General features: G+C 39.4%; 1 protein-coding gene across 1 annotated transcript; it reads right to left on the bottom strand.

The window, feature by feature from the left end:
* Positions 1–41,243: 41,243 nt before the first annotated feature.
* On the bottom strand, positions 41,244–183,453 carry P3H2 (prolyl 3-hydroxylase 2). The gene is made up of 15 exons (XM_016200057.2): positions 182,959–183,453; positions 74,735–74,887; positions 71,436–71,625; positions 67,121–67,252; positions 65,702–65,841; positions 65,276–65,365; positions 63,854–63,894; positions 62,095–62,189; positions 55,642–55,769; positions 54,995–55,090; positions 54,343–54,493; positions 53,184–53,301; positions 52,163–52,238; positions 46,810–46,950; positions 41,244–41,543 (listed from the first exon to the last, which is right to left on the bottom strand). Exons 1-15 carry the CDS (start codon positions 183,436–183,438, stop codon positions 41,451–41,453), a joined length of 2,124 nt encoding a protein of 707 aa, XP_016055543.2. The 5' UTR covers positions 183,439–183,453; the 3' UTR covers positions 41,244–41,450.
* Positions 183,454–273,319: the final 89,866 nt, after the last annotated feature.

Below are 273,319 nucleotides of genomic sequence, written 5' to 3'. Positions count from 1 at the left end.
GTTGTGGTACCTCTAGTTGTGAGAACTAGATGAGTTAATACCTGTGAAGCATTTTTTAAAAGCCTAGAGCATACTCAATAGTCTCAAAGTGTCTATTTTATTTTAATTTAGAGAATACTTCTATGTCTCTGCCATAGGTGAATCCTGGGAATTTACCAGATTAAAGCTCCAAGTCTGAGTCTCAAAGTTTTGCAGAAGAACTTCGACTAAGAAAGACCCTTCCACACTTTGGAAGGAAGACATTAGGCTTGCTTTCTCTATCTCATGTTCAGAGGCATGTGGGAATTCAAATCCAGAATAATGAGAGAGCAGGGATAGAAAGGAGAGCAGCTAGACTATAAGGCATGGGAGCAACCCAGACTAGAAAGTCCAGAGCCTGAACCTTAATCTTCCCTCTGCTATGAATTTATATGAATCCTTGGACAAGACCCATAGGTCTCAGTCTTTCTCATCTCTGAGAGGGTAGAAGTTCTCCTCCACCATTAATATTCTGGAAACATACAGTTCTACATGAGGTGGCCCACCATTTGAAGAAGACAATAAGGACTTGACTACACACTGACATTGCACAGCTAAAGCTAAGAGGCCTTAGAATTAATACCATTTAGGGGAAAGCTGTGGGAGGTGCTAATGGAAATCCCTGGGATAAAAGCAAAGATTTGTGCAACAGCTATAGGTATTTTCCATGACATTATCCCTTCATACCACACCTTTCCCAGCTGAGGCACCCTCGTCTAATCTCTTGGTAAACAGAGGAGACAATGTCGACACAAGGGAAAAGAAGTGGCACTTTTCTGATTATTCTTAATAAATAAATAAATAACCTACCAATAAAAATAAAGCTAAAGAAAATCTGGTAAAAGGACTTATGACTTAAATTGATTGAATACATAAGTAGTAAATTTTTCTATTCTTTATATATACTGATTTGAAGTTTACTAAGAAATTTTATGCAAATTATCTTCTCTGATTTCCACAACCCTATAAGATAGGCAGAACAAATATTACCCACTATAGTTTACAGTTGAGAGAGCTGAGCCTCTGAAAGTTTCCATATATGCCCCTGTTAAAAAAGCTAGTTAGTGGTAGAATCAAGGATCACACCAAGTCTTTGCATTCTACTTTAGAGCTCTTCTTCATGGTACTACTATCTCCAAGTTAACAAGTAACTATTCAGTGGGTCACTCCCCTGGAGCTGCACAATACACTTTTAGGAAGCAGAAGCCTGTAGTCCTGTGCTGGGCAGTTCCAGAATCTGTCAGCCCCAGGTTATACCCAATGCTCTCTGCCCCTTTTTTGGAGGGATATTCTTTCAAAGGCCACTGGCAACAGGATAAATCCCATCTACAGCCTGTCATTGGTTACTCTTTAAGTCTAATGTCATCCAACCAATTTCGGTTGTACATTCTGTGCTAGAATGTAATGTTCACTAGGCAAGGTTCTTTACGTTGTTCGTTGATGAATCCCAGTGTAGTAGTCACTCAAGGACTACTTGTGGAATGAACAAACAATTCTTGAATTGTCATGCTTCTGTGCATTTGTCGTGCTGTTCTCGCCAATACAGTGCCTTCACCCAATTGTATTCCTGTTTCCATGATACAGTCAAGATGACCTATACAACTCAGTTTGATTTTTAAAAATTTTCTAAATTAACAGATTTTGTTTTTTTAAGTATTTTTTTAATTGATTTTAGAGAGAGAGGAAAGCAGAAGGATAAAGAGAGAGAAATATCAATGAGAGAGAAACATTGATCAGCTGCCTCCTGCACGCCCCCTACTGGGGATCCAGCCCCCAACCTGGGCACGTGCCCTTACTGGAATCTTGGTTCATGGGTTGACGCTCAATCACTGAACCACAGCAGCTGGGCTAAAATTTTTAATTTTAATTTTGTTTCTGACTGCAAAAAATAATTTTAATTGTTGTGATGTAGAATATAAACAACACTTTCCTTATCCTCTGGGAGTAAAAAAGAAAACTACATATGTTTTTGATTGACCATCATCTTACCAAAGACATGCTTCCTCTTGCAGAGAAAAGATTTAGTGTCAACAAAGAATACTCTAAGCTCTATGATGTGATATGAAGGTAGTAGAAGGTACAGAAGCACAGACAAATATTGAAAAGACTTTCAGAGTGAGGTTGTGATATGTGCTACTTGGGAAAGACTAGAGAAAGAAAAGGTGCTTTTGTTTGGAGAGAGCTGAGGCAATATCAGAGAAGCAGAAGCATTTGGACTGTTTGGTGTGATGAACATCACAAGAAAAGCCATAATTTGTCTGACAATGTCAAATGGAGCCAGTCAATACGTGGCTTAATTAAACTAGGGAGATGAATGGGAACCTACAGTATCATATTTGTACATGACTAAAGGCCAGGAAGGAGAGGCCAATACATCTCCTTTAGGGATTTTTGCCTTTGAAAGTAACTTGCAGTTTCTATCTATACTTTGCAAGATATGGAGGGAAGAGGAGGAAAGCTCTGATGCTTTGGGGTAAAAGCCATACAAGGAGTTATTTGGTCTTCTTTGCTGAGACTAGCTCATAGAGGAAACATCCAATGATCAGAGAAACCCTGGATACTACTGAGAGAATGACTAAATCGTAGAATGTTGGAAGTGGTAACTCCATAGGGACCACCCCATACTACAGGCAGGGACACTATTGCCCAGGTAATTGGAATCAAGTCTTCTAAAACCACACAGCTATTCAGTGATCAATCTGGCATGACTTCCAGATGTCTTCTTCAGATCCACTGCAATATTCTTTCTATCACTCCATGGTAAAAATATTCCTAAGTGCTTCTTTGATTTTCTTGTGCAAAGCATAACCCAGTTGGTCTTGAGTCAAGCAATAGTACACTAGTAAGATCTTGACAGTAAAATTACTCCCTAGAATATTAAGTGAAGCCTGCAACCTGCCTTCACTCTTGGTCATACGTGGTAAAGAGACAAGTCTGTGCTTCCCTAAACCTCCTGCATGTTTGGAACCCCATCTGGGCCTCAGGGGAGAGGACCTGATCAAGTCACCTGATGCAGTAACTTGTGCCACTGCATCCATACACTACTGTTCTTAAAATATTTACATTGCAGGGACAGAGATGACACAGGGGAAGGTGACATCTGTCGGCCTAGTTACAGAGACAGTTCCATCAAAACCAGAAGCATACCTTTATTCTTTAAAGGCCTTAAGTATTAATACTGCTCCAATACAGCCAAGAGCCTACCTTGAAAGGAGACCCAACATGCTTTTTACAGCAAAGCTAATCCCACTGAAAGCTTCTTCAATTAAAGCAAGCTCTAGGGGCCAAGAAACAGACAAGTGAATTAAGCCTTTGTGACTCAGCTTCTCCTTCCTCCCTGTCCTTGTCTACAAGCCAAGACTGTGAGGAGGAAATGAGTTAGGTTAAATCTATAGTTGAGCCCCATGAAGCAAAGAACTAGAATCTGTACACACTCGAGGTGATCTTGCTGCAAAATGCTATTCCTTTACAGTAAGTCTTCCCTGGCACTTGGCTCCAGTGAATAAGAATCACATATTTATAAGTCTAGGAAGAATGCAAGTGGAAAGAAAGGCACGGATGCCTATCAACAGGTAAGTAAAGTGTGACCAATGTATTCCCATTTGCACAAACAGAGAACTAGGCGATTCACTGTCTTAGGTTAGATTCCCCACTATCAGACCCAGAAACAAAAATTCAGAAGGCACAAGTGATTTACTGACAAAATGCTCCAAGGGAAAACAGTGAAAGAGTGGGTAAAATAGGAACAGAAAGGAGAGAATGCTGAGCAAGCAAGGGTACAGTGTCACACAAAGTCCTTGAGGAAGCAGCTTCAGCTTGAACTTGAAGGTGCACTCTGAAATATCAAGCTGCCTCATAAAGGTCTCAACCTGAGGCCAAAGGGCTTGAGTGTTCATACCCTTGTACCTATCAGTCATTGGTAAAAGGCTCTCCATGAGTAAATAACCTCCCAGGCACTTCTAAGCTATCCATGTTTTCCAATATAGGGTTCCTGCAACCCAGGAGCAGTCCTCCAAACACAGTCACAATTACAGGCTATTAGAAGTAAAATATGCTAAAGCTAGGGATACATATTTAAGAAAAAAATTATTTATTTATTTTTTTAATTTAATTTTTTTTTTAATATATCTTTATTGATTTCAGAGAGAGGAAAGGAGAGGGAGAGAGAGAGATAGAAACATCAATGGTGAGAGAGTCATTGATCGAGCCCACAACCCGGGCATGTGCCCTGACCGGGAATCGAACCCTGATCCCCTGGATCCCAGGTGGACGCTCAACTGCTGAGCCACGCCTAGCCGGGCAAGAAAAAAATTATTTAATATGCAAACAAACAATTAACTAAAATACATTGTTCTGAGAGTATCTAGATCTTAACCTAATGGCATTCTATTAGCTTCATTTCCCAAACTTTTCTTTTAACTCAAGAGATCTGTGTTCTCTGGGAAGAACAATTGAGCAGAATTTTGAATGAGGGAGAACCATGAAAAGATCTGAGTAGTGTTCTTGGAAGAGTTCATAGTAAGAGCTAAGGCCCTGGATGAGAATATACTTGACATGTTACAGAAAGAGGAAGAAACCACTGGGCTACAATGGAGTGAAGCGAGCCTTGAGTACTAGAAGATAAAGTCAGAGTGGCCAGGACCAGAACAAATCACAGAGAGCCAAGTAACCCATGGTAAGCAGTGTGACTTTTATTTAATCTGAGTGTGAAAGGAAATCAGTGGCAAGTTTTGGACAGTGACAAATCTGAATTATGTTTTGAAAAGACTACCCTTTTTCCCAGGTGCTCCAAAGGGCACAGGAACATCTATGCAAATAACTTTTGAGAAACAGCTCTGGATTTCATACAACCCCCAAGCTCAATGAGCAAACTAAGTGTTAATAGTAAACATGGTTACTCATCCATTCATGTTGTTGTTGTTCTTCAGACAGTAGCAGCAACGATCTCTAACATTTGCAAAGCAAGTCTACATAAGCAACCTCTAACTTAAAGATAAGGTTGCAGATAAACCATCAGAGTATCTTTAATCTACAGTTCCTCTACTTTGCTTGTTTTCAGTTTGTATCTTCAGTTTTTCTGACTTTTTGGAGTATAGTCTCTCTCACCAAAGTAACTGCTCTAGGATGATCTTATGTAGCAAGCCTGTCTAGTTTGCTAGGAGCAAAATTACACACTGTTGGGAAATAATTTTTTGGATGTATCCCATTTCACAAAAAGTTCCTCCATTCACACACCTCTGATGACTCCTCACTGACTACAGACTGAGGTTCAATCCTTAGCAGAGTGTTCCATAACTCCTCTTCTCTGGACCAGGCAGACCTCCTCAATGTGTCCTACCTATGTTCTATCACAATGGTATCATCTGCTATAATGCAGCTAGTCTTCACTGGCTCTCAAACACTGTGCACAATTTTACTGTCAAGTCATTATTTATTTTTTAATTTCCTAAGTGCTATATTTCCCTCAAGGTCCAGTTCCAAGTCCCACCTCTGCTGTGGGGCCTTCCCTGACAACTAAGCCTGATCATTTCTTCATCTGAACTTCTTCTGCAGTTCTTACGCTTAGCATACGATCCTGTGGATCATCACTGATCTTTTAAAGAATACATTTATCAATATAGGCATCTGTGAACCTCTTGGAGTCAGGATCACATTATACATGTCTTTGTATTCTAGGCACTATGCATATATCACTGACTTTTACATCAAAATCATCAATGTTTAATGATACTAAGTTCACACCTCTGTCCATTCCCAGCACACCTACTTCTTTTTCCTCCCTTTTGTAGCATAATATGAATCTTAGTCCACAAACTTAAAGATACAAGAAATTTATTTTGAATTTTTATTAAACCTTGACCATTTCTATTTCAAGCCCTCCTTTTTGTCAATATGGGAACTATCTCAGTCAATTCAGGATTTCTCCTTCCTTTTCCTGATGTTTATTCTAAGTTGTGTTGGAGGGTTTAGGTCTATTCTATCATCAGTCCACTTAGATATCTGCTAAGAATTCTGTGATCCAAGCTGATCCTTAATCAATAATTTGTTTTCTTAAAGGTTTCTTTCTCTCATGTGAATGCCCATCCCAGACCTGCAGCTCTCTCCATGCCAGGCTTAGAAACATGATAAATCTCTCTGACACTGTTTAGGATCTGCACAACTAGATCCACACAAAACTATGTCCATGTTGAAGCCTTACTACCTTCAGAGGATTCTGTTTTTAGAAAAGGATCTTCTCTTCAGTGTTCAATGCATATATTCTCATCACTTTCAAATCATGGCTTTCTTTCCAAGTGAAAACAAACCAAAAAAAACCTTCAAACTTCTCTGGGCTAGAGGAAGCCAACTCTCATCCTCTTTCAAATATTTTTGTCTATGTCTAAATTCTCTAATTTACCTTTAGAAATTTATAACCAAAATCCAAGAAAACACCAGCAAATCATTTTCTAATTCTATCATGAAAACTTCTCTCTCTTAAGGCAGTAAGATTAGAACAACTACTGATTTAAGTAGGCAGGTATGTGAATATATTGCTAAATTGCCAGGAAAAAATGATCATGGGCATATAATGTTATCTTATCATAATTGTTTTAGTAAGTAGCATAAACTTCTCCTCTTCTGACTAATCCATCAACTTGGGAGTCAATTTAGACTCTTCCACTTACCCACCTCCATTGGTTTGTTGTGCATGAAACCAACACCAAAAATAAACACTTGACCTAAAATTGGGCCCAATAGTAACACTGAGCCCCAGAAGATTGTGCTAAAAACACACACACAAAAAAAACAGAATAAACTAATTCAAGAATTCAAAGTAGCTGAGGATAATAAACTGTAAGAAAGAAGAGATAATATGTTCTAAACATTCAGATGCAGAAGAAATCCACTCCACCTTATAGCCTCTTGTCTTCCCCAAGGCTCACACAACTGCTTACATATTTAGTAGGAATTTGTTGTTGATGATGATAATGATCATTATATCTGTTTGAAGATCAACTTGTAATTTTTTTTTTCTTAAGGCAGGAATTTGTTGTTCTTTATAATAGAGAATATATTATTTTTCCAAAACTCACTTACGTAGTCAATGCAGGTTGATCACTGCATCCAAGCTTGTGACCTTTACTGTAGATATGATATGCTTGTATATTTGTGACAACAATTGTAGAGAACTGGGGGGGGGGGGGGGGTAGTGTTCTTTTTCTAACAAAACCAGCCTATAAATGCCAATTTTCCAAGAGATAGAGGTAAAGATCTTGAGGAAGTGACACTATTTTATAATTTATGCAGTTGCCATATGGGTTAGCAGCCATTCTTGATCTTAAGTATCAAAGAACTCCCTAATTTGGCCCTCAAAATTTTGCTTTTAATAACCATCAAGCTTTAGGAATATACAAAAGATCATCAGTTAGTTCCAAATGAAAAAGGCAGACATCAGAGGCCCCTAGGCCTCTATTTTCCTTCCACAACCATATATTAATGTGTGCAAAACATGGCACTAAGTACCCACCTGGAAAGAGCTCAAATATCATTGTAGAAGTCCATTAGTCCTAGTCCTACCCTTAAAAAGTTCATAATCTAATTTATGAAATAAAACAAAACTAAATAGTTACAGTACAATGTGATGAGAGGTGTAACTAGTACAAAGTGTTGAGGAATCACCAAGAAAAAACTAACTAACTCTGCCTTATGGGGTAAGAGAAAGCTTTGGTGAAAAAGTCACATTTGACCTTGTTATTTTAGAATGAGTGGGGAGTTTCCAGGAAAAGAAGATGGGGAATGCTTCCCAGAAAAAGGAAATAGCACATGCTTGTTTCAGGGAAGAGAGTGATTCTGCTATAAAGTATTAACTGAGCCTAGAACTTGGGCTGCATGGGTGTGGAGGAGAGTGATGCAAGGCAAATCTGGTAAGGCTGGTTGAAGCCTGGGAAGATCATGGAGGTCCCTGTCTGCCATGGAGCAAAGAAACCCAACCCAGGAAAGGAGGAACTTCCAAAGCTGTTGGGGAAGAGTGAGGCACTGTAGGAACTGAGCTTCAGAACTGTCTTTCTGGCAGCACCCTGGACATGGACTGGAGGAAAGCAAAGGACTAGTGAAGGTGCCAGTCGATGTGGACAAATACAAACCTAACTTCAGAAACCTCTTAGGAACCTTTGTCTTTGCACGACAGGATGCAACTGTCTTGGCAACAATAATCTAGCACTCTTGTTCTGTCCACGGTACCAAGCAGCTCATAGTACCAATTCTGTGTGCCAGCCACTCCTAAAGCCCTCAAAGAGTAGAGGTATTCATTTACAATGCCTTTATTATTGACTTTCATAGAATTTTACTTTTTTTCAGAATATTTGGAATGATTTTTTCTTATGTATAATTATTTAACAATTGTCTGACGATCCTCACTAAACACTAATCTCTGAAAGATCAGGAATTGTACATATAAATTTTATGCTCATTAGTATCTCTGGAAGCTAGCAGAGAACCAGGCATATAATAGATGCTCAATAGGTGTTTTTTTGTAGAATGTTGATCAGTTGAGGTGATGACATCCTGCTTAGGAAAAGGTTTGATTTTAAAAATGGTTAACAAAATATTCAATCTTTGATTTAATTACTGTTTAGTAGATATTTTTTGCAATTTATATCCGAATTCCTTCTCTAACACTGCATGTGAACACTAGCTCTATACATTAAATTCCATATCTAGAGTTCACTTAAAATGGAAAGCAAATTTGACCAAATTATTTTATATTCTGGACTTTAACTTTCCCAAATAAAATAATACCAACTGCTTTACCTGGCTTCAATTATTGCTCTTTCCTTTCCTTTCTTTTTTTTATTTTCTTCTACAACTAAATAAGGCTTTTTTAACCTAAGGCAAACAAATTTTTTAATCATGACTTTAAATTTGATGAGGTTCTATTAAGAAACTCCATGCATGTCCTACTTCTAACAGGCATACGCATAAAGAGAGTCAAAGCACTTCATTAAAGGCAGGAAGATTAAGGCAAAAGATTACACAACAAAACCACCCACATTCAGTTTTGCAAGTCTAACAGTCAGCCTGAATCATCACCCTAGAGCGGCCTACATTCCTTTCTAACTCCAGGCTTCAGCTTACTATTCAAAACTTAAGAAAGTAAAATATTAGTATTGGTGACCAAAGAGGCAGGTGTGTTTCTCTCTCCTTGGTTACTCTTAGCCCCGGAGGCATCAATTGTTTCTTGATTTTTACTTAGTAAACACATCTCTTGGGAGGTAATTACAGAACCAACACAAATCTTAAGATCACTGAAGAATAACAATTAGTCTTATTTCTAGCAACAGAATCGCTGGCTTAAGGATCTCAGAAATGAGTTTCTAAATTGGCCTTACCCATCCCCAGCTCCCTCCTCCAACAATATCCTCCACACTGTTTGTCCCTCTCTTCACCACACTCCTCTCTCAAATGCCCTGTTTTTCCCTTCTTATTCATGCTGTTACCTTAGCCTGAAATAATGGCCTCTCCTGGAAACCCTGACCATTCTTCAAGTGCCCACTCCCACGCCCCTGAGGTTCTCCATCGTTCTAGGCGGACCGCAGTATCCCTGAGTCTGCAATCCTACAGCATGTGGTTTATGCAGTTCCATAGTCTTTCTACTCTACCATTCCAGTCATTCATTTTTGCCTCTTATTTCCCTGATATTCGACTGCAAGCCCCTTTAAATCAGGGAATGTGGAATTTGTACCCATAGGCCTCCTTAGAGCCCAGTTTGTGCCCCAGAGAGTATAGGAAGGTGATCATAAATGACGAGGGAATAAATTCTAAAGAGTAGACAAGAATCTTTATGATAATAAATATAGCTACAATGAGACAAATTACAAATAAATAAATATTTGTTATGAGAACAAGAAACAAATATACAAAACAAAATCAATACTGTTGTACTTGAGCATGAAAGTTAACATTTATTCTAGGAAACCAATAAAAGAAGAGAAACAAAGGCTTACATAAGTCACATGACTTGGTTAGGAGAAAGGGGAAACTGGAAAGAGCCCAGTACTCACAAGGATTGAAACTGAGCCTCAAATTATCACAGTGTCTTCTAAAATTGAGATGATCTACCCATAATCTATCTGTGACTCCCCCAAAATAATAATAAAATATCCTCCAGAAAAAAACAATACAAAGATGTAATAGTTTTTATATATAATTCAATCTAAAATTACTAATTAGGCCAAGAATAAGATCAAATGATGAAGAAGAAAAAAAATAAATGGCCCAACAGGTGAAGCATACAGAAAAATAAATAAAAGTGTTTTCCAAAACTGACAAAATAAATTAATCCACTGATTCACAAGACTATATATCTCAGGCAGATTAAACACAAACTAAATCATCCTTGGACACATCAGTGGAAAACTACCAAAAAAAAAAAAAGGGGGCAGGAAAAAAAATTTAAAAGCACCCAGAAAGTCAGACATATTTTTTCCAAAGAAGTAACAGACTGATAAGATATCTCTTCAAAGGAAATTAGGAAAGCCAGAAGACAAGAAAATGGCATTGTAAAAATATTGAGAAGTAAAACTCACAATCTAAAATTATGTACCAAGGAAAATATCTTTCAAAAATAAACATAAAATAAAAAATATTTAAATAAATAGTGAGAAAATTTAATAGCAGCAAGCATGTTCTAAAAGATATACTAAAGGTTGTCTTTTGGGGAAGAGGAAAATGATTGTAAACAGAAATGCAAGAAAATTACTTTAGACAAATGTAAATAGGAAAAAAAATTACTGATAAGGGTAACTTTGTTGGTAAGTAGAAATACCAATTATATATAAAATACAAATACAAACAGTGATAATTTAAAAGAATAATGCTGCCCTAGCCTGTTTGGCTCAGGGGTTAGAGTTTAAGCCAGGGTCCAGTGTTCGATTCCAGCCAAGGGCACGGGGCTTGGTTGAAGGCCTAAGGCAACCAATCAATGTCTCTCTCTCTCTCTCTCTCTCTGTCTCCCTTTCACTCTCTGAAAAGCAATGGAAAAAATATCCTCAGGTGAGGAATAAAAATTTAAAAAAAGAATAATGGTAGTATAATGTGGGGTTTAACATACATATAAAGTTAAAATACCTGATAATAGCAAAAAAGGCTGAATTCAGGGGAATATGGAATTTAAGTGTCTTCAAGCACTCACATTTACTGAGAAATGGTCAAAATGCTGATTAAAAGTTGGCACTGATAATTTAAGGATTCATATTGAGGTCCCTAGGGTAAGCACTAAAAAAAAAGAAAAATAATTTATAATTAATAATCTAATAGATAAGGGGGAAAGGTCAATTAAAAAGAAGACAATAGCCCAGCTGGGCGTGGCTCAGCAGTTGAGCATCGACCTATGATCTATGAGATCAGGATTCAATTCCCTGTCAGAGCACATGCCTGGGTTGCGGGCCTCAATCCCTGGAGGCGGGCGTGCAGGAGGCAGTCGATCAATGACTCTCTCACTGTTGATGTTTCTATCTCTCTCTCCCTCTCCCTTCCTCTCTCTCTAAAATCAATAAAAATACGTTTTTTAAAGAATGAGGTTGTCATTTTAAAACAGCTCACCAAACACTTTGTGGGCACAAATGGCTTCAAAAGTAAAATTTCCCAAACACTACTAAAAGGAAGAACATCATAGAAGGAGCAAATAAAGCTAAAATAAAATCTTTTGTTTTTCTTTTTCTTAATTGATCTAAAAGATAACTGTTTTTAACATGATCACATACTGGGTAATTAGAGCACATGGCTAAGTGAAATGGACAAACAGCAGTGTCATCAGAAACAGGAGGGAGGAACTGAGAGTCCTCTGCTATGAGGCACCTGCATTGCCTGCCACGTGGTATCGTGTTATTTGGACGGTGGGCTTTGATCAACTTGCAATGAGTATTACAAATACCAGGACAACCACCATTAGATAATTTAAAATATGTAGGATGAATTTGCTAAGAGAGTAGATAAATGCAATCACATAAAATAATAAATTACCCAGAGAATCAGGGAAAAAAGAGGGCAAAAGGAAACAAAAATCAAATTGCAACCAATAGGAAAGAGTTACAAATATGTTAGATTTCAGCCCAACTATATCAATACAGTAATCACTTTAAATGGGAATGGTCTAAATACACTTAAAAAGGTAGAATATCAGAATGAGCAAAAACAAAGACCACACATGTTGTCTACTAAATAACATTTTAAATAAAAGACTCAGGTTAAAATAATGATATACTATGCTAACTCTAACAACAAAAAAGGAAGAGACATTACAAAAAACCTAAAAGACCAATATTCTTCAGGAGCACAGATGCAAAAATTCTTATCAAAGTATTAGCAACTTGAACCAAGCAATATGTAAAAATGATAGCAAATCATACAAAATGCTTTTTCCCAGAAATTCAAGATTGGTTGATAATTAGACATTTGATCAATGGTTTTTATAACATAAACAGAATAAATGAGAAAAGCTTATCCTTTAAATAGATACACAAAATTCAACACCCATTTATGATAAACATTCTTCTCAAATTAGGAATAGAAGACAATTTCTTTAACTTGATGAAGGGCAGCCAATGAAAATAGAACGTAACTTTATATTTAATGTTAAAAGAGAAGCTGACAAACTGCATTGGTAATAAAAGGTTTGAAAAAACTTTATTTTTGATTCCTGCTTATGAATTTTCAATAATTAACTTCAGGTAAGGTCAAGTGAGTCCTTTATTTACATCAATGGGAATATAAACCGGGGTAATCTTTCAGGAAATCAATGGGGCAACATGTTCAAGGAGCTTTAAAATGATCATAGCCTTTGGCCTAGAATTTTCACTTTCTAGAATCTACTAGAGAATCTTATCAAAGATATAGGTAAATATTTATGTAAAAGAAAGTTCACTGAATGATTTGTTTGTATTCATAGAACCATAGATTGAACTTGAACTTTAAAACTATGGTAATTAAGATTCCTTAACTTTCCTTTTAGACCTAGCAATTTACCTCCAAAACTATTTAGGAACTCAGTTCTTTCCTCCTCCCACAAAGAGAAAGAAAAGGCATCCATTCAACCATTCTGCTCCCAGTCTTTAAACTGACAAAGAAAGAAACTCCCATGGGTGGCAAGCCTGGTCTAGAGAGGCTCACAGCTCATAGTCAGATGAACAGAAAAGACTAAAAAAACAACAACTATTCTCCTCAAAGTGTTTCAAAGAGGACAATCTTTCATGAAACTGCCCCATCTTGGAGTAACTTGATCAAAGTTTTTAGTTCAGTTTAGTAGAGCACTGATGTGACACATGTTAACCAGAAGCTAACCAGTTGGACTTTTCTCTGTTAAGATTTGGGTCCCTTTCTCTCTCTATGCTCTTGGAATCATTCACCCTGCTCTTTAGATGCCAGGCACCATCTCAACGGAGTGACTTACATTTTTAACTAAGGCTTTTTCCCTCATCAACTTAGGTTGCTTACAGAGCTGCATTGTCTATTAAATAAAAATAACTATAATTTTATAATACCAACCAATATACATACATATATATGTATGTGTGTATATATATATATATATATATATATATATATATATATATATATATATATATAAAACACACAAACACAAAACACACACCGATTTTATAGCATTTCTTATTGCTTAATACGAGGTCTAGGCTCAAAGGGTCCTCTGATGAGTTAGGATTTTTGTTGTGATTTCATCCTACAATAACAACAACAAATACTAGCAATCAAAATTGCCATTAAGGAGAGACTGGTCAAACAAATTGTAGTTATAATTATACAATGGAATAATTTTATCCAACAGTTGTCTTTGTGACCAAAAACTCTGAGAAAATGTCTCCATTATGTATAGGAGGTGCTCAAAAATATTTGTTGAATTAATTTGTATTTTATATATGCTATAATATTGGCATAATACTATATATGCAATTTATATGCTGGTTTTCCCCACTTATCACCATGAACATGTCTATAAAAATTCTTTAAAACATGATTTTAAGTAACTACATGAACTTGTACTATGTGTCTGTAAACAAATTAGGACTAACTATAAGAAAATATATTATGCTGGTCCCAGTATAAAAATATAGATAGTATTTTCCCCAGATTTATTGTATTGTACTATAATGATAAATATTACCAAAGGACTTTTCTTTTAAGATTTACATATCTGTCTCAAAAAATAAAGCAAATAAACAAACAGACAAAACAGTATCCCACTGAAAAGCAAATCTCTAATTCTCCAAGGCTACCAAAAAAGTCCCCATTGTGTCTTCCTGAAATGATTACATTTGCGTAGAATTAATAAGTTTTAATTGGTATGTATAATTATATGTAATTGATACAATTTAATTGATTAAATTTTAATTTATTAAATTATAATTATATGGAATTAAATAGTAAACAATGTTATTTCATACTGAGCATATCATTTGAAATGTATAATAACCTTACTACATGGGTCATGGCAGGCATTAATCCATTTTTGAAAGTGAAATATGGAGATCAGAGAAGTTAAGTGACTTACCCAAAGTCACATGGATAACTAGTAATAGAACTCAATTCTTCTGACAGTACATTCAGTCAATGAATTTACTACATCTTGTGATTTCCCATGTACTGCTCTGCAGCAGAAAACATCAATAATGGTTTTATACAAGAAGCATAGGACATTTGTTGACTCTACCTAACCAGAACCTGTATATCAACATTATGGTGTTGCTATAGTTCTGTTTTGTTTTTTTAACCAGATTTGTCTGTCTGATACTCAGACACACTGAAATTCTAGGAGGAATACCTCTAATGCCTCAACTACCAGATTTTGAGGAGTGTTCTAGGTTCTTGTTTTGCAGAATTGGATAAAGAGTTTAACAGATTGCTAAATCTTATTCTAAATCCCAGAGTAAGGAATCACTAGCCTGACAGTTGGGCAACGGGCAACACTCTGAAGACACCACTGCAAAAAAACAATTCTCCAGCTTCAGGAACTTAAGAACCACCCTAGAGAGCTTTAAAACGCAGATTAGTATTTCTGATTGACCCTAACAGGCCCTCTTGAGTTTGGGTTTAGAATCTCCATTTTAACAAGATTCTTCAGGTGGATTTGATGCAAATACTCATTAGAAACAATTGTATGCAGCCTTGTAATGTTTTTTTTAATATAAGCTGTTTGACAAAACAGTTAAAAGGATTCAGAGTCCAAGTATTCCTCCACAAAGATTAACTTTTGTACAATTGTGTTCTTTTAAGCATGAATAACTCTGTCTAACAGTTGTCCATCATTCACTTTAAGGAGAACGTTAACTATTAAATAGAAAAAGTTGTGAATTAGAATTCCAACATTGGCTGCAGACTAGCTGTGTGACCCTGTTACCTTCAATTACATGAAGAGAAAAATCCACCTGGACCAGTGCACACAAAGGTTACTGCAATGAAATGGGATAATAAAAGGGAGACATCATTGAAAACCAATTCCCAAAATAAAAGGGTATTAAATTAGTTGTCAAACTCTGCTTCATATTAGAACCTGGGGAATCTTTCAAAATTTCTGTTGTCCAGGCATCAATAATTTTTTTAAAACTCTCCGGGTGATTTCATTGCCCAGCCAAGTTCAAGAACAGTGAAGCAGACCAATCCTTGCATTTTTACCATCTTGAATGGTTTAAATCTCATTAGAATTTACCTGGTTTAATCTCATTAGAATTTACCGAGCATTTCTTTTAATCACTGCTGTAAAATCAATTCATTCAATGCTCTGGGATAAACTCCACTTTCACCATAAATCAGCAATGTTTTATGATGGGCATGAGCAGAGCTGTCAAGTGGCTATTTTCTTACTGTCTTTCAACATAGCCTCCTTTAAGTACTAACTGACTCGGATCAAGGAAATTGGCAACCAAGTCCGGGGAGTCTCAGGAAAACAGCTGCCATCCTATACCTTGCCACAGGGGAAAAGATCAACCCTTCATTTCTGGGAATGCTTAGTCACCAACCACATGTCATCAGCCTCATCAACTGCTCAGTTCCATTTCCCTTCAGGTGAGACTGAGTCACATTTCTAGAACGATGACAGCAATAGAAGATGGTGGAAAGAAGCTATGTGTTACCAACACAGGGATAAGGTTGGCTTATCTTGATTAATTTATTCAACGTACGTGCCTCTGGGTACAATTAGTTCAGAAAACCATTAAATTATTCAGACTCCGGTCTAGATAAGGTCCCTTACCTCATAAAATATTTATTTAGGTTTAAAGGAGGCAATGGCTTGTTTCTGATAGAGATCAGCACCTAATCCCCAACCCTATCCTGAAATTAAGAAGAATCATAGTATGATTGAGGGGCATGTTGAACCAAAATGACCTGGCAGAGACATTATTTATCATTCTCGGCCTTTTGATAGTTTCAAACACATTTGGAGCTGCAACATTGCTCCAATCTCCTTCAAATTTACCTGCACCAGAGCATCGATCTTAGAATTCATTCCCTTCACTACCTGGCAGCTTGGATTCATCAACAACCCCAATTCACCACTACCACTGCCGTTAATTCTCATTGCAGCATCACAAAATGGCAGCTTTCTTGTTCATAATTTCTTAACATTTAATTCTATGTCAGGAATGAGAGTAGCTTTAATCTAGTTATATAACTGTTAGTGGTTTCCATATTGTTTCTGAGTCTCATTTTTCTTTTCTGTAAAATAGAGCTAGTGATTCTGATTCACTAATGTGTTGGGAGTTTCCTTTGTGTGTGTATGTGTGTGTGTGTGTGTGTGTGTGTGTGTGTGGTGTGTTGGGAGTTTTCAGAGTCATAATACAGTGAAGAAGACACTTTCTAAATTATAGAACTGTTACAAGTAAGATTATTATTATTATTACCCAGAAACCTAGAGGTCCCAGTGTGTCAGGGTCTGGAACAAAATGCCTCCTTGTATTTGGAACTCTGTAGCCCCCTTTTGAGCAAGGAGAGAGTAGTGTGATGTAATACACTACTGTGGACTAAAAAGAGGTTCTATGAAAAGTCACCTGGCAGGTGATCTGGCCATACATTCTTAACTTGGCTGGTCATGGTGGGTAGTCACACCCCAGGCATATAACTTTGTTAGTAAAAGGTTTATCTTTGCCTTAAGCAAGCCCTGTCCATTGCTCTTGTGCATCTAGGTTAACATACCTTTGAAATTAGTGTAACCACCCTCAAGAGAGCACTTGATCTTGTTGAGTATCCTATAATCCAATGTCCACCTTGCTTTCTCTCACCTCCAGGTAATCTTTCTTACATTTCTCCCTTAATTTTAAAAGCATAAAAGAAACTGCAAAGCAGCCATTCTCCAGAGCATTTGAGATCTTGCTTCCCAGCAATTGTCATCGGTTTTAGCTCAAATAAACTTATAAAACTTCTCTGCAGGTTTGGACATTTTTTACATCAGCATTTATGTGACAGAGTTGGCAGGGTTCCGAAGAAACCCACCCCAAACCACCCTGTGAACTTGAACCTGATGCCAGGTACCAGCAAGAGCCACTGCACCTCACCTTGTATTGGGTGTCCTTAGGTGTTTTTCTCTCAGAATCCCAGATTTCCTGGGTTTAAGTAGCAGATTCTGACTTAATTTGACTAGTTCTTAGAGAAATCTTTGAGGTGGATAAGGGCTGAGATAATCCAGGGAGAGGACAAGAGAAATGGATGGCTGCTCTTAATTTCAGCTTTTTAATTGGATTTCTTACTGAGAGTCAGAAAAACACACACAAATAAAACCCCAACAACTTTGCTTGTTAAATGAGGGACTGAAATCGCTTTAGCTTCAAAAGAGAGAGGACACTTGCTTCCCCAACCTGAACAGCCAACTGGCGACAATAGTTGTTGCACATCCAGAATCTGGAGGGGGTGAAGGTGGACGCAGGGAGGTGTCCAGTGAGGCAAAGCGGCCACCCCGGAGAAGCCTGCGGGAGCCCAGGGGGAGGGCAGGGGGCTCCGAAATGGGTCGACCCCGAGAGGGGCCTGCACTTGGGAAGTGCTGTGGTCCTGCGGCGCCTGGGAAGCTCCTGCGGTCCCTGGCTCAGGTTTTCTCACGTGATGAAGAATCTTTGTGAGGTTGCCTGAGGAAAGTTCTCCTGTAAGGTGTGAAGCGGTCCTACAAGTAGAAGCACAGCATTAGCATCTGGGAAAGGCTGGTTTTCCCCAGAAGTCTGCTCAGACTCTACAGATCTCAAACCAAAAAACGAAAATGAACATGGGAAATGGTGCCTCTGAGGTTGACAGGCCCCAACACAGTCTCTCGTTAATACTAAGATGGCAGATGTGAGGATCCTTTGAAACTTCTAAATGCATCTTTTGCGTGAACAATTAGAAAAGGCCAGCAATAAAATTATGCAGAATGAATGGCCTCTTGAAGCTTCAAAAAGAAGATTTAGATAAATGGACTAATCTATAACATCATTCAGGTATCAAACCAATTTTTTGAGGTATTAAAAAAGGCTGTCTTTGTTTTAAAAGGGGGGAGATCATTTGGCACTTGACTTAAAAGGTCTCTGTTTGTGTCTCTCTGTGTATTTCTATCCATATATGTTATAAATGTGAGATAATTTGCTACCTCCGGATGATATTAAAATTAATTTAAAGGCAAGCACTTGTAAAGATTGCATATTCTAAAATTCTCAAAAATATAGAAACCTATTCAAAGGCTTTTCAAGTTCATGTGACCTAAGGTTAGTCCTTAGTAAACATAGGCTAGTTTATGTTTGTTGGTTTAAGTAAAAACAAGTCCTTATTTTACCTGGGTTTACAAAAAAAAAAAATCATTAATTACTGAGCATAGATTTACTTACTTTCGAATTATGAAATGTGTTTGTCAGTAAAAGAGCCTATGTTTATAGAGGTTATAAAATGTCTTCATAAATCTTTTAAGTTAGAGAATGCTAATAGCTTGATTCTTAAGTTTCATTGACAATTGAAGTTTTAAGGGTTAATATTTCTGTATAACTAGGAATATCGTGGTGTCCCAGAAAGGCCTGTGGAACACCTCAAAAGACTGGTCTTTTATGTTGATATGTATGGGAAGCATTATGAAATAAGTAGTGAAAAGAGTCTAGCTTATATTACATGGTTAAATAATGGTGGCAAATTAAGCAAATAGCCAGGGCTATGGGAAACCCAAGACAGCCATTTGGTTCTTTCAGGCTCCCTGGCAAACTTCATTTTTTCCCATTTTTTCATTCCTTCATGTATCATAGTGCATTTAAGCTGGACTTGGGTTAGATGAAGAAATTTATGCGCTGACATTATTGTAAAAAGACATCGTGCACTATTGCCAAGGTTTGATAAAGTCACTTCAAGAAAATGCCAAATTGGTAACTGCTTTCTTTCACAGCAAGCTCCCAAGAGACAAAGACTTTAAAGATCACTGATTGCCACCTAGAGATTTTGTTTGTTGGAAAAGACATCAAATAAAAGACATTTCCCAACCCTGTTGGAAGTGACCTTATCTGGCACCTAACTATGAATGCACATCTATTTGTCTGTGACACTTACCTGCACCTAAAACAGACATCAAAGTCTTCTCAGGGATGAGAGGCCACTGACATCAGGGTAGACAGCTATCCCAAGACATCAACAAGGCCTGCATACCTATGAATTGATGTGAAACTCAGAAACCAATTGTTTGATTGCCTCTGTCTGTGTGCTAATGATATTAGTGATAATAATAGTTATACTTTGTGTGTGTGTGTGTGTGTGTGTGTGCGTGTGTGTTTGCTATACAGTCCTGTTAGCAACAGAAAATTGCACCAGGCGCTAGCAATGAGGCTAGACCTTGGGTCATCAACCTTGGTACTTAAGTTCGGCCTGAAAGAATTCAGAGCCAAAGAGCTCAAACTATAAGGAAAAGTTTACTTAGAAAGGTACAAAGGTAGTAGAAGGACCCTTGGTGCTTAGGAGAAAGGGGGAGAAAGAAAGAAAAGGGCCCTGAGGGACAAAAGAGGGAGGAGAGGCCTGGGCGTGCTCCGGAAAAGAGAGAGAAAGCAAGCACTGGGTCCGCCATCCCGAGAGCTTTTATCCAGGGTCTCAGGGGAGGATCTCAGTCAAATATTCATCAGTTTTCCAGGTGAGCACCTAGTGGTCTCCACTGATTGGTCGGCTCCTGGGGGGTCATTAGTCATCACATCTGGTCCTGCTGCATTGCTGCATCACTCAGTCTGATTTTGCTGCATCTCTGGGCCTGGGGCTGAAACACAGCTGAAGCCAAGATGTCATCTTCCAGGGATTAATGCTTAAGGGAGTGGTTGTGCAAAGGCTTATAGTTTTGCCCTTTGCCAGGCACCCAGGGCTCTCGACCCTGGTAACCTTCTGTACCTGGCTTATTCCTACTTCAATCAAACTACTTCTATTTATTGAACATGTATAAGATAACTTTTAGTACTCTTTTAATAGCTTATATAAATGTGATTGTAGATATAAAATACAGAAAAAATTATGGCAAAACTTGGATCACAGTAATTCACAGAATATAAATGATTCAGAAGAATTTTTGCAATAAAGACCAAGAGACATGAGACTTGATTGATTTCCATTTACTGACCTTCCCTATTTGGGAAAATAGGGCCTCAGTTCATATCAATGATTATGGTATAGCCCCATCCCCATTGGCTCACCATTTCAACAAGATGGAGTTGATATTGAGACTTCCAAGCACTTGAGACCACACTTTCTGACCAAAAGGTTGGTCGTCAATACATCCTTCACATTGATTTATGGCCAAATATGAAAATTGTGGATGAAAAGGGAGTTCTCCAGAAAATAACCTCATAGGATGATCTGTTCATAAATTCATGTGGGTACTCATGCCCCAAGAATATAACTTTTTTAGTAAAAGGTTTTATCTTTGCCTTAAGTAAGTTCTGTCCATTGCTTTTGTGCATCTAGGTTAACATACCTTTGAAATACGGTAAGTGTAACCACCCTCAAGAGAGCACATAATCATAATTATATCCTATAATCCAAGCCCTGCCTTGCTTTCTCCCACCTTCATGTAATTTTTTCTTATGTTTCCTCCTTCATTTCAAATGCATAAAAGGAACTGCAAAACGGTCATTCTCCAGAGGAAGTGAGATCTTGCTTCCAGGCCATTGTCATCCATTTTTGCTCATATAAACTCTAAAAATTCTCTACAGGTTTGGGCATTTCTTACATTGACACTTACAAGTGTACAAGAGCATTGATTAATGTCAGAAGATCTGTAGTTTATTCTCATCATTGTTATTGGTAATTTAAGTCCCGTCAAATCCTATTTTCTAACCTGAGAAAATGGGGGTCACAAGCTCTCTCTCAAAGGTTGAGAGGAATATGCTTCAATGTCCCCATGATCTGTTGAGTAATAAGGGGCAATGGGTCCATGCTCACTGGGTCACACTCTACCTCTCTGCTGATACCTGACAACAGGAAAAGAAAATGCATTCTGGTCTCCCAAGTACCTACCAGTTTTCATCTCAGCTGTTATTCCTACACCTTATTTCCTTATTTCTTTAACCTAAAATAGTAATAATAATAATAATGAGAGGGAAGCAAAAACAATGAGCAGAAGATGTCACAGCTCTGCTTATGATGGTTATTCTCAGAAGAGAACGAGAAATGATGGACATCGGTGGACCGAAGGTAATACAAACGAGGCACATAACTGTCTCCCAAAGACGCCAAACAGGAAAATGTACACCTCCGTACACACCCACAGCCAGGGTAAGTTGGGAAATAAGAAAAACAAAAACAAAACAAGAGATAAAACACAAGTAATAACAACATTAAAAAAATATGTATACACACAGATGGCTGTTGGGTGGTTCCCAGCCCAGCCATCCTGGTGTAAAACTAGGACCAAATAATGAGGTTGACAGATGGAGTGGAAGAATCACCCAGAGCCAGCTTAGGCTGGGCTTCTGGCTGCCTCGAAGCTAAAGAGCCCTGGAGCCTTGAGTGAAAAGACGTGGGCTTTTTATTTTTTTAGGATGCCTTAAATTGATCAACTCCTACATTATCTCCTCCCTCTTTTGATTTGCTGGACTACTGTGGGAACACCAATCTTCCTGTGGGCTTTAAGTAGATGAAACTTTTGTGATAATTTTAGAGAGTGACATGGCTAGGGAGGGCCTCGGAACGTTTAAAAAATAAAATTAACTTTCACAACAGCTGGATCATTTACTCTGCCTTAGTTGTTCTTATTTACTGATATACATTTTCCCCTCTAAATGCCATTCTTTGTACTGTGTGGCAAACTCCTACTCATTCTTCAAGACCCAACTCAGATCTAACTTCCATGAGAAGCTTTCACTTTCCCTCTCAGCCTGAAGCTACTCCTGACTTTGTAATTTCATGGCTTTCTGTATATATTTTCACTTACAGAAATTATAAGGCATTTAACATTTTATGCTTTATCTCTCCCTCTAACTAGACCTGAGGGCTAGGACTATCCGATTCATATTTGTTTTCCCCATAGCAAATAACAAAGCTCTTGACACATAGGTGTAGGCTGTATACACTAGCAAAATAAACAGACGAGTAGATGAATTAGTTGGCCTCTTCCCTTCCCTTCCCTTCCTGACACTACAGGCACAGTTAGTACTTTCTCAAGCTCTTTGAGGACCTGCCACTGCCATGTGCAATTCTTGTGGCTTTCCCCATGTGAAATTGCATGGCCCTTGTCATGTAGGTCATCCCTTTTTTTGGCTGAAGAGTGATCAGCCATGGGTGTTGGATGTCAGCTCCACCACTGAGTCACAGTGCCCCTGGGTGCTGCGGTTTCACTGCCTGTGATAGGTCCCTGCAGCATTCTTGCAAAGTGAGTTTGCTCATTACCTTTCCCTTATAAGGTGCCAGAGGGGATGATTGGTCAGCATTGGGGGCCAGGGATGGGGAAACAGTAGCTAAGAGACTTTGCCTAAGGCTATCGAGTGGTGTGAAGTCCTACAGTTAACATCTGGTGAGAATGTCATGACTCAGTGCCCTCCTCCACCCCAGGTTTCTTTACTCATCAGCTCTCTTCATTCTTCCAGGCCTGTACTTCGAGAGCATGAAATAGAGAGATGTGATTCCATGACTGAGCAACTGGCTACATTCTGCACTGGTGCAGGAACTGCACAGTCTTCAGTGACTTTGTCTTTAAATGACTAGAAGAGGTCAGGGTGCTTCATTGTGCACCCTTTGAAACTGGGGCTCTTTTTGGGAGGGAGGTGTCAGGTAAAGTGTAACACAAGGCCTAAGCATTTACAGAAGGGTGGAGAGACCGCATAATAACCGAATGGGGATAACACTCACATGTGTTATGTCTTTTTGACTACTTAAAAGACTTGTATTCCACTATATACAGCCTTATAAAATATGTAATTTAAATATCTGTTTAGGATAAAGTTAATAAATTGTTCTCTGTTAAACATTAGAAAATATGGGGGGAAAAACAAAAACATAAGTTTACTTAAAACCCCATCATTTAGAAATAACTACTGTTGGTTTTAGGTATTTCTCCTTCATATTTTTAAATATAGTTTCTCCTACCTTAAGAAAGGAATAATTATGAACTTCATTTAATGGACAATGGCTGTAAGGTGTTGAGACTGTAAGGTGCCAGGAAGAATAGTTTAGGAATGGGAAGAATCAGTCATCTGATCATTTCCTACGTGATCTTGGCTACATCTTATAATTTCTCCTGATCCATAATTCCCCTCTTCCCCCAAAACAGGTAAGGGAATTCAGAGTCAATGTCAATACTAGCTCAAAGCCCTGAGATGAAGCAGATGTTTAAATTCCAAGTATTAGTGTGATGAAAAGTTCATTCACATTTAATTGGTAAACACACCAACTAAATTAACCTTTAACTTCAGACACACTGCCAGGATTTGTATAAATTAAGGGACTGTCTTATGAGTTAATTATTTACCTGATCCAAAGCCTTTTTTATTTGGCCCAAAATTTCGAGGTTTAAGAAAGGAAGGGAATAAATTAGTTCAAAAGACAGTGAGGTGAAGGATTGGCTACCATTTTGATTTAGGAAATAACCTCAGAGTAAACCATGCCATCAACCAGCCCTACACTAGTAGTAAGTTATAGTGTGAAAGATAGTTTTCTGCATTCAAATGAGCTAACATCTTATTATTTGAACATACATATTCTGTGGGCCTCACACTCTCTCCTCTGATGCCCAGACTTCATGTCAAAGGTATTCCAAAGAAATTGGCAAGACCTGGGGGAGATGATAAAATGCCCAGTCTTGGTCAGAGGAATGGCACCCATTCAGTACCTACACCATTAGACTGTGAAAGTGATTGGGGTAAGAAAAGAAAAAAGATTCAGGGTTTTGATTTTTGCATTGCTGGTCTGTAATCTCTTGAGATTTTTTTCACCATAATTTAATTTTAGCTAGAAGTTGCTTTCTATTTAGGAAGGAACTTTGATTCTGGGACCAGAGGGACCAGTGTGGGATGTGGAAGAAAAAGGTCAGAGCTGAAGTTTTGGCTTAGTCCTGGGCTCCAGGATCTCGGTTGCATAACCAAGTTTAAGGTGAAAGACAAGGGGTTGCCAGGGCAGAGTTCCATTCAGGAATAAAGACAAGGTATTAGCGGGAGGGAGCATTCCATGTGTCATACTGTGGATTGGCAGCAAAAGGCAAAGAACTCTTTAGGCATATAATTTACAAAAATACCCAAACATAGTTTAAACTAAACTGTGTTGAGTAATGGTGATAGCGATGATGGGGAAGATCCTAATTACTACTATCGAGTGTGTTCTCTATGCCACTTGGCATGCGTTATTGTCTTGACAACCCTGTAAGATAGGTATTATTTATTTCATTGCACAGATGAGAAGATAATATTTGTGTAGACGGTAAACAACTCTTTCAAGATCACCCACCTAGTTAGTAACTGTACCAGAAAGTGGGATTTTCACAGCCTGTGAACTTCTTAGCACTACTTGCTCTCCCCAGTTTTTGGCGAGAGCCTTGGATCTCCATGATCACTGCTGCAGCCCCTGAGCAGAGAATGCAGGATGCAAAGGCTAGGTTCTGTGGAGACCTCTGCTTCTAAAATGCCAGCGCTACTGATCCCGAGAGCCCTCACGGGCAGATCCAGCTTCACTGGGTGGTAGAGCTGGATGGCATTGTGCAGAAAAGGCTGCCACCTGAAGGGAAGGATCAGCCCTCATGTATTGCAAATTATTTCCTAAGGTATCCCTCTAAGGGAAGACAGGCAGATGGGTGGGGTCTCAGGCTGATGGGAGAAGGCTGCAGTGGGGCCTGGGATAGATGCAGGACACTGATAGCTATTTCCTGTATCTGTCCAGGCAGATCACAGCTCATTTATCTCCCTTCAGCTCCAAACAAGAACTTCTTTTTTTATTTAGAAAAGAGATTATCTTTAGACAAATGTGGCACCAATATCCTGCCATGCTGATGAAAAGCAGGATGAAGATAAAACGATTTCTCTGTCCCTCCTGGCCCTGGAAGCCAGCACCTCCTAGGGAAATGGCCCTCTCCCAGAGGCAGCCCAGCTCTGCACTTTTGAAGCTGCCTCTAAACCTGTTTGCTTTCAGAGCCCCAGTAAGATCTGTGCTCGCTGCCGCAGGCTGGCCCAGCAAGGCCGCTCATGCTGAGACCATGGCTGGCTTCCCAGGCGAACAACCACGACAATCAATGACATCAACCCAATTAGCAGCGGCACCCACCTTGAGCAAGCAAGGCTCACCTGCTGTCTTACCCATGTCTGGAAAAGGGCCCCGGGGGCCTCGATGGGGAAGCTGGTACATTGCGAGTCTAAATGTTTAGCAGTGACCTCCTCTCAGAACCCTCTTGTTTGGGAGATAAGTGAAGGAACTGGAAAAAGACCAATCTCTTACACCATAGTCTGCGAAGCAGCCTGCAGATCATAATGGTTTTCAGATGATTCCACTGGGAAGGAACACAGTCTTCCCTCAGCACCTAGTGAATGATCAGAGGTGCAGCTTTATCAGATTTTGCCTCCGTAATGAGGCTGTGTTTGCCCTGCCTCTCACAGAACACTGACTGAGCCAGGGCCCTCTCTGCGGAAGGTGGGAGGTAGGTGAGGGAATGAAGCAGCTGCTTTCTTTGGCTCCACACACCTGCTTTCCAACTTTACGGAGACTCAGAAGTCTGGGTTCAAAGGCAAAATCCAATCACCCATTGGCTGCTTACCTTGAGCGAGTTGCTTAAACTTTCTGAGCTTTGGTTTTCTTTGTTGAAAATGTGATTTATATAAACTATAGGGATGGAGAACAAAACCAGTGATTGCTCAGAAAGGCAGGTTGGGAGGGAATGACTGCAGTGGTGACCAGAGGGCTCTGTGTGCATTTGTCAAAACTATTATAACTGTACACTGAAAAGGGTGTGTACATTTAAAAATTAAAATTTTTTAAAAATGGGATTAAAATAACTTCTCAAAGGTCAGTTGTAAGGCTAAAGATGATGAAAGGTTTGAAAGTACCTAGAACAGTGAATGGTCCACATATGTCTTAAGCATGTGTCAGGTTTTTTTGCTGTGTTGTTTTGGTTTTCCTTTCTTTCCAAGCTTGTGTTTCTCATCCATAGAATGGTAAATAAAATATTTCTTCTTAAGAGCATAAAATATCTTACCATCTTCATAAGCGTGGTGCAATGAGAATATGAGACTACGAATGTAAAAACTTTATTAGCAGTCAAGATGTAGTAATTCGTTCATTCATTCATTTGCATTTGTTGGGTTAGATCCTGCGGTAAGCTCTGTATTAGGCCTGCTGGGTAAGCATAGCGGAGCCAGTTTCTCCACTAACGTAGCTCGGAGCCTAGGGAGGGAAGCAGATGAAAACACGCTGCCTGTGTGCAGCTCCACTGGCTGTAGAAATGCTAATGCCGCCCTTTATCTAAATATTTTCTGAAATGAGACTTGGAAGGCAAGTAGGACATGGGCCCAGGCAGCAGCAGGGAAAGGGAAGGGTGGTGCAAGCTGAGAAAACTGCATGTGGAGGGATGTGAAAGCGAGGGAGACCAAGGCTCATCCAGGAGCAGAGCACCTTTCCTGTCCCGCTGGGGCTGGAGATGGCTCATTTTGAAGATTCTAGCCTTCCCCAGGGGTCTGGACCAAGTGACTGTTAGGAAGTCTTCTAATCTCACGGGCATATGACCCTCCGACCATTCCTGGCTCTCTCTTTGTACACACTCAAGGGCATTGGGGCCTTGGCCCTTTTCGTTTCCTTCAGGATCTGGACCAGAACCTAGAAGAAAGCCCCCACCTTAGGAGAGACTTTTCGTGTCCTTGCACTTGCTTTTGCATAATCACCCAGCTTCCAACCTCAGGTTTTCACTATCAGACAGGAGGTGACAGGAGTCGCGGAAGGGATTCAAATCCTCTGCGACTGCTGGATGATGTCAACCCAGTTACCAGAGACAGCACTATCTTCCCGGCAATGCCCCTCAGGTATCTGCGCCTGAGTGGATGTGGGTGTAATTCTTTCATGTGACATTTGGCTGGCAGGAATTTTGCTGTTTCTTGCCTCTTTTATCCCCTGATGAAAAGGAAGCAGAATTAACAGTGCGATAAAGTCCCAGCTACCTTAAAAGTGTTAGCAGTTACAAGAAAACTCTGAAACTTTGGATATTCTGCTGAATAAAACATTTAAAGGCTAAGACTGATAATCTGCGATTGTGTACCATTAAATAATCCCAAACTATTTATACATAGCCATTTCCCCCAGCTCAGTCCCTGGACCATCCCAACCCTTGCCGCTCAAGCCACATCAATCCCTCCTCTAGGACCCCTGGGACATCCTCACAGCCTGGCAACTGATTGGGTAAAGCTTGCCTGAAGGGCCTCCCCTGAACCCCACCCTAGTGCTTTATTTGTTGTGATTGGATAGAATCGACCGGTGATTATATTTGGTAAATATCACCTCTCTGGTAGAAGGAAGACAACTGATGAACTGACTTTCCTGAGCAAATCATTTTTTTTTCTGGGCTTCTTTTAGTCAATAAAAATTAAAATTATTATCATTGTGTTAAGAACATGGAGTATGGGGACTTGATTTCTCAGGTCTCTTTCACCTTTAACCTTTGACGATTCTGTAAAGTATGAAAATATTAGGATTCCTGTATCTGAGGCCAGACTAGTTCCAGTGCTCATCTAGAGGGAGGAGTTGACAGTCTGCATCTAATATGAGTAGGAACTTCTCAGAGTCATAGATCCATAGCACTTTAGAGCTGGGGGGCACTGGCTTTTCTGAATGTTCCACAGAGTTCTAGGGAGCCCACAGAGGCAGACGAAGAGGGCCAAGTGGACAGGGCTCGAAAGTCCTGCCTCCTGCTTCTTCTACCCAAGCAGCCCTGATGTTTCCTGTTTTATACAGTGGTATTCTTCCTAAGGTTTTATTCAAGAAATGTTTCTGTGATTGGGAAACAAATCTTAAAATCCTTAAATTCTGGCTTGGCAACTTGCTCTCACTAGGTCCCAGACTAGGTTACTTAAACTCTTTGAGCCTCAGTGTCTTTATCTGTGAAATGGAACCAATAGCACCAGCTCCCAAGTTGTTAGAGCACAACAAAGCATTCAATGCAATGTCTGCCATGAACTAGGGGTGTGACATCTGCTGCCTGGCTCTAAATCCAATCCATGGTTACTTCCTTGAGTTGGAACAGAAATTCCCAGAGCCTTTCTGAAAAGACTAAGGGGGATGGAACACGCACACACACCCCTGGAATTGCCAAAAGGACATTTCAACAGCAACGATTACATTTGCAACACTTGCTATTGCTGTGCTACCAAACAAGGAGACTACAGCAAATCCCATTCAACCACAACAGCAGGGGAAGATCAGCCTGATAATAACTGCAACACCAGGGATTTGGTTACTGCAAGTAACTCACTGACCTTACTGGGCTCAAGTGTGTATCTACACAGTAGCTTCACAGGAGAAGTTGAATAACCGGTCTGGTCCTGGCACTCAGGGTGTGGCAGCCATAGCGCTTGAAAAGTCTCCTTTAAATGGACTAATTCAGCCCCTTCCACCAGCTCTCAGGTGCCTCTGCACATATGTTTCTCCCACCCAAAACAACATGAAATGGACAAAAAGTGGTGTGCATCTTGAATTCCTTTCCTCTTCCGAAGGGAAGATACTTTTCCAAATGTAACAGCCTAGCACTTCCTAGAATCTCTGCTCCATGAAGCTTCTGTTCTCATATGACTAATTAGAGAATCCACCCACTCTGGGGGCCATTAGGCGGGTGCGAGGAAAGATTTCCAAGCAGTGTTCTAATCACAAATTGTATCAGTCACGGCTCTGTAATCAGATGGGGGTTACACGCCCGCCCTTGGTGTCATTTTCCAGGCTGTTGGGGCAACGGATCCTTGGGTTGAGTTCAATCTTAACTATATAATGAATTGTCGAGTCAGCTTGGCTCAGTCATCTGCCTCCTTTGCATTTCATGTTTCTTAAACATATTTTTTTTCTCAGTTGGAACTTGCGCAATGTTTCTCTTTCCCTTGTTAATGTTTTCTTGCTTCTGAGCCCTGTTTAATGACAAATTTGGAACTTAGCTCTTACCTATCATTAATTGGTGAACTTTGAAAATACCACTGCTTGTGGATCCTTAAAGGGGATTGAGCCCAATGCCTTCATTTTACAGCTGGAGAAAATAAGAATTAGAGGGAGAAAGTAGTTTTATCAAAATCATCCCAGTCCTGAGTGGTTGAGCTAAAACTTGTGACCCAGTCAAACGCCCTCTCCACTGTGTTTGTTCGCGCCCTCATTTAATCACGTAGACATGCATTCAACAAATAGTGCTGAATTTCTATTCCATGCCAAGTACTATTCTAAACTCCAGAAATAAAGCAATGAATAGAATTTCTGCCCTAGCAACTATATTCTCAGTAGAGAGGGACAGACAATAGACAAAATAAACTAGATGAAATATAAATAGGAAGGTAAATGGTGGTAAGTGCTATGAAAAAGTAAAGAGAAACGGAGAGTGAGAATGACAGGCAGAGAGAGGAGCTCAGGTATGAAGCAAGGTCATGGAAGACCTCCCTAGGAAGGTAAGCTTGGATCTTGACTTGATGGACATGATAGATGAGCCATGTGGACGCCTTAGGAAAGAATAGTTCAGGCGTAAACAACAGTAAACGGAAAGGCCCCGAGGCAGAAGCATGCCGGGTGTGCTGTAGGAGCAGCAAGGAGCCAGGGCCACTGGAGCTGAGAGGAGTCTGCACAAGGTAAGAGCAGAGGGGTAACTGGCTAGATCTTGTGGGCCTAGGTAATGCCTTAGCCAGTGAGATGGAAAACTAGGGAAGGATCCTGAGCAGAAGAGTGACATGATCTGGAGGTGGCACAAAGACAGCTACTGTGGACATAAAAACTCAGTAATTAGGAGAATGAGATGACGGGTCATGGAAGGGGAATGAAGGGTGGAGCAGGACGGCTCAGCAGGGAATCGGGACTTAGCCTGGAGCTGAATAGAGGAGGGGAAGCTCCTTAGAGGAAGACATATGCAAGAAAAAAGCAGCCACCAGACATAGGGTGACCAACTCTCCAGGTCTGCTGGAGATGATCCTGGTTTTAACACAGCCCCGGAAAACTAAGACAGTTGGCCACTAGACTGTGAGAGTTTCCTGGTAAAGCTGGAGAGGTAGTGGGAGGTATGAGGGTGTCCTGGGTGGAGAGAACAGATTGTAAACATCTGAGAGGCAGGAGAGGGTGAGGTTGGGGGTTGGGAGTACCTGGGAGGAGATGCAACATGTAGGGGAGGTAGACAGGGCCCCAGTGTGCACAGCTCTGTGGGCCGTAAGAATAAACAAGCCATGGAAAGAGTTTTAAGCAAGGAGTTGTAACACTAATAACCGGGCAGTTTTATCCCTCCCCTCAGTGCCCTTATTGCTACAGAGCTATAAACAACCCAGTCATTTATAAGTTTCAGATGAAAACTGAAAAGCAAGAAATCAATAAACAGTAGGAAGTAAATTTGCATTCCAGCTGAGGGTTCAGTTGCTACTTGGAAGTCCTCAAGTCCAATAAAGTCACATCCCTAGAAAACCAGTTTATTTTTTCATTTCCCTGTGTGTATTAATGGTGTTATTGTTTTACTAACCTCAAAATCTCAGACTCACGATTTTTATATTCTTTCCTTGGCGATTACCAGCCCCTAAGTCCTTAGTTATTCTTTCTTCAGAAGGCCTCTCCTTAGTTCTTAACTCGAACATCCCATCGCTGGGAGCCTGCTGGGGCTCCTCACTTGTGCCTGGTGGTGGTGGGCTAAGGGTCTGTGTGCAGAGGTGGGAGGATTAGACCTCCCTGGGTGGGGGCATTAAGGGTGTGTGTTGTCTGTAGGAAAGTTAAGAACAATCAACTTAAAGTCAGTTTGCTTTGTATTATTTCTATGTTCCAGACACCAATGGCAATAAAATCTCCTCCCCTCTGGAGCAGACAACCCCCCCCTTACTCCCACCTCAGCCTCTAATCCTGTTATATTTTCTTCATTGGTCTTTCTGATTTCTGGTCTTTTTTTCCAATCCCTCGAATGCCAACTTTGCTGCTCTACTGGAGTGAATAACCATCTGTCCCTAGCTTCCTCAAACCTCAGAAGCTTTTCTGAGGTCTACAAGATCAAGCCCCAATACCACAGTCTAGTCCTCAGTCAAGCCCTCAGTAACCCGAAGCCAGCCCAACAGCTGAAACTTACCCTGTTCCTCTGCATCCCAGACCCTGTTTGCTGTGAGAATCTGTGCCAAAAGAGCCGTGGTTTCCTGCTGCATTAGCTGGGAGGAAGTTAGTTTTGGATCCAGCACTACCGGAAGCTGCTTGTATGACCTTACAGAAGTCACTTTCCCTCTAAGAAACTCGATATTCTCATTAGCCAAATTAGGTTCATATACCTGTAGACTGAAGCCACAGAATTTCAGGAAGGAGCAAATGAGATGATGGTAATAAAATTGTCTGCCCACATGAGCCATGATGATGTTTATAAGTGGTGGGGATGATAATTGTCACAGTTCTAGTGCTGATGTCCATTGCAATGCAAGACTCTTTGTTTTTGCTGTCCATTTTTCCTTCACTCCTTTCACCTTTGCCGTTGCATGTCCCACTCATCATTTAGGGAACAACTTCCTCAAAAACTCTTCCTTTGCTAAGCCTTCCCTGAACTCTGCTCTCTTCAAAAATCTCCAAAACATACTTCCTTTGTGTTTACACAGGTACCATGCATGTCACGCAGTCGTCCCACCTAGACTGTAAGTGCCACCTCTTAGCTTTGTTTAGCACCCCTCTCAATGCTGAACATACGACAGAGGTTAAAGCAGGACTTGTCAAATGCATGAATGAATGCATGAATGAATGCACGAACGGAGGTGGTCGTGGAGGCGGTTAGCCAGACGTTAATAAAGGAAGGAAGCACCGGGAATGGGACGTTGTTGAGTCTAATGGGCTGGGGAGCCGAATCAGACACAGAGTCTGTTTGCTTCACCAAAAAGCTACAGCTTCACACACTCCAGGGGATCACAACATTGCCCCGCCAAGGGTCAACACCCCCCCCAAACCCTTCCACTCCCGATGGTCTGAGGAGCAGGGGGAGTAGGCACATGCTCAATAGAAGCCAGAATGGCACCGGGGGCAGTGCCTGGCCGTAGAGGCCTGCCAGTCTAACCTGGGAAAGGGTTCCTTTGGCTAGGCGGTCGACCCATCAGAAACCCCGGAGAGCTTGGGAAGTTGACTGGGTATTTTGAAAAAGCTCCTGGTCCCTCCCAAGTGCGAGATAACGTAATCCCAGGGAACAAAGCGTTTTCTCTCTCTCCCCCTCCCTCTCTCCCTCGGGAACCTGCGCTCCCCCGTGCTTGCTGGTTCCCTCTCCATAGCCTTGTGGCCCAAGCAGCCCTGTGGCCGGCAGCCGCAGGGACTCGAAACAGGCTCCAGGCGGAAACCTGGGTACCCGCAGAGCAACAGGTTGCAGCGGGACACAAGCTAAGCCAGCCGGATGGTGAGAAAGGCTGAACCGGACGAAGCTTTCATATGGTGCAGGATCTCTGGACATCGGCCCTGTTTCTGGCCCTGCTTTTCCATGGCGGGACAGGCAGAGATGGAACATTGGAAATCCACCCAGATATATCTTACCACCAGACCTCATCCTCCCTTGTTGGTCCCGGAAAATGCTTTTTCTCATGACACTGCAAGGACCCCACTTCCACCGGCCACAGAGGCACCTCTTTTTACCCCTTAAAGCAAAATATGCTGATAGTGCCCCCTGCTGCTTAGCAATGATTCTGTTTTCTGTATAGAGGAAAGCAAGTGAGAGGATGCTTAGTAAAAGAAATAGGTAAAAACTATGTTCTTTCAACATGCTGGGATAGAGAGACTGGGAAAAGCTGCTGAAGGACCCCGGTACAGGGGAGACCAAGCAGTCAGCCAGCCAAAGAAGGTGGCTCCTGGAAAGCTGGGCATCTCCTTTCTAGACTGGTGATTAACAACCAGTTTGGATTTAAAACGCCCTCTTGATTTTGTATAACAGGTTTCTCTTCTCCTGTGCCCTTATCCCAGCAAAAAGTGTGATTTATGGCCACAGGCGATTTAGAAATCTAATTGTGTGAAAGTTAACTTTGAAGATTCCAAGATGCTTCATGGGAGAACACATTTTTTAAAAATGTCCTGAGAGCTGGCAAAGGATTGCTAGAGAAATCTCAGCCCTGTTCATTTTCTTCTTGTTCGGTGTTCTGATATGTAGTAAAAATAACAATTGACTTTTAATAGTGGCCTGCTGTGTGTCTGGAACTTTTGTTCTATTGTCAGGGCTAAATCTCATGATAACTCATCAGATAGGTAGTACTAGCCCTTTACAGATGAAGATAGTGAAAATAAGAGGGTAAGAAATGAGTCCATTATTACTGAGCTAATGAGAGGCAGCAATGGGGCTTAAGTCTGGGCGGGCACAAGCCTGCCCTCTTCCCTCTATTCTACCCTGACTCCTCTCATGGTGGGGCTTTGGACTAGGAGTCAGGCTACCTGGGTTTAAGTCCAGATTCTATATGTAACTTGTACTAAAGTCCAGTAAATAAATATCCTTTCTGGGCCTCAGTTTCCCCAACTCTAAGTAATCGGTGTCTGACCAGACACTCTCTAAGGCCCCATCTACCTTGGAGTCTGTTCCTCGTAGAGGCAGTAAATTGCTGAACTCTAAATACAAGGCCTTATTGTGAAGATGATTTGTTCGGGAGGGTCCACCTCAGGCTTGATCTTCCCAGTCTAACCAGCTCTGAACAGTTCAATGTTGACTTCAGAGCCACAATACCCCAAAGCACTCTATGCTGAGCTTAGCAGGCCATTCAAATATTTTTCTCTTTAATTTTTACACCATTCTGCATGTAAATGTTGCATCCCCCCCCCCCCCCCCCCACAGAGTCCAAAGAATGATGCACAATCCATGCTGATTCTGAAAGCAGGGCAGTGTGAAATCTTCAGTATGCCACTTTGTCGCATTTGATGACATCTAGGCTTTAGTTGGTAAGTGCCTCGGTGGGCAATGTGTCCCAGGTTGATGGGCCCACCTTGATAGGGCAGAGTCCCCGGGACAAGCATCTCTGAGTGGTGCTGAGCCTTTGAAGTGGCTCACTGGTGCTTCAAAGCAAAGTTCATGGTACAAGGAGCAACATCTGATGTACTTTTATTACCCTTAGAGACAAAAAACATTACTCAGAAGCCAAACGTCTGGAAGAAATAGCTGTACGCTGTGCTCAGCCCTGCGGCCTGGAAGTTCAGAGAAGGCTCAGAGTGCTCCCCAAGAGGAGACCAGAGCGTGTTTGAACAGAGCTGCAAGAGCTGTAATCATCCCTGGCACGCTCCACGCAGCGGCCAACCCTCTTGCTGAAGACAGTTGCCTCCTTCTGAATTTCCACTGTGGTGTGGAGGAGTGTTGAGGTTTGTGGTCATATAAGTTTATAATAAATTCCTGCCTCTTAGCTCTTCGTAAAAAATGGTCAGAACAGCAAAATATCCTTAGAGAGTACAACCACTTATTTTTTTACTCAGAAAACACATCTACTATGGCTTTGACTTAAGTCAAATTGTTCATCTAGTCTGACCTTCTTTTTCCCTTTATGTGGATGATGGGCCAGTCTACTGGGGTGTTAGGAAATGCTTAGTGAGCATGATGGCGGCCCGGGAAGGAAAGTGGAACATTCTTCTAAGAATCTGGATTATCTCTAGTCAATGCCTTCATGCCCACTCTTCACTTGGGGCTAGTAGCTAAAGGTGGAATGAACTGAAAATTGACTACTCAGAATACAATTTGCTAAAACAGTGTTGTTAAACTTTTATCTTGGATACAGAGGTGAGAAAATGACTAAACAGCTTTTATTTAATTACCAAAATTAACTTCAAGGAAGTATAGTTCTAATTCATATCATCTTGTGAGAAAAGCTTGTCCTGAAACTCTGAACCTTAAGTACAGCAGAAATACAGGGGTCTGTTCAGTAAACGCTGCTACACACTAGAATATCATGAACGCCCAGAATATGACCCCAGTGACCAGAAGCCCTGAAGTTGATTTCTAAACCTCGGGAACTCTAAAATGTATTCTAAATCTAAGCAATATGGATTGCCTAAGACCTTAAAAGACATTTGCAAAATTTAACAAGCCAAAACCAGGTACAGAGAGCAAACACAGCGAGTGTGTTGGACACTTACTGCACGGTGTCCAATTCAGCTCTCTGGGTTTAAATGAGGCAAAGGGACCCCATTCACACCTATTGGAGATGATTGGCTCCTGAGCATTCCCAGAGCTTCGAATCCCTGCTCCATTTGACATTGGAAGCCATGTCCTGACTAAAGCATCACATAGCTTTCTGGTTTTACTAAAAGCTTGACTGAATTTACCAAATGCTTTAGGTTTTTTCAGACAACACACCTCAATATGTTCAGGTGTCAGGAATATCTTAATTATTTCCATTTCTGGGATGTATGTATAAGGATTTGAGTGAGCAGACTGGTTCCAGGGCAGGCAATGCTCTTTGGACTCATGGGCAGAAGAAAATGCGACTGGGAGAGCTCTGTTGACTTCAGTCTGGATGAAGGGGCTCACTTCAGCTTTCTCTGTCACCTGCTGCTCATCTGCAGGTCCTAGGTGGCTACACCCCACCCACGTAAAAACACCTCCTCACAAGGCCACAAAATAAAACTATCTTAAACTGGTATTTACTTGGGTTTTCACAGCATTCATTAAAGTGCTTGTCCCAAGGCAATCTGTAGTAAAGATCCCAGTCCACCCACCTCTGAAAAACCAATTTTAATACGAACTCTTCCAAATTTTCAGAAAACTTAATGTTTTAAAACCCAAACAAAAAATCATCCAGTTCAAATTGAACACTTTTTCAGTTGAGGACACTGTGGTGACATGAGAGGCCACATGGCTCATTTCTGCTTTATGGTGGCAGAACAGGCACTCAACACCCAGCTTAACGGTCACCTTTTCGGTAAAGCCTTCCCTGTCCCAGTCACACCCTTCTTTGAATTAACATGGCTTTTTGTGTACCTGCTTCTGTCACAAGTTTTCTATCACAGCTCTTACCTCATTTTATATTATTCACTTATTTATGTTTATTTTTTTCCATTTTACTTTCCATAAAGAAAGGGTTAAAAGTCTTACTCATTTTTGTCTACCTCCCTAAAATCACTACTGAGTGGCCACTCAGAAACTGTCTGAAGAATTAATTCATGAATGACCAGAGCTCTACTCTACCACCTTCCCGGTGACTGTCGATTTCTCTGTTTACAAAATGAAGACAACACTGAGGGGCCTCGAGATAATTGTCCAGTTACATATGATCGCCAAGCGTTTCAAGGCCCTAAAAGAGCTTTATACATGCCAACCAGGATTACAGCCCTTTGAAACAATGGGATGTATGATTTACAAGTGGAAAAAGATGAGACATAGCAGGTAATGTTTCTTTCCTGGTTCACATTTCTTTCCCCACCCACCATCAGATAGTGATTCAGAGGTAAAGACATCAGCTCGGGAAGAGCAAGGAGGGTGTAGGCAGAATTTCCAGGACCCATGCCATCACGTCTGACAAGAGGGGCGGAGGGCAAGAGTTCCCGGGTGGATCGATGACATCCAATTCACTTCCAAGTGGAGATTCAGATGAAGACAGCTGATCGGTCCTTCCAGAGCAGAAGACTCAGGGCAGGGACTGGAAAGTTGTCCCACCCTACTGTACCCTCGACCTTCTCCGAGGTGACCTACCAAGGAAAGGGGGGGCTAGGCTTGTCCTGTTCACCTTTTCTCCCTCCTCCCCCTCAGCATATCACATAAAGGAGCCAGAAAAGGTGTGCTGTATGCTGACTGAATGGGGCATTCAGATTTCCTCCTTAATAATGGGTGTTGGGAAAAGAGAGGGCAGAAACGTCTTGTTTGGTTATTTTTCATGTGGGTCCTTATAACGAGATCTCTGAAGGAAGAGGTGACTCACCGAGCCACCTTCTCACACGGCTGAGGTCACCATGCATTGCAGAGCGAGCCAGGATCGACGATCAGGTTGTTCCAGACGTGCCGTCGTCTGGCCTCAGAGGTCAGCAGCGGCCACAGAAAACACCGTGATTTACCAGGGGGAGGAGGCATGGGGGAGGCTCCGACAGCAAAGCCTGCAGCCCAGCCCAGCGGGAGGCCTCCCCGGCCGTGGTTGAGGCTACTTGTCTCAAGGGTGTCTGAAGAAATCACCCAGGTCCAAAACAGAACGAGCCCCGATGTCTCACGATGGAAACATTAAATTACCTGGGACTGGAGGATTTGTGGGTGGGCTGAGGGATTGTGTGGGGAGGTCACCTCACATCACAGGCTTCTTGGCAGAAGCTAGAGGGGGATCATAACCATGGGCCCAGTCTAAGTGACGGTTGAGGGATTTTGCCAAATGGCTCCTGTTTCCCCAGGGTTCTGGATGTGGCAAGAGTTGAATTTTCCCCCCACTTCTCAGCCATACCATTGTCATAGCATTTTAATCCTTCGGCGTAAGGAGCTGGTGAGGTGGCCCCCATTACCTCCTCTCTTGACGTCAGTGAGGGAGTTGGCTGCCGCGGCTCTTATGTGAAATATTCAGCATTTGTACTTCAATTAAAATTCATAGCCATGTATTATTAAGTGGTACTGACTCATTCCACGGCTTCCCGTCTGCTGAGCAAGTGCCAAAAAGTGCTATGTCCGCAGACGGCATTCAACTAAAATTTCCTTGTCAAACAATTTAACGTCCAGGGCTCTGAAGACAGCATGTTACACATTCAAGAATATCACTCTGTCCTGTCAGTGTTTTTTCAAGAGGAAATTTAAGTTCAAGGTTCTTTCTGCTTAGAGGGAGAGGAAAATGGCTTGACTCAAATCTTTTTCCCTTTTTTGAGTTTCATGACAGCAGTGCCTGGCTCACAGACTTTGCTAAAAAAATGGGGCTGATCTCACTGAATTAGATGCCCCATAGTCACTACATCTCAGAGGAGAAGGCACATGCGCCTTCACACATAATTCAGCAGAAAAATAAAGGAGAGAAAAAGTTTAGATTTTAAAAAATCAACCATTTGCTCTTCACATTACTGTATTATTTAATATCGGGTATGTCTGGAAACATGGCTGAGAGAGCAGACAATCCTGGTGCTTTTGCTCCTCTCCTGTTTAAAGACTGCCTTCTGCTTCAGACTAGGACACTCCGAGCTCACCTATCACAGGCTCTCACTCGACTGCTCTCCACCTCCTCATCTGCAAAATGGGCATCGCTATCCATGCCCAGAACACCTCCCGGGGTTCCCACTGGTGTGTGAACAAGCCGTGTGTCGTAAGCATTCAATGCAATCGTGCAGGTGAAAACAAAGCTTTGTAAAACTTTTTACACACATGGTGGTTTCCCAAGAGGTAAAAATGAAGAGTCCTAGACTTGAAGTCATAAAAATTGGGCAGCCTGGGCTGCCTCAGCCCGTATGGTACTGTTGAGTGAATTAGAAAAAGGTAACCCTTCTAGACAGTCAACAGCTCTGTGGTCCATAGATTGGGGAGTAACCACCATCTTTACCAAATACAGAAAGGCAGCCCTTCCTCGTGTGGACGCTGCCCTGGGCCAGGATTCCTGTGCCCACAAGCCCCCTCACATCACTCCAATTCTGTAACCCTGGAGTCATCTTTCTGATCTCCTTGAGCCTTGGTTTTCTCCCAGGGGGAAAGATAGAATTGAACTGTGACTTCTATGGCCTCCTAAAAGCTACAAAAATTCGAATGGACTCTTCTAACTTAAAAATTTTTGAGTTCAATTTTTAAGTCATCTGATGACACGCCCTAACTATTTGAATGAAATTATGTATGGTTTGATGTGGAGCAGATTAAAAATATAAGTGCTTTACTGCATACATGATGACCCAGGTGTAAAACAATACTGGTAACTTACAAAACAGGAATAATTCCTCCACTGTCAGCAAAGGGCGTGAGATATGGATCTACCACAAGGACATTTATGGAGGCCTTCACCTACTTTCTGTGGGGCTGGGTGTCAAAATCAGTGCTGAAGCCCCTGCCTCTCCCAGAACGCTCACAGCACCCAGGAAGTGGGACTGCAAAGAGCCAAAGGCTGTTTTCTTTGTTGGTGCCTTGTTGCCAGAGAACAGAAATTAGATCCTTGCCCAGATCTTCTTATCAGCAAATCTGAGTGCCAGCAAATACTTCTCAGAGACAGCAAACAAACAGCAATCTACCTTTGCAAAGCTCAGAAACTTTTATAGCCTTAAAATTGGGTTTAAAGTTTTAAAATCACATATACATACAATGAACCCATTCACAAGTCTCAAGATGTTAGTAGAAGCAAATGTGGTTGTATTTGTAAATATTTCCAAAATCTGTTTTGTTTTTTATTGTTTTGTTTTGTACTCAGAGCAAAAGGGAGGCTTTTAGGAACAAGTACAACCGATTATGTCACTTACAGAGAAGAAAACTGGAGCCCAGAAAGGAACAGAGTCGCTCCAGGTCACACAGGACACATTGGATAGCACTGGGATTATAATCGAATGCTCTTTCCTCTCCCATGATGAAAATGCAACTAGAAGGTTGGGTGGAAAACAGCACGTAAATCACAATGACTCATTTTTTCAGTCTCAAAGGATGAATATTCTTATCACTAACCAAGACCATAAATGGCAGAAAGTAAAAGGGATTTTTAGAAAATTTTGGTTTGCTGCTTTTCTGAAAGGCTATGACCTTGACCACTGCCCATCACAGAGGCAGGTGATCTCCCACTGGCTGGAGGAGCAGGTTCCCCTGGGCTAGAATCACCACAGCCCCACCCCAAACAATGTTTCAGCATTGGCACCAAGGACCAGACGCTGTCTGGATGAACACCTCTGTTTGCTAACCATCTGTTCTTCAAAAGCAGTGTTCCCACCTTCCTTGCAGCCCCAGAGCATCTGCCAGCAAAACTAGTCGTAGTCCAACGTTGTCCCTGGATTGTTCCCAAAGCTCCTGTGGGACCATAAAACCATTCCCTGATGATAAACCAAATATTTGAGAGAAGAAAAACAAATGTCAGATATTAAAATAAAGCTCCCTTTATTAAACCAACCAGACACAAGAACAAGCCTGCATGCTGCAGAGTAGCAAAGAGGAGGGGTCACCAAACTCTGCAGAGGAAGAGGGAAATCAATCAGAAATCCATTTTTCTTACGATCACAATGCCCCTTCTCACCCGTGGACTCCACTCTCTGGTGACATGCGCCGATTCAGGTGGGATTCAAGACTTTCTTCTAAAAGTCACTGGGGGGAAGAGCCGTTCCAGTTCAAACCCCCAAACAACCTTCATAAGAACACGGCCCACAGGGTGTCCTCCCTGGAGCACTGTGGAGGGTGAATCGAAGCTTCCAGTGTAAGCTCGTTCTTTGGTGAAAACACCACCAGGGCCCTGGAAAGGACGGGCCCCTCTGTCTCATGCGGTACTTCTCAGAGTGGTTCCTTCTCAGAGCCTGGGGCTCCCCGGCCAGTGATACACGAGACAGCACAGACCCCACTGCCACCAGGGCACCTCAGGCGCACGCTCACGGCCTCCAGCACCATGAGAGAAGGCGGTTGACAAGCTCAGAGCCCGAAAGGCCTTCTGAGGCCAAACTGCATGCTGGCTTTAGAAGGACACACGCATGAGAGCATGGTTTCCCCCAAAGGGACTTACTCTTTCTGCTTAAGCTTTGGTTCTGCAGCCAATGGGGGGGGAGCCTGGACTTTGAGAGATGAGCTGATGAAAAACCAAGACAGACAGACTGAGTGAAGAGGCAAAGCAAACATCCTTAGGAACAGAAGGGAGATCTGGTGACTCATATTAACCTGTTAATTTATACCACGGCTCTGTACAAAAATAAAAAGGTTCTCATAAGATTAACAATTAAATAAATATCTGATAGAACACTCTCTCTCATTTTTATAGCTCATCTTTCGGGTTGATATTCAGTCCATGCTTCCCTTGTTGTTCTTGATCCAGGATTGCGATCACTTCATCGGCTTTTATTCGCTCCTGCAAAAAAGACAATTTGCACGTTTTTGTTACAAGCATCATAATCAGTCCCGGTGGCAGGTGCTTCCCAATCACTCCCAGGCACCCATCTGCACATGGGATGGATGCTAAATCCAGTTAAGGGTCATCTCATCCCTGCACTGGTGCCTTTTCCTGACTTCCCTGTGCCCTAAGCAATTATTTTCCAAGATTTCTCTCTTGCCAAGAAGTTTTCTGTATTCAACTGCTCACCACCCTTCCTATGGACCTGTGGACATTTCCAAGTCTGTGGTCCTGTGGGCATTTCCAAGTCTGTTCTCCAATTTGGTGTTCAAGTTTAACTCAGCGTTTTCTTCTGCACAGACCGACTCCGCTCCTCTTCTCAGATCCCCTCAGTGACGACCGGCCCTGCTCACCCAAGTGGCCTCAGAGACTGACCGCGGTTTCTTGGATCTCATAAGTCACCTACTTCTCTGTGTTCTACCACGTGTGGCTGCCCCTTTCATTTCAGTGCACATTACTTAGGCCAGGGTTTCTCAGCCTCGGCACTACTGACACTTTGGGCCAGAAAATCCTTTGCTGTGAGGGCTCTCCTGTGCATTGTAGGATGTTTAGCAGCCATCCCTGGCCAGTAGCACCTCTCCCCAAGTTGTGACAGCCAAAAATGTTTCTGGACATTGTCAAATGTGCCATAGGAGGCAAAACAGCTCCCGCTTGAAAACCAAGGGTTTAGGCTCTCATCATCTCTCAGCTCAATGCTTGCTTCCAAATCGACCCATCCCGCACCCCACTCCCACATGCTTCCAACTGGCCCCTGCACTTGACTCCTGGCCACGTCATCTTCATGCTCGCTGCTCACACCCTGGCACAGGTTCCTACTGCTTGAGGTTCCAGGTCCAGTCTCCCTGCTGTGCTTAACAGGAGCTGTCTGATTCACACCAGTCTCTCTCTTTCAGCTCACCTGTCCTCTCTCACCTCACCTTACACTCCAACTTCCTAGCTCACCTCAAGGTCTCTGAATCCAGCCTCTCAGAAGAATCACCCAGTTCTAGTATTAGCTAAATGACCCTCTGGATGCTTCCATTAGACCCTGTGCTTTCTCCTACCCCATGTCAATCAATTAGCAGGCCCAGTTGGCCTCTCCCCAAAGAGCATCTCAAACCTTCCACATTTTTTCACCTCCTCTTAGTCTACAACATGTTAAGCTGGATAAGTGAAGCAGAAAATCTATATTTCTCTCCCTCTCTCTCTGTCTCTCTCGCACACATCAATAAATAAAAATAAAAATAAACAAAGCTATTCTGTAATCCTTTGGTATCCTATAACTCCCCAGGACTGGGGGAGGCAGGGTAGATAGGGCACACAGCACCCCCCCCCCTCCAGTTAGATGCAATTCATATTCCTTAACTAGTTTGTTGAATCTGACCTCTGCCTCCTCTGTGGCCCCTTTTCACACCACGCTCCACCTTGCTTAGCACATTGGAGGCACTGGTTTTCTTTGTTTCTTAGCTACTCTAAGCTCCCTCTTGTCCCTGGGCCTTTGTAACCTGTTCTCTGCCTAGAATTCTCTTCCCAAGGCCTTTATCTTAGTTGAATTCTTGTCACTAGGTGGCAATTCCCCTGTCATCAGTCTGGAGGGCCCTCAGGGTGCCAGCCCTGCCCTTTCACTCTCCAATCAGTTTCCTTGTTTTCTTTTCCACACATCATTTCTCACTACCTGAAAATCTCTCAATTATTTATTCTTTTACTTATTTGTCGTCTTTTTCCACTAGAAGGAAAGCTCCATGAAAGCAGGGAATCCTGCCGCTGTTGGTCACTGCTGTATTTCCAATGACCAGAAAAGCTACTGGCATTTAGCAAGACTTCCATTCTATCTGATAAATAAATGTGAAATGAATGAAGGGCTTTCTCTGTCCAAAATCTCTCTCCCTAAAGAAACTGTGCTAATCCTGAGACTCATGTCAAATGTCATCTTCTCAATAAAGCCTCCCTTGGTTTCCTGCTGATGTCCCCTGAGCACCATGCCTTTGCCTCTATAATTTTTCCATTGCTTTTCAGAGAGAGTGGCAGAAAGAGAGAGAGAGACATTGATGTGAGAGAGACACATCCATTGGTTGCCTCCTGCATGCACCCCGACCAGGGCCGGGGATTAAGCCTGCAATCAAGATATGTGTCCTTGGCCAGAATCGAGCCTGGGACCCTTCAGTCCATGGGCAGATGCTTTGACCACCGTGCAAAACCAGCTAGGGCCACCTCAAATTATTCTTACTGAACTGTCCTGTGTTTTAGTTACTCAGGCATCTGTATTAACTCTCCACTTTGACTTCAAGCTCCTTGAAAATAGGGGTTATGTCTTACCTAGCTTGTATCCCCTGTAGGTAGTCCCTAGCACAATGCCTTGCAGAGTATGTCATGAAAATAACTATTTTGCAACTTGAAAACAAAGCCCCTTTCATTCAAGAGCTTATAATTGAAAATGATGCTGATTTAAAGGCAATTAAAATGACCAAATATAACTGGTGCTGTGACATCTACGTAAAATTCCTGAATACCACTTTATGAATACAGGCAAAACAACCTGCTTCTCAACCAATGGATGTACACACCAAACTTTTCCCATGGGCTGCCACGGGAGACCACTGCATCCTGACTCTCCTGGAAGGAAAGACATTCCAGAGCTGGGACTCTCTACCCAAGAACTGAAGCTTCTAATATTGGCCATCTTTAAGAGTTTATGATGCAAAATACTCCGTAAGAATTAAATGCCTTTAAAATACTCTGTAGCAAGCATGGAAGTTGCTGGCTCCAATGATTTATTCATAGGCTGATTTCCTTTGCTCAGGGATTCAATCTGTGAAGAGGCACCTAATTCAGAGACCTTCAAACTTTGCTGCACATTAGAATCACCTGGGCAACTTTTAAAACTTCTGATGCCCAGGTCACATCCCATATCAACTAAACCAGAATTCCTGAGGGTGGGAGCCTGATGTCAGTAGTTTGTGAAGTTCCCCAGGTGGTTTCAAAGTGGAGCAAAGTCTGGGAATCACATCACAGGCCAAATTTTCTAGTTGCTGAAGAGGCTTTGGTCATTTTTGCCTGTGGCCACTAGATGTCACTATTGCCCAGAGAGAGGAGACACTTTCCAACACTCGCCCTTCGCCATCGATGTTTACTGGTTAGAAAGGAGTGAAGACAACTTTTTTGTGTTAGCTCATTTTGAAAGAAATTATCCTGGAAGAGAAAGTTGAGATACTGACTAATAAAACAGATGAACTGTTTGCTGAATTGAACACGAAAGAGAGAAAATAGTAAGGCAATGTTTCAACAAGCTATCTTCGCCGCCTGTCTGCTCCCTCACCTGCTCCTCAGTGCAGAGCGCTGGGGGACATGCTGGCTTCGGAGGCGGCAGGCACAGGACAGAAAGCAAGGACGGAATGCAAGGACGGAAAGCAAGGACGGGTGGAGGAGGCGGCTCAGTGCCCCCTGAAGTTCTCAGACCTCTCTGTGCCCTGGGCCCTTCGTCAGGACCTTTTTTTTCTCTTTCTGTGCCTGGCTATCATCTTCTCTTTCAGGACTGTTCTTTTATATGCCTTTCTTTCATTTTTTGGTTTTTTGTTTTGTGTTTTAAAATATTTTTATTAATTTTTAGAGAGAAGAAGGGAAAAGGAAAGAGAAACATCGCTGTGAGAGCAGAACATCGATAGGCCCCCCCAGCCCCCCACCATGGGATGGAGCCCCAAACTGGGGCATGTGCCCTGACCAGGAGTCAAATTGGCAGCCTCTCGGTGCATCGGACGACAGCCAACCAACTGAGCCACACCAGCTAGGGCTGCATATGCCTTTCTTGATTCCCCTACAACTCACAGTGCTGTCTCCGCACTCTGGATCTCCTTGTCGACCTCTCCCAGCTGGTCAGGGACTTATGTTTTGTTCCCCTTTGTACCTCCCAGGGCCTGCCTGGCAGTTTCCCAGGCACAAAAGTAGCTATTCTGTAAACATTTGTTAAATATATGAATTAATGCTTAGAATATGTGTGAGTTAGTTTGATGGTAAAACAGTATATGAGAAACTAGATTAATTTTAAATAGTTTCTGATCAAATTGAAATCAATTTAGGGCTCCAAAGAGGAAAATTGGATGGAATGTCATTTTAAAGGGTAGGATTCCATAGCTTCATCAACAGTTGGGGCTGGAGAAGATGATGTTATCCAGTTGAGCCCTTGCTATGACATTTCCATTGCAATTTCAGCATCCCATGCCAAGCAACTGCTGAGGCTCCAATTGGAGCCATCCAGTGACAAGGAACTCACTACTTCCAAAGCAGATTATTTCACCTAACAGTGATGATGATTTATAAGTTATTTCTTTCTCTTTTTTAAAAAACATATCTTTATTGATTTCAGAGAGAGGAACATCAGTGATGAGAGAGTCATTGATCTACTGCCTCCTGCATACCCCCCACCAGGGACCGAGCCCAAAACCAGGGCATGTGCCCTGACCAGGGAATCCAACCACAGTCTCCTGGATCATAGGTCAATGCTCAACTGCTGAGCCATGCTGGCTGGGCATAAGTCATTTCTTGTATGTTGAGCCCAATTTTTTCCTCTAGGGAATTCTACCCATTGGTCTTATTCATCTGCAACTTCACATATAGAGATTGTAACCGCTGCCCAAGAGCATCCAGAGGACAAGATCATGGTCTCTTATCCAGGCTAAGTATCCTCAGATACCTCCCATATAATAAGAACAATATTTTAAAATTTATGATTTAATCATAATAAATAATAATGAACTTTCAGGGTCCCCCACCCCTTCTACATGTTTCATAAATTACTCAGTGCTCCTTTTAATGATTTGTTGAGGGGATAAAAATCATTTTTCCTGTAACCAGTAGAAAGTGGTTCCTCTCTCCTGATGCTAGTTTTTTAATAAAGCTCAAGACTAATTAAGGACTGTCAAATATCACTGATGTATTGACTTCAAACATTTACTTATTAGAAGCCACATGATTAAGAATTGCCTTCACCACCCTTCTTCTTTCCCTCACACTCATGCTACAAACATTAGATGATCAGGAAAATTTGTTCTTACGTAAAAAATAGACAGTGTTAGAAACAAAGAGAAAAGATTCTGTAAAAGCTATAAAAGGTTTTTTTATGGTTTTTCCCTCCCTAGATCTCTAAGGTTCTTAAAGGGTTATGAATCAACTTAAAGGACTCTCATAAATCAGTTTATGAAGCAGGTTTATGGGGCATCTGATTGGCTTTCTGGATGGGTCAGACACTCACCAATTCTCTGTAAAGTGGGTCCAAGGTAAACCACAGCGCCACAGCACACCTCTGGCCCTTGGTGACTGCCTTCACCCCATGCGGGTTCTCGCCTCCGGATGAGAAGCTGATCATGCGTCCACACTTCGGTTTGATAGAGGCCTGAGGGGAAAAAAAGTAAAAATTAGACTCTCAATTCCTATTTCACAAACATCTCTACAATCCCCGTTCTTTATCTTTCTGTGGGATTATTTGGGTCAAGTTTTGAGTCAAAGAATAATGGAATCCCGAGGTTGAAAAAGACATAGATTATGTCTCATCTACAAAACAAAGATAAGGTCAAAATAATATCTAATTCAGAAAATAAAATTATTCAGGTAAAATGATGGGCACAGTCTGTGGCACAGCTATGTTGATAGCTGACAAACTCCAGGAAGCAAAGGCCCTCCCTTTTAATTCAGTTCTCTAAGACACTAGCACAGCATTGGACATAAGAAGATGTATATTTAATTATCTGTGTAATTACGAAAACAAATCAAGTGGACGCCTAGAGTACTGGCGTTTATTACTGATCTAGGCTGTGGTTCCATGGGTGTACCCTTTTTAATTTTTTAACTGTACATTTAGGGGTTGTGTACCTTTCATAATACAAAAATTTTAAAAAGTCAAGTCTAGCCCTGTCGGCGTGGCTCAGTGGATGAGCTCTGACCTATGATCCAAGAGATGGAGGTTTAATTCTTGGTCAGACCAGGAAACCCATATACCTGGATTTCGGGCTCTGTCCCCAGTGGGGGTGCACAAGAGGCAGCCAATTGATGCTTCTCTCTCATTGATGTTTCTATCTCTCTCTCCCTCTCCCTTCTTCTCTGAATTCAATAAAAACATATTAAAAGAAAAAAGCCAAGTAGAATCCCGAATGATCATTGAATTCCTGTTACCATCTTCCTGCCCAGCAGTTCTCACCCAATGTTTTAACACCTCCAGTCCTGGGAACACCCTACGTCTCAGAATGACACACTGCATGGCCTCCGGGGCTCTGAAATGATTGACACAGTCCCAAGCCTGTTGTGCATCACTCAGGGGGTGCTGTCCAGTAACATTTAGGTAGAGGAGGGTGGAATGGAAAAGAGACATGGCTGGGGGGCGCTGAGCCAGGGTGTTAGATCAAACAAGCAGGCCCTCCACATTGAGCGAGCTTAAGGAACAGGTTACGGGCCTTGCTTCCATGCACAAAGAAGTGTGTGACTATAAGTCAAGTTAAGTTTCCTTTCTTGAGAAGGAAACTTGACTCATTCCAGAGTAGAGCTTGGAAAAGTAAAGTGAAAGCAAAAAAGTGGTACAGGACATTCTGTTTGATAAGCATTCTAATGAGCTGTTTTCTGAATTGACTTGAGTTGACAGGCACCCTTTAGAAGAATCATTGGTTTCCTTCACCATAAACGGGAAGGCTGGGTTTTTTTCAATGACAGCTTCAGGAGAAATATTTGGAAAACTGCCCGAAGTCCTTGGTTGCTACCTAACACCGGGACTCCCAGACTGTGTCACCTACATGTGGAGGGCTGAGACTGACGGCAGATGGCGGAATCCGACCGTCCGAGAGCCTTGTGCGTATGTGCATAGCCCATGGACACAGGCAATAATGCGGTGAAGGCCGGGGTGGGGCGGGAGCTGGGTGGAGGGACACTAAGGGGGACATCTGTAACACTGTCAACAATAAAAAAAAAGTCTGAGACCCAGGGAGTGTGCATATGTGTGTGTGTGTGTGTGTGTGTGTGTGTGTGTGTGTGTGTGTGTGCTTTCAAGGGAAGAGCAGAGGAAAGCAGCCAGTGTCTGGTTACTCTACTCACAGTCACTGAGGAGGAGTGACTGGTCCTTTCGAGAGGGCTGCTTTTGTTAAGCAGCTTTTTACCAAGGGGACTTTTCTGACATAAATCCAGAGAGCTGGGTAGTTACTGGTGCCCTCAGGATGGATCTGATTTTGTCTTTCTGAAGCAGGAATTTGTTGTACATTTCCACATAAAAACAGCAAACTAAATAATACCTGACACGTCTGACATAGGATAGGAAAGCCTTCCCATACACGTGGCCTGAAGACCAGGTTTCAAGTTTTCCGGCTGCTCGTTCGCTGGTGCTGGTCAGCACTCCCTCCACCACACCGGTTGCTGTCCCTTCTGTGTGATTCCTGAACCTCGGCCACAGCTCCCTACACTAAAGGAAGGGCTTGGGGACAACGGGATGCTTTCTCTCTGATGGGACTGGGAGAATGGAAACTATTTTTACACGTGGAGAACTTTGGGAAAGTTCAGGAAAAGAAGCTACCCACTGCCTGCAGCAGGGGGAGCTGATTACGGGCCTCCGGGACTAATGCTGACACGCAGACGGCCTCCCGGTTATCCATCAGGTACAGGGAGGGACGGGAAAGCCCCACTGATGGCACTGCTCCCACAGGAAAACACGCTCTGACGTACAGATAAATGATTGTAAACATACTTATGGAACACGGCTCCGTAGTGATTTTAATTTTTCATGAAGCAAATGGAACTCATTAGATGTTATCTTTTGGAAACTCGCACAGAGAAACACAAATCCCTAACTACCCATGTTTCACAAATAGATGCTGCTGGTGAAATAATCCGCGTATCTTCCAAGTATGATAAAAGCAGTTCCTTTTGCTTTTCATCTAACGGATGATTACACGTCAGAGGAGCCTTTGTGCTCACTTGTCTTGAATAAATGTAAACCTTTGGCCACCATTCAGTTCATTATATAATTTCTAGATTTTTCAAAAATAAAGGTCTTAAAACATGTTACCTCCTTGTGTAGCCCCCAAATTGGTTATTTCCCTGCTTCTTCTGTCCCTCCAGAGTCAAAAAAAGGGAAAGCTGGTTACCTAGGAATTTTGATTGTCTATAAAATGCCCTAAGAAGTCTGCCATGTGAATTAATCTGAAGCAGAAATAATTTGGGAAAGTAAATATCCCAACTTGGAGACTTTGAATAAAAACATTATTTAAATCAGGTTTTTACTTTACTTTTTGGGGGGAAAATGGTTAGATTCATTAATTTTTAAAATAGTTACACCTTTATGGTAAAAAGAACCATTAAAGTGGAATATTATCTGCTTTCACATCATTAAAAAGCAAAATTCCAGTTAACTCACTTATATGTACAATCTAATGAACAAAATAAACTAACAAACAAAATAGAGACAGACTCATAAATACAGAGAACAGACTGACAGCTGTCAGAGGAGGCTTGTGGGGCTGGGTGAAGAGATTAAGAAAAAAAAAGGTAAAGGGATTAAGAAACACACACACACACACACACACACACACACACACACACACACACACACAACAACCAAACCAAAAAACCCTCATAGGTTGAAAAAATAGCAGTATGGTGATTGGAAGAGGGAAAGGGAGATGAAGGGAAATAGAAGAGGGTAAGGGGGGATGGATGGTGACAGGAGGAGACGACTTGGGTGGTGAGCACACAATACAATATACAGATGATGTACTGTAGAGCTGTACACCTGAAACCTGTATAATTTTATTAACCAACATCACCCCAATAAATTCAATAAAAATTTTAAAAATGTGTAAAAATACAAAATAAAATAAAAGCCCTCAATACTGGAAAAAAAAAAAAAGAATTCCAGTTAACTTGCAAGTTCATGAATTACTGATTCCCACACAGCGTTCCAGCATCAGCTGCTTTCAAACACTGCGCATTTCCAAATATGGCCACAAGATGGAGCAGCAAATAAGTCTATTCAACCAACCTTCTGATTTTCTTCCCAGCTGGGCAAGACGCAAGCTTTTTTTTTTTTTTAAATGTCCTTGTTTTTGTTGTTGTTTTTAAATATACCTTGATTGATTTCAGAGAGAGGAAGGGACAGGGAGAGAGAGAGGAACATCAATGATGAGAGGGTCATTGAGCAGCTGCCTCCTGCAGGCCCGGGCGTGTGCCCTGACTGGGAATTGAACAGAGACCTGGATCATAGGTCGATGCTCAACCGCTGAGCCACGCTGGCCGGGCAAGATGCAAGCATTTTTTAACCTCAGTTTCAGTGTTAGCAGAGCTCAAAGATCAAATCCTTTCTGCAGAGGCTCTTCAAAAAATGAGAATTCTGTACAGCGATTTTAAGCTCCAACCCAGACCATCCATCTTGATCTAATTTCCCAGATAATGAAGCATCACACTACTCACATGTTAGTATTTAGGCTTTTTACCAAAAAGTGCAGGCATCATAGCCTTTTAAATATACATTATTGTATTAAATTGCATGAAAAATTATTTCTTAATTATAACAATGTTTCTGGACAATTTTAACCAGAATCTCCAAAGGTTTCCTCTTTTCCAGTAACAAACAGTTTTTGAATATCATCTGCTTATACTCTAGAGGTATGTCAGTAATGATAAATGGCTGTTTCGCTATTAAGAAAAAGAGGCAAACATGAGGATAAAACTAAGCAAATGTTGTGGAAATAGCTTATATAATGCCAAATCCTTGAAGTTTATTACATCTCCCAACTATTTAGATTTTGTATGGAGAAAAGAGATATCTCATAATCTATTTATAAATTCAATTATCTTCTCAATCGGAATACCTGCTTTTCTACCATAAATATGCTCTTGGTTTAATGACCAGTGTATGATGCCCATATGGTCTTAAGTGTTCTGCAGGCTGGTTTTCCAAAAGCATCACTTTGCTTAGAAAGATGGGAGTTGAATTTCACTTTGGATTTTTACCTATGAAGGTTTGTTTAGAAGCTCATCCAAAACATGTCATGTGACCACACACAAACGTGTGTGTATGTGAATGTATATATCAATTTTCAGGTATGGGTTTACTTGCAATCACATTCATACACATATGCACTCACACATTCACACATATATGTACACACACACATACATGCCCACATATATAATAACTTTGATAACTAAGGTCTGGAGGCAATGATCAATCCAAGCATGTACAAAACCAGGTTACTTGAAAGCCACTCTGTAGAATCATTTGACTTGTCCTAGGCTTGGGTAACTTAGGAATTAGTGTTTTTATGTTTCTACCAGAATTTGACAAATAATTAGGAGAGGTTCTCGTCCCAAGTCTAGCTTAACTTATATAAGGATTAGAAAATCCTTAATATTTTTATTCTTTAACTTACCCATCTTTAAAGTGGATGAGAAGATTTTTATTGACGGTTCCATTTTTAACATTTTACGATGTATAAATAGACTGGGCCTCTTTGCACCTCTTGAATTCTAGAGCTCAGAAATGTTTGAAATCCAACAGTCTGAGTCCTTAGAAAATGGCAAGACTGAGATAAAAAAATACTAAATAAATTTGCAAGAATATGTTTACTTACAGTCACAGTCTTGGCATCCATTTCAGTGAATATGAATTCTCCTCCTTCAAAGTCATCATTCATGTACAGGAGAGCACTATATGAAGAAAGAGAAGTCATTTGTACTATGATATGCTTACAACACCATTACCCCAGAAATACTGAAGACTGGTGAACTGACCAGCTTGATTCGTATGTTTCCTTTGAACTAGACATTGAAATAATTGACACTCCTAACCCTCAAGAGTAAGATCAGATGTAGTTTGGATCATACCCTTGAAGTATTTATTCCACTTACTTTAAATTTTTGATTATAGTTTAAAGCTCATATCACATTTCACTTTCTTCAAAGAGAACCTAACTCGATTTAATTTAGCCCTTTGAACCTGCCCACACTACTTACAACTCTCTTCTTCCCTGTCATACGAATAACTCTACAGAATGTATTTTTTCCCCTAACCAGCTGGAGAGCTCCAAGGGATGTAGCCTCGCTTCGCAGATAGGGGGCGCTCAATAAATGTTTCTCTATAGAGCACAGAATAATAATTAACACAGTATTATCTACATGGTGACTACAACTCCTGACTCTTCTTTTTTCACACTAAAATATCTTTCAATAAGAAAGAACATTTTTTCCCTCCTGAGTTTCCAGTTTCTTGTTTATAAAATGCAGACATAGATAAGTGATGCGATAAGATCCCAATGCATAAAGGATATATTTCAGTGAATGTTAAGGGATCATAAAAATATATATAAACTTTATTTTTATATTAAAACAAAATGGACATTTTGTGGACTAGGATACAAAAAACCATGCATGGATTTTTAAGGTAAAACTATAAGATGACGACGTCCCTTTCAGTTGTGACAGTTGTTTCGAAAGATTATTTGAGATCTTTTGAGATAATCTGAGATTATTTGAGATCTCTGCTTTGCAGAGATGAATGTCATGATAAGCAAAAAAAGACCAGCTTTCTAGTTTCCATGGATTTTTGACAACCGTTGGGCAAAAGCTTGGCTTTGAAGCAGGTGCTGGCTGTACCTATAGTCCCGGAACGTGTAAGCAGGAGGCTCCTTCCAGCATTCATTGGCCTCCGGATCCAACAGGCAGTTGTCAGCGTGGATGGGATGACTGAGGTCATTTCTTCTGTCCTGCTGACCTGCCAGGAAAGGGAACAAGGACGGATGGAAGGGGGGCAGGAACCTCCGACAGCAAAGCCGACCACCAGACTGCCCGCTCCCCTGCTGGTGCCTCTGGGCATGTGAGGAGACCGAAGGCTGAGAACAGATGAGAGAACACTGGGCGAGCAGTCAGGGGGCTCTGGCCCCCTTCGAGAGGAACTTGATGTAAAGCTGCGAGCAGGTCACACCTGCCGCTTGGCTACAGGAGTTCTCTGACCTAAACAGACACGGGCAGGCCATGCATTGCATGGGTGCACTTCCTGCGGAGCGGTCACAGGAGATGAAACGCCAGTGTAAACACAGAGGCTTTGGTTCCGCTGAACCTCCCCAAGTGTAAAAGTCTCGCCCTGGGACGTTATCCGTCCCTTCCTACTCGGGAGGGTGCAGAAGAGAGGATCCAGAGAAGGAACGACGACAGCAGGGAGGGAGGGGGCTCGGGCTTTTTAAGAACATTCACTTCAACAAGCCCTTCATCTTCTACACTACACTCCATGCAACAGGAGACCGTGATTTCCAGGTTCCTAGCTGCCTGAAAAGTAAAATCTAGAGCAAAGAAGCATTTTTCTGTGCAACTTAAGAAAGGAGGAGCCCGGCCAGGCGGGGCTCAGCGGTTGAGCGTCGACCTAGGATCCAGGCGATCGGGGTTCGATTCCCGGTCAGGGCACATGCCCGGGTTGCGGGCTTGAGCAATGACTCTCATCGTTGATGTTTTCTATCTCTCTCTCTCTCCCTCTCCTTTCCTCTCTCTGAAATCAATAAAGATATATTTAAAAAAAAAAAAAGGAGGAGCAGTTGATTTGAAAGAGAAAACAGGCAGAGTGAAGGTCAGCTGATACTTTAGGGGACGAAAAAGGAGAGAAAGAGGGAAGGGAAGACGAGAGTTGGTAAGTTTCTTTTGTTTTGGAAATTTAAGACGTGTCTAAACCTTTCGTCTAACAAGTCATAGAGCTTCGTTCAGCACAGTTTTCTTCCCCATCTCCCTGTGGGGGGAGGAACAGGTTCAGGCTGTGAAATCTCACCAGACAGGGCTGTTCGGCAGACCATGTGTGTGTAGGAAAAATACAGGGTTGAGTTGAGCATGAAATAGGATTCTACAATCTTCCGGGCCTTCTCGCTGATGTCATAGAACAGACGGGCACTCTTCAGTGGGACTCGGCCTTCGTAACCGAACTGAGGAGAAAGGAGAACATCAGGTACTGGGGGTTGCCTGGAGGACTTGAGAAAAACAGACGCCAGGGTTCAGTGAGCCAGGGCACAGTGGTCACCTCTGCGCTGGCGGGTGGGGACACCACTACATGCTTGTAGATCTGGGTGGGAAAATGAGCCATTGAAACAAGGCTTCTAATCACAGAGAGAACACTAAAAGCTAGTCTCTGTCTGCTCTCACAACACTCTGCTCATTCCTCTCCAACACCGCTTCCCGCAATACAGAATAATTATTTGTTTGGGCCTGTTTTCACCATTGGACCATGAGCTCCTTGATAAATCCGTGACTGAAGGGAGAAATGAAGGAAGGGTTAAAAACAATGCAGGTGCCATTTCCCACTTGCTCCCTCCAACGAGTCCTGATAAAACTATTTTCTAAGCTCTTCTCTTTCCTGCGTCTGCCATTCACAGAAGGTCCTGGATTGACACTTAGGAACCCAAACCCAAAACAAGTTAAGACTTTACTTTGAGTGCTTTCAGGACAGTTGCGCCTTCAAACTTTTCATTGGGTGTATGGGGTGAAGTTTTTCCTCTGTATCCGTCGCCAACAATCATGATTCCCTGGAAGTACAATAAAGGTGTTTTCTTAATGATAATTACAAATTAACCAGCTCTCCTTTTCTGCCTTGACTGCCAGAAAGGTAAGAACCAAAGTCAATACTCAGAATCATTCTGTTTTGTTTCAGGATCCTGGTATCATTAATTCTTTCAATTAAAACGGATATATTTATTTAACCTTTACACTATATTTTTATTAGGAAATACCACCACTTTTTGTAGAAATAGGTAGAATATAAGTGATTAATATGTTGGTTATTATTGATTAAAATAAAGAGATTTTTCTCAGTGACTTTATATGGTAGACAGGGCACTTGCTGTCCTAGGAATTAGGTCACTAACTAATCCAGATCCACTAGCTATATCCTGATCTGGACAAAACTAAAGTCATCTCAACCCAGAGACTATGAAAGTGCCTCACAGTCAATGTCCTTCTCCTAAAGAGAGTGACATCGCAGACCTGGTTCTCTGGCTCCAAGTGAGACCAGAACCAAAGCACTTCCAGGCTCGCACCCTGGGCCAGCACAGTCAGGTCCCACCCTCTCGGGCCTCACACTGGCCACGCTGTGCAGCTCCCGGCACTGTTCCTCCGACAGGACGTTATCCAGAAGGACCCTCTGAGTCCCGTTCAGCTGCTCCGAGTTGTAGACGAACGTGACGTTCTCATAAAGCAGAGGGCCACCTGAAGGAACAGAGCATATTGTCTTCTCTGTTACCTCTGTCCCTGAGGGGGGAACCCCAGAACACCCACCAGCTTGCAGTGTACAGCTCAGGAATCAGTTTCCTCATGAATATTTAGGACTGCTAGGACAAATGACAAATCTGGAATTTGTTAAACACAACATGGATTCAGGAAAAAGGCAGCTGTCTGACTACCAGGTTTCCAATATGTCATGACAATATATTGCATTTGCATAATGTCTTGGGTTTGATAAACTAGCTTTTCATTTGGTTCCTAGTGATGATCTTGCAAAGCAGACTGGGCGTCACACAGGATTCTCCTCTGGGAAGACTTTCTAGAATTCTCTCAACAACTGGACCCACCCTGCTCCACAGCCCTTGCTTGGTTCCTATAACATCATGTGCAATGGCTCAATGACATGTCTGTGTCCCCAGGCATGACACAAACATCTCCGTTTCATGGGTATGTAAAGCAATGCCTTCACCAGGAAATGCAGGTAGTAAATGCACCATCAGGACAGTCACACCCAAGTCCCCGGACACCTTCCTAGTCTCTCTACCAGTACCTGACTCTATATGGTCTTGCTTTTGGAATATTTATTCTACCCCGTTCTCTGGGCCTATCTTTATATCATTGTCTTTGCACAAGATGGTTTCCTGCAGGCACTTGCTCTCTCCCTTGATAGAGTCCACAACCTTACGAAATTAGCCCCATACAGGCCGTTCGGAGAATGATTCATTTGGGTCACATTTTACGTGATGAAAACTACAAAATCTAGATCTGACAAGGTCTTTTCTTCAAAGAAAGTAGAACTAAAAGACAAAACCTGTGATGGTGAGGAAATCTTCAGATTTAACTGAGTATAACCATCTTGAACCAGAAAAGTGAACAGAAAACAAAAATAGTGTTTTTCTACTCTTTGCAGTACTCCTAAGGGACCAGGTATGTGCCCATCAATAACAACAGCTCACCCGGAGGGAGAGGAGAGGAGGGCACAGCTCCTCCCTTCCTCCCCACAGTCAAGGAATGGTCACGAACATGCTGATCTAAAACACGCCAGTTGAAGGAAGAGGAGACAATGAAATTGATGTCTACTCTTTGATTTAAAATAGATTAGTCATATTAGAGAGCAGCACTAAGTGCTTATTAGTCTAGTTAGGATAAAAGAATCACTATCGCCTACAATTAATAAAATATTAAAATAATGGGGCAATGTTTCTCAGTCTTGAGTAATGTATGGTTATCTGTTAAAACAAAAGTTCCCTAAGGAACTGTGGTGTTGATGAATTATTTGTACCGTAGTTTTACTTTCACATTTGCAATTACAAAATTATGAATATGGTATTTATCTTTAAGATTTCATATAACTATAATACCAAAAACCAATTTACAAGATTAAATAAAAGCAAGACCATAAACCAACTAAATTAAAATAAGTAATATTAATAAAATAGTCAATGTTATTTTGTGTAAACTAAAAAAGCTACATTCCACATGAATATTCTCCTAACTGATCTTTGAGCCAATGTTCCTCTAGTACTTTTGCTGTGTAATGACTCATTTATTCTACCACAACTTTTCTCTATTGAAACTACTACAAAATCTTAGTGTGTACCATTATGAATTTAGGCCTTTATCTGGTCCCAATACATTATTTATAAATTTGTACTACTTTATTTCTTGTTAGTATTCAACCATTGAATATTATTAACTGCTACCAATGTGATGGTAACTGCACCCATACCCACCGAGGTGTGAAATCTCATGGCAGTACTTGGCTACTAGGTGCTTATTCAGATAACCCACTACTTCTCCCTCTTAGTATTTTTAAATTGCCAACAAAATTTATAAATACAGAATTTCCTGGATTTCAGGAATATACCCACAAGCTCCCAGTCTCAGTACTAAATCTTTTGGATGAATAGGAAAAAAATATTTCTTTGGTTCAGTATTTCCTCAAACTTTTTTCTACAAGAAAATTTTTGGTGAGAAAAAAGAGATTTTTGATTAAATGTGTTTGGGAATATTGGGTTAAACCAAATTTAAGAGGATGTCTTAGAACAGGTATTATGAATATCCTAAGTATCAATACAATATGTAGTAGCTTTCACCCTTAATTGAGCACAATATCCTTTCTTCTTCCGCACCTCCTTCCTCCCATTCTTCCTTCTTTCCTACGGAAGAGAGATTCTAAGATGGACCCTAATGATCACTGCCTCCTGGTATTCATAGGTCTGTGTAATTTGCTTCCCTCAAGTGTGGCAGGGCTTGGATCTTGCTTCTAACCAATAGAATATGGAAAAGGTGACGGGATGTCTCTTCTGTGATTGCATTACATATGACTACAACTTCTATCTTGATAGTAGACTCAGTCTATTGCCTTCTCAGCTTACAATGTGATGCAGCAAGTGGCTGTATTGGACAGGCTCACATAGCAAAAAATTGAGGGCATCCTCTAGCCAACAACAAACTAGGAACTGAGGCCCACAATTGAATAAGCCTTTAAAAAACAAATTCTGTCATCTGAACTTGGAAGAAATCTGCTCATTCAAGCCTTAGAAGAGAAGCCAGCCTTGTAACAGACCTTGAGGCAATAGACTCCAGCTAAGTTATCCCCAGACTCCTGACCCAGAGGAACTGGAAAATAGTAAATGTATGTTATTGTAAACTGCTACATTTGTGCTAATACTTTTCATAGCAATAAAAAAACAACAAAAGTAGACTTTTTCCCCCATCATGGAACTTCTTAAAATAAAACAGTTGATTAAGATACATAGCCACATTGAGGCTGCTTCTCAAATATTTGGAAAGTTCAGCTGCATATTCCACTCCTATTTAGAAATATAAAATGAGATTTTCCTTCAACAAGAAAGACAAGGTACTCATAGGTTCACTGAAAAACATTTTCTAATGTAAAACTCAATTAGAAATGGAAGACAGGTCCAGAGTTTAGTGGACTAGGTTGGTTTGTACTTTGCCATGTTTTTGTTTTCTGTATTGAGAGTGTATTACTTCAAATACAATTAACTTATTTTAAAAATATAACTTTAAAAGTTACTAAAACTAAAACATTTAGAAAAATGCTTACCATTCTTAAGCTCTGTATAAGTATTTACTATTGTTATTATAATTCTTATTGAATTAGTAATACATGCCTGGTATATTGTGTTAAGTTCTGACTGAGTCATCTTAATAAGCATAGTGGAGTATATTTAAAAGAGAGATCCTGAGCTCTGGCTGGGTGGCTCAGTTGGTTGGAGCATCGTTCTGTACACCAAAAGGTTGTGGGTTCGATTCCCAGTCAGGACACATACCTAGGTTGTGGGTTCGATCTCTGGTAAAACAGGAGACAACCAATAGATGTTTCTCTCTCACACTGATGTTTCCCTCTCTCTCTCTCTTCCTCTCTCTCAACAAATCAATAAAAACATATCCTCGGGTAGGATAAATAAATAAATAAATAAATAAATAAATAAGAGCTACTGAGATGCTGACAATTCCCCCAACCATGCCATAAGTAACATACATGGGTAAAGTGAAGAAGCAGAATGCAAATGGGAGTCTGAAATACCTAAACCCTCACAGGTTCGGGCAGAATCTGTATTAGAAACCTGCCTTTCATGTAGCTGACAATGTTACCACCATGGAATTTTATACAGAGGCCCCCACACATACATTTAACCAAACAACTAACTACCCACTCACTAACCAAAAGAAGGGGAAAAAAAAAAATCCTGCCATTCAAAAATGCAAGCTGACCAGTCTACAAATGACTAGTAGCACACCAGACAGAGGAAAACATTAAAATAAAAATAAAAATGTAGCCCAGTAAGTTGTGGTTCCTGGGGCCTGATTTGATGGCTTTAGCCAACTCTTAACCACAGCCCAAGGAGATTTAAACAACTTAATTCTCTCATTCACAAAGTATGTGCCTGGCTCGGGCTCTGCAGCTGCAATCAGGAGGGATCATCTAGGAAAACACTCCTTACGCTCATTGTCTGCGCTCAGAGCAAGAAGAAACATCTTGCCGTAAATATCGCAACGTCATGAAGTCATGACAGGGGTGTGCTGACTAACAAGCCCTTATAAGAGCACAACCCTTTAAAGACTGCAAAAGACTTCACACTCATCCTCTCCAACAGTTGCTACCCCTGTTGTACAGATGAGGGGCATTGGGCCCTGGGAGGCTGAACCTCAACTTATCTATCACTTTAGAGCACATCAGACTGAGGCAGTCTAGGAAACCTGGCCTCCTGATTCCAAGTGCAGAGTTATTTTTACGATACCCCCACTGACTCTGGGGTTATTATCGAGTAGGGCCTTAGGAAACGGATGGCTGAAAGGAGAATAGATAAGTGAGAGATGTTTTTTGGAAGCTGACATGTATGTTCCATGGACTAGAGTCACCCTGGGTCACTCCCTTCTTAATACTTGGAAGCCGTCCAATATGAATATGACTAACTACTGTTAGGTAACCAGAATAGATGACAATCTCTTTATGGAAAATGAGTAAAGCTGAAATACATTCTACTCTGTGAAGCTCTCATCCTTTCTTGTCCCCCTGACACTGCTTTCAGCCAAACTAAGACAGGAAAGTGTTTTCTGGTTGGACACTTTGTCTCTGTCTACCACTGTTCTTAATTTAGACACTATTTAGGTCTCTAGTGACTGTACAGGAAGCTTTCCAGTGGATTCCCAGGGAACATCCTACGCTCCATTGGCCTAATTCGACTAAATCAATTAAGCAGAAATGACAGAATTTGGTAAACCAGCCAATAGCGATCTTTCTCTGTCCTGTGTAGTCTTCTGTTCAACCTTCTGTTCAACCTCCCATTAACCTTCCTCATCAGTTGCTGGACATCAGATTCCTTCGTAGCCTGAAAAATAATGCTTTGAAATTTGGCAACTGTCCTGGAGTTTCCCAAACCTTTACAGCAAAGTTCTGGCTTATTGTCATGTACTTCCTGGGTGATTTCTTGGCTTAAAAAGCAGCATGAACTCTGGCTGACCATGAAGCATTTGTGAAACAGCTTGGGCTTTGTGGCTACAAATTAAGGTCTAGGTCAGATTAGATGAGCATATTATCCTGTTTACTGCCGCAAACTGACTTGGAAGCTAAGAAAGGAAAGGGCTGGGAAATATGAGCTGTAGAGAGCCAGTAGTTTTCAAATCAGCGAGAATGTGCTGACAAACTTCTTGTCTGGGAAAGTACTATACTTCTTTTCAATGCAGGTTTTTGAAAATCTTATCTTGCAATTATTTAATCAATGGGATACAGTTTGACTATCCAGATACTTCTCTGTTCCACCATCAGGAGGAAGAAGAGAAAACGGGTCTGCATTCAAAAGCCTGGGTTTAAATGCCTGCTCAACCTACTATGAGCTGTGAGACTTTGGGCAAGTCACTAAATGTCTGTGAGCCTCGTTTTTCTTGTCTGTGAAGTGGGGATACTTTTCTCATGTGAGATGCTGCCAGTAATAAAAGGAATTGTGTGTATTGCACTGTGTGTGATTGTCTAACCACTATGCTGTACACCTGAAACTAATACAAAATAATAGTGAATGTAAAAAAAATTTTAAATAAAATAAACACACTGTGCATAAATTTGCTTGAAAAATTATCAAACATAGAAATGATAATTGTTAAGGATTACTTCTGCAATAATTACTACCACTGCTAATAATTTATTTTATAACAATGTTTGGATTTATTTAAAAACTTCTTTTGGCAACTCTCCACCTGTCTCCACTAATTTTACTCTTACTTAAGTAGGCATATGAAGGTCTGCTCTCTCCATCTCTGTGCCTTTGTTCCATTTGTTTTATCTACTACAATGGCTCCCTCTACATCTCTGTCAATTCAACCTAAATTCTACTTCTCTCTCATAGCCCTGATCAGATATGTGTGCCCTGAGCATCTTAGATTAACTAATCTAATATCCCATGCAATCTCCTTTAAGTTCTTTTGACACACAGTCTATCCCATACTATCTAGCAGTACTCACTCACTCTGTGACATAAGTGAGCCATGTGACCTCTCTAAGCCTGAGGTACTCAGCTGAGAATGGCAATGGTCATACAGTCCCTGCATGGCTCACAGGATTCTTGTGGGAGACAGAAGTCCTTGTGCTGAGAACCAAAGGTAAATAATATACAAATCTGGGACATTCTTGTTTTTAAGCCTTGCTTTCATAATTTCATGAATTTAGTAGCTTAGTCCTTTATTTTCCAGAGGAGGAGGGTTCTGCCTTGATCTGAATAAGAACTGGGAAAGTCCCACCTTATCGTCACCTTCCTTCTCAGAGTAAGAGTGCACAGATACTTACCCTCTCTTAGGTCTCGGTCTATCTTGGGTGATGATTTTTTCCCTGCTGACAATCCATGAACTTCTGCCTCCTCCACATTCACTCCTGAAGGGACCCTATTCATTCAAAAAAGTTGAAATAGCAATTTCCTACTGAATAAAGATGTTCAAAGGCAAAGGATACCTTAGCCAGGTAGTCTATGACTGCACATTTTATATTCTCATTGTACAGAAGTCTACCTATCTTTCAAGGTCAAATTAAACGTCATTGCTTCTATGAAGTTCTTTTTTTTTAAATATATTGATTTTAGGGAGAGAGAAGAAGAAGGAGAGAAAGAGAGAAATATTGATCTGTTACACTTTTTTATTATGCATTCATTGGTTGCCTCCTGTACGTGCCCCACAACCTTGGTGTATCGGGATGAAGCTCCAAAACTGGGCTACCTGGCCAGGGCCCATGACTTCTTTCGTATTTCTTCAATGAATGTGCTCTATTTCACTTCTCTAAATCTCCTTAGCAACTTTATTACAGTTATTTGTATCCATAACTTAACCCCCTTAATTTTAGACTTTGAATCACAACAGAACAGGAAAAATTTATCATGTGCATCTGTATAATGTTCAGAGTGTCACATTACATGTGTTGAGCAGAGACTGCTCATTGCTGAATAGTGATTGAACTGGAATAAATCATATCCTAGTATAGTGGTTCTCAAGTACTTGAAGAAGACACAAAAGTGTCAAACTCCGCAAACACACAAATGATAGCATGATGTTCTTTCAGTACACACAGATTGAACACATTCAAATGTGCATACACATTCTCGGATCTCTTGCAATAATTCTTGGCCGCCCCAAAGTGGAGTCCTTGAAGTCTAGCTAAAGGCCACAAGATTCTGACTAGGAAGATCTGGATGTGCTGGTCCGTTGTGGTGGGGGACTCTAAAAGAGTCCTTTGCCTTGTCAGTCCCTCAGCTTTAGAATTTAAAAATGAACAGGCTAGTCCATGTGATCGATCTCAGACATGGAACCCCAACATTCTATGGTACTTTGGACTGCTCATAACCTGTAAATTGACTTTTGACTTCTAGCCATTAAAAAAATGTTATCTTCATTTCTAATTGAGTTAGTGACACCTAGTATTTTAGCTTTCTGAGCTTTATTATAGTAATAAATTTTTTAAAATCAAATTTTCTCTGCTTTAGAATTACATAATGTTTAGTTCCCAGAGACCACCTGATTTAATTCCTTAATTTGAAGAAAAACATGAGACCCAGAGAGGAAAATAAAGGTTTCACAGAAGTGACAAGAACAGCTGGGACCTGGATGCAGAGCTCCTAATTCCCAGTTTGGAACTCTTTTAATTATATCTTTTTGCCTATTCATAGAGCTAAGTTTCTTATAATAGGTATGACTCTAAGTATTTCTTTCAATTAAAATTAAACAGTTGACAAACAACAGTATATTAGTTTTAGGTGTACAACATAGTGATTAGACATTTATATAACTTACAAAGTTATCCCCCTGGTAAGTCTAGTACCTATCTGACACCATACACAGTTATTACAATATTACTGGCTATATTCCTATGCTGTATTTACATCCCCATGACTGTTTTTATAACTGCAATTTGTACATCTTAATCCCTCCCCATTTTTCATCTGTTCCCCCAAACCCTATTCCATCTGGCAATCATAATTAAAACATTTTTTTAAAAAAAGAAATTTTATACCTTTGAAAAAAATTAAATAAACAGTTGGTGTCCTGAATGGAGAACTCACCGATTCTCATCCTGTCGTCCTCCATATCGAATCCAATAATTCTGTTTTAAAGTAAAAAACAATTCAGGACTTTTGTCACTAAAACATCACTTACAGAAACAGAATACCCTTAAAATACTCGAAAGACCTAAAATGTTATGAAACTTTCATATTATGTAAAGATGAATTATATTTTTATTTTAAAAAGTAATAAAAAGGAAAGCTAAGGCTCATACAATTTTGAAAAAGACAAAATAATGCACAGAATTTTTTAAAATAGCATGGAATTATCCTGGACATCCATTCTTTTGTCCAAGAAAGTGATTTAGAATTTGGTGTCAGGAAGACATTTGAAAAATAATTCAGTCTAATTCCCTCATGTTTTATGAATAAAATAAACAAAACAGTGCTTTTTTAAAATATATGACATGTAAATTATATAAAGAACACATAAAATAACCAACAGTGAACAAAAAGTATGTCCACACAATTCAAATTAGAGGAAAATAATAATAATACGTGAAAGGTTTGTTTTCGCTGGTCATCAAAGGAATACAAATTGACTCAACAGTGATGTACCATTTTGTATATAATTCATGATTAATACAAGTGAGTTTAAAATGTGATTTCTCATTGCTGAGATGTTTGTAGTAAGCTGGTATTTTTATGCGTTGCTAGGAGCAATAAAGGTGTCAAAAAACACTCTTAGAAAAGCAATTTCAAGAACTTTAAAACTTCTCTTTCATATCCCTTGATGGCAGAGTAATCCCACTCCTGGGAATTTATTCAAAGAGTGTAGTTCAGCAGAGAGAAAAATGCTTAACGCAGGAGTATAAGAGAAAACAAATCAAACGTTCAGCGTCACGAGGGGTTTATTTATTGTACGTCAACTCTATATATGTAGCTAAAACAATTTTAGAAGCTGTAAAAATGCAGAAATTAGTATGGTTCTTGAAGTAAAAATCAAAACAGAAATCTATCTATGTAGCACAGCGCTAGTTCTGCCAAAGGCATGCCTTCATATGAATGGTTAGAAGACAGCATGGTCAGGTGTAGAAAAATCAGCGTGCTGGGTAGCAGAACTGTGACTGATTCTGTTCTTTTTGGAGTTTCTAACATTTTTTAAATGTTTAAGAGAAAACACAAAATGCTGCATCCATAATTTAGGAAATAAACCTGAGGCAAATGCGTCATGTACAAAATACTTCTCTTCTATCCAAAGATACTTGCTTTTGACTTGGGATCTCAGGGATATGGAAATCTATAAAAATCTTTTAAAGTTTGTTTATCATTTATATTGAATAAACACTCACGCACATCCCGCTTTTGTTCAGTCAGGGGATTAAAATCTTCAACAAGCAAGGCTGGGTAATAGAATTATAAGTAAGAAGCCCACTGAACAGTTCTTTTAAACAACATTTCCCTTTTCCTCTTTGCTCTTACCGGCTCAGTGTATGAAAATCCCAGGCTCTCTGCAGCTGATTTTATTAGTTCCGCTTCCAGTTTATGACGCTTCACGAACACTGCCAAATCCTAGAGGGGGAAAAAAATGAAAGAAAAATTTAAACTTAAATAATAGTTAAGAGGTATGATAAATGCTCAACTGGAAATCGTTTTTATTAGACAGTGACAATAACCAAAAAAACAAAACATATTCAGAGTTGCAAAAATGTCTCCAGCTCAACAGATTTTTACAAGCTAACACATAGGAAAAAATATGCTTCTGGCATTAATAAAGTTCAAAAGAACTGAGTTCCAGAACCTTCACTCAATTCTTAGGTCTATGTAAGGGCGGTGTTCGAGTTTTGACTCGCTCTGCCCCGAGCACCGAGCAGAATGCAGGATTTCTCCTCAGCACCTACGTCTCACCTCCCGGGCCTCGACGGGCGGGTCGGCGCCGTCGCCCAGCAGGCTCTCGTAGTAATCCACGTTGTCCAGGACGGCCTCGTCGTCGGGGTGGAGGAGAAGGTAGGCCTTGGCACACTCCAGGGCTTTCGCGTATTCACCCACTGCAGGACCGAGCAGTCGAGGCATTAGAGTCGGCCTAGGCCTGCACAGAGGATGCTGAGGGTGTCTCAGCACGTCTGTGAGCGGTGAGCATGATACATCAATAGGCAGGACACGGGGGCTCAGCAGAGAAATCAGAGTAGTTACAGGTGGACCAAAGAACACGATTTCAGGCATTCCAAAGGTACTGCTTTGGGTCTGCTTTGGTGCTAGATGTTTTGCACAAATCATCAAAAGTTTCCATCTGAAGATGTATGTTGACTATATTATTTAATACAGATACACAGAGTAGAATTTTAGGAGTTAATTCTGATTTTTGTACTGAGTTTGATAACATGATATCTAAGACTAGTTTCAACCATCAAAATTCTATTCAGTGCTCTTAAATATAAGTTGCTGAATCTGTATCTCTCTCATAGATCATTGGAAATTAACACTATATTGAGATATCAGTTCTCACCTAATGGATTGGGGAATATCTGACAATTTGATAATATATTCTTTTGATGAGCAATGAAAAGCGTAATCCATGGAAAAAAAATTGGCAACATCTATCAAAATTACAAATGAATAAACAATTTAATTCATAGGAACCCATGTTATAGATATTTATGTGCAAATGTAAAATGATATATGTAAAATGTTAGTCATTTTATCATTAATTATCATAGCGAAAAGTTATAAACACAATGTCCATCAGTAAAGAATCACATGAAATAAATTATAGTACAATGATATGCAGACGTAAAAAAAATTAATGAGGAAGGTCTTTATGTACTGATACAATTAGATTGAATCATAAAATTACCAAAATTTGACTAAGCAAATGGTGATTTCATAGGTCCAACCTACTAAAAAATCTGATACATATTATTAAGTGAAGAAAACAATGTAGAGAACAGTGTATACTATCTTCAGTGTGTGTGTGTGTGTGTGTGTGTGTGTGTGTGTGTCTCATTTCCATATAAAATTTTTGGAGGGATAAATAAGAATCTGGGTTGCAGGACATAAAGTTGGGTTGTGGGGAAAAGGAGAGGGAGGCTATTAGGATATTTGGTCTCTGGACCTGTGACTATATTACCTTTTATAATTAATTTGAAAAATTTTAATTTACAAAACTCATATAAAATGTCAGGACATTATCACAGCATTTGCCCATTTGTAGTTTCACCTCCTGCTCTTCTTGTCCTGAGCTGCGGTGATGCGAGGGGAGAGAGTGATTCTGTAATGATGAGCACCCCCCCCACCCCCAAAGGTCTTCACGGATAACCCACGCTTTACCGCGATAGTAGGCAAACTGTAGGTAGTCATAATGCAGGGGAAGAAAGTTCTCAATCGGTGAGAGGCGGCCGGGGCGGGTGGCGAGCTCCCTCACGCACTCATGTTGACAGACCAGCACCTGCATGTAGTGATCTGCAAGACAAGAGCCCACAGTGGGTCCCTCCAGTCATGTGAATGTCCACACCTCAAAGTCAGAGCCATAGTGACACAGGGCATTCCTCACCTCACCACACTCTGAGAACCATGTCATTACTACCCTCACTTCATGACCAGAAATCCTTTTCACCGAGAGGTGAAGTGACTCGCCAAGGCCTCCTAATTGGTGATCACTAGAGTATTAATCGTGGACTCCAAATCTTCTGGCTGCTGGCCTTTTCTCTGTATGTGCTCTTCCTTTCCATGTATCCTGTTTTCTATACATCTCCTGAAAGTGACATAGGTCATCTCACCCCACTCACACACAGCTAAATAGCTGACTTTCCTTTTATAACAATTTTAGGTCCAGGTTTTGTTAAGGGTCAGCTGAGAGAAAGGAACTGCACTGTAGGTGGGGGGTTCACTGCAGAGAAGTAAACTAGAATGCTCTTTCCGCTTGTTAACATTTTCAGGCAACTTTTCCTAAAGGGGAAATAAAAACAATATTGCTTTACACCTATTGATTAGGAACCCATTCGGCCCAATTACAAATTAGTCCATCACCTGGGCAAAAATTTAGCTACATTAAATCCTAATACTGTAGGGAATGGTAAAATAAGAGAAGAGTAGAAGCTGAAGAATTTAAATAAGGACTCTGACTCTTTCTCTTTGTTCCCCTTTCTTTGTTCCCATTTTCCTTACTTGCAAACAGGCCAAGATCCTGAAGTGTAGGGATTTTCATGCTCTCTTTATTTAGCTCTGGGCTCTAGCTATCTAAACATGAGCTGAAGAAACACAAGTAGCTAGTGAACCAGAGGGGGCAGGGTAAACCAAAACACATCCTATATTTTGCCCCAACTTTGATTTTCAAAATGAAGATGGAGGTAGTCTTTTCGAGCAAGAGAATAAATAGTTCACTCATGCTCATGCTGAGTGAGTGGGTTTTCTTGAGAATGATAAAACCATCTAACTTCATGACTGTACAATTTTGTTTACCACAAATGCCTTCTTTCAAAAGCTGCTCAGTTAGGCAGAGTTCAGGTTGTATTTTGATGACCTTGAAGAATAACCCCAAAACACAGCAGGAAGGAAATGTACATTTTCTGGTGTGTAAAAAAGTGTGTCAATTTTTACATCACCTGGCTAACTCAATCCAATATAGCACAGCTAGTAGAATCCCTGCAGTCCAGAGATTCTTAACTCCAGTTGGGGGAACGTGAGGGGAAAAATGAGTTCTGTTTATCTGATTACAATGTTAGAAATAAATAGCTAGCTATTTTATTTCTTAAGAAAATAATGACAAACAAACCTCGACTGTTTTCCCTAGTTAGCTGGTCATTTACCTTCTAATACACCCACCGTCTAATTCCAAATGACAAGCAAAAGGAAAACTTGGGAAACACACCCACCAAGAACCCCAAATCTGAATAAAACTATTTTTCTTTTTTCTTCTTCTTTTTTTTTTTAAATATACATCTTTATTGATTTCAGAGAGAGGAAGAGACAGGAAGAGAGAGAGATAGAAACATCAATGATGACAGAGTCAGCGACTGGCTGCCTCCTGCAGGAGCAACACGGGCATGTGCCCTGACCAGGAATCAAACCAAGATCTCCTGGATCACAGGCTGATGCTCAACCACCGAGCCATGCCAGCCGGGCTAAAAGTATTTTTCAAAGCAAGATATAAATAGAAGCAAAATAAGAGTGACACAATAATATCCTTTAAGGCTTCAACAAGCATAGCTAGTGATAAATAACTGCATTCAGAAGCCATCTATCTGTATACTTCTCCAATTTTTAATGTTCTTCTAACTCTCAAATTTAAATATTCTGGCTTTCTAAATACATTCGTGTTTTAAAAGCCAGTTTAATTCCAAATTTAGGACAGTTTTGAACCAAACAGAATATACAGAGTTATAATATCACTTTTTATTAGTTATATTCCTTGCTTTTTTACTAAATGTTATTGTGCAATTAATATGTTTCTAATAAGTTTAGATCCAAGACACAGTGTGGTAATACTTTTCAAAATTTCTGTCTCATAAAAAATTGAATATGTTTCAAATTCCCAAGGAGACTTACCATGTTCCTATAATATATAATACTTGGCTTGAAGTTAAAGGACTATGACTTTTAAAATAACTTTTCTTTACTGGAAGTGGGGTCACGCGTTGGAAGTTGTGTTGAGTGTTAAGAGCCTGAGTTAGGAGATCTCTCTCCTTTTTCAGCAAACAACATGCTGTGGTGACCTTGAAGAAATTACTAAATGTTAAGCTGTGGGGAACTGTCAGTCAATTTTCCTAAACCAGATCTAGGACGTTTGCCAAGGCTGTTTGGTGGCCATTGGTAGAGGCAGGCATGTTTAGAGGCAAATGTGGGAGTGGAGGCAGGGCACATATCCTCACAAAACCACCAGATAGTAGACTATAATAAAGAAGTATTCCTCTGTAAGAAATACGCTGCACTTGAAATGCAAAACACACAAAACTGACATTCAAATGAGCAATGCTCACAAAAATGCAGGCAAATGGCTCCGGCAGAGGCCCGATAAAACACAACAGTGGGGGAAAAATACTCAATAAGTCATAAATTGGTATTGATCTTAAGTGAATTTAGTTGATTTGGCATAACTGAGTGTGTGGCAAATTGGTCATTTGACACATTGATTTTCAGCCTAACTTCCTTGTCTAATTTAACAGATATTCCCCAATTGTCCCACTAAAGTACCTTAACAATGTATGACTTACATTTTCACATATATGGAATATTATTAACCCTTTTAGACTTTAGAGTATAATTGATGGGTATGTCACCTCCTTTGGTCACTTGCCCAGTCATTTAACAAATGTTTATGAAGAACCTACTATTTGCCAGTCACTGTACTTAGGCACTGAGGACTGAGCACAGAACGAGATAGGGCGTTAGCCAGTGATGGAGGAAAAGAATATTTTGAAGGTCTCTAAGTGGAAACGAGCTTGGCATATCCAAAGAATTAAAAGAACTACAGTAGGAATGGGCCACATAGAGAAAAAAAATGTAGGTAAGTATGCCGTCATGAAAGTCCTTGTTAAAGGTTTTGGGGTTTATTCCCAGTACAGTGGAAGCCAATGGGGAGTTTTCAGCATTTCTGTGAGGAGACTTTCATTTTTTTTTTAGAAGACTGCTCAGTCTGCCTACAGGGGAAAACCTGGAGAGGACATAAGGACCAGGAAGGAGGCTATCACAGTGGCTTAATTAAAATAGACTGTTGATTGGAACCAGGCTGGTAATGAAAGAGGTGGAGAGGACCATGAAATCTTAAGTGCTATTAGAAGGGAACAGCTATCCAAGCCTGGTAACAAATCAGAGTGGGACAGGAATTGAGGGAAACTTTGGATTCGAAGATAACTTCATGAGGTCTGGTTCGAGCTCCTAGGTGAGTGGTGCTTTTTATGGAGGCAGAAAGCATTGAAAGTTGGGGAAAGCATATTGACTTCATGAATTTGCATTATTTACTTATTTATTTTCAAATGTGTTATTGATTTCAGAGAGAAGAAGGGAGAGGGAGGAAGAAATAGAAATGTCAATGATATGAGAGAGTCATTGATCGGCTGCCTTCTGCAAGCCACCCTGCAAGCCATGCCCGCAACCCAGGCATGTGCCCTGACTGGGAATCGAGCCACCATCTCCTGGATCATAGGAGGATGCTCAGCCATTGAGCCACACCGGCCAGGCAGAATACTCTTAAATAATTGAAGAGACTATACAAAAGTATTCACTACTACATTGTTTATAATAATAATAAATTGCAACTTTCTTAATATTCATCAGTAAAGCACTGGTCAAATAAATTGTGCCGTCTGTCCTCATATAATGGAACATTATGCAACCATTAAATACAGTAAGGTAGATCCACATGTACTTACACGAGAAGAAGTCCACAATATATGGTTAAGCATAAAATAAAACAAAAGCAAAAAAATGCTGATAATCAGTATTTATAGAATTATCTTAGTCTTATAAAAAATAAAATTATTAAAAATACTACATGAATGTATCTTTAGGACACAGGATTGTTCATATATATTAGAATCTTTCACTTCTTACACTATATACCTCTATATTGCTGGAATATTTTTACAGAATGCATGTGGTATTTCTATAATCATAAAATAAGTGAAAGAGAAAAAAAAAACTTTACCTGCAATGGCTTCATAGAGACCAGCTTTATACCTTAAGTACTCATACTCTTCAAATCTCTGAGGCCCCTCACACAAGGCTCGGCACTCTGTATCTTCCATGAAATATTCTCTCAAAGCTTGTTCAAAGTGCTTGATAGCTAGCTCAAAGTCATCGGCCTCATAATGTTTGACTCCTGCACTGTAACTCTCCTGCAAAGAAACAAAAAAACTTTTCTTTTTTCAAAGAGCACCCACCCCCAGAGCACTTGAATAGAAGGGTTCGTGCAGACTTGGGACCACTTCGGTAGGTGGGGTACTGGACTCCTGTGCTGGGACATGAAGGGTAACTTCCCTAGCTTCAACCAACTGTAAATGAGAAAAGACTTACTGAGCAAGCCAGCTTCCATGGCACCAGTCCATTTCATTTTCTTCCTCAGCACACTCAAGGCTACTTTCTGCGCCTAAAATCTTTGTATACTCTTATAAGGAAAAGGCAACAGTGGGATTGGCAAGAGAAGTGCCCGTGGGCTTATGACAAGGCAAAAGAGCAGTTAAACAGGTACAGGCACTTGGTATCCATGGTCCAGCCCTACTTGGGGAATTGGATATACATTGGATATACATGTAACCCAGGAGGGGATGTCATGGGGGTCTCTGCAAGTGACAAGGGAGACTCTGCATCCCGGAAGGATTTTGATCCCAGGTAGGGAAAGGGGCTGAAAATAAGACCTTGTTGGGGAGCAGAGAATAACCTGTTGCTGCCAGAACCCCAGGACATGCACCCTAGAGCTAGTGTATTACCCTGGCCCTGGGAAACTCAGTCTGGTACCTGCTGGTGTACTCTCCTGGGGCGGGTCTTTCCCAGGGCTTGCTCCTACAACTTACCATAATTGGTAAGTGGCCAATTACTATTCCATCTGGCAGATCTGTATTCCTCCTCTCACAGCTAGTATTCTAGGCTGGAGGGGACATCACCTGTCAAAAGGTATGGTATAAAAGGCCAGGGAGACCACCTGAACAATCCACCATCCTTACCCAGGATAAAGCAATGGCCTGTATACTACCCACTGGTGCTAATTTGTCTCTGTTGGTGCCTACGAAACATATGTCTTACTCTCCTTGGTTCAGTGCAGGCTAACAGCTTTGCAAGATGGGCTAATGAAACGGGTCTCTGGTCCAATGTTTCAGACTATTAGGGATGTTCAAAGATGTCCCTCTCTGCCACTGCTAGGCTGCCTTGGAAAACAAGTCCAGTCAACCTGACAGAATGGCCCATTCTCAACACAATTTAAAAAGTTTCTTGGGACTGACAATCAACTTTATGTACTCTGATACTACTATGTATAAACCTATTACATATAAGTCCATTATTCCTTTACTGTACGCTATATTATTGCTGTAAAAAACAAATGCAATGTCTCGCCCATCCTTCTTCCCAGGATATGTGGGGAAGACACAAAGAGCAGATTGTATGGGAGCGGAAAGGAGGGGTACCCTGTTGGGCGGAATGTATGATAAATGGAAACATGGGCCCCATCCCATGCTCCAACTCCCCTTCGCACCCTGTGGAAAATACAGTGAAGGCCATCTGTAAATGGACTGTGATACCTTCGGGTAAGCAGGATTCCATACACTCCCTCCAGTAGTAAGACGCTTTCTATATAAAACTAATCTCATAGATGTAAGATATAAACTAATAGTGGAGAATGATAGGGGAGGGGCACAAAATAGAAATAAAATCACAGTTGTTTAATAGCTACTCACTATAAACAAGAGATTTTCTTACAGGCCTTGGGAAACTAAAGGACATGTTACAAGGAGAGCAGACTTGGGAGACAAAGCAGACTGGAGGCCAGATCAAGGACAGAACCTATCTGAAGGGAGACAGCATTCCAGGCTAATCTTTGCAGCATTTGGGGCTAATCTTTATAAGGACAATGAAAGAAGACACACCCTGGGAACTCATTAACTTTACATTTTTTCCCACCCACTAACCCTATTGAAAAGCCTGTTTGAAATGAACTGTCAGTGGTATTTTCAGGGTGTTACACCTGCCACTCTCTCAGATTGCCTGCCATCTGATTAATAAAACACACCAAAGATTCAACCTCGACTCTACTTATTTGACTGGTTGCGGCAGGCGGCTCAGAACCTTTCGTGTCCAGTTTCATACTGACGATGGAACTGCGGCACACGGGGCTGAGAGGTGGGAAAAGGAACTGAACCATTATGAGAAAATCATGAGATCTTGAAGTTATTAGCTAGAGACCTTAGTGTGCCACGTCATATATTGCCAGAGAAGGCTACCACGCTCCTTTAATTTTATGTTACCGATGTGCTGTAGTTATAACGTGTATTGATGTATATCTCTTCCTCTCACTTAAAGAGCACTGCAATTTTGTGCTGGGTACAATGCTAAGTCCCAGAGTTTTTTTCTTGCTGCATAGGACCTAGTCCTTTCCATAAAAGAAAAAAAAAGACTAGCCCGGCCGGGCGTGGCTCAGCGGTTGAGCGTCGACCTAGGATCCAGGTGATTGGGATTCGATTCCCGGTCAGGGCCCATGCCCGGGTTGTGGGCTCGATCGATGACTCTCTCATCATTGATGTTTCTATCTCTCTTTCTCCCTCTCCTTTCCTCTCTCTGAAATCAATAAAGATTTATTTAAAGAAAAAAAAAGACTATACTTTCTAACCACTTTGAATGCTTTGAATGCAACAAAGTGCAGGAGGATTGATGTGGGTGGACATGACAACCATCTCTTGTTCTGGCCCAATAAAAAAAAGAAGAAAAAAAGGCTTCAGCTGAAAATCTTCTCTCACCCTCTTCTTTAATCATTTTGGAGGCAAAGCCCTTTCAACATATTGTGATTTTAAGTACGATTTCACTTAAATAATTATATGGCTTAAAACAAAATCATGTGGCTTAAAACCCCAGAATTTGAAAGTATAGGTACAACCACGGGACTTGGAGCTAGGAAACTACAGTGCGGCCTGAGCGATTCCCATTGGCTTCAAGCCCCAGGTGTAAAGCAAGTGTTGGAGGGACAGCTAAAGCTCAGAAAGGGTTACAGGTGTTTGTGTCACATTCTGCTTTTCACCATGTCATACTGATTTTCTAAATCAACTTTCACTGTCTCTCCATTTTTTTCAACCCTGATAATTACACTATTTTATGCAATAACTCTGAAAGTATAAAAACGTCACTGTATTGAAAATCAGGAACCAGTCTGAGATATCCATTCACAGGAATCTGCTTTGAGTCAAGCGCAGCTTAGGAGCACTTAGCTGCACGTGGTTGGCGGGGGTTCCCGGGGCTCACCAGGTGCGGCTTGGCTTCTCGATCCACCAGCTGGAAGGCGTCGGCGCCGGCCATCGTTCTGTAATTCTCAATGTTCTGCTGCATTTCCATGTGCTCAGGGTTGGCCATGAAAAATGTGTGCGCTGCTTCCACTGCCTTTTCCAGCTCGTTAAGCTGTGGAGAAAAAAAAGCGGGATCAAATAAAGGCAAATATTTCTAAACCAGGCTCAGTACGAGGCTTGAAAGTGGCAGGGCTGGGTTTCAGTTCACATTCACTCTACTCAACCTCCATCCAAAAAGGCGGGAGGTTAACACATAGCACTCCTAAGATGGTATGTGGGTATTTTGGCTTTAGTGAGAATGGATACACGGACTTTGTTCCAAGTTCATTCCCTTCCACCTCTTTTCTAAGTCATCTGTGTTTTCTGGGAAATTGAATCTATATGCTTCTGTTTTATAATTAATCGAAATAAAAAGCTGCCAGGACTGTGCCACTTCTAATTCATATTTTCAACATTTTTGTCTTTTATTTTCTCTTCATTTCTTTTTGTCCGTTTTGCAATAACCCTGACGATGGGAGTACAAACAAACCTATGTTTTCCAAAGGATGGGATTGGGTATTCCTTCCACTCCACCAAATGTGTTACCAGACTTTAGAATATGAAGAATACAAAGTTATAAGGAGTGAATTATTCTAATAAGAGTTGCTAAACACAGCACATACAATGTTCTATCACACTCCTTCGATTGAAGTATTTGATTCCAAATATACAAGTTTGATTCTCATTAATACAAAGGGAATAATTTTTAATAACCACTGCATAGACACTATAAATCTTCTCCTGAACCACTTAATGTGCTGCTCTCCGTGTAACATGCAGTGATGCATTTTTTTAACAAAATGGAATTAAATTTACTCAATTTAAGACATGTTTCCTTATGTTTTAGTCATGAGAATGTCTGTTGATAGATCATTTGCCCCATATCAGAAAACTGAATATTTACATTAGTAGCCTTTTTCATGGTCAATCCAAATTATGGTTGATCTACTTTAAAGTATAAAGAAATAAAAAACTCATTGTTCCTGAACAAGTAAATATAAACTCAAGGAACGCCATATAAGACTCAACTGAGTATGCTTTTAACAGTCTGACCACTCAAGTATGAGTAAGATACAGAAAGAAGTAGTAGGTTCCCGAGTCCCCACTTACTGCCATCTTATAATATATAAAGAATCTTAACCCTCACCACAGAAAACATAAACGGCCTATTTCAAGACCTGACATCCTTAACGTTGTCTAATAATTGTAAAATGTTCCCCTTTCCCCTTTAATTTACATATTCTTACCTACAGGCCTTCTTTCCATTAAATCTTGTCTGAAATCAGCTTTTCCTGCCACTTTGACCTTTGTTCTCAATTCTGTGCTCCCAGAATTAGTTTGGCTGTCAAAATCACTAACTTTACACCTGGTTTCTTTCTTAATTTAAATTTTCTCAATTTCTCACATACCAACACAAATAAATATGAATTTTGTGGACATCTACATAGTAACACATATTTAGGTAAGGAGGAAAAACAATAGGTTGTAAATTGGGTGTGTTTCTACACTTACTAATGAAGTGAACCTGGGAAATGTCATCTAAACATTTGTGCCTCAGTTCTTTAAGAAAAATGCCCATAAGACCCCCACACCACCATCTACTACACGCAATTTGGGAAGAAATTAATTGTGTAACATATATGAATGTGCTTCAGAAATCACTAAAAACCTAATAAAATAAACAACAGCATACAACTTATAAACAATCTATCTGTGTCAAGGATGTAAATATGCTCTCCTGAATGATGGGTGTAGTCTATAACTCCCATAGATACATGTTTATAAAGGTTCTTAAGGTTCTTGTGGTTGGTGAAAACTGCCTTAAGGTTCTTGTGGTTGGTGAAAACTGCCTTAAGGTTCTTGTGGTTGGTGAAAACTGCCTCCGGTTAAGAGTAAACTAAGTTGTGAACAAAAGAGATTAGCACTGACCTACTCTGGTTCTAGAGCACCAGCCACTATAGTTGATGGAACATAAATCAATATTTATGTTTTTCACTTTCCTACCTTCATGTTTGGCTCAGGCTGTTCCATTGACCTAAAGATCTTTTGTCCTTGGGCCTTTTCTTATTAAAATCTAACATATCCTATAAAGCCCAACTTCAATTCTGTCTTCTCTAAGAGACCCTTTCTTTCCCCACCCTGTAGCTATAGCTAAGCACTGCAATATCATCCCTTTTCCTCTGTGGCACTTATATGCAGCCATACATTGTATCTACCTGAGTATGTGTGTTTCTCTTAGCAGAGTTCTCTGAGGAGAGGGACCATATGACTTATTTATCTTTCTGTTTCCCACCCACTTTACATATAGATGGTGTCTATGATATATCTAAGTAAAGAGAAAAGAAACTTCCAGCAAGGAAATCTTTTACACACAAATCAAAAGGCATATGAGTATATTACATGGGAGTGTGATTCATAAGCTACAATGTACCTAAAGGAAATAAGTTGAATAATATCTCAGAAGTCACTGTTCCCACTGAGGGCTTCTAATACTGATTGCCATCGATGAATGCAATCCAGTAGCTCTTGAACACTGTCAGACAGTGTTCATATATTGGTATTTGACCACATTGGTTTTTTGCTTCTTTGGTACTTTTATATAACCCGGTGTTGAACATAATACCATCATCCCTAATGTAAGTATAAAAAGATTCCATGACTTAAAGTTAAACCGTAAAACTTATTCATGAACTGGCCAAGGCTTTTAAATTATTGTGAACCAGTTCAGGAAACTAGAATTGGCTGCCAGAGTCTATAAAACAGGCCATTATTTTAACTGGAAGCTTATATCTTTGTACTCTATTTTAGAAATTAGATACACACATCGAAGTGGTAGGAAACGTCCAGGTGAACATGTGTATGCTACACATAATGTCATATTATTGGCTGGAGATTATTACAAGGCCTTGTAAGTACTAGGTTTCAGCTAAGAAAGGATCTACCCACTATTCCATTAAAACAGACAGAAAGCAAACTGCACGAATGGCTCCAAACTGGATTTCCTTTAAGACCAAAATAAGACAAACCGTAGGAGAGGATAGCTCTAATGTGAAGGTAACTCTATTCATTAGAAAACTAAGTTGCAAAATAAAGAATAACCGAGGAAAGGAAAATGGTATCACTTTTAAGGGAGTCCACTCTCCCCCTGAGATATGAGAGACAGGGGTAAGAAATGCCTTGGAGAAGCACTGGCTCATTTCACCCCAGGCTACAAAGAATGAAGCAAACATCTTCTCCTGCCAGCCCAGAAGCAGGACTGTACGTGGCAGTCATGCAGCATGGAAAAGAAATGAACACCAATTAAATCAACACCCTGCTGGCATTCAGAAGCTACTCTGTCCACTGCTGAGTGAATGAACTCTTCTGAGACACAAAGGATTTTCCAGGGCTCATAATAAAGGAGCACAGCAAAAGTACACATTGACTACTTAAAACCCTCAGTAGCTATCCATTGATCACAACAGAGATTCCAGAAACTGTGTATCATGACATTCAAGAACCTCCAGGATTTGGCCCTCACCTTATCTTTCTAGCATAGCTTCCTCCTGTCATTATGCAAATTGTTCCCAAAAAAGTCCTAGAAGAACTTCCAGAAGTTTTCTAATATACCATCCTCCTATTCAAGGAAACACACATAGGCTCAGTACTCCAGTCACACCCAAATTCTTTATTTAACGCATTCACTTATTCAGCAAATACGTATTTTGCACAGAATGTGTGCCAGCCACTGTGACAGTCAGTGAGAATACCTACATGACCAAAGTGGACAAAGACCCCGCTTCCCAGGTGTTTACCGTCTCATCCGAGGAGGCGAGTCTCAGGTAAACAAATCATTAATAAAAATAATTTCAGATTGTGCTAAGTGCTACAAAGAAATCACGAACAAACAATACTGTAAGAGCCTGCTGGGGTTGGAATGAAAGCAGGACTCATTTAGATAAATTAATCAGGGAAGGTCTCTCTGCAAAAGAATTTTGAGATGAGACCTACATTTTTGAGAAGTCAGTCATGAGCAAAACAGGAGGAACAGTGTTCCAGGCAAAAGAATGTCAAGTGAAATAAATGGACCTGAAGTGGAAAAAGTCTTGACATTTTTAAAAAGCAGAGCAGAGACTAAAGAGAGAGATTTGAGGAGCTGAAGGAGGGCAGGTCACTTGTAGGCTATGGTACAGAGTCTGAATGCTATTCTAAGTGAAGGAGAAAACTATGAAAGAATTCTGAACATTATCCGGCATGCATTTTTAAATAATAAATCAGTCTGCTATATGGAGAAGAGATCTTTGGAAGCAGGCAGGCGAACACTGCAGTAATCCAGGTCGCAGCTGTCTTTACTGTGCAGAATGAAAATATAACAGAATAGGTCAGCCCCTGTTCTTTTTTCCTGCCTCTTTTCCATTCCTTTCTCTTCCTTTCCTTTTTGTCCATCCTTTCTGTAGCAATGTTTCTCTATTCAGAAGACAAACACATAGCACAAATGAAAACAATCATAAAATTTCCAAGCATATCTTAGGGAAAATATACAAGCTCCCTCTCTTCTGAATTAGAAGGAATATGAAGCTCAAATATTTTGAATAAGAAATTTAAAACAGCTTGTACGACACGTGCAAGGAAGGAAAAAGACATCCTAAAGCACATGAAAACATGTAAAGAACACTGTGTACTTCTGAAATAGAATATGCATGGTCACTTTCTATCTTCTGAAGTCTTTTTTTATACGATTCAGGGTAAAATGTCAAGCCCGAAGTAATTCCCATTCTTCTACTCAAACATCAACATTTTCAGTCCAGAAAAGCATTCTTTCTCTACTTTCATCACTCTAACTTTTGGAATTCATCCAATATCATACATTACATTTTGATAAAGTGCTATAATTTCTGCCTTAGCTCTTTACTTAAATTTCACAATATGGCAACTTTAGAAAATTTTTAACCCCATATGAGGTTTCTTACCAACTGACATCTATGTAAGTAGACACTGAAGACACTGTTTCTAAATTCTTAAGTTCTACTTAGCAGCATAAGCACAATGACTGAAGAGAAAGAAAGTCACCAGATTACAGCATGTACATTATGCTAAACACTAAAAATTTATGGGCTAAAAACTTTAGTCTTCCTTTTGTGGATCAGTAAGGTTTTTTTCCTTAATAATGGTAACACCAGACATTTTCGTAGATAGTTTTGCACATGCTAATGTCTCCAAATTTACTTTAAATTTTTGCCAGCCCAAAGTTAATTTCATTCACAAAACCAAATAATTAAATTAATTAATTTAATTAAAATTAAATTAAACAACATATTCAAAGAATACTCTAAAAATAAAGACTCGTCAAGTTTTGAAACAAATTTTGGAATCAGTTTGAACTACTAAACTACGTTCTATAAATTATAGTGTTTCAAGTGTAAACACCAGGCTGGTTAATCAGAATTCAATGTTATTTTAGGAAATTCCTAAACATTTCCATATAATGGAGTCAAATTTGTAGAAGGTCAAAAAATAGTATGAGAAGACAAAGAAAGACATTTTGTAATGATAAAGGGATCAATCCAACAAGAGGATATAACCCTGGTAAACATTTACACACCCAACACAGGAGAACCTAAATATATAAAGCAAATATTGATGGACAAAAAGGAAGAGATCGACAGTAAGACAGTCATAGTAGGGGCCTTTACCACTCCACTATAATCAATGGATAGATCTTCCAGACAGAACATCAACGAGGAAACAGTGGCCTTAAATGACAAATTAGACCAGATGGATTTAATTGATATTTTTAGAGCATTTCACCCCAAAGCAGCAGAATATACACTCTTTTCAAGTGAACATGGAAGCAGCATTATTTACAATAGACAAGATATGGAAGCAACCTAAGTGCCCATGAATGGACGGCTGGATAAAGAAAGAGTAGTACATATATACCATAGAATATTACTCAGTCATAAAGAAGAATGAAATCTTACCATTTGTGACAACATGGATCGACCTAGAGAGTATTATGCTAAGTGAAATGAGTCAGGCAGAGAAAAACAAATACCATATGATTTCATTTATATGTGGAATCTAAAGAATAAAATAAACAAACAAACAAAACAGAAACAGACTCAGATACAGAGAACAAACTGATGGTTGCCAGATGGGAAGGGAGGTGTTGGTGGACCGGATGAAAAAGGTGAAGGAATTAAGAAGTACAAATTGGTAGTAACAAAATAGTCACAGGATGTAAAATACAGCACAGGGAATATAGTCAATAATATTGTAATAACTATGTACGGTGTCAGGTGGATACTTGACTCATTGGGGGATCACTTCATAAATTATATATATGTCTAACCACTATGCTGTACATCTGAAACTAACATAAAACAATATTGAATGCCACCTATAATTGAAAAAGAAAAAATTAGCCGTATGAAAAACAACTTTGCATTCTTATTTCACTATTTCTAGTGATGATACTATCCTTTAAGCTGATGGTATAACTTGCAAAAAGACCCATGTATTGAATTATTTTAATAATTCAGTTATGCAAAATAACGGTTTCTCTCAACAATTTGTATAATTAATTTACCAGACATAGAGGACTACATAATATGTTGTGTTTTCCTTTTTGCCTTGACTACTAGAAAGCTCAGAACTAAGCTGTATTTTATTGAAGCTGGTATAAGTCCCCTTTTCTAGTTGTTTGTTTGGTTTTTTTTGCTTGTTTGTTTCCATTTCAAAAATCTAATTATACAAATAATTATTTTAGAAAGGTAACTCAAAGTCCTTTTGGACACAGAAAATATATTATTTATTCAAAAAATAAGCCCCTGTGGTAAGGAAAACTTCTAGTAATTAAATTCTTTCCTATATTTCAATGTAGAAAGTTTCGAAGTTTCTAGCTTTAAAGAACACATATTATTTTACAAGTTAGGTGCTCATGCAAATGCAGAAAGTAAACTCATCTTTGCATTTATGGAATGCTGGTCTGAAATGTAGTCATGGTTATAAGTAAATATTTATAGTTTTCAAATGCTATTTGGTAAGGATTAGATGGGAAATGGCATTTCTAAAGAGTAACATTTTCTCTGTGGAATAAGTTGGAAAGGAAGAATATGTCTTTTTAAAGCACTTTCTTATGCCAAACTGCTCATAGCCTTTTCTTCAGTTACTTAAGGTCCTAAGCCTGATGAATATCTTCCCAATCTTTCTGAATACTCCAGTGAAGCTTTAATCTGATGTTTACAACTTGATGTTAAACTGATGGTGAATAGCCACTGTCCAATGAGGATACCCTTATAAGCACAGCAGAAAAACAGGTTCTACCCGCTGAACTTGCTAGCAGGTTTCTTATCTAAATAAAAGCCAACTTTCAGGGCAAGGAAAACACTGAAGTCAAGAGGCAGAACTTTTAATCATGATATTTCAGGTTAGAGACTATTAAAAACAAAATGTCCCTGAAGTTTAAAAAAAAAAAAAAGAACAAACCTCAATGTATCAGCCAAAAAATAAGTGTGTGCTTAATTGGATAAAATCCCTCAAGCCATCTGTGTATTGTCTAATTTCCTAACAAGAGAACAGCCAAGACTTGAATGCCTGCTGGGTAAGGAGGAGAGAATACTATCTTTGGGATGGAATGTGGGCAAGTTCTATCTGCCAGGGATCAAATGAAATTAGTGTGTAGGTTTTGTTGGTATGTCTCTATTGTTTTTCGTTCTAAACATTAGGACAGAGTAAGATGAAAGAACTGGGCCAGCTTCTTAACCTCTGCGGTGTTGTCCAGAAGTCTCCCTTGGGGTGTCAGAGGATGACTAATGGTTACCAAAAAGAAGGTTTGTGCCAAGACCTGTCTGACATTTGCTTCCTGCTACTGTTTTTGGAACCACAGCTTTAAACCTCTTCAAAAATTTATTTGGAAGGTAGATGTCACTCAATTCGCACTCCAGTTTTGCCAACGTCCCATGACTACTGCAGTAATCATCACTTTTAACACGTTAAAAAATCTCACTCGTGTCTGAGTTTGGAAAATAAATAAACAGAAAACCAATGTCCCACTTTGTGAGCTCAGAACTGTACTCCTTTCCTTTGGGACCCTCACATTGGTGACCATGATCTTGTACATGAGGTTAGTAAGAACTTACCCTTGTATATTGTTGTATAGTTTGCAAAGCACTTTACAATACTACAAACAAAAAAATGGTCATTTATTGAGTGTCTACTCAATTCCTACTGTAAAATTTTTCAAAAAGCTGGAAAATAAACTCCTACATCACCTTGGGCCCGGGTGATCATTACATACAAGGGCAAATGATGATACACACAATGAGCAATTGCACCATGTAGAAGCTAGTGCTGGGACAGACTGAGCTGCCCCTAAAGAAAGAACTTCATGATACAAAAACAAATTTTGTTGTTCTGCCTGGTTTTCATTATGATAAATGGAGATGAATGTTGTCTTTCCCTAGCGACCCATTAAAAGAGTTCTAACTGGACTTCACTTCTCTAGAGCCAACAGCCAGCTCCCTAATTGCTCACTACCAGAATTATATCTCTGCAGCCATCAGCAGCCAGACATTTCCCCCCACACTACAAAGTTGCAAACACTTGAATTTATTTGTCAAATATGATTGCAAACTGGCAATTTACTGTGGATTTGAGTCTTCTGCTTCTAAGACAATCTTTAAAAATCAGTGAAATAGCTTAATATAGACATAGCACTGATTTTTCTGCTCTTGAGAATATAACAATTTTAAAACTTTTCTATGTGTCTGCAACATTGTTTTGTGAAATAAAGTGACAGGCATAAACTGCTGGTCACAGGCAAGAGGGAGTGGGAAGCCAGCAGAGCGAGAATCAAAATGCAGGTTTGTCTCCTGTCTCTCTCATGAGCACCCGTCTTTCCTGCGTTTGCAGATGGAGGCATGTGGGTCAGGGAAAAGAAGAAACAAATTGGGTCTTGCCTTGTTCAAAACAGTGCTAGGCTAATGTCATTACTATTTCTAATGCCTCCCTTCCATTTTGGTCTCCCATTTCGTGTTTATGAAACAAATTTAATGTTCCACCAAATCACTACACTGTGAGGAATAGAAGAACAGCAAACGAACAAATCCAAAGCTTTTCCACTTGGACCTTTTTGGTGTAAACAGGCCATGTTCCCCTGTGAAATACAAATTCTCTCCTGCACTTAAAAAGCTGGGGAGATTACTTCAAAAAGTATTTCCAAACATTCACTCCAGCTCATGTAAAGGAATGCACCGTGGCTGCAAGCAAAGGAGGATTTCACTCTAAAGACCCCTTTTGCAGGGGACCTTAAGAAGACACTAAGGTCCCTCCGGGTATTTAACTCATCAAGCTGACTAATGGGTGCTCTTAACCTGACAGGTCTTATTAAAGAGGTAGTTTTGATGACAACGTTCTTTCAAAGACTCATAAGCTCCTCTGCCTCACATCTGCACTTTTTAAGCATTCAGCCACAGCAATAACCTTCAGAATGTATTGTAAATTAAATATCCCTGCCATATACACAGGTTAAAGATCACCCCAAACGTTTTCTCTGTACCTTAGCCAACAGACTGTACTGTAAAGAAGTTCCTGGCCAGGTGACTTTGTGATGAGATTAAAGCTTGGACAAAACCCACTTACTGAACATATCAGGTAGCATCAGTTCTCGTGTTACTTTTGCTGCACTTGAATTGGTCTAATGAATACTAACTTTCATTAATCATAGGAGACCAGGGCTAGAAATTCTCTTTAAATCATCTAGCATCATTGCTTCATTTACAGATAAAGGAAGGATTTGCATAGAAAATTAGTGGCAAGACAATGCTTACAATCTACATATTTTATTAAAACGTTCACAAACATACATTTGGAATTTTAATCTACTATTTCAAGGTAGAGGTGAGTTTGTGCACATCTGGCCCATGTAACAAGTGTTTGCCGATCACTTCTGCCATAGAAAGAACTCTGATAAATGATCTCTGAGGATATAAAATATTTGCAATATAGTCCTTGCCCTTTCATTAAATACAATCCAGTAGGGCAAGGAGATATACACATTTTATTAATATCAAGAACTAAGGTTCTTCAGAATTAGAGGGCAGAATGAGTGGTTAAGGGGCCACAAGTGCTACAGAAATTGAGAGAAAACTGAAATCACAGTAACCTGTGTGGACCCTGAGGGAAAGGATACCTACTAAGAAGGATTCCTGGTGGCTAACTGGGCTCAAATTTAAAAACAAACAAACAAATGAACAGAGAACAAACAAAAAAACAGAGGTTAGCAGCCATTTCTACACAAGGGCCTGTCACACAAACCTCGCTTCACAGAGAAGCCTGCACTAAACCACCTGCCTCTCTTCTGAAAATGTTTGCCCGCACTCTTTCTGCCATCTGAGCCAGGCGGGTCCTGGAATCCTATTTCAACCAAAAGGACTGAGGCTTTCCCTTCTCCAGTTGGAGCTGAGAAGCCATATGCCCCAGGGACATCTTCACTGACCAATCAGAGCAGCTCCATCCTGACCAATCAGGAGAGTGCCTTTTGGGCCAATCAAACCTTGAGGACTTGGAATCCTCATTTGCATGAAGACAGACCAATCAGAGAAAAGGGTGGGGACTTGTCTATATAAGACAGCTCCCCTGTGGTTCTGGGAGTGCACTTGCCCTTTCCATAGAAGAAGAAAGATTGTGTTTCCCTGGCTGAGCTGAAACACCAAAGACGTTCCACTGGAGCAGAATGGAGCACAACAGTGCAGTGCAACGCAGACCAGGGAATAGCAAGGAGCAGAGCAGAGCTGAGCTGTCTAGTTGGAGAGAGGCCTGGCCCTAGGGCTGCCTCACAGCCGTGCTGTATCACAACTGAACTGTTCCACAGCTGCACTGCTTTCACAGCCGTGCTGTATCACAATTGAGCTGTTTCTGCACTGAATAAACTTTTCTTTTTCACCTCACCCCAAATTAAGGATTCCTGTTGGCACTGAACTGGCACCAACAAACATCGGTAGACACCTGGAAGGTTCAGGGAAGGCTTCCTTGAGAAAGTGGGGCTGAGGCTGGGTCTTGAATAACAGAAAGCACGTGGACATCTCAGATGCAGGAGGCGCGGTGGGGGCATAAGGGAGAAATAGGAATGACTCAGATGTTTTTACAGAATAGTAATTTGACTGACCTGGCTCATTTGGAAGGTCTAGATTGCAGAGTAATGGAAAACAAGGTTGAACAGGACTGGATTATGGACATCTTTAAACACTAAGCTGAGGTGTTTTGATTTTTATTCTTGGAAAAAGAGAAACAGATGTATCTACGTGTGCATGTGAGTGTAGTCATGAAAATCTTCACTGCCTCATTCCAAAAAGGATTTCAAAAATAAAAACTACAATATATGAGGTAGCTATGAAAAACTTTTTAAGACCCTTTTTTGAGCAATTTTAGGTTCACAGCAAAATTGAAAGGGAAGAACAGAGATTTCCAATATGCCCCCTGCCCAAAGGCATAACTTCTCCCATAATCAACATCCCCAACCAGAATGGTACATTTGTTACAATTAAGGAACCTACATCTGCGCATCATAATCACTCAAAGTCTATAGATTTTACTCTTGCTAATGAACATTCTGTGGGTGTGGAGAAATGTATAATGACAGATATATATCATTCTAATGTCATACAGAGCATTTTCATGCCCTAAAAATCCTGTTCTCCATCTATTCATCACTTCACACTCCAACCCCTGGTCTCTTTACTCTCTCCATAGTTTTGCCTTTTTCACAATATCATATATTTAGAATTAAATAGTATTGTGCCTTTTCAGATTGTCTTCTTTCACTTAGTATATTCACTTAAGGTTCTTCCATGTCTTTTCCTGGTTTGATGGCTCATTAATTTTTAGCATTAAATGATAGTCCATTGTCTGGATGTACTAGTTTATCCATTCACCTACTGAAGGACATCTTCACTGCTTCCAAGTCTGGCAATTATAAATAAAGCTTCTATAAACATTCACATGCAAGTTATTGTGTGAACATAAGTTTTCAATTCTGGGGTAAATACCAAGGAGTGAGATTGTGAGATGGTAAGGTAAGAGCAGTTTAATTTGTAAGGAACTGCCACACTGTCTTCTGGACAGGCCTCATTATTTTGCATTCCCACCAGCAATGAATGAGTTCTCATTGCTCCATGTCCTTGTCAGCATTTGATGCTATCAGTATTCTGGATTTTGGCCATCCTAATAGGTGTGTAGTGGTATCTCACTGCTTTAATGTGCATTCCTTGATGATATGTGATGTGGAGAATTTTTTTATATGCTTATTTACCAGCTGTATATCTTCTTTGGTGAGGTGTCTGTTAAGGTCTTTGGTCCATTTTTTAATTAGGTTGCTGGTTTTCATATTTTTGATGTATAATAATTCTTTGTTTTCTATAATAATTCCTTATCTCAAATGTGTCTTTTGCAAATACTTTTCCCTAGTCTATTGCTTGTCTTCTAATTCTCTTCCACAGAGGTTTTGCTTTGTTTTGTTTTGTTTTAAATACTATGTCCTCACTTCTTTTAGTACATCTTAAAAAGTTATTGGTTTTTCAGTCTTTTCAGCTTTTTACTTGTTGCTAGGATATAATGGCAACACCAACCTTCTTATGTGCAGAACCAGGGACCAGAAGTCTGAAATAATTTTCATTTCTCAGCAGGAAAAAATGGTATGAACTTTGGGTTAACTTCATTAACTTTGATAAAAGAATGGTTTTACTTGTTAAATCACCATCTAAGTGATCTCAAAGTGCAAAGACTGACATGGTCCTCAGGCATCACTTGGTATAAAACTCCATCCTCTATTATACTTAGATGGATGAGTAAGAAATAGTTCTCAGGACCATATGGATCCTAATAGAAGTGCAGACCCCCACATCCTGATCTTTCAATTCCAAAGTTAATGATTTTTCTGGTAAACTTCATTGTACTAAGGCCGAGTGGCCAATCTTCCTTATTCAGTATGCAAATGAAGAATAGGCCATTTTGGACAAGTGCATATCAAAAAGTTACACCCAAATATATCTCTTCAAAAGTCATAAAGGAATACTTTTCTCCATGCCACCCAGAATAAGCCAAATTAAAGTTGCAAAGTGGTTGCTAATGAGTATAGAAGAGAATTAAGATTGTGTTCAGTTCAAGAGCCTTGTCTGAACTGAACCACAGCCTAGAAAAATCATATCAAATGGACTATAAAATTATATTTAGCGGTTAAAAATCTCAGGGTTTCTGATTTTGACTTTGCATATACTGTGGTTTACATTGGCTTCCTTCTCCTTAAAATGTTATATTGTGGCAGAGTTTAGTAGCTGCACATTTGGTTGGCCTGTACGAAGAAAAGGTTAACACTGTGATCTGCATGTGGAGTCCAATATTCCCAATTCATCTGCATAGGGAGCTACAAGCTTTGTATTTCTAAGGACCCTGAGGCTCAGGTTACTCTACTTTGTCTTTCAATTCAATCTGACCAACATTTAATGAAGGTCTTGTGCTAAGTATTGGATGGGTAGGGATGGTGGGGAGAAAACTGAGATAACTCCTACTTTTTAGTAGCTAATCTTGGGGATGGGATGAAAAATCAGACAAATACCTATAATTCAGGATTAAGTAAGGGACCATAAGAGAAGTAAAAACAAATATTATTTAGAAAAGTAAGAAAAAACACTTCTAAATAGGTGGATTTGGGTCTTGAGAGTCTATTATGAATATGGCTTTGTAATGAACACTGAAAAATGGATGGAATTTCAGTAGGCAGAGGTGCCAGGGAGGGCATATTCCAATGGGTAAGACACTGAGAAAAACTGTCTTCCATGTGTGAGGATTAGTTTGTTGGGAACACAAATGTTGACAGTGAAGTTTAAAATAGCTGAGAATACTTTAAAAAAGTAGGTTAGTGCCAAAGTGATGTGGGTTTGAAGCTAAGCAAATATGCTGTCATATTTGGGAGGGCACTTGAAAATTTCAGAGCAATGGAGTGAGTTGAATCTTTTGAAACTCTTCCAGAAACAACTCCATCTCACTGGAAAGGAGTAAATCCAAATTACTAATGGCCTATAGTGACACAGACAGATTAGATCAATCCCACTGGGCTCCAGGTGCCAATCTACCCTACAACCTCCAATCACGTCTCCACCTGGCCTTGAATCCTGAGCATTATGGAACCAGACCACATTCTTATACTCCAAAAGTACAGTACATCAGACATGCCAATAAAGTGCTAAAACGCCACATTTCCCGTTTCTGGAAGACTCACCTCCTGTCAATCTAAAACCTTGTATATTTTAAAGACTCCATAGCAAGTCCAATTTTCAACCAGAGAGAAATCCCAGCCAAGTCATTAAAATGAACATAGCCTTCCGTCTAGAAGTTGCCACCTCTACTCTTTCTACCCAGAAGAACAGGGGGTCTTATTACAAAATAATATAAGCAGCATTCATCCTTTTCTATTGAAAACACTCCCATGAGGCACTAGAGGAATTCTCACCTGCCTCCACTTGGAGAGGTTCTGTTACACTTTCATTAATTTTTGCCTCATGCCGCATATGAGCAGAGTCTCTATGGGAAAGGTTATATGAATTGGTAATTATTAACCTTTGCTTTCCTGTTTAGGAAGGAGAACTTGGAGACCTATAAGAATAAAAGAGAGATGAGTGGGAACCTAAATCTTACTCTTCCAAATTCCGCTCTAATGGAAAAGAGGCTAAGAGCAAATGCATATTCTCAAAAGGAAGAGAGTATGTATGCACACATCTGAAATTAACAGCAATCTCCTACCACTTATTTTACAAAGAAATTTAACTTACATTATCTCAAATCATCATCACACATAGACTGGATGGGTATAATATCCCAAGTTTACAATGAAAAAAATGAAGCTCAGAGAGACTAGTAATAGTTGCTACTATTGTTGAGCATATAATATGTCAGAGAACTGAAATAAATGTTTTAGACATGTTATCACATGTTATGGGCTAAATTGTATCTCCTAAAATTCATATGCTGAAGTCCTAACTCCCAGTACCTCAGAATATGACTATATTCGAAGATAGGGACTTTTAGAGGTATTTAAGTTGAAATGAGGCCTTTAGGGTAGGCCCTAATTGTCTCATGTTTTTATAAAAAATAGAGATTAAGACACAGAGAGACACACCAGGGACTCTGGCACACAGAGGAAAAGACCAGGTGAGGACACAGTGAGAAGGTGACCATCTGCAAGCCAAGAGATAGGCCTCAGAAGAAACCAATTCTACAACACCTTGATCTTGAACTTCAGGCCTTCAGAACTATGATAAAAACAAATCTGTTGTTTAAGCCACCTGTTGGCAGTACTTTGTTATGGCAGCCTTAGCAAACTAACATACCATATTTTTAAAAATGAAAATAACAGTGAAGTAGGAATCGATAAATTCATTTGCAATAAAGAAAACTAAAAACCGTAAGTAATTGAATCTGACTTTGAACCCAATGATGTCATACACCAGAACTTAGACCTAATCTCTCAGCTATATTCTCTCAAGTAATAAACTGATCAACATCAATGCTAGCAACCAAATTAGAACATTCTAACTTTTAATTCAGCATTCTTTGTACAAAAGTATCATGCAATTACCTTGGTAGACCCATTTAACTTTAAAACAGGATGGGAAACAGGGTTAAGAAAAAACAGAGTTCCAAAAGAAAATCAAAGTATCTGGTTTCCTTTACAATTTCTTAGGATAAGACTAAAAAATTCAAGGCAAACGAATAGTCTCTTCTGGCATTCTGGAGTGGTAAATATGGTACAGAAACCTCCCATTATGGTATATTCTAAAAATGAGTTTGATGAAGACTTTTCCTCTAAGCATCTCCTTTCATTTTATTGTAAATAAAAAGTTTTCCCAGTGCAGAAGTCTCCCAAGGGACAATGCTTTCCTGGTATTATTTTAATTAGTGGTAAAGTTCCTGAAAAATGCTGAAAACACCTAGTACCATAGAGTCAGACTGGGAAATAGAGAAGTCCTGCCTGGGAAATGTCATCTTAATTTTGTAAAGAATAATTTCTAAAACTCACATAAACTGTGATCTGATCAAATTAAAAGTGAAGTTTCTAACAGGTGGACTAAATTACAGTACAATCGTATGGCAGAATATTATATGCCCCCTGAGATGAATGAGGCATGCAAAGGTGCTCATGATATACTCTTAAAAACAAAGCAGACTGTATAATACTATATATAGTATGAATCCAGTTATATAATATAAATTCATAAGAAAAAATTTATACACCAAATATTAATAGTAGCTATGCTCAAGTGGAATCAGGGGACTTACTATTTTTTATCTTGTTTCCTCATTTTCAGAAACAAACATATGGTATGTGTGTTTTATAAAGAAACACATGGAAGTAGAGTGAGAAAGGAAGTGAGAATCAAGGTTTATCATGATTTCCTGAATTAAAAAAATATTTCAGGAAAAGAAGAGCTTAATCCTTGAAAAGGCCTGTTAATGCCACCAGTGAATTTGACTTATATAATTTAAATAAGAGAAGTGAAATTCTGAAAAGCTGTGTTGGTGTATGCACATGTGTACATGTATGTAAGCACACACATGAGCACGAAAGGCATCATATTTAAACACATAAAGGAAAATAACTACGGGAAACTTTCCTGTGAACTCCTGCTCCCCTTAATCTATTTACCACACAGAAGCCAGAAGGATCTTTCTAAAGTGTCAATCTGATCTTATCCCTCCCTGATTTAAACTTTCAGAGGCTCTCTCCTAGTCTGAGGCTCAAGTTCAAATTCCTTAAGTGACTCAGAAGCTCCTGTCTGGCTGGTCCTGGTTTACCTGCCAGACTCACCGCTCACAATTCTTTATTGCATTCTAAACTATGGTCCTGTTGAATTCTGTCTCAGTTCCACTCACTCTCTTTCCTCTGAGAGTCTGTAGTGTTCCTTTCCCTGGAAAATTCTTTTTCCCAATCTTTGCCTCATTAGTTCTTATTCATCTTTAGTAGTCTGCTTAGACATCATTTCCTCTGCTGTGTCTGCCATGAACAACCAAATCCCACATGCCTGGTTAAAACCCTGAGCTGCCCCGCACAGTGCCTCCCTCAGAGTATTACAATCATCCATTGACATGCCTGAGTTCTCTGCAGGTTCTCTGGGGGCAGAATTCTGAAGGCACTGTTTACCAGTACAGAGAAGAAGGTTGAGAGTTTGCAAGCTAAAAAAAAATAATATAATAAAATAACTCATTTGTAGGAAAACAAAACAGAACTATCGTCTCTTTAATTTGAAATTATACTCAACTCACAAAAAGCTGTTTCTATGTCTCTCTGGCTGGCTGTTGCATTACTGGTGATTAACCTTCTTTGGTATATGTTGGGTCTCAATAAGAACTTGAAAGGCTGTTCAGGACCTTGTCCACTCATCAAGCACTTATTGAGAACCCTTGTGTCACTGTGGGTCAGTCACTGATTACACATAATAGGCACACAGGGCATACATATCAATATCGATACAATAAGAGATTATAGCATTGTGAGGGCTACAGCAAGTAGACAGACAATAATCCAATAGTGAGTTAAGTACAAAAGAAAGTGGTGTGGGAACACACAGAAAGGACACTTAACTCAAAATACATGGAATTTATCACATCATCAAATTTTAAAGTTACAGTAGCTGGTTAACAATTATAGCACTCTCTTGATAGCTGTTTTTCAAAAAGAATTTGGTTAAATTGGAACTACTAAGTCATTCTTAAGGACTTTTTAAAAATTAAAATAAACTAATGATAATGTTAGCCAACTTTGATGAACTGAAAGACATTTTACTTAAATAGGCATAGACTTCAGCCAGCTCCTGGATGGTGAATTCATCCATGGAAAGACAATTGAATCTGCCTTCTTGCCACGTGGGATGAGGCAAGGGTAAGACATGTAAGAAGAGAAAAATAGACAAATAAAACCTGTAAATTCCAAAGAGAAAACGGATTTTCCTTGTAAATATTTCCCCTTAGGATTTCTGACATCCTTTAGGGAAATGATTATTTTAACAACCTTAGCTTAGAATGCTGCAGGGTTTTCAAATATCTTTTCCAGAACCAGAGGGTAAATGGAATAGTCCTGGCTGCCAAGTACTGATGGTTTGAAAATACCTTATGAGGGGGAAAAAAGTCAATTAAATCATCACCTCATCATTTTTGTATAAGAATTATTGCACTGAGACCAAGAATTTAGTGTGGTAGGCTATCGGTAAATATCTGATTCAACCCTATTTTTAAAAAATAGGAAAAAATTATGTGTGATCTTTCCTTGGTACTTTTCCCCAAGAAAAATACTCTTCTGGGAATTTACTATCAACTGGGGGGGGGGGGCTTTTGGTTGCAAAATAAAGATAATAACTAGCTGATTTATGAGCAGCATTTATCACAGGTGAGGAATTAGGGAGAGATTCATGAAGAATATAATATTTATGCTGGTCTTTGAGGAAAAGATGCGATTTGTTTGATATGAGAAGTGGGTGCTCAGCAAAAGTTTATTCAACTAAAAGATGAATGAATACCTGCATCAGGTCTTCATGAAGTTAGAGAATTTCTTGTATTTTCTTGTCACTGAACTTATTTTCTCCAAATAAACTTTATTCTTTCTGAGAGAAAAGTAGACAGATGACCAACAGATTTGGCTATGTGAGAAAGTATATTATTGGGGAGAGACAAAAGACTCCATAAAGGATTGACACTTTGGATCAACTATGATACATGAACAGGGTCAGAGAGCTGAAGATGGATAGAAAAAAGAATTCTGGGTGACGCAAGTGTAACTGACAAAAGCAGGGTGCCCTAAAAGTATAGGTTATGTACTGAGAAAGGAGTTCCACTTGGCTGCAGCTCAGGCTGACTGGCAAAAGTGGAAAACTAGGCTGGAGGAGAAATTTACATTGTGAATGTACTCGAATGAATATGGACACCAACCCTGAGCCCACAGCATCTCTGTGGTTTGAGTCAAAATGAGGCGCTCACTGTCTTCCTCGCTGTTCCTGGAGCCTGGTGTCCTCTCCACTTGGGTAATGAGGAAAGTGTGACAAAAAGACGCAGGAGACACGGATTCTAGTTCTGGCTCTGCTGGCACCTTGGTGAGTAAAGCTTAAGCAAGCCAGTCAATATTTCTGAATCTGCTACTTCATCTGTAAAGTGAAAGGGTTGGGCAAGATGATCTTTAAGACGACTTCAAGCTTCCTATTTTTACTTATTTATATCACATACACTCCAAGAATGAAAGTCATAAATAGTACAATCATCTTAATCCAATTAAAAAACTGCAGTGTGAAAAATTCAAAAGGGTGCTTCAGTATATAACAAGTCTTACCCAGAGACCCTTTGGCTCTCCCTACCTGGCTTCACTTACACTGAAGAATAAATCATTCCCATTCCAGGAACTTCCTTTCTTGCCAATAAAAGACTGTGTTTTGCAGAAGAAATAGCACTGATCTAGGAGCCTGACATGTAATCTCCTTGCATGCCTTGCTCATCCCCTTTTGACCAACCTTGAACTACTCCTCAAGATGAAAGATCTACTTGAGAATGGGTCCAGCATTTCTGACCTTTCCCAAGCTGGTATCATTGGTATCTGGTATAGCTCAGCATCATTGCACTCACCCTGGGCTCATCCTACAGAGGGTGGATAGGGGCCCTCACCACTTCAGTCTTTTGGGTATTCCTGGAATGAGCTAGGGTTCAGCCAGTACCTTTGGAGAATTGCTTTCAACAAGATTCTAAATGTTACAATCTTGCCTGGCCAGAAACTTTTCCCAAAGGACAGAGCTGGAGATAAATGGTCCACTGGAAGTAAACAGAGGAAATTTGGTTGAAGGTGTTTGTATGCAATGCGTGTGTCGTGGGGGTGAGGGGGGTGCCTGCATTCTGCTTCTTGACTGAATAGTTTCCCTTAGAGTTCAGGCCTGATGGTAGGTCTCTCAACGCTCTGCCTCAATCATCAGCACTGTATCTATGGCTTGCTTATTCTGAAGGGAGAAGAAATCCACAATCTAAATCACTGAGAGAATTTCCTATTCTTTTTCTGCTTTTGGTAGGTGGTAAGTCTCTCTTAATTTAATTGCCTCATGTATATAATGGGATACTAGTAATACTTAATTTTTATTTTATTTTTCACTTACAGTTTACATTCAATATTACTCTGTATTAGTTTTATTTTATTATTTAATCTGGATATGATTTGTGGAAAGAATGACAAGTTTGTAAATTACAAATTGAACATAAGTTTACCAATATTCCCACTACTTTTTCCCTTGAATCTCAGAGATCAAAAGGCCTTGAGAGTACAAACTTGACCAAACCCCTACCCTCTCTTCTGGTGTTTCAATCCTCTGAAAAGTTCTATCAATGGTCATGTTACTTCTTCTTGAACATCCCCAGTGACAGGAAATTCACCAGCTTCCAAAGCAGCCCATTCCAGCTTTAGGCAGCTTTGGCCATTCGAACATCCTGTCTTATGCTGACTAGAATCTGCATTAGAATTTTACCAGCTGGTCTTTAATCCACTCAACACAGCCATTCCAAATAGGTCTAAGGTAGCCCTTCAAACAGAGGTACACTAAATTAGTGAGTCCTTTCAGTAGAAAATGCTGTTCCTTTAAGAATATTTTTATCATGGGCAATCTATAACTTAGATCTGAAACCAGCGAGGTGGCAGAAGTCTCTGTCACGTAACGTGCCCCATAGTCTCTCTCTGTGTTCCCTTACACTTGTTCTTTAGTCCCTTCCCAGCTGTTCTGTCAGTCAGGATTGGTCTCCACATATCCTAAAGAATTTTGTTCAAGGAAGCAGTGTATCATATGCCAATGTCATTTCTTTTTCCTTCATAAATCAGGAGACCATGACTCGAGCAATGAAATTCTACTTAGTTTAAATTTAAGCCACCTCAGCTGCTCTCTCAGGAAAGGGGAGAAAAAAAAAACTCAACCAAAAAATTATTTTACTGTTGGTTCTCCAGTTACAGAAGTTTGGGAATCATCCCAAAAATATTTCAAAAAGAGATATTATTTCCAGAGGCTAAATAGCACACACATGGGATACAAAAGATTTGTTGATTGCATGGAGCCAGCAACAGCATGGTAAATATATCTGACTCCTGACAATAACCAAAACAAGTCCAAAGACAGCTTGGATAATGGGAAATGGATTTAAAAAGAAATTCTCCTCTGGATTTCTCCTTACCACATTCACTGCCAGCAGTACACAGTTATGTGTTTGCCACTGAGCCACACCTCTAAGCCACAATGCATTATGCATGTGGTGTGAGATGCTGAGTGCTGCTGATGCTATGGCCCTTGTTAGTCTTGGAACAGGCGGCGAGCACTGTGTGAGGATCCACAAACAGATGAACGTTCTATCTCTCTACAATCTATTTCCTGAAAAATTTCTCTTTATCTTAAATGATCTTGTCTTTGTAATTAAAGCCAAATTACTTTGTACATTGGGATGGTAAAAATTGGTCCCAAGAGAATAGAAAAGTGCTTCAATGCCAGAGAAAACTTGCTAATATCATCGACACATACACTCCAGATATACACGAACATATTAACCGAAGTGTAACAGATTTGAAGAAGTCCGTGAAAATAAATGAGTTTAACTTATCTTTCTGACAAGTTGTCATGTGAGTGAAGAAATACAGTTGCCAATTCTATAGTTCTTTAGGAATCCATCCTCTTATAATGAAAGCTTTTACATGCAGCCACTCAAGATTTACATGAATCTTTATGAAGAAGTGTTGTTCTAGTCAGTAAAGATAATTTCTAAGAAGAGGACACCTACTTAAAGTTATTTTCTCAGTCATTGTGGTCTTGAGACTTTAGGAAAGGCAGACTTTCAGTGGATGTTAATGATATTGATGAGAATAAAATTTAACATGCCTTACCCAGTGGACACAATTCTGCCAATAGTCATGATCACTGGCAGCAGGAGGTGACACATGCCTGAGGGCTGTGATTAGAAAGGTTCACAGTTGGTTTACTTCTGTGATAAATTAGGAAACCATCAAATTAGTTGGTGGCTGCACCTCCAGAAAGGCTAAGGAATTCAACACCAGGTGTCTGGTAAAAACAACAAAAAGATAGTGACTCAAGAAATCTGCATCAGCTATCTCAACAACACTGGGCATGAAATCAGGGACAGGTGTTAGCACACAGATACGTCATCTTGAAAATGTGAAAGGCCAAGCGATTTAGGAAAAACTAAACTCAATTAAAATATGCTGTCTGGGGAAGAGTGGGAAAACTTTCCTAATAGTCAAATTTGCCTCTTCTTTTCCATCTTAACCCAAGATTTTTTTCCTTCTTTTTTATTTAAGCAGTTTACTGGATCCCCAAATATAGCATCAGCAGTAACTTCAAAGAAGCCACGATGAGTCCTGCAAGGACTTTCCCTCATAAGCGTCTTTTTTATGGCTGAACAGGCCTGACATCCAGGTCTCATCTTAAAAGTCAGAGCTTTCCCAGTTCATGAAAGCCCCCTATGTCTGGTCAGCCCCAGATACATAGCAAAATTAAACAAGGTCACAGTTAAATGTGGGTCTTTAGTGTGAAGTCCATCCAGGGGTGGGGTGATTTTTCCTGTGCGTGGTCTGGCTGGGTGGCTGCCACAGACACATGTTGATTATTTTAAGTTCACTGATGTTCCTGGAGCTTAACAGTCCTAAAGCTTCCTAGGGAGTCAATTTCCAAGGTGGAGTGGCCTCCATCAAAAATGTGAACCAAAAGGAAGCAATGTCTACAAAATCCTACTTAAAATGCTGGCGTGAAGACTGGCAGGTTATGGAGCTGAAAGGAGCTTTCAGGCATACTTTAATCTCAACCCCTCAACTTTACAAAAGAAGAGGCTGAGATCCAGAATGGGTAAATAATTTTCCCAAAGTCACTTGGGAAACTTCAGTCCCCAGAAGCCGAACTAACCATCTTTGCTTACACCAGGCTAGAGTCTTCCAGATGCAAATAATGCCAAATTACAGACATCTGGAAACGGATGTTTAACAGCACCCAACAATGAGATGTTTCCAAGTGATCAGAAATCTGGATTGAAAAGTTAATATACAAAAAAAAAAAATTGGGGTGGTTTCAGAGATTTCACACCATTTATGTAAATGTTTTAATCTGGTGGAGAAATAAACACAATCAGGAAACACAAAAGTGTTTCTCTTTCTTATGCATCATTGTAGCTCATTAAAATCATAATGATTTGCCTCTGTCTCTTTTTATTTTTTGGCATTTCTTAAGCTTGGAAAAGTAAAATTCAATTGGCCTGTTGCACTTTGTTTTTAAAGTCTTCCTCTTTTGATTTTTTGGTTTTATAGCAATTAGATTTTCGACACTGTTAGAATGCATTAATCCAAACCAAACACAATTTTTTCTTTCATAATTTCCTTTTTCCAAAAAGTAACGTTCTCTTCTCTGCAAAAATTTTATTCCTAGATTATGTAAACTATTTCTCATCCAGTTTTTGAAAATTAAGTCCAGACTTAAACCTTACATTGAACAAATCTGTAATATTCATACCACCAGATACTTACCCACCAAGCTTCCATTTGCCAACCCATCCATCCACCCACCCATCCATCCACCCATCCATCCATCCATCCACCCACCCATTGACTTCCTTTCTCTTAGCCTATTTACCTAAAAATGACCATTCTTGCGAATTCTCACATGCCTTCCTCATAGTATTGTAACAAACTGAAATGAGAACAACTTTGTAAACTGAACATATCATACAAATATTATTTGTTCCAATATCCGGGTCTGATTTTTCAATGGAAATTACCTGATTGTATAAAGCAAAAAGATGGAAAAGTTTAAGCTAGGAGAGAATCTCTGAATTTTATTTCAAACATCAGTGCTTTTTACAAGCCAAGAACTGATTTTAGGTGATTTACAAATATTAACTCATTAAATCCATGTTATAATCTTATAAAGTAGGTACTATCGTCATTCTCACTTACATGTGGGGAGACTAAGGCACTAAGAAGTAACTGTAGAAGGAACGTGCCCAAGCTAACAGGGTTAGAAATAACAGAGAACATAATTAAAATCAGGCAGTTGGTTCTGACACATGTGATTTTAAGCTATGATGCCTAACTAAAACCCTCACCACTTAGCTCTGGAGAGAGAAACTCCCAAACACATAATAACTATGAAGCAGGGATGATATAAACTTGTGTTTGTTCCATCCATACGGGCAATCAAACTAGGGTATCACAGCCAGCTAATTCCCTGCTATATAATATACAGTAAATCCATCCTTAACCAAGGTGAGAGAGAATGGTGGGGTACATGAAAAGACTTAAAATAAAAGAATTCACTCTGAGGAATTATGACCTCATAATGAAACATCAGGTTATAGGGAAGGAGGTCATTAGTTAACCTATAAAACAGCTTGTAAATATTAGTGATGTCTTCACTAAAATAAAATAAATATCTCAATAAAGTAGATTTAAAGTACTGTTAATATTTAGTGAATTTTAAATGCATAATGGACTCATATATTCTTAATTTCCATTCGTGATTCCCGGCTCAGGATTTTACTTTGCTATTCATCCCGCCTCACTTCCATGCTGGTACCCGAGTCTTGCACACGGGAGGTCCTCTGTGCTGGGTCTGAGCATCTGCCCTCCTCTCTACCATTACAAGATAGAGTTCTAAGAGCAGACTCTGTCACCTTCTTTGCTCATATTGTTCCCTGGGCCTTTTGCATTCTACTCAGTGGCTTTTCATTTGTGTGGCTCTTCTACTTCTCACAAAAAAATCCCCTCTATTTCCTTACTTTCCTAGAACAATGACTGATAATTCTACCATTTCCATGATCTGAAACCCAATTTAGAGTGTCATGCACAGTAAGAGACAAGAAATGTTACCCCTATCCTTAAACGGATGGTTACCATCTTTAGCAAGAGAACAGGATACCCTAAAGTAAAAACAGGTGCTTGGCATTCCCTTTGACCCTTACTTTGGTAGAGTGCAAAGTCAGGGTGAAATGCCTAAAAAAGCCAAGTGAGGATTTGGAGGAACAGGAAAACTCATCTTTGAGAGCTGTTCCAGCCAAGCTCTGGAGTCTAGAAATCCTCCATTCTTCTTTCCAGTTGACACATTTGAAAGGGTATGTTTCTGAGCTTAATCTTTGTAATGTCCGTCATAAGAGTTGATACTCAGTGAATGCTGCCAGAATTAATTGAAACTCTTCATTCTTAGAATGAAGACCCTGTGTTCTATTGTGATTTTATTGTTATTTTAACTTTTGTTTGCTTTTCTTAGTTGCTTATAAGGTCTATTCTTTAAAAGCCCAAGAAGAAAATGATGATGTGTCTGGACCTGGGCTAAACAAGTCTAAGGAGAGGAGAGTGAGCAAAGCCAAGGGAGAAATTCCCAGAAGCCAAGATAAAGGTGGAAAGCCTGAATTATAACTAACTCACAAAATCATTCACAGGCCTTTTTGATTTCTTTAGTTTCTTGCCAACTCTTAAAGTGCTGGCCTGCAGTTTCTTGAGTAAATATCTGATTATCTCTTAAAAGCTAGGGTTGGGATGGTTAATATTTACTGAGTGTCCATTGTGAATTTGGTATCTCGCTGGTAGCTCATGTATATTATCTGGTTTAATGGATCTCTCAATATCTGCATAGAAGCCAGTGATTCCAGCAACTGAGACCACTGATTCCACTCACCATGAAGTTCTTATTTAATCTCTTGCAGATAATTACAAAGAAGGTTTAGGAGATCAAAGGCATCCAGAAATTTTAAAAAACTGCACACTGTTACCCACATTTAATCTTAAATATCCCCAACTTGACAATTTCATTTGGTGAGAACTGTATATTTTACATGTCAAGTTGTGGTCAGTTTCTCACAATGATAACTCTCTAGATATGCCCATAAGCAAAAATAAATTGGTGACTTTCCTTAATTTTTTCTTTTTCCATTGAAGTGTCTGATCTGTGCCCTACATTCAACATAATTTCTGACTCAAAATCATACTTAGTGACAAAATATTAGCAAAATCCTTATCCTTTAACCCTGTTTTAGAAATTCAATCTCAACCAAGGTATGACAAAAAGTATTAGAAAAGGAAGAGATAATTTTATCATTTTTTGAAGAACCCAAGAAAACATGCTGAATTATTAGACTTAAGTGTTCAATGAAGTAGCTGTATAAAAAAATAATTACATAAGAATGTTTAGCTTTCCTGTATTTCTTTATTAAGCAACTTAAATATATAATGGGAAAAGATAACACCTACAGATTAAATAGACCAAACTTTAAAATAATGACTTTTATAAATTATGTGTTATAGCTATATGAGGAAAACTATAAAATTTCACTAGATGACTAAGTATTAGAAAAATAGTAAAAATCTCTTAGAACTATACCAAATAATTCTGATTTTCACATGGAAAAATGAGAAGGCAAAAGAGATAACATTTTGAAAAATCGAAAGTAATAGGGGGTAGATTTTTGTTAGAATAAAGCCACAGTAATTACAATAATCAATTACTGAGAGAAAATTGGACATAAAATCAATGAAACAAACCAGATAGACCATAAACAGAGGGGAGGAAGGAAGAAAGGGAGGGAGGGAGGGAAGAAAGGAGGGAGGGAGAGAGGGGGGAGGGAGGGAGGGAGGGAGGGGGGGAGGGGGGGAGGCGGGAGGGGGAGGCGGGAGGGAGGGGGGAGGGTCAAATGTATAAAAGTGAATGCTGGACACGACTCAGAAGCCAAGAGAAAAGAGTAACAAAACATTAGCATTTACATGGTGCATTTGGAGCTTTGAGTTTGCAAGATCAGAATTTGAGGCTTTCTCATTTCCTTCCAGAAACATTGCCTACAGTCAGATGAACTGTCACTAAATTACAGAGGGCACCTAATCACCCAGATAGAGCATTAAGTCTTGGCTTTCTTAGTGTGATTTAACTAAGCTAGCAATAATGCGAGGTTTACCTTTTATTAATGAAAACAGCCAGAATAGAAATCTTTCTCGAAATTGATATTAAAAATTACAAAGGCATACAAAAAAATCTATTCAAGAAAATAAATACCTAGTCCAATTTGGTACTTTTCTCATAGTGTTTGGCTGTAAATCATCTGATTTTTGTGGGGTTCTTTTCATCTTTTTGCTATTTATGACTGTAAAGAGAAAACCTCAGTGCTTTCTTTCACTAGATGCTATGGTGCTTTCAGTACTGCTTTACCTGCCCAGCACCCATTCGGTCTTGCTCTGGCAGGAACAGTTCCATTTTTCATCTGCAAGCCATCCCTCCCTAACTCTAAAAGTTCCCAAGAAAGAATGACTATTCTTAATTGAATTACCTGTCCCTATTTCTCTTGCCTTTTAATCCCATGATTTAAGCAATTTACAAAAGACTGCAGAAGCCCATTCCAAATTTTTGTTTTTCCAAGTAGAAGAGAGTAATATTCATATTCTATCACTCAAGATGAAATAGGTCTCCTGACAAATTCAAGCTCATGTAACAAAATACTTTCTAAAGCAATGTTCAAACTGAGCACAAAGTTCTAAAAAGATTTAATGTAGTGGCAACATAAGACTGCATGATGCAAAGGCATCTAAAAATTTTGCATAGATCTCTTTCATAAATAAAATTGTGCAGAGTGCTGATTAGAATTAGTTGATATACGTAACCACATATCAATAATTATTCGTTATTTTTTTAACCTCACCTGAGGATACTTTTTCCTTTGCTTTTCAGAGAGAGTGGGAGAGAGGGAGGGAGGGAGAGAAAGAGAGAGAGAAACATTGATGTGAGAGAGATACTTTGACTGGTTCCCTCCCACACAGATTAAAAATAAACAAATACATTTTAAATATTTTAAAATAATTGGCAGAATAACTTTTCCCCGTTTTTAATTGCTTCTTTGGCAAATGGGAATAGTTGGTAGAACAAAGGAGTTGGCATCAGATGACCAGCATTTGAGCCTTGACTTCTACATGATTTGTTGCATGACTTTAGGGAAACATTTTAACTTCTCTGGATTATTATAAATAAAATTGGTATAAAGATAATTAACACCCTACCCACCCTGCTGTATTCGGGAATTGAGTGAGTTCATCTACGTAGCATCCTATTAGAAATACCAGATTTTATATGAATATAAAGCTTATTAAAGATATATAAAAAGCTTTAACTCCCTAAAGATTAAGTCTTAAATCCTTAAATAACTTTTTCTCTTTTGAAACCCTTATCCATTTTTCAGGGTATCCTCTTTGTCATTCCCTTTTGATCCACCAGCTATGATCTATATATCAAGTCCCTGTCACCCATCCAGGGTCCTATGGGTTTCCCTTTTGTTTCTGCTATTTTACTGATACTGTTACCATGTGCTTTGCCTTATTTTACACTAAAAGACAGCGGGTGGGAGCATTGCACTATTGATAACTCAAAATTATTCCCATTTAAACAAAAGGCAAATGGCCAAGCACCATCTGTTGAACTTTAGGGGACTTGGGGAATTGAAGCAAACCCAGATCACAAGCTGGAATTTCTTACTGGACTTCCCTAAACATGTGCTGCTAATTAGCAGTGAGATTTGGAGTGGGGGCAGGGAGCAAGAGGGACATCAGGAATGTGCCCGGTTGGTAAATAGTTCAGCTTAAGGCATCCACAGGAAACTGCAGTGAAGAGTCCCTGGAAAGTATTTATCAGTTGGATGAGTATTTCCCACTAATTATTTTATTGTATTGCAATCACTAAATGTACTATTCTACTTCTAAAACATTTGTCTTCTCATTTTTCCAAACTCAGAATAAAATTTCCCTCTGAAAATTCTAGTTGCTGCCACCAGTTCTTTCCTACACCTGTTGCTCTCTAATATTAAGTGGTAGTTTCTGTCTTGTGTTAAAATGATTATTCCTTAATGACTAATAGCATTTAAAGTGGAATATCATTTTATAGTTGCCAAGCTGCTTCCCACAGATATGATTATTTCATGCTTAATATAATCCTGCGAGATCATTCCTTTTTATCTCTGTTTTAAAAACAGTAACACTGAGTCTCAGGAAGAGTATGACTTAACGATCGCATGGAAACAAGGCAGGGAGTTCAACTCAGAATCTAATGTCAAATCACATTCTTTCCTCTTTTTATTTCTTCCTCAATCTCATTCACTCAACCTATCTTTGACCTTTATTCAAAGAAAACAAAATTAGTTTTCTCAGGTTCCCTTTGTAGAATCTGACACAGGCCGGGAACACCCTGGGCTCTGCCCCAGCTTGCTGGGCACATTGCCCTGCCCCCACTATGATGGAGACCAGGCATTGGCCATGGTGCATTAGATACTTACACTGACTCATTTAAAAATAAAGGCCTCCAAAGGCATGAAAACTCTATGAACTGAATAATCAATCTTTGAAAAACTAAACTGGCAACATTGGCAGGATAGGAAGGGCTTATTTACTTAGTTATGGCACAAAATTTTCAACTAGCAAAACAAAAAAAAAAACTATCTTGGATTGACAATTGCAGAAGCCTAAACAATTTAAGGCAATAGTAATAATCCCTACATTTGCATATCTTTCATTGTTTATTCTGGCCAGTCACATAGCCCATGTCATTTGATTCTCAAGAGGAAAAGGCGTGTGGCCCACTGTAAAGTTAAAGATATTATAGTTCAGCAATTTCTCTGAGGGCACACAGGTACAAAGTAAAGAATTAAGGGTTCTAATTTATGCCTTTCCACTTCAATTCTAAGATCTTTCCACCAAGTACAGTGTCTTCCCTAAAAGAAGAAGCAAATAATAAGTTAAAACCTGCATTAGTGACCTTAATATTACTGGATTGTTATTTTAGAATCCAGTACAAGTTTTAGATTCCTCCCCAGAAAGATTCTTGTATATACACAATCCTGCATACAATTCTCTAGACTTCATAGGGAGAGTCAGTGCTCTGAGAGAGTCTACAGAAGAAATAAGATACTGTGATCTCAGATTTTAGCTAAAAGACTTTTTACTCCCTATCAATACTCTTCCCTGGGTCTCAATACCTCAGTCTCCTAACCCTAGACATCCTATTTGCATGTAATTATAAATTAGCATGCTTTTAAAAGTTATTTTAAATTTCTAATCCACATTAATCATTGGAAATGCAAATGATGATTCTATGGTATAGACTTTTGATAAAATCAAATTATAAGCAATTTGATTATAGATACTGTTTCTAAGTTTTTTGCCTCTCAGTGGCATGTATTGCAGATACTGAATATTTATGGAACAAAATCATGATTTTTAATAATTAGGTCTGGATTATTTCCACAACAATGTAAGCCTCAAAATGTGAGTTCAAATAACATTATCCATGCTATACCCAACAATTACTGTCATAACCAAGTCATTTTCCAGGCTTTGCTGAAGTTATTCTTCCTCACTGACCTCCAAGACCTCCAAAGTCAAACAACACACCTGAGAACAGCTAGTATACAGTGATGATAGAAGCTATCCTTTTGGGAAATAAGAAGAATAAAACTGAATTACAGATGGTATTGAGATACATTTAAACCTAGGAACAAATAAGAGCAAACCGTTGTTGACACCAACTCTGCACTATGAAATTTAAAACTTCACATTTTTGCTGTTTCAACCTCCCCACACAGAGGCTGTGAACATCCCGCCAGGTGGCCAGGTGGAGTGGTGTGATAAGGCTGCGCCTTGACACAAGTTCCCCTTCTTGCCCTCCTCTGACTCTGACCCAGTGACATTGAAACACACCAATGCAATCCTCTGATGGCTTTTCTTATGTACTCCCCCCTGAGCCCCAATAAATTCACTGGCCCATGGGTCCTCACACTGTCTCCTCTCCCTCGCTGCTTGGTTGAGCAGGCTCCCTTGGTGCTCCCTTCACATGGCCCTCTCATCATGTGTCATCACGTCTCTCTCTCTCTAGGAACTATGAATATAATAAACTTTGTTTTTCCGTGTCTCCCCTCGTGGCTGCATCTGACTAACCATCTCATGAAAAAAATACAAAACATACTCAAATGGTTTCACAAGACGCTCATCTCCTGCACCTAAACCCAAGAGATCAAGACGGGGAACTAACAGAGAATCCCGACTGGTCCTGAGCCTCCAGAAGGCTGTGGCCTGAGCAACACCGAGGGACACAGAACCTCCTGGCACCAGAGCCCCAGGCACAGTCCTGCATTATCAATTGTCTCGGATATCCTCCTAGATAAAAACCAACATATAAACAAGAAGAGCTCTTTCCAGAATGAAGAGAGAAAACTGTGGAAGGCATAAGCAGGAGTAGGGGAAAAAGAGGAATCTGAAGTAAAAGCTAATTTTTTTTCCAGTTCACATTCCATCTGAAAGTCCAAGGATGAAATAAGGATAGAAACCGGCGTCGTAGCTTAAAGGAAATTGTTCCTCTAGGATGCGTTAATCACTGAAACCAAAAATAGAAAATGACTGAATAGGCCATTTATTTCTTCCTCATGACAAGCCAGAAGCATACCTTATAGTTTCCTTCCCAAAGTACATACAGTATTTATCGTACGCTGAACAGAACCATATGCCATGGTAATTCACGTTTTATGAACAAGGCAGAGGTTAAAAGTTTTGAAGAATAAACTAGACTTAGTATGCTTCATTAGAACCTGCTTTTTAATTTTTTTAGCAGTTGAGCATTATAAGAAAGGAAAATTTTATGGGCCATGTGATCGAGTTCTCCTGTAACAGTGAGGCCCCTCCGACTCCTTCACACATCATCCCCAGCTGCGGTTAAACGGCAACTCGGGTCAACGACAGCACATACTCAATTTGAACAGAAGTGCTTCACAGTTTGCAAAATTTAATGACTCTAATTCTGATGTCATGACTTTATAAGCTTAGAGATGAGGCAAAAGGACCCAGAGATACTAGATTACTAACTAAATGTCTCCTAGATGGTAGTGGCACAATCGTCAGATCATTCATTCACTTAAAAAACATGTTAAGCTCACAGCAAGTATTAAGATCTATATCGGGATCTCTTTTCATTTTGTTGATGGTTTCTTGCTGTGCAGAAGCTTTTTATTTTGATGCTGTCCCATCTGTTTATTTTCTCCTTAGCCTCTCTTGCCCTAGGAGATGCATCCGAAAACATATTGCTACGAAAGATGTCTGAGATTTTGCTGCCTACGGTTTCTTCCAGGATTTTTTTGGTTTCACGACTTAACATTTAAGTATTTCATCCATTTTGAGTTTATTCTTGTGTATCACATGAACTCACTTATATGTGGACTCTAATGAACAAAATAAACTGACGAACAAAATACATCCAGGGGCATGGAAGCGTGGAACAGGCTGAGGAATCTCAGAGAACTTATATGCATATATGCAGAACCCATGGGTGCAGACAATAGCCTGGCAGGTTGGGGGATGGGGTGGAAGGGGGTCAGTGGGGGGAAAAGGGGACATCTGTAATACTTTCAAAAGTAGGATAGACTATGGTTAATCTCCATAAAGGCTTCCAGAATGGCACGGGACTCACAGGAGGGAGGAATCAATACAAGAAATTACCTAGGTTTATTTTCTACTGATAGTGAACTTGTCAAGGGTAAAAAACAGGACTTCCTCACTCTTGTTTCCTCACAGGGCCTAGACGCTGTACAGGTGCTCAGCACATGTGGTTGGAAGGAATAAATAAAGTAGATGCACTAAGTTGTCTGGCCCCTCTATTTCCTTTATATGAGACAGTTAAAACGAGTACCATGCACTCTAGTCATAAGGAACAGAACAAAAACTCCCCAGGCCACAAAGAAATGAGAACATGACAGCCGCTGCACTAGGTATTTCTTAAAGGGACACTTGGCCTTTTAATACTTTTCCATGTAATGACTCAACAAGCAGAGGGTGGGCAAAAGTCAGTTTACAGCTGTGAGTACGTGGGACAGTTTATTCTTGTACTATTATTTATTAATTATTCTATTATTTATGTGGGTTCAACTCCTACACTGCTACTTAATGCCATGAGGTCTCAGGCTGGTGTCCTGACCTCTTGGCTTCAGTTTCTTCATTCTTAGATTCCTTCCTTGTAAGACTAACACAAGGATGAAACAACATAAGACACGTCAGGTGCCTAACATGCCACCTGGCACATGTTAAGGATGCAAGAAATGCCTGCTCTCCCCTTATGCAGGAAAATACGTCCTGCCTGTTCAAATTGCCTTCACATTTTTGAAGACCTTGTTTGCCAATAAATGAATTAGTTCATTTACTCAGTCTTGTAACAAATTTTTAGAGACAGGAAAATGCCTCTATGGACTGAATCTGATTCCATTGTCTTTAATATCTGGTGGTCTTGCAGGACTAAGACATGGGTAAACTCTTGGGCTCAGGAGTCAGGGAGGCAAGGTAAGATTCCATGAACGTTGTTCTTAAATGTGGACCAAAGTGCTAAAGGGAGTTAATGAGGGGCCTGTTCATGATTAAGCCTCACCAAATAAATGCTATAACAATGAACGACACTAGTGGCCCCACTAAGAGTGGACACTTAACCCATAGCCTCAATTAAACTCACTCCTTTAACCCTCACATTAACCTGGTGGTCAGAGAAGTCCATGCTCTGTAATGTTCCCTGTACACCTACCATGTGCCAGGCACTGTTCTAGGCACTGGAGATAGAGCATGGACAAAACAGATAAAAATCCCTGCCCTCATGGAGCTGACATTTGAGGAAAGAGTACAGAAACAAAATGGAATCACTACAGTGAAGCTGACAAAAAAATCAGAGTAGACTAAAACATAAGGAAAATTATTTTGTTTTACTTTAGCCTGGAAACTTAAACTTGTGAACTTTTCAGTTGTGTGTCAATGCTCGGAGATACATAAATTCTGTAGATAACCTTCTGAAAAACTTAGGAAAGAATGTTCATGTGTCTAGACCACTGGTCTTCTGGAAGATCACCATCGCAGAGCAAATCAGAAGCTAAGAATGCAGGACTGATTCTTCCCAAAAATGTGCTTTTTACTATAACAACTCTCAACTTTTCTCTTTTCTTCAGAACACTCTGGGTATTACCTAGTAGTGTTTCCTGAGTTGCAACTTACTCGCTTAAGACCCTTGAATAAAGTTTTGTCATTTAATTCTAAAAAAGAAAATGAAAGAAGGAAGGAAGGAAGGAAGGAAGGAAGGAAGGAAGGAAGGAAGGAAGGAAGGAAGGAAGGAAGGAAGGAAGGAAGGAAGGAAGGAAGGAAGGAAGGAAGGAAGGAAGGAAGGAAGGGAGACCAGCCTGTTCCATTGGAGTCAAACACAATGTGGACCATCTTTTCATAAGACATGGTGATGATTCTGAGTCCAATTCCAATGAGTGGAGGGGAAGGAGAGAGGTCTCCACACAACAAGCAATGCTCTGACATCAGCTAGGTGTCCTACAATTCAACTCAGTTCTGACACGACCTCCCTGGAGATCCAGTCAAATCCCACAGGTCAAGGCCTCAGTCCCACAGAACTCCCTTCCTGATCCCCCCGCCCCCACTGCCCACTTTCAGACACCAATCAACAGCCCAGGTTGTTACCTGTGTTTCTGACCTACTGGCTATAGATCAGGGGTTCCAACAACCCCTCCTCAAGTTTAATTAATGTGCTAGAGCAATTCACAGAGCTCAGAGAAACGTTTTATTTACTAGATCACCAGCCTATTGTAAAAGGATATAATCCAGGAACAGGCAGGCAGAAGAGATGCAAAGGGTAAGGTATGGAGAAGGGGCGCGAAGAAGCCATGCTCTCTCTAAGCTCGCCACTCTCCCCAAATCTCCACGTCTTCACTAACCCAGAAGTTCTCCAGATTCCATCTTTTGGATATTTATGGAGGCTTCATTACATAAGTATGATTGATTAACCTATTGGCCACTGGTGACTGATTCAAGCTCCAGCCCCTCTCCTCTCCCCAGAAATCAGGGGGTGGGCAAAAAAGTTCCAAACCTCTATTCATCTTTGGTTCCCCTGGCAACCAGCCCTCATCCTTATGTGCTTTCCAAAAATCATCTTCCTGAACATAAACTCAGTTTTGGTGGAAAGGGGCTGTTACGAAAAACAAGACAGGACACTCGTTTCAGCTTTATGGCTCTGAAGTGATTTCAGAAACTGCGAAGGCCAAATATCATAATGAAAGATGCTCCCATTACTCTTATCGCTCAGGAAATTCCAAGGGTTTGGGGAGCTGTGAGCCAGGAACCCTGGATAAAATCCAAATATATGAGAAATGCATATTTGATCATCTGAATGACCAAATACATATTTATTATAAATCAAAATCTTGCACATGGAACCTGATCCAAATGGTCATCTAAGGACACCATAAGTATGGGCTAAAAAAATCATATCCATAGCTTCAAAAGGCAACGTTTTCATCTTCATGATCATGAATATGCAAAATAGCATTTTTCTAGGAGTGGTGATTTGATCGTTTTTACTTAAGTCATGCACATATTTCACTTTGTTGGCCTCATACAAAGTGGCCCTCACTTAGAAGGAAATGAATTAATATCTGTGTAAAGCTAGGGGCCTTGCAGATACATTGTATACATTTCTATTCTATGCAAAAACAGACCTGATGGATGTGATCCATTCAACAAATATTTATTGAGCATCTACTACAGAGCTAGTATGTAATAGTCATAAATTAAGTTCCATATGGCGGGTTGTGTGACCTTTAGGTTAGTACTAAAATCTGTGTTCAACACAAGTTCTTCACTTATTTTTTTCATATCCTGTTTCCTTTAAGCTTATTAAGAGTGTGTTTTCACAAAGAGGGTGGGAGTGAAGAGAAAATAACTTTACTGCCTAATCAGCAAAAAGTTCAAAAATCTCAGTTCAATAAGAGGGTCTTGGGAGGCTCACAGCTGGCTTCTACTTAGTGCAATTACCAATGAAATCCAGCACTTTTGTCAGAGCCTTAAAAGTTTCCATGCCTGACTTGCAAGCGCTTAAAGAGAGTAATAGCTACTCTGTAACCTAAAAGGCCCCACAGACTTAGGTCAATAAGCTCAACATCTGGTCTGGTCATTGTTTGCCCTCTATTAACATTTTAAAACTTAAACTAAATAATTTCTCCCAATTGCTTTTATATGTCCCCACATACAGGAAGAGAGGCAATCTGCCTTTATTGGCCACACAGACAATTTTTAATAGTTAAGATGAAAGAAATACTATAAACAGAAATTTAAAATACATGGTCATGAGAAGTTCAACTCTTTGAAATTTCTCAACATATAAGAAAGCAATTAATACTTCATTTTTCTTACTAGTTTTTCACAGTTTAGAATCACATATTGTTCCCAAAAGAAAATATCTTAATGATTAAAGTCTGTAATTGCCTCAATGTCACCTGGCAATCAGCTGCCTTAAATACCCTAGACTGGCCCTTACTGTCTGAATGCAATGGTAGAGGAGTGAAGGGACAGGGAGGGGAAAAGTAATTTATTTTGATGACTGCCTTTCTGGGTAGGATCCCCTGATGCATTACTAAGCTAACATACATGAATAGGAATCTGGGATTTTGAACTCCTAGGTCTGGGGTCACTAGCATATTTGATGCTTTTTATTTTTAACTGATCCAGCCCATAAAGTATGTTGCAAATGTTCATGAAATTGCAGTGTAAACAGCAGAAAGAGTCCACTGTTAGGAATTAGATGGTATAATTCCGAAATTTTTACTTGTTTACTCTGTGTGTCTTTGGTCAGAACATCCTACAAATTTCATATAGATAGAGACATAGATACACCCTGGCCATCTACCTCATAGGAGCACTGTGGGGTACGTCAAAGTATATCAAATAGACTATAAATTCTTAAGCTGTCTTAGCAATGTAAGAGTATATCACATTTATTGAGGAAAGATTTTTTTTTTTAATTAATGTAGCATCTTCAGAACAACAGTATGGATAAAAATATTTTACTTTCTATTTTATATCATTTCCAGTCCTTACACTAAAACTTTTGGCCTGAAATCAAAGGAATGCTTCCTATTTTATATTGGCAGAGTTACTGTTCTTTTTTAGGGTAAGTGGGATTCCAGCAAGCTCACTATTCTTAGTAACAAGAGTCAGTGAAAACTTGTCCCCAGAGCTCCACATTCTGGAGAAAACTGGTGAACCCTGATGTTTATTTTTCATTCAAATAAAAGAATACTTTGGTAGGAAGCCAGAGTGGGAAAAAAGGCCAACCATATCTAATGCTGAAAATAAAGGCGCATAGATACATAGATATTTTCATTTGAAACAAAATCATTAGAGATGGTCATTATATATTTTTCCAAAAATATTCCCCAATAATAGAACAGAGCCAGATCCATTGTGTGTGTGTGTGTGTGTGTGTGTGTGTGTGTGTGTGTGTGTGTGTGTTGATGGGCACTGGATTTATCACATTTTAGTTAATTATATTAAGATCTCATATAAGGCCTATTATATGTCTTCATGGAAATGCAGGCAGGTTTCATCCTGTAGGAACCAAAGCAACAGATCAAAATTAAGGACCCTGAATCCCTAACATCCAGAAGACCAGGTGAAACACCCTGATGAATGGAGATGATAAGGCCACAGAGTGATGACTGGAAAAGTCCTGCTTGGCCGTGGGTGATCCACAGCTCTCAGCATTTTCTTCTCCTTGAACAAGTGCTCGATGCTGGTGGCAGGGAGGATGCAGAATGCGGGCAGACTGTAAGGGCTTGGTACAATTTCATTACATAGCAATCGATCATTATTAGCAGACTATTCTACTGCTATCAAGCCCTCATACTATTTCCGATATCAAGCAAGAGTTTATATATTGTGACTAATTAGAATACTGATAATCAACCTTGAGCCAACATGCTCCAAACGCCCTGACTCCTGTGTCCGGGAAGCCTGGGGTTCAGAGCGACGCGGCCGGGCTAAAGGAAGCGCAGAGGCCACACAGCCTGACCCTCTGGGGGAGACCCTGCAGGTGAAAGGCGAATGGGGTGAAGGTGGGAGGTGTGTTCCAGGTTCCGAGGGTCAACAGCAGAATCAGGGCTAAAACTCAGCCTTTCGGACCCGTTCTTTCCACTGTATTCATACTCTCTCTCCCCGTTCGCCAGGACTGCAGGAAGAGGGAACAGGAGGTAAGGAAATGCAATTAACTGGATACTAAGTCAGCAAGTTCACTCCAACCCAAGAGGAAAAAACAAAAATCGAGACCAACAGAATATGCTTTGAAGCCCACAAGGCCTCCCTCTGAATCCCAGTTTTATCAACTGCCGGGATCCTCACTTGCTTACCAAAATTTGACTAGGATACAGCGTGTGCATACATTCTGTTCCTAGCTGCTAGGACAATAGTTTCCATCTAGTAAACATTCAGTAAATGGCAGCGCCTGAGGGAGGTGTGAAGCTTGAAAACAAATCTGGAGCTTTATAGACACGCCAGTCGTTTTACTCATGCACTTGCACCTACACTGCCACCGGACAGTCCACGCTCTGTGTGAACTCCTTCAGGGGGAGGGGCCCACTGGATTAGATTTGACCGTGTGAGTTATAACCCAGTAAAATCCTCCCATGTGTACTGGTTCAGACTTTCTCAGACTTTTCTAAGAAGTCCTGTTTTATTTCTACCTTACACTCATCCCAGAACTTGAAGACAGCACTCAGATCCCCATGTTATCTTTCCTCCAAGTTAAACTTTCCCATTTCTTAGAGTTAAATGAGTTCCCTGACTTTTTTTCCACTGGCAACTCTTATGATTTGTGTTTGGTCCTCCGTGTAGGACTAGGACAAGTCACTGATGACACAAAGCCAACTCGGGATCCCATCTAACCACTGAGCCAGGACACTTGCAGGCTTCATGTGATGACAATTTCTCATTACGTCTGAAGGTGATCCAGAAATTTGTATAAATGACATGCAGCAATTTGGATCTCCATTTGCAACATTCTTCTTATCTATAATCACATGTAAATAAATGAGTTTCCTCCTCTATGCTGGTAGAATTTTCCAGAAAGAAACAAAATCCAGTCAACTGAATCATGTCGTAATTCAAATAATCCTGACAGTGCAGGTGGTCTTAGTGCACTGAGAGACCCACAGAAAATTATATTCTTGCAAGAGTATCTTCATAAAAGCAAATGGCATTTGAGGAAACTTTCTCTGAAACTAGAGCACTCACACCTGCAGAACAGCACTCATAAATAAATCACATCATTCTCTCTGCAGAGTTCTATTAGGCTCGGCATTCATTGCCTGTCCTGTGTACACCTTCTATGACTATCAGAGTAGGAAGTCGTGAAGTCCCAGGCAGCACATTTCCCATTCAGAAACTCTGACATAATCATTCATTCATTCATTACCAAAACAGCCCTAACAATATCCTAATAATTTACATAAGTTCATGTCACTTCGACAGGAGAGCAAAATAAGCGATAGAGAAAGTAGAGTGCAACTTTTTTCATAAAATATCTGCTAGCCATAACATTCGAACTTTAAAATTATAATCTGTCCATTAAATGGCTCCATTATTTGAACATACTCTTAGTGGAGTAAAAAACACACCTTTCTGAAGCAAATAAATTTTTCTAACCATCTGCCTTAAAAGCAGATCTTTGTTATTAAAATAAGAATTTGGAATGTTATCTGTATGAATTCTGGGGGAAAATAAAATCAAAACAAACAACAGAATATCTTGTTTTACTGGACATCCCAGATAATAATAAACATTTCCCAAATAAGTATAAAAAGAAAATAGTTTACATTTTATTTTTAGTTAGCATATTGCACATCTGTTAAAATACATGCAGGGTCAAACAAGTATGTTTAATAAAAACAAAACAAAAGCACAAACAAGGGAATGAATCAGTGCCCAACTCCATTCCTGAGATATTTTGAAAACCATCAGCCAATGTTTCTTCCGAACTAGTTAGAAGTAGAAGTTATTCCCCAGATACCCACTGCTTTCTCACCACACTTCATAATTCTAACACATTAGTTTTGGCCGAGCCAGATGCCAAATGGTTTGTACAGTGCAGAGCAGTCCGCGTGGTGGAATGATACAGAAGGCTGCAGCCAAGGCACATCCCCTGGGCGCCCAGGTCCCTCGCAGCTCCCACACCTCTTCCCAGAACAAATCAAATTCAGTTCTGACACTTGCCTCCCTTGTGGTCCTGGTAAGAATCTTAAGACACAGGTCAATTATATTCCGCTCAGGACTGGAGCATGACATACCACACCAGGTACACCTGATTAATTCTGCAAAAGCACACAATTATCAATGGAGTATATACAGTACATACAACTTCCAAAAATAATATTGTAAGGTAGCTTACAATAAAAATGTGTATAACAGGAATACAGTGTTGGAAGGATGGATAAAATATAATAGAAAGTTATATATATATTACATGTATAATAGATATATGTGATTAATTGTACCCAGAAAGGGAATTGTGATGGATCTATTCATTCCACAAATATGGAGTAAAGCCCTAGTAGATGTCCCAAGGTAAGGGACTTGTCACTGTGATTTAGTAGAGAACAAAAAGAGAGTCTTTGTCTCAAAGATGCAGATAAAGTGGCAATATAGGATAACTCAGAAAACTGTTAAATCACTAAGATTATAGATATTTCTTTTCACTATAAAAATTAAAGTTGAAGAGTGAACTAGAATCATTTGGGAGGAGAGAACTTTTATTTATTTATTTTTAATTGTGTAATTAAAATTTTGTAATTGATTTCAGAGAGTGGAAGGGAGAGGGAGAGAGATAGAAACATCAATGATGAGAGACTCACTGATTGGCTGCCTCCTGCACGCCCCCTACTGGGGATTGAGCCTTGGTCTCCTGGATCATAGGTCAATTCACAACAGCTGAGCCAGCCAGACAAGGAGGGAACTCTTTTAAGTAGAGTGGTCAGGAAGCCCTCGAAGGCCTAATATTTAAGCTGAGACCTCGATAATAAGGCCAGGAGAAAGAAACTTGGAGGAAGGTATTCAAGACAAAGGAAAAAGTGCAAAGGCTCTTTGGCATCTTGGATGAAAAGAAAAATGTGCTAGATTATCTGGAACTTGGTAGTATAAGGTAAGGCTCAATAAGCAAGCAAGGCCTGGATCACCTGAGGCATTGTAGGCCCAACTAAGAAACTTGGATTTATTTCTAAATGAAAAAATTAGTGCAATTGCGCTTTACAGTTATATCTGAGCCTCCTGGCACTTGTGATCTTTAAATGTGCTTCTCTTTCAACAAGGAAAAACAGGGCAGTCATTGTTAAAAGGCATCTAAAAAAAATTAACTCAAATTTTCTTCTTCCCATTAACTTGCTTTCCTGTGTACTGGATTTTATTCTTGCTTCCCACTCCTAATTCCTTCACAAATCCTAGTTCCAATTATGGCAGAGACAGAGAGACAGACAGACAGAAAGGCAGAGAGAGAGAACAAACTAAGGAATGTGATGGTCAGTTGCATGTGTCAGCTTCACTAGGCTACAGTCCCTAATCAAGCATTAACCTAGATTTTGTTGTGAAGGTATTTTGTAGATGTGATTAGTCCATAGTCAGTTTGCTTTAAGTAAAGGAGATTATCTAAATAATCGGAGTGGGCCTGACTCAACCAGCTGAAAGACCTTAAGACAAGAATTTCTTCTTCCCAAAAGAAAAATTAATTCCTTCTGTAGACAACAACTTCAGTTTATGACCAAGAGTTCAATTATGCCCTTCCTTAATGGCCCGTCCTATGGTTTTCAGACTTGCTTAGTTAGCCCCGCAAACATGTAAGCCATTTCCTTGCAATAAATCTCTTAAGATTTATCTGATTCTATTTTTCTGTTTGAACCTGACTGATACAAGATGTTACATTACTTTGAAGTCATGCTTTAAAGATAACCTGTGCCAAACACTAAAGGCGTAAAGATGGACAGAATTTCTTCACTTCTGTGATAACACAATATTGATTTAATTATGTGGATAGTCAACTCAGATATAATGTGGCCAAATTCCATTATTCTGTCCAAATGCAGTCAAGGTAGATGATGACAAAGACAGAATCAAAGCTCCAGAGTCCTCACCAGGTTAGACGTATAGGCCACTCTAGTCCTTGTCGCTATTGCTGGAGCAGCTTATCATAGTGACCAGTAATAGCAAATAATTTATTTCATAAAACCCTAGTAAGTCATTCTAATTAGTGCTGTAGAGGATTTAAGAGTGTCTAAAGACTTTATGATATACTGCAGGTAGAAAATATAGGTTACAAACAGAACTAGCAAAGTAATAACCAGTTTTGAACTAAATATGCATAAGCGTAAGGGGGGAAAAAAGACTGGAAAGATACCTCATTATGTTATCAATGATTATTCTTGGGCATTGAGATTATCTAATGATTATTCTTTTCTTTTTTTTGCTTCGCACTATCCTCTAATTTTTATCTTTGACAAAGAATGCATTATTATTCCTGAGAAGAGTAAAAAACACTCAAGTTATTTAAAGAACAAAAGAGTCAAAAAGAAGTATTTCATCTTAAAACAAATACTAAGCATTGTTTGAAGTTAAAAATCATGTGGCTGCCCGGCTGATGTGGCTCAGTGGTTGAGCATCTACCTAGGATCCAGGAGATTTCCAGTCAGGGCACATGCCCGGGTTGCGGGCTCGATCCCCAATAGGGGGCGTGCAGGAGGCAGCCGATCAATGACTCTCTCATCATCAGTGTTCTTATCACTCTCTCCCTCTCCCTTCTTCTCTCTGAACTCAATAAAAGATATATTTTTTAAAAAAATCATTGTGGCTAAGAGCAAGTATTTATGTCCTTATTGTATCACCCAGTCACGTTCTGTCGCAACAGAACCATCAGACTAAGCCTGTGTCTAGCATACACTGTTTTTCTTCCTCACTTGCCACAGTTTCACCAGCTCAATGTTAATTAAAGATCCTCATCTATTCTTCATATTCCCAGGCTCCTTTAACACGAATTCAAATCTTCCTCCCATCATGTCTACCATGGCCATATTCCATTCATGCTCCTTGCTTCTCTGTATACTCTGCCTCCCAAGTGCTTTTCTCCTCCATAATGGATTTTCTGCCTGAGACCTTCAAGAAGAATCCAAACCTGACTAAGGTCACTCTTAAAAGTCTTCTCTGATTCTTCTCCAACAAGGAGCTCCATCTGCCTACTCGTCAGTCCCCTAACATGAACTTCCATATTTCATAATCATTAGGTTTCCTCGGCTGTAGAATCCTTTCTATACTTATTCCCTTTGACATGACACAGAAATCTACTCCTATGCCAAGGAGAACTCAATTATCACTTATCCCAGGTCCCTCTAATCACTGTCATTCCCATTGAGCTCTCAAAAAATTGTGTTTTCACTCTACTAGGTACTTAGGACAGCCTGTTTTTATTCTAGATAGTTGAATCCATCTCCCCCTTTACAGCTAGATTCCCCCTTGTGTTTTTAATTTCATAAGTATTTTTCCTGTAGTAGACACTCAATAAGTATTGAATTGAACTGAAATGTGAAAGAAAATAACCACAGACATTAAGAATAAAATGAGAGAACAGACCTTTCATCTTAGTTCCCCAGTATCAGCACCACGCCGGCCATTAAAAGTATTGACCGTATTGGAATAAAGATCCAGTGGCTGTGAGATTCTACTTCCTCATGGGGAGGAAAAAAGTGACCTAGATCAGTAGTTCCTAAACATGGGCACAAAAGACTCACCTTTTGTGAAGTCTTGTTAATTATTTTAATTTTTTGGATTCAGATGCTGGAGCCCAACATAAGACCTAACAATTCCAAGCCTCCAGAGCTGTCAACCAGAAACCTGTATTTTAAAAAGCTCTAGATCATCTTGATGTTTAGAACTTCCTGGGAAATCTAACCCAAGAATATGCTTGTATGTTTCACTGGTGTGGAATGCAAATGACATATGAAAAACAAAATATTTATTAGGTCATATTATTCAAAAACAAGATAAGTTTTTTGGTTCTTGATGTAGATTTCCTTCTATTTTATCATGAAAAACTCATTTCATCTCCTAATGCATACAAGTCTTCTGACTTTCCATATTCTAGAGCAGTGGTTGTCACACCAAGTTCCTGGAAGGACCTCAGAGGTGTCTCAAACACTCACTGCAGTAGAACACAGAAGAGGCACAGGTTCACCAGTACAACTCTCTTCATTTATTGCTCTTTTTCTTTAAAAAAAACAACAAAAAAATCACGATTGTTTGAGAGGTTTCACTTGAAAAATGGCTTCTGCTAACATAAGAAAATTGGTTTGAAAATAATGACACTAGATTTTCCTTCATTTTATTAGAGATTCTTTATACCACTGATATTTATGGACTATGACATTAATAAGGAAGGGGAGAGAGAGAGTTTAGCTTAATGTCATGTCTTTGGCCTATTTCAAAGCTATTACTTTCCATCTCTTTGGCTACTTATACTGAGGTATGCAATATTTACATAAAATATTCCCACAAACATTTTCCTGGAGCAGCTTATCAGACTTGAAGACTTTTCGTGTTTGATTGGAATATAGGAACAACAGCTGGAGATCAGCTGCAACAGGTTCTGGAAGCAATGTTTCTTCTTATCAGTATCATACCATTCACAAGTTTAAAAGAAAAAAGTCCTGTAAGAAACACGAAAGGGATTCTCCTTGCTGCCTCCTATTTCCATGTTCTCCCAGCCCTGAATCCTTCCAGGGAAACAAGAAAAATAGCTCTGCAGGTGTGTGCCTATGTGTGTGGATAGCATTTCAAGAGTGAAACGGCTGCCTGTCACAGCTGTATTGCAATTTACTTCGGGTCCTGGCTTCAAATTACAGAAGACGTGAGTAAGGGCACGTCCATGACTCAGTCTTCAGCCCTTGCCAAAGTAGTAGTTTTCTAGAAAAGAGAGAAAAAACACACACAAAACTACAGAAAAAGAAAACAAAAAAGAAGAGGAAAAGAAACTGCTATGTGCATTCATAACTCCGGCTCCTAACTAAACCCTGACAGTAAGAAGAGGAGCACAGGGTCAGTGTTTAGCAAAGAGAAGTACACATAATAAGCCCACCTAACTTTCAATAGACACGTGGTTCTTTTCAGCCACATTAATTAAGTTCTGTGCACGGTGCTTGCACATAAATAAAACCAGATGTTTAAGATGTGGTGCAAACCTGTATTCTCTCACATCTTCCTGCCCTCCCTCACCACTTTCAAGAAGTTGGCGTTTGGCCTAAATGGCAGGGGAGGAAAGGGGAGAAGTAAAAATATAGCTCTGGGGTTACAGTCTCGCTGCTCTGTTGATGAGCAGTTGATGATGTGTGGTGACTGCATTTGGCTTTCCCGACCTCTCCAAGGTAAAGTTAAGAATTGTAGTTTTCTTGAGGCAGTTGGGATGCTGAAAGGATTGTTTAATCATTAAAACTATGTTACACAGACACACACACGCAAATGAACATACGAATGTGCTAATAAATATGGAGAGAATGGCCCCATGGAACGAAGGCATCGGGTCCCCCTCCGTGAATTGCATTTCTCAGTGTGTGTTCTCAAGCACACTTGCTCCACAACACGTGGAAGATTGTTAGGATTTAAATGAATTTGAGACACGCTGGGCTACACCAAGTTAAACACGTTTCCTTACTGGGGGTCGGTCAGGGCCTCTAACGAGCTGGCCCACGCTATGAATATTCATGAGCGGTCTACTCATGCTGTCACTCAAAGCTGGCTGAGTGACCCAGAGGTCTGTGGGATACCTTGGGAGGGCAGCGATCTGCAGGGCACACTGTGAGGAATGCTCCTCTAAACTGACCCAAGGTGTTTGTCTCCTCTCTGGTTGAATTTTCCCTGTATGAAGAAAATAGCTACTTTCCCAAAAAGTCTATTTTGTCCCACGCAAAATCTAAGTCAAACATAATTTTCCCAACATTGAACCACAATCCACTTCCTTCTAACTTCCACCACTGTTCCTGGTTTTGTATTTTGAAACAACAAAAACAAGACTAACGTAATCCCTCTTTCCTATGATAACTCTTCAGATATTTGAAGGCAACAATTATATCCCACACAGTGTTCTCTTTTGCAGAAAACTCCAGTTCTTAAATAAATGTGTCTGATTACATGCTCTAATCCTCTGTATCTGAATGTCCTCTTTAAGAGAGGGCACCCCAAAGTGAATATAGAATTCAGATATGCTCCTATAGATGCAGCCCTAGATCTCATTAGCTGTTGTCTGGCACACATGTCTTATCATCGATTCCCATTAACTTACTAAAACTTTTGAGTCCTCGTAAGTTTTGTGGCTAAACATGTGTGTATATACATGAGTGTTTTGGGGAATGTTAGGAGAACACAAGTCCATTAGATTCCATTTGCCCTCCATCACAGAGACTTCTGTATGATAAACTGGTTCTCTTTTCTCAGTTATCTTATAAAGTCATCTCAGTTTCATGTAAATTTTATCATTTTAAGAGAACGGGGTGTATGTCCTGAAGCTTACTACTAGAGTCCTCCTTCCAGCTTACCATTAAATCATTATTTGATACCACATAAATCTTTTAAAGCAGTTACAAACGCACATAATACCAATCAGAAATCATTTCTCTAGCTGGTCATGAATTTGGAATATACTAGAAGGTAGTATCAAATGCCTTCTGATGTTAATCTGTAGTGATGTCCTCACCTGCAAGTCTAAATGGCTAGTCTCATTGATGTAGATAATGCAGTTCTTATTCATTTACCATCTGTGGCATCAATAATTGTACTATCATGCAATTTGACATGAGTGTTGTGGGAATAGGATGATGTTAATCACAATTGATGTAGATGCAGGTTAGGATCTGAAGGAAGTAGGCTGTCAGTATCTGAGAGATCACTTCTAATGACAGGAGAGGAAGCAACTAAAGAAAAAAACACCAGAGTCATGGTAATAGGCCACCAGTACACAGCAAGCCTTTTGTTTTTTTTAATTTAAAAAAAAAAAAGGTAATAAAAAAGTAGATACAAATCCTGGGAAGAGGTGACATCAAATTTTATGGCATTAAAATAAACAATGTCATTTCAGTCTTTGTTCATACAATGATTTAATTTGTAAAAGGTTAATTTGCTCAACTTTCTGTACCATTAGACTCCTCAGTTTAAAAAAAAAAAAAAAAAGGAGATACAAATCCTGAGTATTTAGTAGCTTAGTAGCTGCAATAATAAGATTTTACTAAAAGAAGAGCTGACTTTGAAAAGTTACAGCTTAGTCTACTTTCTTTAAAAAAAACAATATAAAAAAAGCAAAGGAAATCTTCCATTTGGCAAACTCAAGTGTCTCATTGTTGCTGATCTGGAAAATCCCTAAGAATTTAATTGAAACAAAGGAAATAATGCAAATGTGCACTACTTGTTTGTCATTTTAAGGACAAACACTACTTGGAAATCACTTTTCCTCCCCAGGGTTTAATCTGCCAGGTTTCTGCCTACAGTGAACCCCTGCAGCTGGCTTAGGGTCCCCTAAGAAAGGGCGCTCAGGAGAGAAATGCTGAGGGAGGCGTCTCAGCCAAGGGAGCATTTCAGCTGTGGGGGGGATGGGAAAGTTCGGAGCACAGGCCTTTCCCCATTAGGCCTGGGATGCCATTTGAAAGGCTTCCTCCCCCTTATGTTCTATTCAGCTGCCACTAGAGTCAGATCTTGCAACCAAAATAGAAAAGGAAAAGTTCTTGAGGGAATGCAATTGTGTGCCTAGTAACAGTCGCTCTCAAAAATAAACACAGAGAGGCAGAATAAACAACCCACTAAGACTTAAAACGATTACCGCAGGGTAATAATTGTACCTAACATTTATTGAGATCTTGCTCTGTGATCAGCACCATTTCCAGGAGGAAAGTAATATTATATCACCATTTTACACAAATATAAAGTGAGGGCAGAGAGGTTATTAACTAAGAACTCTTGGCTGTACGTGTGTGTAAGTGTATGTAAAATATATACACACACACACATATTTGTGTCTGTATATATGTGTGTATGTATATGCTTGTGTGCATGTGTGCATATACATGCATGTAGCTAGTCTTTACTAAGGAATAACTGATGACCAATAAACTGCACAAATTAAAGAATACAATTTGAGTTGTTTTGACATAAGTATTTTCCCACACAAGCATACCACGATCAAGATAATGAAAATATACACCCCTAAAACTTTCCTTGTACCCCTTTATAATCCATCTCTTTCCCTCTGTTCATTCTGAAGCAACTACTGATCAGTATTCTTTCTATAGGTTACTATGCATTTTTTAAGAATTTTATATAAAAGGAATTATACAGCATATGCTTTTTTATCTGGCTTATTTCACTCAGTAAAAGTAGTTTGAGAGTCAACCATGTCATTTCATATATCAACAACATACTCCTTTTTATTGCTGAAGAGTATTCCACTGTGTGGCAACATTACAATTTATTTCTCCACATATTTTTGATAGAGATTTGTTTCCAATTTTTAGCAGCCACAAATAAAGCTGCTAAAACCATTTAGGTACAAGGCTCTACCTTCTCTGATGATACTGAGCACCATTTAATATACTTATTTGCCACCAATATGTCATCTTTGGTGAATTGTCTGTTCAAATCATTTCCTGTTTCTGTTTTTTTTTATTGGGTTGTCTCATTATTGAGTTGTAAGGATTCTTTATGTATTCAAGATAAGCTTTCTTTGTCCAATACATATTTTGCAAACACTTCCTACCAGTCCATGGCTGCCTTTTCATTTTTACAACAATGTCTTTTCAAGAGCAATCCTTTTAAATTTTGAAAGGATCCAATTTCTTGATTTATTTTCTTTTATAATTTGTGCATTTCGTTCCCTATTTAGGAAATAATCACCAAACCCAAAGTTACTAAGATTTTTCTCCTTGTTTTCTTATAGAAGTTTTAAACCTGCAATTCTTATACTTAGTCCTACCATCCATTTGAGTTAATTTTTATATATGGTGTGATACAAGGATTGAGGTTAATTTTTTGCACATGGCTATCCAATTTTTCTATTACCACTTGCTGAAAAAATTATTCTTTCATCATTGAACTGCCATCGTAACTTAACTGAAAATCAATTGACCATGTATGTAGGAGTCTATAACTGGACTCTGTTCTCTTATGTTCTTAACCAACACACTGCATTATGCTCAGAAGCCACTCATTCAACCATGAGGGCACCAAAATAATGCCTAATCAGAGCTCCCCCTGTGCTTTAATTTCTGAATGCTTAATTTCTCATCAAAAAAGCAATACAGGCAAGAGAAAAACCTGGCTTATATAATTATGGTGGTTAAACGTAGGAATGTGAATTCTGAGCAATCTAAAGGTGGACTGGCTTTGTTTCTGAGGATCTGGTATAGTCATTGGCAACTACTCGGTCTGATCTGAGAGCTCACATCAGAAGGGACATCTGACTTGTCTTATCTTTGGGGTTTGTGTGGGGACGGGGGAGACCACAGAATCTCAGTACTGGGAGCGATACTGTCAGGCTTACAGTTCAGCTGTTTGACATCAAGGTCCTGTCTGTCATGCGTAATGTCTTCACTCAGTCATGAATTTTGACTGGACCCCTAAAGAGAAACCAGCACTGCCCCCTCGTCCACCAAGGCAGCCCATCTGTCTGCGGACACTCCTACCAGCTCTAAAGCTTCTCCTCACATTGCTCAATTCTATGATCCTGAAACACTCACCTATTAATCCAAGTTCTGAAGCCCCCCAAGGATTCTACCTGCCTGGCCATCAGGCATATGAAGACCTTCTCCGGTATGCCATGACCTCCCCTCCCTACCCAGAATCAGGGGTGGGAACTGAAGGAACAAAGCTTAACAGCCCCCTTCTTCACATTACAGAGTTGTATCCCCTTCCATCTCGTTCATCATCTTGAATCGCTCTACTTTTTTTTCAATATTCTTTTTAAGTGGTTAGCCCCAAACTAAGCACAGTTCTCCAAGAATGTCCCCAAGAAGCAGAGCGGGAAAGCCCAATGCCATGTCCTTCAGGCCTCTCTAAGCCCTTTGCCTTCCTCAGCAGCCAGAGGAGGAACACACCTTCCCTGCCCTGTGACGGAGGGGCCTCGGTCAGCCAGGGGATTCCACATGTTCCCACACGTGTGGCAAGGGCTTCACAGGGCAACACTGGAGAGCACTGGCCTCTGTGCTCGTAAACAAGCTTTAGTGGTGCACTTTAGACTTAGGAGTAATAACCGGGAGCACATAATATAGGGTCTCATGATAAGGAGTCTCCTTACTTATCCAAGTTTGTTTTGGTTTGGATGAAAACTAGAAAAGTTTCAAGTTGATTTTTCTTCTGCCAAAGAGTGACGTTATATTTGATTTTGGTAAAACGAACTCTGAAAATTGTAATTCACATTAATGTGCTTTTAATTGCACTCATTTTACTTAACAACCACAATAACAAAAGTTTTCAATTCATGTAAAGAGGACCTTTAAATGCTAACAAAATGTAAGCAAAGTCTGGGATAGGAACTTCTGCCAGATACAAAGTGTTACTTTTTCCTTTCTCTGGTTTCACTAAATACCAAAAGGCCCAGTACTTAGATATGTGAGGCGCCTGCTAATTACCTTTAAAGAGTCAGGCACCGGTCACAGTTACATTTCACGAAACGATCAGATTCTCCTGAAGGAAGTCAAAGATTATCACAGGGGCACTGAAGCAAGTGTGAATGAAAGAGGCTGGTTTCCACAAAGGGAAGACAGAGCACAGGACCATTCTCCACTTTATTCTCCTGACATTTCTGATCTACGTTGTCGGTGGGTAATAAAAGCAACCTTTATAAAGCAACACCATGCAACACAGCTCTAAAAAGAGCCTCCACCTTTTTCATTTTAGCATGCATCATACTTTGTAATTAGGTATCATTTATGTGTTTGTTCTTAGACTGAATGTTTGCGCCTCTCCCCAAAAACTCAAATGTTGAAGCCCAAGCTGTGTTTGGAGATAGGGCCTTTGAGAAAAGTTAAATGACATGCTAGCGGTGGGGACCTGATCCAAATGATTAGTGTTCTTATAAGAGAGTTCCCCCCCCTCTCTCTCTTTCTCTGTGTGTGTGTGTGTGCATACGGAGGAAAGACCATGTGAGGACAATTAGAAAAAAAGCAGCTGTTGTCATCAGAAACTTAGTCAGAGGGAGCCTTGATCTTAGACTTCTAGCCTCTAGAACTGTGAGAAAACAAATGTCTGTTATTAAAGTCACCCAGTCTGTGGTATTTTGTTATGGCAGCCCCTCCTGTTCCCCGACCCGCAGTGTGCTAAAACAAATTGTTAAGTGGCTGTTTCCCCCAACTAGACTATAAGCAGATGGTCAGCTACCATGTCCATTTGGTTCACAACTGTATTCCCAAGTATTCGACACAGGGACTCCACCTAGTGTTATCAGTGGGGTGTCCTCCATGTCCCCACCAGTCGCTGGTGGGCATGGGCTTCTCTGGGATGCTATGGGAATAAGATTTCTGGAGGCCCCAAAGGAAGGATGAGGTATGGAAAGTTTTATTTCTGTGGAATTAAATTCCTAAGTTTCCAAGGTCCCATCTCCCTCTCTCCCTCAAAGGAAAAAGTCTCATTTTGTCTTCAGCAGAGCTAGGATTAAAGCCAGTGTCGCAGAGTTTCCACTCCATATTTGCACAGTCCTGTCCAGCATCAAGCTAGCTTAGCTTGTGTTCCCAGTTGCAGCCCATTGTGTCTAGGGCTACACAGCTATGAAGGGAACACAGTCGAGTGCAAGAAAGTAGGAGCAAAGCCAGAGAAAAAGAGAGAGAGACTTCCTTTGTCTGCGGATTTGAACCTTTCAAGGTTTTTAGAGCTTGCAGTGGCTCCACTCCCTCTAGCCAATCACCTTTTTCCCAGGTTAGACTGACAGGCAAGTATTTTTCCTATGTCACCCCGACTTTACTGTGCATGCATCTATCCTTCCCTTTGTTGGACCCTTTCCTCCAGTGATTTGCAGGGAAGTGTGAAATTGCAGCTTCCTGGTGCAGCTGCCCAGAAAACCATGCTTATAATGTCTGGCCTTCCCTTTCCTCCTTTCCTATTGTTAATATTAGTAATTAGCTAATTACAATGGTAACAACAGCAGCTGTTCAATAAATATCTAGAAAAAATTATGTAATTTTAACGAGAATTTTTTTTCAGATGAACTTTGGGAAACCTTTATTCTCTTTTTCTTCAGAATAATTGATATTGGGACTCTCTGTAACTGGTTCTGAGACAAATTCTGATGTGTGTGTTGAGGTCTAGGGGTGGTTTCCTCACACCAACAAGCAATTTTTTGGACATCAACTTTGTGTCCTACAATTTAAACTAGTTCTGACACTGTCTACCTGAGTATGGCATCAGATTCCACAGGTTAAGGGTTCAGTCGTACAGATGCTAGTCAGAAGCCCAGGTTGTTACCTGTATTTCTTCTGACTGACCAGCTATAAATCAAAGGTTCTCAAGACACCTTTCTTGGATTTCATTAATTTGCTAGAGCAGCTCACAAAACTCAGAAAACCTATTTACTCACTAAATTAGCAATTTATTATAAACGGATATAACTCAGGAGCAGAGCTTCTATGCCCTCTTCAGGTGTGACTCACTCTCTGCATCTCCACGTGTTCGACAACCAAAAGCTTACAAAAAACGCTTTTGGGGTTTTGTGGAAGCTTCATTACATAAGCATGATTGATTAAATAACTGACCATTAGCAACTGAGCTCAATCTCTAGCCCTTTTCCCATCCCCAGAGGCAAGGAATGGGGGATGGGACAGAAAGTTCTAACCCTAGATTTACAAGGCCGTTCTCAGGGCAACCAGCCCCCATCCTTAGGTTACCTAAGGGTTTTCCAAAAGTCACCTCATTAACATTTAAAAACACCTTTACCACTCTTATCACAGGAAATTCTGAGGGTTTTAGCAGCTGTGAGCCAAAAACCATGGACAAAGACCAAATGTAGAGTGTCCCCCAAAAAATGTATACACACACTTTAATTATAAAGGTAGTGTTTATTAAGATACATTTCGTTTTCAAAATTGAGCTATCAGCTGTTAGAGGGTGTATGCATTTTTGGGGGGGACACCCTGTATATACTTTTTATAAATCACAGTATCACATTTGAAAATCCATATTGTAAATATGGATTTAACATTAAATTAAGGAACATAATTTCAAGGAGTGGATTATAATCTGGGTTAATGTATCCCCCTTTAAGAGTCTTAAACTCTAATTAAGCTTCTGGGTATCAACAGAAATGACAGAGACTTTTTCTGAGCTGCAGGCCACCGGGGTGCCTTAAACGTGCCAGGCCAGAATCTATTTCCATAAAACCGAGAGGCTGGATTAGAAAAGCAGAGGCAGCCACTCAGGCCTCCCCACGTCCTCTGCCTGGGGAGTGTCCTCACGTCCACGCTCGGCCCAGACTCTGCTCTGTCTTCCACAGGCCACACTTCCCAGGCTTCACCCTCAGACCCTCCCCCTTCCCCACAGACTAGAAACATGTCTTTTGGAAAATGTGACCTCATCCCAGGGTAACTTGGGTTCATTTATAGCAGAGAGGGCTGATGAAGTTGCTGCCAACCTTTGGACAAGGAAGAGGGGAGAAGGGGAACTGGAGCAGAAAGAGGTGGAATGTGCACTATCTACAAATCAGTTTTGAAGTTTGGCACATTTGGCTTCAAATATCTTCTTATCTTTTTACACAGTGATGGGCAGTTGGAGAGTCTCGAGGCTCAGAGTGTGATCCTCAGACCCGAAGCAGAGGCATCAGCTGGGAACGGGTCAGAAATGCTCCTCTCTGGCTCCCAGACCTGCTGACTAGAAGCCACATTTTAACAAAATCACAAAGGGGATCTGCATGCCCATGCATGTGTGAGGAGCCCTGGCGTTAAGGGGTAGTAAGGGCGGCAGATGGCGAAGTCCTGGGAGAAATATCTGAAACCAGTTCCGATGCCGAGTCAGGCCCAGGGCGAACTCTTTGGTCCCCCCTCTCACAGCTCTCTCCTGAGGCCCCCCCTTCCGCCAGGGCTAGTCCCTTCTCCTGTCCCCTGGGAACAGAATCCTGCATCTCTCCTCCATCTGAAGCAAGCAGTTGGTCCTTTGGGGGTTTCCTCTAGGGTAACGATGTGGCTGCTGAGGAGGAAGAAAGAAGCTGCTATACTTGACCTCACTGGACCCTCCCGTAGGAGACAAAATCCAAAAGCTGCTGAAGGGTGGGATGGTGAGATGGTGTGCTGTCAGGTCTTTGTTTCAGGCAGAATTTAAAATGTGTCTACTTTTCAGTAACAAGACAAACTTTGCCTATGAAGAGCATCTTTTCATAGAAACACAGGAGTGAAGAGCAGGATGAGGGAACAGGAAAATATCCAGTGGTACAATCCTACTTTCAGCTCCAAAGGTAAGGAAATGGGGAGGGTCACCCTTAGTAGCGTCTCCCCCCCTCCTTGCTTTCTCAGTCACTCCCAGCACTAAGGCATAGTTGACGTTCAATCTGAAAGAACCAGAATGAAAAAGAATCTGAGATCTGGCTTTGGAAGATGCGGCTAGGAGAGATAGAGAAGCAATTGGGGCAGATCAAAAGTAGGATGAAAGGCCTTCATAAGTCTCCCTCCCCCCAAAAAAAGAACACAAGAGAGAACATGGACATTTCCAAGATCACCTCAGATTTGCGGAGCTTGCATAGAAGACTGTAAGTACCCTTAAGGCAGGGGTGGGAAGTGTCCAGCCAACGGGTTGTATACAACCCCCGGAATCATTTGGTCAGGCTCTGCCAAAGCAACTGCAAGCAGGACTCGATAAATCTAGGCACTTTTTTCATAACTAATTTTTAAATTGATACTTTTGTATGGCCTGTGAATGATGTTATAAATATCCAAATGACCCTTGGCAGAAAAAATATTTATGAATATTGATGTTATAAATAAATAAAAATAAATAATGATGTTATAAATATCCAAATGGCCCTTGGCCCCTGTGCTGCAAAGGGGTCAGCACAGTGCCTTGTATATAGAAGATTTCAATCCAGGTCTGGTAATTGGTTTGTTGAAGACCTACTCTTTTTCCATTAAGAAGGTAATAAGCTATACTGTCCTGTGTAGAGGAAGTAGCATTTATCAAATTCTTATAGATCAATTTTGTAACCTCATGGAGAAGTTAATGAATACTGGTAACCTCCCAGGAGGTAAAAGCTTGCCCTAAACAGTGGCAAAAATTGCTGGGATCCACAGGAACTGTAAGAGACATGCTCCTGGAGTTTGAATCACCCTTTCCGAAATAGAATGGGAAGTAACGATCTCAGGAATGTGAGAAACAACTCAGTAACAGAGTGGGAGTGAGAAGAAGAAGGGGAGTTGACCTGGAATAGAAACAATGACATGTTTATATCAACTAAAAAGAGCAAGGGAGACTCAATGGCTTTGACTTGTTCAACAATATGCTGGAAGCTGGGGCGGGGGCGGGGGCGGGGGCTGGGGCCGGGGCCAGGCTTTGCTGACGCAGACAGCAAGTTATAGGGGAAATGTAAAAAGGTCAGCAAAATTCAACCTTCACTTTAGCTACAGCTGTTATTTTAACCCCGCGCAAAGGGTCACAGTGTTCTGTCCCTGGTAACAAAAGGATGCTGGGAAAAGACCAGAGAATGTGCCACACAAAGGCAACTCACCAAACAAAGGTCAGATTTCATTGGGGAGGGGTGGGGGGAATCAACTGGCCTTAGGGGAGAGTCTTTGTAGTGACTATGGTTTGGCTCCCTCCTCCTGCTGTCCAATTAGCTTAATGGATTGGGGAAGGAGGCCATTCTCATGGAAGTTCTGCTTCATTACCACTTGTGGATAAAAAAGGGGCCACTTACAAAACCTGACAAGCTGAGGGGAGGCCTGCATGGCCCACCCACCTTACAAACTCAGAGGCCAAAAGTAACCACATAGGATGGTCTGAACCTACAAAGCAGGTCATGGGTCATGGCCGGTAGTCACATCCTAGGCCTGTCACTTCCTTGACAAAGGTCAGTCTTTACCTTAACTGAGTCTATGTCTTTTTTGTATCTAAGATAATCTTTAAAATGTCAGAGTAATAAAATAAAATAAAAAGTCAGAGTAATCTCTTTTTCCAGACCCCTCAGGGTACAACTCCCATCAGAGCATGAAACCCCAGAACCCCTCAAAGTTAACTGGTACCCCCAAATACCTTCCCTATGTGCTGTAAATCTTAATTACTGTCTTGTACCCACCAATGTAAAAGAAGTACGTGTCTCACTGTTTTGCTTTATCCAATCAGAGATTTCCCCACTTTGCTTTCTCCCATCCCCTTAATCTACCACCAGTGGATTTCATGCAACCTCCCTTACATGTCCTCCTTTTGATTCTCATGTATAAAATGAGCTGCAAAACTGCCATTCTTTGGAGCATTTTCTCAATACGTTAAAATTTGCTTCCCGGCAATTGTCCTCAGTTTGGCTCAAATACTCTTAGAAGACTCTTATGCTGGACATTCTTGTGTTGACACACCTTTCTGGATTGCCTCCTGGTCCTCAGGCCTTCCCTCTAACAAAGGCTGGGCCAGGGAGGAAGCGGGCCCAGACAGGCAGCGCCTGCTTCTTGGCAGCTGGTGAGGCTGCAGTGACTTCCGACCTACCCTGTAAGCTGCAGCCCTGAGGGCATGCTTCTATCATCTATCCCCCAACCTTCGCCACATAGCATAATTATGTCTTCATGCCTATCTTCCTTACTGACTGTGTGTCCCTTGAGCAGCAGGTCTGTGTATTCCATACTTTTATAAAGCTGGTGCACATAGTAGGTGTTCAGTATGCGTTTGGAAAATGTATTACAGAAAGACAGTCTCTGTGAGTAAGGGACTCCCCAGCACAGCTGCGCCAACAGTGGCACTCCCAGCACAGCTGCAGCAGGCAACATCGAAAGCAACATCACTGCTTTCCAACACTGGAGAATGGAAAATTGGAAAGGTCACTGGTTTCAGTCACGAAGGCCCTTTCCCTCCCCCACATCTCCAGCCATAGTGTCATCTTAAAAGAAGCGAAGACTACGGGAATGAGAAAGCATGAATTGCCCGAACTGGAAAAAGTCACATTTTCCTATCCTTCATGACATCCTCACTTCACTGCTCTGCTCCACCTCAGGGCCATTCACCTCTGCTGTATCTGCCACCCACACCCTCCCAAAACTCTTGCCACTTATTTCCACTAATATTCCTCCTTGTTCTGGTAGTTCTTTAGGATGGGAAAGAAAACCTGAATGCCAACTAAGGGACCATGACAAATACATTCTCAAACTTTCTTTAGGATATTTGCAAGAACCTAACCATGCTCTTTCCGTAGCATACTCTTGTTCACAATGTAAATGACTCCTTTTCACACTGTGGAAGTGAGGATTTCTGCTCATAATCTGAGATTGTGTAACATCAAGGGGTACCATCATGATTCTGAGTAAGTTACACTGGCAAACCCTAGCAGGGATGGTTTCATTTTTAAGAGGAAACATAAAAGTTTTTTTATCAGGTATGACAGGTTAATAGAAAACATTCAAAGGAATTTTGGACTGCTGAGATATTATAAGGCTTTGGCCAAAATCAAGAATTTTTTTGTAAAAAATGGCTTTATCTATGTCACTTAAACTTAAGAATTTCGAACATATTGATGAGAACTTTTTGTTAAGGCTAATCCAATGCTTGAGAAATACCTGGGTTTTGCAACAAATAGCTGGCATTGTTTGCCCTTAAGCAGCCTTTGGAAAAAACAAAGTTTGAAATTCACTGTTTTGGGGGTTTCTAAAAGTTAAGGGAAAGAAGTAGCCATTAGAAAAATACAGTATTTACCACTATTAATAGAGTACGAGGCTAAATCCTAACTTAGGGCATCTATTTTAAAATCAGATTTACAATTTGTAAGGAAGTTCATTATCTAACTTGTAACTCAGTTAGCAGCCAAAGCTTCCAAGTTTCTGAAAGTTACAAGTGAACACAAAACCTTTTCAAGGTCACATATTAATTTTGTGGGGATTAGAGGGACCATGAACGCCCAATCAGACTTAGAAAAATTTCTTGGATATTTTAAATGGTCAGTGACTCACGGTAGTAGTTCCCTCTCATTTGTTCTAATTCCAACTAGCATTTTTATTTTTTTTAAATAGTTGTCCATGCTTTTGGTCAAGTCATCCCTTCTCCTTTTTTTAAGAAAAGTAACCGAATGTGAATGATCTACTGTATCTAGGTCACCATGGCCTACTTTAAACTATTATCTCTACTTCTTGAGATGAAGTGTATCCCAAGGGACAAAGCAAAGATTTCACATGAAACTATAATTTAGTGCTGTTTTGTTCCACTGTCTCATAAACGGGTAAATATAATTATAAAAACATCAGAGAAATCAGAGTAGATTGCACACCACGATTCATCTATCAACTGCTGGAAATGTAGGCATGAGGAGTGGAGGAACAGCAGGGCCGATTACCCTGTGGAACATGAGGAAATTGTTGACCCTAGACTCAGGGCTCTCAGCACAGCCAATGACACCATTTCTGACCATTGGAAGTGAGGCTGAGCTGGGACAAAAAATAAAAGTAAAACATCTTCTTCCCTACCCTCCTTTCTTCTTACTTCCCCCACAACTGCTCGAGAATCCCACCTCCAGTTTCTGCCCCTGGGCCTCAGAGCAGCAGACGCATGTTTTGCTGCATTTGGGAATTTACTGTGTACTAATCTCAACGAAGAGAGAACCGACGATGCCCCGTAAGAGCACACATTCCATCGAAAGGTTGATGCCACGAGCTTATGGTTAGATTTTATTTAGTGCAATAGGGTCTATGCTTTCAATTAAGAAACAAAACAAAACAAAAATCTCTGATGATGAGGTGGAAGTGAGGACAACGGCTCAGAGAAAAATCAAGAATTACAAAGACCAGCCGCAGCAGGATGGGAATGGATCTGGGTATAACCACAAAATTCAGAGACAGAAATAGGTCACCTAGTTTGCATAGCCCGTCGTTCTATGCTGCTTCAAAATCTAAACAATCCTAAGCTTGGCGCCTTTAATTCCACAGTGCCCTGTGGACCATTTCTTTTTCTCCAACCCCCTACTAATGCCCTGCTTAAGGCTACCAGTACCTCTTAGTCTTGCCTTCTTCCGACTCATTAAGCCAACTGGGGCCAGTTATCATGTATTCTTCCTCTAAGAAATCTTTAAGGATTCTTCATTACCCTCAGAAGAAACACAATATGATGGAAAGGAAAGAGCATATATTAGGATCCATGCTAGCCTGGATTAGGATCTTAGTACATTACCAATTGACCTTGGGCAAGCTCCTTAGTCTGCCTAGGCTTCAGTTTTTCCCTTGGTAAAATAGAGAAAACAACAACTTGTGAGAACCATATGAGAAAAAGCATGTTAAAAAAAAAAAGCAAAAAAAAAAAAAAAAGCATGGCATATATTAGATACTCATTAAATGACAGATGGACTTTCTTTCTCTTCAAGGTCCTCCATGATATTCCATTTACTTTTCCCATATCAGCATGCCTCTACTCCTCAATGTGCACCAGTCAAGCAGAATTCTTCCCCTACGAAATTCTCCCCCAGCTGCCTGAAATACCCTACATCTCTCATCACATACATCCTCTATGAATTGTGCTCAAATACCAATGCATCTTTCAAAATTCTGGAATATCATCTCTTTGCTCTCAAATCCTTCCCTGTTCTTTTCATCCCTAATCTTTCCTTGCGAATCTCAGAGCTCTTTATGTTTACCTGTGTTTGGCACTCCTGATTCTGTTCAGATAGACATGACACATCATTTCCCCTCCTGCCACAATCCTTGATGAAAATATCATTTTATTTAGCTCTCTAGTCTCAAACTGCCTTGCATGAAATAGATCCATTTAATAAATTCAAATTAAATAAATAAATAAAATATTGTCTCACTCTCAAGATCCAGCTCTAATAACTGAAATCCCATGGACATACATTACTTTTGCTCTATCACTGAATGTAGAATATCTATACTTGTATATTATGGACTTAATAAATGAGTTTCCAATAAACACTTATTGATTAATAATATAACCCTGGTACTATTATCATGCATGAGCATTGCATTTTTTTTTTAATATCTTTATTTCAGAGAGAGGAAAGGAGAGGAAGAGAGAGAGAGAGAAACATCAGTGATGAGAAAGTCATTGATCGAGCCCGCAACCCGGGCATGTGCCCTGACCGGGAATCGAACCCCGATCGCCTGTATCCCAGGTCGATGCTCAACTGCTGAGCCACGCCCGGCTGGGCGAGCACTGCATTTTAAAAGCAAAGCTAGACTGCCTGTGTTGAAATCCTAGCTCTTCTTACTGTGTGACCTTGAGCAAGTTACTTAATCTTTTTGTGCCCCCAGTTTTATCATCTGTAAAATGGGGCAGATAGCATCTTGCTTCAGAGTCAGTGCTTCCTTCCTCCACAAATACAAGTATCTCTTATATCTGCAAACCCCACCCTCCATCTGACTCATCACCAAGAATTCCAGCAGGGAGTAAATCCCTGAAGTAATAAACTGGCGAAAAGAGACTATGAAAGTGGAATCATACCAGAATTAGGAGCAAGAATAAGAGAGTGCAGGCAGGCAATAGTTGGGAGCTATGTACAGATCCTATTGGACAAGTTTCTTTATGTTTAGTTCTGAGCTTTCATTACTAAGATCTTTATGGATTTCAAGAAGTTATAGCAAACTATTCTTCTATTAAGCCAGCATGTTAAACCCAAATAAAATTTTCCAATAAATGGCTCCTGAGATATTTACTTTAAAGTTAATTAAGAGTTCTACCTTTACGAATTGCTTCACAATCTATGAAAAATGTGCCATGTGTGGAATACAGATACTAGTAAAGGCAGGCTGCTTCTAGGTACTCAGGGATGGATAATCTGCAGATAGCACAAGCTGTGGATTATTAAGATGGGAACAGTAATTCTGAAGAAAAGAGACTTAGATTAATCATTTCCATGCGTGAGCACAGACTCCTTCTTCCCAAGATGCCAAAGGCTAAAGCAAATGTTATTGGGACCAAGGCCTTTTTACAAACTCTTGCTCAGTGCATTTGGCTATTACTATATTAAGGACAGACTGCAATACTAATGTATTTCCTTTAAATAGGACAACTACCCCATATACTGCTTGGTAAAAAAGTTATTTTTAAAAGTCGTATCTGCTTCCAGACTTCCATTTTGCATTTTTAAGTTTGAAAGGCTCTGTTTGCATATTTACTGTTCTATTAAATACCAGGTGTGTGTTTTGTCCGAGTTTCAAATACTAGTGCTCCAATAAAGTTCCTACCCTGATGTTCAGTGACATAGAAATGTGTCCTAGTCTCCTCCCACCCACTGTCATGGTTGTTGATATTACAGTTAATATTATTCTTGGAATGAGTGAAGCCCATGAGACCCTCTGAGCTGCCTCTGGAACTCAAGCTATCACCCAAGTTCCGCGGGGAAGGGATTGGGAAGAGAGAGGCAGAGGCCTTAGCGAGAGCAGCTCATTTCTTCACTGCTTTCTGCAGTGAAGGAAACGGAGGGGCCTCCATTCTCTTTTTGTCATGAGCTAAATTTGAGGCTGTTTATATTTAACTAAATATTTACTTGAACAGCTGAGTTTAAATCAACCTATATAAAAATGAAACTAATTTTAGAATAAACTTCTTTGATAACAAATTTCTGGACACACTTGGGTAATTTTGTTTCTGATCCTCTCTAAGGGGTGTGGGTCAGGAAACAGGGTAATGCTGGGGGGGCAAGCGAGTGGCTTCAGGATGTGAATGGGGGAGAATGGAGCTGACAGGTTCAAGTAGGGAGATGTTTTGGAACTTGATATAAATGCAATTAATATCTCAAATACATTCCCAGCCTTTGTGTATTCATGTATGTATTTATTTACTTAACCTATTTTTATTTAGACTCAGGGTGTACCAGGCACTCTGACAGGCAGAAGGTGCAGAGCAAAACCTGGTGCAGTCCCAAGCTTCACTGAAATGACTATCTAAATGTGTACAGTATTTACAATAACAAAGATGCCCACATTTTAGAAAGATAAAACCTGAGCCATTCTGCATAGCCTTGTGAACCGCCCCTAAATTAACATGGTATCTTGAGCATGTTCCTGGCCTGGGAAAATAACAGGATGAGCTACCAGAGGACCAAAGGTGAGCCTTCCTGATCTGTGCCAGGCAGTTTCAGATACAGAGCAAATTCCAAATGTAACGGGAATTCCATCTTCAAGGTCAAGTCTGCTTTGGCATAGAGAGTCTGGGCTCTTGATTTTTGGTAGACTGGCTCCCTGAGGTTGGAGGAGTCCAAGCCTAAAAACCCCTTGTGCCAGAATGTAGGATGTCCATGGACACCACTAAGGAATCAAGTGTCTCCCAGGATCAGTGCAGCAATGTCAGTATTTCAGAGACTGGTTGTTCACTAAACCTACTTTCATCCTGGGGACAAAGCTAGAGTATATTTTCCAGCCCCTTTGCTTTAACTCAGGCTGCAAGTGTGAGTTAGATAATGGAATATAAGTGCAGGTGATATATGCCAACTCCAGGCCTGGCCCGTAAAAACCTCTCATGTAATCCTGTGCTCTCTCTCTTTCTCTCTCTCTCCCCCCTTGTCTGCCAATTACATTGTCAACACCCAGGATGCCTCTGGAACCCATTTACTGAAGATGCCAGAAGAGTGGTACGCCTCACCACCACCCGCCACCACTTGTACTTTATACAAGAAAGAAACTTTTACTGTTCTAAGCCATTGAGATTTTTGAGTTTCTCTTTTCTAACAGTCAGAGTTATATTAATCAATTAAGACAAAGTTTTTTGGGTTTTGTTTTTTAATCTGTTCCTATGGAATTTTAAATGAAGGTTTGGTCTCTCCAGCCAAAACATAGGATTCAAAAAGAAACATTAAGTTTGGTTTATTTTGCCATTTCCTTAATTTTATATAAAATATCCCAGCAATATTTGGTCATCATATTTGCCTTTGTTATCAAAATACGAGAAAGCCTTTCTGGGCTACTGCATAGTTTCCAACGTGGTCTTCCGTCAGTACAATGTACTACAATCTATTATCTATACAACTTTATGAAACAAACTGATAGTGAAATCACTCTGCTTAAAATCATTTAAGACTTATCATCTACAGTACAAATTTCTTATTGTGTCGTTCAAGATCACCTCAATCAGGTTCCAACCTACATCTCCAGCCTTGACTATTCAGAGCTCCTTATACAAAACCAGAGAGCCCTCACTAAAAATCTTACAATTCTTTCCACTTATAAGGACCTGATAAAAAGTTTTAAAATTATTTACAAGAGCTGTTTAAGATAAATTTTATGAGTCACTTGTAAAATCCTTTCTTAGTACTTTAAAGAGAATATATTGTCACCAAACATTTTGAAAGGACTGTAAGATGAAAGTTAACCTGGTTGAATTTCAAAACAAATAAAACCAAAAACAACAGCTAAATAACAAGAACTGGAAAAAAAGTTGGCAAATTAAGCTTGCTCCATCCTCTGAAATATTACAACTCAGATTTAACCTCAGTGGTCACTCTGTAGGTTTCTGGTGATCTGGCCACGCAGAGGTGTGCTCAGATCACTGGGCACATATACACAATGGTGAAAAGCTATTTCCTTCTCTTTTTTTATCAAAAAAAGTTGTTGGGTCTTAAAATGCCAGATTTGGTAAACTGGGCTTACTTTAAACCCTAACTAATGTCAAAACTGAGTTTCCTATTTTTCAACATTTGTAAGTCCCTGGCAAAGACATGTAGAGTAATACCATGTAGGAAATTAGTTTTCTTTGTAAAACTAGTGGTTGTTCAGTTTATCGGTGTAGTATTCCTGGATGAAGGTGCAGACATAGGGCAGTTTTATAAAAACCAGTTGCAATTTCTTGAGTGAGACGGCTTATCATTTTAAAGGGTCATATATTTTGCTCAATGGAAAGATAGACATTTGTTGGTGTACATAATACATATATTGTTCTTTGGCAATAATTTTCAGTTCTCCTACATATTGATGCTTCTGTATCCAACAAGTTGAAAACAAAATATAATTTCTAAGACTTCTACCAAAAAAAGTTACAAACATTTTTTTCAAAAAAGCCAGATTTAATCTTCTACTACAACTCTTTAAACTATTGCTATGTAGACCATCCCATGCCCAGTGGTGTCCTGAGAAACCATGGAAAAAATATTTCATATCAATGAGGTCAGTATTTTCATAGGTGGGACTTTAAATAGTTCCAACAAAAAATCCATTCTCTGGTATATTTATGCAAGACAGCCTCACCCATCAGTGCCTTCCACATAGTAGCAGCTCAATAAATATTTGGGGAATTAAGGAATGAATGTCAGCCTCCATGTGGTTTGGCCTCAGACCCTAGAGTACCTTTTGGAGAAAGTATACCAAGAACAAGAAAGTCTATGATGACACAGTCTTGGTTTCTCTTCTGGGACACTGCTAAGACTTTGGTTTCTAATAAAAGGAAATTGTTACCTTCAATATAGGGCCTAATTAGCTCACCAACCTCACTGAGTTGGCATTCTTTGACTTTTCACCAATTTCAGGGCTAGAAAAAAATTGAGAAATCACAATCCCTGAAAAACTTTTCCTAGTTTCAAAGTAGATATTATATATTTTACAGGACATTTCAAGCTCCTTTCATAAGCAAATCTCCTCTTCAACTAAATGCCGACCAAACAGAACTTCTCTGTAAAATGTATTACGTGTTCACCTTTCCTCCTTTCCCAGTCCTGCTCCGTCTTTATCCCTGTGAGTTAAAACTCTCCCTATCTCTTCAACTGAAATATCTAGGCACTCCAACATTCTGAGATCCAATAGAAGAACAGCCAATAAAGGAGAGAGAAAACAGCCAGTTAAATAGAAAGAAATCTAATATGAGTAAAGAAAAGGAAGACTGAAGAAGGAAGGGCTCCAAGATCCAAGGTCATGAGAGGGAAATACTACTGCGAGGAGGTCAAGAAAGTTGAAGGCAGATAACTGATGTTGGCCCTAGCAAGAAGTAGACCACTGGGGACATTTATGAGCAACCTTTCAATGGGTGATATGGGTGGCAATCCAATTAGCATGAGTTGTGGAGAAAATGGGGGACATGGAGGTAGAGACAGTAAGTACAGACAAGTTTTTAAAGTTGTGATAAGGGAGAAAAGTGAGATCAAAGGTGGTTTATTTGTTTTAAGATGGGTGCATTAAGGTAGGTTTGTGAACTATTGGCAATCATCCAGTTGCTACAGAGAAACTGATTATTCAGGAGAAATAAAAAATCTTATGGAAGACTAGAAGAAATAGGCTAGATCTAGAGTATTAGTCAAAAATCTTGACCTTATATTGATCTCATATGGAGATTATTTTATTTCATTTCATATTATAATCATCATCATCATTATCATTGAGAAAGGAGGAAAAGCTGCAGTACTTACCTACCTACAGAAGCTAATGGATTGGTGGAAATGATGGTGAGATGAGATTTTTTTTCTCATTTGATGACATCTGTTTCATTTTCTTAGAAGTCATGGTGTGTTAAAAGATACAGAAGGGGTTCTAGAAAGTATTGGGTTCGACTTTTTTGTCTTGCATTCAAGGTGACAGTTCTAGGAATGTCAAGTATGTTTCTGAATTTACAAAAATCGAATGTGTCCTCTGAAAGAGTATCCTGGGACTTCTCTTATTCATGCTGCCTCCCCTTTTCTTCTGCAAAATCAAGAGCTGTAATCAGAGCACCCGTCCAAGGAGGGAGTGCTCACAGTTACAGAAAAGAGAGCTTATAGGACAAAAAGTCTCGACTGTCTATATAGCTCTGTCCACTTCCAACATTAAACACTCTTATTTCTCACAAGCCATGTTAACAACCAGTCCTCTCAAAAAGTTATCTTTAGTAAAAACACATTGTGTGCCTGAAGCAGGAATTTCCATTACCTCAAACTTGCCTCAAATTCCCACCTCCTGCTGCAGCTTCATGTTTCACGCTTACGTGATGCCCTCACTTCATTAACTCCTGCTAATTGAGTCTAAAATGTTCTTCTTTAAGCTGACCAGAGCAGAACAACATAATCATATAATGTTTAGGCTGCACAAGGTCTTTTAAAATGATTTAAAGGCATAATAAATTAAATCAAGGAAAAGAATTTACTGGAGAAATTTTAGAAAGTAAGACAATCTTGGCTCTAATTCTGGATTCTAGAACATTTTCACTAGCTTCCAAGAGATCCATCACATCTGAAGTACCTAATTTCCCCAATAAATACCAACATGTTCCAGGAGAAAAAGTTTGTACTAAAATTATTGAACTAAACAAAATCCTATGAGACTGGCTTTTGCTATCATGATTTGTTTTAGATATTCAGACAGTTTCCAAAACTTTACCAGGTAAATACCGAAATAAGGCTCCTTCAAAAGGCTTACATTAATTTTGTAATCTCCTATTGCAAACCACAATAAATAGCCTTTTCAGTATCAGTCCCTAAAAGGAATCTGTCACCTAGAATAAACATTAAATTAAACTTAAAATATTCAATAAGCTCTTTCTTGGCAAATCAGTTAAATCTGCTTGCTATTTTAGGGGCTTGTAAATCTAGTCTACTACTCTAATTCCTAACCCTTCATTACATTAACCGATGAGCAAATATTAGTTGATGCACACTATGAATTTTAATATCAAGTTTTAAAAAAAATAATTTATGTATTCCAAATAATTTCAGTGAAAATTTTAAAAGCCCTACTGGGCTCATGCACTACTCTCTATTCCAGGAAAGACCGTAGTCATCATCTTCTTGTATTACTCCTGGGTCTTCCTATATATAAATAAATCATACATAGCAATAAAGATAATACCTCAGTAAAATGGACAATTATCAACAAATATTTTAAAAGATTTTCATACTGATAACCAAAAATGCATATTAAGACAAGATGCATTTTTGTATCCATCAAATTGTCAGAGTTTCCTTTATTTAAGTATAATCTAGAAAGCTGGCTGTGGTTCTAGGAAACAGATCCTCAGCTACCACTATTCAGTGGATTAAGTAGTACTAAGTTTCTAAAGGATTATTTGGCAATATATACCAAATGTCCTAGAGTGTACATACTATTTAATCCATCAATTCTACTGCTAGGAATGTACTTTAGGTAAATGGTGAGCAATGAATACTTAAATATAATAACGAGCCCCAAGCAGTATTTGTGAGACTGCAAAACTGTACAAAGCTCAAATAACTAGAGCAGGTATTTGTTGAATAGATTATCTATATTAGTATACAGGCATACCTCAGAGATATTGCAAGTTTAATTCCTGACCACCACAGTAAAAGCAATTATTACACTAAAGCGAATCATAGGAATTGTTTGGTTTCCCAGTGATTAAAATTTATGTTATACTATAATGTAATCTATTAAGTGGATAATAGCATTACATCTAAAAAAACAATGTACATGCCTTAATTTAAAAATAAAAAATGCTAACCATCATCTGAGCCTTCAGCAAGTTGCCAGCTTCCTGCTGGTAGAGGATCTTCCCTTTATTTTGTAAAAAATCTAATATCTGTGAAGCACAAAGGATGCCTTTAATACTTAAACTACAGCCATTTAAAAAATTAAGAGGTATCATTTTATATTTTTAATTAATAAAAGCTACGGGAAAACATGCACAATGTGATTCAAATATTCCTTAAATATATATGTGTGCATGTGGTGTATATGTATCTGAAATGGTTTATATTTAAGTGTTTTGAATGGTTAGGTCTGGCTGATAATGCTGAGTACTGATTACTTAGATTTTTTCTTTGTACTCTGCTTCTCTGCATTTTGAAAATTATCTACACTGAACATGTATTAGTCCAGAAAAAGTAAATATTAAACCACTATTGTAACATCACATATCAGAGTTACCGTCTTCCTGTATTATTTTAAGACTGCGCTTATGTCACTCTGAAAATAGCAAAAACAAAATTACATGATATATACAGAGACAATGTAAACAGTATCGTAACCAACCCTGTGAAAACACTGACTATCAGGATTTGACACTAACAAACAGACCGATCTAATTTGGAGTTGTGAAAAGATTGCAGGTGTTGCTAAACAGTCTTTGTCAAATGAATGCACACTGCTACTTATAAGCCTTATAAACTTACACTATTCTGTGTGTACACTACACTTCAATCGAAAAGATTAAAAATAACTCTGGCCATTGACCCCTGACTTGCTTATTCTAGACTGGAGGCAAAGCTAGAAGGAAACCCAAGAGGTCATTAATCCAACCATTCACCCCACTTCTTCAGTGTTACAGATAAGAAATTCCACAGTGGCTGGAATGTCATTCCACTGCTGGACATGCCTGATAAAACCTTATTTCTCGAAAGGAACCACAATCTGCCTCTTTTCAACTTGTAGGCAAGTCTGAGCTAATCAGCTCCAAGCACGCCAGAGCGTCGATGGTAAGGGGGTCATCGATCACGAAGGCCTACAACGCATTCTGTCGTTTGGCCTGGAAACAGTGGTTGCCACAGCCGCTCTGTGAGCATGACTGACGGAAGACGACAGCAGTGTACCAGAAACTGCAGTGTGGTCTACAAAAGTAGGACAGATGCAAAAAGTGGGGCCTGGGTTTCTAAGGCTCAGCTGATGGCGAACTGAATTTCTTTTTCAAAGCCACTGGTAAAGTGGTGTATGGATGCCCAATACATGCGGGCTGAAAGAAGAGATGCTTGCAGTAATGGAAGCAAACAATTCAAGGGCAGCCAGTTTTGCTCTTTTTGACCTAAGGCCATACCACAGATCAGTTACAAATAAGGCTGGTGAATCATGTCTGCAGCTGTATGGACTTTGCCTGGATTTTTAAAATTATAAACAAGACTTATAAGCAATACTTTTAAGGGCAGTTCACTTTTGTGGGGGTCAACTATTAAAGCAGATCATACAATGAATGACTTATCATTAAATTAGGAAATACTACAGCACAAACAAAAGACAAGACACTTAACCTACAAGTTGGGACACTTGGATTTTAATCTTGAGTCTACATAAAAAATGTGCATAACTAACTAAATCATTCCATCTTGTACTGTTTCAATTTAATCATTAGTAAAGTATAATTGGATCACTTAATCTGTTTTTTACATTTTTAATTAAAATTTTTTTTTCAGTTACAGTTTGCATTTAATATTATTTTGTATTAGATTCAGATGTACAGCATAGTGAAGAAAGTCTTCCCCCTGATATTTCCAGTACCCAACTGGACCACTTAATCATTTTGGTTTTTTTAATCCTCATGTGAGGATATGCTTTCTATTATTTTTTTAGAGCAAGATGAAGGTAGAGAGAGAGAGAAATATTGATCCATTGTCTCCTGTATGTGCCAAACTGGGGATCAAAAACACAACCTAGGTATGTGCCCTGACCAGAAATCGAATCCATGACCTTCTCGTGTACCGGACAATGCTCCCACCGACTGGGCCCCGGGCCAGGGCTGGACCACTTAATCTTAAATTCTCATTAATTCCAATGAGTCTGAATCTAAATCTAAAACGCTATGATTCTAAATTTATAGTCCCACCCGAAACACCACTATATAACGAAAAAGATATCTCCTAACTTCTTAAATACCATGTAATTCCCACATTTACAAAAGCTGTATTTGTATGAATATTATAGAACCAATCCTACCTCATTACAGCCACAAGGGGGAAGCTAAGAGTGTGTGCACAAGTGAACACAAGCCTATTGTCTCCTTAACTGATACCTCTTTGATTGTCAACCATTTACTTCATGTCTTTCTATTTCTTCTTCCTGAACCTTCTTAGCCCCCTTTAATGCATTATAAAAATAAAATTAATATAATGCATTATATTAATACAATTAGGAAAGATTTGAAGGCACAATGGAATGAGGAATGGACACAGAGTCAGGCCCTTGGACAATCAGAACAGCTGTGCCTACAGTCACTTCTTTTTAAAACCTCCCCCCTTGGTTAGAAGAAACCTGTCCTCTAACCTTGCACAGAGCTGCTCCCCACTCGCCCTGGATGGGGACACCTGACGAACAGCCCGTCTCCAGATAGTGTCCGTCCACTCCACAGTCACTTGTTAGTATGCAATGTGGGCAACACACAGGTAAACGGAGGGCCACTCTCTTCTTAAGGAGCCCACAGGCTAGTGGTGAAGAGAAAACTGGAACATGGGACAACTGTCACGCAAGGTGGAAAACAATAAATGCACCTCGAGCAGTGCACGTGAAACCTCATGGGATTTCTGAGAAGGGAAAGCATTCTTCCAACCTACAGGGCTCAGGGAAAGCTTCCTGAGTCCTGGACACTGAAAAAAGGGTAGGATTGGCCAGGAGAAGATGAAGGGGAAAGTATTTAGGGTGCCTGAAAAGGATGAGTGGAAGACCATGCCGAAAGATAGGATGGGTCAAAGGGTTCTGACCCTGAAAGCCTTGAGTTCCAGGCTAGGGCAGTCAGAGTCTTTATACAATGTAGGGATCATTACAGATTTTATATTAGAGGAACAATATGACCGGACCTGTACTTTGGAATGAGGTGAACTTCCCAAAACTTAAGTACTTCTTCTGAAGATGTATCAGCTACCTTTCAGAAAAAAATCCCCCAGGGAAATTAAACATAGCTTTGTCTTGTACTGTTCATGGTAACATAAACTGTTTCTCTACAAGGTATTAGATGCAAATTGAGAAGATTTTATTTCATCTGTTCAGTGAGTATATCTTGGACAACTTCAAGTTTGTTTATCCCTGGCTCAATCAACCTTCACTGTCAACAGTAGTGGCTTCCAGCCATTTTAAGTTTTAAGATGTCAAAAAGTATATATGTATATATATGTTAAAACTGAAGCAATTAAGAACAAGTGTCCTTAATTTTGAGATATTTATGTGCTTTGGCATAAGTTCACTGCATCTCCAGTGCCAAGTGCTCCCTGTTTCCTGGAATCTTAACAAGAGAATGAATTTGACCATAAGCTACTGAAAGCGAGAACATTCCCTGAAGTAGCTTTCTGGCTTTGGAAATGGAATGCTGGGCAATTCTTAAATATAGTCAGGCGGTACCCTAGTCACACAAAGCTCCAGCAAAGGGAGAGTGCCTACTTGCTGATCTACACATTCTCCCTTTCCCAGTCTACCTTGTGACCCAAACAGAATGAATGTAAGTCAGTCCAGGTTGGTGACACCTGTCTGTGATCCTGGAAGCATATAAAGCCAAATATTCTATAAAGTATTACAATTTGCATTTCTGGCCTCAGTTATTTGAGATAGTGGAAATTCACAGAGGAAACATGACAAGTGCAAGGCTGCACTGGCTATTGGGTGCAAGCACAGAGGCCTGTAAGGAGGTCTACTGAGTACAGGTAAGGATACATCTTGGCTGTAAACAGTGCAAAGAGCTTTGTAATGATTCATTTATCAACAATTTAGACTATCTCAAGGGAACTTTGAAGACAAGCAAGTTAAAACTCTCCTTGTGCTTACTATGTTTTAAGAAAGGATTTCTCATTCCGAAGGGTGGCTTACAGTAAAATTCATTACCATCTACTTCAGAGTGGTACTAAAAGTTTCTATATATCCCATATCTACTGTTCAATCTTTAGTTAAGAATTTGTATGTGAAAAAAATAAATAAATAAACGAGGAGAAACAAATAAGAGCTAGGAAAACTTTCCTGACTGTTTTTAGCTCTGGTTGATTCTGACTCAGGCCACTGGCGCGTGTGATTCAACAGTTTGTCTCAGACACAAATTCCAGCCCAGTGCCCTCCATTGGACATGTTCTCATTCCTGAGGCTGACAGCAGAACTGGTCTCTTAGCAACAATGAACATTTTCTCTGCCTAGTCATCTGTAGCAGTTGGCTCCTTTTCATGGTCGTCTGTCTCTTATCCTCTGTCCAGGCAACCCCAAACCCTTCTATGCATCAAGGTGTCTCAGGTCTGGAATCAGATCTGGAAAATCAGTTGAAACTGAATTTCTTCCCTCCCATCCTAGGTCTTCCTTTCCCCTTTTCTCTCTGTCTCTCTGTCTCTCTGTCTCTCTCTCTCTCTCTCTCACACACACACACACACACAAACACCAGCAAACAGAATTTGCCCTGAGTGATGGCCATGTTTTCTAATACAAAAAGCATGGAATGCCCTTCACCAAGTGGTTCGCCTCTGATGACCTCATCATGTAAAAAGGCGATGATAAATATCCAGCTCACTGTGTTCTTGTGAGGCACAAAAGATATAAATAATAAAGGATTTTAAACAAAAAAGGTGCAGAGATGTCAGCTAACACATTAACTATATTGACTTTAATAATATGCTGAGGAAGTCAGAACTATATCCTTTAGACACATATTTTAGGAGGAGACCCAACCGAGCAAGCCTGTGAAAACCAGTCATTATTCACTTAAGGTCAAAGCTCCAGCCATGATATGACTGGAATTTATCCTGTTTCATCATCCAAACGTCAAGTTTCAACAGAGCCTCCCAGGGGCCTAAAGAGAGCACCGATTAAGCTGATGAGGAATATGAGACCAGGAAAAGCAAAATGCCATTAAATCTAACAATTTCTTGTGGTTCTAAACTACTCCAATTGGCCCACTGCTGATCAATCAAGGGCTCTTCCGATTACCTCCAGCATAGCTCAGCCTATCATGGAAGTTCCGATGGGTAGCTACTCTGAATCTTTTCCATTTCTTCCTCAAGAGAAAATAAAGTAGACTGGACTTGGGAGGTAGGCAGGGTGAAGAAATACCTAAGTGGGCATAGAACTTGGTCAGCCCTCAAAGTCTCTGGGCTACAAGCTCCATGAATCCAGAGATCATGAGTTTGGGTTTTGCTGGGGGTTTTGGGGGGGCGGAGGGGGGTTGGTTTTTTTATCTGTTCTATTTTTATATTATCCTTGTATCTTCATTACTTAGAACAGGGCCTACAATTTGGTAACCTTTCAATAAATATATGCTAAAAGATGAAAGAAATTCAATATCTGGTCTATAAAACTGCTCATTTTAGCAGTTTTAATTACATTTATGATTAATTTGATTAAAACTAATAGGATTACTACCATTAATATATGTCAATCATCTGGCACTTAATAGGATCTCAATAAATGGGAGCTGTTGTTGTTTCATCTTCTACCACTATCCAATTCAACCATAATTCATTAACACCTGCTAAAGGCAAGTGATTAGAGGAATTAGGTACAAGGAGCCCCATAATCTGATTGACAAGCAATAACAGCCTCATGAGACAGGAAAGCACGTGCAGGAGACCAACTGGCATATGTACTCACAAACTGGGAAGGACTATAGCAATTTCAAGTGTTGTTATCCTCACTCTCAATTTTTCAGAAAAGAAAAAAGAGACTCAGTTCCCCCAGCTTTGTTGTACACCCAAAATTTTCATGTTTGTTCTTTATGTATTCTTTAAAAATCAAAGAACTTATATCCATATATGCATAACCTATGGACACAGATAATAGTATGGGGAAGGCTTGTGGGGGGGATGTGGGGTGGAAGGGATCAATGGGCAGAAAAAAGGGACATCTGTAATACTTTCAACAACGAAGGTAAAAATTTTTTAAAATCATTTACTTTGGGCATACTAAGACTTTGCACTTCCATGGAAAAAACAAAGAAACCTGTGTGCATGTATTAATATTCTTAGGTAAAAGGTGCAAGAATAGTCAGACAGCTCCCTTGGGCCCTTCTCAAGGAGGTACAGGAGAGTGAAAGGACCATTCGCATGCACAGTGGCTGGAGGTGTGAGCCCAGGTGCCCAAATGCCCACCATGATCCTGTCCTAGCTTAGTTACACACTAAGCTAGGTGACCATGAACATGAACTTAACCTCTCTGTGCCTTAATAATCCACATTTGCAAAGTAGGGACGTAACAGTACCTACCACAAAGGATTATTGTGAGAACTAAGTTAATGCATATAAGCACAAATGAACAACAAATAAATTTAAATTTTATTTTTAAAAGGATATAATTTGGCAGCACCCCTTTGGACACCTTATTTCCTTAATAACTGATCTTCCTGCGATTGACAGTCCACTATGTCTCCAAAACACAGAAGGACACTGCCCAGTGTGCATCACCGTTTCCACCTTCTTAACTGACCATCCACCAACACCACACATGGGGCTAGGAATTGGTCTACGTAAACGAATAAGACATTGAACCTCCTCTTTCTTAATTCACTGACTTCAAGTAGTATGTTTTAACGGTAAAAAGCCTTGGTTTTAAAGCAGATACATCTGAATTGAAAATACTCTCTGTCATTTACTAACTCTGCGACCTAGTGCTCAGTGTCCTCAACTACAGCGGGCAAAGAGGATATTAATAGCAGTTTCAGAGACTTACGGCAGGCCATTCATTTAAATAATATATGGAAAGTAATGAGGATAGTGCTTAAACTATAAAACTGTTAAATACATAACTTCACTATCATTATAATACAGCAAAGAAAGGCAGATTATATGTGACATTTATAGTTAAGGCAGGAAAAACAAACACCAAGAGAATTCACAGGCAATGACGAGTTTGGGAAGTGGCTATGCAGTCTTTTAAATCAGTTAAGAGGGTGGTGTTAAAGCCTGATGAGCAAAAAATAGAGTTTGGATATATGGATAAACCACGGATCCATAGCTGAGCGCTGAATTCAAGCGATGTCAATACTATTTTGGTCAGAGCTGCAGAGTTAGCTAGGGGCAAAAGCAGTGGGCAGCGGAGCTGCAGCGCCAGCAAGGCTTCGTTTGTGTGAAGGCCTGGGTCACGGTAAGAGTTTCAGCCTTTACCTCGTAGTCCTCAGGTGATCTGGTCCACAAACCTGGAAGAGAATGAATGCAATTTGAGCAATTTTCCTGCCCCCACTATAAATGGTCCTGTAAAACATGGGGGGAAAAGCATTAAAAAAACCACTTATCCTGCCCTGACCAGTTTGGCTCAGTGGTTAGAGTGCCAGTCCTGGGACTGAAGGGTTCTGGGTTCGATTCTGACCAAGGGCACGTACCTAGGTTGCAGCCTCGAACCCTGGCCCGGCTTGGGACTCATGTGAGAGGCAACCAATGTGTTTCTTTCACATCGATGTTTCCCTCTCTCGCCTTCCCTTCCACTTCTTTCTGAAAAGCAATGGAAAAAATATCCTTAGGTGAGGGTTAAAAAAAAAATCCACTTATCCAGAAAATGCCTGTGATGAGAGATAAGGGAGAATGAAATAAAAACAGGGGCCTTCCGGAGCCTCTTAAATAAATAAAAAGAAATGTGCTGATGTTTCATTCCTACACAGACAATAATTTACTTGAAAAGAAGTTTAGGGGTTTAAATTACCATGCTTACACATGAAGGGCTATGGCGGACGTTCACACCCAGTTACACAAGTGGCTACAAGTGAGTCCAAGCAAACAACTCGACTTCTGAGCCTGTTTCTTGAGTTTCCTCCACTATAAGAAAAGCATATTCATTCCTGTCTTTTTCATTCAGTTGAGAAAATTATCAAATACTCTGAATAAAAATCAACCTGTAAACTATAAAGTCTTTATATGTTGGGTGGTATCAATTACTATTACTGTAAGTTCATGTATGCAAATCACTTTGACACACAAAAGACTAGAAATAGATATTATAGTAAGTATTGTACATTCAAATAAAAGTCTAAAATGTTTTACCTGATTTTTATTACTTTGATATGTAATAATATGTAAAAAATAGCTTCATGTTATCATTAACCCCAAAATAAGTGGCTATACTAGAAGGGCTTCCTACATTGAGTTGCATGTTATATGTTTAAAAACCTGAAATTGAATGTAAGTGGGAAGGAAAAGAATCATTTGAAAAAGGGAACGGGCCTTCAAATTTTTTCAGGGGAATGACTCTTAATTCCTAAGGTGAACTACCATCCAGTTTAACCGCTGTCTCCTCTTCAGTCCCGAGAGAACCAGGGACTTTCTAATCCCGTCATTGTCGTCTAGAGGAGAGGCACTCAGATGCACCTGCTACAGCTGTTTCCCTGCCTGCCCTAAGTGTTATCGCATCATGTTCCTCAAAACCTTAAAATGGCACTTTTACTCTAAACCAACTCTACTTTAGAATTTAAACAAATTATAGTATGAACTGCAGAAAAATCAGTGACTCAGAGTCAGTGATAGGAAAAGGGTGGTAGGAAGAACAATATGACAACACCCAGCCACTCATTCTAATAAAATGTTAATTCATGGGGTATGAAAATGTTCTGAATTGCTCAAGAATTGAGACGTGAGACAAGGCATTCAGCTGAAGAGGTTACACAAACTCATGTCTAAAACGTTGTTGTGAGAAGAACCTGGGTGCAAGCCCCGAATTTACCTTCTCCTAATCCTATGAATACGCAAAGGTAGTCTTGGTTTCCTCATCTATAAAAAGAAAATGATCATTCCTACCTCGGAATTCCTATGAAGAATAAATGAATTTATGATGCATATGGACTTAGCAGAGTGTTTTGCATGGAATAAATGCTCAAGAATGATTAATTACCACTACTAATATAATAAATAGTAAGCAGAAATGGAGAGTCACTCTCAGGAAGAGATTATACATACACGTGTGCTTTTTTAAACAAAAAGTGAAATTTTATAATAGTCATATTTTGGTTAAAGAGCATAATATTCCAAGTTTAAGTGAGTGAATATGTATATATATAACCAGAATCCCATAATGCAGAGAATCATGGAACTTCCCTGCATTGACCTAAAGTCATCAAAACCAAGAAGCTAATCAAGGTGTCCAGGCCTTTCCTTTATGATAAACTTGACTTTTCTGAAGTTTTAAAACTTTAAAATTATAAAAATAATTTGTAGCCTTCCTTCTTCACCTTAATTGATCCAAGATCACATTTGGCCTCAGAAATGAAAAACATCTTATGTATTTTAAGGTAAAGACAGGGGGAAAGAGGAAGGGATGCTCACAGGGAAATCCAAATAAACAGCAGGAAACCCTGAAGTCATCAGAAGTGTTAGGGAGGAGGTGTGCCTCACCCACATCAGAGGAGGAAAATCCAGCCCTTTCTATTTTGGAGAAGAAGGACTCGACCCCGTGGGGCGTTCTTTTCCACCAAAGACTGGAGCCTGCATAAATCTCCTCAAGACTGAAAAAAGTCTGCTTGTGCAAAAATGATCAAACCACTTTCAAAGGATTTTTAAATGGTAATCTTTTAACTGGGGAAAAATGAGGAGGTAGAAATTACATCTGTCATCAAAGAATCCTCCCTTCTAAAACTGTGTAATTGCAATGTGGCCCGCCCCATCGCAGGCATAAAAACAGCTCTAAATAAAAGTCCTCTCTAAAATTAACTGAGTATAAAAATTCCCCAGGCGACCATAGAGGTCCACTCCATTTTCAGGCCATGTACAGTTTAGCCTTCCAGAAACACTTCAGTTTAACATCAAACCTTTTTACCCCTGTGCCAATTGCACCCAAGAGCAATGCTGGGCTCCATATAAGAGAACCCTGCTTTGTGGCTCCCACTGGGCCTGTAATGTGTTCAGACAAAGTAACTAGCTTATATGAAAATTAACAAATAACCACAAACTTGGCTGGATTTTTTAAGATGAGAATTTGAATGTTTTCATTAGAGTAACAAGTAATAGTTAAGAGCCTACGTCATGTGTTCATTATTTTGAAGGGGGAAAAAACTGTCACAAATCCAAAAGGTGCTTGTCTAAACAACCTGAGTGGTCCATGAGAAGGCGATCTGAAGAGCAGCTCTTCCCTCAGTGACTGAGCCCGGGTCAGACAGCTAATAAAGGGCAGGGTCAGGATTTGTTTGAATCAACCTATGAGGTAAGGACTCAAATGAGCCGACTGGGTACCCTGTGTATATTGTGGATACAGCTACAATTCCTGAATAATTCCTCACTACTCACTTTCTTTATCTTGCACCAAAACCCCTTCAATGTGTTTACAGCTAACAAACTTCATCTTCAAACTACCTTCCTCAGAGTAGAAAGATGACAAAGATAAGAAGTCTCTGCTAAAGGGAAGATGAATGCCAATTAACCTAATGATTTTTTAAAAATCAACCTTTGCCATCATTTCAAACAGCATTTAAAGAGCATTTAACATCAAATAGCCTTATTTTTAGTCTAATTTATTCAAAATTTGACTTAATTTTCTCCATCTCTTGGCCAGAAGGTTTACCTTTCTTTAGTCTTAGTTCTGAAGACATATTGGAAAGGGAGGGAAGTCCAAAGGTAAAAACTCTATAAAAGCCAAATGTCAACTGAATAAATGAATAATTATGGATGCTAAAAAAAAAATTATTATTCTGACCAATGGTCATGAGATTTTAAAAATCTCATTAAATGTTTAAAAATTAATATATAAAAAGATGCCAACTTTATGAAATGCCTTTATTCTAATTCTTTTTCCATTGATGAGACCATATAAAACAATGCAAAATACATAAGCTGTGGGGACAGACTTCAGTACCAATCTTTTGAATTTTTTGAGCTGCAGTCTCCTCAATCTTAGAACGAACTTAGTATCTGTCTCATGACTTTTATTGAGATTTAAAATAAAAGCAACTGCAGTTTTTGGAGGAAAAAAATTAGGATTATGTTAATCTCAAATGTTAAATAAGAGAGCAGGCTTGGTTTCAGGGCCTTTGGGGAACAGACACTGGATTATTCTTATATTGCTTCTGGTGAAACTCTCTCTTTTCACAGATATAACAACAGAGGCCAGGGAAGAACTGTGACTTCTCTGGGGTCACAGTGCATCAGTGTGAGGAAAGGGAGCTAGAACCCAGTGCTCTTTCTGCTGCCCAGGAATTATTCAGAAATTGCAGCTGTGTTGTTTAATGTCTTCTGTTTTCACTGAGGGTTTTTAGTGTAAGCATTATGTTAATCAGGAAGACCAAATGATGACATACCAATGTTTGTCAATAAAGACATACTTACAGATAGCTAACTCCTGAGATGCTACAAGTCTCTGCATATATTGTGGTTAAACACACAAGCTTTTAAATGGAGAACGGAAGTGTTGTCAGCAGAAAAATGATTGATTTCCCAACTGCCTGACTAGTGCGGGCACAAATTATCTAACCATTTGCAGCTCATGCAGCAGCTCCATGCAACCTAATGGATTAAAGGCACTCCTTGTAAACAAATGACACTAGAATTGTTACTCTTATGGGAACTGACTACATTTTCCCTGTGGCAGCACATTTTTCATTGTTCAAGAGCAACTACTTTTAACCCTTTGTTTGAAACAGATTAGAAAACCTAAGGGGAGAAAATACCAATGTTTAAGTCCCAAATTAACTTCTAAGTTATTGGCATATTTAATATGTTTGTGAATGTCGCCTTCCATTCATTAAATCATAAAAATGCAATGTACTTTTATTTTGTTGATAAGTTCCTCCTTAACTTAGGTCTCAAATTTTAAAATCCACACTAGATTAATAATATGTAATATGTCATAGTCTGATTTGGAAATTTCCAGGGTAAACTTTTTAATGGATAAGCAAAGAGAGATGAGAAGGTTTCTATTAAGTATACTAAAAAGATTTAAATAAAATTCATTCTTCATTACCGCTGAAGACTGAACGTTTGTGTTCTCACATGTTAAAACCTAATCCCCAATGTGGCAGTATTTGAAGGTGATTAGGTCATGTAGGTGAAGCCCTCTTGGATGGGATTAATCTTTTTATAAAAAAGACCCCAGAGAGCTTTCTTCTCCTTACACTATGTGAGGATAGAGCAAAAAGACAGGCATCCAAGAACCAGGACATGGGCTCTCACCAGACTCAGCTTCTGTCAATGCCTTGATCTTGGACGTCCAGTTTCCAGAACCGTGAGAAATAAATTTTTGTTGTTTATAAGCCACTCAGTCTATGGTATTCTGTTACAGCAGCCTGGACAGACGAAGACAGTTACCAACACTGGCCTCACTAAATTCAACCCCACATCCATTACTCTATAGCTGTATATTTTGATCAGTGGCATCACCCAAGAACAAATGTTGAGGTCATCTTCAACTACTCATCCCACCAATTGAAACTAAATCTGTTTGACTCTAACCTTTCTAATGCATGGTGGACCCACTGCCTCCTCTTATTCCTCAAACCTGCTGTCTTATTTTAGCACCTTATTGTCTCTCTATACCCCAACCTCTGACCTCACACTCAGTAGGATGGCAGCTTGTGAGGAAGTTAGATCTGTTAAGGACCATAAGTTTTAACTTGAGTAGTAGTTAGTAAATGAGTAGCAGTAAGTAAATCTGCAACCCCAAATGGCAGTCTGTGCACTTACTCTACCTTAAATACCCCGCAAGTTCTTACTCATCTGCCCAGATCCAGTGAAGTTCACCTCCTCTTATAAAGTCACAGCCTGACAAATGCCACCAGGTAGAGCAAATTCTTTCCTAAACATATTTTTCGGCACTCTAATTTACCTCTATAAAAATAGTTTTAAAAATTCTATCACTGCTATTTATACATCTGCATCATTGGTTTTAATACAAAATTCTTCAGGGAAAGGTCAATGCCAACAATCTACACTGTTCTTCATTTGATGAGGAATTGATTTGTAATTCCAAATTCAGTTCTATAAAATGTCATAATGATGCCAATTTTTGTGGGGTTTTGTTAGCCTTGATGCTGATGATTCTTGGGTAGGGAATGATTGGGGGGAAAATATGGGCAGGAGAGTGCAAGAAAGAAGACAATGACAAAAACTATCTGAATTACTATAAAGGCAGAGTTAACCACCCATTTCACAGATAACTAATATGTAAGATGCCTTATTATATTCCACATATTAATAAATGTCAGAAATAAAGGCACTGGTCCAAGTTGTTATTGCTGTTGAAATATATTTTTATTGATTTCAGAGAGAGGAAGGGAGAGGGAGACAAAGAGGTGGAAACATCAATGATGAGTCATTGATCAGCTGCCTCCTGCACACCTCCATTGGGGATCGAACCCGCAACCGGGTCATGTGCCCTGACTGGTAATCAAACCTTGATCTCCTGGCTCAAAGGTCGATGTTCAACCGATGAGCCACGTCAGTGGGGGCCCAGTCAAGTTTTTATAAAGCTCTTAAAAGTAATTGCCTTCTGACTCCTCAACACATGGACTGCACTGTGAAAGTTTTTCTTTTCAAAACTTATGTACTAGATTTTCAATTTGATTTAGTTCAAGGTAAATTTAACAGAGATCAAACATAAATTTCCATATGGAACACATGGAAATAATCTTTATTTCAATAGATCTAAAGTCTTACCTGATGATACACATAGAAGTTAAAGCCATTTTAGAAGAGACTTTAAAATGAATATTCCCTTTAAGAATTTTTGAATCACAAAAAATGTTATTTCCTCAGAAAATTAATACATTTAATATTGCATCTGAATAATCCTACTGTTGGGTAAAATCTCTTGGCAATACTGAGTGAAATGTCTGTACAGGACCACATGAGAAACTTCTGAGATATCTTGGGAGAAGGGGAGAGAAGGCCAATTATTCATTAAGTTCTCAAAAGTTCCATATTTCTTTGATGACCTGAAAAGTGGTACATGTGAACTAAGTGCATGCTTCTTTCTATACAACTGATGTGTAAGAAAAACATGTGGGTCTCCCTTGTGACTGGACTGATTATAAACAAAATGAGTCAGAGCTGGAGACGGAAGGATAAATATTGTGCCTAACTAATATCATACCCTTTTCTCCACTCATACTTGAGAACTGCAGTACTGGGGTAAAAATTAACACAACATATGATGCCAGATCAGAAGACTGAAAAGAAAGATCCCTGTGTTTGGAAATGTTCTCACTTTTTAAAAAAATAAGAAACTAAGAAAAAATAAAATAGGACACTTTATTAATGAAATCCATTTTTATTAATATGAAAAATTTAGGTAGCATTTTTTCATATACACTGCCACCAAAACAGTCCCTGCAGTACTGGGGATGTTCAGGAATGAACTTCCTTCCACAAGGAATGTGCAGGGTTTGATCCTCACTTGTACAACCACTCAATTCTGCTACACTTACACCATCCTGAGTACTCAGGGGGTATGAGAGTCAGGGAAAACAAGAACTAGACCTAAATTTGTCTGTCAGAGGTCTTCCCCAAGCTCCTGCAGCTCCACAAATCAAACCGTATTTTCTAACCCTTTATTTCCTAGAACCTCTGCCACCATCATTCAGACGAAAGGACCAAAGAAGGTTCCAACTGAGTGAATCAGATGTTGAAGTTAATGAAAATACCAAAGTAGTCCTTTGAAACAAGAGCCACACAGGATGAGCCCCCACACTCAAGATTATCAAGAACTGTTTAATCTCTCCTTCACGTGACCTTGTGCTCCTCTTTCCAAATCAGAGACAGGACCAGGCCGATAGGACCAGTGGATGCTCTGTCCTGACTCTAGAGGGTGGTCACAAATGCTTATATTATGCCCCAACCTCTCCCTCCCCTCTTCCTGTATCTCGTCAGTGCAGGGAGGTAGCATTTATAGGAATAAGCCACGGGGACCTTTGAGACATGTGAGGGAAAGCACGTCAGAAGCTGGGAGACAAGTGCTGGCTGTTAGGCTGGGGCTTCCCAGCCCCATGGAGTCATAATAATCTGGGCAGGACAAGATGGGTGTCTAATTTGTGAGGTCTGTTGAAAAAGACTTGGCTACCACAAAGCTACCACCCTGGTGCAGCTGGGGTTTTCGATCCCTTATTTAGCTCTAGTATTGCCTGCTACCTCATCGCATTTCAGTCACAGGGGGAAGAAATGGTGAATGGGGGCCTTTGTGGGGAAAGCCTTCTGGGCCTGGCGGAGTCTCAGTGGTGGGTGAGGGAAAAGACTTGCGGTCTGGAGTCTGCTCCATACAGTGGAAAGAATACGAAGTCCATGAATCCTCTCTGTAGATTGGTGTATCTAAGGCTTGTGGGTTAGTCTTCAGAACTGCTCCCTCCTTGGTGCCCCAGCAGCATCTTTTCATTTCTCATTTTGCCTCAGGTCAAACGTGACTCTTCCCTAATTAAATATCACTGTGACCTCAAATCCCTGGAAATTTCTTCAGGAGATACCATTTGTTTCCTGTCCATTTATTTTTCCTTTGGGGATTTATCAGATCACAAGTACTAAAAGAACATGCTAAGTAAAATGCTTACTGAAAACAAAATATTGATCCGGTAAACAGACTACCATTTTATAGATACAATTTTTGCAGTTCTCACTGAGCATATTATAGACTCAAAAAATTTGTACTACATATTACCTTAGAAAATGGACTATACACCCAGAAGAATTCCTCATCAAGCACTTAAACACCTCCAGGTCGTTATACAGGCTACCCCTCTTCTGTGGAGGGCCAGACTCTGCGTCCTCTGTCTGGGGACCTCTCACTCATTTGAAAGGCATAGCTTCAATGTCAGCTTCCCAGAGAGGTTTTCCTTGGCTCACCCACAGTTATATGCTAGCTAATCCATACTCTTATAGTCTTTCTCTCATAATATATTTTTTAAATATGTTTCTTTAATTGATTTCAGAGAAAGGAAGGGGGAGAGAGATAGAAACATCAATGATGAGAGTCATTGATCAGCCGCCTCCTGCACGCCCCCTACTGGGGACTGAGCCCGCAACCTGGGCAAGTGCCCTGACTGGGAATTGAACAGTGATCTCCTGTACCATAGGTCGATACTCAACCGCTGAGCCACACCGGTTGGGCCTCTCATATTATTTTTAATACTGAAATTTGTGTCTGCATGTCCCTTCCCAAAACTATGAACCTTTAAGACAGGGATTCTGTCATGTTTAGTATATGATGCTTGTTCTATAAATAAATTAAATATTGAAGCTAGTTTTTTATTGTGCAAATGAAGAAAAATATCAGCCAAAAATAAATAAAGCAGGAAGGTAATCCCCAAATTAGGTATGTTGGGTTGAGGAAACAAATCTGTCTTCTAGGAAATGTTTGCCAAGATACAACACTGAACTCCTATGTGTTGACTGCCTTCTTGTCTGATGTCAGGTTGACAGACGTGGTTCTCAGAGTCACGTCTGCCATGCGGAAACACAAAGTGAGTGCACTGGTTACCTTAACAGGAACTTTATTCAGTGAATCTATCTATACTCTTGACGTCATGCTTCTCCCAAATTCATAGTTAATGAAATGATATAATAGTCCATCCCAGGCTATCTCCCAGCCTAACTAAGGAAAGAAAGAAACTGCTGTTACAACACATGCAGAGCAAGTGACAATTTGGGTTAGGAAAAGATTAATCTCAATGTCTATAAAGGGTATGTAGCACTATACCATAGACCTATCCCAGAATTTTTTTTTTTTTTAAAGAAAAACTAATCTATAAAAGTTTAAAAGAAAATGCGACAGAAACCAGACCCCTCACAAACTACTTGGATCACTGTGGAAACAGTGACGCTACAGAACGTTTATAAAGGACACACAGGCTGGCAGAGCATTCTGACAGAATGAGAGCAAAAAGATGTTGGAAATTCAGTATCTGTTTCTTATGTTTTGGCATCTCTGTGAAGTGGGGAAGGTGGGATATTAAAGAAAACACTGTAGAAAAGGGATGAGAGCATCAAACCTGAGCTTTATCTTAGGAACCACCTGGAACCCAGTTTATACCAATGTGTCATTAAGGATGTGCAGCCAGGTTTTGAACTAAAAATATTTTCCAGTAGGTCTTAGCCACACTGTATTTCTATCAAAGAGGAAACGTTTCAGCTGAAATTGTATACAAAGACCATGGCGATATTCAGGGCAAGTTGCTACTAAAATAACCCCCATGTCATACGTCACTTCCTAACCAACTGTCCATCTTTGACATGTAAAACCCTCGAAGGAGACAGTGGGCTTAGCAAAAAAGCTGGTGCTTAAGGCAAAACATAAAATCTAGGAAAATTTTCCATTAAGACCTGCTGCATCTCATTTCCATGGCTATTTTTACAAAGAGGAGGAAGGGCAAAGGATTGATGGCACTTTTCCAAAGGCAGAATGCTGTTTTAGTTTTCTAACATTAGAGAGCTTAAACCTGACTTATTAGGGGATTATTCTTTCTGGAAGCAAGGACCTAAACTCTTTTTATTCTTTTTGGTATGTGCCCTTTTATTATTATTATAACTTTAGTTTTTCTACTATGTACTCATTCATTTCAAGCAATAAAATTTTCTATTTATGATAACTTAGCACAAAAAATTAAACTTTTAAAAAGAGCAAAGAGGACCAGTAGTAGCAAGGGAAAATCACATCCTTCATCTCTACTTCCTTTCTAGTATTTCTTGTTTTTATTTACAGAATCATAATCCATCAGTCAGTCACCCAGGCTCTAAATCTGTGGGTCAAGTCTGATCCCTTTTTTTAAACTTTACTTTCCCATCCACAAAAAGATACAAATGCCCAGTAATTTCACCGTTTTAGTGTCTCAGACATGTGCCTCTCTTCTCTTTTCCCAGCATGCCACCTTAAGTTGTGTTCCTTATTAAAACTTGCCTTACTAATGTGGGAGATAAGCCATGCAGAGAATGAAGGATCACAGATTCGGAGGCTATAAATGATTCTCAACTTCAACTTTGTGAATAAATATTGAGCCACAATAGCAGAAAACTGCTAAACAACAACTAACACTAAACACTAAGACACTGTGAACACAGAGTGAAAATAAGTAGAAGACCTCAAAGGCATGTCTGTGTGACCTCTGTTTGCAGTGTTCAGAGAACAGGGCTTGAGCAATGCAAAGCTTGTCAAGGCGGAAAGTTAAAGAATACAGGGATTGCGATCTTTATTGCAATGCAAAGGCCCCTATGCCTCTATATAAGTAAACAGAGACTGGCCGTGGGGCTGGTTTGGATAGAAAGGTACATAAAGATAAGTGAGAAGGGCATCACAGGAACTTCTGAACAATCAGGTAGCTAGTAAGGGCGAAATCAGATAAAGAATTTTAAGAAGATTAAAGAAAAATTATCCAAGCACAGTCCTCATGGTTGTTGAATTCATAGACTTTGGTAGTTGGACAAAAGCCAAGGACTGCGATGAAACTACGAACCAGAAGCTGACATCATCCAGGAAGGTGTCCAGAAGGGCAGGAGGAAGATCAGTAAATGGCCCTGGTGAGAATGTGACAGGGTGTGGGAATTAAAATGGGACCCAAGAACAGGAAGCATGTGTCTGCTTTGTTTCGTTTTGGTTTCATATCATCAGGATTAGCAATAGGTCCCTTGGCAATACTTGAAAAGCTGGCGGACTTTTTTCAAGTTTTGCAAAACCCATCATATAAATCTTCAATGAAAATCCCATTCAAATGGAAGATGAAATGCTATAAGTTTATATTCACTGAAAGAATCCAGTGAAGTTATTTAGGTTTCCTTTTACATGATAAAAAAAATTCACATCCTTTCTTCATTATCACCTCTGCTTCCAAGAAGAAAAATGGTGTAGCATAAACCAAAGTAATTTAGATTAATTTTGAGAATTTCAGAAACATTGGTACTGAACAATAGCAGCAATCTGATATATGCAACCAGAATTGAGAATGAACTGATCTGGAAAGTGAATCTCTGTTCTACAGTCTGTAACTGTGGAGCTACATAGATTGCAAAAAATGCTAATTAGCAATCTAATATTGATGCTGTTCCTTCCACCCAGGAAAGCAAAATCTTGGACCATAGCCTCATGTCCACATCAATATCTGCATCCGTTTTCAGCTCCAAGCAGGAAATTGCAAGCCTCGAGCCTCCTATTTAGCTATCTTTAGCCCTGCATTTAGCCTTGGGATTCCTGAAAAAGGAATGACTTTGAGAAGTTATTTTCCATTTATCTTGCTTATCTGATGCCCTTCAGTTTTGTGACCCTGGTTGCTGGTGGCAACAAGAACCATTCTAGACAGATCTGTCCTAATTTATGAAACAGTGAACCAAATTAAGCAGCCAACTAAAACAGCACACTGATTCACATTTTCCCTATAATTTCCACAGTATCCAGGCACAGTTCCATAAGCACTGGGACAATGGTGGCTTTGGAAAGGCTGACTCAAGGTCAGTAACTCTGATGTAACAGTTTAGTTGCGCCTCAGTACAGTATACCAACAACAGTAGGCTGCCGAGTTCCTCTGACATTCTGTACAACAATTTTTCTAGCTAGGACAATAAGAAGCCACATGCATGCAGTCTTTTGTAATTGCAAAGTACTTACACAACCAATATAAAGAAATATCCTTCAGATAATCCTATAAGGTAAGGAGACCAAGTACAAGTATGCCACTTTCCTTCACCATAAGAACATCATCAGACTGAAAGATGTAAAATGATTTGTCAAAGTTATGCAGCTTGAAAGGGAATGAGCAGGACAATTATTCCGATTTCCTGAATGATCAACCATGATTATTTGATTATATCAAGGCAAGCATAATCAATACTACAAGTTTGAAAACTTACTAAAAAAATAGAATCAGTGTTTCCCAAAGTGTGATCCATTGGTTTTAATAGAAAAGTTAACATGTGCTTCATGCTTATGACTTGCCAGGTATATCGAAGCACTTTATATGCATTAGCTCATTTACTCCTCAACATACTTCTAGGATAGTTGCTCATTTATCACACAGGAAAACTGAGACTTATTATATTCATTTTCCAGATGACAAAACTGATTCTTAAAGACATGAAATAACTTGCCCAAAGTTACAAAACTATATATGCATAAGGAACTTGAGTTGAGCTGTGTATCAAAACCAAACTCTCTCAAACTCCATAAAACATGAAGATTTACTCCTCAAAATGATATAGTGTTTAACATTTTGCTTATAATTCCCAAGCGTTAAAGAACATATCCCATCCAAAAGTTTAACAGCACAGAATTCATTGAAATTTCCCTTGGGCCACATAATGAACCACAATAAGAGAGAGGGCCAAGTCCATGAAGATATGTCAACATAGGAGAAAATTAAAAAACAATTCTGATTCCTTACAACTCAAGGGAAAGACATGTAAATATCGCTATTGCATAGAAGGCCAAAACAAAAACAAACCAACACCAACAAAACACTTGTGTAATTGTGACCATTTCTTTCAATGTGCTAGGATTCTGAACATCACAGTCCTTTAGCCGGTCAGAGAATGAAATGCATCACTGTACATCGGTGTTTACACCAAGCACAAATAGAATTTCAGAAATAAAACAGTAACATACATCAAGAACTGGGCAAATAATCTCTGTCCATACAACTGTCATTTCCTTTATGTGACATGGGGCTCAAGAAAGAAAGAGGGGGTGTGGATTCCACGTCGGCTGGGACAAGCTTTCGGGTGACCCCACCTTCACTGTGCCACTGCTCCTGCTGACGGACGGCGCGCTCACACTCGGCCTTTCCCATGCTATCAGATCAGTGAGCACAGCCAGCCCCCGGGCCCAAAGCTCCCGTACATTAAAGCAAGCGGAAAATGACCGAACTGTAATCTCTAGCTGGAAAATACATATCAGAAAAGATAAAGACACAGAACAGTGGCACCATGAGGGCCTTGAAATGGAAACTCAGGAACAGACAGCAGCTGTGACGTTTAGCAAGGACGCTGACCGCGCCTGGCGACAGAAAGCGCCACCGCTCTGCCACTCGCTCGGTGTCTGAGCGGACAAGCCACGGAGCCTCGGCTTTCTCATGGGCTCTCACGAGGAAGTGAGGGGGTGTGTAAACACACTGCACACGTTTCCAAGCACGCCGCAAACATGAGCGGTGATTACTTCCATGCCCATGGTGACTGTCACCGCTCAAAAACGGAGAACCAGTTGAGCCGAGCGCTGAGACGTGTTCCGTATGTCCTGACTCTGTCACTGACACGCTGCATCACTTACGGAGAGAGGCTGATCTGATTTTCCCAACACGATCCTTTCCATACCTTCAAGTATCAGAAATAACGGTGCTGGCTTCTCATGTACAGTTCAACAAAGAAGTCGATACAGATGGACTCATAAAGCAAAAAACATACTGATTGAAAAGAAAACAACTACCCTTAAGGGGAACAGTGCTGACGTAACTTCAAGGCTACGATCGTGCCTATTATGACTTAACAAGTAACAAGACCCCCATTTACTACACTATGGCATCACCTGAGACCCTCCTCCACATTCACAGTCTTGCATGTCTTCCTACCTCATGTGTCATATCTAGAAAGTCTTGCTTGATGTTGGTCCAATTTTTTATGCTGCTTGATTTCCCACAAATTGCCGGATAATCTTTGGAAGCTGATGTTATCATAGGAATTCAAACCAAGACGTTTCAAATGTTCTAACCACTGGCCTTATCAAACAATTCTTGTTCCAAGTGTTGTGTTAAGCAACAGCTGCCACTCCCCACTCCCTACCCCCCAGGGATAAAGGCATGCATGGGTCTGGAACTTATTAAAGGAAGCCAGAGATCTGACAATTTTCAAGGACAAAAAGAAACCTCTACATATGATCTCTTGTGTCTGCACAACCCGTATTTGATTTATGTGAGCTCGAAAGCATTTGGAAAATACTTTCAGGTCATATTAATGAACTCTACAGCTAGTATGTATATTGTTATTGTTCAGGTAAAAATGAGCAATTTAATTGGTATAAAAATAAAAGAAAAATTTTATTAATATAGTAACAGTAATTTTATAAGGTACAACAATTTTATAATCTATACATGTTCTCGTATACATAAAAAATTACTTTGCTTTTACATTTGTATAGAACTTGAACATTTTCAAAATACATTCTTCAATCCATATAGTAAACTTGTTCTAAGGTAGAGTAAATATCAGTAGTATTCCAAAGAAGTTAAAGACTTTTTTAGAGATCTTTGGAATCGGTCCATTGTTTTGTAATCAGACTGTGTGCCATTTATGTTTTAAGTAACACTAGCCTAGAGTTAATCTCATGCTACAAAATTAAAAATTAAGAGATGAAGTCCGAAAAGAACAATTGTCACAATTCTTCTTAGTTCATATAAGCAAGATGTGAGATGTATTAATAAATAATAAACAGCCTGGCCAGCATGGCTCAGTGGTTGATTGTCAACCTATGAACAAGGAGGAGACGTTTTGATTCCCAGTCAGGGCACATGCCCAGGTTGCAGGTTCGATCCCCAGTAGGGGGTGTGCAGGAGGCAGCCGACCAATGACTCTCTCATCATTTGATGCTTCTAACTCTCTCTCCCTCTCCCTTCTTTTCTCTGAAATCAATAAAAACATATTTTAAAAAGTAAATAAACAAAATAAAATAATAAAATAAAATGATAGTCCATTAGAAAACCAGTAATGATAATAATGTAACATCAACAACAATTACTCTTTACTGAGTGCTAATACTATGAACCAGATGCTTTTCTTGGCCCCTGACATATATTCCCTCATGACCTCCTCAACAACATCTCTACAGCATTACCTTGCTTCACAGAGACTTTAATTTGCTGAGGGTGGTAAGAGACCATCTCATTTACTTTCCAGATCGTTGTTTTTTAAAATATATGAACCATTCGTGGCTTAATACATGAAATGACAACAGTTTCAGACTTAAAGGTGATTTGATTTAGGTATATTATATTAAATTGCAATGTAAGTTTAATTAGGAGTTCCAGAGAAATCCCAGTTATACTCTTAATAATCATAACATTCTTAAGGTCCTAGAAGCTCTTTGCTGGACTGCACTGAGTGTTTCCTGTCCACCACTATTCAGTTACCTAGGTGCATCAAATCTCACTTATTTTATATCATTCACATTTTTGTTTACCATTATTAAGTTTGTGTTTTTGTTATCATTGCTATGTTTTGTTACAACTCCATTTAACCAAAAAACAAACAAACAAAAAAACATGCATGGTTCCTTAGTGATTCACTGAGGCACAATAGTAGAGACAAAAATAGTGACAAACACTACAACTAAAAATCTGTTTAAAAAAAGAGGGAGCATTTTTCAAAGTTACACTCCTTATAGCAAAATAATTACATTAAATATTATTGCCTAGAAGCTTATAAAAAGAGTCTCAAAATGAATATCACATATTATGATTGGCAAGAAAGAAGAATGAGCTTCTGGCAAAATTCTATTTTCAAATGCCTGCAAGATATCACATAATATATTACAAAGGGGAAGAACAGTTACTGTCACGTACTTAGATATAATGTATTTTGACTTATAGCTGGACAAACCTTTAAAGAACTGTATCTGGACAACTGCTACACATGCAGGGGAGAATCTGAGAATAGCTTCTTGTTCATTCCCCACCCAAAGCCAATGCAGACTGGTGTCCTGGCTGAATTCACAATACTATGTGAATCACAACATAGATGTGTCAGAACAAGATGTGTTCAAATCAAAATTGGTAACAGAGCAATGATTTTGTTTTTGTTTTGTTTTATTTTTGCAGCCAAAAAAACTGCACTTCAAATAAGAAGTCTCAACTGAATGCCAATATACAAAGTGAGTTTTATTCAGAGAACAGCCAGTGTTAATAACTTACATCCTGACCTTGATTTAGCATCACAGGAAATAGTGAAAATTTTGAATAAAATTGAATCTAAGCCATTAGCTTACATCATTTCAGAGGGGAGTCTGCAGAACTGTGTAGCAAGTTTTTTCTAACAATGAACTGAGAGAGATCCAGTTTTTGAATTAAATGATGAGATCAACATATTTCTTCAGGCCACTGATATGCTACTATTTCTGCCCTAGCCGGGTTGCAAAATGGGTAGTGTCAGCCAGCAGACTTAAGAGTCCTGGGTTCGGTTCCAGCCAAGGGCACATACCTTGGTTGCAAGCTCAATCCCCAGCCCTGGTTGGGGTGGGTGCGGGGCAACCAATCAATGTGTCTCTCTCACATCGATCTCTCTCTCTCCCCACCCCCCTAGTCTCTCGGAAAACCAATGGAAAAAATATCCTCAGGTGAGGATTAAAAAAACACCCGAGCCCAGCCGGACGCGGCTCAGTGGTTGAGCGTTGACCTAGGACCCAGGAGATCAGGGTTCGATTCCCGCTCAGGGCACATGCCCGGGTTGTGGGTTTGATCAATGACTCTCTCATCATTGATGTTTCTATCTCTCCCTCTTTCCCTCTCCTTTCCTCTCTCTGAAATCAATAAAGATATGTTTAAAACAAACAAACAAAAAAAACACACCCGACTATTTCTATGATTGCAAAGGGCTTGCCCATTTGGCTTTCTTCTCCAATATGTTCAGTATTTTATATCGCCCAAGCCTACCATTGTAGTGTCTACATATCAAACATGTTGTAGGTAAGATACTAGGATTTATTAAGACCAAGTTGAGTAAACAATTCAATTGCTGAGAATTTCATAGTCTAGTAACATTTAATAACTTTATCAAAAGAAATAGTATGTCAAACATTAAAATATGTTACGGCTAGTAGAGACTTTCAAGATTATATATTCCAATCACCTCGTTTTATGAATGAAGATGCAGAGACCAAGAAAGGGCCATCATCATAAAGGCAAAGTTAGAGGCACAGTTAGAATTAGGGCCACAGTTGCCCTGGCGGGTGTGGCTAAGTTGGTTGGAGCACTGTCCCATACACGGAAAGGTTGCAGGCTCCATTCCCCGTGGGGGTGCATACAGGAAGCAATTGATCGATGTTTCCCTCAGATCAATGTTTCTTTCTCTTTCCCTCCATCTCTCTAAAAATCCATAGAAAACATATCCTTCCGTGAGGATTTAAAAAAAAAAAAAAAAAAAAAAAAGAATTATGGCCATAGTTTCCTAATTCCTTTCCCAAATAACGTTTCCGATATATCCCACCCAAGTTCATGTCACTAAGCTTACACTGACTTATAAACTTGGTACCACCATGAAAAAGCTGTCGTAAGAAATTATGATCAAGTGCATAGAATGGCATTTTTAAATACTTAATTACGAGGAATAACATAGGGGCAACCTCACACTCTAAGAGAAATGAGAATTCATATTCAATGAACCTACTGAGTTAGTACCACGTCCAAAGACTCAAACAATGAAGTCAGCCAAGTGTGAATGTTTACATCAGACTCACCCATAAATAACCTGGAACACAGGAGGTACTGATTATGGGAATATCCTATTGATTCTGGAACAATGGGAAAGAGAAAAGGGCATCATTGCTTAGAAGCATTTTTTTTTCTTATTCTAAATCCTACCTTAATTGGTTTCCCATATATAACATAGTAGGTAAAACTTCATTAAGTATCTGATTGAGAAAAAGAACCAGGATGAACAACTATTCATTTATTTGTGAAGAGTCAAATCGCGGTGCTCCAGCAGGATCTCCTCCGGGGACCTGTAAACAAGTGAAAGGGCAGCTGGTGGCAGCTCAGTAAAGCTGTGTTTTTTGACACCTCTGAAGCTGGAGTAGGAAAGAATACTCTTAACAATAGGAAAGAATACTCTTTGCTTGACATCAACCACAGCATAGTCCAGTTGGTCTTAAGCTTGAGTTAGTGGTGGTGGAAGTTGACTAGAGATTTTTATTAGAGGTCAGAAAAGCTTTCCTGTAGCTTTCTGCAGTTAAGCACTAGTAACAAACTTAATCCAGAGTCTTGAGATCAAGCCTACTCAACCTGTGTTCATCATCATCATCATTATAACCTATTTGAAGAGTCTGCGTGAAGACTTCTGGATCCGAACAAGATGGTGTAAATTCATTTCTCCCCTACCTCCCCTTCAGTACCCCTAAAAACACTGCACAAACTACAACAGGCAAACACAGAAAGACTCTGAAAGGTGGCAAGAAGGCAGACTGGCTAGGAACCTGGCACTTGAATAATAGTAAATTTCCTCAATTTCTTTTTGTCTCTCACATATATCCCTGATTGGACCCTGGAGAAGCCTGTCACCTGGAAATGCCAATGGGAGCCTACAAAAAAAGGTCCCCTCCCCACAAAGCATCTTTTCTCTAGTTAAAGGACTAGGAAAGTTAGGTATAACAGAATAGAAATGTATGTGCTAACACCTGCCCTGCACCAGCCAAACACCAGGGAATGAAAACACGTGCCCCCCACACCAACCTTGGTCAGCCGACAGGGCAGAGAGCCTGGACTTCCACTCCCACCCTTCCCAGGGGTGGCAGCCATTCCTCCCCCTCCCAAATAGAGAGCAAAGGAGGGAGTTCACAGAGGAGGGGCCAGATAAAATGATCCTTTAAATATTCTTTAGCAATATTTCATGTTAAATACTCTTAAATATATAGTCTTGGAAAGACTCCCTAGCAACCCAGTGTGCAAATGAACATTGGCAAAAGGTTTCAGAACTGAACTAAAATGTGGAATATAGTCACATTTTCAACTGGCCCCTGAATAGCATACAGTTAATTGAAGCAAATTAGAATCACCCTGCAAACACTCTGTAAATGAAATTGAGTTTTCTGAGTATACTGTGATGTACTTGTTAAGAGAAGTGTATCCACTTTCAATTCCTAAGCGTGGATGTTCTGGTCAATTGTTATACATTTAACTTAAAACTCTGATTGGTACTATGAAACCACAAATAAATTCTTTTTTAGATGTTATCTCAGAGACACTTGAGCCAGAAATCAGAAGACCGATGCAGATCATACATGTGGCTATTGTTACTGCTAAATATTCTGTGAGTGTGTTTTAAGGTCTTGGTATTTTTTTCCTCCCCTTTCCTTTTTTGCATTATGTACGTTACTTATAGGAAGTGTGCTAATAACTCTGGTCTAAGATTATATTAACCAGAATTAAGAAGCATGATAAAAAAGAACTGTGTTTTTTCCAATGAAAAACTCTTTAATGATCCATCTGCAGGTATAAGACAAATTTTTACTTCCTAAGACCATGGAGTCTTATGACTTTAAGTATGGATTGGAAAATGTGTTAAATCGTATCTATTTCAGCATCACTTTAATGCTTGAATAATAAATGCAGCCTCCCTGTTAAGCATTTGTCTGACTCATGCTCAAACACTTCTGGGGCTCCTTATCAAATCGTAACAGATGTCAGGGTTAGGGAAGTATTTGTATTGGAACTGAGATCTTGTTCTCTGTAACTTCTGTTACTTGGTCATAGCTCTTCAATTGATTGGTGCCGTTAAGATCAAGAATAGCCCATCTGGGCATAGCTCAGGGGTTGAGTATCAACCTATATGATCCAGGAGATCAAGGTTTGATTCCCTGTCAGGGCACATGCCTGGGTTTCGGGCTTGATCCCTAGTAGGGGGCGTGCAGAAGGCAGCTGATCCAGGACTCTCTCTTATCATTGATGTTTCTACCTCTCTCCTTCTCCCTCCTCTCTCTGAAATCAATAAGAATATTAAAAAAATATATAGAACTGCCATTTAACCCAGTGATACCACTTCTAGGAGTATATCCTAAGAATCCCAAAACACAAATCAAAAAGAATATATGTATGCACCCCTATGTTCATAGCAGCATTATTTACAATAGTTAAGATCTGGAAACTGCCCAAGTGCCCATCAGTAGATGAGTGGATAAAAAAGCTGTGGGACATTTACACCATGGAATACTACGCAGCTATAAAAAAGAAGCACTATTAGCCTTTGAGACAGCTTGAAGGGACCTGGAGATTATTATGTTAAGCAAAATAAGCCAGTCAGAGGAAGACAAATATCACAAGATCTCACTTACATGTGGAATCTAATGAACACAATAAACTGATGAATAAAATAAAACCAGAGGCAGGGAAACATGGAACTGATTGGCAAATCTCAGAGGGAAAGGGGAGAGGGAGGCGGGGAGAGTATAACCTAAGAACTTATATATATATATATGCACTGCCCATGAACACAGACAATAGGGTGGTGAAGGCCTGAGGCAGGGCAGAAACTGAGGGTGGGGGTAAGGGGGAAAAAGGGGGAGATATTCATAATACACTCAGTAATAAAGATTAAAAAATAAATTAAAAAAAATAAACACCTACTTCTGACACACTGGAAGTACTTGCTTTTTATGGCCTTTTATACTCCTTTTATCTCCATTCTATTTTGAATGGCATTACAGTATCCCATCATTTTCCCCTTTCCTTAGGTAGACTGTTGGCTCTCTGGACCAGTTCACTGAAGTATTTTAGACTCTCCAGCTGGCAGCGATAAAAGAGCTCTTATAAGCAATCTGGTCCAATGTTGCCCTTGTCCAAACAGAGACCTCCAGGCCTAGAGAGAAAAGTTAGTGACAGAACTGAGGACGGAGTCTAAATTGCTTGATTCCTAGATTCATAACCCTCTACATTTTTATTTGAGCTCCTCTCCCATTTATTTATTGTTATATAAAAAGCAGGCTCATTTTTGGTGTTTGTGATGATATTTGTTGACTTCCAAACTTAGGCCATCTCCCATGGGTGCTCAAGATCAGGGTGGAGAAAAGGCTTACAGGGATTTAAAATTCCCAAGACGAGTTGGTCTGTGGGGAGAGATTTTATCTATTAATATGAAACAGAGGTTTGGAATGTGTTTGAACAGAGTCCCATTTTTTGAAAAATACAAAGAAGAGGCCACAGTCTCAGGGAAATTGTGCATTCAGAGGGTTGAAGAATGTACTGGAGAAGAGAGCAGGACTCATTAAGAGGAGGATTTCTGCTTTAGCCTGAAGGTGAAAGGAGGCTGGTCAGCATGCGCTCCAAGGTATGGAGAACTGAAGGTGAAGTCGGTGGCTCAAACTGAGCAGGCCAAGTTTTTGTCTTGTGTGTTCCCAAGTTTTTTGTACCTATGGCATGTGTTCATATCTTCTCAGTTTATCATGATATATTGGCCTATCATTTCGCCTTTCAACTTCCCTCACATGCCTGCCCTCTGCCTAGAAACTACGAGGCAAGGAACAAGTCCTTTTGTGTCAATGCGGACCTATGCAGGCCCACAATCTTTTTCTTTTTCTTTTTTAATGTCTCACAAGAACCCTGTTAAGTAGGCGTGACAATCATCCCTATTTTCCAGATAAAAAAACTCAGGTTCATATGGGTGAACTTTTTATACCACTAATAAAAGGCAGGACTTTTATGAAGACAGAAGTGGGTTTTGATGTTAAAACCCAGTAAGTTATTCTGATAAAGTCGGAAAATTGTTCAACACACTGCAGCTGTGTGAAGTGATGAACGTCCTGTGCATGACTCAGCCTTTTATTAGGATTTTAGTGCCTCTTCTTCGTCATTTTATTTCTATGCTCATTCCTCGTGCATGAATTTCAAAAACATTTCTCATTTTATCTTTACATCAACCCTGTGAGTTAGGTAGTTTTATTATTATTACTTTTATTATCATCTATCTTTTCACAGAGAGAAATATTGAGTCACAGAGAATAGGGAACTTGGCAAACTGTAAAAGGGAAGGTCAAACCACACCTGGGGTTTCAAAGACACCTGAAATGGCATAAAGGCATTTCCCTTAGCAAGCTCAAAAAGTTACTAACACTGCAGTTCACTCGGATTTAGCTTTGAGGTGGTGTGTTTTATAGCTATAATTAAAGTAAAATTCCCTAAAAGTATCATTTCACATATTACCATATATTGATTTTTCATGCCTCAGAATAACATATATTATTTTTTAAAATATGATCAGGTTTATCCTTAAAATATCCTATACTCTGGATTAAGTTAATTCTCCAAATTTTCCATGATCTCTACTTCCAATGTTTCTTTTTTTTCTTAGCCCTTGTTTCCTATCTAAAAGTTAAAAATTACCAGCTTTTTCTAAATGGAATTTTTCACATACCTTAAATCTTATGTCCTTTCCACACCGGATTCCATTGCTTAGAAACAAAATATCCCTGAACTGCCACCACATAATCTGTTACAGTCTGAATGTTTGTATCCTTGCAAAAATTCGTATGCTGAAACCTAGCCTCCAAACTGATGGTATTAGGCGGTGGGGCCTTTAGGAGGTCATTAGGTCATGAAGGCAGAACCCTCATGAACAGAATTAGTGCCCTTATAAAAGACGCCCCAGAAAGCTTCCTGGCCCCTTCGCCATGTGGGGTTACAGGGAAAAGGTGGCTACCTAGGAAGCAGGGCTCTCACCAGTTGGCCTTCCTGCCACCAGAAATGTGAGAAACAAATGTTCGTTGTTTACAAGCTACCCAGTCTATGGGTATTGTTTCAGCAGCCTGAATGCACCGAGACTTCCTCTGACTCTCTCTCTCCATCTCCACGCCATTCTTCTTTCCTCTGGCCTCTCTTATTTCCCCCACTTTCCAGACTTCTATAGGTTGGCATTTTAGGTTCAGTCAAGCTGCTCTCCACGGATATATGTGATACAGAACTAACCCCAAGAAAACTAAGAGTTGCAGTAGATTACTTTTAAATGTTGGGTTTGGGTACTTCCCAAGTTGAATGAGAAATACATTAATTCTGGAGATTGGAATTCACAACTGAAAGGTGCTAGTTTGTATTGCTAAAACAGCCTGTTCTGTCACGTTCAGACAATAAGTAGAGGGAAGCAGAGCCTCTGGTCTTTCCTGCAAGCTGAAAGAGCGCAGCCACAGGGGAGGACCAGCTGTGGGATAGGAGCCCAGTGATTTGGATCTCGGAGAAAAAGGCTCTACTTCCAATGGATTTTCCCTCATAAAAGGTGTTAAGCTGTAGCCAAACTTTCTTGTAAATATCATGATTCATCAGTGGGCATGATGCCATCTAGCATGCATTGTCAAAAAACTGATTTTGTATTTGTCTAACCTTAATGTCCAGTTATCTTCAATATGGCTAAATGTTTAAATCAGTGATTTTCAATGTAGGGTGATTTTGACCCCCAAGAGACATTTTGCAATGTAAATGAAGATATTTTTTTGTCGTCACAGCTTGGAGCAGGGTGGGGTGTACTGATGCTGCTATCCAGTAGGTAACGGCCAGAGATACCGCTAACCATCCTAAAATGCTCAGAACAGCCCACCGCAACAAAGAATTATTCATCACAAATATCAATAAGCCACAACTGAGGAACTCCAGCTTAAATGCCTACTGACCTGGGACCTGCAGGCTGTAATGTACAACTGAACCCTTTGTCATTCTAGAGAAATAATGACTGACTGTGAAAGTCTTTGTCCCTGATGGCACATACTAGAATCACATGCTGATTGTTGATCCTGGATTCAACCTGAAAAATACTATTAAGAAATAGCTCTGGCTTCAGTGGAGAAATAATTAGTATGGTGTTCTCGATTAGCCTTTGATACGATAATTTGAGATCATTTTTTAAAAACAGCCAAATTTGGTTTTAAGGTAATTTCACTGTTTCTGCAGTCCTAATTATGTGTTGATTTCTTCATGCAAGCCTATTGATCTTGGCAGAGTAAAAGCTAAAAATCTAGCATTCACGCAAGAATAAATTGAAATTGGCTCAATTAACTTAGTTATGATTCAAGGTTTGTTAACAGTTTCTCTGTTTTGTTTTGGATTTATTTATTTTATTATACATTTTGCTTTTTTCCCACTCCTTTCCAGAGTTCCAGTATAATTACACTGCAATCTTCAACAGTGTCCCATTACTTGCACAAAAATCGAATCCATTATTTGCTGATAATGAATTCCAGCAGAATCATTCTGATAGCCCTGAACTTCTGGAAAACCTACATCTTGGATCTCCCTCTGTCTGGCTCTTATTCTTTCATTTCCCTTCCAAAGAAGATGCTTTGCCTCTTTCATTTTCATTAGGTTTACAGGGGAGCAGCATTGACCAGGTTCCTGTTTCTGAACTTTTTCCAGAAACGGAGAGAAGAGCACTGCAAAGAATAACATTGCATAAGGAGATGGTAGTTTTGTTTTCTGGGTCTATTCCATTTAGCAAATGTCAGTGGCGTGCTATGTTTTAACTTTGTTGAATTTATGTTATCAGTGTGGGTCTTCTAAGTAGTGGTCATCGGCAGTGTTACAGAGGTGGGACTCAGGGTTCTTGAATTCTAACGTTGGTTCTTGCATTACATAGATAAATGTGGACAACTTGATTCTCTTTTGGGCTTTATTATTCCATCTGTAAAATGGGTTGGAACACTAATGTTCCATGAATGTGGCAGAGAGCAGTTGCAGAAAGATGGGAAGCTGAGAAGGGAGGAGAACACCTTCGCCAGAATGTGCCCAAGTCTTACATAAGGCCTATGAGGAAAAGGGGCACAAAACGAGTTCAGAGAAGTAGATGCCTATGTCTGTGCATCAAATTAAATAAGAAGCCCCATGGCCTTCACTGCATTAGAGTCATAAATCTGGCATTGCCTCTACCACTACCTGCATGTCTCTTCCCTCTATTGATCCCCTCAACCCTCTCCTTTTCAGATGTAATTTCACTGTGTAGGTCACCAACAGGACACGGAATGAGGGAGGAAAGGGAGAAAGACAGAAATAAGCATAGAAAACTAAGTAAAGCAGAAAGGAGTGTAGTCCAGTGAAATTGGCTTCTTCCAACAATAGTTTGTTGCCCTCAGCAGTTCTAAAAACTGAAAATCATACACACAGCACTAAAGCAGGCCACTCAGAAGGTTGAACCCGAAGCAGTTTTTTTAAAGAGGTGTCTGGACCATTTGGCAAAGGACAGCCAGGTCTCATGAAAATTACATAGCTCGGAAGTCAGACAGCAGGAAAAGAGGGTAAATGAAAGGAAAGAAAAAGAATTATAGGATAAAAGCTGAATGGAAAAAAAGACAGGAGAAATTATTTTTCCCAGTGAGAAATGCAAAATTTTCCACCAGACAACTGTGACTCTTGGCTGAGTGGTTGATGCATCATGTGAATGAAAATGTAGGGTGGGCGGGGCCGTGCAGGAAGCTCAGTCTTGTGTCTGCCCTGTCTCCGAAGGCAGAAGGTCCCCTGCAGGTCTTAGCAGGCCCATTGGTTCACCACCGCTCCTTTACACAGAGGCAGCCGTGACCATGACGCAGAGTCTGGGAAGAGCACTGAACTCTAAGTTCGAATCCCTGCATTCCGGACCCAGGGTTCCTTGCCGACCCACCTAGATTTGTAATGGAACCTCTGAAGTGACAGAGATAGACTTCTTCTGAGGGTCCCTCAAGCTGTAGCATTTTTTATAATTGCAATAATGACCACTCCACAACCTTGCTAGACCACATTTCTTTTTTTTAAGAAACCAATTTTTAAAAAAAAATATGTTTTTATTGATTTCAGAGAGAGGAAGGGAGAGGGAGAGAGAGAGAAACATCAATGATGAGAGAGTCATTGATCAGCTGCCTCCTGCACACACTGACTGGGGATCGAGCCTATAACCTGGGCGTGTGCCATGACCAAGAATCACACCATGACCTCCTGATTCATGGGTTAACACTCAACCACTGAACCACACTGGCTGGGCTAGACCACATTTCTTGAGCAAAATATGGTACTTATCCCTCCTCTGTCATCCCTACTTTCCTGCCTCAAAGCATTTTACCTGTAAATAGAGATTTGAACAAGTTGCCCTCTTAGAGTCCCTTCTAGTGCTAAGACGTGATTCGAACAAATCCACAGTTCACTCAATTCCTTAGCAATACAAAAGAACCATTATTATACCAAATCTGATGAGTTTCCATTTTAAGTGAACTCACCCACCTTTCAGAATTTCTCAAGCCCCACCCATGAAGCAAATTGACATTTTATCAAACGTTCCCAAAAGAATTCCACAGGGCTATCCTTTTGGAGTTTATCAGTAAGCAAATGATATTAGTGACAGAAAACATTTGATTCTCAAAGATGGGATCAGTGAAGAGAGACAAGCAGTTTATTACTTTCTTTTATTAAAACCTGTAAAGGAATCCCTGATTCACCAGACTGAGATAGGAGAAAACTTATAAGCAGCTGCTACCCTCATTTAATTGAATTTTAAGCTGCTGTGGCACTATTTATAATTGTAAATGAAGAGCTGACTGGGCCTTCAAAAGGACAACCCCCATGAGGGGACAACTGGAATTCTAACTCCTCAGCACATAGGACTTAAGAGCTACCTAGACAAAAAGTCACGCAGGCTTCCTTCTTAAGGAGTGGGACAGAAAGATGGTGTCTCAGTGATTTTCACGATTCAAGCCCCAAAAAGGCTCAAGTGTAAGAAGAAGAAAAAAGCCTCATCCTCTAAGGAAATAACCACTAGGAAGATTTTACAACAGCTATTTCAAGAAGATATAAAATTAACCTCCAACCTGAAATAACTAGGGGAGCAAACGGCACAGTCTACACATAGGTAAAAAGACATTTAAACATAGGATTTGGGAAAGGTTTTTATTCTGAACTCACAGTATCTATATCATGCAGTTGTGGTCTAGAGTTTCAAAAAAAAATTTTTTTTAATCGTCACCTGAGGATATTTTTTCTATTGCTTTTCAGAGAAAGTGGAAGGGAGGGAGAGAGAGAGAAATACCGATGTGAGAGAGACACCTCAATTGGTTGCCTCCTACTCAGCCCTGACCTGGGCCAGGGATCAAGCCTGCAACCAAGGTACGTGACCTTGGCCAGAATCAAACCCGGGACCCTTCAGTCCTCGGACCCAATGCTCCAACCACTGAGCCAGACTGGCTGGGGCTAGGGTTTCAATTTTTGCTGCTGTTGTGAAGGCATTAACCTAGAAAGAGAAAGAAGTTCATCGAGCAGAATAAAAATGAAGAAATTCCTTGAGCTTACTTTTTTCTTTTCTAGCAACCACTTGTAGAATAGATCATGGTAAAAAAAAAAAAAAAAGGGAGTTTAGAGAGATGACTCTAGGAAGAAATAAAATTGCCTAACTTAATTGCACTTTCTTTTTGTTCTTTAATTCTGAGAGGAAAATACAAAGGTCAAATGGCACAAAGCACCAACTCAGAAACAAAGCATGCAGGGGCAGGCTTGTTTTAAGTTAAAAAAATAATAATAAAATAAACAGCACTAGGTTTGTTTGTTTTTTCTTAAATGGCTGGAATGGCAGGAGAAAAACAGATACCGTGAAAGTTTCCAGATTGTACAGCACACAGATAAGAAAAAATAAAATAAAAAGCTCTCTCTTCATCTGTTTAAATTCAACAAATGTACATAAAGCAAGCACAACGTATCAAGGATTTTCTGAAGCATAGTTTTCAGTACTAAGAATTAAATGTGGGGAAAAAATGTAGAGGGAGGGAAAGAAGGTTTGCAACGCTAACCAGAACCTGCAAGTAGAAAAGAGTGACGACAAGTCAAACAATCTATATCCTTCTGTAACTCTCTCCCCTAACCAACCAGCCAGGAAACCAAGTAACTAGTGTGAGACAGCCTCCAGCCACCACACAGCAATCTTTCTCAACAATATTTCACACACAAGGAACCAAGCTATTATTTATTCAACATATACATAAGCTGTTATTGCCCCTGTTTTAGGTTTTGGGGGGGAATATAGATGCTGACAGCCCAACTCGGACTTACTGAACCCAAATCTCTAATTTTAAATCACATTTTTAATGCCCAGATGATTAATGATAATCATCTATCTAATAATCCCCCAGATCTGAGAACTCCTACGTTAGATGTAACAATGAATAAGTCAGTTTTTAATCTCAAGGGGCTCATATAAGTGATAGGCAAATGGGATAAATTTCCCAAAATAAGATTGCAAGTGAAACATGATATAAGAGGAACAAATTCTTTGCTGTGGACATTTAGAGGAGGGAGAAATGATGGACTGTTGGGAGTTGCACAGGGAGTGAAAGAGGACCTTACAGAAATAGGTGCATTTGTGGTAGTAGAGTTACAATTTCAACACACAAAGAAGGAAAAATCTACCATTATAACTAATAATAAAAAAAAACATGTCTCCAGAGTTGAGAGAAAGAGGCCTTGTCCTGGCGCTTTACGCAAATCTTCTCTGAAAGCCAATCCAAATAGTCAGGTAAGTCTTATCATTTCCCCATTTTGCAGATGGGGAAAGTGAAGCTCAGAAATTTTGTAAAATTTGCTCACAGTCATACAGCTAGATCCTGAGGAGCTGAAGTTCAATGCCAGGACTACGCCATTCCGGAGCCTACACGCCTCCAAAAGAAGAATAAACAAAGCCCAGATGTGCGAGAGTGTGAGGCATGTAAGACCAGGCATCCAGTGTTCCCTCTGGCTGGAGGGTGGCAGAGCTGGGAGACAGGGTCGGTAGAGTTAAGGGGAAGCCAGGCTGCAGATGCCGAATTAAACTACGTGGGCTTTATGTGGTTAGCACGAGGAAACTGCTGAAGGTTTCCCAGAGAATACTATGATCGAGCTTTCTTTCAGGGTTGAGGCTATGAATCATGAGTTCTATCTTACAATCAGAAATAATAAAAATCAAACATCTGAATAGTCTTGCCCTGCCTTTCAACAAAAAAAGTATGGCCAAGAGCCAGGTGGAACTGTTGTTTCATAGCTGTTCAGAGGAATTTCCAACATGCCAGGTCTTAAGGAAGATTCTACAGAGCAGGCCTCAAGATAAATGCAGTGCTTGTCTGTTACCCCTCAGGACAAGGCTCATCCCTGGAGCTGTCCAAATCTGGCAGAAGGATAGCCCTGGAGACTACAGCTATTCCCTGGGACCTGAGGCAGCTCCATGGGACAGAGGGCACAGCATAGGCATGGGCGTCAGTTATTGGCAGAGCCCAGACTCCTGAATCCAGTCCTGTGCTCATTTCATCAAATCAAATCATGTGACACTGGGCAAGCCCCTCTCCCTCTCTGGATCTCCCTTTCCTTCTCTGTGAATAGGAAATTGATCTGGATGGGACTCAGATTTCACAAATTTCAATTCTTCCCTTCTAACACACCAACATAAAGGATCTGCTTCCATCAGTGGCTCACTACCAAGGACTTGGGGGCCAAGAGGGGGGGAGCAGCAACTTCCAAGAGCTTCCACACTTTATAAAGCCCTAACTGAGAATAAATGTATCTCCTTATCTCTAGGAAGCCTTTTAGTTCTGACTCTATTATAGATTTTCAATTCTCAAATCCTGGCTGCAAAGTCCTCCCTGAATTCCATCTGGCCCAAGATTATCTTTTTCAAGTGCAAACTGGATCACTGACCAAAAGTAATTCAACAACATGATCATATCCAAGCACATGCAGGGAACTCCTTATTCTATTTTCAGGGAATGAACCCTTTAGAATCCATGGCTGTCAAAACCTGAGGATATTATATTATTATTTGAGATTTTTGTTTTACTCTCAAAAGGTAGTGTGTGTGTAAAATTCCTTGGAAGCCAAGCAAAGGCTAAAGTTGTGGAAGGAGGGGAGAGAACCATGATGCATATCCTTCAATGTTCACGAAAATATTCCTGAAAGCTCCAACCATCAAAAATGAATTTCCAAAGAGACTGTCAAGTATGTGAATCCAAAAAACATTGCCTGTAGGAGTAGGGGTGAATCTGAAGAACATGCAAGATTTGTTCTGCTCTCAGAAACACTGCTGGTAATTTTAACATTGCTTCACCTATTTTTAAAAGAACTTTTAAACTTCACTGGTTCATCAGACCACATCGAGTAGTTCACACACAAAAGTGCTCATGAATGACTAACCCCTGTAATCAAATCACTGCAACAATCTGAGGCATGTTAACCTTATGGCTTCACCTTCTCTGACCTCCAGCCAGGGGCCAGGAGCAGGAGGATGACTGATAACTGTTAACATTTAAAGTGAAGCAAGCTTATTTACAGGACCAAAGAAATGCACATTTTGTTACCTCATGGCTATTTATTTTTATAGGGCCTGAGAAAAGAAAATCTGCCCAAGATGTGTGACAGAACTATCAGCAGGACTGCCAACCTCACATGTGCAACTCCTGGGAAGAGCATGCTACAGGACCACCCACGCTCTGCTCTGGGAACTAGCTTATATATCTTAAGCTGTCAGGCACTCAAGGTCCCCACTCTGCCTACCATTGACTGGTTTTTGTAAGACCAAAACCTGTATACTATTCAAAAGAAATCAGATTTGCATGCCTTTGTAAGTCTATCAGGAGGGTCAAGTAAGTAGAATACAAATCCTGGAAAGGATTCGGGCTCTCTCCTTATTTCTTGCCCAAGATAATACGGTGAACTCCAGCACCTTAGCCACGGCACTGGGAGTTAAGAGTTTGTCTCTGCTGTGATTTCCTGAACTCCACCAACAACTGCAATTCTCCTGAGCACCCATTCACCTGCAAGGAGAGAGGTGTTGGGGAGGAGCTGCAAAACACATTTGGATATCTGCACATAGGGAGTATTTTCACCACCCCAAAAATGCAGCCTGGTCCTTTGGCTGGCATGAGCTGCCACTTCTCCAACAGCTGTAGAAGAGACACTGATATATTGACATAAAGGTGGAAGGGGGGACAAAGTGCAAATTAAGAGCAACATGAGTGAGTGAGAACAGGGGTGGGATTGAGGAACACAAGCTAAATTCTCTCTGCTAAAGCATCCAGATAGATCTTCAAAATTGTGGGTATGAGGGAAATGTTAATATACATCACATACTTCCTGACGCTAAGTTCAGGCAAGTTGAATACAAGAAATAAAAACAGAAGGAGAGAATTGGGCATTTGATGTTGTGTAACCCAGTCCAATGCTTACCTCCAGAATTGGAAGTCTTAGTGAGATTGCCTCACATAGATTTCACCTCTTCCAAGCATTCCTTCTCTTTAACCTTTGATCTTAAGTTTTTGTAGATGCAGGGGCGAAGAGAAAATAATCTGTTTCAGAGCAAACCTACTTTTATCTCTACTGTTTTGAGAATGCTTTCTTTTAAACTTCAGAGAAAAGGTGCAGACTAGTGTGTAGGAGGGATGAAGGAGTGGAGACAGCAGGGAAATGAGTGTGAGGCTACACCAAGAAATGAAGTGGGAGTAGACTTTATGTTAGACCCTGCTCTGACAGTCTCAAGAATTAGTGCTTAGTGGGCACTTTAAATATCTATTTACAGTACAGTCCTTTTTGAGAGAGAGAGGTGGATTGCAATAGAGCTAATGATTTGCCCAGGTTCATCTAGTGTTGGTTACAGAGCTCAAACCACCAGATACCTGAATCCACAAACACATGATAGAATCATCAAAAGATTACTATGGCCATGTAGTATCGTTTGATATCAGGTAGTGATATCCAACTTTGTTCTTTCTCAAGATTGCTGTGGCTACTCGGCGGAGTCTTTTGTAGTTCCATATAAATTTTTGGAATATTTGTTCTAGTTCTGTTAAATATGCCATTGGTATCTTGATAAGAATTGTGCTGAATCTATGAATTGCTTTGGGTAGTATGGACGTTTTAATGATGTTAATTCTTCCTATCCGTGAACATGGTATATGCTTCCACTTATCTGTATCTTCTTCAATTTCTTTCTTCAGTGTCTGATAATTTTCTAAGTACAACTCTTCTTTTACATCCTTGTTAAATTTATTCCAAGGAATTTTTTTTTTTATGCATTTGTAAAAGTGATTTTTTTTTTTTAGTTGCCCTTTCTGACAGTTCATTACTGGTGTATACAAATGCATTAGATTCCTGGATATTTATTTTGTATCCTGCCACTTCACTGAATTCATTTATCAGTTCTAGCAGTTTTTTGGTGGTATCTTTAGGGTTCTCTATATAAAGCTCTGGTACATTTACACAATGGAATACTACTCAGCTGTAAAAAGAAGGAAATCTTACCTTTTGCAACAACATGGATGGACCTGGAGAGGATTATGATATACTCCAGTGAAATAAGCCAGTCAGAGAAAGACAAGTACTATATGATTTCACTTATATGTGGAATCGCATGAACAAAATAAATGAACAAACAAAACACAAACAGGCTCATAGATAGAGAACAGACTGACAGCTGTCAGAGGGGAGGGAGGTTGGGAGGCTGGGTGAAAAAGGTGAAGGGATTAAGCAAAAACAAAACAAAAACCTCATAGACACAGACAACACTACAGTGATTACCAGAAAGAAAGGGGGGTGGGGGAGGTAAGAGAGGGTATAGAGAGGGGGGGTTAAATAGTAACCAAAAGAAATGTGACTTTGGACGGTGAACACGCAATACTGTATACACACACACATATATACAGACATACACACACATATATCTATACATACACATGATGTATTGTAGAATTGTACACCTGAACCTACCTAATTTAATTAACCAATATCACTCCAATGAATTCAATAAATTTTTTTTTAAAAGAAATTAAAAAAAAAAATAAAGCAAGATTAAAGGATAGCGACCAGTCAGGCAAGGAGAGGAGCAGCGGGGAGGGCTGGAGAGAGCGCCCCGAGCCCCCGGGAGCGCCAGGTGCGCGGCGCGGTACCTTGATGTAGGCTCGCTGCAGGTAGTTGTAGGGCACGCGGCGCTGGAAGTCGCTGCGCACATCCTCGCTGACGCGGTGGCGGGACGCGGGGCCGCCCAGGCGCTGGGTCTCGCAGCTGCGGTGGCAGCGCGCCCGCTCCAGCACGGCGCGGAAGAAGGGCAGCTCGGCCCCGGGCCCCGCGCCGGGGGGCGCGAGCGGGCGGCGGGCGGCGCAGTGGCGGGCGCAGCGCGCGCGGATCTCCCGCAGGCGCCGGTGGCTGCGCAGCGCCGCTTCCAGGTCGCGCACGGCGAGCGCGTAGTCCCCGCTATAGTAGGCGGCCACGCCGCTGGCGTAGAGCAGGTCGAAGGGCTGCAGAGGCCCCGGCTCGGGCTCCAGCTGCGGGCGCGGGCTGTCCGGGGGGCCGCCCCACAGCGGCGGCGGGAGCGGCAGCAGCAGCAGCAGCGGCAGCAGCGGCAGCGGCGCCCAGATGCGCTCCCGCATCCTCCGCCGCGGAGAGACGCAGGACGGCCCCGCTGCCCAGCCCGCCCCCGGCACCTGGCGTCCCGGCGCCGTCTCCCAGCTCCGCGGGCGAGCGCTGGCCCTGCGGAGTCCCGGCTGCCCTGCGAGCCCCAGGTGACCGCCGGCGCTCGGAGGACTGAGAGGCGGAGACCGGCCGGCCGGCGGCTCTTAAAGGGACGCCCACAGCTCACACGCTCCTCCTGCCGCCCGAGCCTCCGCGAGCCTCGCCGGCGCTCAGCGCGCGCCCTGCAGGCTCCGCGCCGCAGCCGCCGGGGCGCCAGCCGGAGAGCGAGCGCCGCTTGAGGGCAGCCGGGGAGCAGCTCTGCGCGTGCTCCCCCCCGGACTGCGGCGTGGATGCAGGGCTCCCTTTTTGGCGAGGAAGGACATCCGGCTCGGCGAGGTTAGGGTTCGAATCACTGTCTGGAATTTGCACTTGACCTCAAAGTTTGCAGAGGCCCCACCTTCAGAGGCCCTACGTTCAGAGGCCCCACCTCGGAAGCTCCGTGCCAGGCCCTGCGGAAAGCACCAGAGGGCCAGCTGGCCCAGCTGCGGAGGCTTGAGAAGAGGGATGGGTCCTAGTTTATAGACCTGCGAAAGGGCGAAGGAAGGCCTCACCCATGGGCCTGGGGAAGCCAAGCTTACAGCTCCCTCCCTGGGAGGGGGCCAGCCTCTGCCTTGCTGTGGGTGTGGGTTTGTGCACTGGAGCAGGGGAGGATCGAAGGAGGAGATAACCCGCCTTTCTGTGCAGACAGCGGCGTCCGGGACCAGAGAACCGCTGGAGGAAGGGGCAGCTGCCTGGTTACCCGCCGTGTGACTGTGCAGCTGAGCCTCAGCGACCACACCCCACAGCAGACCAACGTCCCAACACGTCAAGTAGTTTTCAGATATGAATTCTTCTAAGAGTTGAACAAAGGGGCAATTTAATAAATCCAGTACCCCCAGGACTTAAGCAATCGCTCTAACAATGGGAAAGCTGACAGAAATGGCTGCCGGGCTCCAAAGGACTGGCTGAAGGCTTTCCCGTACCTCTGCTGCTCCTCTCTCATAAATACCTTCTGAGCCAAGCCTTTCCCCTCTCTCCTGTTCCCTTGGCTCCACGCTCTCACAGGGATTCCTGAGCGCTTGTGCCCTGGACCCTTGACTCCAGCCCGCCTCCTGAAGGCATTCCTGTGGTCTCCCAAGTGCTTGTAGCAGTTTCACCAAGTCTTCTGGCTCCTGGGACGGTGAGCAGGAGGGAAGGGCTGTGGTAAAGAGCCTCACCTGTCATGCAGTTGATAGGAATTTCCTAAAGAAGGCTTTGTGTGGAATCACCACTGTCCCTGGGAGGTTGCCAGAGTTTCATGCTCATTCCTTCATTCCTTTTGTTGAGTTTAACCACTCTGACCATGAACAGCCTTGGCTCTCTCCAAGGGACACCAAAGAATCATGCTCTTAATTATTCTTCCCCATCAAATCTCCCTCATTTGGCGCATCTCACTGATGGAAAAACTCCAGTTTGGAGCTGAGTGTGTACTTAATGCTTTGGATATTCAGCTTTCTAGAATTTGCACTTGAGTCATCTGCCCAAACATCTTCTCTAGGGATTATCTCCCTTTTCAGGTAAAAATTTTGGAGCCCAGAGTTATCCACTTGTGGAAGGTTTTGAAGCACACTAGACTAGGAAGTCCTGCTGTGTGTGATAATCTGTGCTTTGCCATGGATTATATTTTGTGACATATACACATTATTTCATATTTTTCTGTTAAATTCATATCTTTGGATGCCTACTCTCAAAGTAGGTGTTTTGGGGGAGGGAAGAGGCAAATAAGCCAGGGTCTATTCCTGGGAGCTCACCATGTTGTATAGGAGACAATCACGATGTACATGACTATGATATAAGGTAGAACGTGGTACATGTTAGATTAAGTTCAAAGTGCTATAGAAATTCAGAGCCTGCAAAGACTTCTGGTGGAAGGATCTAGGAAAACTTAGGGGAAGAATTGACATTGGCACAGTCAAAAACTTACAGGCTGTAGCCATACCAAACTTTCTGCTGACCACCAAATTGGCCATGTGCTTTCAAACCTCCTACATGTCTTACTACTTTATCTCCCTCTATACAAATGGTACCTGACTTTATGGAAAGTGTTCAATTGACATCTCAAATTTGCTTGAATATTGGAATCACCTGAGAAGGCAAAAAGACTATCTGGCTCTCACTCTGAGACACTGTGATTTGATTAGTCTGGCATATGGCATGAGCATTGTGATTTTATATATATATATCTTTATTGATTTCAGAGGGAGGAAAGGAGAGGGAAAGAGAGAGATAGAAACATCAATGATGAGAGAGTCATTGATCAGCTGCCTCCTGCACACCCCCGACCGGGGATCGAGCCTGCAACCCGGGCATGTGCCCTGAGCGGGAATCGAACCCCGATCTCCTGGATCCTAGGTTGACGCTCAACCGCTGAGCCATGACCGGCCAGGCAGCATTGTGATATTTTAATAGTTCCCTAGGTGATTCTAATATGAGGCCAATATTGAGAACCGCTGGTCTAGAGTCAATGTCATAGTTCAGAGAGTAAGTTAGGGTTCCAGGTGTTTTGGAGGACTCATGAATCTGAGATGTGCCATCTCTCATTCTTTAAGCCTGGTTTGGGACCAAAGTTCATGGCGATATAGTGATAAGAGTCATGCGGGGTGGCAAAACTGATTTCAAGCAATGCTCTGCCCAATGGTATCAACTCTGTGTTAAAAAAGACAGTCCTCCCTGGATTTCTCACACTCCTGAATGTCTTGCCGGGTGTGCCAAGATTGCACTTCTTCTTTACCTGGGCCATTTCCTAACCAACTGGCTTCCCTCTCAGAGTTCCTGACTAAGTCTGGGATGGAGCCCCAAACGTGCATTGCTAATAATTCCTTGGTGAAGCTGAGGCTCTTGGTGCAAGAATCATACATTGGGAACCATTTCGTCAATACAATTCCTTATGACCAGTGGTTGTCAAACTTCGTTGTGAGAAAAAATAAAAATAAAATAAAAAACATAGAGGCCCTGGCTTTTCATATAGAATCAAGTTTAGGTCCTTATGTTTTCACCAAGTTCCCCAGGGTTTCTGATACCCACCAGTGTTTGAGAATCATGATTTTAGTTCATCATTTTCTCACCTAAAAACATTGTTGGTTGTCAGAAGTAGGGCAGAGGAGTTCAGTTGTACTTCTGGCATTTAATGGTGCTAACCTTCCTTGGATGAACAGGACAGCCTCCCACAACAAAGAGTTACCCAACCTAAAATATTGACAGTGTGCAAGTTGAAGAACCCCGGGACAGAACATAGTTTGAGTGCTGCAAGTCCTATTCAATTCTCTTATTTTACAAACGAGAAATTTAAGCCTGCAGGTCACATAGCTAGACAGTAACAGGAGTAGTACAATTAATTTTATATACCAAAATATAAAACATATGTTGAATGTCATGGAGCATCAGGTGACATAGCCTTGTGAGGTTTTTTTAAAAGAGAAAGAAAGCAAATATGCATGAAAAGTAAGAAAGACAAAAATGATTTGAGAAAAGGGGCCATTGGAAACAAAAGATGTTGAAATTTCTGCTAAGATAGGTATGAACTGGGAACCTGTGACTTCTCTATTGTTCCTCATTTCTTATAAGTTCAGAGAACAGCCAAAGCACAAGAAAATTCATTCAAAAACGTTAAAAGGGATTCAACCACTTCCCTTTTTATTATATTTGGAATGAAACTTGACAGAAGCTTGAATTTCCTTTTGACTTCTGTTTACAAGTCAACAGCATCATGGCACCGGCTTGCTTTAGGGAACCTCCAGCAGGAAGGAATTCAGAAAAGAAGTCTTCAGATGCTGCTTATTTTCCCCAAATTGGCTTAGCTTTTCAAAGCTGACTCCTCTCAAACTTCAGCAGTAGACTTCATTGATAGTAGACTCTTTCAATAAGCAAATCTAATATTAGGTTATTTTGATCATGTGTAACCAGGGCTCTTGCTTGCCCCAAACATCTTTGATTCCTTTGAAATGAAAGGAATAATTCTCAATATGCAACAACCCAGCCCTGTTCAGCTGCTGTTGATGCTGGCGACAAGAGAGCTGTTTTGAAGACTTTTTTTTTTTTTTTCTTATACAAATAGGATCATCTGAAGACTTTTTTTCCCCTCCAAGTAAGTTAGTGTGAAAGGCAAGCCACTAATAGTCTGTCAACATAAGAGAGGGAGAGAAAAAAAAAAGAAAGGCCTCCCTGGAAGAAGAGTGCTTTTTTAGAAAAATTAATATTTAACTTACGTTTAAAATCAAACAGGAGGTGCCACATTCCAGAACTGCCTGTTCCTTTCCAGTTTCCTTAATAGCTCTGTCCCTGTACTTACCTTAATTCCTGATTGGGCTTTAAAATTCCAAATCAAACAGAACACCACAAACACTGTCCCCACACTCCTGTTATGAAGGCATTCTACCTGTATGCCTTGGGAGACTCACATTTTAGCTGAACAAGAAGAAAGGGAAATAAAAAATACTAATTATTTCCAAAATGATTGAAGCTAAAAACACAGTTCAGGTGGAAACCCAGATAACTGGGCAGATCCAATGTGCTGGGTATCAGGCCAGTGCTTTTCACAAATTCAGTCATTTAACTTTTAAGGGTCTCTTTGAAGAAGGCATTACTATTATTATTATACCAGTGAGAAAGTTGAGGCTTATAATAGAGAAATGACTTGCAAAAATCCAGTTTGAAAACTACAAGGCCAGGACCAAGGCCTACTTAGTGCTTTTCCCACTGTACTACACTGCCTCTTTCTAAACCTAAACTATCTTCATAGCTCCTGTCAAAATTCTGCTTTGGTTGAACTTGTATAGACCACCTGATTTCTTTAACTACCAACTTTGCTTTATCTTCACCATTCAGCGAGAGTCACAGACTCATAAAATTTTTCTTCAGGATAAATATTAACAGGGTGTGTGTGTGTGTGTGTGTGTGAGAGAGAGAGAGAGAGACCATATGTATTAGACAAAGGCTGACTATGACTTTGAACTCAACTTGATAGGTGACACAATGCGGGTAGAAACAGTCATGACCACTAGAGTACATAAGTAGATCTTAATTCATTCTTACATAAGAGATGCCAGATTGCTTTGGATGGATACAGAGAAAAACCTTACCTGTTAGAAATTCTGGGAGAGAAGATTGTTCTGTATGCATGTGTAATCCATCATTCTGAGATTACGTTCATGCCCTGCTTATCTTTGAGACCCCCCTTCCCATCTTCATCCCTGAATGCTTCCTGGCAGAATTTGTTCGGAATTAATGTTCTGAGTCCATGTTCTGAACTTAGTGTTCTCCTACCTGCCTGCTCTGCCTTTGAACTCTGGTTTAGAAACTGAATCCTTGTCTTAGAAACTAAACCTTCGTCTTCTCCTGTTTGGGGATATTAAGGTTTAAAATTTCTCTTTTTTTCAACTTCAATTTTGGAAACACTTCGGTAGACCCAGAAATAGAAACAATAAATATCCAATTGTTACCATTATTACTGAAAAGCAGGTTTGGAGAGCATGGGTTTTAATATGCAGTAAATGGTCTTTTTATTACTTCTGCCACCCGCACCCTCAAATCAGACTTACTTGTCCACTCTTAGGTCAAGCTAGGGAACTTCTGAAGCATTGTTCTAGAACTTCCCTCATCAACACAGATAAGGAAAATGGGAGCTCCCCTCCAGCATTCTGTTTATCTAATTAAAATAGTCACCCCATATCCTCTGAAATGAGTCCCCTGCTGTTTCTTGCTTGCTCTAAGACTATTTCTACACCAAACCCTTGTTTCCATCTGTCAGACATCACTAACTCCAGTAACTGCCTGGGCCAGCACCTAGTTCTTGCCGACAGAATGCATGGGAGTGAGCTTCATCTCTGCTGTTGCACCCTTTGTCTCATCTTACCCCTGATGCTGACTGCTGTGCTCTTGGACGCCTGAAGCAGCAGTCTGAATTTTATCCTGCTGCTTGCTGATCCTGTGTCCTTAAGTCTGACCAACCAAAGTGTTTGGGATCAGTTGTCAGGACTTTCCTCCTGAGTGGTCTACTCTGCTTCTGACTGGTCTGTAAGCTGATTCTGGCACCTGTCTGCTGTGCAGCAGCTCTGTAGGTGTCACCTCTCTGGCCTCAGCTTCCTGGGGAAAGAATGGAGCAGACACTTCAAAATGAATGGTATCATTTACCCATTTCCAGAAAAATTATAGGCTTCTGCAGTTTTCGCATTGTATTGGGGGCCTAGATAGAAGGCCAAATACAGAAAGGGCAGGAAGAAATATAAAGCTATTGCTTGGCTAGTAGAGTTTTTATTAAATTCTTTCATAGCATTAAACTCATCTTTGTTCAGGTTCAAGTAACATTAATTGAGATTTGGGGCTGAGAACATTTTGTGATTTTATTTGATCCTTGGGGTTGAAGGATAGGGAGAAATTAAGGATATATTATTATGCAAACTTATCTACTAAAGAAATTAGAGTGTAAAAAGTTTAAATGTTCACAGAGCAAATAAGTTGGGGAGTCAGGACTTGACTCTGAGTCCAGAGCCCACTTACTGAAGATTCTATACTTCTCCTGTTAGGGTGTCCAGACAGGAATTCTTTTTTGCATATGTCCTCAGAGGATTTGTTCTAGAAAGCCTCTCCAGCCTTCTTCCTGTAGCTTCCAGACTTATCTCCTGATGGGATCACAGGGAACTAAAAAAACCTAAGTATTAAAGCAATAAAGCCTCAGCTACTGCAAGCCCCTAAGTTCTAGGGTCTCTCTCATTATTCTAGTCTGCTTTGCGCACTTCCCACCGTTTCCCTCTTTTCGGACTCTCTCCAGCAACGGTCTCAGAGTGAATGGCCTGCCCTGTGGCACCCTGCACGCTGGCATGCCCGCCTCTCTGGACAGCACGTAAGTGTGCCTCTGCCAGGACTGCTGAGCCTCTTCTCCTGTTTTAAGAAATTCACTCAAATGAAAATATTGGCAGAACCCATAAAACTCACCAGTGTGGCTCTGCTGGAGAACTTGTCACTCACACCTGAATACTTTAGATTCTGACTTCACCACTTATCTGGCTCCCTCAAAACAGATTCCAGCTTCCCGATGACCTGGCCGCCTGCTCCTGGGCAGCCCTGCAGGGCGCCCGCCTGGGGTGTCACCAGCTGCTCCCACCCCAGATGCTGTGTTCACACCCAGAGTACCTTTGACGAGCGAGCAGTGCCTGAGCACATGCAGATTGCCCACATGGAAACTCGCCCAAAAAGATACCGAATGACCATCATCCTTAACCTCTTGGGAAGAAAGAGATGTAGTCGATCTCAACATTGTGCCTGTGTTCTAGAAGATGCCATTTAAATGAGTGGACAAAATGAAGGTATAGAATAACCCTGGACAGGAAATCAGAATGCCGCTGATCTGGTTCTGGCTCTGCCATGAGCTAATTGTGATACCTTAGGGCAAGGAACTTCTCTTTGGGCCTCTTTTACTCCCATCAATAAAGAAAGGACTGGAACTAGGCTTCTGAGAGCCCTTCCAGCAATAAGTATTCTGATTCTTTCATTTTAAAAATAATGTTATCACATTCCTATTGGTCCCCCAAAGCATTACTCTCCCCTCCCCCTACATCTATCTCTGGGATAAAGTTAAACTTTGGTTCTCAAGCAAATTTACAAGCTCCCTCTGGGGTCATTAAAGGTCTCAGCTTACTCAGAGCTTGTTGGTTTTGCCTAGAAATGTCAGCCAGCCTCAGGCAGTAGAGCAGGAAACTGGTGGTGTTGTTTTGAGGCATCTTGAAGCATAATAATTCCAGGCACAGCAGAGTTATCCACATGCCCCAGTTCCTGGGGGAGCTTCCCCCTTCAGTATGCTTAGCATGCCTTCTCCTTCTGCATTTACCCAAAGGAAAGAATCATGAAGAAAATCCAGGATTTAGGGAAAATAGTGAGTAGAAGTAGAGCTAACCGCCTGAAAAAAACATAATTAATAATTGGCCAAACCAATATCTTAATTTCTTTCTTCCATTAAATTTGATTCTCTTACCACCTTACTCCTTGAAAACATTCAGAGTCTAAGTAATAAACTGGGCGAATTTACATGGGGGAGGCTGGGCAATTTATATTTAAAACTTACCAATCTCCAAACCACTTTTGAACTTTTCATTATTACTCTTAAGGTACTATAAAAATATACATATGTATGCTTAAAGACTCTATAGACAATTCCTTCCTCTTATTTTCAAGAGAAAGTAAGTTGTAAATTGTATATATACCCCCCCCCCCCCCCCCCCACACACACACACTTCAGTCTCAATATACCCACAAGAAAACTTGGGTCACTAACTTGACATTTGACATTCTGCCTCCAAAAGACTGCCAGCCTTCAGATTCTACCACACAACATGGAATCAGAATTTGATTTGTTAAAATAAAATAGAAGAAATTATATAGAAAATTTCCTTCAAAGTAGACATCCTGGGAAGACATGCTGATCCCATTTATAATACCAATGTGTTGGGAAGGACTTGCAGAGAAGATGTGCATATTATTTTAATACTGTCAACAGTAAAAAAAAAATAATAAACTGCAGAACAGAAAACAACAACTAAATTTTTTACCAAAAACAAGTCTTTCTTAACTCATTTTTCTGAATCAACTTCAGGTGATATTGAAATGTTTCCTGGAGTCAAGTGCACTTTCAAAAGATAAAGAATCACTCACATTAAAAATATTGCAGTGACTGAGGCCACTCTTGTAAGGAGCCAGAGGCATTCCTTTTGATTCATAAATAATCATTCCATGTGTACTAATAATCACTATTTTTAAAAAAGTAGCATCACTTTAATTTTTTTAGTATTTGATCATTTTCAGAACCCTTCCACCCATGTACAATGATAGGTGCTATCTCTCTACCTCTTCTGGTCTCCCAGGCATTCCCTTCACAAGGGATTTGGGTTATAATACAAAGCAGGGGAAATTTAAAATCCCATTGGGCCCCTAAGATTGCTTTTAGCAAACCAAAGACAATCTGCTCACCCATACTCACCTGGGGACTAGATACTCTAAACTAATCGTTCCCTCTTCTTTTTCAACAACTAATCTTTCCCATTACTGAAAACTTTCTAGGTTGAAAAAACTCTTAATCAAACAATATACTTAACTCTCTAGAGATGTTGCAGCACTTTAAAAGGTAAACGTAACCAAAATGATTTTCAAGTTTTGAGATATATGAAAAAATGACTGTTGAATGTCCTTTCCTTCTATTATTTTTCCCTATTTCGTTCTTGGTATACCCACAAGGAGACAAGGCTAACTTCCACACTCTGAATCTGAAAGACTGCCAGACCTCAGATTGTATCACACAAAATCTGAAATTCTCTAGGAACCTGTTTCTGTATTATTACAGGATAACAGAAAAGAACAGATGAGAACAGGAGCTTATCCTTGTATTACACTCGCTGCCTCATTTTACTTGGTAAAACTTACATCTCTTTCCTTGGAAGATTATGTCATAATTGACTAAGGCTTTCTGACAAGCTTTAATGACATTAAAAGCCAGAAATAATTTTTTTCATTTATTCATTTTTCTTCAAGTGATGTTCCTCTTTAAAGAGTCTCTCATCTGACATTTCAAGAACAGAACAATGAGCCACATTATGTATTTATTCATAATCTCTGCTCTTTTTCCCATGGGTATAGTACAAAACATCTCACATTTTCCTGATAATGAAATAGATCACGACCCAAGGACTTGCCTTCTGAGCAGCCTCACCAAAAGCCCAGAACTAAGTGAATGAAGTTCTGTAACCAGCTTTCTGATGGTGGTGAGCCAAAACACAGAGCCTATTAGCATATTCCCACTCCCTTCCCTTCCCCTGCAACTACACACTCACCTATCATTCAAAGGAAAAATTGAAGACCTTGTCATGAGCAGGTATCTCCTCAACAGAAATAAGCTTGCATAGATAACTCACAGGATGTTCCAGGATTAGAGAAACTTTTAACATTATCTAGTATAGATGCCTGATTCAGCTGAAGACCTCTACTCCTAGATTGGAAAGTGAGAACACACAAACATACAGTAATTTGGTAGCTAAACTAGCATAAAAATCAGTTGTTGTTTTTTAAAAGTATGTTTTTATTGATTTCAGAGAGAGGAAAGGAGCAGGAGAGAGAGAGAGAAACATCAATGATGAGTCATTGATCAGTTGCCTCCTGCACCCACCCCCCTACTGGGGATCAAGCCCGAAACCCAGACATGTGCCCTGATCGGGAATCAAACTGTGACCTGGTTCCTGCATCGACGCTCAACCACTGAGCCACACTAGCCGGGCAAAAATCACACTTTTATAGACAAAATTTTTGTCTTGGGAGAATGGCGTTACCAAAATTGACTTTCAAACTGTTCCTTGCTGATTTCCTTAAAATCATTGTTAAACTGTAAGCTGTGAGATGCTAAGAAGTCGCTGAGGCTTTTAGAACCCCCTGCTCCCACTTCAGCCAGAACTCTTGGATTTTATTTGCATATAATACATTTTTTAAAAAGATACTACTGCTTTGCAACTTTGGAAAAAACCCTCATTTCAAATACGCCATACTTCCAGCCAACAAGTTCAGTTAGGATCTGGGGAGAAGACATTCCTGAGAACAACAAAACTACACAAAATTTCTTAAGGATCCAAAGTTGAAAACATCAGTGTTGTTCAACTGCACATGACTTTATAAGTTGCTTTTGCTTTTACTTTCCCTTGTGTTTTCAGTGTGCTCAGATTTCCATGGAAAGGATATTATTTACTTTCAAGCTATCGGTCAAGGTGGCCAAGGAAACAATCAGAGCTATATAATCAGCAGATCTGAATCTGAATCAGCAGATCTACAGAGTCTGAAGATGAATATAAAAAGTTCAAAGTAACAAAATCCTGAGTTTTCATAACATGGGATTAAAAAGTGTTTTAGCATTTTTATAAAACAGTATGAACACCCTCTGGCTAAAATTAAAGTCCTGTTTTATTATTTCCCCATCCACATCCATGCATCTATCTCACATGGATGTACATATATGTGTGTACGTGTGTGTGTGTGTGTGTATACATATACATATATATATATTCATGAACAATATATAGTATTCTTTTTGTTGTGTGTGGGTTATTTTAAATTCTATATAATTTTAAGCTGTACATGTTATTCTGAACTTTAATATTTTATTGCAATATAATTTTAAATTATACATATTTTTCTGCCCCTTATTTGCACTTAAATATTATATTTTAAGTTTCATCCATAGTGGTACACACACACACACACACACACACACACACACACACACACCCCATTCCATTGTGTAAACTACCAAACATTATTGTCATTCTTCCTCAAGATAGCCCTATAAGGTTGGCAAGGCAGGGATTTTTATCCTACTTTACAGATGAGATGTTAAATGAATTACCAAGATGCATGACAAGAGGCTTAACTGGAATTGTTCTAATCCTAGTTCAGTGTTCAGTATTTCTTCTCTGATGCAAAGCATTTTTAGATAGAAAAGTCAGACTTACAGAAACATGGAAATTCATCATTAGGTACCAATTGATGTTGCCCTGTCAGGGACCAAGAGAGTTGGAAACAATGACTTTAACTTCTAGTAGTATAACTTGTATGTTGAACTCATGACATAAATGAAATATAACTGTATGTGTGTCTCCTACTGTCCTTCACATTTTAAGTAGTGAGAGTAAGTTTCCCCAGACCCTGGATGACACATTCAGAGTCCCCATGGCTTCAATTCATAAGTTATAGTCTTAAGGTTGCATTAAGTGTAAACATAGTCTAATTTAGACACTGTAGTGTTCAGTCCAAGATACCAGCCAAATTCTTGAACCTCTTATAGCACCTAATAACTGCTCCCCTGGCCAGAGTTGGTCTGCTTCAGGCTGGAGGTCTGCTTTGGGGAAAGGGGTGGACTGAAGGTGACAAAGTCCTTCTGCTCCCTAATCCCACCCATCCTGCTTGCTTTTCTGCCCGCTCACTAGCTGTTTCCAGGTTTCCTTATCTACTGGAGTCTAAGTAGGAAAAGAAGGGAAGATGATGGGTAGGACATGTCTTACTTAATGGAGTGACTTTCTGCTCTGTGACTATGAATGATAAGAGCTGAATCCATCTCTTGGTAAAGTTCGTTTGAGTTCTGTGGAGGTTCTTTGCTGGATCTCTCAAATTCCCTGAGCGCCTCTATTCCAGGTGACTATTTATAATTCTTTCTTCAGCTGTTAGTTACCCAAGGTTGCACATACAGTCTCTTTCTCTGAGGTCTTCTTGTCTCTCCCTCCTCCAGGCAACCCTTTTGAACTGGACCAACAAAGACCCTTTGCTGGCTTTCTCTCCTATGACCCTTACCTGACCCTTGGAAAGATTCAAGCATTCCTTAGTCAGTGAGGAGTGATGAATCCCAATGCAGACACCTCTCCAGGCTTTGCCAGGCCTGCTTTTGTCCTTTAAAATTCCTAGGTTATAGCCAGAGAAAGCTTCCTCAGGAGAGAGGCAGGCACAGTGCTATGCATCACCCAATTTTAAAAAACACATTTCAAAGTCCTTTCAGGTGTTATCTTGAAACCCCTCTTCTTGTGTTTGGAAAAAGAAGTTAGTCTCCTTCCTGCACATGGATGGGGTGAATACTTAGAGCATAACAACATGTTGCCAAATAAATTTTTCTGCAAATCCATTATCACACCTTCTCTTGCAGTCTCTGCTTTTATTCTTGGTTTGCCCTAGAGATTCCATAGATAAGATATCATTTCATGTAAAACACAGCATTGGTGGGAAGGGGCTTACACTTCGATAACAAATATTTACCTCACTTGATATCAGTCAAAAACAAAGCAGGGAAAATCCTATTCTAATTCCCTGCATTACGTGGCCAAGTGACAAGGGCAAATTATTTAACCACTCTGCAATTTCCCCATATTTAAAATGAAGATTCAATGAGGTAATGGGATAATAGTAGTATTTAACTCTTAGGGTTGTTGTGATGATTATGAGTTAGTACATGTAAAGGATAGAACATGTGTGGCTTGTTGTAAAAACTCTGCAAATGTTAGTTGTTATTATTCTTCAAAAGTCAAATGAACTGACATTTACCTAACCAGCTTTTCTCAATTTATCCTGTCAGTGAAAAAAAAAAAGCATTCCTTCCTCAATGTTCCCAAACCACCTTGTTCTTTCTCTTTGTTTTTCTAATCCAGTTATTCGGTTCTCACAAATAGGTGTATATATGTTTGTCTTCCTCTTTAACCCTTCCAGTCAGGGACTTTGATCTATTTATTTTTGGTTCTCAAGAATTTAGCATGTTTGATGAATGAACAAATAGGACAGATAAGATGACTAGACACTCAAAATTACATGGATTGGATGGATTGATTTGCTTACTATTGTCAGTAGATGGCCATCTTTCCTGAGGTAGATGAATGAGTGGATAGAGTCTGAATAGCTAACAGGTCCCTGAAAGCTCTGATGGGCACAGAAATATGTGCAGTTTACACATTACTGTGCCAGTATTTTCTTATTAAAGCCTTAAGAATTTGTAACAAAAACAGACTAAAGAAGCATTGGATTCTGCTAGGTGTTTAATGATACTGGGCTATGTTCAGAAAGGAAAGCAAATATCTTTATAACACTCCATGTGAGTGACTTATTGAAAGAATATCAGTCTAAAAAATGGTGTTATCCATTGCTCCTCATATACTTGGGTAATGCCAGGCAATTATTATGCTCCAGGACTCAAAGAGAGAACAGGAAAACTCATAATTGATCAAATTAGCTAGATGATAAAACTATTTAGTATTCAGATGGAAAGGCATGATAAAATTAGAAATAATCTCTAACTATAATTACTTTGTACTTATAATGAGTATGGATAAAAGACTACAATATGTGTAGAGTTGAATAGAATTATATATGTACTTTGATTCATAAAGGAGTTTTAATATTTAATTCTTCAAAAGTATTTTAAGGTTAATTGGGATGGAAAGGCACCCAAACAAAAAGAAAACTGATTTCCTTGACATTCTAAAACAATTTAATGGGTACTTTCTGCAGTTCTAGAAGGCAGCTACTATTAAGAGAAAATAATAGCAAAAAACTTTTCTGCTTTTTAAATTTGTTTTTCCTTTTCTGGCCAAAATGTTCCGTTTATTTAGTTCCATCAGATCTGAAATTTTTGGGAATGTTTTGAGCCATGAAAAATAATGTTAACCTTCATAGGTCTCTATGAATCCTTCTCCACAGCACAGCTTTAAGAAGTGCTGTGGAAGCTTTGCTGGGACTTTGGCTCCGTCCCCCTGTGGAACTGCTATCCTGCCTGCTTTGGCACGAAGATAGGGAGCCCTAGGAAGGTCTGGAGGGTAATGTGTGGAATGAAAACCTGGCTTAGACCTGTTCTGCCTTTACCTTCTATCTGACTTTGGACAAATTACTTAAGTTCAGCTTTAGTTATGAAATGAGACATATTTAGTTATTGGTAAATTGGAGATGAGTGTATTTACTTCCCAGGGTTACTTTAAAGCTTACGGTAATCAATCTTTTCTTTTAATCTTCACCTGAGGATATTTTTTCCATTGCTTTTCAGAGAGAGTGGAAGGGAGAGAGGAGAGAAACATCGATGTGAGACACATCAATTGGTTGCCTCCTGCATGAAACCTAACTGGGGGCCAGGGATCAAGCCTGCAACCAAGGTACAGCCTCGGTGCCCTTGGCCTGAATTGAACCCGAGACCCTTCAGTCCGCGGGCCAACACTCTAACCATTGAGGAAACTGGCTAGGGCAAGGTAGTCAATCTTTATTAAAAGCCTTAGAATTGTCTTTATACCCTGTAACAATATGATCATTATTCTAGTAACAGACTTTGATTGCAAGGAACATAAATTAGTTCAAATAAAGGGATGCGTGGGCAATACTCTTCGGGGTGGTGGTGGTGGTATTCTCCTCTGTTCTCAGTTTTATTAGAAGAATATATTCCAGTCCAGCTCAGAGGGTCATACTCCTTGACTCACCAGATTTAGCACACTTATTTTGGTATATGAAAACTTGAAGCACCGGGAGGGTATTTAATTCACTCACAGTTTGACTGGATGTTTGAAGCAAAAGAACAGGCAGTGCAATGTCTCTCCTTACACAAGGGAAGGTTTTTTCTAAATGATCAACAGCTCGCTAAGGTGCTGAGTCGGTTCTGTCGAAAACAGTTCTGAGGACCTGAGCGGTCCTTTCCCAGGTCCTCAGGTCCTGCTGGTCTATAAGCCACAGACCACCCATGGGCCACTCTAAAGGGCGGAGCCCATGGAGCATCCTAGCCCCTTTCTGCTTTCATGACTCCTCTTCTTTAGGCTTTCTCTTTCAGACTTTCTCATTTAGTTTCTTTCTCATTTAGTTTCTCATTTAGTTGCATGGGCTTAATAACTAATCAGAAAGAGCTCAGCGGCCAATCAGATGGAACCTCATGACTCAGCAGCACAAAATCATACACTCGTTGAATGTTTGGGGTCAAATCAGTAGAAACACAACTCTTGCTCTCTGCTATTTGTGAGGAAGGGAGATTGACTTATTTTCTTCTCAGTACATCAACAGTTGACAACTAGGACTTCTCCATAAAGCAGCAAAAAATAAGCAAATATATAAAAGCCCAAAACACAAGCAGAGTTTCCCTTCCTTGTCACAATACCACAGGCACTCGAGCAGATTTCCAAATGAGGATCTAAAGTATTATACTAAGGCCTTACACACAGTAGAGCTAGCAGGCCAGGTACTGAGGAGACTGTCTATCAGAGACCACACTGTCTTCCCATTGTTCCTTCTCTATGCATATTCTTGCTCCAGTCCCCTTTTGTCATCCAGCTTCCTCTGCATATTCATCTTGCACATAATGAGGATAACTATGATCCCTGGCTATACATCATGATGTCTTAAGTCTGGCCACTACCTTCAGCCCCAGCAGTCTCTAGGTCTCTTAGATCACAGAGACAATTAGATTGGCCACAATCAGTGGTTCTATCTACTGTCAACTCCCTGAAAATACCACCAAGATAACCTATTGACCACCAAAGTAATATCTTGATAAAGGAAAACAGAGTGTATTAATTAACACAATTAGGGAGACTGTTACTGGACTAAAGGGGTATGTTTGCCTGTGCTCATCAAAGCCCAATTAAATACAAGCAGGAGTTTGCAGCCAAGAAAGTAAGGGTTTATTAGTTGAGGAAACGGTGCCAAGCCTGAAGTCTCAAGTAAGCTAGCGCTTAAAGACCTGACTCCCCAATGACTTCTAAGGAATGGGTTATATAGGGGAAATATCTTTAATCATGGTGGCTAAAGGAGTTGGGGTAGTGGGCTCTACTAATTGGTTGGGGCCAGGGTAAGGAGTAGTTGACCATTGTATCAGGAACAGATATGAGCCATGGCATTGTTCTGTCTGGTTTCATGGTTGTTATCCATAGGGTCACTCTACTTTCATGAGCCTGGGGCTGAAACACAACTGAAATCTTCAGTTGTGTTATCTTCAGTTTGACAGAAACTCTGTTTCAGTAGTCAACAGATATGAGGCTTTGTTCTTAAGATAGTTTGATACTGACCAGAATCTGATGTCTTAAGGGTTTAATGACTAATGAAAGAAGTGGAGGAACAGAAAAGAGGAAGGGTCTTGTTAAGGAAATGGAGTTTGATCAGGTATCCATCTGTGGCGATTGGGGAGAAGGGAGGAAGAAGCTGGGGCATGTAAAATATCTTTGTTCCTTCTAGGGACTGTGGGTGTGGCAGGTAACTGGAAACTTGTCTACTAAACCCTAAGGAGTGCTTGGTCTGAGGTGATGAGCACCCCACCCACATTTTTTATCCAGGTATTAAAAGGCCAACGCCCTTGCAAATCAGAGGTTTAAGCTGCCAGGACATGAGTGTGTCAGGAGCCTGTGTAGGCTGGATACACCAGGTGCCATGGTTGCTGCTGATGACTAGAAGTGGATGGAAGCAGCAGAGGGAATATTGTTATTACTGGGCCATAGCCCAGAGGCTCCAAAAAATAGACACTGAAAAGATGATGAATCAGCTAATCAGTGTGGGAGTCCCAGATTATGGTCAGGAAAAGGCTGTGGGAAACAGCAGAGGAATAGAGAAGTGGGAGAATGGCTAGAGGCCTGTTAGGGCAAGGAAGGGGTCTGGCAGGAATTTAGACCAATATCTCACGGTACTCTTGGTGGGGGAAGGGAAGCTGACTGGGAACTGGTGGTGAGGCACTTAGGAGATAGTCAGAAAGAATCTGATCACGTGTTAGCAGAGAGAGAAAAAGAGCCAGGGATAGCTGCTGGTGGTGCTTTGATCTCCTGCTATTTGACAAAGGTAAAACTGTAAGGACTATGTCTAATAACCAACCACAGCCAGCAGGAACTAGAGGGTTAGGAGCAGAAAATGGGAAGGGACAGTCCTTCAGTGTTTTTCTCAATGCTACCAAGACAAAAAACAAAAACAAAACTTGTTGAGGGCATATGAGTGAAGAGTACCACAGAGAGTCATTGTTTTCAGGAAGGAATTGGGTGGCATCAGTTCCATGCAGTTAGCACTTATTTATGGCCTGGGAAAATTAGAAGGGAAGAGGAGAAGCCATAAATGTGACCAATAATAAGAATACAGCAAATGTAAAAAAAAGGCATCCTCAAGATTGTAGAGACACGACTATGTCATCTACTGCTAGTTTAGGAAATCCCCTGAAGAGAAATCTGGCCTCAGAAAATAACCCCAATAATTCCACTCCTAGGTATAACTCCCAGAAAAATTCTTACATGTGTATACAAGAATGCTTAATAAAGTATTGGTCATGAAGCAAAAATTAGAAATAGTCCCACTAGTTGAAGAATGAATAAATTGATTATGATACATTTATACATAATTAAAATAAATAACTTAGACTATAAGAATTAACATTTATATATTATAAGTAAAAAGGAAGGTTAACAATACATTTAGTATGGTAGTAATGTAAATATTTTTTAAAAACATCTGGAAGAGTAATATTTCATTTATTGATACACATGTATATTTCAAAAAAGATATAAAAATATAGATCGAATATGAACTAAATCCATGAAAACAATTGCATTGGGAGAGAGAACTGAGGTTTGGAATGGTATTACAACTTGATGTACATAACACTCTATTTTTTAAAATCTGAAGAATATATGATGCATTATTATCAGTTTGGTAGGCTCCTGGATATTGTCTATATTTTCTTTTATCTTCATTGATATTAAAACAAGCCAATAAAAAACAAATATATCAACAGCAGAAAGCTCAATTACAAGCTGTTTGTCACAATATTTGGTAAATTGTATTAATTCAAATTTTCAAATACAATATAAGGCACTGAGGTAGCCAAGGACAAGATTTAGTCTATGCTCCCAAGGAGCTTATACCATCTAGAACACACACACACTTGAGTGCAATTCTAAAGAAAACAATCACATACACATAATTATAAAAGTAAATATAAACTTTTATGAAAACACATTTGAAAAAGATATTAATTTTGGGTTAAGAGAGGGGAGTTTAAAAAAACACACAATGTGAATAGGACATTTTAGATTGGCTACTAGTAAAAGTAGTTTTTATACCAGACAAAAGAAGAGATGGTGTTTGGAGGGTGCAATAACATGAATGAAAATATGCAAAGATATAAAACATGAAGATATTTTTAATAACAACAGTATTGTGTGATTAAATCATGTGACTTGTAGAGGTAAATGGCAGAAAATAGACCTAGAAATTCGGGTTAGTTAGTAAAGAACCTTGAATGTTACATTAAGAAGTTTGAGGTCCAAGGTTGCATTTCAGTAAAATAATGCTGTTGGGAATATGGATGATGGATTGAATTGATGTAGATCTGAAGGAAGAATTGCAAGAATGTAAGTAATAGATATCCATCAGACATTACTATATGATGGGCTTTATTTAGATAAAGTCACTTCCATGTCAGCCAATATCACTATAGCCTCCAAACTTCAGAGGTAAACTGAAGGTCAAAACTGAAAGGATTAACCTGCTCCTCGCAACTCCAAGAGAAGCCAATGTTGAGGCTTAGAATAATCAGAAATGTAGAGCACAGAGTTGCTCTTTACCCAGCGGAGAAACTTTTCTGTTGAATATTTCTTATTATGAAGAATAAATAAATATATAATCAACACTCTAGGCAAAAGGGTTTTATTTATTTGTGAAGCAAAACTAGCTTTCTCGAATGGTTCTACTGTAAACAGGGGCCCTTTGTAACTGCACCATTAAAATTCTGGTAGACCTGCCAAAGGGTGGGTCATCTTGGTTGGAGTGGTAACACAGATTGGCTCCTCTACAGGAAACCTGAGGATTTTCAATAAACCATCAAGGACCCTAAAAGCACTTGTTTGAGTGATATTGGTACTTGTTTGAGTGACATCTTGGCTGAAGAGAGAATTTTTTCTTTGGCCCCCACCCTACTCTCCTCACACTGTTGAAAAAACACTGCTCTGGGTGTCAGAGGCTTTTGATCTTGCCTCAGTTACATCCTTTCATCCCCCAAGTTATTTATAAGTTGCTTCACCTCACTGGGTTCCAGGGCCCTCATCTGAAAGTAAACTTGATTTCTCTCAACTAATTGCTGGGAGCCTGGAATAGGGCAATCACACAGGGGTAGGCAAAAGTAGATTTACAGTTGTTCTTATGGGGAAAAAAAAAAGCAGGTTATGATTATTACAATAGCTTTATTAACTCAAAAGAGTTACAATACAACTGTAAACTTACTTTTGCCCACCCTGTATTTCTCAGGAGTTTAGTTCATCTTGGTCATTCAGTGTCCTTCAAATCCCTTCCACTAATTCAAGCCAAGAGAGTGCAATGTTTTTAAGGGATCTCAGAAACTTTCCTGTGTGCCTTCTACCCTTTGAGGGGATTGATGATCCAAATGTGGTCCCTGATTTATAGAAGATTTGGCACAGAGCAGTAGCTCAAAGCCCAAACAGATGAATGTAGGTGTAATTCAACTGATCCCAATGGATCTGAGAGCTTGGCACCAGGTAACTCTCCCATTAGTGTGTGGGTGGACTCTGGCATTTCCAGTCTCCCTGGAGACTTCTTCAGGAACTAGTTGTGTGTTTGACTGTTCTCTTGGACTATTTTTATGGTTCTTGTTTCTGTTTCTAACATCTGATCCAATCAGAGAGTCTTTCTCTTATGATGAGGTTGAAGTTCTTATGCATCATCACAGCTCAGAGTTTTGTGAGTGAAGTCAGTACTTCCTTTATAAAGAAGGAATTTGGAACAGGCCATATACAGGCCCTTGCAAAGACATTATTCTTAGTCTTGCCAAGAGCTTTCGGCTCTGGACTTGGAGGATGGGGGGGGGGGGGGGGGGAGAAGATAGTGTAGAAAAAGCTTTAATAAAGGTCTTTTATTACTAGCTGTGAAACTTTGGGCAAATTATTTACCTTCCAAGATCTTCAATTTATTATAATTAAAGTCAAAAACAAAATGCCCACTTGTAAAAATTATTATGATGATCATTTGAAGGAGAAGTTTCATGTAAGAGACCTGGGAGCAAAAGGGGTATTTCGTATATTAGTTCATGTTACTACACTACTCAACCAGGAAAAAAATGTGATCACTTTCCAGTAGCAAGTCCAAATTTCAAACCTGCATTTTTAAAGTAATTTTTAAGTTCATGTTTAAGATTAATAGTAATGTTATAATGCATAGGTTACAGTAGTTGAGAATGTGATAGAAGTAGGAGGTGAGATGGTAATTTCACTTTGTCGTTTACTGATCCTCTTCTCAACTGGCACCACTGTTGACTTTTGTCCTGCCTCAAAAACTAGTGCATTTCTCTGGGACTGCTTTATGTCTCTCTTTTTCCATGATCTGTCTGGGTAAAAGTCGCCGTCCTGATTACTCCGTGTTGGCACCTGAGTAACCAAACATGGCTGGGGAAGAACAGATAGGATGCCCTCAATTCACTTTAGATTTATAACTCAAGCCTCAGATGTGACCTCAGTGCTACGGAGCAATCCAACTACATCTCATGAGTCAAAATACCCTTCTCTCTTTAGAGAACTATTTTATTTTATTTTATTTTATTTTATTTTATTACTTTCTTTTATTATATACATATTTTTTATTTTTTTTATTTTTATTTTAAAAAATATATATCTTTATTGATTTCACAAGGAGGAAGGAAGAGGGAGAGAGAGAGAGAAACATCAATGATGGGAGAGTCATCTTTGATCAGCTGCCTCCTGCACGCCCCCGACTGGGGATGGAGCCTGGAACCCGGGCATGTGCCCTGACTGGGAATCGAACTGTGATCTCCTGGATCCTGGGTCGATGCTCAACTGCTGAGCCACACCTGGCTGCGTTAGACACCTATTTTACACCTTCCTGATGCATATGACTTTGCTTTTCATATTCACCTGGAAAAAAAACGCCATCAAAATAGAGCTTGGCCATTCTCCCTCATACAAACTATACCTGAGCTATATTAGAATTCATATTCTGTGACATCTTTTTGTTAAAATAATGAACTATGCCTGTTCTTATTTTAAGTCAGAATTCTCACTTGTGCATTGAATTTCATTACCTCTTAACTTTTCAAGGACTTCCCTCTTCCATCATAAATTTTACACTTTCTACCAAATTTATTAACTGGGTAACATCTGAAAATTTAATTAATTAATTAATGACTGCTGAAAACATCACTGTGTCTCAGTTTCCTCACAGGTAAAGGGAGAAATAATAATAGTGCCCCAACTCATGGGATTATTGTGAAGATTTATGTAGTTAATACTACATATACATTAGTTCTAATTATTTGTGGAAAAAGCACTAGTCTTCTGATCTTAGCTGTGCTAGTGATTACGTACTACTCTCTGATTATATGTGATGTTGAGCGTATATTTTAATCTCTCTGATCCAGCCTCCATTTTCTCTTCTGTAAAATGTGCATATTTCTTTATGATGTTTTAGCAAAATAATGGATACAAAAGCAGTGTGTAAAAAAAACCCTGTTTTAAATCATTTATTTAAAAAATTTTATTGTATAGGGTAAGAAGAATGAGTGAAAATTATGGAGAAGACAAAACCAAAACCAAAACCAAAACCAAAAAGCAAACCCTAATACACCACGAGCAGTCCATTCAATGGAACAATCTGGTTTGAGAAAGTTTTATTCTATTGCCCCTCCCTCCCACCCTCCCTCCCTCCCTCCCTTCCTTGATATGTACAGTCATTTGTCACACATTTGTTGAGTATTAACTGCCTAACAGGCCCGTTGCTAACTAAAAAAGCATTTTCCATCAGTGAAGGTATTCAAGCAGAGGTGAAGTCCCACTTCATACTGAACACCCATTCTTGAATTCAATCTTCAGACTAATGGTTGAACTAGAGCAGAGGTTTCACAAACTAGTGATCTAACACAATTTTGTTAGCTTTTAAAAAAAATACAGATCCAGTTCTTGGATCTACTAAACAGGAGTCTTGAAAACAAGAGGAGATTGCAACAAGAAGAAATCTATATTTTCTAAAAATTTCATCAAGGCATTCTGCTGCAGACAGTACACAAGCACTGATCAACTTGACTATGTATTACAAGAGCTCTGTCATTCCAATATAAAAGTATAATAAACAATATTAAAATGACAATTAGGTATTATTATCTTGGGTTTCAAAATTTTAGAAAGAATTAAAAATAGAGTGATTAAATTAATTTTTGCTACTGTTTTAAACAATTGCTGGTTTCTAATGGCTTTTAGGTCAATCACTTGTTTATACCTAATAAAAGTGAGAATAATATGTTCCTTTTTGGAAGCAGAAAAGATTATTTTGGAATACAGATGATTAGAAATGGAGGCATTTTAGATGTATCTGTTTAATTCCCTCATTTAATGGATGTTTCCCCTGTGCCCTAGAGAGGTGAGTGATCATGTATCACTGGCAGAATGCTCAAATTTGTTTTCCAAATTCCAGCCTGGTGATTTTTCTGTTAAATAATACCTATGCCAGCTAGATGCCTATATACTATATATAGTCAAAAGATTGTTTTATATAGGTTTCAGAGCAAGTACCATAAATGCATAAATATCTATATGCTTCTTTTCATTTCTTGAATGCTAAAGCATGTGAGCATCTTGGTCTCTTAATGTTTAGTCAGGAATATCTTTTCACTTTCTGCATTAAACATTAATGAGGAGATTCCTGTGGAAATTTGGCATTGCTTCCTGAACTAGATTAAAGAAAGTTTCTCCTGAAACAACTGGAAACACAGCACGTGTTCTGTACATTGTTACGTACCAAAGCCAGCCTCATAAATCTTTTTCTGATTTTGTCCGGACAAGTCAAAATTAGCTACTACATAACTAGCTCAGACAGCCTTTCGTAATCAAAATTGGTTGGTAAATGGCAAGAACTTTGGCGAAAGCTGTGTTTTTCTGTACTTTTATAAATTGCTTAGTACAGAGGGAGGTGAGAGTTGGACAATTGCTGTTTTTCTAATGAACCCTCTTAGAATCATAAAGTGGTAAAATATATAGGAACAAAAAGGGCTCTTTGGTGATCATTTTGTCCTGTGTTTCTGTCAAAAAGACAAGGTTTATTTTGTTTGTTTCACCCCGACACCCATCTGTTAAATATTAACACTTTTAGAAAAACAAAATTAAAAGGAATTACTTGAAAAAAGATATGCAAAATATAGGCCTATGTTTTATCAAATCTTCACAAAAATGAAATTATTCTGTCAGAATACTCTGTAATGTTTTTAAAAATTTTCTCTCAATGTTTGTACTCATCTCAGACCAGTAACAAAAATTTTAAGAATTAACACTAGTCTAGGATATACATTGAGTAGCACTAAGGCAATTCACCTCCTGAGACTCTTGGAAAAGTGACTTACTGCATCACAGAGACAATCCTTTGACCCAATGTCCTTTGATTCATAAGGCAGAGCTCATGGTAACAGAGTGTTCTGCCTCCATTAGTAACTCTTACTGAGGACATAAGGAGACCCTAGAAGACGCCTGCATAATTCAGGCGCCTGTGCAAGTCACCAACAGAGTTCAAACTGATTAAAAAAATGTTTCACTTTCATATAAATTTCAAAACACTTAGGAATTGGGTTCTTTGAGTTTTTCCTCAAAAAAAAAAAAACTGTTTTGAAAGATTAAAAAGGCTAGGAAAACTTTTAATGTACTTGGAAAAAATAAAAAGCATGAAAAATAATAGAATAAATAGGGTAAAATATTAGCAATAGGGGAAGCTAGGGGAAGGATATTTATATACTGTTGTTCTTTCACCATTTTAATTTTTGAAACTTTTCTGTAAGTTTAAAGTTGTTTACAAATTAAAAGCTTTAAAACAACAAACAAACAAAAGAAACTACACTAGTGCTAATCTTCCAGTAGGATAGTTTTCAGGAACACTTCCACCGCCATGCAGCTATGTGGCACGAAGGTGCAGTCAGAAGTCATTTGTGCTAGAAAGGGGCCCCGTGGCACCCAGCGCATAAAGCACAGGGTGCTGGAAGACAAAACAAGCTTTGAAAAGCATTGACTGATCCAGAAGACAGTGAGGCGGCATCCTTTCCAACATCCAATGTGAAAACCACAAACAGATATTTAGGGTCTCATGAGCAGCTGATCAAAAGGAAATTTCTCCTGATAGAAAGATACATAATATCACAGGATATACAATTATAAATATCGCCCTTCTTAAAAAATTTGGTTAGGAACTGTGCAAAGCAGAATGGATCAGACTATCTGTGTTTGGTGGGATAAATCTTTAGCAATACTATAAGAGCCAGTAAATCTGTGAGTGAATATTCAAGTCATCTGTATCCCAACAGGATCATGTCTTAGCGTATCTGCTCCCCCTTGCCCTGACACGTCTGGATCTTCGAGATGAAATAGCATGCAAATTGCCTTTGACACAGTGAAACGGCCTGAAGAAAAGAGTGTTCCAGTGACAAATCTCCTGCACTTCCCATCAATAAGTCAGTATATGTAGTATAGTATTTATTTGTTCAGACAATTACATAACTCAATGCAACATATCAGGCAGTTTCAAAAGCATTTCAATTGTTTCGTGTATGACATCGTCAATACCGAGTTATCAAGCTGAGAGTTTTAAAAACTCAATAACAAAAACAAACTTTGATGATTCATGCTAGAGTAAAGATTGAATTCAGCTTCTGGCCAGTGGACTTGCAGTGTCTGGATTTACTTTTCCTACCCATACCACACACATCTGAAATAACTAAAAATCTGGACAAAGTGACAAAAACTATGAAGCAATGGTTTTCAACACACTGGACATCAGGCAACAAAGGGCAGCAATCACTACAAAGGGAGGAACAAATGAGCGCTGCAATTGCTCCAGCTTACTGCCGTGAGAGCTTCCAGGCGGTGACCCCGGAGGAGCCCACAGACTCAGTGAATGAGCAGCTCAAGCTGAGAGGCTGGGAGGACATCGGCGGCTTGTGTTCATGTGGCAGCATGTCAGAAAGCACAGCTGCATGCAGAGAACTCCGAGATCTGCAGTCTGCCTTGAGCATTCAGCAGAGTACTGGTAAATGAATGATTGCAAGAAAACTACCTGAGGACAGGGGAAGGGCCTCCGGAAAGGACTAGCAGTAACAGTACTTGGAGTTTACAAAAGGTCAAGAAGAGTGTCTCTTCCCACAGTCAGACTAGAATAACTCCTAATTTACGGAGCATCAGGTGGAGTGCTGAGCAAAAGGGTCTTGTCTCAGTAGTAGGGTAAAATTAGCTCTAGAATAAATATTGCTCTACTCTGCCCTGGAAAAGCTTAAAAGCAAGACTGAAAAAGATCAAACTGTTTCCAAGTAATTTAGCAGCATCCCAGGACAAAACTGAAGACTCTATATGAATACATAAATATCCAGTACTGTAGTCACTTCCTAAAGCTGCCCTATAAAGCACCGAAAACTGTGTGGCTTAAAACAACACAAATTTATACAACTTGATGGCAAAAAAACACACAATCTGATTTAAAAATGGGCAGAGGACCTAAATAGACAGGTTTCTGAAAAAGACAGATGGCCAACAGGCAGATGAAAAGATGCTCACATCACTAACCATCAAGGAAATGCAAGTCAAAGCTACAGTGAGATATCACCTCACCCTTATTAGAATGACTATTGTAAAAAAGACAAAAACTAACAAGTGTTGGCAAAGATGTGGAGAAAAGAAAACACTTGTGCATTGTTGGTGGGAATGTGAATTGGTGCAGCAAAGGTGGAAAACAGTATGGAGGAGCCTCAAAATGTTAACAGTAGAACTGCCCTATAATCCAACAATCTGAAGAACATGAAAACACCAATGTGAAAACATATATGCACTCCCATGTTCATTACAGCATTATTTCCCTAAGTGTCCACCAGTGGATGAAAGGTAAAGAAAATGCGATAACATTGACATATAACATTATTTGTTGGTTTTCAAATATTAGTTTCAGGTGTACAATGTAATGACTTTATATTGCAAAATGATCACCAAAATAATTCTAGGTAGTGTCATCACCACTCATAGTTATAATTGCTTCATATTGATGTATCAAATTAAAATTTAGGACTACAGAATTTTTACTTAATCTCTTCTCTCTTACATCTTTATCATTTTTCTTTAGTATATCAGAAATCTTGGCTCTTAAGAACATCAACAACGATACATCATGCATTCGATTTCTTCATAGATACATTCTACTGTCTCTGAAAGCCATAACAACATGCTCACCAATATTATGATCACTGAAAATATTTAAACATTTTAACATATTATTCCTTTTATCTCATAAATAACTCAGTAAATTGGTTACCTTTGAAAAATTAAAACCCCCACATTTGTCTGATCTTAAATGCAGTGCGGGGTTTAGGTTGGCCTTCATGTTGTGTTAGAAAGACAAAGGACTTTACACCTGGATACCCTGAGCTTGAATTTCTGCACTGTCACTTCTACGTTTTTGCCTTTGAGCTGGGTAATGTACCGCTTGGAGCTCTGCTTTCCTCAGCTGTGAAACAGAGATAATGACCACATTTTACCATTGTTGTGTTAACATTCACACACTGAAGTGCCTAGCATATGGTAACTTGTCAGTAAATAAAGATCATGGTTGTCTTTGGAGGAAATATAAACATAAGAGCTGGTGATGCTAGAAAGCCTTTGACATGTTCCTAACTGAGATCGTCCCCTTTTATATCCAACAATATGGTTATAATACCATAAAAAATGATCTAAGGGACATAGATTTTTCTGGGTAAGTGTTTAAACACAGGACTGCGTCAGACTTTCCAAATACTTTTATCTACATGTTCTCCTTATATGCTCTTAATGAAGCAGTAGGATATTACCGTTTCCTTTAACATGAGGAAATTAACTCAGTGAGTTAAAGTGGATTTGAAGCCACATACCCTGTGAGTCAAGTGACTGACATTTAAGATTTGGAATTATATAACTCAGTGCTTTTTCTTACCTTGTTTCCCTAATCTTAGACCCAAGAAGCTCTATGTCACTGTGGAGCATACCTCACATCAAGGCATTGCTCGGACGGGGACTTGCAGATGGTGCAAAGCCGGCCAATTCCCTTTTGGGAGTCCTAGTACCACTCCTCCCTTTCTCTTGATTCTCTCCAGAACACACAAACTGCAGCCATGACAATGCATTTATTGAGGGACTTTACTGGGGACATGGCTGGGAACATTGACAACAGAGACATTTTACAAGATTTAGCCAAGGCAGCCTGGTGCATTTTCCATGTGATACATTTTGTAACTGGAGATGTGGTCTGAGGATTTAATCTCTCTCAGCAGTTACTGCTTGTTAAAGCACTTTATTTTCTCTATTTGAATGACATATAGAGTGAAGCTGCGATCTACTTGTAGTGGGATACCAGAAAAACAAATCACTTGAAGTGGGATACGGACTGGAGAAAAACACATTTTATTGTCTTAGCCAAGGATGCCATTGGCTGGAAAATGACTTGAATGAGTTGCTGTCTGCCAGACCACAGATGTGGCAGACAAACAGAAAACAGTGAGGTCATGCAGAAGTAGCTCATTAACCCTGACACAGTATCATTTTAATAGAAGCCCCATTGGTGCTTGGTGTGATGTTAAAAAAAAAAACTGGACTAGAAGTCAGGGCATGTGGGTCCTAGTCCTAGTTTTACTAGTAACCAGATGTATGATTTTAGTCAATTCCATTTTTTTTTTGGCCTCTAATTCACTGTTTATCAACAAATAAGGAAGGAATAAGTTTAGATAATACCCAGGGCCTTTTCCAACTTGGCAATCAATCAATATATATTTATTTAGCACCTACTATGTGCCAGAAACTTTATTATGTGTTGGAAATACATTAATAAACAGAATAGACTTGATTCCTCCTTTTATTTCAACATGAAGAAAGAGCCAACAAGTTGGTTTATAAGACCTTCATAAGGCCTTAGATATTTCTGAGGATAAGAAAGTCCCAGGCATTCAACTGCTGTGCCTGAAGGCCACTATGTATTTGTATTAATAATGTAACTTTACTGTCACTCCCCACTTTATTCTCTCATTACTTCTTACTGGAATAATAGCAATGACCTCCCCAACAGCCTCCTCAGCTTTATCTCAGTCCATCCATCATTCAAATTGCTACCAGTGATCCAAGAAACTATTAATATATTTTCCTTTTTAAAAAATCTTCTTTATCCCATGACAAACAAAAGCATGTACAGAGTCCTTAAAATGAGATTCAGAGCCCTTTATGATCTGGTCTGAAACTCCCTTTCCTATCTTTGCCCATCACATTTATTAATCTATGCTCTACTGGAGTCCAACTGCTTATCTCAACAACCACAGTGCATCACAATCTCAGTGATCAGGGTCAGCTTCTGTCAGTGCGCCGGGAGCCCTCAGAGAGCAGAGGTGGCTTCTTATTTATGTCCCAATCCGTGTGTAAGCCGGCACTTGGAGGTACAGTAAGCATTCAGTAATTGTTTGTTACCTAACCGGTGGTCAGCAATGGTCTGCGAACTACTAGCATCAGCTTTACCTGGGAAATGTTTTAAATTTTTAAATTTTTTTTTTAATTTATTAAGGTGACATTGGTTAATAAATTACTGTACTTAGGTTTCCAGTGTACAACTGTATAATGCATCAAATGCATCAGGTATTCTATTGTGTGTTCACCCAAAGTCAAGTCTCCTTCTGTCACCATCTACCCCCCTTTACTTTCTACTACCTCCCCCACCTCCCTTTCCCTCCGGTAATCACCATACTGTTGCGTGTGTGTATGAGTGTGTTTGGTTGTTTTTTTTTTGCTTAATCCATTCAATGTTTTCAAACAACCCCTCAACCCCCTCTACTCTGACAGCTGTCAGTTTGTTCTGTGTATCTATGAGTCTGTTTCTATTTTGTTTGTTAATTTATTTTGTTCATTAGAGTCCACATATAAGTGAAATCATGTGGTATTTATCTTTCTCTGCCTGGCTTATTTCACTTAGAATAATACTCTCCAGGTCCATCCATGCAGTCCCAAAAAGTAAGAGCTCCTTCTCTTTATTTTTACAGCTGCGTAGTAGTCCATGGTGTGAATGTCCCACAACTTTTTTATCCACTCATCTACTGACGGGCACTTGGGCTGCTTCCAAATGTTGGCTATTGTAACTAGTGCTGCAGTTAACATAAGGGTGCATATATTCTTTCAAATTAGTGTTTCGTGTTTCTTTGGATATTTTCCCAGAAGTGGAATTGCTGGGTCCAAAGGCAATTCCATTTTTAATTTTATAAGGTAACTTCATACTGTTTTCCACAGTAACTGCACCAATCTGCCTTCCCACCAGCAGTGCAGGAGGGCTCCCTTTTCTCCACACCCTCGCCAGCACTTGCTGTTTGTTGATTTGTTGATGGTAGCTATTCTGACAGGGTGAGGTGATACATCATTGCAGTTTTACTTGCATTTCTCTGATGATTAGTGACTTTGAGCATCTTTCCATATGTCTATTGGCCATTATATGTATGTCCTCTTTGGAAAAATGTCTATTCAGATCCTTTGCCCATTTTTTAATTGGATTGTTTGCTTTTTGGGTGTTTAATTTTCCAAGTTCTTTATGAATTTTGGATATTAACCCCTTATCAGATGTATCACTGGTGAATATGTTCTCCTATTCAGTGGGTTGTTTTTTCATTCTGTTGATGGTTTTCCTTTGCTGTGCAAAACTTTTTAGTTTGATGTAGTTCCATTTGTATATCTTTTCTTTTGTTTCCCTTGCTTGAGGAAATATATCAGAAAAAAATATTGTTACAAGAAATGTCAGAGATTTTAAAACTGCCTATGTTTTCTTCTAGGATTTTTATGGTTTCCAGTCTTACATTTAAGTCTTTAATTGATGTTGGGTTTATTCATGTGTATGGTGTAAGAAGGTGGTCTAGTTTCATTTTTTTGCATGTATTATCCAATTCTCCCAACACCATTTATTGAATAGACTGTCTTTACCCCATTATATATTTTTGCCTCCTTTGTGAAACACTAATTGACCTTAAAAAGATGTAGGTTTATTTCTGGAGACATCTCCAGAGTATCTTTGAGTGTCTGGACTAGGGAATCTCCAGGTTTGTCCAGATTCTTATGCGTGCTAAAGTTTGAGAAGCATGTCCCTAACCATTACCAGAAACCAATCTATAGACTCTGACTCATCTTTCAGTGAATAAAAATGTGCTTATTTAACCAGTGCCAAAATTCTTTGGCTTGGGGTTCCACTGGCTGATAAAATCTAATGACAAACCTAGAATAAAGCCTGAGCATTGGCAAAGCTGAGGCAAATGTCAAGAATTTTTAAAATCTGCTTTGTTTATCACAGATCCACTGTTGTCTTTAGCTCTACTCCCAGTGAAAACACAGCAAAAACAAACACATACAAAGGTTTCATAATGTGAGCAAACTCCCTTATACTACATTATTAATGTGTATTAAGCAGGGGTTAGAGAGGCATTAATATGTTAATTTTCCTAGGTAATACAACTTTAATTTACAGAGAACTTCATGATATAACTTCTTTATTTACTAATTAGATCATTTAGCCTTTCAACGAATACTTATTGAAGGCCTACTATGTGTAATTATTATGCTAACTATTGTGGAGTTACACAAATAATTAAGAGGCACAGTCTTTGCATTCAAATTGCTGACAGTATAATAGAGGAAACACACAATAAATGTGCAATTTTAAAACAATGTCATTTGTATTAGCTATGAGTAAACCTCCAGCTGTCAACCAGCCCAGCCCATGAACCCTAATTTGGCTTAAAGGGCTTAGGGAGGCTTCCTAAAGGAATTGATATGTTGGCTGAGGCCAGAAACACAAGTAGAAGTTATCCAGGATACGAGTGCAAGGAGAAGGAATGGAGTGGGGACAGGGGAGAAAGATGTTCCAAGTAGAGGAAACTGTACTCACACAGGCCAGGAAATGAGGGGGTACAGAAGCCAGGTGCCTTCATGGGACCTTAAGTTGATCAGTCTGAGTGGAGCAGAGAGTACAGGAAGGGACAGATGGGGGTGGTGAGACACAGGGACAATCATGAAGGCCTCCTAAGACATATTAAGGTGATTAAACTCTACCCTAGAGAAGGGGTAAAAGAGACTAGGGTAAGGGGTGGAGGGAGAAGAGAAAGGCCAGCCAAAAAGATCTCAAAGGGTTTGAAGCATCCAAATAGCCATAGTCTAATTTCTATTTTAGAGTAGTCTGGCTTAAGTATGTGTAACTGATTGGAATGGGGCAAGGCTGGAGGCAGGGAGGCCCAATGGAAATATTGTGACCTCAACCAGGCCACAGTGGGGAAGAAGAAAGGACGGCTTGCAGAAGGTAAGTGCTAAGAAGCAAGAAGCCTGCTGTGATATTGGGTGTGGGAGGGAAAATCAAGGCTAAGACTACCTAAGTTGGGTCCTGAGACAACCAGTGGGTATGGGTTCATTGAGATACAGAATTTCAGAGTCGCATTGGGACGGGTGGATAGCAGTAGGAGAGGATGTTTTCTGAGAGCTGGAAGTCTGTTACTCTTTAGAGGCACACTGTGGGACCACCAGATCTGCTGCGAGTGTTCCACAGATATTTCTGAATAAACTCCATTGCACAGAACAGAGTCTGCCGAGAACTCTGGGTGGAACAAGAGTCTTAGCCATAAAACCGCTCTTTGTCCCATTGTCTGGTTCAATGAGCCAAGGAAATGTCCGCACGCCAAAGACTGCCCCTGGAGTGGCTCTAGAGCCTCTGTACTTTGAATGTTTGATGTGTGAAGTGGGAGAAATATTATATCAACCTACTTTGCACACCTGCCCTAAGGAATTTCCATTTAAAATATGCAAAAATATTGTACAAATTGAATATGACATAAATGCATAACAACAGACTTACAAAACATAAAACTTTTTTTTAATGGGTGAGACTTTTCACCAATCTGGAACTTCTTTGGTGCTACAAGTTTTATAAACTGAGTGTTTACTATCCTATCCCTCAGCATAAGCTCAGGGAGAATATAATGTTTCCTCTTATGTAATTAAAAACAAGTAAAATGTTAACCTTAGAAAGTTTTGCTTTGAGATTAGAAACCCAGAACACCTCATACACTGATGCTACATGTCTAAGTTTTTGGCCACTAGTTCTCTATGACTATTCTGTTTAAGTGTTCTATCATCCCATTCTGATGTGAATATGGTATTTTGAAGGGAGAAAATCCTATGAATAATTTCAGAGAATTTAGACTTGAGTCCCAGCTTTGATATTTCTTGCTGGGTGACCCCTGAGCAGGCCTTAGTCCCTTACATCCCAATTACTTCACCTATTCTATGGAATGAAGGTGAAATTTCTTGATTTGCTTTCCTCACTGGTGCCACTAAACGTCTGTTTGGGAAGGATTTACTTAAGGCTTGCTGTGTGCAAAGCAGTTCCCCAGGTTTGGTGAAGCAGAGGGAATTCATAGTATGGCCATGGGGATGCATATTTAATTGGAGACATTATAGAACAACATGGCACTCACTGTTCATTGCTCCAACTACAGAAGGGCAGAGAACGGAACAACTAGAGAGCAGCCTGGGTGAACCAAGGGAGGCATTGTGAAGGAGGTAATGTTCAAGCTATATCTTGAAGGAGCTAGTTGAGCGGATGGGTGGTTTAAGGCTTTTGTTTGCATTTGGAACAGCATGTCATAAAGACACAGAGTCATGCTTGGGGATTATGATAGATAATCATTATTATTAACAGTTATTGCTACCTATATGTACAAGTCCTACTGAGAAAAAGATGGAAGGCTCAGTAATCTTTTCCATCACGAATGCCCATACCTTTACCCATCACTACCCTTTTTACCCAAACTATCCAAATATACCCTCTCAGCACCCCTGTGTGAGTGTTGCACATAAACTTTGGGGTCTGAAATAAAGACAAGGTTCTGTCCCAACAGATACTACCCAAGGGATCCAATAACAGTGAATTGGCAGAGCGAGTATGAGTCAGAGTCTTCAGTGTACAGCAAAGTTCAAAGCCAAGGAATTCAAGTGCCCATGCCAAGTCAAAGGGCAGAAGGGAAGCCACAAGATGGAAATGAAATCAAAGGTTAAGTGCAAGGAGGAAGGTGACATGGCACCAGACACGAAAGGAAGGAAGGTCCTGGAATATTGTACCTTTCTTTTATTGGTATTGGGCACAAAAATTGAGTTGTGTATGGCCAGTTTTATTTTTTTTCCTAATTTTGCTTCTTTACTTCCTTAATTCTGCTTCTTGTATTATTCTGTGATCTGTATTTTGGTTTAAAAAGTATTCTGGCTTTTAAATCCAGCTTGAACTTCCCATCTCTTTTTAACTTGACCTTATCCACCCCAGACATTAATTTATTTTTCAGATAGTCCAATTCTCTTGTTATTTTTTGTCAAATTTTTTCAAATACCTAGTAATGAAAGAAATTAAATTATATTTTTTTTCTTATATGATTTTTTAAAAAGATTTGAGGTGAAAATTGAAAAATATAATACTGAGGATGCATGAAAACAGACACTTTCACATCCCTTGCAAGGGGGTGAAGAAAGATTTGATATCTTATAAATGAACATGTGCATACCTACTGATCAAATGGTTGTATTCACAGCATTGAGCAAAATTCTTGAGACAAAAAATCCATTTATCTATTTTCAAAGAAATGCAAAATACAATAGTAAGATACTATTTACACTCTAGAATTTTTTTTTTTTTTTTTTAATTTAAAGGAAGTTATTTAACATCTCATGTTGGCAATGCACTGGGGAAATGGACAGTCTCTAGGACTACTAATGAGAATTTTAAATACTTAAAGCTTTATATTGACAGTTTGATTGTGTATATAAAACTTTAATAAATGTCTTATATCATCTTATCTCAAAAGACATTTAGCTACTAGATGGAAAATATTATGGCCCCATATTCTGACTGTTCCAGAAACTAGTATCACAGTAAAATTGGTGCAGCAATGAACGTAGGTCCCTGGTCTGGGAAGGTCTTTTAAAGTTAACTTTAAATACTCCCTGAACTCTAGGCTCTTATTTCCTTCTCTCATTAGGAAGAGAATCCTAAATTCTACACCACAGTTTGTACAAGAAGTATGTATATTTTGGGCATCTCTAACTCTGTGTTTAGCTCAACCTGTAATGTGATGCCATCAATTCATGCTCCTCCTTTTAAAAAAATTAAATTATGCTTTTATTTGAGATTTATCTTACTTTGAAATGGTAACTTTCTTTTAATTTTATTGGACATAAACTATAAATATTGAAAATAAAATTTAAGTAGCTTAATGCATATGAAGACCAACATGCTCCAAATACCACAAATACACATATACACAAGGTTGGGCAAAAGTAAGTTAAATTACCAGCCATCATTATTTAAAGAATAAATTATAAGTAAGAAAATATATGAAATAATAACAATGATGATAATAATACAAATACTGAAATACAAATAAATAATACAATAATTAATAAATAATATAAGAATAAACTGTTTCATGTACTCACCACTGTAAACTTATTTTTTCCCCACCCCTGTATATAAACTATCAAAAAGTTAAAACAAAATGAATAATTTTCTGTTTTTAACAACATTTTTCATTGAGTTTTCTGGTCTGTGACTTCTATTTTATGTGTTATATTTTGTATACTACCTTAAATAAATAGAAATCTTTAAAGGTGTAATATTACGTTCTTCGCAACAATAGCTTTATGAATAGGGCCTTACTTTATTCCATTTGACAGGTAATATGAATGAGTCTAAAGGTGGTAAAGTAACTTGTAGAAGGTTCGATGTAATAGTAGCTCACTGGGCCTCAGAGCAATGTCTTCTGCCTCCAGGACCCAGGCTCTTTATCTGACACTAGATGCTTTCCTGTTCTCTTTAAGAAAACCTCTCAGGGCCTGGCCAGTGTGGCTCAGTTGGTTGGACTGTCACCCCACGCACCAGCAGGTTGCCAGTTTGATTCCCGGTCGGGGTGAGTATGCGAGGCAACTGATCGTGTGATCTCTCTTTCTCTCTCTCTCTTTCTCTTCCTTCCTCTCTAAAATGGATGAAAAAGAAAAAAAGAAAAAAAAGACCTCTCAGAACTATTCCAGAATCTTTGGCAAAGTCTCCTTCCAGGACTATACATTTTTCAAGTGGCCTTCTAGGTGGGATCCTCTCTGTGCGTCTGAGACCAGAACACACAGTGGCCTCTAGGAGTCCTCTTCCCAGAGACTTGATTCTCCAGAGAGCTGCTTTCTCAAGGTCATCACCGGTGTTCAACTCAGGGTCCTGAGCTATACAGTGGCAAATTTACCAAGGCCACATTCCTGGTCCTCGAGGCATCTCTCTGGCTCTTGTGACCCTCTCCTACTCCAGGCACACACAAGTTTCTTGGCTGGACAACTACATACCATATTCTGGAAAATCCTAAGATATTTCTAAATTTAGGCTAATATTTATATTTCTCTTTCTGTACCCTAGAAATGTTATTTCATCCGTAAACAGCTTTCTGGAACCAAACTTCAAACCAAGCATACTTAGAAATTAAAGAAATATTTAAACTGCTTCTGAACCAGTTGTAAAAATGACAGCATATATGTCACTATTTATAAAATCTTCATGGATCTTGCCAGATGCTACAAGATCCCCAGAGAATACTGGCTATTGCTCTGCTGTCAAGCAGTAGAAAGTGATAATCTACATGGGATAAATTGCCTGTTAAATTGAGTTAGTTCCTCCCTCTGGTATTTAAGACCCATCACTATACTGATTAAACTTGTTATTCAGTCACTTCTTGCAATAAAATCTCAAGGCTCAAGCCAATATGGCTTATTTGCTTTTTCTTGAACACACCTTTGTGTTCACATTTGGTGCTGATCCTTTGACCTGGCATAATAATAGTTCAGTTAATAATAAGAGCTTAATGTCTCCATATATTATTTTATATAATATTTACAATTGTCATTTTGCAAATAAAAAAAATTCAGGATGGAAATACTTTACTGAATGTCTCACTCCTAGAAAGTTACAGATCTGGGATTTGAATCTAGGCTTCAGAGCTTCACTATGCAATAGTGTTTCTCCCAGTACCATTTAATTGAAATTTAGAGAAAGGTACTTTCAATAAATACAACCACATATTTATGTGGTCTAATAAAATTATATGTTAACAAACTGGTATAAATATCACTGGTTTTAAAGATTAAAGAAAATAAAAGAATTTAGACTTAAGAACAGCAAGAAATTGAGAGAGGCATCCTTCACACACAGTAGCCCCTCAGATTAGAACATTCTTTTTCTTCCTCTTTTTCTAATTCTTACTCATCAGTAAGATCTTGGTTTAAATGTCACTTTCTTTGGGAGCCTTTCCTGAGCTCCCCTTTCGAGATAAGACCAGAATAAATGGTCTTGTCATCCTGTGGCACTGTGATTTTTTTATAATAACAACTAACACATCTTATTCCTTTTAAAATTTTTTGTTTGCTGTTAGATTGAAAGTTCTATTAGAGAAAGACCGTGTCTATTCCTTACTTTAATGTATAGGTAGAACATGGTAGCCATTTATAGTTGATAACGAAAGAAAGCAAAGCAGGGGGAGGAAGGGCGAGGGAGAGAAACGAGAGAAAGAAAAGGGTTCTAGCAGGCCTTTAGACTCTAGAGTCAAGCCGAACTTAGCCACTTAAGAGTTTTTGTTTTTGTTTTTGACTTCGAATAGTTTCTCAACTTCCCTCATCTAGTTTTTCGTCAGTAAACGGGTCATGCTAGCTAGGATGACAGCTATTTATAAGAGACCTTCTGAAGTGCCTGGAACATAATAAACAAACTAGAAGAATTTCTTTCTGATAGCCAATTCGCTGACATGCTCTCAGAGTTACAGTGTGATTCGGAGAACCTCTCCTAGTCTTTCGTGGCAGTTCTCCTGATAATTCTATCCATGCAAAGAGGGCCCTCGGATATATAAAAATCAACACCGCAAACTTGAATTCATGGTCTTGCTTCTCAAGATTACACGTCCCCCTTTATTTCCAATTCCAGTTAAAGGCATCACCATCCACACAAATGACCGAGTCAGAGCCAGAAACCTTGCCTCCTACCTTCACCGCTCTCGTTGATTCCCTGAGTCTATATCAGCGCTTCTCATTTAGGTATAATTTTGCTTTCCAGGGGACATTTAGCGATGTGGAGACACGTGTGGTTGTTATCATGGGAAAGAGGGGCTGGCCTCTAGTGGGCAGAGGTGAAGACCGCTGTAAAACATATTCCAATGCGTAGGCCAACTGCTAGAGCAGAGAATAGGGCCTGGGCAGCCTTAGGTTTTAAAAACTGCACAGGTAACATAATGCGTAGTCATAAATGAAAACCTTTGGTCTAAAAAATAAGACTAAAGATCAACAATTGTAGTCTTTAAGGCCCGTAATAAAATGAAAGGGATAAGAGTAAAAGATGCCAACTAGCCACTGAGTGTTTCTGGATATGGAGTCAATAGTCAACAAAGTCGCCAGACTTTCCAATAAAGCACCAAGGGCAGTTACGGCGCTACTGTCTGTTAGAAGAGACTAGACAACTTGTGTGTTTGACGTCATTTTTCTTGGAAAGAGAACTTAGCTTTGAGTGTTTACTGAAAATTCTGTCCAAGTCTAAGTTACACGATAGGAGTGGACTCACGAAACTGGAGGTGATCTTTTAGATTATCTAGTCTCACTACTTCATTTATAGATGGAAAAGTGAGGCTCAGAGAGGGCAATTCATTCATTGTGGGAGACAGAGTAGTTTAGTGGAAGCAACAGACCTGAGTTCAAATCATGGCTCTCACACGTTCTCTGGAGTTATCCTCATGTTCCAAAAACAAGTTATAGGCCACCACCAGCACTGCGAGAAGCCTATGAGCACAATGATCAGACTGCCTCCACTGAAATTTTGATTACTGGTCACTGAGTATTTTATATATATTAATGTCTGTTATAATATTTGTATATATTTTTAATATATATAATATATATATTTCATCATTCAACAACTATTTACTGAGCCTTTGCAAAGTAGTGCCAGGAGTTAATAGACATCGTTAAAAGCAGTTATGTTGTTGCACAACAATTATTATTTGCAGAATTATTAAAAAGCCCAGGTCTCCTGATTTCTACATCATTGTTTACTTAACTCTGTGTCACACTGCCCTCCTTGGCACATCAAGATGACTGAAAAATGGAACTATTCACCCAGCCGGGGAAATGGGCCTGGGACCGTGATTCTGGATTCATTACACTGCTCTCTCTCTCTCTGCAAACAGACCGGGGCTTTAAAAGCAAAAATTGAGTTTGGAAATCATTAGTAATTGAAAGCTCCCTCTCAGCTTTTTCTTCCTTTCTTTGAAAATAGAACTACTGAGAGAAAAGAGAACCACTGAGAGAGAGAGAGAGAGAGAAATGAAAGAAAAAGCATACTGTTTGATGTACTCTATGTTGGAGGGTTTCTGGAAAAACTTATAATGTGTTCTGAGCTCAGAGACAAAATTTTCCAAAAAGACATTTATACTATTTTCTTCCAAGAGTCTGCATCCTGTTATACTTTGGAAGAAGTGACCTCATGGTGTTTGTATTTGTCTCTCTCACAAAACCTCTTTTATAGTATTAATGCATGTGCGGATCTCAGGCTATGTCATCCACGAGGCTCTGAGTGGGGCAGGTCATTCGAAGAGCACGCTGCGCCTTTTCTAATGGCGTCATCTTGTTTTATAGCAGCAGTGGGCCTGGGAGGGGGGGTGGACAGGAGGAAACTTGATGCCAAGTTACTTGGAAAATATATGCCACAGCAATACAAGGAACCTAATAAAACTGAAAGAATATTAAGTAGTGATACGCGTTATTAATCTCAGAGGAACTGACAGTAATCACTGTAACGCCTTACAGTCTATTAGAATTACAAGGTGATTGTTTGCATATTACCTCATTTCTATATTACTTTACAGTTTATAAAATACTTCCTTATAGATCATCTTGGTTGTTTCTACCAACATCATGTGAGTTAGGCAAGACCAGAATTATTCCAAATTTATAGGTAATAAAACTGAGGCTTTGAAAGAAAAATATGTAAGTTCTTTCACATAGAACTTGGCAACATGAAAAACTCTTTTATGTACATGAACTCATTAGATCTCCACAACAAATATCTGTAGTAAATAAAAGGATTATTAATCCCATTTTTCATGTAAGGAAGCCAAAAGACAGAGTAAATGACAACACAGATTTCGCAGAAAATCAAGTTGCAGAGTGAGAACTTAGATAAAGATCGACTCCTTAAAAAGTGCTCTTTCCACTACATTACATGTGCCTCTTTATAAAGCATGGGCTCTGGCACCGGCCAGAGCTGGATGTAAACCTTGGCTCTTATGCAGGTGACTGTAGGTGAAGTCTGAGAAACCACTTAACCTCACTAAACACAGCTTTCTAATCAGTAAAATAGGAAAAGTAACTCCTACCTCATGGGATCACTGCGAGGAAAATATGAGCTAATGTTTGTAGAATGTTTATCATAGCGCTTGACACACAGAAAGGGCCCAATGACAGTTATTGTGATACATTTTATCTCTGGCCCCTGTTGGTACACAAGCCCATCCTGTCCCAACGTTAGTCCCACCAGGGCTGCTCAGAAGTTTTAGAAAATGTCATTTTTTCCCCCCAAATAAAGCATGGACTCATCTCAGAGCCATGTGGGAAGATCTTCACAAATCTCTGGAACAGAAGTCAAGGTATGATTTCATGTCTCCGAGAACCCATACAAACGCTCTCCTTTCCAGCCTGTTTTCAGCTCTAGTTCTGAGTGAACAAGATAAATTGAGAACTACGCTCAGGGGGAAAACAAGCTGGGCTCTGTCTAAACATCTGTTTAAAATTCCAGAGCCCAGGACCCCACACTAAGAAGCTCCTGCTCACTGGAAGGGGCATTTTGTCAACCTCAGCAGTGTCTAGTGCACCTCTGAGAAGTCAGCCACCCAATGCTCAAGGCAGGATTGAGGCAGGCAGCCTTATAGTAAGTCAGGACATAATGAAGGTGTGTCGAGATCAGCCCTGATCACTGATTTGTTAAACATGCTGCTTATTTTCATGGGCGATAGATACTTCTCAAGGCTGGTCCCCTCTTCCACAAACTTAGCATTACATTGGGCGGAGTGAACACAATGGGCCCCTGCCTGCCTTTACAGCCTCCGCCTCTGACCCTTTCCCACTTAAACCTTGCAGCCCACTTGTCTTGAGCTGTTTTGAGTTCTCCAAGTGCACCTTTAAAATTTTGTTTTCAGCCCGGCCAGGCGTGGCTCAGCGGTTGAGCGTCGACCTAGGATCCAGGCGATCGGGGTTCGATTCCTGGTCCGGGCACATGCCCGGGTTGCGGGCTAGGCAGCCGATCAATGACTCTCTCATCATTGATGTTTCCATCTCTCTCTCTCCCTCTCCTCTCCTCTCTGAGATCAATAAAGATATATTTTTAAAAATATATATTTTTGTTTTCAGAGCCTTTGCACAAGTTTTTCTTATTCCCTGAACTGTCCTTGCAAGATGAGCTCCCATTTTTGAAGATGTAGCTCAAGTAGCTCTTCTTTTAAGAAATGTCTCCTGGTTGCCTCCTGTTCCTGAGGAGCTGTCTGGGTTAAAGTTGGCGATTTTATCTTTTGTCTCAGTACCTTTAAATGTTATATGTAAATTTAATGTCCAGGTGTCTGTCTATTTCCTTCACACATTTCTGAGCCCACTAGGTCTTATTTTTTTCTGTTGATTTATGAAACACAGTGCTAGGCACACGGTAGGGGTTTAGTGACTTTTGAGAGGCCATATGGAAGTTTTTGAATCTTAACCTTTGTGTACACACTGGATATCATTGGCTGCTTTGGGCCTCCAACACTACTGAGTTGTTGTTTTTGTTTTTGTTACCATTCATGAAAAAATGTTAAAGTTTAGTATGAAATGACAACTTTTTAAAATTCTATCCCTACATTCTTGATTAAGAACCCCTAGAAAGTATGGGATTTAGAATCAGGCTGAGATTCAAATTACAACATCTCTCTGCATGAAGTACATATGAGCTTTCTGAGATTGTTTCTGATTGTTATATCACTCACCTGCGTGTGAGGTGTGAGCAAAACAGAGAATATCTGTAGTGACGTCTAATACTCGGCCACTGCTAAATTAATGCTAAATGTTATTAGTTATTGAGACTTCATGGGACAATGAAAAAAGCCCGAAATATATTGATTTGAATTCCAGCCTTGCCTCTTAGAAGCTACGTGAATAGGGCTCCTTTAAATATCAGTTTACTCATCCGGACTATGAGCTAATAATACTTACTACAAAGCCTTATTTTGACAAGTAATACTGTAATAAAGGTACTAGCATGAGCCTGGAAAGTAGAAATGCTCAATAAACAATTGATTGAAAGAATGGATTGTTGAGATTTTAAAATATAATTAATTCTACTTCTTTGGGTCTGACAAATTTCAGTTCCTAATGAAATTAAAAGTCCTCAAAAATATGATACTGATTTCATTTACTTATTCAAAATCAATTCGAATTATGGTAAACTATTTATTATTTTTAAATAGAAAAGTTAAAATTTAAAAATAATGTCAAATCGATTTTTTTTTTTTTTTTTTTTACCAACACTCTTACCAGATGCCATTGTATTTTTGAGAAAGATCTGAAGAAGGGAACTGGTTAAATATACAAAGCATAGTTCAATGAAAAGACCAATGCAATTACAAGAAATTAAAATTTAAATGAACTGAAATAATTACTAATTTATTTTTAAACTTTATTTTCATGAATAAAGACATATTTTTAACATTATTTAAGGACACAGTTAAAATAATGCACATCAATACAAGTAAATATAAAACACTTAAAAAAACAGCTGATGAAATATCTAAATACATAACAAATGCAAGAATTAAATATTTATTAAATGTAGGGTACCAGTGCTATATGAAGAAGTGGGGCCAGTTAGATTTCACAGCCTGATTGCTCAGGAGAGAGGCCCCGTGTCTCACCCACACCTCGGACCGGCCCTTTGATCCCCTGCTGACTTTTGCATCCTCCAGCTGCTCACCAGGCTCTGCTGATGCCTGTTACAGGTGAGCTGCAAACTCTGGCCACCCCAGAGAGCTCTCCTTAGTCTCCAGCTAACGTTTAACATGAGAATAAAGCATTAACAGATGCTGTGTCTTAACTTTGCCAGCTGTCTTACTGTCTTCTCTGGTGGGTTCCTCTTGGCCTTGGACAAAGATCATCTGACTCTGACTTTGGAAAGCTGGCTGGTAGAGAAGGGGGAGAGACTAGGGGGCTGGAGGGAGAAAGAGAGAAAGGAAAGAGGGCAGGAGAGGGAGAGGGAGAGAGAACTCTCTTGAGCTGTGCTGGGAATTAAGATGTCTAGAATGCAGTTCCACTTCATCCATTCACTTGCTGTGGGAACCTGGGTAAGATACTCTGCCTTTCTGTGCCTCAGTTTCCTCATCCATAAAATGAAGCAATAGAATTAAATGGCCTAAATTTCCCTTTAGAATTCACAGTAAGTATTGAATGCTTAAGTTGCAGTCATGTTTTTTACATTGTGTTTTATAGAGTTATAGCTAAGGCTATAACTAATGTTTTAGTAAGCTAAAACATTAAAACCTCTGTGAGTAAGACTAACTTGGGCATTCAGGCAGGTGTTTTATTATTCCATCAATGAAAAGGGAAAGGGAACTAGTAACCTGTTTGCTACCTGTCATACACTTCATGCAGTCCTGCTTTACGTGATGACAAAGCCATAAGGTAGACTTTCTTCATTTTGGAGAAGGGTAAAAGTAGGGTTAGAGGTAAATGACCTGACTGAGGTCAGGGTATTAATTAGCAAAGTCAGGATTTGATTCCATTCATTTATTTGTTCATTCATTCATTCATCCATTCGTTCATCCATTCATTTCTTTGGTAAATATTATTGATACCATGCCAGGCACTGGATTAAGTGTAGAAATAAAGCAGGGAAGAAAGTGTCTCCAGAGATCATATTTCTTTTTCTACTACACTGAAGCTATACTCTTGTCAGAACATCTTGAAAATGTCAAGAAAAAAAATAATTAATATTTTCCAAAATCATGCAATATTTGAGAAAAGACTCCCAAGTCATTTTAGAATAGTTTCCCAACATTTAGGCTCTGACTCTTCCCATGTTACATTGAAAACAGGAACTTCATACTAAGGAATAAGGGGCTTTATTAACCTCATCTCTACAAACATAAAATATACATATATTTCTCTCATTTTTAAATTAATAACACTAATATTAACAATTTCACTACAAAATTGTGGACTAGAAACAGCATTTTTAGCAAACATAAATTCTCTCATATAAATGGCAAATATAAACACTTAAGGCACATAATATTGAAAGATTGGTTAGATAACTAAAACGAATACTTAGAGAATATTAAGATAACAGACACACCCTATTATTGAGCATATTCAGTGTATTAGACATTAAGGTAGGTACTCTGGAGGGTAAAAAAAAATCTCAAAAGAATCCAGATCTTATCAAAGTGAGTGAAGTATTAGTCAGGTCCTGTTGATTTCTTTCAGGTATGTCGCCACTATAACAACAACTACTACTACTACTACTATTAAGAACAGTAATTCACATTCATCGTGTTCTTAACTAAATGCCAATTAAGTGCTTGGAAGAGCTACAGCATAAATATTCTCAATCACCCTATAACACTGGCATTATCATCATTTCCATTTCATAGATGAGGAAGTCAGAGAATTAGAAATGCTAAATAATGGTCCTGGCCAGGTTGCTCAGTTGGTTGGAGTGTCATCCCCATACGCCAAGGTTGCAGGTTTGATTTCCTGTCAGGCACATACAAGAAGCAATCAATGAATAATGCAATAATACCTGGAATAACAAATCAGCATTTTCCTCTCTGTCTCTCTGAAAAAAAAAAAAAAAAAGAAATGCTAAATAACTTGTGTAAAGACACAGAAAAACAGTGGGATAGCTGCTATTAAAAGGCATAGTCTTCTGAATTTAAAGCTAATGCTCTTAACAGCGAATCTAATACTCATTTTACGCTTTCAAGACTAAGTAATTAAGAGACTGATGAAACTGTTAATACCATAAAATCAAGATATGAGCTGATTTGAAACAGAGAAAATGAGTTAGGATTCAAATGTGTTCACTTCTAAATGGCAGTAAGACACTTAAGAGGATGCCTATTGAGATTTCAAAATGAGTAGGTTCTAGACTTGCTCTTGCAAAAAGGTCAGGCAAGGATATAGCTTACAGCAGGTCTTAGAGGAGAGGATGCTGGAACTCTGAAGCTAACTGTGGTAGGAGGGACGGGAGAACTTGACACACCCAAGCATCTATCAAAAACCAGACTCTGCATACTGAACAAAACAAAGCAGAGGATGAGTTCATTGCAAGGCTTTCGACCAGCAAACGAGGGAAGCTCGAGTCTACTGGAACAATGAGTTCCAAGTTGCTCACAGACTAAGGAATTTTTATGGGAAAAATACAGAAGTCATTTGGCTTTTTCGGCTGATTCATTGCCTAGTGGCCTTCAGTCTTATTTGGAATAGGGTAGCTAAGTCAGTGGAACAAGGAAATCCAGAGATGGCCTGAACAGTCTTGGCGTCGGGGATGGATTGGCTGGTGTGCTCTGCTAATTTTTGAGGAGAGCTGTAAATTCCCGTAAGGTTAGATTAAGTTTACTATACACGCACCTGCACTGACTGTGTCTCCATTTTGTCCTTGACATAAGTGACTCTTCTTTAGTTTGGTTCTGCACACCTCTGGAGAGGCTAGGACTTACAAGACTTTAAGGAAACCTCTACGTAGATTTCAGGGTGCCATGAACATGGACGCATGGAGTAGGAGTCCAATATTTGTGCTAAGACCTAGGGGTTATTGTATAAAGTGACCTGGTACATTTCAGAAAGTGGAGCTTTGGGATTCTCCACAATATTAGGTAAAATAGAGTCTGAGAAATTCTAGTAGGATTTTTTTTTTCTTTCATTTTTCTTATGACCCACAGTCAAAAATACTTTTTTTTTTTCCTCAAGACCAGTACACATATTCAAATATATGCACATATTTAGTTGATCTTAATGTCCTATAGAGGGAATATTTGTCCTTACTATGGGCGTTACACTCTGACATTTTCTACTACATTGCATTTTATTTTTTATGTTGCTGGATGCAATGAACTAAAGTGATTCCACAACCCACTAATGGCATACAATTTGTTGCTTGAAAAGTATTGGCCAAGAGATCACTGGGAGAGGTGCATGCTAGTAACGTATGTGCTCAGAGAAAGGGAAGGACTTGGGTAGCCTATGGGACCTGTCAGTCCACTATTAAAAATATGAGACTTGATTATAAAAGTGAGTTCAGGGTCATGAATGCAGGCGTGGGGTTCTGGGCACTGAGACTACGGCTGAAAGCTTGCATTAGATAAGCTATTCAGAGAGAGAAAACCACAATGAGCAGAGCAAAGCACAAGATGAAAAATAAACTTGACACAATACCACAGTTCTGCAGTGGAGTAAGGAAGAAGAAATGGAGAAAGAACACAGAAACATGTTTATATGATAATTTAATGAAGTATAATTTATGGCAATTGTTTTTGAGTCAGGAATCATTGATCTGTTTTATGCTGCCTTTTGAAAGATCAGCATTATTGTTAGTGTATGTTGGTTTATTCTGAGCTATAAAATAACTTATGCTTAGTGTGGCTGTGAACCAGAGGGTTTACATTTTTATTTTTATTTTTCAATTCCAGTGGACATTCCATATTATATTAGTTTCAGATGTACAACATAGTAGTTATACATTTGCTTAACTTACAAAATGTCACTGCCCCCCCAGCCCCCCCAAGTCTTGCCTCACTTATATTTCTTGTCTAAAATGTTGACGCAAGTCCAGGAAAGATGGCTTGTTCTGCCACCTAGTGGTCAATGTTATTATGCTGGAAAAAATGAAACCAAAATTTACCCAGAGATGCCTTTTAATTATAATGCCTACTATGGGAATACGGATGCAGTCAATACAGTTACAGAAATCAAAAGCTGAAGCACACCCCCTCTCAGAGTTGAGATGGGGCACCCTTTCAGAATATTTTTCCTTACAAAATTCTAGGAAAAACCATAAATTAACTAGGAATCAACCTCACATAACAGGAAAAAGGACAATTACAAAGATAATGATAGAAACATAAAAAAACACAGGATAATGAAGATATAGTGTGCTTATTGAAGAAACATTCGTTATTATAAATAGCCATAGTCTTCCTAAATTTAGTTATAAGCCCAATAAAACATCGTAGGCAAAATCCCAAAAGATTTTTGCTTGTTTGTGTATTGGGACATTATAAATTGGTTTCAACATTTAAATGAAAGAGAAAATGTGAAATAATAACCCTGGAAAAAGACAAGATAAAGAAAGAACATACTTAAACTATTTAAAATGTATCAAAAATAAGTAGTTAAAAGATGTAAAATTATGCAGAAGTAAATATGTAAACCACTTGAATAGCACAAAGAATTTAGAAACAGAATCATGGAAAATATTGAAATTCAGCTGCTGATTAAAGTAGCATTTCAAGTCAGTGGGAAAAAGAGCAAGTATTCAGTATATAGTATTGCCAAAATGTGTTATGCGTTTGCAAAAAAATGTTTTTTTCCGCCTTTAGGCCATATACTGGTATACATTCCTCACGGCTTAGAGAACTAAATGCAAAAACCAAAACTATAAAAATGTTAAAAAGGAAATGCAGCATAATTTTTATAACCACATGGTGGGGAAGATCTAAGCCACACGCAGACCCAGAGCCATAAAGAAAAAGGTGGACACGCCTGTCAACATAAAGATTTTCAATTCCTTTGTGACAAAAGACACCATAAAAAACTTAAACAGCAAGTGACAGGCTGGAAATTACATTCCGAATATAAAAGTGTTTCCACATCTGCACATCAATAAGGTCACAAGTCAAGAGAAAATGGATAAACGATTTGGACCAGGATTCACTGAAGAAACCAATGGCCAATAAACTGATAAAAAGATCTTCAAACTTAACACTCTTCAGAAAAATACAAATGGAGATAAAATATTTTTAAAGTTTAGTAATATCAAGAATGTGTAGTGATGTGGGGAAACGGGCACTCTCAAACCCTCGTGAAAGTGATTAATTGACGAAGCAGTTTTGGAAGGCAGTTTGGCAGAATGCATAAAATTTTTAAATTCACAATATTTTTGACCTAGCAATTCTACTTCTGGAATCAATCCTCAGGAAATAGTCACATATGTGTCCATTGGTTTGTTTTTTTAAATAATAGTGAAAAATTTGTTCAAGTAAAATAACTTTCTTTACATGTTTCCCAAAACACCGCACACTGCTGGCTTTCTCGCTCCCTCAGTGGCCACTGGGGCTGGATTTCCCTCCTTGGCTCCACCTCATCTCCCGCTTCCTCATGTTGCAGCTCCCCAGGGCTCAGTCCTAAGGTCCCTTCTCCATTTATAGTCACTTCCTCGGTGACCTTATCTGGTCTCTTTTTAAATTTTTTTAAGAACTAATTTTTAGAGAGAGAGGAAGGGAGAGGAAGAGGGAGAGAGAGAGAGAGAGAGGGACATCCATGTGAGAGAGAAACATTGATCCATTGCCTCCCATACACTCCCCGACCGGGGATGAAACCCTCAACCTAGGTATGTGCATGACCAGGAATCGAACCCACAACTTTTTGGTGTATGAAACAACACTCCAACCAATTGAGCCACCCGGCCAGGGCTCATTGAATCTTTCTTGACCAACCCATTTAAAATTGCTCACTTCTTCATTACCATCTGACATAGTATATATTTTATCTTTATGAATTCATGTATTTATTTTATGCTTCCCGCAACTGGATTATTTTTTGACTGGTTTTCTTGTTTGGTTAATGGATGATTTTGTTTATTATTATTTACTGATGTACATTCAGCTCTTGAAACAGTTGTTTGGCACACAATGGGTGCTCAGTATTTGCTCAGTGGAGAAATGATCAAAGCCCATCAATAGGAGAATATCATAAGGCAATGATCTATAAAAATGTTGTCCAAGTATGCCTCAAAAGAATTTTAAGAAACTATGACATCAACTTTATTTTAATCAAAATATTTTATTGAAAAAAACATGGTTTCTAATGCTTTTAATATTGTGCCCATGCTTTAAATATACTTTCATTAAAGTTTAAGTGCTGTCAATTTACTCACTCAATTTATGGATAATGTCTGCTATATAATCCAAACAACAATGACAGTTCTCATATTTGTGTAAAAAATATTTAACCTCATTTCTAAGTCAAATAGACAAATGTCTGTTCCAAGACAACCATCTCCCTTTCGAAGTTCAACTCGAAGCTATTCCAGTTGTATGGATGAAATCAATGTTACCCCCTCAACACATTAAAACTGCGTCTCCCTTTTTGGTCCCTTCCTCCAGAAGCTATTCATTCTCTAATTGTCCTTTGATTTGCACTCCCAAATCTTTTATATCTTGAGGCTATCATTTACTATTTTTTATTTATTATTATTCCATAGTAAATAACAGGAATTGGTGAGAAGTATGCTTTCATACTGTTAAGTAGAAAAATAATGATTGAGTGATCAACTGTGAAAATAAACTGAGGAAAGGAGACCACTCAGTTTGCAGGAGTATTCTCAGGCAAATCGATTCTAGGGAAAATATAATTGAAAGTCGAAGATCTGGAAATCATTTTTTTCCTCCATTCACATATATTTCTGTAAAGTCTATGTACTCAGACACTCATGCATCATTCTAAAGATACATTTTACAGTAGAATTCTATGCAATAGTAATTTTTTAAAAAAGAGGTGCATGGATGTAAAATGCAGACATTTCCAAGAAATAATTTTAATTAAAAACAGCAAATTGCATAACAATGTTTCGCATTTATCTTTGAAAGAGGTATTTAATTTACTTGAGTATGCATGTCAATTCATAGAAGGGATTGCATGAATGCACACAGAGCCCCTTATGGTGGGTGCTTCTGAGGAGGGAAGGAAGGGGGAGTGGTAGGGGAAATGACAAGAAGAGATTCTGCTCTGCTAACTTTGCATAATAAAATACATTTAAAAAAATTCATATGCTAGTTAAGAAAAATTAAGATTAATTAAAAATTAATTAAAAAGTACTAACAGACTCTGATATTACAATGCTGGAATAATCTTTAAAACATTTTTTCCCTTAGGGTACTTTGCAACGTCTATATATTACCAATAGCTTAACAAAAGTAAAAGTTAGTTACAATGAACTCCTACTTCCCACTTCCCTTTGCACACTGACGTTTTCTACCCCAGAGCCACGATAGTCACATTCAGCCTTAATCACTTCATGTGTTTTATTACAGCTCTTTGTGCCTGTATCTGTTGTCCTCACTGTGTCCCCTACAGAACTGTACCATTTTTATCTTTGCAATTCACATACCTCACACAAGGGCTAAGCTATAGCTGGCTTTCAACGGCCTTTTGAATGAGTTAATGAATAAATACACAAATGGAAGGGGATAGTCTGTCCCCTTGCTCTCTCCCTTGTCTCGGTGATGTCAAAACCTTTTTTGTTATATATGGCATGCCTAGTGATCTCTTTCATACTTACTGGAAAGTAAATTCTAGGCATTTAACACATTTACAGACATTATCTCACTTTCCTTCCCCGTTTTGTGGTGAAGAACCAGGGGTAGGATATAGACTCAGCTTACGCAGAGAGAAGGAAAGTCCCACAGGCAGAAAGCAGCTTCCTAAACGCACAGCCACAGACGCTGCGACCGCAGGTAACGAGCCGGCCCCGCAGCGCCAAGAGCCACGGGGAACTTCAGTGCCTAACCCGCAGCTCTTCCAACCGCACGTCCGAGACTGGACAGTTGGAAAGTATTTTAAAAAGTCTGAAACTGGGCATTCCTTGGATATAAGTTAAATATAATTTATTAAATCATATTTTAGAAGGTTTTGATAAGATCACTTAAAGCAGCCTTTTATCAGTTCTTAAAATCTTTTTAAAAAATATCAGAGAGAGGCAACTCAACAGACATATTTATCAAAGGAAAAAGGTTATTTTTACGACATGGGCATGTGTTTATGTGTCCACATTTATGAAAGTGAAAGCAAATTGGGAATTTACAAAAGCAGAGACAGAGACATTTTTATTTGAGATTAAGTTCTGTTGTGTTTTGGGGTGCTGGATATTTTAGCAGCAGCAGTTAAAACAATGTCAGCGAAGTAACATAAAGCGAGCCGGAAGCGTGATGCCCCCGCCGGCCTTGGGCCTTTCTCAGAGGCACGCAGCTCCGGCTGAATAGAGGCAGGGAAGCATTTCTGGGCTGTAAAGAAATTGCCACAAAGGTTACGAGGTGCGGGGTTAGGACGATATTCTAGGTCCCTAATAAGTACTGCATTTTGCATATTTATTTCAGGCCTACATACACAGAAATGTAATATTTTCAGAGACCGAAGTAAATAGAAGGTGGACTCTTATACCCCTAGAGCAACACTAACGATCCATTTTAAAAATGAAATCATAGTTTTCTTTAAAAAATGCATTACTCAATTAAAACATAATAATTAGCTCCATATTTTTCAGGGACATATTTTCCTACACAAAGACAAGAAAAAAATATTCCTAACAGAAGAAGCCAGAAAATTTAGGAAAAAAAACAAAAACAGTTGATAAATGACAACTTCTAGAAATATAACTAAATGTTTTACACGTCAACCAGATCTTTAGACTAAGGTCTGAGTGAAATATTAAGGTCAGAGAAATATTCTCCCAGTAATCAGTTGGAGATAAAAATAGATCTAAGGAAATCCACTCATATTATATAAATGCCAATACCAAACTTAAATGGGCTGAACTTCAAAAAAATGAGGAAGCAGAAAACAAAACAAAACAAAAAATAAGGAATACCCCACAGAAACTATGAAAATATTTTTCAACATAAAGCAGGCAAACAGCTACTAAGGTGCTCACACTTTTCTTTGAAGATCACTTAATATATCACATCAATACAAGAAAATATAATAATATTCACCTTGATTGTTGCTGAAAGGATAGGTATTAAATAGAATTCTTATTTCTGACAAAACCTTTCAAAAAACCAGAAATATAAGTGAATCTTTTCAAGTTCAAGATGGCAGATGGAAAATATGATAAAAGATCTTCCCTCCACCCAAAACTCTTTAAAATTATGCACATACAAAATGCACAAACTTTAGGCCACCCTCAAAAACAAGGGAGAGAACTCTTTATGAACCAGAATTGGAGTCATTCTTAAGAGAGTAATCACCTCCGAGTCTGCTGTTTCCTGTCATAAAGTTGGAACTAAGGCTGAATTGCTCCGAAGCGAATTCTGCGGCTTCTCCGCCCCTCGGACAGCCTAAGCTAAGCCATCTCCCAGGTTAGCATCTGCACAGCTGTGACGCGCCCCACAGAAAGGAACTCTCACCACAGGACGGGAAAAGAGTTCCTCTGCCAATATCCAAGAATCATGAAATGGCTAAATTTATCTCAGTATCTTCACAGAGAGACAATAAACTCAGCCACCGAAAGAACTTATAACCAAGTAAGCAGAGAGAATAATGCAGCCTGAAAAAGATTTCAAAGTAATATATTTAATAACCTCATAGAGCAAAGGGAGTAACTACTTCCAAACACTTGCTTCCAAAAGCAAGAACCAGACATTATGATAAAGAACAAGTGCCTCTGAAGAAGAATAAATTGAGAATTCTAGAAACAATATATACTTTAATTAAAAAAATCACAAGAAGGACTAAAACATGTGCTGCAAAAACTGAGCTGAGAAATTCCCCCAACATGTCCAAAAACATTGAAAATACTTTTTTTTAAGTTGTAAAGGGAAGAATAGATCTAATATCCCAATATTCAGCTTTTAAAAATTGTTTCAGAAAAAAAGAATTGAGAGAATGGAGAGGAGATAATATTTCAAGAAATATGGCAAGAATTTTCCAAAAGTGAAGAAAAACATGACTCCTAAGATTAAAAGGGCCCTCTAATTGCCAAGCAAGATTAAAAAATAAACACAAGAATGCTCATAACTAGAAACAACAAAACAAAACTTAACCATATAATGAAAAGAAATTAACTTCTAAAGATAAACTTTATGCAGAAAAGAAAAATAAACTACAAAGGAATGAGAAATAGAATAATGACAGTAATACTGTATTCAAGAAGACAAAGTAGCAATATCTTCACATTATTATGATAAAATAACTTTCACTATAGAATTCTTACCCAGCAAACCTATGTTAGCTTATAAACAATTTTAAACATACAAGGACTCATTAAGTTTATAATCCACTGATTCTCTGAGAGGGCAAGTAATTAATATAGTCTATCAAAAATAAAAATGAATAGTAAATACTAAGATGCAAGAAGGGATCACAAGCAAAGACATTGGTAAATGAGATTAGTAAATCTAAGTGTTGTTTGATTAAAAATCAGCTTTGAATGACATGGGAGAAGTAAACTTTTAGATATTACGAGCCTGGGAGGTAGATAAAGCTAGTGATAAGATTTTGTTAAAATGATTTTAAATGCATATGCCAAATATCTAAGGTCAGATACTAGAAAATAAAAAATAGAATAGTCATCTTTCAAAATTTAAAGAAAAGTAAAAAGAAGTACTAGATGACTCCAGGAGAAAGCTACAAAGGAAAAAATGTCAGCTAGGAGGGAAAACATGATAGGCGACTCATAGTTGTGTTTTAGATTTTGATGACACTAGATCAGTTCTTTCTTGAATGCATTTATCTTTGTGGCTATTTAGAAAGATTTTTTCCTACACCAAGGCTATATTAACTTTTACTATAATTTCTTCTAATACTTTGAAAATTTTATTTTTGTTATTGTCATTTGGATATTAGTTCCATCTGGAATTTGTCTTTGAATACTAAGTAACTATAAATCCATTTTTCCCCCAAATAGATATTCAATTTTTGAATCGTCCACACTTTCTCCATTGATTTAAAATGTTGATACATGACCTGGCCAGATAGCTCAGTTGGTTAGAGCGTCACTCTGATACCCCAAGGTTGCTGGTTTGATTCCAGGTCAGGGCACATACAAGAAGCAAAAAATGAACGCGTAAATAAGTGGAACAACAAATTGATGTTTCTTTCTCTCTCTCTCTCTCTAAAATCAATTAAAAAAATAAAATGTTAATACATAGATTTTTTTTTTACCTCTGTTGTATTTCATTAATCTATTTGTTTTTTTTCCTTAAAATACCACAATATTCAAATTAATATAATTTTAAAGTTTATTTTAAAAATTGTCTTTCGTCATCTTTCAAAGTTACTTTGCCTTTACTCTTACAGTATAGGAAGGTTTAAAAACATTAAAGTACTAAATTAATTTAACAAGTAAAACTATCACTAAATTTGGATAGATAAGTGAATTATTGGTATTAAAACTTCATAGATGATATTAGAAAATGAAAAAAATTCTAGAAATGAGTACTTGCAATGCATATGACATGATATATTAATCAATATAAAAAAGTTCTTTTATATCAATAAGAAATATCTAACTTTAACTAAATAAGCAAAAATACAAATTCACAAAAAATGAATTTTTATTAGACATATATAATAAAATTTCAGTCTTCCTAAAAAATCAAAATTAAATAAAAATAACAAAATATTTTTAACCTAAAACGTTAGAAATAATTTAAACTACTGAAGAAAATTATCTTGTAAATGTCATCAGAATTTTAACAATGGAGTTTATTTATCATCAATTATATGATTTAAAATGAGCAAATATATAAATTGCTTAAAGATATTGTGAAACAGTTCGATCCCTAGTGGGGACACATGCAGGAAGCAACCAAGGAATGTCTGAATAAGTGAAAAAAGCAGATCAATGTTTCTGTCTCCAACTCTCTCTCTCCCTTCCTCTCAAAATCAAGAAAAAAAAAGATATTGTGACACATTGCTATAATACAACATTGCATCCTCAATAAAATAATAAATTTGAAAAACATTTAATGACATAGTGAAATTATCAAGACATAATATTAAACAAAAACATTTCTGTTTTTGTAAACAAACTTGACAGTCGATAATTAAATTGATGTTTGATTCCAGGGAGTTTGAAGGACCAGTGAGATTAAACAAGGTGAAGAAAATGCAAAACATGAGTTTATTTTCAAGTTGGTTATCTACGTAACTATAAACTTGAAAGACATAAGTGAAGAGAGACATATAAACAATTCCTTGAAGGAAGTACTGTAAGTAAATGAAGAAGTCTAGAGTTGGGAAAGGGTTTGACATACTCAAAGGACAGAAATATGGCCTTATAAAGAGTGTAGGAAAGTTATGGTAGAAAAGTTAAGATGATTTTGGAGACAAGCAAGAGTCATTTTCTGCAGGAGTTGTAGGCCATGTCTCAAGAAGTTCAGATTTTATTCTGGCATCACTGGAGAAAACATTGAAAAGTTTTAAGTAGGAGAATGACAACTTTGATTTAGTTTTAGCAAGCTAACTGATTTACTAAATAAATAAATAAATAAATAAATTGGAGATGGACAAATTGAAAGCAGGCAGACCAGTTAAGAGAACATACACTTGTCCAGGCATAAGATAGTGGCACGCTGGGCTGTGATGATGGTCGTAGAAACAGAAGCAGATGGGTTTGTAGGTAAAAACTGGCAGAACTTGATGATTAATCAGAAAGAAAATAGAGCAAGAGGAAAAGAGAACTGTAGATTTTAGAACTGAGTAATCGAGTCTATGGTGATGTAATTTACTGTGATAGGAAAATGGAGAACTACGTTCGGGACATGGGGAATCAAGAGTTCTTTTTGAGCCCTAATAACATGAAGATATTTATTAGGTAACCAAAAGGAAATATTTGACTCGTTCTGTTGATCCAAGACTAAACAGACTGCCATCATACTACCGATTCACTCAGTGACAGAGAGCAGTGGGGTTTTTTTTAAGACTTTATTTTTTACAGCGGTTTTAGTTTACAAAAAAAATAATGCGATCAGGTTGTGTAATGCTTGAGCCAAAGAATGTGCTTACTGACTCAAATCCTTCACATCCAGTCTCAAGTCTGACCCATGCTTTGAATAAGCCTATCTTCTGTCACACCTTCACATTTTTCCTTTAACATTGAGTTTTACTTAGTTTATAAAATATTGTTTATGTCTCTTTGCCCTACGTTTCCTTCTAAGAGTCTTAAATTGCTTTGCATTTGAACTTTCATGAAACTATTCCTTTATGGGTTTATTTGCTCATTAACAGTTATTAAATTCATTATCCAAAACACTTATTTGGGATTTTATCTTGTTATGCTGAAAATCAGGGAACCATGATGAAAGGAGTGTAATTTATTGGAACCTTGATATATCATCATAATTTTCAGAAACAGAAATGGGAGAAAAACATTTCAGGCATTTTCATGCAATTCCAAGGGGATTGATTCTGAGAATTTCTGATTCTTCAATGTCATACCTGAACCTCAGCCACTAATTTGCATTCAAATTAGCACAATCATCTCTATTTGTGTCATGTTTTTGACATTTATCCATTTGAAAAGATTGCAATGTTTTAATTCTGCCTTCTTCTAAGGATTAAGTAATAAAAAATGCCTTCAGAAGATCATTATTCCCTAAAAGACATAATTTTGTTGTAAATATTTATGGCTACTGGTTTTTTTCAGCTCAGCTGAAAATAGACTCCAAAGAAATCATAACAAAAAATTGTATTTTAATATGCACTCTACAGTGTGTGGTCTTGTTAACTTTTTATTACTGTCTGAATAATACAAGGTCCTTTAGTGTAGCTCTTAAAAATAAAATCAGTAGTGATTTACAGATCTCTAATATTTATAAGCTAAGTAGTTCATCTCATTATTCAGGGCAGATTGGAACACATTTTCCTGGAAGAATATAACCCTTTCAGCTCTGTTCCAAATCCTGAACTGTGGGAAGCCAACTGCCACTGGAAAGGCCTCACTGCGGACCTGAAAGACAATTTTTCCACCCATAGGTGGAGCCACATGAACACAATTCTAAAAATTAATTAATCAATTAATTTAACCTTAAATCATCACTCAAGCAGATTCACCTCTCTCTCTCTTTACAATTCTTCGGTTATTTCTTTTTATTTTTATTTTTGTTTCTTTCTCCATATGTTTCTTGCTCTGCTTTCTCTCGCCTTTCTTCCTTCACAATTAAAAGAAAAATTACAGAAATATATAAGGTTTTAATACCAAACTACCAGAGTAAGAATTTGATACTTGAAAGGTGATGTTATAGTCTCTGGTCCTTTCTGCCTGGGGTTCTAAGGACAAAAGTCTTAGGGATTTCAGGGTTCATCAGAAATCTTGGTTTCCCATTTGACTGGGTCTGCAGCAGAAATCTTGAGAAAAGAACAGTTTTCTTTCCTTTTCTAAAAATATGTCTACTGCTTTCTGCCCCCTCAAGAGGGTGTTTTTTTCTCATTATAATCAAAACACTGAACATAGCTTTTCCTATCAGCACCATTTCACAAGACTCTCTACCTTTCCTCAAAGTGGGGGGGGATTTTTGGCTGAAGTGGTGGTGATGGTAATTCAATTCTTTGCTTAACAAATACTTCTTAAGCACCTTCAAAGTACTATCATTTTAAGTTAGCTGTTTTTCTCTTTTTCCCTGCTAACAGTTAATAAATCAGTGGGGAGCAAAGGGAAAGAACAAAGGGTGACTATCATAATAAGAGAGAATCAAAAACAAATTTCCACATTTAAAGCAAAAGGAAGGGTGAAATCAGAAAATGTCCTTTCTCCTATAAGCCTGAATTATATGAAATTTTTCACTTTGGTTTCCTAGAGAAGTCATAGAATTCTCCTGACTTACAACCAGGAAAACAAAAATTCAGAATTCTCCTGTTTTCAGGGTTGACATTGCAAAAGGCACTGCGTTTGATCTGTGGCAAATTATTAAGGAAGTGGAAACCTCATCTTTGTTCCTGAGGAACTTAAAACAGAAGTGAAGGTGGAACCAAGGCCTTTGGGAAAACAAGGAACACAAAGATCTATTGCAGAAACATTGCTCACATCCTTGTACAACTGTGGCTGAGCAGAGACAGTCTCACTCCCCAGAGCAGCCACTAGCAGGTTCGGGAGAAAAGTGGTTTGACTTATTGGACAGGAAAGTGGGCAGCAGGCCATGCGAAAGGGAGGGAATGTGCATGAGCTCAACTGCGTCACTGACGCAGGAAGGTAAATAATTTTTCTAGTCAAAATAGAGACTATGAGTTGGGGCAAAGCAAGATATTTTGAGGGTAGTAAGAAGTAAGAGGAAGGAAAAAACATTATAGTTTTAGACTGATTCAAGTGGTAATTTGGAAGCCCATAGAAGAAAATCTTTCTTTTACATTTTATTAGGAAAATGCCCAAACCTGCATCCAAGTAGACTGGTGTCATAAACCTCTATGTGCCTATTAGGTACCTGCTAATAAGTGTCAACATTTTGCAAAATATTTGAGCGGGTCTTATCACTCCTCAACACATGAGCTATTTTGTCTCCTGTGAGTGGTAGTGTGTCCTTGAATAGATGATCAGAAAACAATCATGGAGTTTCAAGCGAGAAAGGGTTTAAATATTCCTGGTTAAGACAAATCAGTTCTGCTTTTAAATCAGCTTCCCACACATCAGAAATAGGAACAAAGTGGGGAAGTCCCTCCGGAGTCAGGTTTGTATGTGAAGCTCTTGCCACGGAACCTGACATGAGGTACAGGGGCCTTCACGCAGACAGTGCCTCTCACTGGGCACAGGTACAGATATAGTTTAATTGTACTTAAAGAAGCCATGTATTCTTGAAGAGTGGAACCAATAATAACATCAGATAGTAACTACAGTTCAGGCACTGGAAGTGGAAATAACACTTTATAAGAATGTTACACTATAGTGGATATGTTATAATGGATATGTTACCCGTATTATCCCATTTAAATCTCACCAAAAAACCCCCACCACTTTTTTTATTGTTTCCCCATTTTACATAAATTACCAGGGATATAGAACTCTCACGTCATTTATTTATAGCACACATCCAGATTTAAGACTGCAACCCACTTTAGTCTGATTCCCAAGTGTGTTTGTTTCCCCACAAAAGCAAGAAACCAGAGAGAGAAAGCCAGGTTTTTCTCACCATCACGATGCTCAGGGACCCAAAGCTGGAATGACCTCTAGGAGGGGTAGGATGGACCATGCTGAGCAGCGAAGAGTGTGCTATATTCAGAATAATACGCAGGCCAGATAAGAAGGTCTTGCCTTCATCAAGGAGACCATGGACTGGGGTTAACTAAAACTCTACACTTTTTAAGTCACTACTTAGTGTGCTTTTTAAAAATTGTCTTTATGTGTTTGGTGGTGAAAGGGAATTTGTCCTCAAATAAGACATAGAAAAGGACTCAGGTAGGTGAGGCTGGATGGTGGTAGAAGATTTCCAGGATGCAGTAGGTGGGTAGGCCTGGGGGTTGGACAGGTGTTGAAGCAAAACCTAAGAGGCAGAGAGTGAAGGCAATGAAGAGTGCTTTGTTGTGAGGGGAAGTTTTCTTGTAGAGTCCAAACAGTCTTTGGAAAACTTGAATTTGCCAAGGTGTGACTTGTTTACAATTGATAATATTCAAGATCTGGAGTACAGAAATAACAACTTTTTTAAAGTTATACATTAAATTTCATAAGTATTTGAAAAAAATAATTGCCTTCCAAACTTGAGAATTCATGGGTATGGTTAGAATAAGCCTAAGCTTTGCAAACTATTTTAAAGAATATAAAGTAGTGCTGGTATTATGTTGGTAGACGATGTAAAACATACCTGAGCAAGGTATTAATTGACAATTAATGATAGATTGGAAAAAGAGGAAAGAAATGATGGGGATTTGGTGTGGAAAGGTAGGGGATAAAAGCTAAACAAGCTAATGTCACAGTACTGTAGCCATATGTAAGCGACACATTTTATAAAACTTCCTCATGTCACGAATGAGAAATCTGAGGTTTATAAGAGAAGAGAATCGCACAGAAAATTAGTTATAGAGTAACATCTGGAACTGGGGTTTTGCTTCATAATCTAGTAATTTTTTTCACTAATTCAGACCCATCTTTAAAAAATAAATTTTAGTTTCATATGAATGTTACTACTCAATTTATCAAGTTGTATTCTTACCCAAACCTTTATTTATGTATTATCTGATGTTATCTATTTAATTCAAAAAGTATTCATCTGGAGGATGTTAAATATTTTTAAATTTTCACTTGAATGAGGTCTATGGTAAATCCAAGTCATTAAAAACATTTAAAAAATAGTTCACATAATTAAAGTAAAACATTTTTGAAAGAATAAAGGGGAGGAGCCTTGGGCAGCGCTGCTGATTGATAAGGGCAGGAGCAAAGCACCCCAGGGCTCAGTTTGACTTCTGGCCCTGCCTGATCCACAGGAGGACTGTAGGCATTGTACTTAAGATTCTTGGGGGTCTTGGTTTCTATAACACAGGAACAATGAAAACCTGCTTTGCAAGATGTATCTGAAGATCACAGATAATAACAACCAGCAATACAGTTCCTGACACCCAGTTGGTATTAAATATGTGTGTGATGGGGATAACGAGAAGAGAGGAACGTCTATGGAGTGGCCTCAAGGCCAGAAACAGGAAGTGCTTTGATGTGGCACCAACAGAAAGTGGGTAAGTCGGAGGGGAAGATTGGGTTTGGGTTTTTAGAATTACTTTCGGAGGAGCTGGTAGATATGTGTGTTCTGCTTCAGTTAGCATCCCCATTCTACAGAGTGAATCATTTTCACCCCTTAGAGGCTGTGGTAATTATGCCATTTCACTTAATATTTCCACAGAATTACTGAGAATCTAAAAGGGAATTTCCTAGTGTCTGGGCTCCATGAGACCCCAGTGTTGAACCTTTTGGCATCTGTATTATATCAGCTTTCCTTGAATCATAGATTTTTTTATCTTTCAAATTAATAATATTGTTTCCTTGTGGTTATATTTCTTTGCATAGCAGGATATAGAAATGTAAGTATTTGGGGAGGAAGCAAATACATTGTATATGACTCGAGTTTACCAGCAAAATCTTCCCATTTAGTGTACATTACTCTTAAAGTACAAATACATTCTTTACATTTATGCAGCTCTTATGAGTTTGCAAAGTACTTTCACACATATTATTTCATTTAGTTTTTATGACAATAGTGTGAAATAGGTGTTAATATTCTCATTTTCTAGATGAGGCTAGAAAAGCTCAGCGTTTCCATGTCTTGTTCAGGGTCACATAGCTAATGAGCAGTTGATCCAGATTATCTGACTCAAAATTCATTACAGTTTTCACTCTGTACTTCTATTGTTTTATTTCCATCATTCAATATAAGATGAAACATGAAACATGTCTCTCCCTGCCCTCAAAGAATTCCCAATTTCATTTGGCAAGAAACACACACACACGCGCACACATCCTGGAGTGAAACATCACTACAGGCAAAATATCGGTATATGATGCCAAGTGCCTTACGAGTGCCACTCACAAGGTAGTTAATATGAACAGGAAAAGAGTGATTAAGATCACTATGAGTTGGAGTGGTCAGAGACATATTATAGAGAAGGTAAGGAAAACATTTTTAAAGAGTAGAAAACGAGGCACCCATTTGGGATGATTGTAATAATCAAGTTGTCTTCCACCCACAGGCTCTAACTCTCATCTGTAAACATTCCAAAAGGAATAGGACATTACATTCTTGGCTGGAAATGAAACAAGCAAATGAATCATCTGAAAATTCAGCACTGGAATAAGTTTTCTTCTAATTCATATGAGAGATAGTCGTGTTCATGGGCTCCTTGCTGATGGTGTATACCCACAGTAACCAAATCTGTGATTTCTTCTACCATTTACATTCTGGTACCTGGAGCCAGGGTTTGACAAAGCAAACTATTACTTTTTCTGACTCAGTGCGGTAAACACGGTGGACAGGAAACAAAAGAAAGAGCACTGACTTAGGAACCAGAAGTGGACTTTGTGTTGCAGCAACTGTAGGAGTATGACCTTGAGCAACTCACTTCATCTCTCTGTGTTCCAGTTTCATCATCTGTGAAACGGGCCTTAATGATACCTGCCCAGCCTACCTTTTCATAAATAATAAATGGGACCACATGTATGAAAGTGTCCTGGAAGTGGTAAAATATTACACAAATGTACACATTATGCACATATATATAATTGTATCCAAGGGATCCTTTTATAAAACCTCTTCCAACTCTCTCTTGCAACTTATCAAACAATTAAAAAAAAAGTTCTTGCCTCATCCTAATTCTCATACATCTGATGTATACAGAGATAATTGTGAAATCATTGTAGGTAAAAGCCTAGAGAAAAAATTATTTTCCCTAAACCTACACATCAGTGAAAGTGTGGGTTGTCTTTTTTGAGCAGGATTCCCTATATTAAATGAGAAGTTGTATAATTATTAGATGTGTAAGTTGATGAGAAGGGTTGGAGTAGGAGTTGGTGAAAGAGGGGAACAAATTAAAATGTAACGATGAAAAAATATCCTTCCCTGAAAACTTGCTAAAATAGGCTAATAGTAGTCAATTGCTGGCTGACACTCTCCTCTCTACCACCATGCTATTCAAAATGTGCTCTATGGACCCGCTGCGTGGAACAGCATGAGAGAGCTTGTTAGAAATGCAAAGTCTCCAGTCTCAGCCCAGACCTATGGAATCTGCCCCTTAACAGGATTCCCAGGTGACCTGTATGCATATTAATATTTGAGACTCATTAGCCTATGATACAATTTCAGATGCGTATGTCACTGGATTCTTTAGACTGTTCTGTTGTAAACAGTATTAATATCTTGCCTGCCCCACACCCCATTTTCCAGTGAAGCTCAGAGAAGTTCAGCCAGAGTGACATGGCTAGGAGTGGCCCCTGAGGGAGTTAAACTTGGACTCTCTAATTCTAAAGTTTGTGCCTCTCCCACCACACACCTCTTGTGCTTCATTCTCTCTCAGATTTGTTGTATATGAGGACCTATTCTGAAACCAGATTTGACGCCCAGCAATTCTGACTTAAAGATCCACTCATTTATCTAAGCTGTTTCACTCACACAACCCTGACTCACGATGCAGGAAACATCACAGAAGTAGAGGAAGAGCTGCTTCCTGCTGTGGCACAGTCAACCCTTTGAGTCTGTGCCCAGGAGATGACAGAGGGATTCCCATTTCACACTCTTCCTCTTTTACTTTGATTAGTGAGGTCTTAATGACATCAGACTTTCTGAGGTCTTTCTGGGAGTTTATTCTTGGCTGATCACATCATTAGGATACTACTATTGTAGGATGCCACACCTGGGATTGCTCAAGCCCAGTGGCTGACTGGGCTTCTTTTGGGTGCCTCAAGGTGGCTACTTGGGGCACAGACTCTGCTTACGTTGTAAGGTAAAGGCCTGATTCAGTCACTTAGGAGAAGTGCTTGTAATATGTTCCTGGATGTCCTCCAGCTTTCTATTGCTCAGTAGATTCTTACCCATGTCACAGAAATCACGTCTGGGATAGCTGTCAACAGACAGTGGTTTGAAAACTTTCATTAGCAGTGACTTATTTATAGCTGAGAACTGGGGAATTAATCACACTCCACTTAATATAATATGTATACATGAGCAAAAATTATTTAAAAAACAAATAAACCAAAATTGAAAAATTCAAGGGGGAAAAAAAAAGATACTGAGATTGTGTGTCGAAGCTTCTTGGCATACCATGTGTGCCAACTCTAATCCTATCCAGATACATGTTCCTTAGAATGAGCTCAAATGGATTTTCAGGGTGAAGAAAACTATGCCTCCAACATATCACCCTCTTCCTGTCTACCCTTGGGATGAAGCACAGAGGATGCTAAGAGGTTCCAGAGAGCTTCAGGTGAAGATACCTATGGAAATCCTGAGTATGTAGCTAGACTCAAGAGTCATTTCATAATGAGAACTAATGTCCATCTAACTGTTTCTGTCTAGTTGCCATCAATGAGAAATTCCATTTTATTCCCCACTAAGTCTTCCCATCCATCATGGGAACCCTAGCAGCCCTACAAGATGGATTTCACTCTTGCACCATTGTTCTACATATCCACAGGTGCCCAGAGGCCTTTGCTTCCAGCATTCTCTCAGCCTGAAATGTTCTTCACTCTACCTTTTCAAATTCCAGGCAACATTCAAAGTTTTTTCTTTTCTGAATCCTTCTGTGATTACTCAAATCCAATACAACCACAGATCAGAGCCTATGTCTCTACTAGAGCACTTGGGTTTTCTGCTTGTTTGAGACTTATTTGTGTGCTTGTCAGTCTCTCCTACTGGGCACATGTCAATCTATTTTACTGGGTTACGTTTTTCTGGTTTGTGTGATTTTTCAAGTTCTTATAATAACTATTCCTTGCTCATTCTGAAACACACGGGTGCAATAAAAATCACCATTTGAATGGGAACAACTCTCTAAAGGTTAAGAGAGAAATGTCAGGCCTTGTTTATGCAGTAGGCAAGTCATGATTACAGCCCTCAAACCCTGTGTCCTCTGAGGTTGCCGCGTACCCCAGGGGCTGTATCCAAACCTGTAGGACTTGTTCTCCAGCTTCTATGAAAAGAGCTCTTCACTCTAAAATAGGTTCCTCCCTTTCTGGTTCATAAAACCCAATGTCCTGCTCTAACACAAGGTAGATATGTGCCCTAGGCTTTAAGAAGATTTTTTTTTAATCTTTAAGAAACTAGTACTGTGATATAAGTGGTATAAGAAAAAAATAAATCATGAAAATTAAAAGAATAAATACTATTATAAATTCTATTATTGTCTCTAAATAATTACATTTTAAGTTTATTCCCAGACTGTTATACAAATGACAGCATTTCAAACAGTTTTGGAAAATAAAACAACTGGTAATTTTTCCACGACGGAGACAAAGAAGATGGCTTGCAAAGTTAGGTACTTGAAAAACAAAACTCTTAACGTTCAAAAATTCTGTAAAGAATTCTAGTGAGGAAGTTAGAGAGTGGTGATCTTTGAAGTACAATGATATTTACAAGGTAAATGAAAAAATTGGAAGGCAGAGGTTAAAATGACAAAATATTGCTGGTGGGGGATGTTGCTAATGGGAGAGGCTGCGCCTGTGTAGGGGGAAGGGGTTATATGAGAATTGTCTACCTTTCTCTCAATTTTTCTAAAACTGCTCCCCAAAGCACACACAAAAGAACAAAGTCTTTTAAAAAAAAAAAAAAAATCTTTATTGATTTCAGAGAGAAGAAGGAAGAGGGAGAGAGAGAGAGAAACATCAATGAAGAGAGGCATAAATCAGCTGCCTCCTGCATGAGCAACACTGGCACGTGCCCTGACCGGGAATCGAACCACGATCCCCTGGGTCCTAGGTCTATGTTCAACCGCTGAGCCACGCCTGGCAGGACAAAAATAATAAAGTCGTAAAAAAAAGTTTTCTGGATACTGCCAAATGTCTTCTGAAAGGCAAAATTTCCCTGGCTAAGAACCACTCACTGCCTTACACTGGTTAGAAATACAAACTGTGGGCTCCACCCCAAACCTACTGAATGAGAAACTCTGGGAGTGAGGCTTAGCCATCCGTGTTTTAAGAAGCCTTGTAGTTCATTCTGATGCAACTTGCTGTTTAAATTTAAGAACCACTCCTCAAAGCAAGTGTACTCCATGGATATAGACTAGCATTCCCTAATATAGACCATGGATGATCTTTGTCAGGATCATCTTTGCTGTTTATTAAAATGGCATCTAGAATCTCACCCTAGAGTTTTTGAATCAGAATCTCAAAGGGGATATGAAGGTAAGAGTGAGGTGGAAAGCAGGGATCCAGTGTTTTTGTTGTTATTTTTTATTACCACTTTTTAATTAAGCAGAATCCTATTAACTTTTATGTTCACAGACCTCTGAACACCATTGACTGGTGTTGCCTCTTCAGACTTTCTTTATTCATATCGCTAACATCCCAAGTACTGGTTTTGTGTTTCCAAAACAACTTTCTGATGACAAATTGGCTTCTTGTTTAGACCTACCTACAGCAGAGTTTCCTAGCCCTGGTAGCATTTTTGAACCACCTGGGAGCTTTAAAAAAATACCAATGCCCAGTCCCCACCCAAGACAAATTAAATCAGAATCTATGGGGGTGGTATTTTTTAAAGAGTTCCAGATGATTCTAACAGCCAACTAGGCTTGGAAACCATTATCTATGGGAGGAAAATTACACTAGTATTAACCAATGGTAGCATTCCAGGTGGTTTAGAGCTTGTATATCTTATTACAAATTATAAAGGTAATATCTATGTTTGTATTTCATGCTCTTTTTGTGTTTCTTTAAATGCATTCAAGGTCTGAGGATGACTGATAAATACCAGATCCTGGAATGCAGTGATATAACTGATAGTCTCTTCCTTCCTTTACCACCTGCTGGCCTTTTCTGTACCTTTCCTACTATTCCTTGTAAACCCACTTACAGGATTTTGTTCAGTTAGTTAAAATAGAAAAATGGCTGTAGATTTCTATCTTCAAAAATAAAGGAACTTAGATATTAATGTAATCAACCCTTTAGGTCTTATTTCCAATTCATAGGAAATTTGGGGGAGAGAAGAACAAACCGAACACTCTTCCTGAAGAGTTTAGACCAATCAAGAGGATGGGCTGTTTATAGAACAACTGCCTGTCTCTTCAACAAGTCAATATCATAAAAAACAAAATAATAAGTAAAATAAAATAATATATTATGACATTAAAAGAGAGAATGTTTTAAATTAAAAGAGACTTAGGAGATATAACAATCAGAGGCAATGCCTTGATTGGACCCCAGTTAGGCAAACTGACTGTAAATGATACTACTGCAGCACTTGGAAGAATTTGAATATGCCTTGGGTATTAGGTGATGCTAAGGAATTATTTGTAATTTTGTTGTATGGTAATGGTATTGTGGTTATACAGGGAAATATAATTATTTTTTAGAAATGCATAACAGGAACAAAATGCCATGCTATATATGGGTAATTTACTTTAAACCTTTCAGTCAAAACAAAAAGAAATAGGTGATGCAAATACAACAAAATGTTAACAATTATCCAATCTAGATTATGGACCTAAAAGTACTCATTACATTCATTCATTACACTGTTCTCTTTCTTGTTTCCATGTGCTTGAAAATTTTTTATAGTAAAAAATGGGGTGGCAAAAAGAAAAACTATATATAAAAGTGGTTTAGGTAGTAGAGAAACCTCTGGAATGGGAATAAAGCCTCCTGATGTACCAGATGCCAGATATGAGGGTAGGAGAGAAACACAGATGACTCTTAGGATATTGGTCTGAGGAACTAAGTGGGTGGTGGGATTATTTACTGAGATGAAGGGGACTTGGGAATACATAGCTTTGGAAGAAAGAATTCTGTGGTTCTATTTTAGCTATGTTAACGCTGAGTTGGTTGTTAGACATCAGAGTCTAGTTTTTGAGTTTAGAAAAAGTTGACTTGGTTTATTCCAGTCAGAGAGCAAAAGAAACATTTTGATAAGCATAATTTCTCCTGAAATAAATTCAATCTGGGCAGTAGAAGGAGGCATAGGGGGCCAAAAATTTATTAGTCTAGATTAAAAGTTGTAAACAGGTGGTCCAAGGATATGTTTTGTTTGGAGTTCAAAATGTTTTAAAAATTAGGATCTCACATAAAAATACTTCTGGCTTCTATTAAAAATAGGAAGGCTAGGAAACACTGGGCTAATGTTTCCACATCTTAACCTCCCTATTTTTCTGCAGACTTCACTATTCCCTGTTGTATTGCTCTTGCCCAGCCTTTATAGGAATTTGAGTTCATGGCACTTGGACTAAATTCCAGTCTTCACTCTGCCACGTATGATTATTTGATATTTTGTAGTTATTTCCTTTTCTGAGCCTAAAGTACTCAACCATAAAATGTGTGCTGTGACTAGCTCACAGGTTCTTCTAATAATCACATTCAATAATGGATATAGAAGCATCTTGCATTGGTAATGTACTCAAAAACTATAAACTATTACTTCCTTTGAAAAATCAAAAATTGAGATTATCAATTTATAACTGTACAATGACAGCTGAACATGCCTAATTTAATTATTTAGATATTTGTAGAGGTACAAATTTCTCCTAAAATATAGTCAAAATAAAATGGAAAAGGGGAGGAAGTGGCACCTTAAATTGAGAAGAGGAAATTCTTTGAGGGAAGACATACCCACAAATACCGAGAATTCAACACATTTGGGAGAAAGGTTAAGGGAAAAATAAAAATTGAAAGAGCAGAGGAACTGGAGTCAGGAACCATAGAATGTTATCCTGGCTTCAAAACTTCTCTTCTGTGTGAACTTACAAATGGCAATAAAAGGAATTAATGCTTAATAAGTGCTTCATATACATCAATAATTTCACTTAGCACAAGATCTTATGAGGTGGGTAGTGCAAATTTCCCTATTTTCACATGAGAAAATTGAGGTGCAGAGTAGTTAAATAATCTACCCAGTTACAGAGCTAGCAAGTGTGAGAACTGAATGAGTCAGTTTCCATCTCAGTTTCTTGGAGTAAAATATGAAAAAATAAAACTTTATTGTATAAAGATTTTTCTAACGTGCTATAGAGCACGTACAGAAGCTATTGTTAATACCAATAAGGAACTGTGATCTTATATAATTTATGTAGAATACCTGTAATAACTTTTAGGCTTTAGCCATGTAATTTATCAAAGTTTGTAAGTTATAAACTAAGGCATCAGGTTTGGCAGTTTATGAAAATACATGCATTGCTATCAAGCTGTTTAATATTTTATATTAACCTGGTTGATATATGCATCTACCTAAAATGTATATTCCAAACATTATTTCACAACTACCTTTAGCAAACGAAACTTACAATTTCTATGCCCATCACCAAGACACACAATTAGGCACTTTATGTGTCTTTGTTGTTGTTGAGACCCCGTATATGTTGTACAAATGGGATCTCATCTCCTCAATCTTCCCAGAATCTCTTTAATGCTAATATGTCCATTCTTTTGACCCCACATAAATAGAACACAGGTTGGGAGACAACTTATGTGAGTTTTAAAACTTGCTATCCTGCTAACACCTGGGGTGAACTTTGAAAAGTCAACTAAGGTTCATCCATCTATAAAATGAGAGGGTTGAGCCAAGTGATCTCTAAGTCCCATTCCTTCTCTGACATTTTGGAACTTTTGAAACATAGGTATAAAATAAAATTGTGCCCTTTCATTGTTATTAGCAGAGTGTAAGTTGAACTCCCTATTGAAAATAAATGAGCCTCTGAGAGTTCCCAACAGGGCTAGAAGAACAAAAGCAAGCCACAGGACTCCTTCTTATCCCTGAAGTCAGTGGCGAATGCCCGAATGCGGCCCTTCTCTGTGTCACCAGCCCCAAGTGCTGGACTTGAACTACGGGACTGAACGCCAACCAGGAACGCGGGCTGTGCAGAGCGAGCCCGCCTGGCTACATCAGCAGGTGGGCTGGGGTGCTCCACTCAGTTCAGAGTAGTCGTTCAGCAGCTCGGTGACACATGGAAGGTCATGGACTTCAAAGAGAACACTGAACGCAGAGATGAAGGCCTGTGCAGAACGGCCCAGTTAATGATCACACTTCGTAATTTCACGGTGCTCTGGTTCTCCCAGACATGGAGCCTTCACCCCGGGTCGCTCCCTGATTCCAGCATGTTTAACTGACTATCTTCCTTTAGATAATTTTTTATCGTTAGAGAACTTAGAAAGAGACTAATCCTCATCATGTTGGGGCACTTTGCTCCGTTATTTGCAAAGCCCTTTTCACACTCGTTGCTTCATGTGTCATCTCACTGCACCTGTGAGGGGTGCAGGGCATATGCAATGACCTGCACCTTAGAGACGGGGAAACCAGAGCCAGAGAGGAATGAACTTGCCCCAAATCACAGGGCTAGTAAGTGGCACCTTTACTCCTGCCCAGTACTCTTTCTTCTCTGCCATGGTCCATCAGCCCGACAGTGGATGTGTCTTTAAGCCTTTGCGTCTTGTATGCACTCTAGATGAAGGGGTATAATTTCTGTTTTTATATGATGCATTTCATAACATTTGGTAATGACTATTTCTTGCTCCCTTGTGTTATGCCTAATGTAAGTATTATGTTAGTGCCCATGTAGTTTCCTTTTATATACAGTGGCTTTCAAGCGATGTTCTGTGTAAGAGTGTATTTCAGAGGCCTTTTGAGGACCAGCACAGTGTGATGATGGGGAGAGAGATTAACAGCTTAGACCCATCCCAGCTCCAGCTGGAACATTCCATCATCATCTGTTTTATGTAGTAAACTTCTTCATGACATTGTGAGCGAAAAGTCCTCTAGCCAAAATGTTTGGAAACTACAGACTTATCATGTTCTTTTGAAAAGGGGCTATATTATATTCCAGCAACAAGCTGAAATCAGGTTGCAGAAAAAAGCATCAGGCAGATCTGTATTCAAGCCCAACTCACCTGCTGTGAATGAGCCTAAGTGACCTCATCAAGCCTTGGTTTCTTCGTGTGTGAAATGATAATAACAGCACCTTCTATATCAGTTTGCTAGAGCTACAGTAACAAAGTACTGTTCAGGTTAAACAACAGAGACTCACTGTCTCACAGAGGTGTCAGCAGGGTTCGTTCCTTCTGAGTCTGAGGGAAGAGCCTGTTCCAGGTCTTCAAATGGAGAGTCCTATGACTTTGATTAAATTTCGTATTAATTCCTAGCTCTAGAAATAATATTACCTCTCTCTCTCCCTATCCCTCAAAAACCTAGCCTTGCCACCCCTGATAATCAGGAAGCCCCGAGGCAGTAGAAGACAGTACCTCAGGCCTGACTAATGGTCACAGGGTCTGGCAGGCTAAAGACGTCTTGATCTAAGTAATGTTTCAGTTTCTGAGCCCTAAGGTAGAACAGTTCCCTGGCTGCCTTCCCATGACGCTTGACGGAGAGATGCGGAAAAAGGCCTCAGAGCTGTCCTCAAGACCTCAAGAAATGATTCATTACCCTTACCTCACCTCGGACCGATCAGTTCCCAGCATGACCTTGAACCCCTAACCCATGGTGCCTTGTGATTTTGCCCTATATAATCTGTAGCCTACACTCCACTGGGGAGTGGGGATTTTAGAAGCATTAACTCCCCGCCTCCAAACTGGTCAACTCAATGTTAAACCAATTTTTTCTTTCTATGCTGCAAACTCCTGCTCCAGGCAGGCAGACTCAGGGAAAAACACGGGAGTCCCTGTAACAGTCTCTCTTCTTAGCTTGTAGATGGTTGTATTCTCCCCGTGTCACTTCATATCATCTTCCATCTAAGGGTGTCTGAATGTGTCCAAATTTCTCTCTCCCCTTTATAATCCTTTTCTGAGGATATGTTTTCATTGATTATTTTAGAGAGAGAGGAAGAAAGAGAGAGAGAGAAACATCAGTTGCCTCCTGTATGTGCCCAGACCAGGGATCAATCCTGCAACCTAGGTATGTGCCTTGATGGAAATTGAACTCGCAACCTATCAGTGCACAAGACAATGCTCCAACCAACTGAGCCACCCGGCCAGGGCCCAAATTTCTCCCTTTTAGTAAGGAAGCCAGTCATGATGGATTAGGGTCCATCCAAATGACCTCATCTTAATTAATTACATCCACCACAACCCTATTCCCAAATAAAGTCATATTCTGAGGGACTAGTGGTTAAGACGTCAACATACGAATTTTAGGTAGATATAATTCAATCTTTTTGATAAGATGAGAATTAGATAAAATTATGTATTTAAAGTGATTTACAGAGGACCTAGGACATAATAACTATTTAACAAACATGTGTTTCCTGCCTTTTGTGTGTGTAAGCCCTACTGCTAACATTTTCCCTCCAAACATTTCCTCTGTTCCTTTTTGCTATGTTTTTATTTGTACCTTTCCCAGTAGCTTCCTATTATGACCTTTTGAAGCTACTCACCACCTCTACCCATTTCCAGAAAAATTTCTGAAACATAGGATGAGGTTATGCAAGTAACAAGCTGTGCCTTTCATGGGAGATTATCCTACGAATGAGCACATCTGATTTCTCAAGATCATTGAGTTCCTCCGCCTCCTCTCTTTTTAAGAAGCAGGGATTGACCACCTTGACCTCAGTCACTGCAGTGTCTGAGGGAGACCCTGGGCACCTAGAAGAGTAGCTGTGAATTCATCAAAATGTCTTGGAGAGGTAACATCAGAACTCTTTGAGAAAAGTTTGTAAACATGTCTGAACATGAGGGAGTGGTTTGAGCAGCAAATGCCAGATTGGGGAGAAAGAACATTTCTGATGGAACAAAAGTTCACTGGGGCAAACCAAAGAGTGGAAAACACAACTGCATTTTTTCAATTCAAGTTTTTCTAAAACCAACATGTCAGAAGTACCTCCACAGGTCTTGGGTTAGCTATTCTTCAATTGGAATGTTGAAATATGGCAAACCCCCTGGGAACTGAGAAACACTCCTTACCAAGAGGATTGCTTTAAAGTCATGACACACTTTGAAAGCTCTATGACTAGTTATTGGTAGAAGCTCTCTTCATAGAGCTGCACAGATGAGAGACTGACAAATGAAAATTAGAGTCCAGAGGCTGGGCAGATCCAATGTTCCTCTAATTTGCTGAGTATACCTGACACATGTCAAATGGCCCGACAGAAACATATCATTCTGAGCAGTGAAATTGTTGTTTTGTTCCTAATGAATACAGGAAGCCCTAGGACAGAGAGGCAGAAGTTGATTCTGGGGTAGATAAATTTTCATGATAAGAGACACATTGAGAAATGTAAATTCCCTGACCCTATGCTCAGGTAGAAGTTTGAAATAGCTGGGTCACTGAATTGGTGTTCGTTCTGTAAGCCTGCCCCTGGGGTCTTAAAATCTGCATGCCAACATCTCTAGGTGTCTATGACAGGGGGTGGGAGCCTTGGAAAGGCAAGAGAGCTCTTTTTAATGAAGGGATGGAGTGGGTGAGGTTGAAGCTGGAAGCTAATCTCTTTATGCAGGTGTGTGCATGTGTGCGTGTGTGTGTGCGTGTGTGTGTGTGCATGTGCTGACCTGGACTTGGCTAGCTCAGCTGTTGTTCTGAAAGGCAAAACAACGGTTCCTAATTCCCTAGAGCACCATCATCCAGGGTTCCAGCCTCACAATGGTGGTGGTCTTGGGAAAGTCAGCAGACCACCCACACAGAAAAGAAATAAAAACAAGATCTAACCCTTCAAGAAGGTTTTGCACTTTTAATCTCAAAACATTCAGAAGCAAGAAATCGTTTATAGTTTATTAGCATGCAGTCCTTGAAAGGAGTATGGGCATTTCTAGAAGGAGCAAACCAAGTTAACCTGAGGCATAATAATATCAACAGTACAAAGCAGTAACAATGGCAATTCACCCTTTTCATTGCTCTTAGGAGAAATTTCTTCCCCCATGGAGGTTTTTTTATTATTATTTATCTTTATTGTTAAAAATATTACAGGTGTCCTCTTTTCTCCCCCAGTAACCCCTTCCACCTTTCCCCCCTTCCCTGTCCCATCAGTTTGGAGTGACTTAAATTACTATTTTGACTCTGGCATTATCTCTATTATTTTGTGCAGTTACCTTTACTTCTGTGAGCCATGTTTTCTCATCAATAAAAATGAGGCAAATATTGCCTACACAAATCATCCCTCAGAGCTAATTGTATATATACATATATATAATTATAAATATAAATATGATAAACTAAAAAAATATTGGAAAACATTAATTGTACTATTACTATGCTTCTTTTGCAAATGTCATAAAAAATTTCATAAAAATAAGACTAATGTCTCACATTTAATTTAACTTTTGAAAATCAAGACTCTCTCTTTTACTTTACTTCACTTTAAAGTATACTTTGCCTAAGTGGCAATTGGATCTTCATAACCAACATTAACAAAGCAATCAAATTGGTGTATTTCACTACAGTGGAGTTTGGAGGTTTTACAAGGAATTAAGGCAGATGGGCTAGCTGGAGAGGCAGGACTTACACACAGGAGTCAGGCAGGAAAGAGCAATATTAATGTGCAAACTCACACTAATCTTTTAATTATGAAGCTTCCTCGTTTATGATATTGGATTCATTTCAAAACCCTGATGACACTATGCCTCCTATGTCTCACCCCATAAACATGTGCTTTTGTACATTTCAGAGTTTTTGAGGATTTGTGGTTCTCTATGTTGCACTACCTTCCTCAGAGATTAAAATGATGATTTTCATTCTGGTATGAGGTCTAGCCATTCCCCTTGCCCCATTAGTGGAGAAAGCACCGTGGCAGGAATAGCGCAGGAGGATAGCACACACTTTGGAACAGGGAAAAGAGATGCTATTTAGAAATCTGTGCAACTTTTTTATAAAACAGGAAGCTCTGAGATTTTAAGTTCTTCATGTATCCTCACTACCTCTAAATATAAAGGTGGAAAATGGAGGGAAAAAAAGCTCTCCACTTTCCAAATCTCCCAAATGGCTTGATCCAAGCCATCATGTGCAGCATCAAAATAGCCAAGTACAAGCCTCTTGATGGCTATAAGCCTTGGCAAACACTGGTTGCAACAGTTACCATGAGGCAGCACCCATGGTGTTCAATGAAATCCAAAGCTTTTCCACATCCTAACCTCAGCCTTACCAAAGTGTTTGTGAGGGAGATGGCAGAGTGTAGTGGTTTTCAAACCTCAGTGTTGCAAATGAAAACATTCCAAATTAAGACACCTGAGCCATATTTCCAGAAATTCCCATTCTGTAGGCTTGGGGAAAGTCCAAGAAACCAATTGATTGATGAGTAGCCCAGGTAATCCAATGCAAGTGGTCTGGATTCCACAGTTTAAGAAATACTAACAGAATCTATGAGCTCAGGACTTCAAGTTAGTAAAGTCTAAATTTAAATCCTAAAGTCTACCGTCCCTTGCTATTTGCCATTGGGTAAGTTGTTCAACCTCTTTAAGCTTTAGTTTTCTCAACTATAAAATGAGAATAATGATACTTAATTTAGAGGGGTTATTAACTCGGCTTGAAGGAAGGTGATGTGTCAGGGCAGGGAAGTTGCCTCATTGACTGCCACATAGTAGACACGAAATCAACAGTGGCTATTATTTGATATGATTCCAAGCCTAAACTCTGGCAAGCCCTGAAAAGATTTGACATCTTGAAGGATCCAAATTTATTTTTGAATGGAAAAATTAATAGGGCTATTTTACTCACAATATTGAAGCACAGTAGTATAATTAGTTTAGAATATTTGTTTTCCATCAACTCCAAACAACCACAATGAAGAATAACAATTTAATTTGAACATTAGGGCATGACACATTTGTCCTTGAGGAGTCTGTAATATTGTTCATTGAGTGCTGATAAAGGTCCCTGAGACAGTCTGTGGGAGTGTTGAAAAAAAGTTGACAGTCATCATGTATGAGGCAGTAAATATAACCCAGGACTGGGGATGTGGCTGGCTGGTCTGGTGAAAACAGTTCTGTTTTCTTCACAGCAATGTAAGAATCATATGAAGAAATGCAAGTGAAAGCAATTTGAAAATTGGGCAATACTAAGATAATAACATTGTTATGATGAGGCTTCTGTTCTAAAACCCAGAAAAGATAACACAAAAATAAGTAATAGGCCATTTCATAAAGACAACCCAGTGTCATGGACTGATCATGGTATAGTCAGTCACATGACACCCACTGTTGAGTGGCTGGAAGGCTAGATGCCCACATGGCAACAATGATGAAGAGCTGATTCAAGAATCAGATAGGAAGCTCAGGTTAGGTCATTTTTTAGGTTTGTCCCTATGAAGGTATTAGATGATACTAGAAACATCACATCTAATTAGACATTTAAAAATAATAGAGAAGGGAAAGCCATTCCCCCCCCCCTTTTTTTTTTTGCAATTAATCCTGCACACTTTTTAGCAATAAATTTAAACTACAGTATGCACTTTTAAAAGCCTGTATTTTTCAGGAAACTGCTCAATCAAGTAAGAAAATAAAACCAAAATTACAGGCCAAGTTGTTTACCAAATGAAAATTCTAGTCCTCGTTATGGCTGTGGGATTTGGATCTCCCAGAGCTATCACACCTGGCTAGTTGAGCAATAAATACCTGTGGCATCATGAGTCAGATGGAGTATTAACTGGCAAGTCAAGAGAATCAAGACCACAGTCCTAAAATGACGTCTTCCCACCTGTATAGGAACAACACTTGCTACCGGCAAACTGATACAGCTTAATGTGGAGAGAAAAGGGAAAGAGGAGGTGGCAAGGGGCTCGGGATTGGGAACTACTCTGAGGAAAATATCATTTCCCTTGACAAACCTTCTGTGTTCCCTTGACAAAGCTTCGGCTCCTCCTTCTGTGTTCTCGCAAGACTTTGTATTTATCTGCACAACTCATTTAATATTTGTTGTGTAGCTTTTCCCCATGAGGCAGGGAATATGCCTCATTTAATTCTACATCTTCAGTTATCTTCAGTGGCACTCAATGGCATTGGCCCTAACACACAGAGCTATCAATTGAATATAAAAGCATAGATTAAATATTCCAGGTCCAGCAAATACTGCTAGTTGGTGGTAGAAAATATGGGTCCAGTTGGAAACCTCCAGGAAAAAGAGCACACATTAACTTTACACACAATAATCAGATATATTTTAAAATGAAAGGGTATGTAACCTAGTAGGCAGAGCTTAGAGCAGCATCAAGCTCTATAAAAGCTGAAGCTCTCTCCTTGAGCTAAAGAGGAGTCATTCCGTGGTGGCAGAAGGTCAAGGGTACTGCTCCAGTCTTCCCAGTAACCCTGTCCCCTAAAATAAATAATAGCACTTGGTAATATGAAAAGCAAGCCTCAATCCCCAATTTAGCTGCTTGAATTCTACAGTCCCTACTCTTCTGAAACTACTTCTTTCAAATTTTCTTAGGGACCTCATTTGACCAACTCTTGGTCAACAATATCCTTGACCAATCCAGATGACGGAAATTTGCTGAACAATTTTTCTGTTTGAAACCCTCATATCTGATGTTCTATGGTTTTCTCCTATTGTACAGGTAAATTTTTTTTCTACTTTGTTGGTTTCTCTTTCTTCTCTAACTAAGCCATGATTATTTACCTCATGACTTGGCCTTTGGCTCTCTTCTCTTCTCTCTAAACAATTACCCTGTAGAAATTTAATCCATTGCAGGACCATAACTACATCAGTGCTCAAGAGATGTCTTCACAGTCTCCATGACTGGCCTTGACATGTACTCCAGTTGCAGATTTCCAGTTGTTTGCAAGACATCTTTTTGTAGATGATCCATTGTCAACTCATTACTTCTCTTTGCTCCTGCATGCCACCTCCACAGATTCAGGCTAGTTTCTCCATTGGTCTTGGTTTCAATTTTCTCACAAGTTAACTTAGATGGTACAAGAGATTATTTCAGGTATTTAATCAAGCTTTCAGATTCATGGTGAAAGTTTCTTATAATTTTGTTTAATCCTTGGCAACTATACATATTTTATCACTTTTATAAGCATATGCTAAAAGGCCCAAGCTAAAACCGCCATGAATATTCTTGCCAATATTTAAATTCTCAGACAAACCCTGTTAACTTTACTTATTTCAAGATTTGAATGGCCACTGTTGAAATAAACCAAGAGAAGCGAAGATCAAGTGTTTCAAAAGAGAAAGTCTAGCAACCTATTATTATTAAAAAATAATACACTCTGTCCTACATTTTATTTATTCCTATGAATCTGTTTTTCAAACTAAATTTGAGGTCCTCAAAGTAAAGATTGATATTTGATTTATCTTTAGTCTCATTTTCCAACTCAGTGCCTACTATTTGGTGTATGCTAGGTATTTTTTGAACTATTTCAATTATTAAATTTTACTCTTTTTACATATGTTATTTCCAAGTAGCGCAGCAGGAAATTGCTTAATCTAGATAAGGATATGGAAGTCTATATTTTTCATAGGGTTGTGATAAGGGATAGAGGAAAAACTCTTATGTCTAAAAAATCTTGCTCAGGAAAAAAGAAAGAAGCAGATCCTCTTCTGTCTCTTGGCAGAAAAAAAAGGAAATAGGACTGCAGCACTGTTGAAAGGGCAGAGCCCTTTTGCTGACTGCCTTGGTTTTGTGATCCCTACTGAGAATACCTGGGCAATGATTCATGTTATTTGCTAGAAGCTAGAGAAAGGTTGAGGCAGAGAATAAATCTTACCTTGGAGACCTGAAACATTCCATGAAATGTCTTTTTGAACTCCTGTCTATATCAGAATTGTTCAAGCAGAGGTTAGACAACTGCAGGGCAAGGTTGACATAAGAGTTGTAGATATTGAGTCTTAGATGTAATTGAATTAGGTGTATTTTAAGTCCACACCTCTTATACTTTTTAAAAATAGTTATATTTAAAAAATACAAGTCATATTATTTATTGAGCATTGTGTTAGGTACTGAGCAAGGTACTCTATGTATGTAATTATAGTCAGCACTTACATAGCACTATGCACTGAATAGAGTTCTTTGTGTATGTGTATTCCATAAACTTTCGCACAAGCACATGAAATAGGTATTGTTTTAAGTTCCATTCGACAGATGGAGAAGCCCAGGGACACAATATTCAGCAGCTTGCACAAGGATATTCAGCTAGTAAGTAGCAGAGTTGGGATTTTAACTCACAAAGTCTGGTTTCTGACTGTGTACTCATATCCATTGTATCTGACTGCTGTTTTGAGCTTTGCAATAAATATATGACAATAGGATCACTACTCTTCCTTTACAGATGAGAAACCGAGGTATAGAGACATACGTTGTGTGCCTTTGATCAATATGGTGCCCTCTCCAAGTGTTTTTGTTGCCCCTGCCTGGTTTTAGCGGCTCACTCCCTGCCTGAGATCTTGCAAAGACGTTTTATCTCTACCTCCCCACTCTCTCCCTCCCACACATCCTTCAAATTGCTGCATGATGTCATTCAAGAATCTCCATTGGCTCCTTCTTGTCTGTGACATCATTTTCAAATATGTCAAACTGGTGTGGCTTTTCATAGTCTGCTGCTCTTACCTTTTGAAAACTTATCTCTGACCCTTTAAAACAGACTATTCCCATTAGGTTAATGTCTTCAATGTTCCACTCATATTTGTGAGTTTATTTCCTATCAATGATAAAAATAATGCAGCCTTATTGGGCAATATATTCCATTTACATATTCCACAAATATAAGCTTTTCTTTCTTTCTCTCCACAACATTCATTTTGGCCCCGTGTTCTCTCTCTTTCATCAAATTACTCTTCCCCTACTCCCATCACTGCAGTCTTAGTTCAGACCCTTATCAACTTCACATGAATTACTTCTACATTTTCTGATTGTTCTGCCACCAGTCTTGTCTCCCTAAAAGCCACGCTCAAGAATGCCACTAAAAAGCCTTTTAATTTTGCTAACTTCCTAGTTAAAGTTAAAAGGATTTAGCCTAGTGGGCCTTGAAAGCCAGGATGGGGATTTGGATACATAAAAATTTTATATTAGATATAATAATATTGGAAAAACTCATGCTTTCTTCTGCATGACTCAGGATTGTGTTGTTAACCAAGGATAGGGTATCAGAGTGTCGAGAAAGGACCTAACAAGATAGTTGTCTGCTCTAGCTTCATTTCCTTCATCCCTGCTGTGATTCTGTCTCTGGAGGAGGTTGGTTTGATAGGGAAAAAACAAAGAGAACGAAGATGTAAATGGTGACATAAAATTGCTGAAAGACTGGGCCCCATACCTGCCTGAGCCCATTCCTATATCTTGTTTCTGCTTCATTAAGGTTCTTCGGCTTCCTCCGTGCCCACAAAGTGGATCTTGACATACTTTCTCAGGCATAAACCATTCCTGCCAGACCACCGTTTGAATCCCTCACCTCCATTCTCTTTTATGTTTCCTTCTGGCATTAAAATTATGCGTATGTTACACCTGTTGAAATTTCCCCACAGCTCTTGGACGTTCTGGGATTGTTTTATTCTTTTTGCCCATTGCTTTGCAGTGTGGGGAGTTCCTACTGCTCTGTCTTCAAGCTTGCTGCTTCTTTCCTCAGCCCTTTCCAGCCTACTGGTAAGCCTATCAAAGACGTTTTCTTCTCTTTATGTTGTTCACAGCATTTTTGATTTTTAGTTACTTACTTTTGATTTTTTTGTTAGAATTTCCATATCTCTGCTTACATTACCCATCTTTTCTTTCATGTGCTGTTCTTTTACATTTCAACGCTAATATATTAATCATAGTTATTTTATATTCTCTGCTGCTTCCAACATCTGTGTTATAGCTGAGTCTGGGTCTGATATTTACTTTGCCTCTTTAGCCTGTGTGTTTTCTTGCCCTTTGGCATGTATCACATGATAGGAACTGAGGTAAATAAGACTTTGGTGTAAGGATTTATGTTAATCTGCCTGGGAGTAGGGTTGTTTTCAATATTTGCTGTAGTTGTAAGTACCAGAGGCTTCAGATTCCTGTTCTGTCCTTTTTTGAAAAAATGATTTTAGAGAGCGGAAGGGGTAGAGAGAGACAGACAGACAGACATTGATGCGGGAGAGTGACATCAATCAGTTGCCTCTTGCTCATGCCCCAACCAGGGATAGAACCTGCCACCTGGGTATGTGCCACCTGTCCTGACTGGGAATCAAACCTGTTACTTTTCCGTGCACGGGACAAAGCTTCAACCAACTGGGCCCCACTGGCCAGGAATTTGTCTCCTGTCTTGAGCATGTTTCCTAGGAGAAAGTCTGGGTCTTTATCTCTTTGAGCTATAATCCACTATGCTGGAGCCTATTAGTCTGGTGGTAAAGTGTGGGGGGTGGAAACATTCGATAACCTCATTATTAAACCTCATTCTTTTAGTGGGTCTTTGTTTCTGGTTATGACCCTCACAAGAGTTTCTTCAGTGATGTAGCACTCCCCACGCCCCATCAGGTGATACGAGAAGGCTAGAGGGACAGAAGTAGAGGGGATGCCCTCTCCCAAGTGGAATAAGGCTCTGTTAGTCTTTTTCCCATTTGTCTCTCCAGGGTGGTGTTTTGCCCTGCAATCTCACTTCCCTGGTGGGTCCAAGAAAAAGAATTGATTTTTCAAGTTGTCCATATTTTCCTCATTATAAGGACAAGAGTGATGACTCCTAAGCTCTTTTTATTATTAGAGCTGAAGCCAGAAGTTGTTTGATGTAGAATGGTATAGGAAAGAGACACATATGTGCTGTACCTTACTCAACTTTGCATTCAGCTTTATGTCCAGCAGATTAGAGGAAAAGCTTGACACATTAAAGTATTAGAGTTCACTCAAAAGAAAGGAACAAACTGTCCCAGACACTGGGAAACTGACACACTCAAGCTAATCAGCAGAATCAGTAAATATTCCCAAGTGTAATAACTGCATAAATCATAAAAGAGACTTCTACAATGCAAAAGCATAATAATAGTTTGCAGTGTTAGGTGTGCATTCTTGAATAAAATTACACCCTGATCCAAGCCAGTTATTATTCATGCCGTTAATAAATCTGAAACTCAAAAGGGAAACCTGTAAATTTTCGCCAAACAATGGCACCCACGCAGTGAATTCACATGCCTGCTGGTTTCCAAGCACCAGGTTTTACACAGCTGGCTGGGGTTTGGCAGAGAGCATCCCAGATGCTGCCAAGATCATGAGAGAGGAAATGGATCATGATCTAGCTGATCCCGTTCCAGCTCTTAGGAAGCAGGATCGTACATTTCTGAGTGTTCAGGAAACGTGGAGTTGGAGGCGAAAATAATGGCTGAGGAGGAAAACATTTCTTCAGGATTGAGACTAAGTTCCAAATAAGGCAATAAGGACCAATTACTCTATGAATATTTGAAAAATGTAAGTAAAATTTGATCTAATTAACACACATAACATACTCTTCTCCAAACTTCAGAATATACCTTCTGGTCAATCACTGAGCTTTTGCCAACAATTTACCATATTCTATACCATAAGGCAAACCTCAGCAAATATCAATGGACTGACTTCACAGTGTGTCCTTTGACAAAAATGAAATTAAAGTAGAAATTAATGACTTTTAAAAAGCTAGAACAAGAATTGTAACCTTTTTAAATTAAGAAATGAGCTTTAAAATAATCCATAGTTCAATGAAATAAAAATGAAAATTAGAACCTAAGTTTAACTGAGTAACAAAAGTACTACATTTTGAAACCTAGAGAAATCAGGTTTATAGAAGATTTTTTATCTTTAAGTTCATGTATTAGAAAAGAAATGAATTAGCTCATCTATCTCAAGAAGTTTATTTTTTAAAGACTAGCATGTTAAATCCAAATAAAATAGAACAAACAGCACAGAGCATATGGATATCAATGAAATAAGAAACAAACACACTGTAGAGAAAATCACAAAAAGTCAAATGGTGATTGTTGGAACAGACTAGTAAAATTGCTAATCCTTGGTAAGAGTATCAAGGGAAGGAAAAGGCAAGAAGAAAACAGATTTGTTTCACTTTAATGACTGCAAAGAGGTAGTGCAGCTGGAATGAAAAGAGTGTTATCATGGCAGTGTCTCTGCAAACGTGGCTTAGCAAGTGTATATGTTTTTGCAAAGCAGTTGTTTATATAAATGATCCAATTTTTCCTGCAGGGATTTTACTACACCAACTGGATTTTTCTTATGAGACTATTAATTCTCAGTTGCTGATAAAAACAGGTATTTTATCTTCTCTTAATATTCTAACACATAATATAGAACATAGCCTTTTTTTCCTTCTTGAAGTTTCATAAAACGACAAATTCCCCAACTGTGTATCATGGAGTTAAACCCAAATGCGTGGATTTCTCTCTGTGTTTACAGGAGGCATGAGAAGGTAGTTGGAGTTATGTGTTCTGACATGTCTTACGGCTTGTAATGAGACTAAGCAAATAGCAAACACCCAGGCATGAATATATTTATTTTCATGCCTAAAGAATTTAAAGCATAAAAAGCAATGTTTGCCAAAATCTTTAAGTAGTAATTCAAATTTATGTTTTTTAAGCAGAGGAATTTGTCTAGATCTTATGCTTAAGTTTTGGGTTTTGTGTGGTGTTATTTTCATGTCTAAGTTTTCTAGAATTTGAATCTGGACAGCAAAATAAACTCAACATATAAAAATACAATAGTAAACACTGCCATCTTGCCTTAAAAATTTTGTTTTATCGTTCATTGTTAATTACGTGTGTATATTGTTTATTCTAATGTTCTAAACATTCTGCCAAATGGTCCTAATCCTTTCTCACTCTTAGCTAGGGCTCTATTTATGAGATCTTAAGGCAATCAGACTATTTCTTGATCCCCACAACCATGTGTGACATTCCTGGGTTATCTTGGCTCTTGTTCTTATCTCTTCATGATGAAACCATAATCATCTTTCAAAGATTCTCCATAAAGTATTTTCTGAATCCCCCCAACAAGATGTAATCTCTTTCAGTTCTTTACAATTTCATAACCTATTTCTCGTTTTTCTTGTCAACCGTTTGTTCGTTTTAACAGTTGGGCATTGTTATTTGTGAAATTTTCTAATTTTGAACTTCCGAAGAGCTGAACTGTGTCTTCAAAATACTATACTCTTATTATCCTGACATTAATTAAGTTGACTAAAATCATTTGGAACTAAAGAGTTAATAAATGAGGAGTGAGAAGATGGGAACTGATGAACGTAGAGAGGCACTGGGGGAAAACCAGGTGGCTGGCTAGAGAAGGTGAGGGCCTTCGTCTGGAGCGAGAAGAGTGCGAAAGAAGAGTTTAGCTGTTTTTTAGATGCTTTGCTGTATATTAAATCATGCAGGGAGTGGAAATAACTGAATTTTGGTGGCAGAAGTCCTTGGTTTGAACCACATATTTACAAAAAAAGGAGTAATAATTTTTTCTTTATGAGATTCAATGTATGTAACTTGAATGAAATAATTGCATAGAGATGTTCAGTTAGTTATTATAAAAAGCTTAATTTTGCTTTTATGTTTAGTAATTGAAGGAGGAATTTATTTGAAATGGGGAGAGACTTTTCCTAACAAAATTCATACAAAATAAATAGACATATTAAGAATAAAAATAACACTGAGAACAGCTAATGTACATCAAACTCCTTAGGTGTCAAGCATCCTGGTAATCATTTTACATAAATATGCCATTAGTCCTCATAATAATTCCATTGTTTCCCCTGTTGTAGAGGTGAGGAGGCTGAGGCACTGGGAGTTCAGTTTATCTCAGCTGACAACTGTGGGTAAGTGTTGGAGCCAGGACTCCAATCCAGGTCTCGCAAACTCAGAGTCCACGCTCTTTTTTCTTTTTATTAAATTTAATGACATTGGTTAATAAAATCACATAGGCTTCAAGTGTACATTTCTATGATACAAAATCTGAATATTGCACTGTGTGCTCACCACTGAAAGTCAAACCATCTTCCATCACCGTATATTAGGTCCCTTCCAACCCCCCCACTCCTTTGTCTCTGGTAACCACCACACTATTGTCTGTATCCATGAGTTTTGATCAATGTAATACACCACATCAACAAAAGAAAAGATAAAAATCATATGATCTTATCAAGAGATGCAGAAAAAGTATTTGATAAGATACAACATCCATTTATGATTTAAAACTCAATAATATAGGTACCGAAGGAAAGTCTCTCCACAAAATAAAGGCCAAATATGACAAACCCTCAGCCAATATCATCCTCAATGGTGAAATCTGAAAGCTTTTCCTCTAAGATCAGGAATGAGACAAGGACACCCACTCTCACCACTCTTATTCAACATAGTTCTGGAAGCACTAGTCACAGCAATCAGCCAAGAGAACAAAAATAAAATGCATTCAGATTGGGAATGGAGAAGTAAAAGTGTCACTATTTGCAGATGGCATGATTCTGTATATTGAAAACTCTAAAGACTCCACCCCAAAACTATTAGAAACAATAAACAAATACAGTAAAGTTGCAGAATATAAAATCAATGCCCAAAGGTCTACGCCTTTCCTGTATACTAACAGAGTCCATGCTCTTAACCACTACTTTTACCTAGAAAAGTAACGATAAAAGTACCTATTGGAAAAATTGTTTCTCTTTCTGCTTGAAATGAAGATAGTAGTAGAGTCAGAGCCCCAATCACAACAGACTGTGTTTTCCTCTCATAGGTATCAAATTATAAACATTATGTTGAATAAAATTGAATATAGTTTGGGACTTTTTTTTTCTTCTTTCCAGTTTAGATGCAGTGAGTTTACAGAAAATTAAGTCTGTAAGGAAAGGACACCTAGCCAGACCCAACATATGATTTCCATGGGATACAACTATAAAAGCTCATATATTTTAAAATATTGACTGCATTTGGATTATACAGGGATTTTTGGCCACCAGCATTGCCGAGAAACTGCTAAGACTGCAGGAAGGGAATTGTGTGCACTGCAGGGAAACCTGGCAATTAAAGAGGAGGCACATACTAGTACTCTTTGCTCAGTAACAGTATAAACAACAAAAAAAAAGGCCCCCCTCAGTGCAGACTTTCATCTTAGCAGCATTTGTGTATTGCTGCATCTGCTTCTATCCTAACGTAGCCTGTCCAGCCAGATACAGATGCTCCCACCAATCATCATATTCGGGAAGAATCTACATTACAAATAATCATTAGTGGTCTATGTGGGGAGTAAACAATTCATAGCCAGGGTACATTTTTATATTGTTGGTGATTTTTCCTTCTTAAATGCTGTTCTTACTCTGTTTCAGTGGTGGGTTTGTAGTCTTAGCTCTGGCACAGCACATCCATCAACTAATCCACAATAATCTCTCTGCTATTTTGTGCCACTGGAGTTAGTCCTGATCTTGAGAGCTAGGAGAAAGGTGCTGGACCCTAAATTTCCTTGGTTATACAGGGTGGGGCAAAAGTCAGTTTACAGTTGTTTGTATGGAAAATAATACAATAATTAATAAATAATAATACAAGAATAAACCCTGTGTAGTACTAATAGTACTCACAATGGTAAGCCTACTTTTGCCCCACCCTGTAGTTGTCTGATTTCTCTCTGTGGCAGTTCCGATCTAAAAAGGGTGAGAGTAAGGGAACCCAGAGTCAGCAACAGCTGACAGCCTCTAACACACCAAGGCTGGAGGGAGAAAGGAAAGGGGTAGTAAACCAGCGTCTGGGGCCCAGGGTCTCCTAGGAGAAGCTGGAACCATGGGAGATGGGAACTGGGTCAGACAGTACCAGAGATGACGCCCAGCTGAAAAAGGGAGAGCGAAATAGCTGTCTTCTCCCTTCCTACATCTTCCAGTCTCCTGTCACTATCTCCCATTAGCAGAATCAGCCAGAAGTCAACAGACACATAGCCCGATTCCCACAGCAAGAGTTAGCCTCCTCTACGATATCAGCAGCACATGGGAAGGAGGGGCTGATCTGTGAGCTAACAAGCTCACTACTGGCAAGGGAAGTGGGAATGAATGGAGGGCAGGGACATATTTGGAGGTATTGAAATAGTTCAGTGGCTTAGACCAAGGTGGTGGCAGAGAAAATGGAGAGAAAGAAATGACCTGAGCTATATTTAAAAGAAAAAAATCAGCATGACTTAGAGACAGATTATATTTGAGAATTAAGAGAAAAGAAGCTATTGTTAGCAATTTCAACCATGTTTATTGATTGGGTTAGTTTTGTAGTTTCTGCAGAGCTATAAGGACGCCACTCAAAATAATCCCTGAGTGTTTAATCAGATTGTTTCTCCAATTATTAATAAGTAAGAAAGGGTGGCCAGCCATTGGCTAGACATCGTACAGCTAAAAAGGAAGGAGCTTGGCTGGTGCTGGGGGTTACCATGGTTACTGTTTTGGGGTTATTGTCATCAGGAGGTACAGGAGAGAACAGCGAGTTATATAACCGAGGAACAGAGGACTTACAGAATAAAGCGTCTCCTGACTATCTCTTTAGGCTGAAAAGCAGTGTTGTTTTACTGATTACAAAGACCAACTCACTAAAGAAGTGAGAAGGCTACCTTGTGTGTGTGTGTGTGTGTGTGTTGTTAAATACTTGAAAAGTACTTTGTGAGTTTCTGCAAAGAGCCAATTAGCCAGTCCAAACTTAAGTTTTTAAATTCCAAGTGTCAGAACAAAGGTGGAGACTAAGGCGTGGTGCAGAGGATTTATGAGCTAAACAGAATGGCTGCAGACCTGTCCCATGCCATTGCCACTGCACTAAAGGGGGTGAAGTGGAGCGGACAAGGGGGTTCAATAGCCGCCAGACCCGCCCTTGGCAAGCTATTGCCTTGTCAGTCCTCAGCAGAGAGCCTGAACCTTGGCAGCAGATGCTTCAGTTATTATTTTATAAGGAGACATTATTTAAGGGCATATCATACTTATAACTTTGTTCTAGTTCCTGAAAGAACTACAAAGAAATAGATGGCACGCTTCAGCACAAACACATCCTTTTATTTTTAATTTTGTAATGCAATTTATTAGGTCTAGTAACAGAATTCCTAGCAAATTCACCTTTCTGGTACACATTGACATTTCACATGTACTAAGCCCTCCACCTCTATCTATTTTATGAATCAGAAGAAGTTAATATATAGCTGTATAGGTCACAGAATCTGAAGAGATAATTATAATGTGGATATTATCAAACTAGATTGGAATGAGGAGTTTGAGATAGACAAAAGAGCTATTAAACAGGTCATGTCAGAAAAGCCCCAAAATGCCTCCTGACCTGCACACAGTCTCTGAAGACTGACAAGATAATTATAGGAGATACATTCCTGTACTAGGAATAAGAAAATAATCAGATGTTCTACATAGGAAAAGAAATGAACACCAGTTAGGAAACTGTCAGGTGCCTTGCCAGAGCTTGGACCTTGAAGAGCAAAATGCACATTTTGATAGAAAATATATGATGGACAAATTGATTAAACTATTGATATTAAGATATTTGATTTGTGGAGGTATCGACACCTAACTTTCACTCTACATATACAGAAACAATACAGCCACACTGGAAGACAATTGAAAGATGATAGATAGATATAGATAGATGATAGATAGATAGATGATAGATAGATAGATAGATAGATAGATAGATAGATAGATAGATAGATAATAGATAGATAGATGATAGATAGATGATGATGATAGATAGATAGATGATAGATGATAGATAGATGATAGATAGATAGATAGATAGATAGATAGATAGATAGATAGATAGATAGATAGATAGATAGATAGATGATAGATAGATAGATGATAGATAGATGATGATGATAGATAGATAGATGATAGATGATAGATAGATAGATAGATAGATAGATAGATAGATAGATAGATAGATGATAGATATATAGATAGATGATGATAGATAGATAGGTGATAGATAGATAGATGATAGATAGATGATAGATAGATAGATAGATGATAGATGATGATAGATAGATAGATGATAGATAGATAGATGATAGATAGATAGATAGATAGATGATAAATAGATAGATGATGTAGATAGATAGATAGATGATAGATAGATAGATAGACAGACAGACAGACAGACAGACAGACAGATAGATAGATAGATAGATAGATGATAGATAGATAGATAGATGATAGGTAGATAGAACTAGGCCTTTGCCTAAGATACTTAATTCCTACTTTCAGAGTCCAATCAGGAATTTCAATATTCTAAAGAAGCAAGAAGCAGGTCCTAAAATCAGAAGAATTTTTACTGGGCAATGAGGCAGAAGAGGGAAGGAGGGTGTGGCCGAAGGGAGGGAAGGAGGGAATGCATTCAGAGTATTGTAAACTGTCACTCACTGGAGAGTTCCCTGACTTTGACCTTGGGTTTCCAGCTCCATTCAATTTTATGAATAGCCAAGAAAAGTGGTTTGTTTGAAGCTTTGGCAAGCTGGCCAACAGGAGGAGGGTAACTAAAGGGAAAGTATAGAGTATTTAGTAAGTAAGGAGGGGACTTAAAATGTCTACATTCTTTAAAATAATTGGATTTTTCTACACTTTTTTTTTTTTTTTTAATTGAGGTATAATCACTATTTTGAAAATTGGAGTCTTCTAACTTCTGGTGTTTAGGTCAAAGTCTGGCAAATCCAATAGTATTTAATGTCTTGTTTACTTTGTGTTGCAGGGTGGCTTTTTAAACAGCTTTATTATCTTTAGAGAAGTTTGAGGCTTCCAACAAAATTGACGGGCATCCAGAGATTTCTCATATATCCCCCTTCCTCACATGTGCATAGCCTCCCCCATTATCAACATAACTCACCATAATGGTGTGTGTGTATATATACATATACACCACAGTTTTCCCTTTTTCAGAATGTCATATAGTTGGAGTCATATAGTATGTAGCATTTTCAGATTGACTTATTTCACTTAGCAATATGCATTTAAGTTTCTTTCATGTCTTTGCATGATCCAAAAGTTCATTTCTTTTTAATGCTGAAAAATATTTCATTTTCTGAATATATCAGCACATGCCCAGATTTTGGGTTCGATCCCCAGTTGGAGTGTGTGCAGGAGGTAACCAGATGATGTTTCGCTCTCTCTCCATCCCCCTTTATCTCTCTCTCAAAATCAATAAAAAATATTTTAAAATTCTATTTGAATTATCAATAATTAAAAAAATTTTACTAATTCTGAGAAGTGTTACCTTTTAGTTACTTCTAGGTGAGAACTCTCACTGAATCAATAGCAAAGAGTAATAGAAGATACAGCCATATTCCATTTTTCCCATGCCACTACCAAGAAAATAATAACTAACAGTAGATAATGTTTACTGAGTGATTATCATGTCCAAGAAGTATAATAGCTTATTTAATACTAACAACAACCCAACAAATTTGTTACTCATAATTTCCAATTATAGCTGAAGAAATCGAGGCTTAGAGAGGATTAATGACCTCACCCAGTCACAGAGGTAGTAAGTGGAACAGAACTTCAGCATGAAGCTCTTTAGTGCCATTGAATTCCAGAACTGGTTAGAGAGTCAAGAAAGCTCAAGTCAAAGTAGGTGGCTCCACATTCCTGGAACTGCAACTGGCATTACTCCTCATTGGCACTGACAAGGCTCTCACATAATCTAACCCTGGTGTAAGTTGTTCATGACAAAAGAGTCTCTCCTGGGAGGTTCTCTGATACCAGTGTCTCTCTGCTGTGGTCTGTGAGTGGAGTCATGGTTAC

The sequence above is a fragment of the Miniopterus natalensis genome, chromosome 6 (assembly GCF_054644295.1).
Source record: "Miniopterus natalensis isolate mMinNat1 chromosome 6, mMinNat1.hap1, whole genome shotgun sequence".
Taxonomy (NCBI): domain Eukaryota; kingdom Metazoa; phylum Chordata; class Mammalia; order Chiroptera; family Miniopteridae; genus Miniopterus; species Miniopterus natalensis.
Note: the sequence above shows the minus strand (reverse complement) of the source record. Positions and strands in the feature narration are given on the sequence as shown.

Coding starts and splice junctions, on each gene's coding strand:
- P3H2 (XM_016200057.2), bottom strand. CDS start 183,438: ATGCGGGAGCGCATCTGGGCGCCGCTGCCGCTGCTGCCGCTGCTGCTG. Junction 74,888..182,958: donor TGCAGCGAGCCTACATCAAG/GTACCGCGCCGC, acceptor TTTTCTCCACAG/CTTAACGAGCTGGAAAAGGC. Junction 63,895..65,275: donor GATTTTCATACACTGAGCCG/GTAAGAGCAAAG, acceptor ACTTTAAAACAG/AATTATTGGATTCGATATGG.